General features: G+C 41.4%; 13 protein-coding genes and 9 non-coding genes across 29 annotated transcripts; 17 read left to right on the top strand and 5 right to left on the bottom strand.

The window, feature by feature from the left end:
- Positions 1 to 7,001: 7,001 nt before the first annotated feature.
- tlr18 (toll-like receptor 18) lies at positions 7,002 to 17,731 on the top strand. The gene is made up of 6 exons (XM_077598884.1): positions 7,002 to 8,178; positions 8,988 to 10,170; positions 13,021 to 13,430; positions 16,557 to 16,711; positions 17,349 to 17,509; positions 17,582 to 17,731. Exons 1-6 carry the CDS (start codon positions 7,181 to 7,183, stop codon positions 17,729 to 17,731), a joined length of 3,057 nt encoding a protein of 1,018 aa, XP_077455010.1. The 5' UTR covers positions 7,002 to 7,180.
- Positions 17,732 to 28,266: 10,535 nt separating this feature from the next.
- Positions 28,267 to 88,162, top strand: prdm1a (PR domain containing 1a, with ZNF domain). Of its 3 annotated transcripts, none has more exons than XM_077599082.1 (14): positions 28,267 to 28,359; positions 28,427 to 28,497; positions 30,436 to 30,489; positions 40,918 to 41,091; positions 44,451 to 44,617; positions 67,147 to 67,259; positions 70,361 to 70,480; positions 77,740 to 78,046; positions 81,035 to 81,319; positions 82,473 to 82,592; positions 83,260 to 83,512; positions 84,698 to 85,512; positions 86,356 to 86,484; positions 87,501 to 88,162. In XM_077599082.1, the coding sequence occupies exons 8-14, from the start codon at positions 78,020 to 78,022 to the stop codon at positions 87,957 to 87,959; spliced, it is 2,088 nt and encodes a 695-aa protein (XP_077455208.1). In that variant the 5' UTR covers positions 28,267 to 28,359; positions 28,427 to 28,497; positions 30,436 to 30,489; positions 40,918 to 41,091; positions 44,451 to 44,617; positions 67,147 to 67,259; positions 70,361 to 70,480; positions 77,740 to 78,019; the 3' UTR covers positions 87,960 to 88,162. The 3 variants fall into 3 exon arrangements, with proteins under 3 accessions (XP_077455208.1, XP_077455209.1, XP_077455210.1); XM_077599083.1 differs by having other exon boundaries at positions 67,147 to 67,309; XM_077599084.1 differs by lacking the exons at positions 28,267 to 28,359; positions 28,427 to 28,497; positions 30,436 to 30,489; ... (2 more) ...; positions 67,147 to 67,259; positions 70,361 to 70,480 and having other exon boundaries at positions 77,698 to 78,046.
- A 7,910-nt stretch (positions 88,163 to 96,072) lies between these two features.
- On the bottom strand, positions 96,073 to 114,168 carry atg5 (ATG5 autophagy related 5 homolog (S. cerevisiae)). Its single transcript, XM_077599633.1, has 8 exons — positions 114,058 to 114,168; positions 113,220 to 113,417; positions 113,011 to 113,138; positions 112,275 to 112,353; positions 112,032 to 112,194; positions 111,867 to 111,961; positions 99,802 to 99,919; positions 96,073 to 96,407 (listed from the first exon to the last, which is right to left on the bottom strand). Exons 2-8 carry the CDS (start codon positions 113,325 to 113,327, stop codon positions 96,268 to 96,270), a joined length of 831 nt encoding a protein of 276 aa, XP_077455759.1. The 5' UTR covers positions 113,328 to 113,417; positions 114,058 to 114,168; the 3' UTR covers positions 96,073 to 96,267.
- A 176-nt stretch (positions 114,169 to 114,344) lies between these two features.
- Positions 114,345 to 116,458, top strand: dctn3 (dynactin 3 (p22)). Its single transcript, XM_077598612.1, has 7 exons — positions 114,345 to 114,527; positions 114,846 to 114,930; positions 115,002 to 115,088; positions 115,172 to 115,255; positions 115,339 to 115,397; positions 115,471 to 115,530; positions 115,892 to 116,458. The coding sequence occupies exons 1-7, from the start codon at positions 114,426 to 114,428 to the stop codon at positions 115,976 to 115,978; spliced, it is 564 nt and encodes a 187-aa protein (XP_077454738.1). The 5' UTR covers positions 114,345 to 114,425; the 3' UTR covers positions 115,979 to 116,458.
- Positions 116,459 to 117,193: 735 nt separating this feature from the next.
- nt5c3a (5'-nucleotidase, cytosolic IIIA) lies at positions 117,194 to 127,113 on the top strand. 2 transcript variants are annotated; one of them, XM_077599629.1, is made up of 8 exons: positions 117,194 to 117,481; positions 121,658 to 121,756; positions 122,222 to 122,291; positions 122,364 to 122,496; positions 124,119 to 124,208; positions 124,282 to 124,444; positions 124,532 to 124,732; positions 125,827 to 127,113. In XM_077599629.1, exons 1-8 carry the CDS (start codon positions 117,344 to 117,346, stop codon positions 125,926 to 125,928), a joined length of 996 nt encoding a protein of 331 aa, XP_077455755.1. In that variant the 5' UTR covers positions 117,194 to 117,343; the 3' UTR covers positions 125,929 to 127,113. The 2 variants fall into 2 exon arrangements, with proteins under 2 accessions (XP_077455755.1, XP_077455756.1); XM_077599630.1 differs by lacking the exon at positions 117,194 to 117,481 and adding an exon at positions 121,218 to 121,269.
- Positions 127,114 to 127,277: 164 nt separating this feature from the next.
- Positions 127,278 to 127,349, top strand: trnap-agg (transfer RNA proline (anticodon AGG)). The gene has a single exon. It is a non-coding gene; the product is annotated as a tRNA-Pro (tRNA).
- A 434-nt stretch (positions 127,350 to 127,783) lies between these two features.
- Positions 127,784 to 198,673, top strand: bbs9 (Bardet-Biedl syndrome 9). Of its 3 annotated transcripts, none has more exons than XM_077598270.1 (23): positions 127,784 to 127,930; positions 129,135 to 129,246; positions 129,331 to 129,487; positions 132,285 to 132,349; positions 132,425 to 132,538; positions 136,898 to 137,072; positions 139,502 to 139,586; positions 140,752 to 140,935; positions 142,691 to 142,820; positions 144,773 to 144,954; positions 145,585 to 145,661; positions 146,137 to 146,190; positions 146,259 to 146,361; positions 151,087 to 151,191; positions 152,190 to 152,204; positions 153,258 to 153,398; positions 153,556 to 153,651; positions 154,357 to 154,529; positions 154,615 to 154,767; positions 172,851 to 173,033; positions 173,989 to 174,268; positions 178,935 to 179,042; positions 198,076 to 198,673. In XM_077598270.1, exons 2-23 carry the CDS (start codon positions 129,135 to 129,137, stop codon positions 198,354 to 198,356), a joined length of 2,973 nt encoding a protein of 990 aa, XP_077454396.1. In that variant the 5' UTR covers positions 127,784 to 127,930; the 3' UTR covers positions 198,357 to 198,673. The 3 variants fall into 3 exon arrangements, with proteins under 3 accessions (XP_077454396.1, XP_077454398.1, XP_077454397.1); XM_077598272.1 differs by lacking the exon at positions 198,076 to 198,673 and adding an exon at positions 179,436 to 179,484; XM_077598271.1 differs by lacking the exon at positions 152,190 to 152,204.
- LOC144072893 (uncharacterized) lies at positions 161,583 to 163,797 on the bottom strand. Its single transcript, XM_077598273.1, has 2 exons — positions 163,356 to 163,797; positions 161,583 to 163,279 (listed from the first exon to the last, which is right to left on the bottom strand). Exons 1-2 carry the CDS (start codon positions 163,716 to 163,718, stop codon positions 161,657 to 161,659), a joined length of 1,986 nt encoding a protein of 661 aa, XP_077454399.1. The 5' UTR covers positions 163,719 to 163,797; the 3' UTR covers positions 161,583 to 161,656.
- trnak-cuu (transfer RNA lysine (anticodon CUU)) lies at positions 188,937 to 189,009 on the top strand. The gene has a single exon. It is a non-coding gene; the product is annotated as a tRNA-Lys (tRNA).
- trnak-cuu (transfer RNA lysine (anticodon CUU)) lies at positions 189,120 to 189,192 on the top strand. Its single transcript has one exon. It is a non-coding gene; the product is annotated as a tRNA-Lys (tRNA).
- trnak-cuu (transfer RNA lysine (anticodon CUU)) lies at positions 189,300 to 189,372 on the top strand. Its single transcript has one exon. It is a non-coding gene; the product is annotated as a tRNA-Lys (tRNA).
- trnak-cuu (transfer RNA lysine (anticodon CUU)) lies at positions 193,439 to 193,511 on the top strand. Its single transcript has one exon. It is a non-coding gene; the product is annotated as a tRNA-Lys (tRNA).
- On the top strand, positions 193,618 to 193,690 carry trnak-cuu (transfer RNA lysine (anticodon CUU)). The gene has a single exon. It is a non-coding gene; the product is annotated as a tRNA-Lys (tRNA).
- Positions 195,306 to 195,378, top strand: trnak-cuu (transfer RNA lysine (anticodon CUU)). The gene has a single exon. It is a non-coding gene; the product is annotated as a tRNA-Lys (tRNA).
- On the top strand, positions 195,517 to 195,589 carry trnak-cuu (transfer RNA lysine (anticodon CUU)). The gene has a single exon. It is a non-coding gene; the product is annotated as a tRNA-Lys (tRNA).
- On the top strand, positions 195,689 to 195,761 carry trnak-cuu (transfer RNA lysine (anticodon CUU)). Its single transcript has one exon. It is a non-coding gene; the product is annotated as a tRNA-Lys (tRNA).
- Positions 198,674 to 199,633: 960 nt separating the features above from the next.
- Positions 199,634 to 221,977, top strand: bmper (BMP binding endothelial regulator). Its single transcript, XM_077598269.1, has 16 exons — positions 199,634 to 199,872; positions 204,450 to 204,535; positions 211,181 to 211,280; positions 213,590 to 213,672; positions 213,735 to 213,825; positions 213,905 to 213,987; positions 214,693 to 214,792; positions 214,867 to 214,976; positions 215,054 to 215,188; positions 215,260 to 215,364; positions 216,819 to 216,864; positions 216,948 to 217,105; positions 218,599 to 218,800; positions 219,723 to 220,059; positions 220,140 to 220,270; positions 221,350 to 221,977. Exons 1-16 carry the CDS (start codon positions 199,797 to 199,799, stop codon positions 221,529 to 221,531), a joined length of 2,025 nt encoding a protein of 674 aa, XP_077454395.1. The 5' UTR covers positions 199,634 to 199,796; the 3' UTR covers positions 221,532 to 221,977.
- A 2,284-nt stretch (positions 221,978 to 224,261) lies between these two features.
- On the bottom strand, positions 224,262 to 227,798 carry eaf1 (ELL associated factor 1). The gene is made up of 6 exons (XM_077599666.1): positions 227,646 to 227,798; positions 226,771 to 226,865; positions 226,510 to 226,646; positions 225,536 to 225,702; positions 224,426 to 224,650; positions 224,262 to 224,355 (listed from the first exon to the last, which is right to left on the bottom strand). The coding sequence occupies exons 1-6, from the start codon at positions 227,746 to 227,748 to the stop codon at positions 224,306 to 224,308; spliced, it is 777 nt and encodes a 258-aa protein (XP_077455792.1). The 5' UTR covers positions 227,749 to 227,798; the 3' UTR covers positions 224,262 to 224,305.
- A 599-nt stretch (positions 227,799 to 228,397) lies between these two features.
- mettl6 (methyltransferase 6, methylcytidine) lies at positions 228,398 to 234,076 on the top strand. Of its 3 annotated transcripts, none has more exons than XM_077598164.1 (5): positions 228,398 to 229,417; positions 230,084 to 230,266; positions 230,741 to 230,911; positions 230,992 to 231,133; positions 233,363 to 234,076. In XM_077598164.1, the coding sequence occupies exons 1-5, from the start codon at positions 229,133 to 229,135 to the stop codon at positions 233,395 to 233,397; spliced, it is 816 nt and encodes a 271-aa protein (XP_077454290.1). In that variant the 5' UTR covers positions 228,398 to 229,132; the 3' UTR covers positions 233,398 to 234,076. The 3 variants fall into 3 exon arrangements, with proteins under 3 accessions (XP_077454290.1, XP_077454288.1, XP_077454289.1); XM_077598162.1 differs by lacking the exon at positions 233,363 to 234,076 and adding an exon at positions 232,025 to 232,244 and having other exon boundaries at positions 228,591 to 229,417; XM_077598163.1 differs by lacking the exon at positions 233,363 to 234,076 and adding an exon at positions 232,025 to 232,244 and having other exon boundaries at positions 228,605 to 229,417; positions 230,084 to 230,218.
- A 1,834-nt stretch (positions 234,077 to 235,910) lies between these two features.
- Positions 235,911 to 244,095, top strand: LOC144072836 (SH3 domain-binding protein 5-like). Its single transcript, XM_077598159.1, has 9 exons — positions 235,911 to 236,296; positions 237,640 to 237,702; positions 239,681 to 239,809; positions 240,371 to 240,535; positions 240,607 to 240,737; positions 241,655 to 241,697; positions 241,763 to 241,931; positions 242,009 to 242,266; positions 243,742 to 244,095. The coding sequence occupies exons 1-9, from the start codon at positions 236,231 to 236,233 to the stop codon at positions 243,930 to 243,932; spliced, it is 1,215 nt and encodes a 404-aa protein (XP_077454285.1). The 5' UTR covers positions 235,911 to 236,230; the 3' UTR covers positions 243,933 to 244,095.
- Positions 244,096 to 244,842: 747 nt separating this feature from the next.
- capn7 (calpain 7) lies at positions 244,843 to 258,226 on the bottom strand. Its single transcript, XM_077598158.1, has 21 exons — positions 257,899 to 258,226; positions 256,724 to 256,832; positions 255,657 to 255,823; positions 254,818 to 254,885; positions 254,278 to 254,496; positions 254,111 to 254,197; positions 253,900 to 254,026; positions 253,751 to 253,836; positions 253,581 to 253,674; positions 252,596 to 252,742; positions 252,335 to 252,441; positions 250,157 to 250,277; positions 249,951 to 250,095; positions 248,916 to 249,015; positions 248,707 to 248,842; positions 247,496 to 247,571; positions 247,259 to 247,404; positions 246,259 to 246,321; positions 245,496 to 245,626; positions 245,311 to 245,409; positions 244,843 to 245,168 (listed from the first exon to the last, which is right to left on the bottom strand). The coding sequence occupies exons 1-21, from the start codon at positions 257,998 to 258,000 to the stop codon at positions 245,024 to 245,026; spliced, it is 2,475 nt and encodes an 824-aa protein (XP_077454284.1). The 5' UTR covers positions 258,001 to 258,226; the 3' UTR covers positions 244,843 to 245,023.
- A 319-nt stretch (positions 258,227 to 258,545) lies between these two features.
- LOC144072837 (CD209 antigen-like protein A) lies at positions 258,546 to 264,005 on the bottom strand. Its single transcript, XM_077598161.1, has 9 exons — positions 263,926 to 264,005; positions 263,180 to 263,264; positions 261,091 to 261,159; positions 260,880 to 261,014; positions 260,666 to 260,794; positions 259,993 to 260,100; positions 259,700 to 259,857; positions 258,983 to 259,101; positions 258,546 to 258,897 (listed from the first exon to the last, which is right to left on the bottom strand). The coding sequence occupies exons 2-9, from the start codon at positions 263,253 to 263,255 to the stop codon at positions 258,756 to 258,758; spliced, it is 936 nt and encodes a 311-aa protein (XP_077454287.1). The 5' UTR covers positions 263,256 to 263,264; positions 263,926 to 264,005; the 3' UTR covers positions 258,546 to 258,755.
- Between the last annotated feature and the right edge of the window lie 364 nt (positions 264,006 to 264,369).

Genomic DNA, 264,369 nt, shown 5'->3' with positions numbered 1-264,369 from the left:
CCTTTACAGCTGCTTGCTAGCTAACGATCCAAAGCTAACCTTTAGCTCCGAACCTGCCGCCGACAAAAAAAATCATCCATTTATCAACTCGCCAGCTCATTAAAATAAGAGCGAGTTTGTCTTTAAAAGTCAACATTTCCTAGCAAGATGAGTAGATCAGAAATCGGATCAGAATAGATCGGAAATTGCGGCTAATTACAGAGATTCGATATAGGCTAAAAGAGATCTTTTTATATAAATTTAAAGTATTGGATTAGGTTTTAACTTAATGTGGTTTGGGAGGCATTTTAAGTTTTTTTAAAATATATATATATATATTTTTAAATTATTCTTTGATTTTTTTTTATGCTTAACCCTAATATAAATAATAATTGATTATTATCTGTATTTACGCATTACCTTTTTTTCATATTAAGAACTAAACGGACATTTAATTATGAATGCTATTTATCAATTATGTACTAGTAATTACCTTGTTATGTGTGTGTATGTATGTGTGTATTTGTGTATGTGTGTATTTGTGTATGTGTGTATGTGTGTGTATGTGTGTATGTGTGTATGTGTGTGTATGTGTGTATGTGTGTATGTGTGTGTATGTATGTATGTGTGTGTATGTATGTGTGTGTATGTATGTGTGTGTATGTATGTGTGTGTATGTATGTGTGTGTATGTATGTGTGTGTATGTATGTGTGTGTATGTATGTATGTATGTGTGTGTATGTATGTGTGTGTATGTATGTGTGTGTATGTATGTGTGTGTATGTATGTGTGTGTATGTATGTGTGTGTATGTGTATGTGTGTGTATGTGTGTGTATGTGTGTGTATGTGTGTGTTTGTGTGTGTATGTGTGTGTTTGTGTGCATGTGTGTGTGTGTTTGTGTGCATGTGTGTATGTGTGTGTATGTGTGTATGTGTGTATGTGTGTATGTATGTATGTGTGTATGTATGTATGTGTGTGTATGTATGTACGTGTGTGTATGTATGTACGTGTGTGTATGTGTGAATGTGTGTGTGTGTATGTGTGTGTATGTATGTGTGTGTATGTATGTGTGTGTGTGTGTGTGTATATATAGTGCACTCAAGCGTGAGTTCACAGATGATTAATATTAATATATTAATGTAACATCCTGAAGTTAGTTGCGCTATTGTGCCTGTAAAAACTGGATTGGATCCCATTGTAGGAGGACTGGTAAGATCTCGATCAAGCTTTTCTATCTTGTCCAGTGATCAAATCCTTTTTTTTTTAAGAAAAACTTTTCCTTTGTAGTGTGATAGGACCCACAAAAATAAATTACAAAGTATTTTTGTTGCTACAAGAAGATTTTTTTGGCTTTAAAAGAGTGAGCAGAGGAAAAAAAGGGAAGTCAAGTTTTGGAAGTATTTCCACATTCCTGAACATCACACACAATAAATCCTCACACACAGAAGAAGGAGACGCAAACTGGTCCGACACACTGGCCCAGTACAGACGACTAAAAACCAGTACGAGCCCGAGCCCGAGCAGCCAAACCACCGAGAAGGTGAGTTTAAAAATAAACACTCCGACGCCGTTAATGCAACTTGGCGTGCATTTTTAAATTGATGCTCGTGGGCTTTAAAGTCGGGTTGCGCAATTTGCTGGCGGCGGGCCAAACTAAAGTGGGAAAGTAAATAAGTGTTTTGGTTAAGCCGCAAATGATTGAAGGAATTTTTACAGTTAGCGTTTATTTAACCGTGTGTTTTTTTTTTACAGTTAGCGTTTATTTAACCGTGTTTTTTTTGCATTACTTGGAAAACTATTTGAAGAAAATAATGCAGGCTTTTTCTGTGTTGCCAATTAGGAAGATTTAAAAGAAGCATTTTTTGGATCTATTAAATGCGCATTTAAAAAAAATGCTAAATATGCATGCTAAGCAGAAATGATGCTAACTTGGAGCGCTTCCAATTCCTCTTAACTGTGACTTTCATTTTCATGCTTGCTTGTTGTGGAAGACTGGATTTTTAAAAAATATTTTAATATGCTTATTCTGAGTAGGCTATTCTTAAAAAAAAATTGAAAAATGATTTTGAAATCCTTTTTGGACACAAAATGGACCGAATCAAACAATTGCCCCAATGAGTCTTCCAAAACGCTGGTTATTATATATAATATATATAATAACTCGGAGCTTGCCGTCATTCCCGGAGGCTTAAGAACTACAACCGCAGGACACAACGTTTTGGAAGACTCATTTGGGCAATTGTTTGATTCGGACACAGAAAATGAGGACTTTGATGGATTTGTGGGTGATGATGACGTGAGTAAGTTGTAAAATGTCTAAATAAAGTACAACCGAACTCACTTTTGCTCCCGTTGCCTTTTTAAAGCGTGTTTTTAGCGTGTGGGTGTTGCGCGCAAGAACTCTGTATCCCAGCAGTCACTGCGCAGTACTTTATCTACGGGAAAATAGTAGAGTCGGGGGCTGGTTTCCGTAGTTGTCCTATTGACTGATTTATTTGATTTTATCGTGATAACAATTTTAGTATTGGTCCATATATAAAGCGCACTGGATTATACGGCGCCCTGTCTATTTTGGAGAAAAATTTTGACTTTTATGCGCGCCTTATAGGCGTGAAAATACGGTATTTAACTAGTCACCCGTTGGTTACTTTTTTTAAACAGTGACACCGGAGGTTTTTGCTAATCTTTTGGAAGACAAAAACATCACGCTCCCAATGTTCATCCTATATTGTCAAACCGCTAGTCGACATCACGGCCAATAAAAACAGAGATAAGCGAGAAAAGTGCTGATGGCGGCAGTCGTTCCGTCATTTTTGGCTTCCTAAAAAAAGAAATAAGGAGGCGGTGTCGCAAGTGCGCGTATCTGCTAACAGATAGCGTGAAAGATTTTAAGATTCTAACATATAGCGTGAAAGATAAGTTAAGATACCAAAACGCAATCGATATCGGGTTATCTTGTGGCTGACGTCTTGCGCAAGAAGGGGCTGACAATTTTCCCCTGAACACCCGTGGTTTTATGGCATTGTTTATTTATTTTTTTATGGGTTTTTATAGCAGGCGGTCAGGTCTGAAGAGCATTTTCGGTGTCTTGCTACGTTCGCGGGATTATCTTTCGACGCAGAAGAGGGGAAAAGTAAGCCTGTGTGTGGTTTAAAGCCTTTTAAAGTTGATTGTCAATGTAGCATCAATGCTAACTCACACAAATGTTTGCTCAACTTTTGTTAAACAGAAAATATACTGATTTTATCAAATACGGTATTTTACATAAAAGCCGGAATTATTTTTTTTATCCGACTAAACATTGTGTGTTATTGAGAGCCTTTCAATGCTAATTCATGAAAACGTTTGTTCAACTTTTGTTGATAGGAAAAATAAACTGATTTTATCAATTACAGTATTTTAAATAAACAATGGAATTATTTTTTGTATCTGAATAAACATTGCGTGTGTTATTTAGAGCCTTTTAAAGTTGATTGTTAATGTAGCATCAATGCTAACTGGCGCAAAAGTTTGTTCAACTTTTGTTGATAGGAAAAATATACAGATTTGATCAATTACGGTATTTTAAATAAAAAACTATTTTTTTTTTTATCGGAATAAACATGGTGTGTGTTATTTAGAGCCTTTTAAAGTTGATTGTCAATGTAGCATCAATGCTAACTGGCGCAAAAGTTTGTTCAACTTTTGTTGATAGGAAAAATATACAGATTTTATCAATTACGGTATTTTAAATAGACAACTGAATTATTCTTTTATCTGAATAAACATTGCGTGTGTTATTTAGAGCCTTTTAAAGTTGATTGTTAATGTAGCATCAATGCTAACTGGCGCAAAAGTTTGTTCAACTTTTGTTGATAGGAAAAATATACTTATTTTATCAAATACGGTATTTTAAATAAACAGATTTTTTTTTTATCTGAATAAACATTGCGTGTTATTTAAAGCCTTTTAAACTTGATTGTCAATGTAGCATCTAAGCTAACTCACACAAACGCTTGTTGATAGGAAAAATATACTGAGTTTATAATATTCTGCGTTTAAAATGAACACGTCAATCCTTTTTTTCTTAAATCTGACTAAACATTTGAATTTATATCTATGATATTTGGATCCTAAATAAATACTATACTAAAATGATGATTTTAAATGTTAGAGTTAAAAATGTACTGTGAAATATATTTTGCCTTCTGTCAACTCAAATACGCGCTTGATTTTCATCTATTAAATAATAAAAGGACTGTACATATACATATTCATGTTAATGAACATAAGATTATAGCCAAATTGAGTCCCTCGTGCAGGTTAAAAGGTAAACGATGACACACACACACCCACATACAGTTTTAGTCAGCATTGTGATCGCAATTTTGTCCATCTAATTCTGTTTTTCTGTCCAAGTTCAAATGGATCTTCTCCCTATCTCCGTCAATGTCGGCCAATGAGTCACCAGTTCGAGTTTGCACATGAACTGGTGGGCATGAAAACAACAACAACAACAACAACAATAACCCCAATGCCCGGCATTTGACTCAGCCGTGACTCTAAAGATTGACGTGAATGCGTCACTCCGATAAAGCGTGACCGTTCCTCCCACCGATAAGCTCCATTGCGAGACCTATCCAAACTTCCTCCAAGTGACTCAGAATTCCCGCTACTTCTCTTGCCAGTTCATTCCAAACGAGTCCAAGGACGCAAATTCACAGCGCTACGCATTCCTGCCCGCCACAAAATACCACCTTTTCCTTTGCAAATACCCCACCGCAGATTATATCAAAAAGATTTATGCAACAAGCCATTAAATGTGTCCAAACTAGCAAAATGAATGAAAAGCCGTTAGGAGTAAAACATAAAAAATGTTAATAAACAGTCTACGTGGGCGCCAACAAGCTGTGAACACACGAGGGACGTTACCATGGCAACTCACGGTGGTTCAAAATTAAAAAGGGGAAAAAAATCTGGTCCTAAAGCGACTATTAGTCTTTTTAGTGAACATTATGTTTTTTAAAAGATATTTTTTAAAGACGCAAAGTAGTGTTTAATACTGACAAGCATTTGGCTACAAAAAAATAGGATAAATCGTATGATTTAACGCATTGATTAGATTGTCAATTGTTGATTTAGAGACATTTTGGACTTAAAATTCTCTTTTTTTAGCCTCTTAATATAAAAAGATTCATATTATCATGCATATTATTACGATTTTGTTTTTTTTTAATCCCTTTCCAGATGTATTTTTAAGACATTTTCAACCCTATATGACCAAAAAATATCGTAATTATTAAACTGTATTTCTTGAAAGCTCACTTTAATTATAAATATTTCTCCTTTACTGATTTTATTATTTTTAGCCTCTTAATCAAAAAGATTCATATTATTATGTATTTTATTAGGATTTTTTTTCTTTAAAATCACTTTCTACATGCATTTTTAAGACATTTTCAACCCTATATGACCAAAAAATAATAATTATGACAACTGTATTTCTTGAAAGCTCACTTCAATTATAAATATTTCTCTTTTACTGATTTTATTATTTTTAGCCTCTTAATCGAAAAGATTCATATCATCATGCATATTCTTACGATTTTGTTTTTTTAAATCCCTTTCTACATGTATTTTTAAGACATTTTCAAGCCGATATGACCAAAAAAAATCATAATTATTACAACTGTATTTCTTAAAAGCTCACTTTATTTATAAATATTTCTCATTCACTGGTTTTATTATTTTTGGGAATATTCTTACCGCTCTAAAAATTTGGGCTCAGAAATCAAAATGGTCCGTTATGGGATTTATAGAGCGCGACATCTGTGTTTATTGGTATCGGAAATGTGCAAATAAGCAATTTTGCTGTCAAACATTTCCTGTCGGCATCACGCCAAAAACACCCCCATTTTTATTGGACTTGGAACACGATACGCATCTAAACACAAACGCACCCACGTCGCGGAAAGCGGTAAAAGCTCCGAGCACGTGAGTTCCGGAAACAATCGGGTATGAGGAAATGTTTTGATTGAGCCTCTTTTACAGTCTGGAGCAGCAAACCACTGCGGGAAGGTAAGCGCACACATCGTTCAACGGAATGTCTTCGTCCCATTGGTTGTTTTTTGTTAAATTATTAGACTAATATGAAATTAGGTTTGTAGCTTTTTAGTTTATAGCAATATGTGTATTGTAGAAATGTCACTAAAAGGCAGTAAAACTTGAGGATCAGATCTATTAGAGGATAGGATAATAATATGTATGATTTTAGCTATTAGCACTACTAATGATTTATTGGAATTTTTCAATTTTTTTTAAATTCTAAATGGTGGAATTTCTCAAACTATTTTTTTTAAATTCTAACGAGTTCAATTGATTTCTCTCTTAAGAATATGCAAAATTAGAACAGCGGGTTGTCAACACAATTATTTTTTAAATCGTACTCACCAAGGTCTTTTGTTTCAGGGTTTTATGTCGAGTCTTTTTCTTCTTCTTGGAATCGGTGTTTATTCTTCTTCTTCTGATTAATGAATGTTCTAATTGGGACCCTGTAGGGAGATAATGAGACAAAAAAATGAGATGAAAGAAGACCAAGAAAACCCTAAAACTAAGAAAGTATGTTGCATTTTTGGCTTGGCGTCACGTGACGAAAAGGGTACACGGTCGATTGGTCGCCGGTCTTTTGGTCGCCCGGAAGGATATTGATAATTACCATTGAAATGGTTGCTCAAATTCCTTTAATACAAACTGCAAATGACTATTTAGTCATACTAATGCCCTAGTAATTATTAGACTAAAGAAAAGCTCCAAATTTCCCGGACTTTTATTGTTTTTTGTTGGAAAACTTGTTAAGACCCTGACTGAACTGACGTCGCTTCTTAAAGGGACAACGCATGTACATACAAACTCTTCTTCTACACTCACATGTCGGCTCAGTGAAACTGCTCATGGCCATTGTTGGCTTTTATTCATGTGTAGACCGTGTTGTTTTACATTGTTATGTCGCCGCTCTTTTGGTCGCGGTCCGAGCGACCAAAAGACCGGCGACCAATCGACCGAACACAGACGAAAAGCAGCATTTTTCCTTTAGCTTTGCGTTCACGCCGCTTTCCGGGGGCGCCGTTACATCGATTTAGTTTTTGGAACCCTTCGCGTGACGAAAGGAAAATAACCCGTCTCTAAGGCTTCCTCCATTTTGTCTCGACAGGTAACTCGCAATGCTGTGGACCGTCCTTATCTTCGTCGTGGTCTTCCACGGAGGGCAGTCTTCGCCAACCCAGACTCCGCCTCCGCTTCCGGCCTCGCCTCGGCCCACCTCGGGGGTCCCGTGTGTCTTCTCCGACGGCGAACGGGTGGCGAACTGCTTGGGCGGGCAGTTGGAAAGAATCCCGTGGAGCTTTTTTCCGTCCACGCTGGAGTCCATCGACCTGTCGTACAACAAACTCCGAGAGATCGGCGCTCAAGACTTTGCGCGACTCCCCCGCCTGCGCGAGCTCAAGCTTTCGTATAACAACATCTCGCACATCCACGCCGACGCCTTCAGGAACAACGTGGTGCTGGAGCATCTGAACATCTTCAACAACTCCCTGGAGGAGATCCCCGCCTCGGTACTAACCTCTCTGCTGAACCTGAAGTACCTGTCTATGTCTAACAACCTTTACAAAAGCGCTAGGCTAAGCCCAGGGTTCTCCAAGCTCTCCAAGCTCCAGGTACTGTCCATGGGAAGCCCACTGGTGGAAGGTCTAAAGGTGGGCGACTTTCATGCCCTCAAGGACATCAAGTTACAGGCTTTCGCTATCAAGTGCTCCTCCAATTTAAGTTTCTACGAACCCGGAAGTCTACGGGTCGTCCAGACGTACCAGATGGGCTTCGACATGGCCGTGGACCAGCGGCCCGAGGCTCTCCTTTCCATGCTGCGAGATCTGGCCAACAAGACCTTCGGCGCCATCCAGTTTCGCAACCTCTTTGAGTTCACGTACTACATGGGGGATAGAGACATTTTCCAGGGCTTAGAAGCTATCAAGGCCAACCAACTAGTCTTCCACAGAGGCAAGTTCAACGAGAACCTGCTGAGGATGGCCCTGACCAACCTGCAGGTGGCCCCCATCAAGAAGGTCCGATTCCAGTATATCGACTTTGCGCGCTCTCCGACCTTCACCGACAAGGGTGCCGAGTCTAGCATCACAAACCTCAAACTGGAAAACCTGGATCTCTGGTAAGTCCAAGTGTGGTCACGACACTGGTACGAATTTTTGGAAAGTATATATAATGTTTACTTTTTTTTAAAATTATTATTTATAATATTAATATTTTAATATTAATTTATTACTTTTTAAAATGTATTATTTATAATATTAATACTTTAATATTAATGTATTACTTTTTAAAAATGTATTATTTATAATATTATTTATACATTTAAATAATATTATAAATAATAAATTTTAAAAAGTAATAAATTAAATGTACTTCCCCCCCAAAAAATATAAATATTTATGTATTTATAATATTATTATGTATTATATATTTTTTATCTTTTTTATTTACTACTATTATAACTATTATAAATTAACCGCACATTTAGCATTCACAATATACCTAAGGTAAGTAATACATGAATTGTATCTGCTAGCATAGCAATTAGCCACTCGCGACGAGCGCTAGTCTGGTGCTAATCGCTAATTAGCATGATATTTACACAAGGACAATAGAATAACTCCTACAATATTCAATACTTTAGAACTCCAATTGGTTTCTTTTTAAATGAATTTTAGCAAAATATGTAGCATCGCAAACCACAGTTTCTTTACATTAACATAAACGCACAATCTCCGTGTCCGGCAATAATGCTGAACACGTGAAAACAAAGACAACAAAACCCCGGACACGGCAACGGTTGCAAAAAACTGCTACACGTACAAACGTGCCAACGCTTAACGCTAACAACGTGTGGATCCAAAACCAAGAAATTTCCCGAATATGGGACAAAATAAAGTTCTAACCTGACCTAAAAATGCCTTTCAGGTACATCAGCAATCCCGACATACTCCGTTTCGACTGGCGCTTCACCTGGTTGAACAAGATCAATCAGCTGTCTATCCGTTACGTCTACTTCAACGCGGTCCCCTGCGACGCCTGGGTGGAGATGGCCGGCGTGGAGACCCTGGACGTGGCCAACAACCGCCTCCAGGACGAGTTCGTCTTCAACCGGGTCTGCGACTACCGGAGCTCCATGCCCAGCCTTCGGACCTTTAACTTGAGCGTCAACGAGCTGGAGAGCTTGCGAGACGTATCGGCGCTGACCAGGCAGTTCCTCCGGTTGGAGGTGCTGGACATCAGCCACAACAACCTGGGATCCGCCGAAACTAGCCGAGGCTGCGTCTGGAGCCGAAACATCACCAGGGTGGTCGCTCACCACAATCAGTTCAGCGCCGAATCCCTGGCCTGCCTGCCCACCAGCGTGCAATTCCTGGACCTGTCCTCGTGCAACCTGGACCAGCTCAGACTGGAATACTTTGAGGCGGCCGTCGACCTGAGGGAGCTTCTGCTGAGCGACAACAAGATCAAGTTCATCCCGCCCAAGTGGGAAAGCTCGTCCCTGGTCAGGCTCTCTTTGGACGGCAATTCCTTCGGTCTGATCAGTAAAGAGTCCTTCCAGCTCATGCCAAAACTGTCTCACCTGAGAGCCGGAAACAACCCCTACCACTGTACCTGCGAACTGCACGCCTTCATCGAGGACACCAAGACCAAAAAGTGGCTGAACCTGACGGATTGGCCCGAGAACTACAAGTGCTACCACCCGCAAGCCTTCCTCAACACCGTCATCTCCAAGTACTTCCCCAGCAAGGTGGCCTGCGACGTCAGACTGGTGATCCTGATCAGCGTGGCCACCACCACGGTGGTCCTCCTCATCCTGATGTTCATCTGCTACATTTTCGACCTCCCGTGGTACACCAAGGCCACCTATCAGATCATCAGGGCCAAATACAGAGCGCACAAGGAACGGGCCGCCGGGGAGGCGGAGACCTTCGCCTATCACGCCTTCATTTCCTATAGTCACTGGGACGCCGACTGGGTGAGGGATCAGCTGCTGCCGTGTCTGGAGAACAACCGGAACCCTTACCGACTGTGCATACACGAGAGGGATTTCATGCCGGGCCGCTGGATCATCGACAACATCATCGAGAACATCGAGAACAGTCGCAAGGTACCATCTAACACCTGAGACGGCAAAATTATATTTTGCCACAATGATCATATCACACATAAACAACACTAAAACCAATTGAAACCATTTATAAGCAAGCTTTAAAAGTATTGGACAGAAAAGCAAAAACGCATCACCACTGTCAAATATTAAAAAAAAACACAAACACCTGAACTGGAACAATACTGTTAAATATGCAGATAGGTTACAAAATCTTCCAACATAAAACTCCTCCCACACTGCAAGATTTTATACAAAAAAAATCCTACGCAACAACAAGGGCTGGCTCTAGAGGTGACTGTGTAGTTCCCTTAAAATTAAAAAAGTGCTCAATTAGCCAAAGCTCTCTTCATACCTGGAACTCGATACCAAGTATCATACAGTAATCCCTCGAATATCGTGGGTTTTTTTCTGGGGGATTTTTTTTTCGTTGATTGCATTTGTTTTTTTGTACGTTTTTAAAAATGTGAAAATCCACACTGAAATTTGCAAGCGGAAGCAACTTCCCTGTCCTCCACTAGGACTGAAGTAAAATAAAATAATAATTATTATTTTATTTATTTTATTTCTTTAAAAAAATGTATATTATTATTTCATTTATTAGAAATAATAATAATTATTATTATATTTATAAAAAATAATTATTATTATTATTATTTTATTTATTAAAAATAATAATGATTACTTTATTTTATTTATTTAAAAAATATTATTTGATTTATTTAAAAACATATTTTTATTTTTATTTATTTTTTAAATAGGGGTGACCCTACTTCGGGTTTTTTTGTTTATCACGCCCATGTCTGGTCTTCATTCGCCGCGATAATCGAGGGATTACTGTACATGAACTCCCGTCTCTGAACCTCTTGGCCAATCATTTAAAGCCTGGCTGTTAAACCAACAAAATTCCGATCACAACGCTGTCTAAAACTATGCTTTGTGTTTGTGTGTGTGTGTGCGCGTGCATGTGTGTATAGTATGAGTCATCATTTATCCTCAAACTACAAAAAGGGACTAAAGATGGAAATTAGCCCTCGGCTACAATCTTGCATATTTACATATATATGTTCATTAACATGAATATAAATATGTTCATTAATATGTGCTGTCCCTGATTAGATAAATATAACTCAAATATGTTAAGATTGTAGCTCAAGGCTAATTTCCATCTTTAGTACTTTGTGCTGATTGAAGGTAAACAACAACACATTAACACACACACACAAGTATCACAGTTTTAGATTAGATTTTAAGACTGATGCATTCAAGGTTGTGTACATAAAGACATTCTATCTGTTTACATTTAAAGTGTTCCCTAACATAAAACACCCCTATCTACAATCCAGGCATCGGTGAATTTACATTTATTAAGCCAGGTCTCGGATAAGCATAAAAAAGCAAGGTTTGAGTTACTTAATAGATGACGAATTTGGTCTGGGCACTGGGATAAACACATAAGGTGTAAAATGCAGGAGTTCCAGTTTTGTTGTCAAGTCTTGAGATAATTGAAAGGTGAAAAGGTCCATTTTATTATGGCCGTTGCTGGTTTGAATACGCCTTAAATTTCACTTCTTGTGGTGTGAGGCAAGAGCCAAGAATGAAAGAAGTTTTTGTTATATTGAGACAGGGTGACCATTTTATGCCGTCAAAGCAGTTTTGGCTGGATGTTTTGAGATGTTGAAAGACATGCTGCACTAAAAATACAAATGTGCTTGGAAATATTTCGTAATCCACTTAGCTCAGGGGGTGAATTAGGTTCTTCTACAATGGAGAGTTTAACAAAGGCCTTAAAAAATGTGGATCAAATTAACTGTAATTTGGCATGTTTTCAATGAGCATGACTAGGTAAAAATATAGTACAATAAGGCCTTGAGATTTATTTTCTGTGTTGAGATTGAATAGGGCAAAGGGGCGCTCACACTTTATTTGCTCCAAAATCTACTTTCCACCATCTTTTTTTTTTAAATTTCGCTGACAAAGCTCAGAAATTATTTATGTTGATATACATAAGATTACACTATCAACATGTATGTTATTGTCGTGCCATGTACCAATAGTGGCCATCTACGTAAAGGGCAACATGATTGCCCTCTGGTGGACAGTCTTGTTACTTCCCCTCTCTTTACTGCGTGCCCTTTCAGGCACTAATTGCAATTTTGCTTATTTTAAAAAATGGAATAAACATTAACGCCTATAGGGAATACATTTAACTCATTGGCTGCCGCAGACTTCCAATTGATTTTGCCGTATTCTTTTAATAAAATGAGCTCACAGATAGTATGGCATGGATGCGTGAACAAAATAATCTTGAGGTATAATGCAAAAAATACACAGATGTTCATATTTACAACTGGGAAATAAGCTTTGTAGAACAGTAACAGCATAAAAGTCAAGAAAATCATAGTCAAGAAAGCTCAGTTCATCCCGTCGCATCATTTCTCATAAAAAATAAAAATAATCCTGAAGCATATTGCAAAAATACCTATACAGTACATTTTATATATATTTATAATTACACTAGTGAAGCAAACAATCAAGAATCAAAATTATCCAACCAATAGAGCTCAATTTATCACATTTTTATATGAATTTATTGATGAGAACCCAAATTTTTAAAACGTAATTTGCTTGCGACTTCATTTTGTACTGCAGATTGGCAAAAAAAAAAAAATCGATAATAAACATTTTGTATGGCTTCGCTGTTGGATAGTTTTGTTCAAAATCGAGGAAAAAAAAGACTTTTGGATTTGGTATTTTTGACATTAACCGATAGATGGCGAATTGGTATTGGCGGATCTACAAAAAAATTTTTTTGTTCAATTACTTTTTTTTGCTTGTCTCCCATTTTAGGTGATATTTGTGCTATCGCGCAATTTCGTCAACAGCGATTGGTGCAACTACGAGTTGTACTTTGCTCAGCAGCGAGCCATGGGCAAGACGTTCGGCGACGTCATCCTGGTGGTCAAGGAACCCATCGACCCGGACTCCCTGCCCAGCAAGTACTGCAAACTGAAGAAGATGCTGAGCACCAAAACCTACCTGGAGTGGCCCCAGCAGGCCAGCCAGCAAGCCTTCTTCTGGGCCCAGTTGAGGAGCGTCCTGGGGAAACCGGCCAGGACCAGCGTCCGACCCAGGAACTCGTCGACGGGGGGCCGATCGCTGACGGACGACGGCGTCCCGGAAGCGCCCTTTCCTAAGGGGGAGGCGGAGGAGAGCGTCAAGGACGAGGTGTTCAACAAAACGCAAATCCCGTTGGTGGCGTGAGGCTAAGCTAAAGCTAAGTGAGAGGAACTTGATTCGAGCCATTTGAACATTCTTTCGCTATCTTTGATTTCTATCTTGGCGTTCGGGTTGGACACTACGGGCAGAATTACCAACAAAGGGTGGCCAATTGGAGCATTTTGATTTCTTCATATCAGCCGGTCAGATAAAAAAAAAAGGTTGATACCGATATACGTCAAATTTTCAAATTTTGGCGCCGATAATAATCGCCGGGTGCTGTTGATTGGTCGTCGGTCTTTTGGTTGCTGTCTTTTGGTCGCTGTCTTTTGGTCGCCCCGACCGCGACAACAGGCGACCAAAAGACCGACGACCAAAAGACCGGCGACCAAAAGACCGGCGACCAAAAGACCGGCGACCAAAAGACCGGCGACCAAGACACCGGCGACAAAACAAGGTAAAACAACACGGTCTACGCATGAATAAAAGCCAACAATGGCCATGAGCAGTTTCACTGAGCCGACATGTGAGTGTAGAAGAGTTTGTATGTACATGCGTTGTCCCTTTAAGAAGCAACGTCAGTTCAGTCAGGGTCTTAACAAGTTCTCCAACAAAAAACAATAAAAGTCTGGGAAATTTGGAGCTTTTCTTTAGCCTAATAATTACTAGGGCATTAAGTATGACTAAATAGTCATTCACAGTTTTTATTTAGGGAATTTGAGCAACGATTTAAATGGTAATTATCACTTACCTTCCGGGCGCCCCAAAAGACCGGCGACCAATCGACCGTGTACCATAATCTCTAGTGCAAGTACTACAAAATTCTGGTTCAAGCACACGTGTGAGAATTTAGCATATTCGTGCATGGGAATTTACATTGGACTATTTACATAAAAAAGGGAGGAATACATTCATTCAATCATTCATCTTTTGAAACCTTTATCCTCAACGAAGTTGCGGTATGGAAATGAATGAATTCGTGAATATAATTGTTATAATTAACATGTATGTGTCCACCCCCAATGCTTTTTGATGTGTTGAACATAAACTTGGGCAGCAGGGAAATGGTTAAAATGAATATCATATCAATACATGCAGTAGTTATTGCAAAAAAATCTCAATCATTCTGATCAAAAAGCTATTTTTTTAAGTATGGTGTGCTGAATCATCAACATTCTTACATTGTTAGTCACAATGTGTGCCTCGTCTGTTTTGTTGTCATTTTTTGTCAAATGCTGGACATTTTGTCATTTTTATATTGCTGTTTTTTAATAAAATGTTTATAAGACTAAAGTGGAGTCACAAAATGACTAAGCAGATTTTCAAGCTAGTGTATAGCTTGAAAACCGACATCCATTTCACATCACCTTACAGTCTGAAACACAAGCAATTCAAGGTTTAATTAATTTATATAACTTACAAGACGTGAAAACTCCAAATGGGTTTACTTTGGGGTTGAAAACGTTTAATGTCCCGCTATCTTATGTCCAAAAGTTAGCAGCTAACGATTAACGCCATTAGCTATTAAGCTAATAATTGCCGTAGTTAGTTGCTAAGCTAACAATTCCCGCCGTTAGCTGCTGCACTAATGATTCCCGCCGCTAGCTGCAAAAACAACGATTGCCATCGTTAGCTGCTAATGATGCCCGTCGCTAGCTGCTAACGATTACCATCGCTAGCTTAGCCCCGAGGTGGGTTTACTCTGGGTTTAAATTTAAAAGTATTTCTTACTTATTTTGTGTACTTACGTTATTCTGTGCTCTCGTTGATTGGAATAACCCTAACCCACAAAACAGAAACGCTAGGTACAATTATACAGTTTTATCGCTATATTTGTACCGATAAATGATGCATTGCAGCCGGTGACGTTCCCTTTGAGCTGTGCTGGTGAGCTGTAATTTTCCACGGCGACCACAAGAGGCGCTGTGGGCACTTCGGTGATTTAAAAGGATCAGGTGAAAAGGGCTCAGTTGATGAGATGCCAAGTGAACGCGTCTTTGCTTGATTTCTGTGCGGTGATCAGGTGAGTTTGTGACTCTTTTTTAATTCAGGATCGTCCTTATTTCTGATATTTTAAAACATTTTGACAAGCGTGCTTCCGTTTTTGGGTTGGGGGAGTTTGTCTCAAAGCCATTAAATGAAGTGTATTTGTATTTCTAGGTAGTTGTTTACAAAGTTATGGGCACACAATGCCCATATTGTCCTGAAAACATGTAAATCTACCACGAATTTATGTCTCATTCACTAGCAATGGCAGTCGAATCCGTTTCAACTGGGCTGGCGTTTTAGTGATCATGTTTCACTGCCGTTAACAAACGTCTGGTTAATTGGACGTCTATCGACGTTAATGGCAGTCCATGAGTTAATATGCCGAGAAACACGAATTAGGTACATGTTCAGCTTTTCTAGCATTTTATTTTGAGTCAGCTGACCTTTTTCATGAACACATTTTCATCAGAAAACCTGCCAATTACTAGGCTAATGAATAATTTACACCCATTTTCTGCCTTTTATTATATTTGATCTTGTTGTGAGTTGTTATGCTTTTTGGGTCACATTTATCAAGCATTTGCCAACAGATGGAGGAAGTACTGCAATTTTTTTTATTGACGTGTCTATAGGTCTGACTTTCCTACCTACGGTTTTGTACAATTTAACTATGTGCAAATAATTTTCAACCCATAAATTCTTATTAGCATATTCCACTCTGTGAACCTGCAAATTGGCCAAAATTCTGCACTTCACCGCATCCAAATTGGACATTTATGCTAACAGAAACCTGCACGATAAAGATAATTTTCATCCAAAAATGTCCAAAAAAACAAGCATTGTCTTGAACTCATTTAGAGACGACGTCGACAAGGGATGTGAAAATTTCAGCTTTAACTGGCATTGTGAAAGCGTCCACCTTCATAAAATATACATTCAACTGAAAGTGGATTCAAATCTTCGGGGGGTGCCGAGGTCGCTCGGCATGGGGTCGCCTTTGCCGTTTTTTTTCCGTTCTCTTATTCTGAGGCGATACGACTCCGCGCCGTGGCCCTCCCACGTGGCGACCTCTCGGGTGTCCTTCGTTGCCAACGGACGGACGTAGCGTGTCGTGGGGAAACGAGCCGGTAGCTGTTAGCGGCGTAGCAATGAGCGTTTTTAACCGGGACGTTTCCAAGGCGGGACGAGGCTCGCGGGAAAGGGAGTAGCGGAACGTCAACGGGCCATCGGCGACTGCTCCTGACCCGTCATTGTCTGATTGCAGGATGCTGTGTTGCTGCGCTAAAGCGTGCCGTAGCGGTAATATTCCACTTCGTTGGATTCTGTGTGAAAGGTACCGACACGGAATTGGAGTGAATGGCGACCTGGCGACTTTTCGCCGTCGGTTATAGTTTCGACGGCTGCTTGTCGAGGGGAAATTTGCCCTACTTGAGTCTGGTTGTTTTAAAAATAAGCTAAATATATGTAAATTGTTGATTAAAGTTGCTTTCTGTTGCCATCAAAAGGATTTAGGAAGATTTTATTGACGCGAAATGAAATATTTCTGGTTTTCATTCTTGTTTTAGCAAAATTTAATGTTGTGAGGTCCCAAATGCTGCCATCTAGTGGTCGGAAGTGGCGTTACACTGAAAATGAATGACCGCTAGATGAAAAACGAACAAAAGCGGAGAACCGGCGGTGGAGTTTACCAGGGTGCCGCCACACCTGGGCTTTGGATGTGTAAAAGGGGGCGTGGCTTAAAAAATGTCGAGCTCTAATATAAAAATGTTGAAATATCTTTTTCTTTTCCACGCTCAGCTGGTCGTCATAAGGGTCCCGCTAGCGATGATTCACGGGGGCCCGTTGATATTCGGCGCCCCGGGCCCCGCCCACATTTGTTCCGCCCCTGGCGAGAACCGAAAAAAAAATCCTTGAAGATTTCAGTGTCTGTTTTTTTCCATTCCTGGTCTTGTTGTTTTTCACGTTTGCAGGTAGCGAGCGCGTGGACAAAATGAACCGTCGGCTAGAAAAAGCCATCGAGGGCCTGATCACGGTCTTCCACTCGTACTCGTCCAAAGAGGGCGACAAACACAAGCTGAGCAAATCCGAGCTCAAGACGCTCCTGCAGGAAGAGCTCACCGACTTCATCGCCGTAAGTGGCCGCCGTCGCCTTCTCGGGTCGGGTCGGGGAGGGGCGGAGCTTGAGCGCTTGTGCCGTCTCCAGGGATGCAGCGACGCCACGGCCGTGGACAAGATCATGACGGACCTGGACGAGAACGGAGACCAGGAGCTGGACTTTCAGGAGTTTGTGGTTCTGGTGGCGGCGCTGACTGTGGCCTGTAATGAATTCTTTGAAGGCACCTGCCAAAAATAAACTCAAAAAATGATGGGGAATCTGATTTTGTTCTGTGTTTTCCACATACTAATAAAGATGTCTTACCTGTATTGCAAGGGTGTCAGACTCGGGTTTGTTCGCGGGTTCGGATTAACGTCAACTCGGTTTCATGTGGGCCGGACCATTTTAGATATATTTAGATTTTTTTTATTATAAATGGATTAAAAGAACTGGATCAAAAGCCCTGAATATTCAGTTTTTTATAGATCTAAAACAATGTTTATTTTCGCTTTTTTAATATATTTTTAGATTTTACAAAATGATTTTTGAACTAAAAACACAGAAAACATGGATTACAAATTACAATTATTGATTTAAAAGGAGGAGGAAATATAATATACATCTATACTCTTCATTTGAATTTGATCCTAAAACAGAATGTCGGCACTCATCATTGACTTTCTTGGGCCGCACAAAATGATGCGGCGGGCCAGATTTGGCCCCCGGGCCGCCACTTTGACACCTGTGGTGTATTGGTTCTTCGTGTTCTGTGTCAAATGTGGGCCGGACCAGTTTATTTATTATTTTATTTATCTATTTATTTATCTATAAGTGGATGTGCGGCCTCCAATGCCTGAATTTGAAGTTACACATTTAAATTTGTCCTGCTATTGTATGTCCAAAAGTTAACAGCTAACGATTACCGCCGTTAGCTGCTAAGCTAATGATTGCCGCCGTTAGTTGCTAAGGATTCCCGTCGATAGCAGCTAAGGATTACCGCCATTAGCTGCTAAGCTGATGATTGACGTTGTTAGTTGCTTAGCTGACGAGCCCAGCCGTTAGCTGCTACGCTAGCAATTCCCATCGTTAGCTGCTAAGGATTCCCGTCGCTAGCAGCTAAGGATTACCGCCATTAGCTGCTAAGATGATGATTGACGTTGTTAGTTGCTTAGCTAACGATTCCAGCCGTTAGCTGCTATGCTAACGATTCCCGTCGTTAGCTGCTAAAATAACGAATCCCCTCGTTAGATGCTAACGATTCCCGTCGCTATCTGCTAACGAATATCATCGTTAGCTTAGCCCTGAGGTGGGTTTACTCTGGGTTTAAACTTAAAAGTAGTTCTTACTTATTTTGCGTATTTTGACGTTATTCTATGCTCCAAATTGTTGGGTAAACTCGGACATCCCTAATCACGACTATATTGTGTCCGCTAACTGGTCTCCGGCCGTTCGTGGTTCTCCTCGAGGGTGACGCGCTCCAGCTGCCGGCTGCGGAAACAGGAAGGTGGTCCAAGTTGGCGATAAGGAGTCAATGTTGTCTTCTATTTGGGATTAGCGCTCGCTCACGCCTCCCAAGAAAGGTTAATGGTCCACGCTCGCTATCGGCATTCCGACGCGGCGGACTTTGACGCGGCCTCACCTGTGTTTGGAGTCGACTGATTTTTTTCTTTTGGGCCGGATTTGCGTCGAGGCGGAGAGCAAACGGGACCCTCGGATAAGGAAGGCGCGGGGGTAAACATTGACCCGAACCCTATCGAGCGTTTTTACACTTTTCGCGAGCAGCGGAAAAGTGTGTAAACGGCTTTCACGCGGCGTATCGTCCGATAACGGACGCGACGAGTTTTGCACTGCGAAAACGTGTTTGATGAAATATTACGAGGAAACACAAATGGAAGATTTTTAGTGAGATTACGACAAAAACAACACGAGAAGATACGGAAAAGTGGAGTAAAAAGATTCAAATATGACTCATTTTGCACCCCAACTTTAGAAGAGTGTAAATGTTTCCAAATATAAACACCGAATTAAAATGCACGAATCCTGAATCACGAAAAAATGAAATGAAATGGTTAAAATTGTTAACATAATCTGAATTCAGTGCTTAACTGTTTTAGTGTTTTGGAGTACCGAACGCACCAATAGGGAGCGTCACGTTGCCACTGTGGCATTTATACTACTTCCAGCTCCACTTTATTCTTATTTTTTTTCATTACACTCTTCTTCATGCATACTCACATTGATCCTCATTGATTAGCAACAGTGGAACAATGTTGTCAAAAGAATTCAGAGACTTTTTGTACATTAAAAGTGGTGAAATGACTAAAAAATGCACAAATTTTCGTGTGTTTTAATTTTAAATTTTAGTATTTCTCTCAATTAATTACATTTCAAAATTTGAATTGTTTAAGGCTCTCTCTGTCATAAAGGTTCCCAAACCCCTGGGCTATACTATAATATGGCTATACTCCTAAATAATATTTCAATTGTATGCGGTTATTATTGATGATTTTTTTTAATGTGTCACAAGCTGTAGCTGCAGTAGAGGTTTTATAGCCTTAAAATAGTTTTTGCTGAAGGCGTCACTAGGAAATGCACGGACCGCCACTGCGTAGATATGAACGATAATAGTCAAGACAACTAGTAATATCATTTAAAAAACTGTTTTTTTAAAGGAAGATTCACATTCACATCCTTATGGATTGCACCCTGAGCGGTCGCATACAATGCCCATACCGAAACCGGCCCTGATTCAGATAAATAAATGAGAAGAACAGCATGAGAACTAAAATATGACAACAGTATGCGCGTAAAAACAAAAAAAATATTCCCCCCCCCAAAAAGCTTTATTTGTACAAAAACAACAACAAAATCTGAAATCTAAGAACAGCCAAATGTGATCAACATGAGAAAAAAAAGAGAAAAACAGCATGACAGCGCTAATTGAATACAGAAAAGGATTTTCATGTATTTATTATTGCGTGGAATAGATGTGAAAGATGAAATGATGGATGGCGTGCTCGATGGAGGTGGAGCAGGCTGACTTTTCTGTCATCGGCGCGACCGCCGGTTGGACGGGCCAGCGCGAGGGCAAGCTAGCCCCTCGGGCTACGCTAAGTGCGTAAAGACTGATGGCGTTGCATTAACAAGGGCATCCTAATGGATGAACTTTGACCCCCAGAAAGGGGATCCGGCCAGGGGAAGTTGAGGGAGGCTAAACGGGCGCCACATTACGCCGACTGTCAATCAAAGTCACACCCGCGGAAGACCCGCCTCACCCAGATATGCTACATCAATGCTAGCGAGCATTCAAAAATGAACTCTTGACTGCCGTGGTGGTGCTAAACATCCGATAAATTGGAAAATATACAAGTAAAAATGAAAAAATGAAATAAAAGCATGTTAAAAAGATGCATAGAATTTTATATAAATAAGATAAAAGGAGAAATCTAATACTAAAATCTTCCCATTTTAATTTTAATCCTTCCTTTGTCACTCAAAAGCACCCCATCGGAAGCCCCGCCCACCAGATTATTCTTTGCTATTATGGATTAAAAAAAAAAAAGTGGGGTTCATAATTTATCATCAACTACCTTTTAGACGTTCAATAAAAATTAGAAAATTCTAAATTAAAAAAATAATCGAAATATATACCAAAAAATGCTTTTTAGACGTTCAATAAAAATGAGAAAATTCTAAATTAAAAAAATAATCGAAATATATACCAAAAATTGCCTTTTAGACTTCAATAAAAATGAGAAAATTCTAAATAAAAAAAATAATCGAAATATATACCAAAAATTCAAATGAATTTGAAATTGAAAAATCCACAATCACTTAAATAATAATAATATATGTAATGTATTTCACAATAAATAACCAGTAAGCATTTATTAATGTTAAAAAAAACACCTTAAATGTAAATGAACTCTAACCAATACGGTAGCATTTTTTGTCATGATAATAGTAGGTGTTAAAATCTGTCGTTGCCATTGACAACGACAGACGTCCAATTCATTTTGACTGGGAGGGGAAAAGGAAAAAAATGTACATTAGCGAACGTCAATAGCAGTCCAAAATATTTGTAAATATGCTGTGTGTGCGGGTTAGCTGCGGGTCATCGTACACATTTATTGGGACGGGAGGAAGTCGTTAAGGCCCGGGCGACGACCCAGCCGTGACCCTGCCGTGACCCTGCCGTGGCGTTGTGACAAATCCCTGACAGGTCAGCGATAAACAGGGCGTGGCTTCTCACCGGCTTTGGCCAATCACGGGTGACCTCCGTGCACACGGTTGACAAAATGTGGAATTTCAACGCCATTTTCTTGTGTTGAAAATATAGATTTTTTTTATTTCTTGACTATGAGAGACGTTATAATTGCTTTTGGATGATTCCAAATCTAAAATCAAAAACATTTTGTCTTATCTTTTATGATCTGAAAATAAAAATGATCCAAATGGATGATTTTCCCAAAACATGGTATTTGAGTGAAAATGAAAAATTCCCTAATATTTTGTCTAAAAAGGTTTTCCCCTATTTTGACAATAAATCATAAAAAATGAAATAAAAATATCTATACCCATACAGTTATTTTTTTATGAATACCACGATACAACGCTAGAAAGAGTTCTAACCAAAATGAATTGCTTGTAAAAAAAAAAAAAAAAAAATACTAATCAAATAGTGCAGTAACAATCCTGACCACTAGATGACGACATACTCTGCAAATCCAATGTTTCATGAGCGTCACTTAACTTAACACCAGTCAAATCTGGGCACTTGATTAGGAACAGCCAAAGGTCAAAATATATATTTTTAAAATATATAAAGCGTGAAAGAGGAAAAAAGAGAAAAAAAGGAGGAAGTGGAGAGAATGAAAAAGGAGCGGAATGGAAGAAAGATGCTGTGAGCATCTGTTTCCCGTCTGTTTGGCAGCTGCGCATGGAACAAACAACAAAAGAAGAAGAAGACGACACAGAAGAAGAAGAAGATGAAGAAGAAGAAGAAAGGAGGAGGAAGTCCTGAAAACCTGCTCACACACACAAGAAGCGCAAGTTAAATTTGTTTATTTTTCCTTTTCCGTGCGCTTTGGATGCAAAGATAGCCGTCCAATCCATTTTGATTGGGAGGAGCCAATGAACCTTCATTCTTAAAATTGATAGTCATAGAAAAAGCGGGTGCAAAAGTAGTTCTAAACAGGTATTTTAAAAATACAAACCGACTATTTGGATATCTATTTTTCATACCGACCTTACGTCGCCAAAGGTCAAAGTTAACGCAACCCAAAAAACTTCTGGTTCATGATGTGTATTTAAAAAAGCAACTTTCATCTACTAACATTATGACTTAGAGTTTGTCATATTTCATTTTAATCTCGGAATATTACCATATCTGACTTCTTGGCAGGTCATTTTCATTCCGTGGTGCAAAAATATGAATATTGTGGCCTACGAGAAGCCAAATCTGTGTTTTTATAACAAATCACTTTCCCGATTCAGGATTCACCTGGATGCCAAAGGGGCGGGGCCAGCGCCAGCCAGGTTTGCGGACGTCAACAGGAAATCCGCACAATGAACTGGAGTGGCCGCTTGGACGGCGAGGCGAGGGACAGAAAAAAACGGACTTTAACGTGGCCGTGTTTGTGTGTCGGCGAGCCCGGAATAACTCTGCAACAGGAAGTCTAAATTCAGCCCAGCGCAGGAAGAAAAGTGTGTGAGCGGAACAAACAAATCAGGAAATCCTGCATCCACACACACACACACACACACAAACACACACACGGAATTGCAGATTGGGGGTGTCGGCTTATTTCCGCACACTTTTACTCAGTCAACATTGAAACTTTGTCTTATAGTTACACTTTTTAGTTATATATACTTTCATTCATTCCTTTTCTGAATCGCTATATCCGTATTGGGGTCGCGAGAGGTGACGGAGTCTATCCTAGCTGACTGATTGTTGGCCACGCTCACACTCATAGCTCGGGTCCATTTAGACCAAGGGTGTCAGACTCGGGTTGGTTGGCGGGCCGCTTTAACGTCAACTTGATATCACGTGGGCCGGACCATTTTAGATATAATATTTAAAAAATTTTAATGAATGGATTAAAAGAACTGGATTAAAAGCCCTGAATATTCAGTTTATTATATATCTAAAACAATGTTTATTTGACCTTTTTTTGTATATTTTTAGATTTTACAAAATGATAGAACACGTGTTCTAGTTGAATGGTACGTTACGATTGGCCGTCCTTGTCTGAAAATGTCTTGTAGCAAAGAAGGCCGACGGATCCTGCCGTCCGGCCGTCAATCTCGTCATCGGGCGCCAGCTGATGTTTTCAGGCCTCGGGCTGCTTTGAGCGGCACGTCACCTAATTGCCGCCGCCGCCGCCGACGCCGTCGGTCTGTTTTCTTTCCTGCAAAGCCAGCGCCGAGAAAGCCCGTCCGTCATTGGTTCGGACCGTAAACTGTATTTAAAGTCTCCTCCGGCCCCTTGGCGGGCTTTGATGATGGCGTGGGCGTCTGCGTCGGGAGACGGCGGGGGCCATTTGACCCGCCAGGTGTGTCGCCGACTTCGGGACGGGACGGGACGGGACGGGCGCCAACATCAAACGTCCGGCGACAGACGTGAGGTCATAAGCCAGTCTCCATCTTACAACTCTGAGGCGTGCTGTTGCTATTTGATAAACAGAAATAATATCACACATTCTTGTGGTTGGAGGAGATCCCAGGTGGGTCCTCACTGTGTGGAGTTTGCATCTTCTCCTCGGGCTTGTGTGGGTTTTCTTCGGATACTCCAGTTTCCTTCCATATCCGAAAAACATGCATGCTAGGCTAGCTGGTTAAACACTCTAAAGTTGCCATTAGCTATGCTAAAATTCATGCTAAAAAGAATTAGCACGTCCGCTTCACAGTTCTGAGATCGAGGTTCCAGTTTGGAGTTTGTGTGTGTTCTCTCTGGGCTTGCGTGGGTTTTCTCCGGGTACTCAGGCTTCCTTCTACATCCCAAAAACATGCATAATAGGCTAATTGTTACGCTAAATTGTCCGCTAGCTCTTCGTGATTGGTTGTTTGTCTGTCTCCTTGTCATCTGCAATTGGCTGGCCACCCGTCCTCGTCCCTATAGTTGGCTTGGATAGGCTCCAGCACCCCCTGCGAACCTGGTGAGGACACCAAAGTGACAACATTAAAAAGATAGAACGTTATTTCACTAGAAAACAGATATCATAGCAAAATATGTTGTTTTTTGTCAGTGAGTATTTCCTGCGTGTTTGTCTATTTGTGCGGCGGCGGCACAGGTGCTGCATTCATTGATGAAAAAAGAAAAGGGAAGAAAAGGAAAGAAAAAAAAAACCGAGGAAGGATGTGGCACTCACGCGCCAGAGAATGGACGCATTGTGTTGTGTGGCGTCTCGCATGTGTCACGACGTTCTCACACTCTGCACGTGAAAGTCCTTCGCGCACAATGTTGGGAAATGATTGGTCGCCTCATTTCCACGCCGCCTGCCACGGCTTGTGTTTTCTCGCGTGATACACCTGTGACCAAAAACCATGACGTAACCCCACGCGGGTTGCGAAGAAAACAATAGATCACGGGTGTCAAAGTGGAGGCCCGTGGGGCAGTTTTGGCCCCCAAAATCCAACCGATTTATTCATTCGTTTTCTTAACTGTTTATCCTCACAAGGGTGGTGCGGGGTGCTTAATCCTAATTCAAGATAACAACGGGAACAAGGGAGGGGACATCCTGAATGGGTGGACAACCAATCACAGCTAGGGCAAGGCGATTTAGAGTCTTCAATTAGCCTAGCATGTATCTTTTGGGGATGTGGGAGGAAACCGGGGTACCCGGAGAAAACCCACGCAATCCCGGGGAGAACATGTAAACTCCACGCAATGAGGACCCACCGGGGATTGAACCCTCGACACCGCAACAGTGAGGCCCGACACGCTAACCATATATTGGATATATATAATGGCGCCTCGGTGTATGAGTGGTTAGCGCGTCGGCCTCACAGTTCTGGGGTCCTGGGTTCAAATCCAGTTTGCATGTTCTCCACAGGCCTGTGTGGGTTTTCTCTGGGTACTCCGGTTTCCTCCCACATTCCAAAAAGATGTATGCTAGGCTAGCTGGCTAACAGTCTAAATCACGTGTCAAAGTGGCGGCCCGGGGGCCAAATCTGGCGTGCCGCATCATTTTGTGTGGCCCGGGAAAGTCAATCATGAGTGCCAACTTTCTGTTTTAGGTTCAAATCAAAATGATAGATATAGATGTACATTATATTTCCTGATTTCCCCCCTTTTAAATCAATAATTGTAATTTTTGAATATTTTTTTTCTGTGTTTTTAGTTCAAAAATCATTTTGTAAAATCTAAAAATACGTATATATTTAAAAAAAAGCTAAAGTAAACATTGTTTTAGATCTATAAAAACACTGAATATTCAGGGATTTTAATCCAGTTCTTTTAATCCATTAAAAAAAATCTAAATATTATATCTAAAATGGTCCGGCCCACATGAAATCAAGTTGACGCTAAAGCGGCCCGCAAACCAACCCGAGTCTGACACCCCTGCACTAGAAGTAATCCAGATCAGAAAAAATCCGGACCGATGACATCATTTTCAAATTTCAATTGATAGCATTGGATAATATTTTATATAAATTCATTTAATCAAATCAAAAAGCTGTACATAATTATTATTTTATGCCACACAACTGTTTTTTTGGGTAATAACTTTCTTATATGGTTTAAACGTTGCATAGCTTTGTTCAAATTGGACAAAAAATCAACACTTTTGACGTCCAATCGTTTGATGTCCAATCCTCCTTCTATTGAGAATTGAAATGAGTTTATCATGAAGAGACGCCCAAGCCCTTTGAAGTGGGTGGGTGGCAGCAAATGAACAAAAAATGGAATTGGACATCTAGCGCCTATTCAACGGCGGCCAATGAGTGACGTGCTTTGTGTACTAAGTTACATAACTTAACAACTACTTTTGTCAACCAGGCCCTGTAATCTTAAAAGTTTGGATTTTTGTTGTTGTTGTGGTGTTTATGCTGTCATGCTTCACACCCCAAAAAAAGGTCAACAACACACCCAAACAAACACAATTCTTTTGTTACCAATTTCCTTCTCTCGAAGGACAAACCGTATAAAAGATGAATGTTTTTTTCTTTTTAAAAGTAAAACTTACCGCGCAATTTTTAGCTAATGCGAAGAAAATACCCACTTTCGCCAGTAGGCGTCGGTAAAATGTAGTTTGTTTACTTTTGTTGTTTACTAAGTCAGATAAGACCCCAAAAAAGTGGAGGCTAAATTTGGTAAAAGGATGGAAAGCTGCCCGGAGCCCCGCCCACCGCCGCCTGTTAGCCAACGTTAGCGTCACCCGCTACGAATCGTACTTGACTCCGCCTCTATTATTTTGAGGGTGTCAGGTAGACACAATCGAAAGCACCCGCGCCCCTCAGATTGAATGACAGCTTCAAAATAGCTTTTATTATTTATTTATTTATTTATCATACCACCCTATTTTTTTGAAAAGAATTGTCAACGCCTTTTTAATTTCGTCATACCTGTTTTCATGCTAGAATTAGAATACTAGCTTACACTTGAAACTATAATTAGAGAATTTCATTCGATTAGTAATTGTTGCAGCACTACTATTTATTTGTATTTTCAAGTGTTAAATCACAGGTGTTAAAGGGGCGGCCCGCGGGCCATGTCTGGCCCGCCACATCATCTTGTGCGGCCCAAGAAAGTAAATGATGAGTGCCGACTTTCGTCAAATTCACATGATCAAATTCAAATGAAGATTAGATACTTCTTGTGTTTCCCCTTTTTAAATCAATAATTGCAGATAATGTGTACTAATTTGAATGTCCAAAAATTATCTATTGATCAGCACAATCAGAAGATCTGTCAATTAATCAATTAATTTTGGCCCTCTGGATGAAATCGAAACTATGACGTGTACCGCGACAAAAAAATGTAATATTTAAATCATTAGTAGCCATTGAAGGCGATAAATGTCAATGGTTAAAAAGATACATCTTTGTGTTGCTAAGTACTATAAATTGTTTGCATTTTTAGCAATACTCCATCCTTGTGATAATATAAAAGTGCGTCTTATAGTCCAGAAAATACGGTATTTTTTTTCTAATACAACTGATTGATGATTGATTGATATTTTTGTAACGCACCCCGATCCCGGAAAGCCATTTGGCATTTACGAGTGGCAGCGCGTGTCGCGCCGACATTAAAAAGTCTTGACGTCTAATGAGCAAGAATGTTTGTCTCGTGCGAGTGGCTCGCGAACGAGAGCGCCGAGAGACGAAATGTCAGAGAGTGAAAACAGACGCACAAACCGCCATTGTTCCCCAAATGAAAGACGACATCACTGAGGTTTTGTTTCCTCACGGGACACCAAAATCGTAGCTGGGCGCCACTGGGGCTCATTTTTTCCGGATGCGCCTCTGTCCCGCTATTTGCTCTTTGATCAAAATCACTTTTCACGGTCTAACATTTGCTTTGGTGATCATTCTGTAATGCAAAAAAACATCTGAATTTTTTTGGGGGTTGCCAATGACGACGATAGACCATCCGTTTTGACTAAGAGGGGTAATGATTAATTGATTACATCAAGTCATTTGATAAGGACAAATATTCAAATTCAATAATATTTAATTTGATTATTGATTTAATGAGAGTTGCGTTGGAATTGTTTGTTTTTAAAGGATAGTATCCAGTTTTAATATTAATTTTGGGGGATACACTGCCCTCCGGTGGCCACAGTGAATATGACATAACTCTCGTCGGCCTTTTCCACATTTGAGACACCTGCCGTGTACATCATGAATAGGGAGCGCGAGCTTCCGGCAACAAATAAAAGGCAAATAAAGCATATAAAATGGATTATTTAATATATATGTCTTCCTAACGAAGTGCTTTCTTCTCAGAACCGACAAGTGTGCGTTTATGTGGATGTGAAGAACCGTGGTCGTCGAATGAAAACTCATGTCAGACTACGGTAAGCAAGGCCTATTATTAAGCCTCAATGCTAACTTGTGTTCTAATATGTTATTTTACTAAACCATGTCTGGTTGGGGAAGTCATAAGAACCAGTCAGAGTCATAGAATTGCTTACTATCTTTGTGGGGGCTGTATTATTGTTTTTGTGTCAATATCCTGACCATTTGCGATTAGCACGATGCTAGCGCTAGTCGCGAGTGGCTAATCGCTACGTAAGTGACGCAGTTCATATACTTTTTGCATTAGTTACATTGTGAATGCTAAATGTGCAGCCAAATAAGGTAATGACATGTATAGTAATTATTTTCGTTGTACAAACTACTCGTGATTACAATGCGCGTCGGTTGGAATAGGCTAAAAAGCAGTAGGAAAGTGTACATTGTTCGTTATTTATTAATACGTAATGTGTAATGCCAATTGTAGCACCAGGCTAGCGCGAGTGGCTATTTGCTAAGTCGCCACTTTAATTGTTCGTTCTGGAGGTATGTTGTAGAAAATAGCAGTAAGGCGAGCGAGGGTAAGATAAAATATGCGTGTGTAAATGAGAAAATTCCAGGGGAAACAGTGAAGTTAAAAAAAGTAGATGTAAAGAAGATAGCGGACATTTTGGGTCAACAGTGCGGGCTTGAGGAAAGGTCTACTCTACAGGATAGTAGTGGTGAGGTCAGGGTCAGGATGGGCGCCATTTTGAGTCAACTCCACAGACAAACGGCCAAATGGACATGCGGAAGTAATGGTACGGATACGTCCGGGGACTTTCCAGCCCTCCCGCCTCTGCCCATATTAGCACACCAGTCAGCTGAGTCAGCGGCTGGCGGTTGTTGAGACACGTGAAAGCCCCAAAAACACAACGGCTACATCAAATAGTCAGGAGAATTGACACCATCTAGGGTCCTGTAATGTTCCCTTGTCCTTCTTTTGCGAAATTGCCACATGGTAGAAAAATATGGCTGAAAATGTCTCAATTGTTGGGAATCTTTGGCCTGAGGCCCATTTGACCGCCTTTAAATCCGCATAGAGTCTCCATGCACTGTCCAGTTTAAATATATTGGACGTCCGTCGCCGTCAGTGGCATGGAAACATGAGCATTTGCAGGCAGTGTTCATTGTTTAAATTAATTGGACGTTTATTATCATCAGTGGGATAAAATGACTATGAAAAAACTACTTTTGAGTCCCACTTGGGACTGAAAACAGTGTTTATTTCTTTTTTAATTCTTTTTTGATTGAATTAATTTTCTTATTCATTAATTTATAGAGGTATTTTTTTTAAATGTAAATAATACATTAACGATAATAATTGCAAATATGTATAATAGTATAAATATACATGTACGTCTGTATAAAATAATTGACGTAATAATATATTTTTAATTTGACCAAAATAATGACTTTCTTAATAAAAGGTCAAAGGTCATAAGGCTCAACTTTACAATAGCTGTCCCTGAAAGGGTTAATTCTCCATCTGCCAATGACAATAATAGCCGTCCAATTTCCTTTTTACTGTAAGGACAAGCTGGAAATTCTAATGTCAGTCAAAATGAATTGGACGTTTACCGCCGTCAATGGCAACCCCGGTCGAATTCATACCAGTCAATAGCATCCAAAAATGAAATTTGAACGTATATTTTCCAAATGGATGTCAAGTCTCCACGTGTTGCCGTGCCAACGGCTGATTGGTAATCATGTTCGGATGAAGTTGCCCCTGACTTTTATCGATTTTTACTCAATGTGACATGCAGATGTCACAACAACAACAAATGGCGACACGTGAGTTTTAGCATGTGTGTGTGTGTGTTGTGTGGTTTTCTGGAGCGACGTGATTGACGGTCACACGACATGAACGCGGTGGCTGCGTGTCTCCGTCTGTCTGTCATGAAATAAAGCGACGGGTTCCGCTCTTGCTCTCTAATTTGGCCGCTCTTGATTCTTTCCAGCTCCCATCCGATTTCCCCGCCGGGACGAGAGACCCCGACTTCTGCCTTCCAAAAGTAAGTGCGAACGAGACCAAACGTTGTTTTGCAAACGGCTCACGTGATGCAGTGTCACTCAACATGGCAGGTGTTCCTCCTCTAAAACGTTGAATAACAAACAGCTCATGAAGGGACTGAAAAATAACCCCAAAACCTTTATTTATGAACCCATTGGCTACCCGATTTATTGCATTAAACTCATAATATATTCCTTCTGTATCATTTTCTGATGTTGTGGAGACCATTTCCCATCCAAATATACTAATATTAGCTTTTTCAGATCATTCATATATTTATTCATTTATTTTCTGTACCACTTATCCTCACTTGGGGCGCGGGGGGTGCTGGAGCCTATCCCAGCTGACTTCGGGTACCAGACGGGAGTCACCATGAACCCCAATAACTTATGGCTAGGGACAATTTAGCATCCAATTAGCCTAGCATGCATGTTTTTGGAATGTGGGAGGAAACCGGATTACCAGCTAAAAACCCAAGCAAGCCGGGGAGAACGTTCAAACTCCACGCAGGAGGACCCACCTGCGAGCGAACCCTCGGCCACAGAGCCGTGAGGCGGATGCGCTAAACACTTAACCACTGAGCTGCCCATATATTCATTACGAATATTTTTTCTTGAAAAATTAAAACTTTTTAAAGAGCGTTTTATACATCCAAAACGTGTTTCACTTTTCTGACTCGCCTAACTATGACACCGGAAAGGTCGTGGGTCGTCTCCCAGTTTACGAACGGATTCAGTTCGAATGTTGACGAGTAAATCGTAAGCGTATGCGACGCCGACCCTCCAACGTGCCTTCTATCCACTTTATGTCCAATTCGACTGAGTTTTTGATCTGACGTACTTTAGAAACCCGCAATTTTGGGGTGCCGTTTCCCGTGGCGTCTCTTTGGGTGGTCCCTCTATACCCCCCAGTGGTGTGAGGGTGCTATCTAGAGAATTGTGGGCGGGTAAGGTAGCGAAGAGTCGGCCAGTCGTCACGCTTCCTGTCGGATAGTTCCGGTCCTGCGGTGAACGCACTACACACACACGTCACATACCAACAGTGGGGAGCCCCGCTGGGATAATGCACGAAACACGTCCGTCTCGGTCAAAACAAATCGGGCATCGAGCGCCGTCAATGGCAGACAATGAGTTAAGCGGGAGAAGAGTTTCCTCGCGCCGTCTGGCAACCGTTTGACATCAATGGCGTCCTTCAAAGGGCTTCTAACCCTCAAATGCGCCCACCGCAATAGTCTGGGAGGCCCAAAGTTGGGGCGCGCTCGTAGTAGGGGGCGTTGGCGCCGGAGACGGGTCCGGCGTGGGGATTTATTTCCTGTCCATGTGACTTTTAAAACTTGTGTTTTTACAGACGCGTCTGAGCAGATAACAGTGACGTTTTTTGGGAACAAAATATATGCCAAGTGTCTCAGCGATCAATCGACTAAAGATTAAAGAAACACCATTTTGCGTTTTTAGCAAAAGTGTCATATTTACAAAAGCGGCGCTAACTCGATTAGCGAGCCGTCGACCTGAGCTAAATTCAAAATCATTCAATCTAGACAAGGGACTAAAGATGGAAATTAGCCCATGGCTACAATCGTACATATTTACACATTTTCATTAACATGAATAATTAAAATTAATAAATAATTAAATAAATGAAACACAAACTCAAATTGCGGCGGCGCCGAGAGACGGCGCCATTTTGTTTGAGGCAGGTATGCGCGATGACATTCTCAACCAAAGTTTCATATTTACAGAAGATGCGCTAACTAGCTTAGCGAGCCGTCGCCTCAAGCTAAATGGTGGCGTCGGCCGAGAAACACCGCCATTTTTTCTGCGTCTGGCCTGTGCAGTATGATTTCATTCATTTTCCCAACTGCTTTTCCCCGCAGGGGGGGCGTGGGGTGCTGGAGCCTAGCCCAGCTGAATTGGTGGCCATCCAATCAATCAGGGTGACTCCAATCCACCCCAATAATTTCCCAATGGGCTCCTGAGAAACCCGTACGGCAGCTGCAGAAACCAGTTTTTCTCGCAGATTAGCGACGCGCCGGTTTAACGGCATTAGCGTACGGCTCAATTAGCGGCTAACGTTTCTTGAGCCGCGGCCGTGACTCACACGCACGCATGCACCCTTTAGCTCTGATATCAAGTGGCGACCGGTCGAGGGATTTCCCCGTCCCTCCGGCCGAGAAACGCGTCTTTCGCACAGGCCGGTGGGAGAAAAAGAAGAAGGAGGTGGGGAAAAAAGCGGCGGGTCGGCGGCGGCGTGACGGAGAAAAAGCTTCGGCCCCGCGCTTCTGCTTTTCGGCGGCGAGAGAAAACGTCTCAAATCCAAAGTGGAGGTTATTTCGGTTTGTCTGTGTGACAAATAACGTCACCCTCGGAAAGAACTTCCTCCTTTTTGTCACGCGAAGGCGGCAAGCGGGCCACGCCGATTTCGTAAGGCCGCTTCGCGTCCACGCCGTAACAAAACGCCAGACAAAAACAGACAACTGGAACTTGTTTTGGACTAACGAATCGAATTGGATTGTTTTTGTCATTGACTTAACTCGGGGTTAAACGTCAACCCGCGTTTCGCTAATATTATTAGCTATTAAATAACAGGTTCATTCAAAACGGATTGGACGCAATTTGAGCCCGATTCAAACCAGTTGGAGACTGTTTAGCATTTGATTACATTACATACAAAAACATAAATATTGTCTCAAAATAAGATTGTATTTCTCATTGAAATTAATTTTTTTGTGTTATTCAATATATTTTTTAGACTAAAAACGTGACAAAATTCTTGGTTAAACTTTATTTTTGGTCAAGGATTGACATTTTTAAATAATATATTTCTGTTTATATTTGGATTGCGACAGTTTTTCCTTTTTTTGCATAATTCTTTTTGCATGTTTATAACGTATTCATGTCTTTAAGCATTTTTGTGTAAGATAAGATGACTGACCCAACATTTTGGATCATTTTTTCCTTTAATTTTGATCTGATAAAACCAATGTGTACTAATATTAATTGTAATAATTGAGTCCTGAAAGCAAGAACATATAGTGTTGTTTTGCAACGTTTATTTACTTGTTTGCGGGCACGTGCTTTGGCGAGTTGCGACATTTAGCACGCTGGCCGGCCGTCTTCACTCGCTTTCAACACTTTTCACTTTTCTCAGCATTTGTCAATCACTTCCTCCTGAGCTTCTCAGTAATTTGGCGCTTTCCTCAGAATTTTCTCACGCACGGCTGCCGACTTTTCACCTTTTTTTTCTCAGCTTCGCCACTTTGCAAAACCAAAAAAAGGCCGGCTGGACATTTGTCTTTTCATAATTTCAACGTATTCCATCTTTTCCATCGCCCTAAACGAAGTTGAATAAATTGGACATCTGGTACTGTCAATGGAAAAGAGGAGTTTGACATTTTTGGTTTTCCAAATGACTGGTTTCAGACCAAAAAATAATCTATATTTATTTGGTTGGTAAAGTGGTTAGCCTGGCGCCTCGTAATTGCGAGATCACGGGTTCAATCCCCAGTGGATTGGGACTTTCATATGTGGACTTTGGGTGGGTTTTCACTGGCTAAAAACATGTATGCTACGCTGCTTGGACACTTGTGACCACTTATTCATGTTGACTACTTATTTAGGGCAGGCCAGCGGATGAGTGGTTAGCGTGTCGGCCTCACAGTGGGGGACTTGGGTTCGAATCCAGGTCGGTCCAACTGTGTGGAATTTGCATGTTCTCCACGGGCCTGCGTGGGTTTTTCTCCGGGTACTCCAGTTTCCTCCCACATTCCAAGAACATCCATGCTAGGCTAATTGCATGCTAACATGTCCCTAGCTACGAGTGATTGGTTGTTTGTCTCCTTTTGCCCTAGCATTGGCTGGCCACCAATTCAGGGTGTCCCCCGCCTCGGGCCCAAAGTCAGCTCCGGCACCCCCGTGACCCTAGTGAGGATAAAGAGGTTCAGAGAATGAGATGAAAGATGAGATTAGACTACTTATTTATATATTACTACGATTGATTATTTATTTATGATGACTATATATTGATCATTTATGTTTGTTTGTTCGTTGTTGTTATTTGTAGACTTCCTTATTATTTATGTTGTTGAGAACTTATTCATTTATTATTTTTGACTGATTTATCGATTATTGATTCTTTATTGATTTGTTGTAGTTATTTATGCACTTTGCGATCAAGCTTTAAATCTCATTTTATTTGCATAATGACAAAAGTATTCGATCCAATCAAATAAAGCCATTCGATCGTTGCCGGCAGAAATGGACGTCACTCGCCGTCAATGGCAGTCAAAGACAGCAACTGATTTTACAACTGAAATCGATTTGATGTCCGTAACCGTCAACGGCGGTTGAAAGAGTTAAGCTAATACAGTGGTACCTCGTCATACGACCGTTCGTCATACGGAATGCTCGTCTTACGGGGGAAATTTCGATCGAATAATTCGCCCGTGATGCGGTCAAAATTTCGTTATGCGACCAAGCCAGGTGGCCATGGCATTTTTTTTTGCATATCTTTCGTGTACGTATAACAATATTTACGAGCACCGGATGAGCTATTCAGACCAGGAAACGCACAACGCCCATGCGCGGGGAAAAGAGGGCTTTCTGGGTAATGAAGTATACTCGTGCTCGCAACAGCATCCCCGGGGATGCGAACACAGATGCTACAAGCTAAAAGGAGCCGCTAGCCAGCGCCCCTGTAGCTCGCATGAGCAGCGGGGCGATCGCTGATAAAAGACTCTGCTCGTTGGCTGCTCATAAGAACATCGGGGGCACTGGCTCGCAACAGCATCCCCGGTAGAAACTCTATCATAGTCGCCGTTCGAGGGGATGCAAACACAGATGCTACAAGCTAAAAGGAGCCGCTAGCCAGCGCCCCTGTAGCTCGCATGAGCAGCGGGGCGATCGCTGATAAGACTGCTTGCTGCTCGTTGGCAAGTGGTCGTGCGTTCTCCGATTGTGAGGACATTTGTGTGCATCATTTTCGGAATATTTTGAAGGGAATAGTACGACAGCAAACAGCCCATGGATAGCGAACGTGAGGGTGGAGTGTTTGTTCTGTTTACGAGTGCGTCGTGTTGAAAACAAACCGAAGCCCCCCGCCCCTTTTGTGCGTCTCTCTCTCCCCTCGGCGAAATCCGCCCAATTTTAGTTAGATTAAACACTTTATTTCTATTAAACCACTCGTTATTTATTACTTTGTCAATATATGGCGAATTATAAGAAATAAAACATTTTTTTCAATCCAATATCCTGTTTTTGGTGTTTTTTTCAGAGAGTTGGAACGAATTAATTTGTTTCCCATTCATTTCAATGGGAAACTTTACCTCGAGTTACGAGAAACTTGTCATACGAGCTCAGTCCCGGAACGGATTAAGATCGTATGTCGAGGTACCACTGTAAATAATACAAACTGGCTGTTGTTTATGCTAGCAAGTTAGCCAAGGCCAATTAGCAACATTAGGCTTTTTTCCCCTCGTATTTAGTAATGAAGCTAAGTTAAACTTTTTGTTCTTCACTTCCTTTCGCCGCCGCACACATGTCAAGTCAAAGAAAGGCGCGCGGAAATGAAAGAGAAAAGCACTTCCGACACCCCCTCTCATTTGTCCTCCTACACACATTGCCGGATACGCTGCCCACATCACACGGGACCCCCAAAACACACACACACACACACACGGTTCTACTTGCAAATACACAATATACACAAAGAGAGCGACAATGTTAATTAAAGTACTTGCTTGATGTCTTTTGAATGACTCACAACTGCACATACTGTATTATTATTTTTTTAGTCTATTCAAATATTCCCCCTAAAATGAAATCCATATTATATATTACCACTATTGGAATGTATTCAATCAAAGATATGCTAATAGAGACAAGTATTTACAAGTTAACATAAATCTGCAATGATTATAGCACATAGTAGTTTAATTATACCACTCTCATATCTGAATTGTCTTTTAATAAATATACATAAAGCAGTGGAGGAATATATATTATAGTGTCAATAAAACTATATAAATCACAGAAAATTCCATTCAAAATCCAGGTCAAATGGTGAAAATCTTATTCCTATTAAAAACAAAAACAATAAATACAAATGAGCAAATAAAGACTTTTAAGATGAAATAGTTATCCATGAAATCGATTAAATAGAAACAATAAAATTCCAAAAAGTGTTTCAAAATGTAAATACAGAAAAATTAAACCGATGAGAAAAATGTTAAGGATTGCAACAACACGACATCAAATTTGACCTTATGTCAATCAAAACCGACCTTTGATGAGTCGTGGCTTAACATTTAGCATTCCTCCTCTTTTTTAGTTTGCATCATCCGTTTTTACATCTGGGAATTTTTCACACGCTTTTGCGCGTAAACTTCTCCTTTTGACTGACGTCTTTTCTTCTTGGAGACGTGATTTGCTAAAAACAAAAACATTGCATAGCAAATGCGCAATGGATATTTTCTCACATATACGCCATATCTGGCACTCCAAAAAATGATGACTAAATCGAGGGCTTATATGCGCACAAATGAGTCTGGACATCCACGAAACGCCATAACGCAAGACCATGCGGTCATTTCTTTCAAAATAGAGAAAAGATAGTCAGATAAAATGCTAAACAAAATTATTTTTGACGTCTATGAATGACATTCAACAAAAATGATAAACTGTATCTTGCATAAAACATGAAAAAACTCGCTTGTGCCTGCCATTGGTTGCTCAGGACGCCATCATCTTACAAACTAGACCGATATGGACACACTTCCTGGTTGTACTGCTCCGTGTGCGGTCGATTGGTCGCCGGTCTTTTGGTCGCCGGTCTTTTGGTCGCCGGTCTTTTGGTCGCCGTCTTTTGGTCGCCGTCTTTTGGTCGCCGTCTTTTGGTCGCCGTCTTTTGGTCACCGGTCTTTTGGTCGCCCGTTGTCGCGGTCCGGGCGACCAAAAGACCGGCGACCAAAAGACGGCGACCAAAAGACGGCAACCAAAAGACCGACGACCAAAAGACCGAAAAGCAAAAGACCGGCGACAAAACAAGGTAAAACAACACGGTCTACGCATGAATAAAAGCCAAAAATGGCCATGAGCAGTTTCACTGTACCGACGTGTGAGTGTAGAAGAGTTTGTATGTACATGCGCTGTCCCTTTAAGAAGCGACGTCAGTTCAGTCAGGCTCTTAACAAGTTCTCCAACAAAAAACAATAAAAGTCCGGGAAATTTGGAGCTTTTCTTTAGCCTAATAATTAATAGGGCATTAAGTATAACTAAATAGTCATTCACAGTTTGTATTTAGGGAATTTGAGCAACCATTTAAATGATAATTATCAATAACCTTCCGGGCGACCAAAAGACCGGCGACCAATCGACCGTGTACCGTACTGCTCACATGACCTCCTTTTTGAATTTGTCTACGTGCAAGCAACAAATTATAAAAATGTATCTCAGATTTTTTTTCTTAAGATTTTCCCTTCAAAGTAACACTTAAAATACTCCCTATTAAAACAATGAATATGGAGGTGAACATTGTCAATCAATCTTATACGATAGAAATGGTCAAATTCAACAAGGCAATTTTAAGGCTGCGGCTAATATGCGAGAAAATACGCTAGTTGGTCAAAACGGGTGTAGTAAATAGTACGCTATAGATTGGTAGTATTTGGCGACACTGCATTTTCTTGGTCGGGAAAAAAAATTGTGGGTGACTTCAAAGTGAAAAGTCCGGACTGGGTGGAAAGTTGATTTCACATGAGATAGGAGACACAAAGATAGCCTTGAATACTCTCTCTCTCTCTCTCTTTCCTTCTCTTTGGATACTTGGGTTACCTTGAAGCCTTTTATCTGTGACCCAAAGAGGGACAGACTGACTATCAGCGCCATCGGCCTGAAAAAAATGACAACAGCTCACCGATTTAGGGGTTAACTCAGTTTTTCCCAACATTTTTTGAGCTGCGGCACGCTTTTTGCATTGAAAAAATCTCAAGGCACACCAACACTAGCTAAAAATCTTATTTTTTATTTATTTAATTATTTTTTATTAATTATTTATATATATATATATTTAATTATTTTCGATTAATTATTTATATATATATATATATATATTTAATTATTTTTAATTATTTATATATTTCTGTTATTTAATTCTTTTTGATTAATATTTAAATATATATATATATATATATATATATATATATATATTAATGATTTTTAAATGTTTAATTATTTTTTCATGTTTTATTATTATTTATTATTTATATTTATTCAATTAATTTAAAAGTATGTCACCTATATTAACATTATAAAGTCATCCTCATTAAAAGTTTTATTATCAGGAATTAAATAATCCCACCCAAATTATTCCAAATTCATTTTTTTTCCCACACCGATCTAACGTCATCAAAGTTGACAGAATTTACAGTCAACAAAATTCCAAAGAATGAACGAAAAAAATAGTTGCAGAGAATGGGCAAGTTAAAAATGCTAAAGTGGCAGTATTTTCAGAATAAAGTCTTTTTTTACGAACACGAGAGAAAAGTATTCATTGAAAGAGATTAAAGTTGTGATATTAGGAGATTGAAGTTTTAAAATTAGGAGAATGAAGTCATTGTAATATTACAGGGTTAAATGTGTGTTTTTACGAGTTGTTTTGTTGTTTAATTTCATGTTATGGGAACTGAAAGTTGCTTGCTTTGATTTTGGCAACGTAACGTCTGTCTCAACGCAAAACGAGTATGAAGTCGCACAGCGTCATAACATGGGAACAAAGTGAAAACCTGACAACGTTAAATTCATAATATTTAGAGAATTACGTCAATCGTGACAATATTACAGATTTGCAATGGTAATATGACATTGTTTTGCTGCTTGATTTTGTTGTTCGGTCGGCCAATCAAAAATGCTTCCCCGACATCCCATCTGCAAAAGAAAGGGTTTTAAAAATAAAATGAGGACTGCGAGAACGCAATCCTTGTCCGTACGACACGATTTTTCATATCAGAAAAGATGAAAATGTACAAATTGTAGTTGAAGACACAAAGCAAGGCAAACAAATTGGGGATGGTGTCGCTTTTTTTTAGTTTCGGTATGTGTGTGGGATTACAAGGTGTGTGTCGGATGCTCAGACAGACCACGCCCCCCAAAGCCCCCCTGAAAAGAAAGCATAGGATAACACAAGAGTGGTTATTTTAACACGGGGGTGTGCGTTTTGAGCTCCCCTAGCAGATGAGTCCAGGTGGAACAGCGGGAAGACGCTCGAGTGTCGCGTGTGTTTGGACAGCGGCGTATACCTTTAACATCTAGGCAATGCCGAGAATGCCGACCCTCCGCCGGCAGTTGGCGGTCGTCCCATGTCACGGGGAGGCAACGGGGGTCTTTTAAGTTTCTCTGAGGGAAAGTGGAGCGTGTAAGGGAATTGTGGCGCTAATTGAATTTAAGACAATTTCACGTATATATATATATATATATATTTATATATATATATATATATATATATATATATATATATATATATATATATATATATATATATATATATATATATATATATATATATATAAATAGAATACTTTTCCTTTTTTTTTATTTCTTTTGAATTCGTCAATCAAAAAAATTGGGGGGAAATTAAAAGTATTTTTTTCTTTTTTATTCATTTTTTTTTTAAACACATTTTCTTCCTTATTGCTTTTCTTATTGAAAAAAGGTACATCAATAAATATCTCGTTTTCAATTAAGGATTTATAGTTTTGAACATTTTATATAAATTCATGACAAAATAAAATTAAGACTAAAACAACAATAAAAAAACATTTTTTTCTTTTTTTGATTAAAAAACAGTCTATTTTTTATTCCAACAATAAAAACAATATTCACTGCCTTTTCTTTATATTAAAGATAAATAAAAATGCAAAAACTCTTAGTTTTCTTTTTCCTAAATAAGAAAATACACAATTTCAGGTTAAAAAATTCAGATAAATAAAATTTCAAATAGAGTATTTTTTACTTGGAAATATATCTTTTATTTTTTCACCCCAGTTGTTTCTTTTTTATATTTATCCAAAGAAATGTTAATATTTTACATTAACCGTGACCTATTTTGTCTGTTATTCCCTATTTTACAAATATTTTAATATATGTTGTGCTGGTTCTTGGTTTCTGACCAATTTAAAAAAAAAAATCCCCTCCTAAAAATTTCCTTTTAATTGGGCATTCTTTCAAGAATTTTCAAAAACGACTCTAGTTTGAAAAAGTCACTGTAAAAATGGCAAGTAGATCCCGCAAATTGGAATCTGAAACGGTGGCTTTTCAATTAGCTTTGTCCGTTTCCATTTCTTGTTGGCCGTAAAAGCGACAAAAGTGAGAAAAAGGAGCGCCACGGCGAGCCCACCCAACCGCATTTGTTTATCCTAACGCAACTGTTGTTTTTCTAGGCGCTGCGTCCCGAACGGGCAACAAAATGGTGACGGCTCACAAGTTGGAAATAAAAGCGCAGGCGTCAACGCGGAGGAAGCGACCCATCGTGGCCAGCCGTCAATCCAAGCCGTCGCCGGCCCACCCACCCAGCCAGTTGCCTCTCAAAAACTTGAGCTGGCCTTCAAAACATGGTTAGTAGAAAGTGAAAGATGATTTGATAATAAAATATTAGTGTCACGTTTACTGTTAGTCAACAACACGTGTTCGTATCAGAATATAAAACGTTTTTATTTTCTTCGTTTTAACCATTTTCTGCCATCCAAGGCGGTAGACGTCCAATCCATTTGAATTAGGAGGTTTGACAGCGAATGAACAGACGTTTAAAAGTTGCATTTGAGTGTTAGGTAGTAAAAAAAGGGAGATTTATGTTCCGGATAATGCGGTAAATATACATTTTTTTTTCCAACAAGGTAAAATACTGAAGTTTTTCATATTATTTTTTGTTTTCTGAGTTTGTAGGGTTGTGGTTTTACAAAGCTAATCTTATTCTGAAAGTTTGCCCAGAATTGCTATGAATGAATTTCGGTGTTGATATAATTTTCCAAAAATGATATTCACATTTTTGGAGTTCTTATGTATGTTGAAATTGAGTAAATGAATGAATACTGTATACAGTAATCCTCGATTATCGTGTGTTCACTTTTCCCCCCGCTATTAATCGATTAAATTTGTTTTAATTTTTATAGTACTTATAATAGGGTGACACTACTTGGTGATTTTTCAATTATCGCGGCCATGTTTGGTCTACATTAACCGCCATATTCGAGGGATTACTGTATAATTACGGATGAAGATGAAGCTTTAATTGCTTGTCAAAGACCGTGTGGGTGTTCAGATTTACGGGATGTTTCGGCCTTGAGAAGATTGACACATGAGAGCAGGTGTGTGTGTGTGTGTGTGTGTGTGTATATAGATGCCCCCTTGCCCACACCAGGTGAATAGTTCATGGGGTGTTTACTTCGGGGGGGAAAGTTAGATCGTCATGCAAGAAAGTGCGATGGAGAGAAAATACAACTCAAAAGTCTCTTCGCTGAATTGCGGGTTAGCCAAATGTTTCGGTAGATCTTTTTTTACACTTGTTTCAATGTGGGTACAAGGAAAGAACAAATTTGATTTATGTCTACTTCAAATTTCAATTAGCATGACTGATTGTAGGGTTTATTTTATCGTATACATTCACTTCTCACGCAAAGACGATCCGGTAATACAAAGTGACACGAAAAAACGTCAAAACGTAAAAAAACGGAACTCCGACAGTGTGTGTAGGTCACCCTGCCCGTCTGGCAACTTTTGGGCGGAACCCATAGACTGATTACACTTGTAATCAGATTAAAGTAATCTGATTACACCCTCAGTACACACACAAACACACTGTGTCCGCATCCGACTTAACAACCTATGAAAACTGTTGCAAACTGCCAAAGCTAATGCTACAACAAATAGCACTCCAAATCGGACCGGTCAGCATTTAGCGGTCAGCAGGTCCGCCTCACAGTTCTGAGGTCGAGGGTTCAATTCCCGGTGGCTTTGTGGAGTTTGCATGTTCTCCCCGGGGTTGTGTGTGTTTTCTGTGGGTACTCCGGTTTCCTCCCACATCCCAAAAACATCCATGCTAGGCTAGCTGGCTAACAGTCTAAATTCCACATATCTATTAGTGATGGGTTGTATGTTCTCCCTGGGGTTGTGTGGGTTTTCTTCGGGTACTCTGGTTTCCTCCCACATCCCAAAAACATCCATGCTAGGCTAGGTGGCTAACAGTCTAAATTCCCCATAGCTATTAGTGATTGGTTGTATGTTCTCCCCGGGGTTGTGTGGGTTTTCTCCCGGTACTCCGGTTTCCTCCCACATCCCAAAAACATCCATGTTAGGCTAGCTGGCTAACAGTCTAAATTCCCCATAGCTATTAGTGATTGGTTGTTTGTCCCCTCGTGCGCTGCGATTGGCTGGCCACTTATTCGTATAGGCTCCAGCACCCCCCGCGACCCTAGCAAGGATAAGTCGAATGAAAGGACATGAGCGCCCGTTTTAAAATCCCACGGTCACAATTTTAACCCGCCATTGAAATTATTGAATTTTTCCAAAGAGTCCTCAAATGTCAAGACCACTCCCACAAATCCATAATTCAATAAAATGAATTTTGCAACCGCCGCCATCATTTCCGAACGTTCGACATTGTCGTCATTGTGTGAAAGTGTGCGTCAGTGTTTTTTTTCTCGGCCGGGCAATTACAGCTTTAAAGCGCCGAAGGCCGGGGTGTGCCGCGCTAGCATTGTTATGCTAACGGGGATTAGCGCGCCGTCCTCCCTGCTGACGCGCCATTGTAACTGGCGGGGGGGGGCGGGTCCACAGCGGGGTTGTGTCTACGCCGCCCAGCAGGACCGACTCTCATCCTTTCTCGCTCGCCGTCTCAGTCCAAACGTTTGTATTTGGCCTTTAAATGATGCTACGTTTGGGGTTCAAAGCTATGGAGGCACCCTCTTATTTGACATATTCTTGTGTGTATTTCATATTTTCTTACATTATTTCAATTGCCCCTACTTTACTCATTGGCCGCTATTGACAGCCACGAATGTCGAATTGTTTTGGAATGCGGCAAGTTCAAAGGAACTGGACGTGGAAACGAGATTCACTTCAATTTTATTGTATATAGATATACATAGATGAGATACATATATAAATATAGACTATAAAATCCACAAAATATTTGGAAAGAAGAAAATGAGTTCAAACTGGATCATTTCTAAATATATTATTTTCTAAATGAAAAAAATATACACAATAAAGCCTTGCGTCTTCAATTTTGCAGCATTTTTTTTACTTAATTCTCTCAGATACATGTGTAGGTATATAAATTGAATTCCTCCTATTTTATATGAACGAAATACAAATTCAGGATTAAAAAAACCTGGCAAATTTTGCGGGTCGGAATATAAAATAATCCTTCCACTCTTTTTGTGAGCACTGTGCTGTCACTGAGTCACTTTCAAAACAAGTGGCGTGGATCTAAAGTAGTACTTCTCCATTTTTCACAGCTTCCTTACTTCTCTTCTTTTCTTAGCTCTTCTCTTTTCCTTTCTTCCTTCTCTTCCCTCCTAAATCTCTTCCTTTTTTCTGATTTTTTAACATCCTACTTCTATTTTTGCCTCTTAGCGATCAGCCTCTCTTCATTTTTTGACACGAAAGAAAGCATCCGCAGCTAAACACCATTTCCCAGCCCGCTCAACATCCCCTTTAAATCACGGCTAATGAAAGTGCGGTTCCACCTGTCCGCCACGATTGTCAAAACAGAAGGAAATGGAGTTAATTGCAGCGGCAGGCCGGCAAGCGCTGGGACAAAAGCCCCCTAGATAAGATCTGAAAATGCCCACACGCAAATGCACACGCACACTAAAGGCCTTTACTGGGCCGGCAGATTAATTAAGCGGGAACAATGGCGGGTCAACACCTGAGGCCCAATATATGACAAACCTTTACTCTCTCTCGCTCGCAGCCACACAAAGGAAGCTTCAGAGAGGCACTTCAAAGCGTGGCCCCGGGCCGCCGACGGACCGACGGATTGGCGGATGGACGGACGGATGGGAGGACGGGATGGACGACCAATCAGAAGACCAGAAAGAGAGAGCGCAGGAATCAAAGTACCTCTGGGGCTTGGTACAGGTGAGTTCCAATGGAGGCTTTCCCTTTCACACATATTACACACACACATATTACACACACAGGTAGTGTTCGATAGCGACCGTATTTATTAAGATAATCTGCCGATTACCCAGGAAATGGATTAATTAGGGGGAAAAGGTACTCTAGCCAAATGTCCTCCGTCCACCCAGTTTCAATAAAGTTATTGCAATATTGTAAAAGAGGATTTCAAAGCAGAAAAAGAAAATATAAACACAAATGGCTTTTTAAAATGTTTTTAGGCACCAAAAGAAAGTTGACCGTACATTATTTAAATGTATTTTAGGTAAATAAAGCTATAGAGTGGAAAAAACTTGGTCATCCACTGCCATAAATACAGTTATTCCACAAATATCGTGGTTAATGTAGACCAGATATATTCGAAAAATCGTGAAGTAGGGTCATTCCTAAGTATTGTTTTTCAGTGCTGAGTTCTAGTAGCAAAAGTGGCTTCCGCTTACGAGTTAGAGCGTTTAAAAAAATAATAATACATTTTAAAAATTAATAATTAATAGCGGGGGAAAAAATCGCAAAGTAGTGATTTCGCGTTAATCGAGGGATTACTGTAGAGCTATTTTATTCAGGATTTTTGGGGACTTTTTTAACTTCATGGTTTGTTTCAATAGTGTCAAAATAGCAAATCTATAATTTTTTTCTAAAATTATATTTATGGATCATTTTCTTACATTAACTGATTAACTGCCATAGCAAAACAGTTAAAGAAACCGACCTTTTTTGTCTGATTAGGCCCGATTTCCGACAAATTCCAATCCGATTTCTGATCGGGGACATCCCTACTTATTAAGTATCCCGATTTCCAGACAGCCTCTCAAAAAAAGAAGGACTAGTACAAAAAAATCCCACGTTGGAGACACCATCAAAATTTATAGTCTTTAAATTTTAGAAATTTAAACATGTGCTTCTCATAAATGCACTTCTCAAAAAATCCAATAATGCTTCTTTGTTTCACTCGTGTCAATCTCATTACTTAGTATCAAACGTACTGTGTATATATATATATATATATTTTTTGCAATATAAACCTCAGGAATATTTTCATTTATCTAAGAAGCAATGCCATATGATGAATGGAAGCCTCTTGATAGTGTTTTTTCTTGACTTGAATATTTTTGCTGGATATTTTGTCTTTGTTCTGCAAATTCGTCTCATTACTGTGAATATGGTAAATATATAGTATAGTCCTGTGTATTTTAGATGTCCACTCCAGTCTGATTTGAAAATATTGGAACTCCCAATATTATAAGGCCATGCATCGTAATATCGCGAGAGAAAAGTGGTCACATTAAGTGATTAAAGTCGTAATATTACGAGAACAAAGTCATACGTTGCAATATCGCTGGTTTAGAATCCATCATAGTCATTTTGTTGCTTTTGTTTGGTTTGACTTTGGCGACGTAACCACACAAAAGTACTTTTGGCGTCATGTTAGGAGATTATTAATCATCTAATCTCATGAGATATCATTCTATTTTGAAGCCCCCAGCATCCATTTGGCTACAAAATGGCAGTAATCTTGCCTCAGATATTGTAGCCACTAAAAAGGTGACTGTCCCCCCCCCCATTCATCCCCCTTGTGTGTGCACCCACGGGGAGTCCCAGGCGGTTTTTCCCCGGGGCCCCGACAGCTGTGACCCTCCCCAGGTAACCCCCAAGATAACCTGAGGCGCCATCAATGGAGGTTCCGCTTGTTTTGCCCAAATTCCAAGACAAACCTCTCCAACTTTATAACGTTTCTCCTCACTTTTATTTCTAAAAATGCATTTTTCTTTGCATTTTTTTCCTGTTTTCTATCCGTTCCCCCCTTCAAAATGATTGGACAACAATTGGAATGTCAAGGCGGTGGACGTCCTTCTCCGTCAATTGGCGGAGAAAGCGTACATCTCTCGGTTTAGGACGCTCCGGCGGGGGAGGGCGCTTGAGCTCCCGCCGAGGAAGGGGGGGCGGGTCCTATTTACCTGGAGCGCCTTTCCGTAAAGAACGAGAGATTGGCAGAGTTTTTCCATCTCTTTTCTTTCACATTGTTGGGAGGACAAAGGCCAGGAGGCGAGTGGGGAAGGTAAAGAAGTCACCTGGGGGGGTCAGTAGGGGGCGGGGCCAAGACACACACCTGATAACGACAAGAATGAACCCATTGATGGACTCGCGGTTTCTTAACCCGCTCTTTAGTTTTCGATTTATCGACACATTTTGTCGTCACCTTCTTCAAATATTCATTCTTTTTCGTGGGGGGTGCCGGAGCCTGTCCCAGGTGGGGAGGGGGGGGGGGATACCCTGAATCGGTGGCCAGCCAATCGCAGGGCACTCATAGCGTGGGGGAATTTAGCGGACAATTAGCCTAGCCATGCATTTTTTGGGGGGTTTAAGAGAAATATGTGGAGGACAACCCGAATAAAAGCCACGAGAGCCCGGGGACAACATGCAAACTCCATACAGTGAGTTCAGTGGCCAGCCAATCTCAGAGCACGAAGAGATGGACAACCATTCACGCTATATGGGCATTTTAGCATAGAATTAGCCTAGCATGCATGTTCTTGGAATGTGGGAGGAAAGTGGACTACCCAGAGAAAACCCACGCAATAGAACCTGCAAACTCTGGATCTGAAAGACCCTTCCGGTCAAAACAGATTGGACGCCGGGCTTCCCCCACCACGTACGATTACCCGTACGCACACTTATCCGTCCTATCTTCCCCCTTGAGTCAAAAACAGGCCAAAAAGCAAGTGAATTTCAGGCCAGCCTAGTAAAACACACAAAAACTTCCTCCAGTCAAAGTCGGCGGCCCCCGACCGTCAACCGACGGCAACAACCTAGCCCCCCCCCGCCCAAGACACCCCCCCCAAGCCAGCGCCGTCGGCCCACCTCTAATGATGACGGACGCCGCTGTGGCGGAGAATGGCGTCATTGTTCCAGGTGGCATTCCTGCCGGTCATTTGGGGCCGCCCCCACAAGTGATGCCCCGCCTCCCCCTCCCCGCCGCCATTTTCCATGACAAAGAAACGGGTCACCTGACGGGACGAAACGAGGCGCTTCACTCGGCAGCCTCGCAGCTAAAATAAACAAACTGTTAATTCAGGATAATTCGCCAGAACGTACAACGCCGCCGTATAAATTCCTAACCTGGGAGGAAGGAAAAAACACCCGACTTTCCCCCCCTTTCCTCTCTCTTTACTACCTGCGACAAAAGTATTGGGACACCGCCGAATATCGATAAATGTTTCATTTTACTCTGATCTGAGATTATTTTGAACATCAATGGCAGCCAATGAGAAATAAATTGGGCTCCATTTTGTTTTGCTTGCAATGTAAGATATTTTGACATGATTTGTCAATGATTCTTCCCAGCTAGCTTAGCGTCACCTGTCGTTACAAAAAGATTAGCTCGCGGATTTTGAGCCGCTGCCACGTTTGTCCTTTGGCGCTCTTCAAACAAGGCGCGTGGCGCTTGTTTTGCTCTTGGCGTTTGTAATCTTAGTCTCGCTATCTCGTTTGCCCGCAGACGGGATTAATTAGCTTGATCGTCAGTCCCCGAACAAAAGACCCCCATCGTTTAATCCGCCCAAAACTGGCCGTCCGTCTGCGGGGGGAAAAAACAAAAAAAACATCCTCCTACTTCACTCACAACCGCGACTTAGCATTAGCTTGTGGCTACGGGTAATAAATTATTCAAAGAGACAAATGTACGATTTTAGCTCCATCTGCTCCAACTTGCTTGCTATTGATCCGTCGTTGCTAATGATTGACTTGGTTAAACTAAGTGGCTAATGGTGCTAGCGTGTATGTGAGCCGGCTTCGTTTTCAGCTTCAAAAATGCTAAACAAAATGATAAATGAGAAAACAAAAATTGTACATTGCGTATACGAAGGTTTTTATTCAACAAAATGGCGTATTTAAATTTTTTTCTGAAATATTCTTATCATATTCACGCAGGATATGGGCCAATTCCACCTCTTTGTAGGGTTAGCTTTTCCTACACATACATGAAAATATAGAAAATATTAAACATATAAAAAATATAATAATACAAATATTTTGGAATAAATAAAAAACAAGTGGATTTTTTTTAATCCATGAGTAATAAAATAAAAATAAATAAAGTCAGAAAAGCTAATGAATAATGATAATACATTTTACAACTAAATACAATTCTATTTTCAAAATAAGTACTTTTTTACTCTAGAATTTGTATCTAATTTGTTTTGTGACCTCACGTAGCTCTCAACTCTGACCGTTATTTATCTAATAAATAATATTTATAATATAATAAATAAAAATGTATATAAAAAATAATAGAAACGAACAAATTTCTCTTAAAACCACGAGTTATAAGATAAAAATAATTAGGAATTATTACAAAAAGTCCAAAAAACGAATCATACATTTTATAACAAACTAAAAATCTATTTCTAAAATAAATATAAAAATATAAATTTATTTTATTTTGTCTAGTGACCTCACATTGCTATAGAAATCACTTGTGGCTCTTCTCATGTGAACGAAGCTAACGCTAACTTTTAAGTAGCCGCCGTCTCTCTGGCAAAGGGTTAACGACCATTTAGGAATGTCGGCGTGCGCGCAAACACACAGCAAGTGGCGTGCACGCTGATAACCCACCCAGCCACCCCAGCTTGCCCCCCGCCGGGCGGCTGCAGGCCAGATTTGAAAGGGATTTGTTTGACCCGGGGAGGCGTTGGCGGGAGGCCGGCGCGCGCAACGCTCAGACGGACACTAAAACATATGTCGCCGGGTGGGAGGGGCTCCGCCGCGTATGTCGCGCTCTCTCTCTCTCCCGGAAAAGTCCTCCGCTTTACGGCCGGCCAGAGGCACGGCGCCAATACGGATGGAGGAGGACCCTCCGGGACCCCCGAGGAGGCGCGTAAATCCTCCCCGCCGGCATCCGGAAAAGACGGCGGGAGGCGGCGGAAGACGGCGGGCCGCCGTGTCTTATCTGAACGAGACCGCTAAAAATCGGGGTGCCGAAACGGCGGTAAAATCTGAAAAGTAATGGGATAGGAGTGGTTAGCGCGTGGGCCTCACAGTTATGGGATCGAGGGTTCGATTCCCACGTGGGTCCTCACTGTAGTGTGGAGTTTGCGTGCTCTCCTCCGGGCTCTTGTGGGTTTTCTCCGGGTACTCCGGTTTACTCCCACGTCCTAAAACATGGATGCTAGGCTAATTGTAGGACAAATTGTTCCTAGCTATGAATGATTTGTGTCGTTGTGCCCTGCGATTGGTTGGCCACCGTTTCAGTGTGTCCATAGTTAGCTGGAGTAGGCTCCAGCACCCCTGCAACTGTTCAGAAAATGAATGAAAAATGAATGAACGTGCTATTACGACAATATCAACATCAGCCGATACTGTGCACAATGTGTATCAAGCTAAAAAAAATAATTGTTTAGGAACTAATTAGCGATTTCCCCAATCCGATAAGACTATTTTCAGAGTTTTGGATTTGGACACCAGATCCGATCCGATTCATTAGTCCCGTCTTTTCAGGTCCGTTGTGATTTTTCTAATGTAAATCAAACCAGTAAACAAATACATCTCTTTAGAAAATAACCATTAAATTTTTGTCAACATCGCCTTCTTTTACATACATTTCACATTTCTCAAAACTGGTCAATCCAATAGGATACATGTGCCCACAAAGGGTTAAAAATCCTTCCAATTTGTCACCAAATTCACCAATTGGTTCCATGTTGCCATTGGTTCGTTTGTATTTTAGGGCGTGGCCTAGCTAAAACAATGACAAAAACAATTTGGTGGCTTTTTTACGGTTTTTACAGCGCTACTTGCTCTTAACGTCAACAGCTTGCACCCCCAGGGTGGGATTCCAGGGGGTCAACACCCCCCCCCCCCCCCCCCCCCCCCACACACACACACACACACACACACACTCACACACCACCCAGAAATTCCTAACCTAGCTAATACTTTTAAAGCGCCAGCAGGTGTTTTCACTTCCACCTGCGCAACCTGCCAGTGCAACAAAGTAGGCGGGACTTATTTGGATGCGCACACCACGTGTACAATTATGAAATTTTTAACCCTTTCAGAGACAGTGGTCATGTCAGAAGTTATCGCGATTTGCTAGTGAGGTCACAAAACAACAACAAATCAAGATTAGCCTTCGGCTAGCAAAGCGTCGGGTGTCGCTTTATCGACGCTTGCGGTGGGTGTTTTTCCTTGTTTGTCCTTTTGTCTGTCTCTTCCTGTCTCTCTCTTGCACCACTTCCTGTCCACTGCTTCCTCCTACTAAATAAAACAATAGCAACCACAATCAAACTCCCAAATGTCCCGTTTAAATCGCACACTCTATAACAGGTGGTTGGGAACCTATGGCTCAGGAGCCTAATGTGGCTCCTTTGATGGGTGTACACAGCTCGAGAGCCACACATGGCTCTTTGGATAGGTGCCCATGGCTCTCCGTTAACCCGTGAGCTCAAATACGGCGAGAGAACCGAGTCCCGAATGCATCAATAGGAGTGTGACGTCGGGACCGTGGCGTTGACGCCAGCTCTAGCGCCCCTTAAAAGATATTTATTTTTAATGAGACCATACTCGCATTGATACTCATTGATTAGCCACAGCGTGACCATGCTGTCAAAATAATTCAGAGACTTTTTGGACGTTGAAAGCAGTGAAATGACCAAAAAGCACACGTTTTTATGTATTTTGACTTTTGATTATGACTCTCAAGGAATAATATTTGAAAATATGAATTCTTTACGGCTCTCTCTGTCAAAAGAAGTTCCCCACCCCTGTTTATAAGGACTAGGCGGGTAAAGAGGGCAGGTTTAATAAGTAAAAAAAGACAATTTAGCATGTGCTAAGCTACGCCTAAATACGTCTATTTGTTTTTGAGCTCTGATTAGCTTGCAACAAATTCAGTCGAGGCCACATGTGTGCTGATTAGTTTCATCCGACAGCTGCTCATCAAGTTGAAATAATAGGCATAGTGTGTGTGTGTGTGTGAGTGTGTTTCATCATCATCATCATCATCATCATCAGCCCTCTGGGAAATCTGGTTTCTCTCTTGAATGTCTTCACTGCTCTGGACTTTCTCTGCTATTAAACTTTATTTGCACTGCGCTCATATACAGCGACGTTCAAGGTCCATCGCAAAGACCAATCTAGAACTACCTGTCCTTTTAAGTCAAATTCTTGTCAATTTAACGTTGTCATTCAATTCGGAAGTTGAGATGCAGAATTTTTTGAAATTGATGACCTAAAAAGGTCTGAATATTTTTTTAGCAAATACACAATATTAGAGGACTACAGAAATTAAGGGAAAAATAATATAATAAAAATAATAGAATAAAAAAATAATAGAATTAAAAAAAATAATTAAAAAAATATGTATTTATATTTCATTTTTTATTTTCCCTTAATTTCTGTAGTCCTCTAATGTTGTGTATTTGCTAAAAATATTCAGACAACAACAATTTCCAAAAATTCTGCATCTCAATTATTTACCCGTATTTACCGGACTATAAGTCGCACTTTTTTTCCCCATAGTGTGGCTGGTTTTATGACTAATACTCAATAGGCTATAGTTGTCTGAAACACACAAACAGCCAGTTGTTCTTCATTTTACTATTGTTTATTTAAATCTAAGCAACTAACACTCCAATGTGACATTTATAGATCTATTTTTTCCTTTTCACTGTGTATTTTTCTGCACCTGCCCGTTATACCCCCCAAAATATGATTAATAAACAAAAATATTTGCAGAAATATCAGTCGTTTCTCCAGACCAAATATTTCTCAAAATAAAAACCACATATTTGCCGATTCATAAAAAAAAAAAAGGAATAATATTCCCTTTCTCCAGAAAAATCAGCTGAAAAAAAACATAGCCCGTGAATGTAAACAAAAACAAACGACTCACCCATTGCTTTTCTCGTATTGATTTATCGCCCTTTGTGCAACTTGCGCTTTTGTCTTGGCGTCGAAAGGTCCTTGAGTCCAAAAAAAAAAAATAATAATAAAAAAAAATGGAGCGCCACCATCCGTCAAACCGCGTTGGATAAGTCCGCTTTGTAATTTAGCTACGAGGAAAGCTCGCGTGCTCGTCCGGCTAACCTTGGCCGGTTTCATTAGCGCCCCAAGGCCGGCGGCGGGGCCCGGACGGGATGAATTAGGAGGCCGGGGGCCACAAATTTACCCCGGACAAGGCCTTCTCTGATTAAACCTGCCGCCCGCGCACTTTTACACAGAAATACTACACACGCGTAGCTTCTTTTTTTTGCCGGGGCGTCATCAGCGACCCATAACGACTGACGTCGGGGTGATATCTCACTGCTTTCTCGGCAAAATAAACGATAAAGATGCGCTCGCTGGAGGGCGGGGGGGTTTTCGGCGCCGTTGACGGACAGAGACGTCCGAGAGGAATTTTGTTTTTTTATAATAATCGCTCGTCTCGAGAAGGAAATCCGGGCAGTCGCTACGTTTTGAAAGGATGGGAATCAGGTGGCAAAGATGGCGGTTTTGTTGTGTGTTTGTTGACATTTGTTTAGGTATGTAGTGTTGGCGTCCAATTCATTTTGACGAGGCAACTGGCAGCGATGGAATTTTGGTAGTGATGGCTTTCTATGGCAGTTGTTGAGTGAAAGGATTACAATTTAAGGAATTATGTTTAGATTAGTGATTGAACCCTTGACCCCAGAATGGTGAGCCCAATGCGATAACCACTCTTCCGCCTCTTGTCTTTTTTAATGAGTCATTATATATATATATATATATATATATATATATATATATATATATATATTTTTTTTTTTTTCAATTTCCCGAATACGGGATGAATAAAGTTATCTACTCTAATATAAATATAAATTAGATTAAAAATGTAGGACGACATACATTTTGAAAATGTCATACTTAGACACGGTGGTTCGGTAGGTGAGTGGTTAGCGCGTCGGCCTCACGGTTCTGGGTTCGAATCCAGGTCAGGTCGGTCCACCTGTTCTCCAATGGCCTTAGTGGGTTTTCTTCGGGTACTCCACTTTCCTCCCACATCCCCAAAACATGCATGCTAGGCTAATTGTATGCTAAATTGTCTTTAGATACTTAAGAGCAGGGGCGTCAGACTCGGGTTGGTTCGCGGGCCGCGTTAACGTCAACTCCATTTCATGTGGGCCGAAGCATTTTAGATATAATATTAGGATATTTTTTTTTATAAATGGATTAAAAGTCCTGAATATTCCGTTTTTTATAGATCTAAAACAATGTTTATTTTAGCTTTTTTAAATATATTTTTAGATTTTACAAAAAGATTTTTGAACTAAAAACACAGAAAAAATGGATTAAAAATGACAATGATTGATTTAAAAAGGGGGAAATCAGGAAATTTAATACACATCTATACTCTTTATTTGAATTTGATCCTAAAACAGAAAGTCGGCACTCATCATTTACTTTCCCGGGCCGCACAAAATGATGCGGCGGGCCAGATTTGGCCCCCGGGCCGCCACTTTGACACCTGTGCTTTAGAGTGTGATTGGTTGTTTGTCTCTTCGTGTGTTGTGATAGGCTGGCTCATGCCTTAAGTCAGCTGGGATGGGCTCCGGCACCCCCGTGACCTTTGTAAGGATAAAGCGATTCAGACAATATGCGAATGAATATTTTCACGTGTTGGAATTTGACGTCTAGCGTCGTCATTGGCGGCCATCGAGTCTAAAATGAGCGGAAAAATTTGGGTTTTCCAAAGGGCTTCTTCGTTGGTTTTGGACCACCGGGCGGGCTAGAAGCGTGTCGCTTGATGAAGGACGCGGACGAAAAGGGGGGAGAAAAAAGGACATGACTTTCTTGATGTTTTGAGACGTGTCCAAGGTCGCCTTTGGTCGCCTTTGCCCGCCTTTGATTGCCTTTGATTCATCCCGCCGCTTTTCCTCCAATGGCTCATTTCCATAAATCACATGTCAGCGTGTTTGCGGGCGGCACGACGTTAACAAGCCACCGCAGTCCAAACACTCGCAAAACCGTGTAAACCTTCAGGACGCGTCATCCGTCAGCACTTTTTTTTTCTTTCTTCATCTTTCCTGCCGGCGAGGAAATGTTTTGTCTTTTTTTTTTTTTTTCTTCCTTTCACCTTCTGGGCCGGACCGCGTGTGGCGCCGATTCGACGTGGGCGGGGCAAAGCGGGTAAAAAGTTCATTGCCATGGAAACGGCCACTTAGTCTATCGTGGTCCTTAAGGAGGGGAGACCAAGTCAAGTGTGGTTAGATTTTTTATTTTTTCCCACGATGCAGCGCTCCGCAGATAAGATCCACCGTCCGCCCAAGAACTTCCTCTCTGGCCCGCGGCTTTTGGGAGGGTTGCCTTTGACTTGGCAAATCTTCCACTGGGATTTGGGGTGGCGAAATAAACACGTTTTTGCACTTTGGGAATTCCTACGTGGAAAACGTTAGCTAGGAACAATTTGGAGTGCTGAATTAGCCTAGCATGCATTTTTTGGGGATGTGGGAGGAAAGTGCAGTACCTGTAGAAAACCCACACAGGCCCAGGGAGAACATGCAAACTCCACACAGGAAGGTCCAAACCCACAGGGATTTAACTCTCTTATAGCTAAGGACATTTTAGCCCATAATTAGTCTGGTGTTCGTGTTTTTGGGATGTGGGAGGAAAGTAGAGTACCTGTAGAAAACCCACGCAGGCCCAGGAACAAAAAGCAAACTCCACACATGAAGGTCGGAACCCACAGGGATTTAACTCTCTTATAGCTAGGGACAATTTAGCCCATAATTAACATAGCATGGATGTTTTTGGGATGTGGGAGGAAAGCGGAGTTCCCATAGAAAACCCACGCAGGCCCAGAGAGAACATGCAAACTCCACACAGGAAGGTCGGCACCTACGAGTATTTAACCCTCTTATAGCTAAGGACAATTTAGCCCACGATTAGCCTAGCGTGCATGTTTTTGGGATGTGGGAGGAAAGCGGAGTACCCATAGAAAACCCATGCAGGCCCAGGAAGAAAAAGCAAACTCCACACACGTAGGTCGGAACCCTCAGGGATTTACTTCTCTTATAGCAAGGGTCAATTTAGCCCACGATTAGCCTAGCGTGCATGTTTTTGGAATGTGGGAGGAAAGCGGCGTACCCATAGAAAACCCACGCAAGCCCAGGGCGAACATGCACCTGCAATCGATTCCGTTTCCATCCCAATCACGGGACGAATCCAATCTCAACCCCCAATAAATCCCGCTCTCCTCCTTTGCAACATGCCCCGCCCGGCACACCCGCACGGCGGCAGTCTGCTCAGTTGTCTGGGCGGTGGGCTCGGATCTTCCCAGAGCCTCGAAAATCGACAAGAATGCCCTTTGATGTCGGCGAAACGCACATCCCCGACCCGCGCGCACCTGTCCGAGCGGCAGCTGCGACGGGAATCGATCCGCGGCGTGGCGAGGATGAGCGCATTCGCTATACGTGCTAGCGTCTTTGCATTTTTATTTTTCTTCTTCTTCTCCCACGTTGAAATTCACACCAGAGCCGGACAATTATTTGATCACTTGCGACATTTCCAATGACAGCATGACATTTTTTTTTCATTTGAATTGAGACACATTGTGAAGACACACACCCGCACACACCCACGCACACACACACATGCAGGAAACCCTCCGCCGTCCTCCCTCCCACTTCACCTTGACTTGTGTATTCAGTTGTAGCTTGTAAATGTTGTCACCTTTGAACCCTGCCACAGGACAGGAATAGAGGCCCAGGCGAGGGTTGCACACACACACTCACACACACACAGACACACACACACACACACACACACACACGCACACACCCGTGCGCAATCTACAATGACATCTCAGACCCTCAGAACCGTTTGGATGGATGAGAGTGCTTGAAAAAAAGTTAGCGCAATGCTATGTAGCGACCCAAAATAATGTTGTGTCCGTTAGTCGCCAGCTGGAAGAAATAAACAGTAAACAAAAAAGAAAAAAATATTCCTATTAAATGTAGGAATGATAGCAGAAAGCTAATTTAGCTACAATTGGATTGGAAATGCTCTTGACAACATTCGGAGTCAAAATGCCATTTTTCGGCCTCACGGTTCTGGGGTCGAGGGTTCGATCCCAGGTGGCTCCTCCCTGTAGTGTGGAGTTTGGGTGCTCTCCCCAGGCTTGCGTGGTTTTTTCCGGGTACTCCGATGTCCTCCAAAATCCCCCAAACATGCACGCTAGGCTAATTTAGCTAAATTGTCCCTAGCTATGATTGGTTGTCCTTTGTCAGGTGGTGCCCATTCAGGGTGGGTAGCACGTCGGCCTCACTGTTCTGAGATCGAGGGTTCGATCCCAGGTGGCTCCTCACTGTAATGTGGAGTTTGCACGTTCTCCCCAGGCTCGTGTGGGTTTTCTCTGGGTACTCCGGTTTACTCCCACATCCCAAAAACATGCATGCTATGCTAATTGTGGGCTAAACTGTCCCTAGCTATGAACGATTTGTGTCCTTGCTCGATTGGCCGCCCACCTATTCGAGGTGTCCTCGCCCCGTGTTAACTGGGATAGGCTCCAGCACCCCCTTGCGACCTAAGCGGTTCAGAAAATGAATCAAATGGCATTTTTGGGAAGCGTAAATCCTCCCAGCATGTCCAAGTTGCCTTTTTACAGTTTCCAGCCCGATCTACCCGAGCGTCTGTCATCCCGCGAACGCGAAAAACGATCTCCAGTGTGTCCAATCCAGAGAAAGGGGGCGGGGCAAGGGGGTCAAGGATGGACAGCGGCAGCTTTCACTAGCGCGTAAACGCGGCTGTCCAAAGAGCGGCTATAAAAAGAAGCGCAAGAACAACAATACGGCAAGCTCGCCCTCCGACCCCGTCAGCTGCCGCCCCGCCTTCGGCTTCGGGCCGCGCGACAGGTGACCCCGCTCGCCCGGGACGGCTCGGACGCCTTGAATTTCACGGCCCCGCGCCGACAAAGAAAGCTTGAAAGCGCCGGCGCGGTAAGACGAGCGCCGCGGGTCAGGGACGGGTCGCCGCCGGCCAAAAGACGCACGCGGGTAGAAATACTCGCTACGGGCGGCTAGCTTAAAACGCTCACGCCTCTTTTGTCACTCTCACTGTCAAGGCGGTGCGTTCAGGGGCGGATTTTTTTTCGAGGATGGGGAGCGGTGGGCGATCGGTCGCCCCTTAAGGCAATAAGCCACGTGTCAAAGTGGCGACCTGGGGGCCAAATCTGGCCCGCCGCATCATTTTATGCGGCCCGGGAAAGTAATATTCCATCAAAAACTAAAAATAATCAAAACAAACCATTAAAGTCTATAAAGCCAAGCAACGACAAAAAAGCGCGAGTTTTGTTTTGGTAAATTACGGGACACATTTAATGGACTTGGTTGAGTTCTGCATTTCAAATTTTTTTAAGGGACTGTCTATTTGTCATCAAGTGGCACTAAGGGAGGGTGGGATTGGACCCCGGTGGTCCGCTTTGCTTCTTTTGTGGATAAACAACAGAGCAATAAAGTGGAGTGAAACAGAAAGACAAACATGGCCAGTTTAAATACGGAGCCAGACTTACTGTCTCCTTCACTATTTCCAATGCGCTAATGTGTGTGTGTACGCGTATGCGTATGCGTGTGTGTGTGTGTGTTTTAGAAAAATCAAATTCCCATCAATTTCACCTCTTCCACAAACAAATTGTTCAAATTTTCTTGAACAGGAAGTCAATATCCAAAAAGAATTGACTATATATGAATAGGAAATAACCCCAATATACCCCAACATAAATAGTGAGAAATAAAATAACAGTGACCCAAAATCAAGTGAAAGTAGCAAAAAATAAACAGAAAGTAACCCGTATCTACCCCAACATAATTAGTGACAAATAAAATAACAATGGCCCAAAATCAAGTGGCACAAAATAAACAGGAAGTCATGTAAATATACACCAGCAATTAATAAGATAAATAACAACGACCCAAAATCAAGAGGAAGTAACACAAAATAAACAGGAAGTAACCCAAATTACAATGACCCAACAGAACTAGCAGGAAATAAAATAAAAAGGACCCCAAATCCAGTGAAAGTAGCCCAAAATAAACAGGAAGTAACAGAAATATACACCAGAAATTAATAAGATAAATAGCAACGACCCAAAATCAAGCGGATGTAACACAAAATAACCAGGAAGTAACTTAAATCACAATGACCCAAAGTCAAGAAGAAACAGCAAGTTAACCAAAATGGCCCAAAAATCAATCGTAATGGACTTATTACGGCACACAAATCAACCAAAATGTCTACAAAGTGACCCAAAAATTGCGAGAAATTCAAGAAGCCCAAACGGACTGGAAATTCCCCGAAAACGACCCCATCAAGCATTTTTTTTTTACGGTCCAGTAACCCCAGAAAGGGCATTTGGGACCTCCTACCTATCTCGCCTTGACCTTCATACTTTCTGTTTCACCACCAAACTACTTGTGTGTGTGTTTGTGTGTGTTTTTGTGTGTTTTTGTGTGCGAGCAAACAGAGCTCACCTTGTTCCAACACCATAAACGTTGTGTGTTTTGTCAGTGATTGACCGCTTGTGTCTCAAGTGAGTTATTAAGCGCCCTGGTATCGGACGCGCAACTTTTCACGGGGCCTCATTTGTCTCCTTTTTCATCACACGGCCCACTAAATATTAACCGGAGACACCGCTCAAAATTTCAAACGCTTTTGTCGCCGGTCCCAGGCAACCAAACCATTTCAAATAATCCATTTTTATAACAGTCTTCCCTCGATTATCACAACTTCACTTATCGCGAATTCATGTCCTCCAGACTTTTTAATGCTATTCATTATTCAAATATTTTTTTGAAGTTCATAAAAATGTGAAAATCCACCCTGAAACTCGCAAGCGGAAGCCAAAGAAAAAAAAAAGTCGTTTTAATAAGGGTGACGCTACTTGGCGATTTTTCAATTGTCGCGGCCACCGCGATATTCGAGGGATTACCGTATTATCATCAATATAAATCCGTCAAATTCCGTATTTTAATCCGACGGTCCGAGTTTAGCGCTTTGCAGGGATACCTCGTACTATCAATTTTCCCAACTACTCGATATGCGTTTTTATCAAAACTGCGAAAATTTAAAAAAAAAAAAAAAATCAAACATTTTTTTTCACAATTTACAAATTAAAATATTGAAATTCATTTTTGGCTATGCATTTTAACTTAGCATGACGATTCATTTCCAAACGTCACGTTCTAATTTATTTTGGAATTTTGCACTTTGTCAAAACTTATTTTGAAAGTAGCAAGCTCACTTCCTTTTCAACAAAACATCAACGTTTGTTAGCTAAAACCAAGTTGATTTGTTGTTTGTGTTTTCATTTCTTTGTAAGAATTAACTATTGAAAAAAAGAAAACTATTTAAAAATGTTTTTTTGATAATATTGAGCTTTATTTTGGTCAACGGTAAATGCCACGAGGGTCCGAAAATCTCAAAATTGTCGACGATTTTTGACATTTGGCAGCTCTGAGTTTGGATTCAGTTTCCTGTGTTGTGCTCATTTTGACCCGTAGGTATGTGCGGGTTTTCTCTGGGTACACCAGTTCTCCCACATCTCAAAAACATGCATGTTATGCTAGCTGGCTAACAGTCTTGGGTATGATTGGTTGTCTTTTGTCTCCTTGTGCTCTGCAATTGGCTGGCCACCCATTCAGGGTTTCCCCCATAGTTGGCTGGCTTAGGCTCCAGCACCCCCGCGACCCTTGTGAGGCTAGGCACTTTGGAAAATGAATGAATGAATACATTTTTAGAACTATAAGTTAAACTAGCTTAAGAATACAAAATGAAGAGGAAAACATAAGTGGCATTTTTGGGAGAGCAAATTTGGATTTATTTTCTTTTTTTTTTGTAACCAACAACAAACATACGTTCAAGTCACAATAGTAAAATGGAGAACAACAGCATCTGTTAGCGTTTTACAGATAATTAGCCTACAAAAAGGCATAACAAGCTATCTGTGGTCAGAGAGAAAGTTGCACAACCAAAATAGGAAAAAGTGACACTTATAGTCCAGGAAATACACTATTTATTGTGAAATAAACGTGATTTTTGACACTTTTTATTTGGATTGCACAATGGGAACGTGCACAAATCAAGTTGATTGAAAATAAATCAAATCAAAAGCCTTTATTGTCATTACACACAGCTGCGTATAACGAAATTGGTGCTGCTGCTCCACAAAAACATAAATAAATAATATAAAAATATAAAAAGTCACGTCCGGGCAAAGTAAACTCTAAAATATTGCACAATCTAAGATATTGCACATTGTTATTGTACACCGAAGTTATAAAAAAATAGGACCAAACTGGAGAGCAAAGAGCCACTGCGCCCGTGCGCGCCGCCATCTTGGATCTTCCGGTCAAAGCAGTCTAATCGGAGTCTTTTGACGCTAATAGGTGTTTTGCTAACCCCCGCCCCGTTGAAGTTGAAATAAATGGAAACGGGGGTGCTGATGACAAGACTAGCGAGAGAGACGGGAAGTCGTTTGTGTGCGTTTGCTACCGCTGTTGACGGAAGCGTCTGATAAGCTGCGGAGCGGTCAAGCCTCCACTTCCGTGCCGCGTCGGGGGTCCCGAGCGAGGCTTTACGTCAATTAGCGTCTCACCTGTCAAGCGTTTTGACCCATTGGAAATTTGGCTAACATTGAATTGAATTGACCATTGTCCGTCCTTTCGGGAAAAAAAAGTCTGGGTCTAAGCATTCCGCCAAAGTGGGACCCCCCGCCCCCAAAATGGCCATTAGCATTAAAGATGGTAACCTCCCTCCGTCCCGCCGTTTTAATAAAAAAGCAACGTAGAAGCCTTTAATTACAGACATGCGTTCCGCCCGCCTGGACGACGGCAAGGAATGCCGCCGAGTCGTCGTAAAAGTGACATCAGAGCGTTCGGGAACTGGTCAAAGCGCCCTTTGAACATTCGCCTTTGGCGCCAAAGTCAAATTAAAACCACCACGACGCGCGTTTGTGACGCCGATAGACGTCCAATTCCGTCAGGCTAGGATAAGTGGTATGGAAAATGAATGAATGCAAAATAAAACTACAATCTAGGAACTAAAATATCAAGAATCAAATGAATTTGAAAAAAATATATATAAAATAAATACAACCAAAAAATATAATGGTCAATATACTTGATAGAAATAAACTAACCCCCAAAAAGAATAACATTGTGCTAATTCTGGATGTCCCGAAGTCAGCTCCAGCACCCCCTGTGACCCTTGTGAGGATAAGCGGTATGGAAAATGAATGAATGCAAAATACAACTACTATCTAGGAACTAAAACATCACGAACCAAATGAATTTAAAAAATATATATCAAATAAATACAACCAAAAACTAAAATGGTAAATATACTTGATAGAAACAAAGTAACCCCCAAAAAAGAATAAAATTTAAAAAACGGTGCTAATTCTGGATGTCCCCTACTACCCCTACAACCCTTGTGAGGATGAAGTGGTTTGGAAAATGAATGAATGGAAAAATAAAACTACAATCTAGGAACTAAAATATCAAGAACCAAATGCATTTTAAAAAAAAATACAACCTAAAACTATGGTAAATATACTTGATAAAAATAAACTAACCCCCCAAAAAAGAATAAAATTGTGCTAATTCTGGATGTGCCCTACTAGTCAGCTCCAGCACCCCTTGTGACCCTTGTGAGGATGAAGTGGTTTGGAAAATGAATGAATGAAAATACACATCCATTATTTTAAAGTTAAAAAGAGTCAAGGTAGAAGGAGGAGGAGGAAGAGGAGGAGGAAGGGTAGCCTGAGGTCGGAGGTCGACACCGGGTCAGCATGATGAAGCAGTAATGGAAGTCTGTGTGTATATGCGAAAACGTGTGCACGCGCGTGTGTGTTCAGGATTTCAGCTGCCACTTGGACATCAACAAGTGTGTGTTGGCGTACTTGGTTTTTAGTTTGTGTGTGTGTGTGTGTGTGTGTGTGTGCGATTAAGGAGGAACCTGGCAAACAAGTTGCCCGACCTGTGATTGGCCGGAGGGTCACCCGCGGAATAGATGGGGTGGGGGGAGGGTGGTTTGCGCACATCAACACCTTGGCCATCGCGCGTTCGTGATTGATCCGTCCGGCGTGGCGGCGTATCGGAAAGAGGGAACGGAGATGGGGATGCGCGTCGGGGGGAGGGGGGGGGGGGAGGGGAGGGGTCCCGGGGACCATCCGTCTCCCGTGGCGACAGGCCGCCGCGCTTCCTGTAAATATTTACGGCCGGGGTGTCGACCCTGGGGGGTCGCGGTCTACTTTTGCGCTTTAATGTCTTGGCAAATATTTATTATGTCTTATCATGTATTTATTACTTTTTTGAAAAAAATATCCCTAAGATAGAGTGTTGGGGGAAATAGTCAATATTTTAGATGTGTTATTATTTTTTTGAATGAATTATTGTCTTGATTAATTCTATAAAAGGGCAAACATCTGTTTTTTTATATTTCAAATAACATGATAGGAAAAAAATGAAGTGCTGCTTTTTTGTTATTTATTTCATGGTTTGTTAAAAATAATTGTTACCAATTTTTCATTTTTTGTGTTGAAAATGTTAATTTTTACTTTTGTAAAAAAAATAGGACAAAAAAGAACAAAAGGGTAAAAACAGTACATATCTATTTTTTTTTAATTTATTTTAACAAAATTTATGCTTTTAAAATATTTATGGATTTATCTTAAATTTGGTGAAAATCAAGGAAAAATTCTGTAAATATTTTAATTTTATAAAAAAACACTGAAAAACTAATTAAATCATTGTTTTAATGTTTTAATTTAGTTAAAAAATGAGAAATAAAATTAACAAGTGATTAAAGTTAATTATTTTTTTTTAATGTAAAAAAAACAAGCTTTGACTCTTTTAAAAATGTTCATATATAAATACTATAATTAAAATAAAAAGATTAAATATACTTTCATTGCCGTAGACCTCGATCTTTTATGGAAGTCTCATTTTATTTTGATATAAAACACTGACGATTTCCTTTTTCCGGCCACACAAAATGACGTGGCGGGCCAGAATTGAACCCCCGACCCGTAGTTTTAACGTCGGGCATTTTCATAGTAGCGACCAATCCAAAGTGCGTATTTCTGGCGAGTTTTCATGCCGTTAGCGCGTAGTGAAAGTGCTCCCAAGGCCCAAATGAATAAAAGGTGGAGAGGAAGTGCTTTGTAGGCTGCCGCTCGCTCGCTCGCTCGCTCGCCGCATGTTGCGAGCAGCTGTTCCTTTTCCGCTTCTGCGCGAGCGCGAGGGTGATTCAGCTCTTCGCCTCCGTCTGTCTGTCCGTCTTGTCTGTCTTTTCATCTCTTTTTATCTCTTGCAGCAGGGCTTTCAAAGTCGCGAGCCACATTCATACCAAATAACAATCTCATGCAAGGTTATTTTTGGCCCAAAATGTCCACTTACCTGCCGCCATTTTGGCTCCTCACGTCCAATCCATTTTGACCAGGACGGCCGAATTGGATTGGACGTTCATTGTTGTCAACCGCACTGAAAGACGGGGATCCGAGTCAATTGGACATTTCTCATTGTCAATAGTGGGAAGTGAGTTCATTTCCTGGTACTTCCTTCTCATTTTAAGTTACTTCCTGTAAATTTTGGATCATTTTCAATTGATTTGGAGGGACTTTCTTCTTTGTTTGTTGGTTCTTGCTAACTTTTTGGGCATTTCCGGGTGACTTCCCGTTGCTTTTGTTCCCGTTAGGCAGAATGAACCCGTTAAAGGGGCCGGATTGGACCCACTGGCGAGCCACTTTTGGTCCACGTGCCACACTTTTGATGCCAATATCTAACAGTAAATGAGAGAGAGTGGGCTTGCGTGTGTTAATGGGGGGGGGCTGTTTAATGTTGACCACTTGAGAGGAAACCACAGGCCAGACGGCGCGATGTGTCACCCAGTCGGTCGCCGTGGAAACCGGCCTCCAGCCGAGAGTTTAGAAGACACGCCGAGTCGACATTTTCGAGACTTTTAGTTGAATTAGTTTGAAAATGTTTTAATGTAAAATAGCTGACTTGGACGTGGCTTACTTTCCACTTTTGAGGTGTGGGTGCGCAGGCAGGCCCATGAAAAATATCAGACTTTTTGTCCACCAAATGTTATCTCCCTCAGTGAAACGGGTGTTCGGGGGCTGAATTTTTAAAAATATGTTTCCAACGGTCACCACTACTGATAACTTCGCCAAAAGTAGTTGACTCCAAACAAAATGGCCGACTTCCCTTTCACGTTCAGTCATGAGTTCTAGAGACTTTTCCAAGCGTCTTATTATTAGATGAGATAACTTTATTCATCCCATATGAGGTCAATTTCATTGTCACAGTAGCAAGAGGGTGAGAATACAGACACAGAAAAAGACATTTTAGACGTAAATAAGTTAATTAATAAATACATATAATATATGTAATATAAATATATAAATAAATGAATATAATGTATATAATATAAATATATAAATAAATAAATATAATATATATAATATAAATAAATATAATATATATAAAATAAATAAATAAATATGGTATATATAATATAAATAATATAAATAAATATAATGTAGATATATAAATAAATATGATTTATATAATATAAATATAATATTTATAATATAAATATATAAATAAATAAGCGTGTTGCTAAAAAATACAAAAAAATATATATAGATATACATACATATATAAATATACATAAACACATACACACAGATGTACATGTATTTTGTGTATAATTTTTTTATATCATATATTATGACCGACATGTCCAGTAAATTTTATCTCCCTCGGTTATATATTTTTTAAAATATTTACAAAGGTCACCACTACTGATAAATCCTCCAAAGAAAAATGTCCGACTTTTTCCGGCGCCATCTTTTCATGAGGACAAAGATGAGCACCCAATTTTGGCCCCCCAGTAAAAAGCGGCGCGGGGGCCATTTGCGGGAAAGCCCGACCGACACGAAGGCGTTTTTTTTTTTATCCTGACGCCGGCCGGCCCTCCTTTCCTTTCCTTTCCTTTCCTTTCTTTTGCTCTTCAAGCTGTGTGGCTTTTTGCTTCCACTTCCGTCGTGCCCACGAGCCCCCTCGTCTGATCTTTACGCAAAACAGATCAGCGCCAGCGCGCTCACCTCATCAAAGTAATGCAAGTGCGTGTGGGACGATGGATGTGATGGAAAGCTTTCGGGGGGGGTTGGGGGGTGGTCCCGTCCCATTCCCGTCCCGGAAGTCTATTAGCCCAGCTGGGATTTATCAGGGTTTTACTCTCTCCTGTCGGATTGGGTTTTAGCTTCCTACCTCCTCTCGGGACACTCTCTCTGGGGGCGTCCAACTCACGTGGACCCGACCGCTTTATTTTACGACCCAAAAAGTTTGCTCGCTTGCCGCCATTGAGGGCGCTAGACGTCCGATTCATTTTGAATGTCAAGATTTTTTGGGGATTCTAGAACCACAGCCAAATACAGTAATCCCTCGAATATCGCGGCTTCACTACATTGTGGATTTTTTTCTGAGGAAGTTTTTTTTTTTTTTACAATTTTTTTTCATTACTATTGTTTTTTTAAGTTCATAAAAATGTGAAAATCCACACTGAAACTCGGAAGCCGAAGCCAGTCTTGCTACTAGGACTCAGCACTCAAGGGGAAAAATACACAGAAGACATTGTAGACCTAGGTGAAAAAACTGGAGCCACACATAGAAAGTCCACATACCTGAAAACAGAGTAATCCCTCGAATATTGCAGATAATGTAGACCAGACATGGCCGCGATAATCGAAAAAAACGCAAAGTAGGGTCACTCCTATTAGTAGTACGTGAAAACGGAGTACTGTATATGTAGTTAAAATAGGGGTGATCCTATTTTGCAGTTTTTCGTCTATGGCGGCCATGTCTGCTCTGCATTAACCGCGATATTCGAGGGATTACTGTGTATTCAGTTATGTGGACTTTCTGTGTCTGGCGCCAGTTTTTTTTTACCTAGGTCTACAATGTCTTCTATGTCTGTCTTGCTACTGCAACCAAGGAAATTTCCCCAAAATAAAAAAATTGAATATCCTTTGTAGGAACAATAATTCAAACGTGAAATGAGTGGGAAAAACGCAATTAGAGATGATTTCTCACCACTAGGGGGCAGTGTCTAATTCCGGGCGTTGATTAATACTACAGAAAGGGATTTAAAAGTCCAAATATTATGAAATAAAGACCATAAAAGCACTGTCCTAACATGGCGGCTATTGACCTATCGCGGCAGGTCTGGGAACCAATGAACCGCTATAAACGAGGGCTTACCGTAATCATGACAACACGAGATTGACAAAGTCGCCCGACTGGTCGGAACAGCGGCACACGCCGCGGTTTTTCGTACCTGAACGCCATCCAAAAGTGGGCGGAGTCGATGGATTTGCATGTAACTAACAATGAATTTGATGACATCAAGACGAGCTTTGTTGTCTTTTTTAGACCTTTTGAAAAGGAAGCACTCTTTTTTTCTCTCCTTTTGTTCAGGCTTCGGAATTCCCAAAATCAGGCGTGGACTCAACCGACTGGTCGGACCGGGCTCGGATGGGCGCCAAACGACTAAATGGGGACCGCTCTGGGAAATCGACGCAATGAATCAGGTTGGAACACGAAATGGCTTTTATCGTCGTTAGGGTCACGGCTGAGCCAGGTGACTGATTTCTCGGTGCTTGCCCGAGCTCGACAATTCCCGGACGTACACGTGTTGGCGTCCGTGCCAACGTACGCACAATTGGACCGTATGTCGAGAATTGTGCTAGCGACCGGTCCGTTCCGTTTTTTTTTAAGTGACAACTGTTGAAAAATGATATTTATAGTTTATGGCAGGGCTTAGGTTCCAAAAATAAGTCCAAAAAATATGTAGAAAGACCGCCTTGGTACTGGAATTTATTCATATTTTGATTTCGATGATACATAATAAATGTTTGAGCACTGTTAAACACTCAAAGTTCAAACCGTCTTAGAAAAATAAATCCATGTTTTGGTTTCAAGTCCAAACATATGTTTGAGAAATAAAAATATGGAGCTTTTCCTCCAGATTATTATAATGGATTTTAGAACTAACGGATTTAGTTGGACGCACCAGGAAAGATTAATTGTGACTCACGAGTACAGTAATCCCTCGTTTATCGCGAATTCACTACTTTGCGATTTTTTTTTACTGCTATTAATTATTTAAAAACATTTTTTTAAAGTTCATAAAAATGTTAAAATCCACGCTGAAACTCGTGCTACTAAATTAATTTTATTTTATTTTTTTAAGTTGATAACAATTTGAAAATCCATGCTGAAACTTTTAAGCGGAATTAAAAAAAACTATATTTTTTTAAATAGAGGTGACCCTACTTTGCGATTTTTCGATTATCGCGGCCATTTCTGTTCTAAATTGCGCTAACAGAGGGATAATTATACTTCGTTTTGAATCCATTTTGTACTGTAAAAGAGAAATGATTAATTCACAGTGGTCTACAGTCCCTTAGCCAATCAGGACCCAGAACACAATGCACTGTAAAAAATGAAACAAAAACAAAACAGACACTTGTAAAATTACGCTGTAAAAAATCCACGAAAATTAAACCGCGTTATAACGAGGGACAACTGTATCAAAAAGCATATCCATAACCTTTTAGGATGCAAAATATCACGATACATCATCATTTTAATATATCGCCCCACCCCTACATATTAAGCGTGTCTAGCAGCGTCCTCCATAGACACACAAGTCATCTTTGTCCTCCCAAGTGTCCCACTTTACCTTAAATTAAACACACACAAAAAACATCCACACCCGCACTTTTTCGGCCAGTCCAACGTACGTTATCTACCGTCGCGTGTTATCGAGATGGCGTAAAGAGGGCGTGTAGGCGTGTGTACGTACACGTGCGTTTGTTGTCGGCCTTGGGGAGAAAGAAGCCGGCTAGCGCTAAAGTGCTTGTGTAATGGACTGCATACACACAAAGGGGGAGGGGCTAAGGGGAGGAGGGGGCGGGGGGATATAGGTGAGGAAACAACGATGAAGCAATCGCGGGGTAAAAAGGTGAAAGAGTAGTAAATCCATTTCACTTTTCAAGGCTAGCGGGTCACTGGGTTAGCGTTACCCAATACGTTAGCGCATGGGCTAATTTAGCCGCCTGAGCCGAGAAAACACACCCACACACACAGTATATACCAGCACAATATTATTTGATCAATTATACGCCTTCATGTAGTATCGTTTTACCCCAAAAAAGGGTCGCGGGGGTGCTAGAGCCTCGCCCAGGTGGGGGGACACCCTGAATCGGTCGCCAGCCAATCGCAGGGCACTCATAGCAAGGGGGAAATTAGCGGACAATTAGCCTAGCATGGATTTTTTTCCCGGGATGTGGGAGAAATCTGTGGAGGATTACCCGGAGAAAAGCCATGAGAGCCCGGGGACAATATGCAAACTCCACACAGTGAGGATTGAACCCAAGACCCCAAAACGTTGAGGTCGACGCGCTATCCACTCAAAAAAAGATTTGGAAAACTGGTAATATAACTGAAATAAAATTAGGAGGAGGGTTCTCGTGCGCCCCCAAATAGATGGCGCCCATGGCGGTCGCCCACATTGCCCGTAGCAAAAACTGCCCCGCGTATTCTTTGCGTCCGAGCAAAGACTGGGACCCCCCGCTGCCGTTTGCCCTAATTACGTAATCGAGCGAACACGTGTTTAATTTGAAGGTATTGTTATTCATATTGTTATTAATCGCACTCGTGGTCAACAGCTTGGCTTTTGGACGGGGTGAGAGAGGGGGGGGCGTGATTAAATTTTTATTGATTTTTACGTTTTGTCTGGAGTTGGCGGCGGGCGTCATGCCAAACACATGTTTGGCAAACTTTTAACCGGGAAATGGAAATGTTTATTGTTTATTATTATAATAATTTTTTTTAGATAATTTCCAACATTGTAAAAAAGTATTGTTCACGAACACTATTTGTGAACGTCTTGTTTTGTTGATTCGTCAAAGTTGGTCGGAAATAATGAAATGAAATTATGATTCTTCATTTTTATATAAAAATGTAAATCGGCGAGTTGAAAGAAAATGAGCGTCGTTTATTGAGATCATTTATAAAGAGATACCAATTATAAAAAGTGATTTTTAAACCTAAACTCGTCAAAGTTCTCAAAATGAATGTATGATTCTTCATTTTTTTAACAAGATTTGTAAATATGGGCTTCGTTGCATGAACATTTACAAAACATTTAAATTTTTAAAACAATTTTTAGTTTTATAAAGAAGTACCTTTCATAAAATGTGTTTTTTAAACCTGCTTCGTCAAAGTTCTCACAATGGTTACAAAATTATGAAGTCAAATGATTTTTCGTCATTTTTTTTGAACAATATTTGCAAACTGGGATTTCTTGCATGGATATTTAGGGTAAAATGAGTGATTTATTTATTCATTAATTTCTAACATCATAAAAAACGTTCCCAAAATCTAATTGATTTGTTCCAAAATAATAAAACAAAATTATGATTCTTTAAACACATTCTTGTTGAGGTTTTTACAGGCCAATTTGTATCATCTCAAAGAAGTTGTGTTGATAAAACGCCATGTTTGAACTTCTTGTTGACTCGTCAAACGTCCTCGAGCGGCCATTTAATGAGGTCCGTCCGGTTCGTGGAGGTGACAGTCGTGCTCAGCATTTTGATTTTTTCTTCTTCTTCTTTCTTTCCTTAAGTGGCGCCAAGGGGCCGCTTGGCCCTCGGGTCGATGGGTCACCGTGGCTCTGGATCGGCCGGGTTGACACCAGGGTGAGGACCCTCGCTCCGATCCCACACCACCAAGCCATTTTGGGGCGGTAGGTCCACTTTTCTGTCAATCCTGGTCCAGAAAATAATCATATGCACTATTCGTTCCTTCTGCGATACTCACTTAGCGTACAGTTAGCTTAGCATGCATGTTTTTGGGATGTGGGAGGCAACCGGAGTAAAGGGAAAAACCCACACGCAAGCCCAGGGAGAACGAGCAAACTCTATACAGTGAGAATTCACCTGGGATCGAACCCTCGGCCCCAGAAGTGCGAGGCCGACATGCTGACCGCTCTGCCAACCCACTCTATATGTATATAAAATGAACCAACTGGTAACTCGTTAACCAATCATGTCTCGACTTGTTTTCAAGTCCCAGTATGTCAATAGGTGATCTTTTGTCTTTTGGCTCCGCCTCCAACGAGGGACAAAGCAATTAGAGCAAGACTGAACCCAATTTTGAGTCATTTGTTGGGTAAAAAAAATCTAAAGTAACCAAAATGAACAGGAAGTGACCAGTTAATGTTCCAAAATACACAGGAAGTGACCAGTTAATGTCCCATTTTACTATTTCTGAAATTGTATTAGTTTTATATGAAAAATGTATTTGTTTGTCAATAGGTGATCTTGGTTGTCTTTTGGCTCCGCCTCCTACGAGGGGAAAAGCAATTAGAGCAAGATTTAACCCAATTGGGAGTCATTTGTTGGGTAAAAAAAATCTAAAGTGAACAATATGAACAGGAAGTGACCCGTGAATGTCCCAAAATGAACAGGAAGTGACCAGTTAATGTCCCACTTTATTATTTCTAAAATTCTATTAGTTTTCTATGAAAAATTTATTTGTTTGTCCAGAAAAAATAAAAAAACAAGATATAATAATGTCAAAAAAATGATATTTAGGTTTTTAAATGACCCAAACAATTAAAAAGTTAACAGATTCACTGGGTTGGGGGGGGGGGTTAGAGTTACCCCGTGACTCAACACGGGATCTCCATTGTCTGTTGGCCCCACCCACAACCGGTTAAAAAAAAGCAATAACAGCAACATTTAACCCAATTTGGGTCATTCGTCGGGGTCACCCAACCAGCAGAGGCCCGAGCGGCTAATCCCGGCGCCGGGTGGGCGGCGGCCTGCCGCTCTAGGGGAGGTGTCAAGGGTGTTAAGGGTGTAACCGGTCAGCGGGCGAAGGAGCATCCACAGCGCCAAAGCCGGCCCCGCCCCCCTCCGCCGTCCCGGAGGCAAAAGCGCTGTCCGGGGGGTCGCGGGGGGTCAGCGTTGATGGATGAGGGCCGGGCCCGTGGTGGCAGGTGCCCGGCCGGCAGCCCCGTCCCGGGCTAATCGGCGCGCCGCCCCGGACAACGGGGCCCATTTAACCCCCTAATGACCACTCACTCACTGGGCGCGCACACACACAGGAAGAGCGCTTAATGCGGCGGAACGCCACTCGCGTAAATAAAGCGACAAAGACGAATGGTGGGCCGGCCGGGGTGAATCGGGAACGGCGACCAGATTTTTATCGGAAATGCCGATTCGTCGGAGGATCGGTGGCGGCTTTTTTGCATGCGTGCACGCGCCTGCCCGACCTTGAGTAAGACGCACCCGCGCATTTGTCAGTTGGGGCGACAGAAGTTGGCTTCGGTGACCCACTTTCCGTCCGATTTGACGGTTAGACTTTGACGGCGCCGGACGTCCGATCCGTTTGGAATGGGAGGGGCCAACGAGCCAACGTTCCGGTTTAAACGAGTCGGACGTCTAATCTTGTCAATGGCAGGCAGTGAATTATGCCTTTCAATTCCCATTGTAAAGTTGACACTTTTGACCTTTGACCCTCACTTTAAAAAAAAAGTATTTACTTCAACCCTAGTATGATCAATTATTACTACGTATTAGATTTTTTTATTTTTTTTATATGATTTATGATATTCATATTATAATATACACGTTTAGCCTTTTATTTATTCATTACAATTTATATTAAAATATTGATACATAAGCCAGCCCGGCCCGGTGGGTGAGTGTTTCGCGTGTAGGCCTCACGGTGGGTTCAAATCCAGGTCAGTCCACCTGTGTGGCTCCAGCACCCCCCGCCCGCAACCCTAGTGAGGATAAACTGGTTCCGAAAATGAGATGAGATATAATGATACATAATAAAAAATTATTAGGAACTACTCAAATAGCAAATATTGATTTTGTGGCCTAGATGAGCCTTATTGTAATTTTATTTTTTTTAATAACCAAAAATAATCATGTGCTGCTGTAGAAAGGGTTAAACTGGAAGTTTATGTTGTTATGTTACTCACTACAATGTGTCAGTATCTGGTAAATGATATTCCAAAAGAAACTGGAGAAATTTGCCGCAATTTCTTTTATTTTGGAGAATTTCCCGGTCACTTCCCTTTAATATTTGGTCAAATATCATCGTTTTTGGGGCAATTTTGGGTCACTTCCTATTTATTTTAGGAAACTTCCTGCTGATTTGGGGGCATTTCAACACCACTTCCTGATTTTGAATGTCATTTCCTGTCCTTTTTGGGCCTTTTCCTCATCATTTCCTATTTTCTTTTTTGATTAAAAATAATGGCCGCCGATAGAGATGTCTCTTGCGTGTTAGAGTGATAAATCAATGGATTTGGTGGGGGCTTCGTTGACATTAAACGTGCTATCACACAATGGGTTCGATTGAATGAAACATGATTCATCTTGTAGTCGGGAAATTCACTTGTGTGACTAAAATATCTCATTTTCATGTTAGCGCAAAAAAAAAAAAAAAGTCCAATTTGCATGCGTGTCCTGTCTTGTCCTTTTCGTGAACTCCAGATTTGCATGTGCCAATGCACGTGTCTTGATTGCGTTAGTGAAAGTACAAAAGGCTTGATTGCTCACTTGACAATATTAAGGTGCGCTCGGGCCAACGTGCGCCAACCCGCTCATTTGCATATTGGGTGTACGCGCTCGTGTGTGCGCGCTCGTGTGTGTGTGTTCTTTTCTGGGCACTCAATCATACACACACACATGAGATATGGTCTAATATATATTTTTTCATTCATTCATTTTCTGAAATGCTTACCAGGGGTCGCCAGGGGTGCTGGAGTCGATCCCAGCTCAATTTGGACACCCTTTGGTGGCCAGCCAATCATACCAGGGAGTCATTTAGCATATAATTAGCCTAGCTTGATTGTTTTTAGGACGTGGGGGGGAAACAGAGTACCCGGAGAAAACCCACGCAAGCCCATAATATCTATTAGCCCAAAAGTTTTTTAAAAAATGGTATGCACGTTAGTTTTGTCATTTAAAGTTTGACACGTACACCGACTGATGGTACCATTCTTTTCTGTGGGGGTGTGTTTGTGTGTGCGCTCTGAGTCATCGTGGGTTATTTACGGGAGGTGTTTACGTGCGGGTAGCGTACGGGAAGCTTCTGTTTTGTCTGCGCTGGAGTGAGGAGAGATGAGCGTCGTCGGCATGTCTGTCCTTCTCGACGTCTTTTTCACGGGTGTGCGCTTGTGACATCCGTGTCCAAAATATATTATTAGCCAACCACGGCTGTTAGCATAGCGGCCTCATTTCGTAGGCCGTCCTTGAAAAGCCCGAGTGGTGGGATTTTCACCATTTGGGGAAGGAGATAATTTGCCTTGAAAGTTGTTGGTAAGGAAAAGCAAGATGGCTGATTTTCTTGTTTGGTTCAGTTTTTGGAGACTTTTGCGATTATGTTTGATTGGTCAAACTGGTGTCTGTGGTTGATTTTTTTTAATTGACCCAAATGTAGGGCTTTGAACCTAAATGGCTGACTCCGTGTTCGGTTTCAGGCATGGGTCCAAGAGACTTTTTTGTGCGCCCTGTTATCATAGACATGTCCACCATTTTTGGTCTGGATCGGGTTTTTTTTAAGTTGTTCCAGTTAGCACGAATGAAGAATTGACCCAACCGTTGTGCTTTGAACCAAAATGGCTGACTCCGCGTTCGGTTTCAGGCATGGGTCCAAGAGGCTTTTTTGTGCGCCCTGTTATCATAGACATGTCCACCATTTTTTGTCTGGATCGGATTTTTTTTTAAGTCATTCCAGTTAGCATGAATGAAGAATTGACCCAAATGTTGTGCTTTGAACCAAAATGGCTGACTCTGCGTTCGGTTTCAGGTTTGGGTCCAAGAGGCTTTTTTGTGCGCCCTGTTATCATAGACATGTCCACCAACTTTGGTCTGGATCAGATTTTTTTTTTTAAGTCATTCCAGTTAGCATGAATGAAGAATTGACCCAAACGTAGTGCTTTGAACCAAAATGGCTGACTCTGCGTTCGGTTTCAGGCATGGGTCCAAGAGGCTTTTTTGTGCGCCCTGTTTAAATAGATATGTCCACCAACTTTGGTCTGGATTGGTGCAACGGGTGTCTGGGGCTGATTTTTAAACAAAAATTTCCAATACCTTTCCATGGGGCAACCACTGCTTCAAAATGGCCGACTTCCTGCCCAATTTCAAGCCCTTTCCGACCGTTTACAGGTATCCTATTATGATGGATATCACTTTTTTCCCTCTCAAATAGCATTTGTTCTTCTCAAGTGACAGTAACTGCCATTATCGGCCCCGGCCGTCCAATCCGTTTGAACGATCCCAGTTCAAAATATCGCCGTTTCCGTTCGGGGAAGCGTGCGCGTCTGTTGCGCGGCTTGGCTCGCGTGCCCGGGACGCAGATTAGCCTAATTGGAGAGTCCAATTGGCGAGGCGGTTGGGGGTCGGGGGGCTGTTTGTTGTCGGCGTCCGGTGGGCTTCTCGCTCAAGTTTACTCGGCTTTTGTGCCATCTGTTGACATTTGTGTGTGTGTGTGTGTGTGCGCTACAGCGGGGGCGGATTGGCCAGATTAGGGGGGGGGGCGGCGTTCCTTTGCCATTGGTTTTGGGGGGGGGGGGGGGATCATGGCCGCTCTAACCCGCTTAATTCTCCCTAATGGCTTCTCCATTGAGGGATTAAGTCCTGCTATCCGCACAGGCGCAATTGAAGTGCGCAGAAAAACACACAAAAGAAGAAGAAGAAGAAGCGCACAATGGGTCGTCCTTCGCACTCGTTTGGCCGGGCATCAAATGGCCTGTGGGCCGCAATTAACATGTTTGCCATGAAGGGGATCACCTGAGGGGTGGTGGTAGGGGGGTTTGGGAGGGGGCGGACGCATGGACTGGGAAGGATGGCGACTGGGTGGGGGGACGCTTTAAAAGGGGAATGTTCGCTTTCCTTTTGTAAGGCTTTCGCTGACTTGACATCAGTTAGTCCATTTTTAGTTAATTTCTTGGGTGAGTTTTATTTTTACCTAGCATTTTTATCATCATAGTTTTGGGTTATTTATGTTTTCAATTTTTTTAAAACTTGTTTTTGTTAACTCATTTGGTTCTAAATTTATATTGATATCATTTGGTTTTATATTTATATTGATATCATTTGGTTTTATATTTATATTGATATTATTTGGTTTTATATTTATATTGATATCATTTGTTTTTTTATTTACATTTATTTTTCATTTAGTTTGATATTTAATTGACACATTTTCCTCACAAGGGTCGCAGGAGGTGCTGGAGCTAACCCCAGCCAACTGTAGGCGGGGAACATCCTGAATTCGTGGCCAGCCAATCGCAGGGCACGAGGAGGCAAAGGACAACCAATCATAGCTAGTAAGATCTTAGCATAAAATTATGCATGTTTTGGGGATGTGGAAGGAAGTACCCAGACAAAACCCACACAAGAACATGGCGGAGAACATGCTAACTCCACAGGACCCACATGGGATCAAACCCTCGACCTCAAAACGGCGAGGCCGACGCGCTAACCACTTCCCCACTAAGCCGCCTTATTTATTTACCTTTTTCCAACAAACAAAAAAGGGGAATATCCTGAAACATTTTCCTTGGAAGGATTTAATTTAAAGAAGAAAAATAATCTTTATTTGAACTCTTGTATTTGTTTAATTCAAAATAAAATAGCCTAAGAAAAAAAATGTCAATTCTGGTTGGATAAGATGCTTTTTCAGCCAATAATCATCTCCTCAATTTCTGGCAGTGGTGAATTCCTTGTCTTCACATTGCAGTCAACTTGATAATATTTTACACGTGTTAACGTGGAATGAATTTATTCTGGACTTGATCGCATTCGTCCGTCCGTCCGTCCGTCCGTCCGTCCTTTCTATTTTTTGTCCACTTCTGGTTTCCATTTCCGTTTCCATTCATCCCGTGTGTTCATGTGTCATCTCCTCCAATGAGGAACACGCTTGGACAAAACGGGCCTCCGACCACACGTCGCTCTTAAAAAAAGGTTTTAAACGAGTTTGTCTCCACTAGCTGTCCAACCCGTTGGCAGCGGGAGGGTCGGTGGCAGCGGCGGATTCTACATTTGTATTTTTTTATGCGCTTTTCCTTCTTGGATAATGTCGTGACGCGAAAGACGGGGAAAGTTGGCTTGAGACAAAGTGAGATGAGGCATGACAGGCCTTCAGGAGCAGTGCTGCCCCCTACAGGTGCTAATGGGACTTCCTGGGGAAGAATTAAGGGGGGGCCCGGGGTTTCCTGTCACACCACTTGGTTGTGACTCAATACTTCCCCCCAACACACACTAAAGCACCCTTCAAAAAACTCATCCCAACTCAATACAATAAGAGATTACTAAACAAACCAAAATCAAATTTAATGATAAATTACTCTTTAAAAAAGTCCAATTGGAACGAAATAAAGAATAAAAGTATCAATGAGAAAGCACAAAAAAACTGTTTGAAAAAAATAATAATAATAATTTCAAAAGTTAGGATAAAAAGACGTAGCGCTCTTCAACTTAATAATAATATTGTAAATTAAAAGTCTAATAATAATGAAATTAATGAAACAAAAAAAGCAATAATAATGGATGCAATAAAACAAAAAATAAGGTTAAAAAAATCAATTTGAGGCCATAAAATATTTTTTTAATTCAACTACAAGCACAAATAATACATAAAAATGGATGGAGTGCCAAAATATATTTAAAATAATTTCAGGAAAAATAATACTAAGTACAAGCAATAAAAAGCTAAAATAGGTTAATAAAAAATCACATTAAAAAAAAATAAAAAAAAATAAAAACCTAGCAAAAGTCAATAAAAAATCACAGACACAAAAACAATGAAGCACACACTGTCACCCACGAATCGCTAACAACAAACTTTTTTACTCCAAAAAAGAAAGAACCAATCAAATATATTGGCCGTCTATCCGCGTCAATGGCAGCCAGCGACTCCAACGTAACCTGTCGACTCAATTCCTCCCGTGTGTGTGTGTGTGTGTGTTTTCTTTTCCAGCGGAGGAGGCGTGTCCTCTTCACCTCCAGGCGTGTCTTAGCCCGAGTGGGCGTGGCCTGTGGCCCACTCCTCCAGCACATAGCGGCCGTCTGCGTGCCGCCGTCTCTCACACGACCAAAGCAAAGCAAGCAGCACTCGAGCGGAGTACCCAGAGGAGAGCGCCGTCGCGGGTCGGCCGGAGCGCACCTGTCCCCCCCCTCACACAGCCCAGAAGCCAGCGTAACGCGGAGATCCACAGAACCAAGACCCCCACCCCCACCACACCAGACCGGACGTCCTTATGTGCGGATGGGACCAAAGCCCCTCGGTAAATACTTTGGATTTAACTTTCTTCTTCTTCTTCTTTTTCACTCACTTTGCGGCGCGCTTTTGCCTTTTTTTAAACACCTTTTCCCGTCAAAATAAAACATAGATTAAGACGTCCGAGTAACAAACTTTTTTTTGCCCGCTTTTAAAAGGCTTTTTGCATATTTATTAGGGACTGAAAAAGTGTGCTTTATTGGATAGATACTAACATTTAGGGGTGTTTTTTTGTTTCTTTTACATTTTTTAGGGGGGGTTTCAAACATTTTTTTTCTAATTAAGATGTCAGAGCAACAAACTTGAGTTTATTTAATAAGGGACAGAACATATTGATTAAATTATTCATGTTAATGAACTTATATATGTAAAAAAAGGCTACTTTCAAAAGGCTTTTTTTGCGTCTTTTTTAGAATTAGTAAAGATGGAAAACTAAAAATGCATTTTTGGAAACGACTATTTGAGTATGTTAATTCTTTTTTTGCATATTTTTGGGGGGCTTAAAACCCTTTTCTAATTACGACAAATTGACGGTTTCCATTTTTTTGTCCCATCCTTTCAAAAGTCTTTTTTTTAATGTCTTTGATTAGATTAGAAAATATGGTAAAAGTGCGCATTATTGAGTAGAAATTAACATTTGAGTGCGTTAATTGTACCTTTTGCATTTTTGGGGGGGCTTAAAACACTTTTCCAATTAAGAACTTGACGGATTTAAATGTGTCAAATGTTTTTTTTTTGCTTGTCTTTTGCCGTTTTTGAGAAAAGATGGAATACTGTAAAAGTGCGCATTATTGAATAGAAATTCATATTTGAGTGCGTTACGCTTTTAGATGTTTTTAGCTGTTTTTTTGTTGAATAACGGAATATTAAATTGGATAAGTGCATGGGAAATTTTACCTTTGGTGAGGGTATCATAGGAATATTTTTTTATGTATTGCTCTTGTAATGGGTGGAGTTTAAATCATTTTTATTTGCTGGGAATTATTTTGTGGTTTGGGCTAGAAATGGTTAATGGTTAACTGTTGGGAAATAGAAAAAAATAAGCAGGGAAATGATAGGAAATTGAATATTTTGATTGATTTTATTTTGGTTGCAAGGATGTTTGTTGTTGGAAAATGGGTGGGTGGGTTTAAAAAAATGATATTTAAGTTATGTTTGTGTTTTTGGGGGGCAAAAAAGGTTGAAAATTGGCCCAAATGATAAATTTGTGGTTGGAAATGTGTTTAAAAACAAATAACTATTCCTGCTTTAGGATCGTGTTTTATTTGAGGGAAAATAAATGCATGAAATTCGCTTTTGAAAATACTAAATGATGGATGGATGTGGGTTTTTTATGTTTTCTTGAGTATAGTTAGAAAAGGTGAGATGGCAAAATGAAAAGCACACAATTGGATCTTTAAAAAATGTTTGGAAGGCTAAAAAGTGATGTTTTATTGGCTTTTAAAGTTGTCATAACTCGTACTGCGTTTGCGTTTTAGGCTTAAAATGTGTTTTTGTTTTTCTCGACTAAATGACTTGGTTTTGCTTTTCTCATTTTGATGCTGAGGAAAATACACTTAATTTGGAATTTAGGGGGAAAAAGTTGTCTTTTAAGGCTGATTTGAATATATTTTTTTCTCATGAAATGATCAAAAAGTGCACTTTAGTTTTTTTAATCTAAAATGAACTCAATTTGCTATAAAAAAAATCATTTGCTCTATAGCAAACAAAATAAGACAACTCTAATTTTAATATATGACATATATTGACTAGTGTTTTTTTGTTGCTGTTTTTTGCGATTCCACAGTTTCAAAATTCTTTTAAAAAGCCAAATGTGGGTGTTTTTAAGGGTCAAGTTGGGCTATATGCACTTAAAAATATTATATTAATGTAATATCACAAAGGAAAAATGCTTATGGAGACCTTTTTAAGCTTTGTAATATCTCATTTCTTACAAAGAGAAAAATGCTCACTTTTTTTGGTCCAAAATCACAAAATTAGGAAGTTAAAAAACAGGAAACCAACGTGTCATTCCATTTGAAATGAGAGAATTATTGTTGTTTTGCTGAATGAGACAGCAAATATTCTTGCTCATTTCTTTTGGCATCATTTTGGAATTCCAAGCAGCTCCCTCTTCTTTTTTATTATTATTATTACATCATTAATAATGAGTAGTCACACGTTGTAACATGACGAAATTAAAGTCAAAATTACTATGAGAAAAAAAAAGTTGCAATAATACAAGAAATAAGTTGTAATATTATGAGAATAAGGTCATATTATATTATTATATTAAAATTTCAGCCCCCCCCACCAGTCAAATTTAATTGGACGTCTATTGCCGTCAATGGCAGTGAAATGTCAATATTCACTGCCAGCTTTCCCAGTTGAAATGGATTTAATATTTATAACATGAAAATAATCAATTTTTTGTACTATAAAAATAATAATGATAATGAAGTTAACCTTGCAATTCATCGTGATTAAACATTTTATGTTTTAATTTTTAATATGGACACATTAACTTACACTACTGGAAGCAAAAATGTTCCATAAGCGCAAAAAAAGTAAAATATTTTTTTAAAGCAAAATAGCTCGTTATCAAATTGGATTTTTAAAATAAAAAAAATACATTTGTTCATTTAAAACAAACATACTGAAATCATACAGTTTCCTCCATTCATTGGAATTAATGTAAAGACAGCATGTAAATGGTTAACTCCACCTGGTGTCCAACCTGAGAACTGCAAGAAAATGTAGCATGGACTCAAGCTTCTTGTGCGAGCTTTTTTCGGATTTTTTTTCCTTTTTTTTTTTAAGTGGGCAGCTCGACAGCCATAACGTTCATTTGCTGCCGACCCTCCCACTTGAGCGATAGTCCAGTCATTTAAATTGACGACCGAAGGATGATCGAACACAGTTTTTGGATGTATCTCTTTGTCGTTGGTGGCTAAAGAGTTGAATTTTGACGTGAGCGAGTGACTAACTGACAAACATTTGTCCCCCCCCCCCACAGGCGACCTCTCAAAGCTCGGCCATGTTGACCAGTGAGGGGGCGCACGCCGTGGAGCGGGACGATGCCAAGATGGCGTCGGCCTCCCCGGACGCCGACGCCGACGCCGAGACCGAGGCGGACATGAGCCGCTGGACGGAGGCCGACTTCGAGGAGAAGTGCACCTACATCGTCAAGGATACGGCGCGGGAGGCCGGGACGGACGCCGGCGCCGTCGGCGATGGCGTCAGGGCCCGTGCCTCGCTGCCCCGGAACCTCATGTTCAAACACGCGGCTGACGGCAAAGAGGTAAGACCATCAAAACAAAACAAAACTAAACAAAAATGGCAAGATGATTGCAACAGTTCTTGATAAATTCGCTTATAAATCCAAGAAGAAAACAAAAACACTATTTGCCCCGCCCATAAAAAACCCCCGCCCATTTTAGTTGTCGTTTGCTATCAACGCTAAGCTTCCTGCGGACAAGAAAGTTCCTGATGAAATAATCCATACCAACTTTTGACCGCAATGGGGGTTCTTGACGCCCTCATTTTTCACCTCTGTTAAGTCTTTAAGTGTCTTTGATGGTCATCAAAGTTCCCCGGCAACTACGGGCACCAGGCAAACAACCAATTTAGCCTACAATTAGCCTAGCTAGCATGTTATGGGATGTGGGAGGACACTGAAGTACTTGGAGAAAACCCACACAAGCCCGAGGAGAACATGCAAAACTCCACACTACAGTGAGGGCCCACCTGGGAATCGAACCCACAGCCCTAAAACTGCGAGGCCGACGCACTAAACACTTTACACCAGCCAGTCTAGCGTTTAAACAATAAAAGGTACTCTTTTGAGAAGAAATGTAAAAAAAAAAAAAAACAGTAATCCCTTGATTATCGCAAATTCATTACTTTGCGTTTTTTTCCTGCTATTAATTATTTTATTTTATTTTTACATTAAAAGTTCATAAAAATTGAAAATCCACGCTATAAAACTCGTAAGCGGAAAAAGTAAAAAAAATAGAAATGTTATTTTTTGGTAGGAGTGACACTTTTTTGCGATTTTTCAATTATGGCGGCCATGTTTGGTCTACATTAACCGCGATATTCGAGGGATTACTGTATTGTAAAAAAAAAGATTTTTTGACAATACACTTGTTTTTTACGAGTCATCAACGGCTGCCAAAATAAGAGCAACTTATTTTAAGAATTGGGTTTGAAATTTTGCTTTAGATTTTCCCTGGTTTTTTTTGAATATATTTTATTTTCTGTACTTTTGTTTTCCCATTTCTTTGTTAAAATTTAAATATATCTTGATTCAACATTTTTTATTAATCATTTCACATATTTTTGTGACTTTCCCCCTGTTTCTTCTTATTTATAATTATTTGTTCTTCAAACTTTTTTCTTTTTTTTTAAGAATAAATAGTAATTTAAGTCTGTTTTTGTTGTTGTTTTTGTAGGTGGTGGGCGTATGCAGCCGCGAGTACATCCCCAAAGGAACCCGCTTCGGACCCCTGGTGGGCCAAATCTACACGGCCCAAAGCGTGCCCAAGGACGCCGACCGCAAGTATTTCTGGCGGGTGAGCGTCCCGACCGACCGAGCCTTCCGTCCTCTGACGCGACGCGCAGGAAGTCTCGCTTTCGGGGAAGGAAATGAGGTCACAGGAAGCGTCGCGCAACAAAACAAATGAAGCGCCTCTTGGCTATGTTCTCATGAGATAACCCATCATTTTTTTGGGAGGGGGAGGGGCTTATTGGGGAAAGTTTGTCAAATAATAGCCAAATACTTTTTTTTTATTTTGAAAATTTTGTATTTTATTCTTGAAAAAAACTATTTGCGCAAGATTTTAGTGGAAAAAAAATCTGGATTCATCAACAAAATCAACAAATTTGGCACTTTTCTGAGAATGAACTATTTGAAACTTTATGAAAAATAGTCTTTATTACAAAATACTATTTTTGACATTTGTCAGTTCAACGATTCATTTTGAAACACAACTTCCTGTCCTAAATACGTTTGGCATTTCGCACCTTGTCAAAACGCGCCATTATTTTGAAAGTAGCGCGCTCACATTTTCATCAATTGTTTCAAACAGTGTGTTAGCGAAAACCCAAAAAGTGGTCATCATCGATTGGCTGTTTTTTTTAGTTCTTGGCAAGAATGAGCTATTGAAAAAAAGGAAATTATTTGTAGAAATAACACATTTTATCGAGTTTGTAACGCCAATGTTTCGCGTCTTTTTTTAGATCTACGCCGACGGCGACTTCCGGCATTTCGTGGACGGTCTTGACGAGGGGCGCTCCAACTGGATGCGCTACGTCAACCCGGCCCGCACGGCGGCCGAGCAGAACGCGGCGGCGTGCCAGAACGGCTCCGACGTTTACTTCTACACGGTGCGGCCGGTGCCCGCCGGCGCCGAGCTGCTGGTGTGGTACTGCCGCGACTACGCGCGACGACTGCGCTACCCGCCCTCCGGGGAACTGGTGGTGCACAAACTCAGTAAGTCCTTCCCACCCGCTCGTCATTGGATGGTGACATTGAGATTAAAAAAAAAAAAAATTATCACAAAAATAGTTTTTTTTTACTCATTTTTTTCCACGTCTAAATGTGTGGTAAATTGTAAAATAGTCTTGTATTAGTATTGTTTATATTATATTAAAGTATACCTATTAATAAACCTATCAAAGATAAAAAACATCTTTTATAATAGTGTATATTCATACTAAAAAAAGATTAGAAAGAAAGACTACTTTGATTTCAATTAGTAGTGTATGTACTAAAAAGAGTTAAACACTCATCTACCGTATATAAACAAGTGTGTGTGAGTGTGTGTGTGTGTGTGTGTGTGTGTGTGTGTGTCCCTGCCCCCTCTTGAACTTCCTGTCTGAACCGCTGACAGATTGAAATCTCCAAGATGGCGGCCATGTTTGTTTAGCTTTAAGAGGAGGAGGAAGACTTGCTGATAACCTCCTTGTTTACTCACCGACGCCTCACTCACTCACTCATTCACTCGCTCACTCGCTCGCTCGCCCATTTGCGTGTGCGCCGGGACACACACGTTGCGTCACTCTTGAACCGTGGTGGCCATCTTGCTCTCGCGTCAATCATTGGACGGCGATAAGAGTCCAATTAGGGCTAGCTTAATGCTAATATGCAATGGTAGATGCTATTGAACTCACTTAAAACTTATTTCTTAACTCTCTAAATAATATTGTGGGAATATTTGCAAGACAAATGTATCAAAATGCACAAAAATGGTAGTTAAAAACTTTTTTAAAAACTTTAGGATCAGATCTGAGAACAAGAAATTGGATTGGATAACTTTATTCATTGTGACAGTAACAAGAAAAAGGCATAGTTCTAAGTTAGACAGTACAGTCAAAGGTCGCAGAACAACAAAGCAAAAAGTACAAAGCAAATCAAAGTCAATGGGAACATTAAGATATTTCATAATAAATCCCTTTTTACTTTACTTTGTACTTTATACTTTTTACTTTCATGTTTTTACAATTTTCCTTGTTCTGTTAGCCTGACTTCTTTCGGCTACTTCTTTTTTTGGAACCATTCAGCCATGCCTACGCTGTCACACACATGGGACTATTGTGGTGCTCTTTTTGCTAGCTTAACGTGCTTAGCTTAGCCTGTCACTGGATCTCACTTAAAAAGTAACCCATTTTTTTGCAGAACAATCGCTGTTGGAGGCCAAGCAGCATCGGGCGTCGGAGCCCTCGCCGGCGCCGGCGTTGCCGCCCTCCGTCCCCGCCCCCCGACCCCCCAAGCGGGAGCACAGCGTCCTGTCCATCCTGCGCGACGCCCCCAAAAGCGAGGCCACCCGCCCGCGCTGCGCCTACAGCCCCGATCGGCCCCTGTACCCGCGGGCGCTGTACCCGGCGGCGGCCCTCAGGGCGCACCCGGAGGATTTCCTCCCCACGGGCTACCCGCGTTCCCCCGGCGAGCGCTCCTCGGCCACGCCCAGCCCGGAAAGCAGCCCCCGGGGGAGCCCGTACGGATTGGCGCCCTTCCCCGGCTACTCGCCGCCGTCGGCCGGCGCGCTGTCGCCCTTCTACGCCGCGGGGGCGCCGTACTCCCGCTACCTCCTGCCGCATCACTACGCGCCCCCCGTCTACCCCGGGATGTACCCGCTCTACCTGCCGGCCCTTCTGCCCTCCGAGGCGGCCGGGCGCCGCTTCCTGGCGGCGGAGGCCAGCCGGCCGGCGCCCGAACTCCTCCCGCCGAGCGCCGGCGGCGCCTTCTCGGCCTCCCTCAAGGAGAGGGCGGCGGCGCGGCGACCCTACGGCGCCGCCGCCGTGGCCGAGCGGGGGTCCGGCAAACGCTGCGACTCGGACGAGGAGGCGGAGCCGGCCAAGGCCAAGCGGGGGGTGGGCGTGGGCACGGCGGGCTACAAGGCGCTGCCTTACCCCTTGAAGAAGCACAACGGGAAGATCAAGTACGAGTGCAACGTGTGCACCAAGACCTTCGGCCAGCTGTCCAATCTTAAGGTGAGCGCAATCCACGCGTGCTTTTATAACTATTTTAAGGCGGCGGCGGCCATGAAGCAGCTACAAAACCTTAAATCGATAAAAATACGTCTGGAAGGACTAGTGACCAGTTTAGGTTATAGTCTGCTGAGATAAGCTCCAGCGCCCCGCAACCCTGACAAGGAGAAACAGTGTTAAAAAAAGTGACAGAATTAAATTGACTGATCCAAAAATATGCAATTGCTGGCTGGCGACCAATCCTGGGTGTAGTTATTTTTCCCAGAGTCTGTCAGGATAGACTCCCAACACCCCGCGCGACCCTAAGTGGTACGGAAACTGAATGAATCGAATGAAAATATGCCCGGACGGTCTGGCGACCAGTTTAGGGTATAGTCCAGCACCCCCGCGACCCTTACAAGGAGAAGCGCTGTTGAAAAGGAAGTAATGAATTGTACTGGCTTAAAAATATGATATATCTGACAGGGCACCATTCTAGGGTGTTGTGCGCCTTTTTCCCGAGAGTCTGCCGGGATAGGCTCCAGCACCCCCGCGACCCTGACAAGGAGAAGCGGTGTTTAAAATGAAAAAAATGAATTGTATTGGCTTAAAAATAGGATATAACTGACAGGCGACCATTCTAGGGTGTTGTGCGCCTTTTTCCCAGAGTCTGCCGGGATAGGCTCCAGCACCCCCGCGACCCTGCTGAGGAGAAGCGATGTTGAAAATTAGGTTTTTTTGTTTTTAAATAAGATGGGCAGTCAGTCCAAAAGAGTTGCGCGAACTAGTTGCAAGCTAAAATGCTAGGCTACGTTTTTTTTTAGATGTCCTCCTCTCCTTATTTTGAACCCGGTGACCCACTTTCAGGTCCACCTCCGCGTCCACAGCGGCGAGCGACCCTTCAAATGTCAGACGTGCAACAAGGGCTTCACGCAGCTGGCCCACCTGCAGAAACACTACCTGGTCCACACGGGGGAGAAACCGCACGAGTGCCAGGTAACGACCGCCGTGGAAAATGCAACCCAAAGAAAGAAAGAAAGTAGCGCCGGCTCGGATGAGTCAGCTAAAATCATGTCAGAGAGAACACGCGCTAACTTGAGGGCTTTCCGCAGCCGTTTCTGCGGAAAATCGCTTTGTATTTTCACCAGAAATTTCCTCAGAAGAGTGAATACACTGTTTTTCGATCGTTTCGAAAGGGGTTATATCGGGGTCAGTATTAAAGATCACGGAACAAATCATGCTAATTGGAGTAAAACGGTCATATTTGTACCTGAAATGTCCTCAGAAGAGTGAATACACTGTTTTTCGCTCGTTACCAAAGGGTTTATATTGGCTAGTATTTAGGATTGTGGAACGAATCATGCTAATCATACTAAAACGGGGTTTGGGAACCTATCGCAAGCCACGTGTCTCTTTAAATGGGTGCTTATGGCTCTTCGCTAACCTGGACGTGTATTTTTTGGTTTACATTTTAAATGGACTCTCAAAGAAATACACTTAAAAATGTGAATTGTTAATGCTATATTGGTGAAAAAGGTTGAGTTTATTTAATAAAGGGACAATACATATTAATGATCATATATATGTAAAATGTAAGATTATAGCTTCAGGATTTGGAAGCAGTTTATTTTGTAAGTAGAGGTAGTGGCATACAGGAATTGTTGTTTTGAAGCAGTTCGTAAGTAGAGGTAGCAGCATACAGGAATTGTTTGATAATGCTTCTACTTACAAAACTCTCTGGAAGCAGTTCATTTTGTAAGTAGAGGTAACGGCATACAGGAACTGTTGTTTGATAATGCTTCTACTTACAAAAAACCCTTTGGAAGCAGTTCGTAAGTAGAGGTAGCGACATACAGGAATTGTTTGATACTTCTACTTACAAAAAAACCTTTGGACTTAGTTCATTTTTTAAGTAGAGGTAGTGGCGTACAGGAATTGTTGTTTGATTTTTGCGTTTGGTAACCTGAAGCACAGGCTAAGTCGAGGTCTGATTGGATGTTTGTGTTGTTCAGGTGTGCCACAAGCGCTTCAGCAGCACCAGCAACCTGAAGACGCACCTGCGCCTGCACTCGGGCGAGAAGCCGTACCACTGCAAACTCTGCCCGGCCAAGTTCACGCAATTTGTCCACCTCAAACTCCACAAGCGTCTGCACTCGCGCGAGCGCCCGCACAAGTGCCCGCATTGCCAGCGCCACTACATCCACCTGTGCAGCCTGCGCCTCCACCTCAAGGGCTACTGCCCCGCCCCCGGCGGCGGCGGCGTGGCCGCCTCCCCCGACGAGCTGCGGCGCGCCAACGAGGAAATCGAACGCTTCGACCTGAGCGAGCACGCCGAACAGCTGGAGCGACTCCGGGGCGGCGCCGAATTGGACGCCGTGCTGGAGAAGCAGGTTCTGGGGGCCGCCCGCCGCCACGCCTCCGTCATCAAGGCGCGCCACGGGCTGGCCGTCAAGCAGGAGGCGGAGCCGTGAGGGCAGGGCCCCGCCCCCCCCATCCCCACTTCGGGGACTCGCTACTCAGGGCTGAAATTTGACAATCCAAAGGTCTTCATTTCCACCCACGCCTCTACTTTTAATTTATTTCCAGAACATTCTTCAGGGCCGACCGGCCGCACCATTCCGCCGCCATTTGTCCCTGAAAGTCATTCACCGCCAATGACGGCGATCCACGTCAAATTGAATAGCTAAGAAGGGAACATTTTTTCATTTTTCATCGACGCAATGTGTTACGTACTCATTTTAAAGTCACTATCAGATGTCCAATCCAATTGCCGGAAGACCAAAATTCACCTTTTGAATCAAATACAAGCAGAGGTCGAAAAAAAACTGAAAAAAAAGACGAGAAGCAGATGGATTTCTTATGTTTGAGCGCCCCCAGTGGTCGGGCGGTGGAATGACAACGCGCTAAAGAGGGAAAATGGCCCATTTTTTTGAAAGCCTCTTTTCTCCGTCAATGGCGGTCAATGATTGAAAAAACAGGAACAAAGGGCAAGTGTGTGTGTGTGAGTGTGTGTGTATGTATGTGTGTCACAACAGTTACCTCAGAGTTTGTGTGTGTGTGAGTGATGGGGAAAAAGGCTAAAGATGGAACTTTTTTTTCTATTTATTTGTTCTTTGGCTACTTAGGGAAGAAGAAGAAATGAAAATGGAATGCGGCCGGTCAACATGTAGCACGTGTTTTTGTTTTTTTGTCTATTTTGTTTTTATGGATGATGACTTACTTCCAAACCAAAGTTGACTTCCCCCAAAAGAAGGAAGAATGTGAACAATGGACTTTTATTTATTTGTTCTTTTTGTTTTTTTTTGTATTGTCACATTTGATTTTCATTTGGAAGGAAAGAAGGAAGGAAGGAAGGAAGGAAGGATGGTGCACAAAGTCAGCCGAGAAACCAAAGTGGAACACATTTAAAAATTGCAGGAATTTATCAAAGGGAAGTTGTTCCTTTTTTTTTTTTTACTCGAATGTTATCAATTTTGTGATTCCCAAGTTTTTTTTTTTTGTAATATTGTGTGACACTCCAAACCAAAGTTGCAAATGTCCAAAGCTGGAAAAACTTTAATTTATTTGTATTTTTTATTTTTTTTGATGGACATTTTTTTGTCCATTTTTATTTCCATTTCATTTTAAATTTGATTTTCCTTTTATTTTGTTCTTGATTAATTTTGAACAATTTATTTTCAATCATTAGTTTTCCTTTTTTTTTTAACTTTCCAATCAATTTTAATCTTAATTGAGCTTAATTTTGAACATTCATTTTGTTTATCTCCAATTCTCACTTTTTTGTTTAATTTAAACATTCATTGGCTCTTTTTAATTTTTGTTATTTTAATTTTGATCCGATTTTTTAAAATTATTAATCTATTGAATTTGACAATTAGCTTTCATTTTTTAATTTGATCCATTTCAATTTTGATTCTATTTAATTTGCTGTCTGATTTTATTTTCAATGAGATGTTATCATTCATTTAAATTTTGATTAGTTCCCTTTATTTCAATGACTTTGAAATGTCACGTTATTTCCTTTGAAAACCCAAAATCATTCTTAGTTCAACTTTAGTTGTTTTCAATACAATTTTTAATTGTTCATTTCAATTCATTTTCATGTCAAATTAGATTATTTTCTTGGAGTTTTAATGCATTTTTTTTAAAAAAAAATTCTCGAATTGTGAATAACAAACCAAAGTTTTGTGTCTTAGAAAGAATGTGAAAAAGAAAAATCTTTGATCAACTCACCGTCTGCCGCCATCGACGGCGGCAGACGTTCCGAGCCGAGCCCCAGGCCCCGCCCACTCTGACCAAAAAGCATCTCGTCCGTCGTTCTTCTAGCTTTAACTCCACCCACGAGTTGCGTGCGTCTGTGTTTGTTTACATGCTGGTTGGTTTACAAATTGTTTTATTTATGTGCAAATAAATGTCCAAATGTGTAAATTATCAGGAGAATTATTATAAATGTTCACTGCTTTTAATCCAAACGCTGGCCTCTTCTTATTTATGTCTTTTTGTTGATTGGGAAATGAATACAGATAATACTATTTGCGGGCCAAACTCAATGAACAATGTGCAATAAACTGCTAAAACTTTGCTTTTCCTACAATTATAGGTGCGACTCTAAATATGGGATCTGATGTCCTCGTTGGCCTAATGGCATACTGCCCTGAAAAACTGAAAAAGTTAAGCAGGGTCGGCCCAGGTTAGTATTTGGATGGGAGACCAACCCACCGACTGATCGATCGCCTGGCAACTCCAACTTACTCTTATGTTACCAAGTGTGACAGTTAGCCTGTGAGAAGCAGTGGCATCTATCATTCACACTACTTCTATTGGAGGGTCGTGGCTTAACTGGTTAGTGCGTCGCCCTCGGAAGCATGGAGCTCTGGCTGCGTGGGTTCAAATCCCCATTCGGTATACCTTTTTGTTTATCTCTTTGTGCCCTAAACCCATGTCAATTTTTTTTTTTTTACTTGAACTATTGTGGGCTCCACTGGCTGAGTGGTTAGAGCATTAGCCTCTGAGAGCCAGGGTCCTGGGTTCGAATCCTGGTCAATAACTGGAAACAAAAATCTTGATTGCCTCCCGCCAGAGGTGCAATGGGACCAAATGTTTTGGTCCCAAAACACATGGACATTAAGACACTTGGTCCCCTCCCGCCGAAGGCGGGAGGGGACCAAGTGTGTTGGTCCCCTCCCGCCGAAGGCGGGAGGGGACCAGGTGTGTTGGTCCCCTCCCGCCTTCGGCGGGAGGGGACCAGGTGACCAACACACTTGGTCCCCTCCTGCCTTCGGCGGGAGGGGACCAGGTGATCAACACACTTGGTTCCCTCCCGCCTTTGGCGGGAGGGAACCAAGATTTTTGTTTCCGGTTGTGACCGGGATGCGAACCCACGACCCTGGATCTCAGAGGCTAATGCTCTAACCGCTCAGCCGGCGGAGCCCCCAATAGTTTAAGTTAAAAAAAAAAATTTGACATGGGTTTAGGGCACAAAGAGATAAACAAAAAGGTATACCGAATGGGGATTTGAACCCACGCAGCCAGAGCTCCATGCTTCCGAGGGCGACGCACTAACCAGTTAAGCCACGACCCTCCAATAGAAGTAGTGTGAATGATAGATGCCACTGCTTCTCACAGGCTAACTGTCACACTTGGTAACATAAGAGTAAGTTACAGCCAGGTGGTAAGGTAGTCTCCCATCCAAATACTAACCTGGGTCAATCCTGCTTAACTTCCAAGTTTTTCAGGGCAGTATGCCATAAGGCCAACTAGGACATCAGATCCCATAGCTTGAGTAGCAGCTATAATTTGAGCAAAAACAAACCATGACCTGTTAGTGCACATTTTTCATGAGAACAAACCTTTGACCTCATCATCCAAAATGTCATGACCTGTTGAAAATAACAAACATATCCTTCCAATTTAACAACAATCCCATTTTCATTCTTAACTCCTTTTCTCACTTTTTCGACCTTTGACCTCATGACGCTAAAACGTCTTTAAGTTCATATTCCAAACATATGCTGCAAAGTTCATCATAATCAATTATTTATTGCAAAACACGCACATTTAGAAATCTCTATGTGGCAGCCCAGCGGCCGAGTGGTTAGCGCATCGGCCTCACAGTAGAGGACCTGGGTTCAAATCCAGGTCGGTCCCTCTGTGTTGAGTTTGCATGTTCTCCCTGACCCTGTGTGGGTTTCCCCCGGGTACTCCAGTTTCCTCCCACATTCCAAAAAAAACATGCATGGTAGGCTGATTAGACACTTCAAATTTCTCCTAGCTAAGAATATTTTTTGTCTCCTCGTGCCCTGTGATTGGCTGACCCCCCGCCTCTGGCCCAAAGTCAGCTGGGATAGGCTCCAGCACCCCGACGACCCTAGCGAGGATAAAGCGGTTCAGAAAATGAATGAATGAATATCTATGTATATGCTAAAGTGCAATCATGTCTTTAAGGTTATTTTCTTTTTACGAATAAAACTCGTCCTTCGTTTAAACTAAAGTCCAAAAAATGTCTTTTTAGGTTATTTTCCTTTCACGAATCAAAGTGCTCCGTCACCCTACAAAGAGTTAACTCCCGTCCGCCTGACAGTTGAAAAACAACATCAAATGAAACTAACTGGAAGACGGCGTGTTAGCGCACGTAGCATAGCGCTCGCTCGCGGGAGAAACAAAACAAATTCTCTTTCCTGGGTGAACCAACTCTTCATTCCCAGACAGCCGCACACGTACAAAGCTGTTATTAGTGTTGTGTACAGACTAGAGAAGAAGAAGATGAAGACGACAATGACGTCAACTTTGATGTTTTTCAGGTGCCTGGCCTTCGCAGACCAAAACAAAGGTGGTCCAAGGTTTGCACTACATGAAACGGCGCTAACGTTTCAATAGACGAGACCCTGAAAATGTTTCGGGGGCATTTACAGCTTACTTCCTGTTCATTTTGAGTCATCCGCTATTCATTTGGGTCACTTCCTGTTCACTAAACTCCAAATTAGAAAGAAAGTGACCTGTACCTGCATCACAGTGAACCCAGAAATTCCCCCAAATCACCAGCAAGTGACCAAAAATCAACAGGAAATGACTAGAAATGCCTGCATATAAAGTCACCGGCCGCTATGGACGGACATTGACGTCCGATTTATTCCATTTGGAGCTATTTTCGCACTTCAGTGATTAACTTAGTTCAATTTATAGCCAAAGGTTGAAAAAAAAGCTTGTTTTCTGATTATTTCATTGAAAATTGTGGAATTATTTCCTGATAAACCTATCAATTATTGCGGTATCAAAATATCATGAGATGCTTAATCAATATTGCGAGCCTAATTGGCATCATATGGTGAATAATTCTTGGTTGCCTTATCTGGCAACCTCTGGGTTGCCTTATCTGGCAGAGGTTGCCAGATAAGGCCAATATTAACACCCTGGTTGCCGTAGCTTGTTACTCAGTGACATTTTTGGCTGCCATTGACGGTGATACACATCCAAAACGTCCCAAATCGAATTGTCCCGTACGTTAACGGCCGGTTTGATTCCTGCGAGAAAATGTTCGACCGGGAAAAAGATCCCTCATTTGCGAGCACGTCGCCGGTTTGTTTACGAGCGGTCGCCGTCGCCTGTTGGCCTTCCTGTCGCTGTGATGAAGAGATTCCAGGAGGGAGGAAGGAAGGGGGGTTACGGGGGGCTCTTCGATGATTCAGACTTAAGAACGCCGACCCTCCGCCGTGCCGTATTTACCGAAAAAATAGCAGTCCGTCCGGGGGTGCTTTTGGTAACAACACGTAAGCGGACAGACACTCATGGCTTCCTGCTTGTTGATGTCATTTCCAGGCCTAGCATTAGTTAGCACAATTAGGCTTCCTTAGAGATCGCTTCCATTTAGTAACAAGGCTCATTTTAAGTACCGTATTTTCCGCACTATAATGTGCAACTAAAAAAGTTAAATTTTCTGAAAAGCTGGCAATGCCCCATATCGATATGGGTTCATTGTTGTATGAAATTCCCTCTAGTTAGCAACAGCTCCAACTAGTTGATGCTTAACACAAATCCTAATCACTACTACTACTACAGCGCCATCTAGTGGATGTATATAACAATCGCCTACCACTACGACCACCACTATAGTCTTGCCTTGATTATCGCAACTTCACTTATCGCGAATTTAGTTCTACTTTTACTTTCTGCTATTAATTATTATTATTTTTTAATTTAAGTTCAGAAAAATGTGAAAAGCAGTGATCCTACTTCCCGATTCTTCGATTATTGTGGCCATGTCTGGTCTACATTAACCATGATATTGGAGGGATTACTGCACTACTTCCGGTTATAATCCGGTGCGCCTTATATATGAAACCAATTTTAAATTAGGGTTAGGCACCTTATAGTGCGGAAAATACCGCCGGTTTGAATGGCGCCAAACGACAAAATTACGCGACGTGACGACACGCTGTTTTAATGGCTCGCATCTGCGGAGACGTTTCATTGGCGCTTTAATAAAGAGCGGCACGCTCGTTTTATTTGGAATTTAATTCGGGGGGAAAAAACGGGCAAAATATTTGGTGAAAAATTCTAATGTGTTTTCTATTACATGAAATTGAAGAAAAAAAACGAGGAAAAACAAGATCAAAGTCGTGGTGGCAATATTATGACATAATATAATAAATAATATCACATAATACTGCAAATCAAATCTGGTAAAGTTTCAATTTTTTTATCATATGTATGACATAAAGTGTACATAAAGTGATGTAATATTAAGACCTATCACGTCATATTACAACCCTTCTCACGCAATATTGCAACTTTAATCACAATGCCTGCCTTAAATCTCCTAATATTACGACTTATACCCCATAGAGAACCTAGATTTGTGCGGATTTAAATCCACAACGATCGGACGTCTATCTTCGCCAAGAGTTATTTGCTAGCTTAGCGTCACAAATTCCAGACGACCAGTCTTTTTAAAGAAAGTCGTTTGATGGATTTGAAATCAATGTGGTTCTAAAGAGTGGAAAAACTCGAGACCAGAAGACAAACGTATGTGAACTTTTCCTCAAGTCCTGTAGCAAGCAACTTTGTGTAGGTGGAATTAGACCAACGCGCACACGCACACACCTGCAGGGGGGCCATAACCGCCGTCTGTAATTATCTACACACTCATGAAAGTGTAGCGAAACCGCCGGAGGCGGCGGTGACAAGACACTTTAGTGGTCTCATTAGCAGGGTAGGGGGGGTACAAATGAGCGCCAAGGGCGGGGCTGGGATGGCAGAGCGACTCATTAAAGGTGCCGGATCAAGGCGGAGGAGGGGCAGTCCGGCAGAACAAAAAGAAGAAGAAGAAGAAGACGCTCGAAAGGCGGCGTGCCGCGAACAAGCGTCGTTTCACTTCATTCAGAAATTGTCCGAAAAATGAAAGTAGAAAAGATGGCGGGTGATCGGAGGCGTGGCCCATAAACTAGAGCGAACATTCATTCATTTTCTGAACCGCTTATCCGCACGAGGGTGGCAGGGGGTGCTGGAGCCCAGTTAACTACAGGCACCAGGTGCAGGATACCCTGAATTGGTGGGCAGCCAATTGCAGGGCACAAGGAGACAGACAACCAATCACTTCTAGCTAATGACAATTTAGCCTACAATTAGGTTAGAATGGATGCGGGGGTGCTGGAGCCTATCCCAGCTCGCTACGGGCAATAGGCGGGGGACACCCTGAATTGTTTACCAGCCAATTGCAGGGCACAAGGAGACAAACAACCAATCAATCACAGCTAAAGACAATTTAGATTGTTAGCCAGCTAGCTTAGCATGCATGTATTTCGGATGTGGAACTAGCATTCACGCTAACACATTTTAGACTGTTAGCTAGCTAGTCTAGCATTCATGTTTTTGGGATGTGTGACTAAGCTAGCATTCAAGCTAACACATTTAGACTGTTAGCTAGCTAGCTAGCCTAGCATGCATGTTTTTGGTATATGTGACTAGAATTTACGCTAACACATTTTAGACTGTTAGCATGCTAGTCTATCATTCATGTTTTTGGGATGTGGGACTAAGCTAGCATTCAAGCTAACACATTTTAGACTGTTAGCCTGGTACCCTAGCATCCATGTTTTTGGGATGTGGGACTAGCATTCATGCTAACACATTTTAGACTGTTAGTCTGCTAACCTATCATGCATGTTTTTGGTATATGTGACTAGCATTCACGCTAACGCATTTTAGACTGTTAGCCTGCTAGTCTAGCATCCATGTTTTTGGGATGTAGGACTAGCATTCACGCTAACACATTTTAGACTCTTAGCTAGCTTGCCCAGCATGCGTGTTTTTGGGATGTGGGACTAGACAGACTAGCATTCACGCTAACACATTTTAGACTGTTAGCTTGCTACCCTACCATGCATGTTTTTGGGATGTGGGACTAGCATTCATGCTAACACATTTTAGACTGTTAGCTTGCTACCCTAGCATCAATGTTTTTGGGATGTGGGACTAGCATTCACGCTAACAAATTTTAGACTGTTAGCCAGCTAGCCTAGAATGCATGTTTTTGGGATGTGGGAGGACCCACGGAAGTCTGGGGAGAACATGATTGACACCGTGAAGTATTCCTCCAAAGATGGATTCATTTATTGTCACGCTGTCCTATTCGGTCCTTCGCATCATCGGTGACGGAAAAGGAAAAAAAATGCCGACGGTCGGATTTGGGCAAAGGCTTGACCGACCTGCTGAAAATGGCGTCGCATCGGGTCCAACGGGGGTTGTTGTTTTTTTTGTTTTTTTCCCAGAGGCCTCAGTCAGTCAGTCGGAGGGCGCCGGCAGCACGCAAATGTGCAGGAAGTTGTCCGGGTGGCTCAGGTGCTCGCTCAGCCACTGCAACGGCGTCTCCAGAAGCGGTTCGATGCCGTGGATCAGCACCTGGTAGCGATTGGCCGCTTCGCCTGAAGCGCAAAAAAATGCGGTGGTCAGAAAAAAAAGTGCTCCGCTGATATTTTCACCACAATAAAGATGACTCCATCATTTCTTGACTTATGACTATAGAAAATTGGAGGTTTTAAGAAGTAGGATTAACTTTATTCCATTTGATTTTTTTTTTCCATTATTAATACATTTTTGGAGGTTTTTTTTATTTATTTTTAGCTGTATTGTTTGAATTAGGGCAGCCCAGTGGAAGAGTGGTTAGCGTGTCGGCCTCACGGTGGGGGACCTGGGTTCAAATCCAGGTCGGTCCACCTGTGTAGAGTTTGCATGTTATCCCTGGGCCTTCGTGGCTTTTCTCCGGGTACTCTGGTTTCATCCCAAAAACATGCATGCTAGGATAAATGTTGGCTAAATTGTCACTAGCTATGATTTGAGTTTATGTATATATTTTTATAAATATAACTATTTATTTATCTCATAACTTTTTTCAGGGCTGAATTTCAGCGTGGATTTACACATTTTTATGAACTTTATTAAAAAAAGTTTTTTAATTGATAGATGAAAAAAAATCTCAGAGCAGTAAATTCGCGATAAGTGAGGGATTACTGTAATCATTTTTTGTTGGCGTCATGTTACCATGGTAACCACACAAAGTACAATACATTCCAATGTACGCTACTACATTGTTTACAAAAATTGCGTCCTTGTCTTTTTCAAATGAAGTCGTTGTCTACTAGACGTCCCTTTCATCTGGACGGAGCGTGGAACCGGCAACCGTCACCCCCGGTCGTTTTGCCGACGTCAAATTTTCCAGTTTACGTGGGGGGTCAGCGAACGTGACGCGAGTATCGCCGACCCCGATCAGACGATGAAACCTCCCTCAGAGCGCCGCAGACGCCTTTTTTTTCATACGCATGTACGCACGCAAGATTAGATAGTGGGCGGGGCCTATTCTATGAATGAGTGGGTCACTCCCACTGGAGACAAACACATGGTTTGACTAAGAATCAAGCGGGGGGGTTTTCCCTTGATTTTCCTTCCAAATAAACACGCAAAACAGGAGGAAAAAAGCTTAAAAGAATCCTGCGTGGGCAAAAGCTTGCTCAACAACACACCTGCTTTTTCCAATTGCATGCTGGGAAAGGCAGACTGGAAAGCCCCTCGTTTTCCTTTCAAATGGGCCACAGAAGGGTCTAGCAATTGTTATTAATTAACTAGAAGTTTGGGCGCGATTTTTGAGACTCCAAATTGATTTCTGGTTTTCTACTAGGCTTTAAATACACTTTTTTGGCAAAAAAATAACCCAACAACAACAACAACCGTTATTTCAACATCTGTTGACGCAACTTTCTAGCAAAAACTGTAAAGGAATTCCCTTATTTTAAATAAAAATTGAGTAAGAAAACAAGAATTAAAAATGGCTAAGATATTTGTAAAAATAAATAAATAATAAAAAGTAGAAAGGGCACGTTCTTGTCAAAGCCTATTAAGTCCCGACCTTAGACACAACACACGCCCGCCTCCCATTTGATGTAGGAGACATCAAAGAGAGGCCGAGACCCCCACGTTGGGGGTCTGGGGGCGCTCGAACAATAGCCGCGGCCAAAACCGCCGCCGCCAACACGCTAGCCGCTCGGCCTAATCCAAACAGCGGCGCTATCTTCCATGGGAGGGGGCCCGCCAAGGGACACTTTCACCTTGATCACAAGACCGGGAGACTCCCCCTCAAAGACATCAAAGAGCGAGCGACACCTGAGCGACGCCTTCAAAAAGGGAGTTCGCGGAGGTCCCGGATCGCATCTTTAACATCTGAGCCGCTCGGGAGGAAACGAGATCGACATCGGGAGGGGGGAGGGTGTCAAACTCATCTTTGTCGCGGCTGCTAAATTAGCCTAGGGTGCATGTTTTTTGGGATGTGGGATGACACCGGAGTACTCGGAGAAAATCCACACGAATAACAGGCAAACTCCACACAGTGAGGAGCGACGTGAAATCGAACCCTCGTCCCCAGAACTGCGAGGCCGACGTGTTAACCACTAATCCACCGGGCCGCCGGTTCAATTGCAGCTTCCAGTCAAATTGGATTGGACGTCTATTGCCCTGATGACCCCAGCTTTTCAAGTTCAAATGGACTTGATGCCTATAACTGTCAATAAATATATGCTAATGCTAATAATATTGACGCTACTGGGAAAAGTATAAAGATTTCTCCAATTGTTGCGCATTTTCTCAGGTTTGGACCCCTCAGCTAATAGAGAGATATTGTTCAAGTGACTACCTCCACTTAGTGTTAATGTAATGTTAACTGGATTTACCGTATTTTCTCGCATATAAGCCGTATTTGTGACTAAAAAAAGATAACTGAATGAAGGGTACGGCTTATACGTGCACAAGACCTACTTTACTCTTTTTCACCAATGGGTGTTGGCAAAGTAACATTTACTATTCATTGGTTATTTTCTGTTTTGCAGTAAGAAAACAACCTTTGCTAACTTCCTTATGATATTGACCCTAATCATGTGCTTTTGATTGATAGAGTATCTCAAAAATACCACGTGACTGATGATTTTTCTTCCGTTTTCCCTTCAAAGTAACACATTTGTACTCCCTATTAAAACCATGAATATGGAGGTGAACATTGGGAATCAGGGGGCGGCTTATACGCGAGAAATTCTAAAATTCAACCATTTTAAGGCCATTTTAAGGGTGCGGCTTATACGCGAGAAATTGTCAAATTCAACCATTTTAAGGCCATTTTAAGGGTACGGCTTATACGCGTGGCGGCTTATATGCGAGTTAATACGGTATGCTTCTGTGAATTTTCTTTATTTGCTGCGGGCCAATAAAAAGTAGGCAGCGGGAAGTAAAACGGCAACCGACTGAAAGTGAAAGAGACGGGCGAGGCGAGGCGAGGGGCGTTTGTTTGGGTGTGTGTGGAGTCTACGGCGCGCAGGTGAGTCTCCTGCGGGTCGTGTGTCCCGCCAATCCATTGTGTGCTTATCTACTTCCCCTCCTGAGTGTGTTTAGACTGCCGCTGCTTCCTGTCATCTCCACTTGGGCCACACACACACACACACACACATAAACACACATAAAAAAACACACAGACACACACATCAAAACGCTCGTCCATCTGCATTTCCTCATTATTTACACGAGACAGATGCGTTGCGTTCTCATAAAGTGCACATTTGTGCCGTCTTTAGCATTCCGAGTCTGCGTTGGAGCGCTGTTTTGGGGTCCTAATATGACAGTTTTACGAGGGACAGACTGCGCTTGGGATTGGACGTTGATGGCGCTAGATGAGCCGGCGTTGCGTTCAAAAAAATAAGATAAAAAGGGACTGTTTTTATGTTGGCCGTAGAGTCATTTGCTAGGGATGTAAAGCAATCGATTTAAGGGATATTGACGTACCGTCATGGGGTAATGCTTTGGGGTACGTCTCTTTGAGGAGGTCGCCAAGTGTGTGAGCGTTGCCTTCAGGGGAAACGGGACGGAACTGTTTCTGGATGAAGGGTCGATCGCTCATGGACTGTTGAAAAAAAGATTTTTATTTAAAAAAACAATGATTAAACAACAGTGGTGTCAAACAACACTCATGTGGCGGCCATTGACGGAACTAAACGTCCAATCCATTTTGACTGGAATAAATTTCGATTCGCCCTTTTAGTCAAAATGATTTGGACGTCCGGCGCCATCAATAGAACGACAAGAATACATTAGAATTATTTTGAAATATTCTGACCTCAAAATTGGCCAAATACAAGCCTTTGAATAAAAAATAAATTTTTATTTACCTAAAAAAAAATTCAAACAGCAGATTGAATAAATGCACATTAATATTTCATGTGTAGGCAAGGGGGTCAAGTTAAGTTAAATTAATTTATTAAAATATTTTTTTTATATTGTGCATTATTGTAATGCCAGTAAACACACCAACCCAAATATTAATAAGCGAGTTAGGTTTTTGCTTTCTTCCTATTTATAAGAATATTTTATAAATATTTAGAAACATTCTGACTGCAAAATTGTCAAAATATTTTTTGAAGCATTTGAATGAAAACATATATTTTTTATTTCCCTTAAAACAATATATACAGATATATATATTAATATTGAATGAATGGTTGAGAGGCTCAAGATCAATTCAATTAATTTAGGATTTGATCAGATTTCATATTGCGCATTATTGTAATGTCAGTAAACGCACCAATCCAAATATTAATAAGCGAGTTGGGTTTTTGCTTTCTTCCTATTTATAAGAATATTTTATAAATATTTAGAAACATTATGACTGCAAAATTGTCAAAATATTTTTTTTAAGAATTTGAATGAAAAAAGTTATTTTTCATTTCCCTTAAAACAATATATACATACATATAAATTAATATTTCATGAATAGGTGAGAGGGTCAAGTTGAATTAAATTAATTTAGGATTTGATCAGATATTATATTGCACAAGTTAGTTATCCAATAAAAAAAACTAAAATTTTGAAGTAAAATTTTGGAATACAATTTGAATTGGGTTTTCATCTTGAAAATGTTGATTTTTTTTCTTAATTTTTTAATTTATTGTTTCCTTTTAAGTACCACCGTCGCTAATATTACTTGTAACATTAGTCATTATTATTATTAGTGGCTGCCCATCGTGACGACCTTCCTCGAACCTCACTTCTCCCAAACCAGATTTCTCATCCCGAATTCCGGGACGTCCGACGTCATTGGTCGGCCGTTTGACGTGGCCCTAACCGTAAAAGCGGCTGGGCCGCGGCGCCGCCGGTCGGAGGGAGGGCGCTGATAGGAAGCGGCGCCCTTTTTTTCGCGGCAGATGTGAGAATTCTGGGAGAAGAGACGTTAAAGTCGGCCGGTCTGGAAACCATCAGGCTGGCTGGGCCTCAAGGTCAAATGAATCACCTTGGTCACGCTACGCCGATCGATTCGACGCCAATCTTTCCCTTTTTCGCCAGGGGTGTCCAACACACGGCTCGCGGGGGTGCTATGCCTGACTTTGTAGCTGATCCATACCGCGCGTGAGCTCATGTGTCAATCCCGCCGCTAGACGTCCAATTCATTTTTACTGGGAACGGGCAGGCCAAAATGGAAGCACAAATATTGACATAACATCGACGCTATTCGAAAATACATTTTTGGTTGAGTGGAATTTTCTTGGGTGAGCACCGGTTGCCTCCTTATTGATTTACCGTATTTTCACGACTATTCGGCGCATCGTATATTTAGCCGCAGTGTCAATAACGAGTGCTATTTCTGTATTTTACACACACAAAGGACGCACCGTTTTTAAAGACGCAGTCAGGCATGACATATATATATATATATTATTTATGTGACTGCTGGGATATATAGTCCTTTTGTCAATACAGCCAGGTTGACGGCTGTGATAACTTTGCACTAATAGTACCAATATACTACAACGGCGAACACACTAATTTGGTGCTACATGCACCAAATGCACGCTAAAAACACGTTTTTAAAAAGGCAACGGAAGCAAGACTGAGTTGGGTTGTACTTTATTTAGCCATTTTACAACTTACTCACGTCATCATCACCCACAAAACCATCAAAGTCCTCATTTTTTGTGTCCGAATTGAACAATTGTCCAAATGAGTCATAGAAAACGCAGAGTTTAATACGTTCGTCCAGGCGGCAACAATCCATTCGCAAATAGTAGCTAGCTAGTAGCTAGCGTAACTATTCCAAGGCTGTCTTCCATGGTTCGCAACTGTGTTGATGCCGATCGCCAGGCCACAGTCCATTCGCAAATAGTAGCTAGCTAGTGTTGATGTCGATGTATATAGGCCACAATCCATTGGGTGTATTGACCAAAAAAACTCTATATCCCAGCAGTCACTGCGCAGTACTTTATCTACGGGAAAATAGTAGAGTCGGGGGCTGCTTGCCGTAGTTGTCCTATCGACTGATTTATTTGATTTTATCGTGATAACAATTTTAGTATTGGTCCATATATAAAGCGCACTGGATTATAAGGCGCCCTGTCTATTTTGGAGAAAATTTAAGACTTTTATGTGCGCCTTATAGTCGTGAAAATACGGTATTCATTTTTGGCGCCAAAATATTAGGATAAAGCCTGCGATATATTGTCACAACGCCACACCTAGTGCGACTTATAGTCCGGAAAATACGGCAATGGTCTTTCTTTAACGTGGCGACCAATCCAGGTTGGATGCGACCTCTCCCTAGGAGTCAACTGGGGTGGAATTTAATTACGTGTAAACTGAATGAGGACGGCAGAAGTCGAAAATGATCGGATAGTTTAGCCGGGGACGTCAATCTAAAAGTGATTGATGACACCCTCCCATTGTCGCGGTGGCTTCGGCGTTGGCCCGACGGCACCCTGTCGACACCCAAGCCCAGGTGTCAAACGAGAGCCCGGGCGACACGCGATAGCCACTAATCGGAAGAGCGCTGAAAAGGAAACCAGTGCGCGACGGGCCGGATCCGGTATCGGCACGGTAACGGCACACCGTCCAATGGGCGAAGGTGGCCGAGTTGGCGTGGGAGGCGTCGGAGACCGCGTTCGGGTTTCACAGAAAGATTGAGTCATGCACGACAGTGGCGGATCGAGGGGTGGGCGGAGCAACCCATCGTAATACCCGGTTAGAAATTTAAAATCTCATTAAAATCAGGTGAATGGATCAAGTGGTTAGCAAGTGGGGCTCACAGCTTTGGGGTCCTGGGTTCAAATCCAGGTTGGTCTACCTTTGTGGAGTTTGAATGCGACTGCGTGGGTTTTCTCCGGGTACTCCGGTTTCCTCCCACATTCCAAAAATATGCATGCTAGGCTGATTGGATACTCTAAATTGCCCCTAGCTATGATTGGTTGTTTGTCTCCTCGTGCCCTGCGATTGGCTGACCACCGATTCAGGGTGTACCCCGCCTTAGGCCGAAGTCAGCTGGGATAGGCTCCAGCACCCCCAAGATAAAGCGGTTCAGAAAATGAATGAAATCAGGCGATCAAGCGGTTAGCGGATCGGCCTTGCAGTTCTGGGGTCGCAGGTTCAATCCCAGGTGGGGTGCTCTTAGCGCCACCCTTGGAGTGGCAGGCCGACGCCCACCCGAGACTGGGATTAGCCACTCCCGTTTGGGTGACCCCGACGAATGACCCAAATTGGGTTAAATTTTGTCGTTATTGCTTTTTTAATCAGTTGTGGGCGGGGCCAACAGACAATGAGATCACGTGTTGAATCAGGTGTTAACCAGTGGGTGCTCACTGTGTGGAGTTTGTGTGGATTTTCTCTGGGAAATACAAAAAAACTATGCTAAGCTAGCTGGCTAACACTGTGTTGGAGTAACAGGGAGAGTGCGTTAAGTGACAGCGACGTGGATCCAATTTTTTCAAAGGTGGCGAGCCATCAATAATAAAAGCGTCGGGCGGCTATTGTTTTCCCAGGTGACAAAGACACTTTCTTTTGAGGCGCCGTGACACCTTAGCTGTCGGAAAGGCGCGCTCGCTCTCACTGGATGAAAAGAGCGCCGCAACTCAACACGTCGGCTAATTGTCGGCCGACGGGATTCAATCGGGCTAAGTGACGTCCCAAGAATGGCGGAGGGAGGATGCGGCTGCCCGACAATGTTTTCTTTCCACTCCTGAGCGCGTCCATTTGGGAATTAAAATTCCACCTGCTTTGTTCGAATGGCATGCTCGTTCGTCTATGCCGGTTTGATCCGCACTTTTGGGACTGTTCTAATATTTTAGCCTTTAATATTTTAGCCTTTAATATTTTAGCCTTACTATTTTAGCCTTACTATTTTAGCCTTACTATTTTAGCCTTAATATTTTAGCCTTAATATTTTAGCCTTACTATTTTAGCCTTACTATTTTAGCCTTACTATTTTAGCCTTACTATTTTAGCCTTACTATTTTAGCCTTACTATTTTAGCCTTACTATTTTAGCCTTACTATTTTAGCCTTACTATTTTAGCCTTAATATTTAAGCCTTAATATTTTAGCCTTAATATTTTAGCCTTAATATTTTAGCCTTAATATTTTAGCCTTAATATTTTAGCCTTAATGTTTTAGCGGTAAATGCAAGAAAAGCCGTGCGTAACTGTAAATAAAATGAAACCTAAAAGCTAAGAGTGATGAAATATTAGCATGAAAAAAGGAAAGGCTTAAAAATGACAAAAAGTGCATTCATCTTCCGAAACATATCTTCACAAGGGGGTGCCGGAGCCTATGCCAGCTGACTATGGGTACGATACCTTGAATCAGCAGCCAGCCAATTGCAGGCCACGAGGAAACAAAGGACAACCAATCATAGCAAGGGGCAGTTTCGAGTGTTAGCCAGCTAGCCTAGCATTCATGTTTTTTAAGGGAGGGACCCAGAGAAAACCCACACAAGGAGAATAGGCAAACTCCACACTACAGTAAGGACCCACCTGGGATCGAACCCTGAACCCCAAAACCGTTAGGCCGACACACTCCACTCATCACCGCGCCAATTTCCAAAAAATTAACACAGAATTTTAAAAATATACATTGGAAAACACATCTTTAAAAAAGACAATACACAAAAAGTAGTCCTTAAACAAAAGTGACTACTATGTCAAGTGACTACTACGATATTATAAAAAAAATAATTTAAAAAAATATATGGGCTAGATTGGACTTTTATCACCATCAAAATAGCGGCCCAAACACATCCCACACCAAAACCTCACCATAAATTAACCAACCCTGCCAAATGTATGGGTGTCTATCACCCCCAAAGTTTTTTTAAGCTAGCATGAGCTCAAAAAACATTTTTTAATACGTTCTTCATAAATGGGCACTGACTAATTATAACGCTAAATGGTGCGCGTGATTCAGGTCGGGTTGCATTCGTCGGGAAATTGAACCGACGCCAGCGGGCCGATAAGCATCTGTAAATGCGGTTGACGGGACGAACGCAACACCGCACAGACATGGAACTAATTACGTGGAAACCCAAAATAAAAGCGCGTCCTATTCCTGTTAGCCGCGGGACGGATTTCGACACGTCGGCGCTCGTCCACGGTCTTTACAGTAAGAGCCCTCGTGACGTTCCCGCGACCCATCTACGGCGTGTCGTAATCGCCGGCGTCGTCGTCGTGGTCACCCCGACGGCCCCCGCCGCCCCTCGGCCGGCCGCCACCGGATATCTCGGAGGCAATTAAGACGCATTCCTGCGAGCGAGCGGCTTCCGTCGAAGCGGGCGAGGTGAGCACACGGCTGACGAAATGCTGAGTCACGCGGCGGAAAAGCGGAGGCGTACCTGTCGGGCAGGTCGTATCGCTACGATTTGTTGTTTGGCGGAAAATTCCGGATAATTGCGCCTTTCCAGACATCGGGCGAGATTTTACGGAAGGATGGCGGCCGCCCAAAACCCGTTGGCGTGCGAAAACGTAATCGTGTGACCGTATCGGATATTTTTTTACAATATAATTTTGCTCCGGATTAATCCCAACAATACACTGTAAAACGATTATCGCAATTTTTATACATCAAAATGGACATAAAAGTACATTTATTTCTGAAAATCTCATTCAGCACTAAAGTAAACATGTTTGTGTTTTATGTTTGAACAGTATTTATCATAACATTTTTAGTGCAAACCAGCTTTTGTCCAAAACTGCTTAAATGCAATATTCTAAATATGAAAAAAAACATCTTAAACTATGTATAACACTCAATAATAGGACTTGAAGTTGGAAATAGCGCCCTCCCGCGTCCAAACATGATTACTACATGTACAGAGACTTGCGATACACTTTTTCACCAGTACATTTACTACAAGTGTCGGACAGCTGTCAACTAGTGGACGCGAGTGGAACTGTCGCCAGCTATTGTTTATTTACACCAAAAAAAACACACAAATCAGATGAATTTTAAATCAGCGCAATATAATATCGCAAAATCACCTTTATAGTTTAACATTGAAACGCCTGTAAATAATTTTCGGTGATATTCAAGTATTTTTTCCGCAACCACCAGTGTCAAAGTGGCGGCCAGGGGGCCAAATCTGGCCCGCCGCCTCATTTTGTGTGGCCCAGGAAAGTAAATCACGAGTGCCAACTTTCTGTTTTAGGATCAAATTAAAATGAAGAGTATAGATGTATATTAAATTTCCTGATTTTCCCCCTTTTAAATCAATCATTGTCATTTTTTAATCCATTTTTTCTGCGTTTTTAGTTCAAAAATCATTTTGTAAAATCTAAAAAAAATATATAAAAAGCTCAAATAAACATTGTTTCAGATCTATTAAAAAACTGAATATTCAGGGCTTTTAATCCAGTTCTTTTAATCCATTTATAAAAATAAAAAAATCTAAATATTATATCTAAAATGGTGAACTCAAGTTGACGTTAAAGCGGCCCGCGAACCAACCCGAGTGTGACACCCTTAGTCTAGACTTCCATAACAAAAACTGCTTTTGACGCGAACCCAATCGCCAAAATGGCCTAAACGTTAAAAAATCCCTCTTCCATAAACACATTTTTGAAGAAAAAAACCCTAAGAATAAACCTTTACGTGACAGTTCTCAGGACGCAAACGACTAAATATTTACAAGCCGCCCCCGTTTCCGTCTGGCGACCATTCAGATGTTTCCCCCTCGAAAAAAAACGTGCCGTCCTTTTCCCCGGCGGACGTGCCGTGACGAGACGCGAGCGTGGAGAAAGTGAACGGGGCCCGGACCGCGGAACAAAGGCGCGCGGGCCTCAGAAGTGGCCGCCGATCGCGTTTTGGCGGAGAGACGAGACGAGCGGATTTGGGCAACACATGCTCGGCGTGCGTCTTCAAAGGCAGATTGCGGTCTTTAGTGTAAATAACATGTGCTGCGTTTGATGCCGGCGGAATTAATGACAACGGCGAGTCCAAATAACAGAGGGCTGCCTCGCTTCCGTCTGGCCCGCAGCCGTGGCGTCGTCGCTCGGGACGGCGAGCGACGACGATAAATCACGGCGTTTGAACCGCCATTGACGACTGCTCGTTGAGCATAATGCCGGTGGACGTCCAATCCGTTTAAAAGGGGGAGCCTGGCAGCGAGTGATTGTCTTTTTTTTTTACGTTTGTGGGAGATAATATAACTTTCGTAACGATGGGGAAATATTTTTTATTGTTTTCTTTGACAGCTGTAATGAAGTCATTTGTGGGTGGAGTTTTATTTTATTTTATTTTTTAAATGACAGGATTCGGAGTACAAATAATTTAAAATACTGTCATACCTCTACTTACGAATGCCTCTAGGTAGGAAATTTTCAGGTTACGAAAACGTCAATACATTTCCTATATGCGTGATTTTATTTTGAAATTTTCGCGGATGCACTGCTTCATGCTTGACAATTTCACTGCACTCTACTGGGCTCTCATTGGCTGTTTCACAACAACCCTCCATGTTTTTTTTGACCGTCGTTGTCTGCTTAAACTTATGCTTGGCTAACGTTAGCTCCCTGACCATGTGCACTACAACACGGATATTTTGTATGTTTATTCATTTTGATGGCTTATTAAATAATTTCACTACACTCTGCTGGGCTCTCATTGGCTGTCTCTTATAGTCGTGAAAATACAGTAAGTTGTGGAGATTTTTTTTTAAAATTATTTCTTGACGATGATAAACGTCCACTCACGGTTTATCGCTAGTAAACATTACTTTCTAAATTTAAAAGTTGAAGATAATTTCCTCATCCACTGCCGACTCTCCCGCTTCAAATCGATTGGACCCATTTCGCCATCAGCGGCAGATAACGAGTTAAATTCATAAATCAAACCGCACGAGTCACCCGAGAGCAATTATTAAAAAAACAACAACAACTGGCTGTTTTGAAAAATTCGCCTGTAAATATTTAGCGTCTGTTCTCCAAAACAACGGAAAGTTTGGAGTCACGCGCCGAGAAGTCCTGGCCGGCAGCTTTTTATTTATTCCTTGATTTTTTTTTTACGGCGACGACAAGTGCACTGTCTGAGTGGGCGTGTCCTGGGGGAGGGGGGGGGGGGGGGTCGCTTTAAAGGACTTGGGTTTTACGGCCCCGAGCAAGAATGTTTGTCTAAAGTGCATTAAGAAGCTTTATGGCACACGAGATGAGAGAATAAAGACGGAGACGTCGTGACACGCCGGACGATCAATCACGGCCGACAACAAAGCGTCGCACGCGCATCCCTGGCTGACAGCGTTTTTTTTTTGTTTTTAAGCTCGTGGTCCCGCAGCATGAGAGGCGGGGGCTTTTCCGTGCGCCGCCAACGCTTTTTGCTACGCAATCTGGTTCGCATTTCTCGCTACGATCGGTCGTGACTCTCTGACGACCGCTCGGCGTGAGTAGGATTTAAGATAGAGTTACACAAAGCGGGAGTTGGCCCAAAAAAAAAAAACATATTTTGGGGGGGGGAGGAGACTTTCACTTGAATCGGTTTTCGTGCTTACTTTTTTGTTTGAGGAGTACCGTATTTACTCGCGTATTAGCCGCCTTCGCGTATAAGCCGTAGCCTTAAAATGGTTGAATTTGACAATTTCTCGCATATAAGCCGCCCCCTGATTCACAATTTTCACCTCCATATTCATGGTTTTAATAGGGAGTACAAATGAGTTATTTTGAAGGGAAAATCTTAAGAAAAATCATCACACGTGGTATTTCTGAGATACTACCGTATTTTCACGACTATAAGACGCACATAAAAGTCTGAAATGTTCTCCAAAATAGACAGGGCGCCTTATAATCCAGTGCGCTTTATATATGGACCAATACTAAAATTGTTATCACGATAAAATCAAATAAATCAGTCGATAGGACAACTACGGCAAACAGCCCCCGACTCTACTATTTTCCCGTAGATAAAGTACTGCGCAGTGACTGCTGGGATATATAGTTTTTTTTGTCAATACACCCAATGGATTGTGGACTGGCAATCGGCATCAACACTAGCTAGCTACTATTTTCGAATGGATTGTGGCCTGGCGATCGGCATCAACACAGTTGCGAACCATGGAAGACAGCCTTGGAATAGTTACACTAGCTACTAGCTAGCTACTATTTGCGAATGGATTGTGGCCGCCTGGACGAACATATTAAAGTGAGCGTTTTCGATGACTCATTTGGACAATTGTTCAATTCGGACACAGAAAATGAGGACTTTGATGGTTTTGTGGGTGATGATTTCGTGAGTACATTGTAAAATGGCTAAATAAAGTACAGCCCAACTCAGTCTTGCTTCCGTTGCCTTTTTAAAAACGTGTTATTAGCGTGCGGGTGTAGCGTACATTTGGTGCATGTAGCACCAAATGAGTGTGTTCGCCGTTGTAGTATATTGATACTATTAGTGCAAAGTTATCACAGCCGTCAATCTGGGTGTATTGACAAAAGGACTATATACTATATATCCCAGCAGTCACTGCACACTGGAAATAGCGTCTGGGGCTGCTTCCGTAGACAGCGCTATTATGGTTTGATAATCATCCATATATAATATATATATGCCATGCCTGGCTGCATCTAAAAGAACGGTGCATCCTTTGTGTGTGTAAAATACAGAAATAGCACTCGTTATTGACGCTGCGGCCAAAAATACGATGCGCCGAATAGTCGTGAAAATACGGTATATAAATCGACTGCTGGATTGGACATTCCTATAAGTGTTGCCGGCACGTAGACAAATTCAAAAAGGAAGTCAGGTGAGCAGTACAACCAGGAAGTGAGTCCATAGTGGTCTCGTTTGTAAGATGGCGGCACCCTGAGCGAGCAATGGCAGGCACAAGTGAGTTTTCTCACGGTTTATTTTTTTCTAGACGTTAAAATTAATTTTGTCAAGCGTTTTATCGGTTTATATTTTCTCTATTTTGAAATAAATGAGCGTATCGGCCGCATTATGGCATTTTGTGCATGTCAAGTTGAATTTGTGCGCATATAAGCCGTACCCTGGATTGAGTCATCATTTTTTTGAGCGACAAATACGGCATATATGTGAGAAAATACAGTACTTTGGTGTAGAGAAAGACCTGTAATTTGTTCCCTTGGTTCTCAGGTTTCGTTTATGCCATGTCATGTTTTCCGGTCACGAGGTCGGCCGCTTATTCGTCATTTAGGGACTTTTCACCTGAGTCAGGAGCCGAGTGCGGAGGCGGCGGCGGCGGATTTACGGCCTATGATGGAAGCTCCTCACTTAATAGAAACCAACTCGTGTTTTTTCAAGGCGGCGATGGGGCATTTACGACAGCGTCGGAAACAAAGGGGCCGTGTTTGTTGTCGGAGGAAGTCACGCCCGGCTTGCACAAGAGGATACGTGTTTAAAAACGTATGCCAAAAAGCTGTGTTGCTCATATGTAAAGAAAGGGGATTGTTTAAGCTGTGATGAAACTGACACGAGCTTTTGATTGGCTCTCTGGCGCCATCTAGAGAGGGGCTGCCCAAACTCTTTCCCAAAAATAATAATAATAATAATTTAATTAGTAATATTTTTTACAAAATATTTGGACTACTGAAAAAGACTTTAAAATAAAGTTTATTTGTTTATTACGTTGATTTCACCCCTGGGCTAATGGTAAAGCACTGTTTAAGCAACTAGCTCCATCTAGTGCTAAAGCTGAGAATTGCAACAGAAGCGACTAGCTCTATCTAGTGTTTAAGCTGATTAGTGCAACAGAATGTAGACTGATTTTAAGCTTTTTGTGTGGGCTGCTTTTGTTAGTTTTCTTCTTTAAAGCATTTACCGTATTTTCTCGACTATAAGCCGCACATAAAAGTCTTAAATTTTCTCCCAAATAGACAGGGCGCCTTATAATCCAGTGCGCTTTATATATGGACCAATACTAAAATGGTTATCACGATAAAATCAAATAAATCAGTGGATAGGGTACACCATCCTCTACAGCTCTCACAATTACGGCAAGCAGCCCCCGACCGACTACTATTTTCCCCGTAGAAAAAGTACTGCGCAGTGACTGCTGGGATATGTACTTCTTTTGTCAATACACCCAATGGATTGTGGCCTGGACATCGACATCAACACAGCTTTACGAAGCGCGGAAGGCAGCGCCGGAATAGTTACGCTAGCTACTAGCTAGCTACTATTTGCGAATGGATTGTGGGCGCCTGGACGAACGTATAAAACTCAGCGTTTTCGATGACTCATTTGGACAATTGTTCAATTGGGACACAGAAAATGAGGACTTTGATGGATTTGTGGGTGATGATGACGTGAGTACATTGTAAAATGGCTAAATAAAGTACAACCCAACTCAGTTTTGCTTCTGTTGCCTTTTTAAAAACGTGTTTTGAGCGTGTGTCCGTATGTTTAAGCTGGTGTATGTTTTGCCCTGCCTGGCTGCGTCTTTAAAAACGGTGCGTCTTGTGTGTGTGTGTGTGTCAAATACAGAAATAGCACTCGTTACTGACACTGCGCCTTTAAATGCGATGCGCCATATAGTCGTGAAAATACGGTATATTCATTTTTTTACGTCAAAAAGATATTTTTGAAATAGTTACTGACCTGGTATATCCTAAAAGGGATGAATCGGAAGCCCGCCTCCTCTGTGGGATACTCCATCAGTTTCCTGTTCATGGCCCAGAACTGCTCAAATTTATCTGATTGGAGAAGAACGTAATCAAGTTGAGTCTGTCCGTGGCATTTGGGAAGGAATTTCAAGTTCCTCACCATTTTGCAGACCCATCCACAGCTGCTTGTGGTCCTTCTTCTGCATGTCGTTGACGACTTGGCTCTTGTGTTTGAGAGCGTCGGCCTCTTTGATGCCAGACATGAAGTGGGCCTCCACAATCGAGCTGGACGAGCAGTGGAGCAGGTCCTGGCTTGGAAAGTTCTGAAAATGTGAAAGGGGCGTTCACGCCGGTGTGGGAAGATCACAATTGAAAAATCAATTTGATGATTTAAAGACTTTACCTTAAAGTGCACCGTGATGCTCCACGGCAAGACAGAGTTGGCGGCGTGGAGGTCAAACAGAACTCCGATTGGATAGTGCCTGGAAATAGAAACAAAATGAGGCTTTTACATCTACTTTTACTGAATTATTAGCATTTACTGAAACTACTACACGTGTCAAAGTGGTGGCCCGGGGGCCAAATCTGGCCCGCCAAATCATTTTGTAAAATCTAAAAATATAGAAAAAAAGCTAAAACAAACATTGTTTTTGATCTATAAAAAAAACCGAAATATTCAAGGGCTTTTAATCCAGTTCTTTTAATCCATTTATTAAAAAAATCTAAATATTATATCTAAAATGGTCCGGCCCACATGAAATCTAGTTGACGTTAACGCGGCCCGCGAACCAACCCAAGTCTGACACCCTTGAACTACTGAGACTATAATGTACTAGTAATGTAATAGTTTTGTTTGACCATACTACCACCCTGTGGACAATTGCGGTATTTAAAAAAGGTCCCCTGACAGCAAAAAAGTCCAAAAATCACAACTAAAAAAGCTCAAGGCATAACACTGGGTGACCCAATTTATTCGCTATATATCTATATTCCTGTAGAATAATGCGTGTTTAAACTATTTGTTTGCAACCTTATTTTGATGCTGCACAGCTGATTTGTAAACAGGACACAAAAATATGCGAGCGAGTGAGATCTCCCTTTCACATATAGACTCCCTTCTTACAACGCAGTTCTCTTACCATTTCAGTGGCGTCCCTTCGTATTCGAACCACATCTCGCCTGCATCCTCGGCCCGCATCACTTTGAGGAAGTGCTTCTTCACTTTGTCGGTGACTAACGTCAGGTAGCTGACCCTGGGCAACAGCAGCTGTGGGAAAAATGTGGCTCTAGATGATTCATCTATCCGAATAGACCTAAGATGACGTCGGGTGACCAATGTAGGACGTACGTAATAAGGCTCAGCTTCCCTCTCCGTCACTTCGTCCTGATTGAGGGTGAAGCAAGCGGGGATGCGGCCGAACCAGACGTCTCTTAGCACGTCTTTGTCATCTGCCATGTTGCTGCTGATCTTCTCCCCTCTCCCAGTGGCTCATAAAGACTGGACGACTCTCCGGTTGAAGTCGGACGTCCAGAAGTACGCAGATTCCTGATGTAAATAACACAGAGAAGCACATTAGGAACTACTATTAAAAGAGTACTCTACGTGAACATGTTCTAGAGCAGGGGTGGCCAAATCCGTTCCTCAAGGGCCATTTATCCAGTCTGTTTTCCATATCTCCCTTCTCTAGTACCCCTGAATCAAATGATCAACTCATCAGCAAGCTGCCCAGAAGCATCATACCGATCCTGATTATTTGATTGAGGTGTGTTGGTGGATGGAGACATGGAAAACAGACTGGATTGAGGACCTCGTGGTCCAGAGTCTGGCAACCTCTGTCCTAGAGAAATTGTTCATTGGCAGGTCATTTTGTTGGTAAATGCATTAGAACGTAAATATTTAAAAGACGTCAACATATCCGTAATAAAACAGAAATAATTTGGTGATGAAAATGCGCCTTCGGTTAAATTTTACCTCTCTTATTACACCTAATATGCACCAAAACAACAAACAGTGCAGACAAACAAACTGACGTCAACATGACAGCTAACTAGTTAGCACGCCGAGTGGAAACGCAACACGGAAGTATACTGAAATAACACATACACGTGACAAGCTTGACTTTTACAATTCTTTTCACGAGAAATGCTGATATTCCATGCGTGTGTGGAAAAGTTGAAAAACCTACTTTAGCTTGATTTTCGGTCAAGTGAAAGGAAAGAAGGGTGAAGTGTTTAGCCGATGTTGTCATGCCCAGCTACAAGCCAGCCGAAGAAGACTGCGTGGACAACAGCGACCCCTGCACAATGTAACGTAAATGCAATTTTGAAGAAGAAAAAAAATAATTTATCTAAATAAAAATATTTTGGGAAATTTATACACAATAATGATTTATTTAAAGCTATCTGGAGTAAAATATTTAAGGTTTTGAATTGAATATTACCAAACATATGAAAACGTCATCAACACGCGTCCCAGCTCGACGTACTTAAAATACGTAGCCCGTTGGGTGGTGTTGTTTTGGCCACCGAATTAAGGGGGAGAAAAGCTGCGAAAATGGACAAGAAAGATGTGATAGATAACGTGGAAACGCGCCTTCATGCGTTGGAGAACCACATCTATGGAGAAAAAAGAAATAAAAATGCCAAACCGTTAAAGGTTAGTCTTTATTTATAGGTGTGGTCGAGCTAATGCGCTAACCTAGGAAAGCTAACGATAGCCTATTTTCGTATCACAGCACAGGACACTGCTATCATTTAGATTCATTCATCCCTGAAAGTGTTTAAATGAATGTCACTGAGTAGATTCTCTTATAAATACCTACTTTTAGTCACTTTAGTGAGATTTTGGATGATAAAAACTAAGTGGACACTCATGTAGCTTAAGGCAACCGATGGTGTCATATGATCCAGCCATTATAGTGACGTTTTTGTGTGGGTTCTGCATGCTTTTGAGTTAATATCTTCATTTTGTCAGTGTGGAGAGGCTCTAGCCAGAATCCAGGCCGGCTTGACTAACACGGCCAACAAAAGGGAGCGAGTCAAGATTCTTCACAAGAAGAGTGAGTCAAACATTACAAACCACTTTAAAATGATGATTTTTTTTTTATATCATAACTGTCTTTGTGTGCAGTTGAGGACCTGATGAAGTACTTGGACCCCCAATTCACCGACCACATTACTGTCCCCGACACCATGAAATTGGAGTTCATCCTCGCCGGTGATGAATAACATAATTCGAGCATGTGAAGAAATATTTTAACTGACGGGCATATATATGTATATTGGTGTTTGTGCGCACAGAGGAGGACTTCCTGCTTTCCCAGGCTGCTTTGCTGGAGCAGCTTAGCAACCTGCAGCCCATGCTGGAGAGCACCTACATTCGAGGTTTAGATGTCACACTATTTTATTTATTGAGTGCTTGTTATTTGCGAGGAATCTGTATTTAGGATTTTGACGTGTGCTTCCAGATGTTCCCGAACATGCCACCAAACTTCAGCGGCTCTCCCAAATTCATATTAAACAGCAGGTAAAAGAGCAGTTTCTAGGTTTCTCTTGTTTGGGTTTGACCTTCCAAGACTTAAATACGGACTATTTTTCAGGACCAGGCGGATTCTCAGTCACTGGAAGTCAAGAAGCTTTTTGACGAATACGACAAAATGGTAATTTGGGGTTTGCTTTTATGTAGAAAGTAAGCAATTGTATTAATAACAATGAGCATTTTTGAAATATTCATTAAAACGCTGTAAATATATTGACTGAAGATGGCAAATTTTATTCTTTTTAATTTGATGGATAATTGAATTCAGTCATTTAAATGGTAACAATCTATCAATATGATTATTTTTTTTAAAGGTTGGACATATTTACCTAACGTAATTGTAAAAACGTGAAGAAAATTGACTAATAGCCAGGAATAATGACTACTTTTGACTAAAAGCTTCACAACTCACTTCAACGTAGTTCCCTGGAGGTAATATATTAAAGAATACATTAGTTTAAAGCTTATCTTTGTGTTGCCAGATGTCCTTGCTGTCCAAGCAGTTCACCCAATGGGACAAAACTCTGAGGACGCTGGAGGAGGCCGAGGGAATCAGGCCCGTGGAGTAACTCACCCCCGTGATTGGTCGAAAACCATGTGACGTGACTTTGAGCTTGTGTAGCTTTTTAATTGTAACTGTACAAAGTACGCAAAATGCCAAAGTCATTTTGGAGTTATTGCAGTTGCTAGGCAGAAAACAAAACCAAGTCGTCTGGCTCTTAATTGGTCGTCTTGGGGGATTTTACTCGGTCACCTGCTCCTATTTATTTTTACATGTGCTACTCTTAAAAGCACGTTATTCGATTTTCTCGCATTCCGACTTGTAAGTTAAGTCACAAGACTTTGTGCGCCTGACCTGCGCTTAACGTTTAACTTCCCGTTTGTCTCCTGAGAAGACAACATGACTGCGGTTAATGAAAATGTTAAAAAATAAATAAATACAAATGTTTGTACCAGACTATTCCTGTGGGATTTGGTTCTCAAAATTTGGTTTACATCTTTTTTTTTCATCAGAGGGCCACTTGCTGTAAAATAAAATTGAAAAAATATAGCGTTTTGAAATTGTATTCTTTGGTGTTAACTCATTGGCAGCCATTGACGGTGATAGGTGTCCGATTGCGATTGAAGAGGCATAAGCACATTCCATTATTTATTTGTATTGACACTACTGGAAAAAAAAGCAAAACAAAGGAAAATGTCCAGCATAAAGTTGAGAATATCACCATCAAAATAGCCAAATTCATCACTTTAGGTTCTTATATACGTGAAATATGCGTTAAATTCTACAAAAGTATTTCAACATAATTTAATTGAGTGGCACCGATTAATTGCCTAGCGCCGTCTAGTGTAAAAGATGAGAACTGCAAGAAAATGTAGGTTAACTTTAATATTGCATAAGGCCAATGATATTTTCATAATTTCAAAAACTGCTCTGTGTAATTTGAAAAGCCCATCTGGTGGAAGTACTTATAAAACAAAAACACCGAATGAATTGAAATTCTAATCAAATTCATAACGATTTTACCAGGAAATAGTGCAATAGTGCGCCAAGCTTTGAGCTACACTGTATAAACTTTTTATTTTTAAAGATAATGCACATAAGAATAGTCCTTTTACAGAATTAATACTCAAATTAAATGGTAAAACATTGAGGGGAAACTCGATTTTACGTTTGAGATCGTTCACATTTAGATTACTAGTATAATTATGTAAATATACTACGTTCTCCGAAGTGAGACATCGTCTCAGTAATAGACGATTTCAGTGTGCATGACCGCCCCGGAAGTAGCTCCGCATTGGCACCGGTGACGTTACCGGCAAACCAACCCGCAAGCAGCCAGAAGGGGATACCTGACAGTGTCCGAGGCCAGAAGGGGGACTCACACTCGGGCTCTTCTTGACAGTGGCGGCGGTGGAGCTCCGAGCGTGCCGCCATGGACCGGACGGCCGTCGTCAAAGTGGGTGCCGCGGCCAGCGCGAGCGTGTGCGCCCTGTTCGGCGGCGTCGTTCTGGCCCAATACATCGTCGCCAAGAAAAAACGAGCGGGAAAGAAGACGAGAATCATCGAAATGGTGAGTTTTCAAGCTACATGCTAGTAACATGTTTAGTGACAAGCTAACAGGACGTAGAAACGCCAAGTGTCCGTGACCTTTCTTCAAAATAAAAACACGTGCTAGTTTGGCAGTTTGACCTCCCGTGTTGCAAACGTTCAACTTTTATTTCTGTTTTATTTTTGTGAATGTATACGTATTGTACGAGTAATAGTAGCGAATATTTGTCAATTAAATGACATGGGCTTTAAAAATAGTCAACGTGTTCAAATGTATTTTGTAGGTTATGCGTTTGTTTCCTTGACGGCGACTTTGCGGTGTTCCACGCATGCGCAGGAGACCCCAACAGCAGCTGTTTTAGAGGTCACTTGCAGCATTTAGATGATAAATATTGTAAAATATTCACATGTACTGGTGGCAACTGTGCAATTATGATAGCAATAAATTGTATCTGTACATGAATGTGTTTGTTAGTCAATTACCGTAATATTAAGACTACAAACCGCTGCCCTTTTACCTTGAATTGCGGCTCATTGTGAGCGAATAAAGTTTTTGGTCAGATTTAGTGGGTGTGGCCTATAGTGAAAAAGCATATAAATAGGGGATTTGAGGAGAAACATTTTTTAAAATAAATACTTGAGCAAAGTTAGCAATAGTTATCAAGCAAAAAGAAACAAGAGTCTTCAGGAATAAATAGAAAATAGTACATTTTGAGATAACATTTAAGAAGGAAAGGAAAGTTTAGTTTCCCGAAGAATAACTCAAGATTTCAAATTAGATTTTTTGAAATGCAAAAGGTCACAATGTCATAGTAAGCTAACATCTAATGAAAAATGTGATTATAAAAGTTAGAGTAGAACCAGTTTTGAGCCATGCCTGTTGTTTTTTCTATATGCTCATATATGATTCACGTAGTAGGTATGCGTATCCACCCTGACAATTAAAATCCATGTTTGCGGCACATTCCAGTCATCGGCGGTCGTGCGTTCGCCGACAAAGCCGACTCGTGAAAGAAAAACAAAATGAGCGTACACATTGTGTTCATGTGGCTTGTGCCATGTTTATGCCGCACAAAACACAACAAAACAAAAACACGTTCCAGATGTCTTGCAAAGACAAACAAATAGCTTGTAACAATGATTTCACCAATGCTGCACCTTTAACGACAATATTAATCATCTTTTTGGGGGGGCTGGTACAAAATAACATGGTCACTTGTATTTCCACTCGTTACCTGTAGGGGCAGCATGGAGTCATTTTTCAAAATTGAAGCGCATTTAGTTCAAAAAGTCGCCCAATATTTAAAATCGGGTATTTAAAGACAGGATTACAACCCGGTTCCGCCTCGGCTCGTCCTATCAGCAGGAACAGATGGCAGTTGCCATGGAAACTAGAGCGGCGTCGCCAGGGCAGGTCACAGTGCAACGTTCAATGCTTATACAGTATATTAAACTTCTTGTACTGTATTTAACCTCATTTTCATGACAGGCCACTGACTCATTTGGTAATTATTCACTCATAAACTGAGTCATCAATCATTTTCTACTATTATTGTCGGTAGCGATCGACTGATATGTTTTTTGTGTGTTTTTACGGGGGGTCAGGTTAACGATACTGATTATTAGTAGTTAGAAGAGCAAAGGAAAAATATTTTAATTTTTTTTTCAGATAAGGATTTTCTGTTTTGGATGTGATCCTTTAATTTCCACCATAATTTACTGTAAATCAAAATTATTTCATCATGACATTTTTGCCAAATGTTAAACGCTTGATTTTTTAAATTATTTTTTTATTTTATTTTTTTATTGTAATCCCTATAATCCCAAATTTCTTCCCCAAAAATCTTAACGCTCTTTAAAATTAAATACTTTTTTGGAATTGATGCTCCCACATTAAAAATGTTTTATTTACATGATGCCTACATTTTCACATAAATTAATTTGACATAAAATATCATTTTTATAAGAAAAAACTCCAGAATATCTTCCCCAAAAAATCCTGCAACACCCTTCCCTTAAAATTAAATTGTTTTTTTTTTCGTTGATGCGCCCACATTAGTTCAAAACATATTATCCATTATCAAATAAGACTTAATTTCTCATACATATATATATATTTGAAAACATCTTCAAAATGGCGGAAATTGTCATGGGACTGACTGACTAATGTACTTTATTACACAGCACACCCATCTCATGACTTCAATACTTATTTCCTAAATACTCGGTTGTAAAGTCAACATAACGGCACAAATAAATGCACATTTCAGTTCAACCAAACTCGCGTATTTACGGGTCAAATGACAAGAACGTGATTGGCCGCTCGTTTGCTAGTTAGCGTGGTAGCTAAAACGTTGATGATGAAATGTGACTTTTAAAAGCAGAATGAAAGCCCCGGCTGTATTTCAAATGTTTTTATTTGACGGCTAAATGGGGGAACTGAGTTTATTATGAGCGTGGGTGGAACTTGGCTGATGCAATATGGATGCTGTAAATTGTTGCGTTGTAATTGGAGAGCTTTGACCTACTTTTTAGCTTCAACTCCTTCAACTTATGTATAGCGGCCTTTAGCGTCATGCTATCGAGGTTAGCTAATTCTACCCTAGTGGCTAGTACGATAATACCTCGAATATCGCGGTAATTGAAACATCGTAAAGTAGGGTCACCTCTATTATAACTAGGGGTGAGCCTTCTTTGCAATTTTTCACATTTTTATGAACGTGATATTGTTTTTAAATTATTGCTAGCAGAAAAAAATCGCTAAAAAATGAATTCATGATAATCGAGGGAAGACTGTAGTCAGTGATCTGGGTTCGATCCCAGGTCGGTCCTCGCTGTGTGGAGTTTTTATGTTCTCCCGGGGTTGCGTGGGTTTTCTCTGGGTACTCCAGTTTCCTCCCACATCCCCAAAACATGAATGCTAGGCTAATTTAGCACTCTAAATTGCTCCTAGCTGAGAGTGATTGGTTGTTTGTCTTCTTGTGGCCTGTGATTGGCTGGTCACCAATTCAGGGTGTCCCCTGAATTGTTAGCTGGGATGGGCTCCAGCACCCCTCGCGACCCTAGTAAGGATAAAGCGGTTCAGAAAATGAATAGATGATATTGAGCTTTATTTTTTTTGTACGAGTTGCTATAAATGCTACTAGGAAAAAGGTCCACAAAATCTGCACTGCTGAGGTAGGCTCCAGCACCCCCCGCAAACCTAGCAAGGATAAAGCAGTTCAGAAAATGAATAGATGATATTGAGCATTATTATTTTTTTTGTACGAGTTGCTAAAAAATGCTACTAGGAAAAAAGTTCACAAAATCTGAACTGCCGGGGTAGGCTCCAGCACCCCCCAAAATCTGAATCTGAAAATTCTCTTTATCCACTACAAAATATGTTTTTTTTTTACACTTAATTTCTCTTGTCCTGGTCTAGTCAACACGTCAGCAAAAAAAACGGGGGCGCGTCCCCCTCAAACGAGAGCGGCAACAATAACCCTTGACCCCCGTGACCTTTTGTGACCCGGCTCAGTTATTTATCGCCGGCGTGTGTCGCTTGTTTACGTTTTTGAAACGCCATTGAGCGGGAAAAGTCAAAAGTAGCATCACAACACGGGCAGATTACATTTTTTTATTACCCTCCGCCGCACGTCTTATTTTCAATCTATTTATGCTTAATGGCGTTTGTATGTGTTGGCGTGCTTGTTGTGGGTGTGTGGGAGGGGGAGGCCTTAGGCTCCGCCCCCTTCGTCTGCGCTTATATAAGGGCCGTTTGGCCACGCATTCTTTTCTTCACTCTTGCTTTTCGAGGACTTTGCAGCCCTGGTGAGTAAATACGGTTGTTTTTGGGGGGGAATTTGGTCGCCAGGTGATGGATGGCGTCCAATCGTGCTTTGAATTGAAATGAGTTTGTCTCTAGGGGACGTTCAATCCGTTGGAAATGGAAGTGCTGGTTGCAAATGGACATTCCTCCCGGTTCCAATGGATTGCATTGAAGTGTTAAATATGCTATGAATGAAGCTAACATGTTAGCAAATGTTTGTTTTTGAGGATGGGGAAGACTATATTTATGGATGGACGTCCAATCTAGTCTGGTTTTTGGTCCTTTTTTTACTTTTCAAGTATTTGCAGTACTTTCTATGTTGCAAAACTGAAATGGCAGTGAAACAAACAAACAAACAAACAAGTAAACAAAGATTCTTGTGTCTTGTAGATGCCTCAGTTCGAGAAAAAAACGGTGCACATGAGGGACCCCGAGAGGGTGGAGCAGATTATCTGCGGGCTCATCAAGGGCGGAGCCTCCAAACTCCAGGTGGGTTCAACACTGACACCTGCTGGTCATGATGTGTACTTTAAAACAAAGGTTAATACGAGGGGTTCGGACTGGATTAGAAAGAAATATCACAAATAATAACAAACGAACAAATAAATAATAATGAATAAATAACCAATCAATAAGTACATTTGCTGGACAAGATGACCGCCATTTTGGATCGAATCAATGCGCTTAATGGGCTCTAATAAGCGGAGAACAAAAATTAGATTTTTTAATGCTAAAATAGCTTTCAAATTACATGTTATGCATAGATTAAAAACATGGTTGTTATTATTATTTGGAATGTAGTTTGTCTTCTTTAAGAATGAACATTTTTTTGCATTTGAATAGGCTGTTTATGGGAATATACAGTCCCATTATTGCTTATTTTTATTTTTTTTAAAGGAACTTTATTGCTTATGATTTGTTAACATAATATTCGGGTTTTTATTGGCTCAACAGATCATCACCGACTTCGACATGACGTTGAGCAAATTTGCGATCAACGGCAAAAGGTGTCCGTCATGCCACTGTGAGTAAAATATATAAAATAAAATTAAAAAAGCTCTTAGATGGCCAATATTTTAACGTTTTTTAATTTCAGACATCATGGAAAACTGCAACCTGGTCTCGGAGGAGTGCCGCGAAAAACTGCTGCAGCTGAAGAATAAGTACTACCCCATTGAGATCGACCCAAACCTGACCATGGAGGAGAAGTACCCGTTCATGGTGGAGTGGTGAGTCGTCCGTTGGCTGCCATTGACGGAGATAGACGTAACTTTAAAAGTCTTGAAATTAGTTGATCTGGGATAGACGTCCAATCTTTGGAAAATGTCGGAGAACTTCAGAACTCGGTTCTAAGTCTTGAAATGAGTTGATCTGGGGTAGACGTCCAATCCCTTTGAAGTGGGACGGTGAATGAACCAATGAACTTTCAGAAGGACCTTCAAAGGGATTGGACGTCTATTGCCGTCAATCTGAGGCTGCCAGGATTTTTTGATTGGAGAGTTATCCGATTTCCTCTTCTTCTTTTTTTTAGATAAATATTTTCTTTTATGGACTAGAGCAGGGGTAGGGAACCTATGGCTCGGGAGCCATATGTGGCTCTTTCTATGGGTGCATATGGCTCTTCACTAACCTGTGAAGTAAAATATGGAAATCACTGGTGAGAGAGCTGAGTCCTGTGCATAATATAATTGATACAGACGCTCCCCTACTTACGAACGAGTTAGGTTCCGAGCGATTGTTCATACGTTGAATTTGTTCGTAAGTTGCTCAGTGCTATATTTTGTATTATAATTTATGTTTAAGGCCTATATAAGTATATTGAAGGTTTATACAAGTGCATTTGTATGTTTAAGGCTTGTATAAGTAACACACATTGGTTTGTACTGAAAAAAAAAAAATTAATAAAATGGAGAGAATACATACAGTACTGTATACGTACATACATTAGAGAGAGATTTACTAGAAACTGACCGAAAGAAGCTATCTAATGACGATTGCAGTTTTCTTTTTTTCATCATAAATGATGCGATAGCACTGTATGGCATCATTCAATTGATTTGCAACTTTGTGCAACGTTCAATATTTGGGTCCTGCTGCTCGATCTTTCGGTTTATAAATCGTACTGACGGTCGAACAATTCAATGCCCGTGCAACGCTCACCACTCTCACGCGCATCAAGCTTCGTTATTATTGCCACTCGTTTCAAATGAAATGGCTTGCCTCTTCCTTGCACCTCCCTCAATAGAAGCCTTTCGCTTTTCACCAACCATATTGAATAGTGGATGCACAAGATATTTAATGATCCAAATGAAAAAGGTTCTTTGCGCACTGGAGATACGTTCACGCACTTCCGCATTGCAACGAAGAAGGTAGAGGAAGGTAGATGCTGGGTGAGCTGAGCTCTCACAGCGCCAGGCGTCAGTATTAGCGGCGGAAAGAAGTACTACTCGGAAAAAAATACAAAATCGAAGTTACGAACATTTTTCGACATAAACGCAATTTGCAAACATGTTCGTATGTACCGTTGTTCGTAACTCGAATGTTCGTAAGTAGGGGAGCGTCTGTACCGATTTATTAGCAACAGCATAACAATGTTGTCAAAAGAATTCAGAGACTTTTTGTACTTTAAAAGTGGTGAAATGACAACAACAAAATCACACTTTCATGTATTTTTACTTTTCAATTCTGAGAATGGCTCTCAAGAAATAACATTAGAAAATAGGAATTGTTTAAGGCTCTCTCTGTCAAAAAGGTTCCCGACCCCTGGACTAGAGTCATTTTGGAATTGATTTTTTTCTTTTATTTTGGAGGGGAGGAAAAGGGAAATCAGCGATATTTGATGTCCCGCTAGGTATTTCAAGTCCCACGCGCTTTTGGTGGAGCAACGGATCGAGAAGGACAAAGTGGCACAGGTGGTGCGAGAGTCGGACGCTGCGCTTCGGTAAGCCAACCGGACGTCCGCCATATTTCCCAAGGTGCATTTGTCATTTTAAATATTTTTTTTCCCATTTCAGGGAAGGCTTCGAGCAGTTTTTCGACCGCCTGCACGAGCGCGACGTGCCCGTGTTCATCTTCTCGGCCGGCCTGGGCGACGTTCTGGAGGAGATCCTGCGGCAGGTGGGCGTCTACCACCCCAACGTCAAGGTGGTGTCCAACTTCATGGACTTTGACGACAAAGTGAGTTCTTCAAATGCCTGGTGGGCTGGAAAAAACACTCCAAAAACCCCTCCAAAGTGCTGGTTGAGAACCCTTGATGGTTTTCAGGGCGTCCTCCGAGGCTTCAAGGGCGAGCTGATCCACGTTTACAACAAGCACGACGGCGCCCTGCGCAACACCGACTACTTCAAGCAGCAGAAGGACAATTGCAACATCGTCCTGATGGGAGACTCGCTGGGCGACCTGAGCATGGCCGACGGCGTGCCCAACGTGGAGAACATCCTCAAGGTCGGCTTCCTCAACGACAAGGTACCCCTTTTTTATTTTCACTCATTTGATCATACGCGTATCCTCACAAGGGCGGTGCAACCAATCATAAAGTAGGGTCACCCCTATTATAACTTTTTTTTTCACAGCTGAGTCCTAATAGAAGGAGTGGCTTAAGGTTATGAGTTTGAGTGTGGATTTTCACATTTTTATGAACGCTAAAAAAGCCGCTATTAATTATTTTATGAGCTTTTTAAAACAAAAAAAAATCATAGCAGCATTTTTTTAGCGTTCATAAAACTGAAAATCCATGCTAAAAAATGCCGCTATTAATTATTTTATGAGCTTTTAAAAAAATAATTAATAGCAGCTTTTTTAGCGTTCATAAAACTGAAAATCCACGCTAAAAAATGCCGCTATCAATTATTTTATGAGCTTTTTTAAAAATATTTAATAGCAGCTTTTTTAGCGTTCATAAAACTGAAAACCCACGCAAAAAATGCAGCTATTAATTATTTTATGAGCTTTTTTAAAAATAATTAATAGCAGCTTTTTTTAGCGTTCATAAAACTGAAAATCCACGCTAAAAAAATCCGCTATTTTATTTTATTTTTATGTTTTTTTAAGTTCATAAAAATGTGAAAATCCACGCTGAAACTCATTATTTATTTTTTTAAATAGAGGTGACCCTACTTCACGATTTTCAATTGTTGCGATTGTCTGGTCTACATTAACCGCAATATTCGAGGGATTACTGTACTATATTGTAGGATTTATTTTGGTAATTATTTAAAAAGGTGTATGTAAGAAATGCTTAAAGTGAATATATAGAAATATTTAAAAAAGATTGTTATTTGTTTAAATTTGAACAAAACACCAATTTCAGCAACACGCTTATTTGTTTATTTATTAACTTATTTATTACCTATTTATTTATGTCTACGGTGTCTTTTGCTGTCTGTATTCTCACCCTCTTACTACTGTGACAGGGAAATTTCCCAAATACGGGATGAATAAAGTTATCTAATCTAATATTAAAAAAGATATATATTTATTTTTATTTTTTATTTTTTGCATAACGCGTGTATTGTAGGATTTCCACACTGTAATTTTTTTGTCCTATCCTTCCCTGTCAGGTGGAGGAACACCTGGACAAATATTTGGACTCTTACGACATCGTCCTGGTGAAGGACGAGACCTTGGAAGTGCCCAACGCCATCCTCCAAAAAGTTCTCTAACTTCCTTATACATTTCCCCAACGGACACGTTTTAAATGGACACTCTTCCAATTGTTTTTTGTTTTTGTTTTTTTGTATCCTCTCACTCCGTTTTGGGAAAACCAACCCAACACTGCAGTACAAGTGGACAATTAGACGAGAACAGATGACAAGGTGCTCTTCGTCTAGCTTGAAATGTAAAACAAAAAACCTAAAAAAAAGCACACTTTGAGGTATTCTTGTGGAAAGGAATTCATTCATTCGTCGTTGGAGGAAGTTAATTTTAAGAAAGGGGTGAAAATCCATAGGAAGAATGAAAAGCCACGTTTACTTCACTTGCCGTCAGAATTTCGGAACACGCTCCGCTTAGAAGAACCAGCACTTTATCTTTTAGTTTGCTCAAAAGTGGAAAGAAAAGAGGAAAAAAGCACCAAAGTTAAACCTGAGATCGTTTTTTTCAGTAAAAAAGAGATTTTTTTCCTTTTTAACTCCATGTCTGCCATTGACGGTGATCGACGTCCAATCATGTCAATTTTAAAAACAAAATTTAAGTAAGTTTGTTACTTGTAGACGTCCAAATCATTTTGAATGTGGAGGATGGCAACCAAGGAAAGAAGCCAACCCTCCTACTTCAAATAAATTGGACTTCTAGTGCCGTCAATGGCAGCCATGAGAGTTTAAAAATGTAATGTATTGTTTCTCTGGCTAAGTTTACCCTTCCCATTCATTCGTTTACACTTGTCCGTTGATAGCGCTCATGTCCAATCCATTTGGAGCGGGAGGACCGGACGTCCAGCAACGTCAATGGCGCCAATGACTTAAAAAAATTAAATGTTTTCTTCCTCTGGCCAAGCTGCACCCTCCCACCATTTAGTTCATCCTTAGCAGACGCCCGATCCATTTGAAGAGGGAACCCAACCCTCCTGCTACATATGGATTGGACGTCTAGTCCCGTCAATGGCAGCCATAGTTAAATTTTCCGCATCTTTGTATTGTTTTACATGTGCTGCTATTACCTGCATGTTGCCTTTTCTCGACAAATGAATTGAAGAAAGCAAATCTATTTACAAAATGGTGTCAGTGAAAGAGGGAAAAATGTCATACTGTATCTGTGGAAATAAGTAGAGTCATATGTTGTATTTTTTATAAGCAGATCATGTTTTCTGTGTTGGTGTGAAAATAATACACTTTGTTGTTATGTTAAAACGTGACCTGACTGAGTTCTTTGGGGTGCAATTCACTGAATGGCCTTTGGGGGGCGACAAATCATCCAAAGTGGAAAGTACTTCCAGATGCGGCTGAGAATGATAATGCATATGTGGCAGACGGAGAAACTTGAAAACAAATTGATAGGATGTATTTTAACATGTGGCTCGTTGGTCTAGGGGTATGATTCTCGCTTAGGGTGCGAGAGGTCCCGGGTTCAAATCCCGGACGAGCCCAACTTTTGGCAACCAGAAGACAAGGTTGTCTTATTTAAATCGATATAACTTATAATAAAAGTAGCATTTTCGACTTCCAATCGGATTTGTAACTAGATATTGAATTGATTGCTTTTATTGTCATTGTACAAGTATAATGAGATTTAAAGCTTTCACCACGTAGTGCACAAATAACAACAACAAAGTAGTAGTAGTAGTATAGTTCCTTCCATTCATTTGACAAGTTTTCCTAGTGTTTTAATTTACAACAGAAAGAGAAAAAAGTCTTAATATTACAAGATTCAAATTGTAATTTTGCAAGAAAAAGTCGTGATATAACGAAATTGTAGAGCAATCCTTCTCGCTGATGTCCTGTATACATTTATACCTGTCGATTGATTCGCTATGGAGCGTTGAAAACCACATTTCCCATCATTCACCTCTCTTCCGCACATGCGCACAACCCCCAATACTCCTCCCGGTTTAAGCGTCAGTGCCATGACAACAAGACGATGGCTTCTAGAGCCTCGAATGTGATTTTTTTAGGAGTTAGCAAGGAGTAGCAAACCTACGGACTCGTCGGACGCGTCGTTGGAGAAAAGGTCAGACAGAAATTGTAACTATTTAACGCGCTACCGACTCTCTCGCGTGGGTAGCTAATAACTAGCCTGCCAAGCTCAAGTAAACGCGTTAGCCATGAGCTAATTGACTCGTGAACGCGCCTTGAAGTGAGCGCGTCAGTCGCAAAACTTCTTACTGTGACTTTTTTTCTCCAAGTGCCCAAACGTGGACAGTACGTAAAATGTGTGGAAGCTAAAATGTGACCAAAGTATGATGGACATTTGGACCATTCGTGATAGTCATTAAGTCACGCGTTGTGTTTAAAGCCCTCGGAAAGGATGGGTTAATACATTTTTTTTGTCCTTAAAGGTCATGTAATTGAATAAAAAACGTTTTTTGTAGTATTGTCAAATATCGGGTGTTTTTCCCACTAAGTTAATGAAGAGGTTGTGTCATGAAACATGATTTTTAACGTGTATTTTTAAGTAAAATGAGTGTTAGGTTGACTTTGCCGGATTAGCTGCCTGTTGCACCTGCTCACTCAGCAGCAATCAAGCGGGAGACAAAGCGGCTTGCTGCTCACGTGACTGCTCAAGCCGCTTCCGATTGGTTGGCGGTGTAGGGATGGCAGGAAGTGATTAATAGAACTCATTGCCTGCCATTGACGGTGTTAGATGTCGAATCCTCCCATTTTAAATAAATTGGACGTTTATTATTGTCAATGTCAGGTAATGAGTTACCTTCTACTTTCATTTTGTGAAATATTTTTGTCCGCTTCATCATAAGTGGTCTGTTTGGCGTATGCTTCTGTTAAAGACAACTCAAGAATGTTTATTAATACGCAATAGGTGATTAAATGAGTTGTTGACGTTAGAGGTCAGAGAGAATTTCGACATAGCTCGAGCGAAAAAAGGGGTTATGGAGAAAAAAATGTAGAATATTTTGGTTATTTGAAACGAGAGGTGAATACATTTTTGGGTCGTGTGGTCAAAGTTCACAAAGGTCAGAAAAAGAAATTTGTGATACATTGAGCAAAAAAAAGAATGATGATTTTTTTTAATATGTTAATCATAAAAAATGTAAATATATTTCTGGCTAGTGAGATCAAATGTCACAAAGGCCAGGAAAGGAATTTCACAATAATCTGCGAATTGAATTATTATCATACTTGTCGTTATCTTTCCCTGCTATTTAACCCTGCATGTGACCAAAAAATGACTGTATTGTGTCATCTCGTCCAATCAGATGTCCCTATTCAAGGCGCGGGATTGGTGGTCGGCAACCCTCGGCGAAGGCGAGGAGTTCGACCAAGGCTGCCTCTGCGTCGGGGACGTGGACAACAGCGGCACGGGCCACGGTAACGCATATTGTGTTACAATCGAGGGTCGTCTTATATTCGGGTGGATATGCTAAGCACTCTCTGTTTGATCTCCACGCGTAGACAAGGTGGTGGTGGGCAGCTACATGGGGATGCTGCGGATCTTCTCGCCGTACCCCGCCAAAGCCGCCGAGGGGGCCCAAGGTTCGGCCGAGGCACAGCTTCTGGAGGTCCACCTCCAGAACGCCATCGTCCAGGTGGAGCTGGGGAAGTTTGTCTCGTGAGTACACTGGCTAAGGAATCTGACCATACCCAGGAAATGTATGAAGTAGGGACAAAAAGTGCTCATTGTCTTTGTCAATGCTAAGATTTATTTAGCAACTTAATCTCCTCTAAATTAGCTCGCAAACGAGGATTACGCCGAGCAGGTGGAGCAGTAGTCGTGCCATTGGATCCACATGTTTGATTTCAATGTTCAATCTAGGAATAGTGCTCCGGTCCAGATTACGCAGATGGCGAACTACCGGTAGATGGCCAAGATACTATTGGTCGATGGCACGGCAATAACATTTTGATCCCTCCCTTCTGCGGATTTCTTTAGCTAGGCTCTTATGAATTTGGCATGTCCGCAATTAGCGGGATTTGCTAAATTGCTAAATCTCCCATACATGTTGATAGAGTCTAATGCCAGGTATATCATTACACAATTGATGAACTTTGTCAATGGCCTGTAAAAAAGAGAGATAACTCCTTGAGAAGTAGATCGTGGTGCAAAAAAGTTTGAACACCCGCATTAAGTCTCTGTGATACCTTTCCACAAATGTGGTATGTTACAAGTGCAATCAGTGTGTTGCATTCAGATGCTTGTGGTTTCAGCACAACCCCCGTTGGTTCAATTCTGTGTCTGTGCTGGAAAAAAAAATCTGTCCTCACCCGCAGGAATTCTAACCCTTGCAGGAGGTTGGCTCATTGAAAACTACTACCGTATTTTCTCACAAATAAGCCACATTTGTAACAAAAAAAATAGATGGCCGAATCAAGGGTACGGCTTATATGCGCACAAGACTTGCTATACACTTTTTCACCAGTACATTTACTATTTGTTGGTTATTTTCTGTTTTGGAGGAAGAAAACAACCATTACTGGATGAATTAATTAAACATGGGTCAAAATGGCGGCCCGGGGGCCAAATCTGGCCCGCCACATCATTTTATGTGGCCCGGGAAAGTCAATCATGAGTGCCGACTTTCTGTTTTAGGATCAAATTAAAATGAAGAGTATAGATGTATATTAAATTTCCTGATTTTCCCCCTTTTAAATCAATAATTGTCATTTTTAATCCTTTTTTTCTGTGTTTTTAGTTCAAAAATCATTTTGTAAAATCTAAAAATATATATAAAAAAAGCTAAAATAAACATTGTTTTAGATCTATAAAAAAACTGAATATTCAGGGATTTTAATCCAGTTCTTTTAATCCATTTATATAAAAAAAAATCTAAATATTATATCTAAAATGGTCCGGCCCACCTGAAATCAAGTTGACGTTAAAGCGGCCCGCCAACCAACCCGAGTCTGACATTCCTTATGATATTGACCCTAATTATGTGCCTTTGATTCATATAGTATATCAAAAATACCACGTGCGATGATTTTTCTTAAGATTTTCCCTTCAAAGTAACACATTTGTACTCCCTATTAAAACCATGACTATGGAGGTGAAAATTGTGAATCAGAGAGCGGCTTATACGCGAGAAATTCTCAAATTCAACCATTTTAAGGCTATTTTATACGTTGGGTGGCTTATATGCGAGTAAATATAGTCAATCTTGGAGCAAAAAAGTGTGAGCGCCACTGTTGTAGTGTTTTTTTTTCTTCCATTGAGCGCAGCAGTTGTCCCTCTTTTGCGGGCAGGTGGCGCCATCTCCTTTCAGCCGGGCCAGGCCGTCAGAACACAAAGTCATCTTTCTGGCGGGAAAAAAAAGTGCGAGAATGTTCCGCGGCAAGGCCTCCTTTCCTTCCCTTTCGTTCCTTCCTCGCCGCAGCGTCGCGTCGCTGTTTGCTTTAAGCTGCGGTTGGCCAGCTCGGAATTCCTCCCGGGAATCCGCCGACCGACCCACCGACCGACCCACCAAAAATACATTTTTTCCCCCCCCGTTTTCTCAGGATGAAAGAGCACTTGTGGGATGGCTTTCCATTTCCGCCCTTTCCGAAGGCGGCGTTTTTGTTCCGCCGGGATTGAACCGACAAATGTCTAGCGACGGGACTGCGTCTGCTCCCACTTTATCCGTCCGACTCAAATCGCAAGATAAGCAAAATAAACCGCCAATGATCAAAACCCAATGACCGTATTTTCCGCACTATAAGGCTCAACTAGAAGGCTTCAATTTTCTCATGTGCCTTTATACATGGATCAATATTAGTTCATCTTTCTATGAAATTTCCTTTAGCACAGCTCCACTACTACTACTACTATTACCAGTTTATTTTTGTTAATTTCTTATTATATGTATTTTTAATTATTATTAGTTTATTTGATTATTTTATTATTAGACCCGCTCGGGGAGGGGGGGGGGGTGATGCGAGGTATCCATAACGGCAGAATGCCAAATTACGAGTCTGTAACTATCACTTATTTAGGTGTTTTGCCGAGAAAACGCACCTTATGGAGAAGCACTACCAATTTCGTCATGTGCAGTTTCTGGGTGTGATGACAAGTAGGCTTTTGTTGTTGATGATGACGACAGGGCCTATGTCCGATTATTATTATTATTATTATTATTATTATTATCCGATTATTATTATTTTTGGGTGGCATTTCTAAGTCACTTCTTGATAGCTTTGGGGCATTTTAGTATTTTTTGTGACCTCATTGGCTGCCATTGAAGGAGCCATTTTGAAATAAGGAGCATTACAGTGCGAAGGAACCACGTCAGCCCGAACAACCGCGCTAGTGGGCCGTGTCATAGCCTGTAGTGGGCCACTTCTGGCCCGCCGACCGCACCTTTGACACCGTGACTTTTACCTAGTTGAAATCCATTGAATTTTTTTTTCCCCCAATGACGACGTTGTTCTTCCAGGTGTTCGGATCTTCTCCACCTGGCCGTCCTTCACCCTCGGAAGCTCTCCGTCTACTCGGTCCAAGGTAACATCCCCCCTCGTCGCTCGATTTCCGTCAAAGCCGCATTTGGGTAACCCGCACTTTTCCCCGACTTTCCAGGCACGACGGGCAACGTTGGCCACGGCGACCAGTACCAGATCAAACTGGTCTACGAGCACAACCTGCAGAGGACGGCCTGCAACATGACCTACGGAACCTTTGGAGGAGTCACGGGTAAGGCGACGGCGTCTCGTGCCGTGAGCTATTTTTTATTTATTTATTTTTGGAATTTCTCGAGCAAGTCGGGGACAACCCTACCCGCGCGGCCATCCAAGAAAAACACGGGAATCCCCCGAAAAAGTGCGCAAAATGAATTTCCCCCCATAAAGGGCGCTTTGTTGAGGCAGACCGCGGCTTGGCACGACGGACTCGGTCCATGTTTACACGAAGGCGGGCCCTTTTTTTTTGCACCGCGGGAACCCCGACAACTTTGGAGGAAACTCGCACGTGTTTGTACTGCAGCGACTCCCAATTTAGTGAATGGAGATCCTGACAGGGGGCCTTCACAGTAGCTTTAAGTTCCTAGAAAAAAACGCGAATGAGCCTTTTTGGCTGTCTTATATTTCCCACCGCCAGAGGGCAGTGTCCGTCAAAGGATTGCTCTTTTTCCTCAATGCTTTCTAGAACTTTTTTTGACTGCAATTTTCATTCATTCATTCATTTTCTGAACCGCTAATCCTCACCAGTGTCGCTGGGGGTGCTGGAACTGATCCAAGATAACTAGAGGGCGCGCCTTGAATCAGTGGCCAGCCAATCGCAGGGCAGAAAAGGACAACACTCATACTTAGGGGCAATTTAGCATAAAATTAGCTTATAGTGCATGTTTTTTTGGGATGTGGGAGGAAACCAGAGTACCCAGGGAAAACATGCAAACTCCACACAGTTAGGACCGACCTGGGATCGAACCCACGACCCTGACACTGCAAGGCCGACATGGTAACCACTCCACCACAAATTTTTAGAAATTTTAGATCAGAAAAAAAATGTCTCAAAACGATTCAGTGACCATCAAATCAATCGTCAATGATCTTAAAAACGAGTTTATCACTTCTGGCCGTCCAATCCACTCGAACCGAACCGCTCGGCGCCAGCCCTCCCGTTTCCTAACGATTAGACGTCCGTCGCCGTCCGTGCCGCCGAAAGACGCCGCCTCACCGGAATGAATGCGACGCTGTTCCATTCGGGGGGGATTTCCCCAGCTCCCCCTTCCGTAGAGGTCAAAGTTCACCCGCGAAATAGCCACTAGAGAGTGCCTGGCACACACACACACACACCGACTTTGTGCCTGCGCTTTAACTTGACCTTCAAGCAAAACCGCATCAGCGCCGCGTCGTCCGGGCGGCCTATTTTTAAACCCAGGTTATTATCTTTTATTGCCGCGTAATAAGTGGGACCCGAATAACGGCCACTCCAGCTAATAAAGCCGAATAGAAAGAACGCAGCGGATCCTTTTTAATACTTGATTGTGTGTTTTGCGCTTACACACAAAGACTCTCTGTTATGACGCAGCGGGTCTCGCCAACTTTCCGTCGCCGTCGAAGGCTAGAGACGACCCGTCGGCGCTAGCCGACCGGTCGCCGGTGGTTCTCCATCGGTAATTGATCGAACGTGGCGGAAATGGCGATTTTTTTTTGCAAGTTTGTAACATGTTATTGCTATTGAAGATGATGTGCATTTTGATAAGAGTGGAGAAATTCAAAGTATTTCAGGTATTTTTGTTTTTCCTGTGTGGGAAATTAATCTTGTATCCTTAGCGGAAACATATTTTTGGATTGATGACAAAAACATAGATGTGGCTTACCATATTTTTCAGGCTATAAGTCGCACCCGAGTATAAGCCGCCACGGCCCAAAAAAAATAAGCATTTCCGAGAAAACATTTTTTTGTTTTATTTGGACACCAAGAACAAACGTTATAGGTTAAATTGACGATAGTAAAAGGGAAAACAACAGGGTAAAAAGTCTGTTTTGAAGTTAGCGCTATGCTAATAATGTAACAGCGATTCATTCAAATGTAAACAAAAGACCAACATTTGACTGGACTTTTTTGGGCTTTTAAACGCCAAAAGGTTTTCAATTTTCAAGAAAAAATATTCCTAATAAATGTAGGAATGATGTGAGAAAGCTAATTTTGACCCATTTGCACGGGAAATGCTATCGGCAACATCAGAAAACGATACAAAAGAAGGAAATAACCTTCCTATACAGCCATACCTCTATTTACGAAAGGTTCAGGTTACGAAATTTTTATATGCAAATGAGTGACTCGAGATACGAAAAATATTACAAAATCCCCCAAAAAGTAAATGCATTTCCTTATCTGTTATTTTATTTTGAAAATTTTGTTGCGGATGCATTTATTCTCATTTTAGAACCCTGCTACACTCTACTGGGCTCTCATTATTCATTTTAAGACATTAATAAATCATTTTCTTAGAATGTTCTCTCATTTTCGTGTCTTTCTGACGTCTTTCAAACAAAATTGGAACACTGACCGATTTTAAAGTGTTTAGTCCACAGGTGTCAAAGTGGCGGCCCAGGGGCCAAATTTGGCCCGCTGCATCATTTTGTGTGGCCCGGGAAAGTAAATCATGAGTGCCGACTTTCTGTTTTAGGATCAAATTAAAATGAAGAGTATAGATGTATATTAAATTTCCTGATTTTCCCCCTTTTAAATCAATCATTGTCATTTTTTAATCCATTTTTTCTGTGTTTTTAGTTCAAAAATCATTTTGTAAAATCTAAAAATATATTTAAAAAAAGCTCAAATAAACATTGTTTTAGATCTATAAAAAAAGTGAATATTCAGGGCCTTTAATCCAGTTCATTTAATCCATTTATAAAAAAAATATCTAAATATTATATCTAAAATGGTCCGGCCCACGTGAACTCAAGTTGACGTTAAAGCGGCCCACGAACCAACCCGAGTCTGGCACCCTTGGTTTAGTGGGTAGTTGTATGGGGCCCGTGGAACCAATGAGACAATTTACATATAAAGTACACCTCAACTTATGAAATTTTCAAGTCACAAAAAAAATCGTAAGTAGAGGTACGACTGTAGTATGACTCAAATGACATTTTTGGGGGAGCATAAATCGTCCCAGTGGGCAAAGGGTTAACAAAGTCGTAAAAATGAACATTTTTTTGCAATATAGCGTAATTTGAGCATGCGTGGGTCGATAATTGCGTACATGTGCGCGCGTGTCCATATCTTTGTAATTGCACGGTGTTCACGGCCACTGTGAAACACACGTGTTTCCGCGGAGGAGCCGAGTGGGAGCGAGCGTGTGGCAGCGTGTGGCTTTTCTTTCCAAATCTCCGTTGACGGACGCTTTGCGTGCGTGCGTGCGCCGTAGGTGGCCGTAGGTGGTCGTAACCGCTCGTAACTGTCCGCCTCCCCGACCTCTGCTCGACGGCCGTCAAACTTTTTTAATAGCGCGCCGGGGCCTAATTATAGACCTCCGGTCACCTCGTCGCTACGCGCTAGCGTGCGGAGGTGTTAATGGAGATATCAGGCGGCGGCGTGCTGAGAAATGTCGCAATGAAACGGGAGCCACGGGTCGGGGGTTCCTGCCGCGGACGGCCATAGACGTCCAATCCCGTGGGGTTTTGATCCAGATGACCTGGATTTGAACGCGGTTTAGGCTAGGTCAAGGGTGTCAGACTCGGGTTGGTTCGCGGGCCGCATTAACGTCAACTCATTTCATGTGGGCCGGACCATTTTAGATATGATATTTAGATTTTTTTTATAAATGGATTTAAAGAGCTGGATCAAAAGCCCTGATTTTTTTTTATAGATCTAAAACAATGTTTATTTGAGCTTTTTTTTTCTTAGTAAAGAAAAATCTCTTTCAATCATTATGTTCCATATTAAAGTGGAAAACAGAAAATATTTTTTATATATTTTTTGATTTTACAAAATGATTTTTGAACTAAAAACTGAAAAAAATGATTAAAAAATGACTGATTGATATAAAAGGGGGGAAATCAGGAAATATAATATACATCTATAATCTTCATTTTAATTTGATCCTAAAACAGAAAGTCGGCACTCATCATTTACTTTCCCGGGCCACACAAAATGATGTGGCGGGCCAGATTTGGCCCCCGGGCCGCCACTTTCACACCTGCGGGCTAGGTTATACTTGGATGTCCGGGAAGAACGGAAATGCACGTGTCGACGAGGCATTCACTCATGAGGGTGCCGGAGTCGCTACGGTGAATCGGTGGCCAGCCAATTGCGTGGCTCGAAAGAGGCAATTTAGCATACAATTAGCCTAGCATGCATGTTTTGGGGACGTGGGAGGAAACCGGAGTACCCGGAGAAAACCCACGCGAGCCCAAGGAGAACATGCAAACTCCACACAGGTGACCCACTTGGGTTTTGCACCCGAGTTCGAGTCCGGGTGACCTGATTTTGAGGTTGTACCAATTTGGTAGTTTGTTTATTACAAAACATCTGTTGTTTTGGAGCTTTTTTTTCTAACATGAAAGAATCTAATCTTTTCATTTTTTTAAATTTTCATTCCGTCAGGTCACCACTCCCTTTGCATCCAATCCATGGACGGCATGCTGATGTTCTTTGAGCAGGACAGCTACTCCTTCGGAAGGTTCCTGCCGGGCTTCCTCCTTCCGGGTCCTTTGTCTTACAACCCGCGGACGGACAGCTTCCTCACCGTGTCCTCGGTCCGCCAGCTGGAGAGCTTCAAGTAGGTTCTGGGTGTAAAACCCTTCTCTTTGGACTTGGGATAGCTGGCCAAATCTGGCCCCCCGGCCGCCACTTTGACAACCGTGTCGTCCAACGGCGAGGCAAAAGGCCGGCGAGCGGAAAAGAAAACGTGACAAACCGCAAAAATGTTCCCGGCGTTGCCGTTTTGAGAGCGAACAAGGTGCGCGTTGTGGCGCGCCAAGACAGCCTTTTGGCAGCGAGCGCCAATCGGGGCACACGTCAAGTTTAAGCAAACATTATTGTCTACTTCTAATAATACCACTCATTTGAAAGACGATCCCGGTGGAAACGCGTGCAAAAAATGCAAATGAATCCCGACGCGAGTGCCAACACTCACATGTTCTAATCGAGGTCTTGGGCGGGAGTGCGCAAAACGGGCTGAACAAGCTAAAGTTCGAGGCCTGGAACAAGATTGGCTATAGTCAAATGTACAGAAAGTAACCCAGGCATGACCGGAAACCACCAGAAAGTGACCAAAACCAACAGAGGGTGACCATAAAATGCCACCAAATCAATAGGAAGTGACCGAAAGTACCTAAAATTAACAACAGTGACCCAAAATTAACTTGGCGTATTTTCACGACTATAAGGCGCACTTAAAAGTCTTAAATTTTCTCCAAAATAGACAGGGCGCCTTATAATCCAGTGCGCTTTATATATGGACCAATAATAATAATAATAATAATAATAATAATAAACAGTGGTGAAGAAGGCTCAGACACGACTCCATTTCCTCAGGGTGCTCAGGAAGAACAACTTGGGCTCCAATCTTCTGAGAACCTTCTATAGAACCACTGTAGAGAGCATCCTGGCGTACGGCATCACAGTGTGGTACGCTGGAAGCACGGCGGCAGACAAAAAGGCCATGCAGAAAGTGATTAACACTGCCCAGAGGATTGTCGGCTGCTCTCTGCCCTCACTTGAAGACATTGCCAGCCCGCGTTACCTCAGCAGAGCCAAGCACATCATAGGGGACCCTTACCACCCTGGTCACAATCTGTTCCAGCTGCTGCCCTCTGGCAGACGCTATAGGTCCCACAAAGCTCGGACAAATAGGCTTAAGGACAGTTTTTTCCCCACATCCATCAGACATCTAAACTCGCGCTAACATACACACATTCCCTTCTGCGGCATATGAATAGATGTTTGGTTGGTGATCTGCCTCCTACTAGCTGACTTGAAGGAAGGTATAAACACGCCTTGTTGAAATCACCAGCTAAACTAACTAAACTAAAATTGTTATCACGATAAAATAAAATAAATCAGTGGATAGGGCACACCATCCTCTACAGCTCTCACAACTACCGCAAGTAGCCCCCGACTCTACTATTTTCCCCGTAGAAAAAGTACTGCGCAGTGACTGCTGGGATATAGAGTTCTTTTGTCAATACACCCAGTATGACACTAATTTGGTGCTTGCCGTCATTCCGGCTGGATTTACAAAAGAACTCCTGCCGCTAGCTACTAGCTAGCTACTATTTGCGAATGGATTGTGGCGTGGACATCGACATCAACACAGCTTTACGAACGGTGGCAGGCAGCGTCGGGCTAGTTACGCTAGCTACTAGCTAGCTACTAGCTAGCTACTATTTGCGAATGGATTGTGGCCGCCTGGGCAAACGTGTCTGCTTGCACGGTTGTTCGAGCTTTTGCCAAAGCCGGCGTCATCTCTGTGGAGCCACATTTCAATGACGGTGACTCCGAGAACGAAGAGAGGGGACCCGGCGTTTTCGATGACTCATTTGGACAATTGTTCAATTCGGACACAGAAAATGAGGACTTTGATGGATTTGTAGGTGACGATGACGTGAGTACATTGTAAAGTGGCCAAATAAAGTACAACCCAACTCAGTTTTGCTTCTGTTGCCTTTTTAAAAACGTGTTTTTAGCGTGTGGGTGTAGCGTGTATGTTTAAGCTAGTGTATGTTTTGCAATGTCTGGCTGCGTCTTTAAAAACAGTGCGTCCTGTGTGTGTGTCAAATACAGAAATAGCACTCGTTACTGACACTGCGGCTTAAAATGCGATGCGCCGTATAGTTGTGAAAATACGGTACTGTATCTTGGAACAGTAATTACATAGGAAAGCTCTTGGTAAACTGAAAAATTTGTAAGTAGAGGTACCACTACTTGTTTCACTCAATGAAACTTAACGACAACTAGTTACTTCAGATCTAATGTGGAATTTTAATCACAATTTATCTTGAAACAATAAATACATATTAAAGCTCTTTGTAATCTGAAAAATGCGTAACCTGAAAAATTTGTAAGTAGAGGTACCACTTCTTGTTTCACTCAATGAAACTTAAATTAAAATTCCACATTAGCTCTGGAGTAACTGGTAGTTACTCTATCTGTATCTACTCAGTCGGGCGAGCATTCTAGAAATATACCATCCATTCTGCTCCTCAGGTACGAAACGCTCGCCGTCGCCACGGAAGCGGAAAGCCGGCAAGACCCCGAGCAGACCCTCAAGACCGGAAGCAAGAGGCTAACTGTGAGTCCTGACCTTCCACTCGACCTCAACGTGACGTCGCTCGTTCCCATGTCGGCCATTAGCGCTCGTTAATGCTAACGGGCCCAATTTGCGAGAATAAACTCATTGACGTCCTGCAACGCTCCCGCCATCAACTTGGTTGTGCTTGGCACGGAGGAGCTTTACTCAAACTCGTTTGACCTCCCGTTAGCATTCATGGAAAGCCCGATGTTGCACGCCGGTCACCGTGGCGACAGAGCAAAATTTAAAACGCCCAAAAAAGAAAAAAAAAGGGGAATAGAAAGTAGTTTATACATGGAAGGAATGTAAACACGTCACTGAAATGTTCACAAATAGCTGAATGAGAATTATGGTTTGGAGTATCGGTACCGTTAAAATGGCGTCATCAGACCGTGCCGATGACAGGCGAGTTTGACTTTGCGGATCTAGTTTCCTCCCCAAAATGGCCGCCAGCTACACACGCAGCTGTCAATAGAAATGAGCAGCTCATTCCAGCTGTGTCAATCACAATTGGAGTTTTTTTGTGGGCGGGCCCAAGGCCGCCTAGAAAATAATAATTAATTACAATCTAATTTCATTAAAAAAAACACATGAAACAACGGTTATCTAATTTATATCGATGTCAAACGAGTTGCTTGGTAGGAAAAAAAGACGTGTGCATGTGTATGTGATAAACTGCAGTTGTTGTCGAGTCATGCTAGCAAGGTATGGTAAAGATTAAGCCTCAATGCTAAATCGTGTTCTCGTCTTATTTCGCTAAACTATGTCTTGTTTAAGAATTCCTAGGAAACAATCGACGGTCTAGAACAGTTGAATGTTATTTTAAGAGCTTTAATATCGTTATTTTGTATACAGGAAGCTAATTAGCGATTAGCACGATGCTAGCGTTAGTAGTGAGTGGCTAATCGCTATGCTAGCGATAGTTCCTGTATTACTGACTACATACAACGTTACTGTCAATATAGAATGTAAAATGCGGTTTATGTGATAACTATTGGGTTTATTAGTTCCGCTACAGTATTTATAGATGAAGGTATGTTTGTCATTTGCTCATTTTTATGTCCTGTATCGGTTGTACTGTAGAAATAAGGTCCACATTATAAAGCTAGCTTTAAGTTTTGGTCTGAACGCAATTCTGGAGTTAAAATGAGCGATTTCCCCGCAGCCCGACTGGACGTTGATTCTAGGCGAGCAAGCCCTGGACATCTTCGTGTCCAACTTCTCCCATACGGCCTTGTTCATCTTCGTCCTGGGGGAGCGGAATCTTTACTGTTTGCGAGACAACGGGCTCATTTTCTTCATGAAGAAGTTGGAGTTCAACCCCAGCAGCTTCTTACCGTACGCCTCATGTGAGTAAACATTCATGATTCAAAGCTTTATTTCGGCCATAAGACAGGGAAAAAGGCGTGCATAACTTGAGGCACAGGTGTCAAAGTGGCGGCCCGGGGGCCAAATCTGGCCCGACGCGTCATTTTGTGTGGCCCGGGAAAGTAAATCATGAGTGCTGACTTTCTGTTTTAGGATCAAATTAAAATGAAGAGTATAGATGTATATTAAATTTCCTGATTTCCCCCTATTAAATCGATAATTGCTATTTTTTAATCCATATTTTCTTCGTTTTTAGTTCAAAAATCATTTAGTAAAATCTAAAAATATATTTAAAAAAAGCTAAAATAAACATTGTTTTAGATCTATAAAAAACTGAATATTCAGGGCGTTTATCCAGTTCATTTAATCCATTTATTTAAAAAAATCTAAATATTATATCCAAAATGGTCCGGCCCACATGAAATCGAGTTGACGTTAAAGCGACCCGCGAACCAACCCGAGTCTGACACCCTTGCCTTGAAGTAAACAATTTTTGGGGCAAATTACTTAAAATGATATTATGAAATAATTGTGCAAGTGAGGTTTCTTAAATTGTGGTTTTCTGGTCTTTTATGCTCTTTGTTCTGCAAAGTTAGGTTCACTCATGTAAATATAAATACATAGTATAAAACGTATTGTATAATTATTTTTGGTGATATACCTCTGGATTATTAGAATTTTTACAAGAAATAATGCAAGGTGAATAATTGCGCTTTCTTATTGTGATTTTCATGACTTTCATATTGTCGCTAAACATTTTCTCATCTGCAATTTGTTTTACTAGTGTAAATATAAATATATAGTATAGTACTATATATGTATTTTTTGCAGTAAACCCCTTCAAGATTATTTAGTTGTTTACAGTGCTTAACAATTTCACTGCTTTTGTTATAGAGATCAAATCCATTTAAATTGTAAAGGCCAGCATAAAGTGATCATCTTTTACCGCCATTGACGGACATAGACGTCCAATCCAGTTTGTCTGGGGAGTCGTCAGGGGATGGAATGATCGGACAACAACCAATAAGACGCTTGGGATAATGGCAACAATGATGAAATAGAGATTGCACCCAAATGGATTAAATGAACTGGATTAAAGGCCCTGAATATTCAGTTTTTTTATAAAATTAGAAGCTCTAATAAAAGCAGACGTTTACTTCGGCGTAAGCGCAAGTCGCACGCCGCCATTTTGACCGCCAGCGTGGTCGTGCTTATGTTGCGTGCGGCCATCGCCGCAGGTCTACTATTTATGCCTCATGTTTCAAAGGAAACCCTATGTGATTTCAGATGTCATTTTTTTTTGCCATTTAAAGCGCCACTCGGTGAAATGTAAATGTTATGATGTCATCACTTTGGGTTTTTTTTTCTCCGCTTTGCGGTTGCCAAGTTTATCACGCTCCTCGTTACCTCTTTTCCAGGACTAAAAATAAAGAAATTACACGAACTGGGTGGCTGAAGCGAAGGCGGGTTTCTCATTTTGCGTTTTTTTTCCCCAAACTTTGAACCGTTAAACTCATTTCTGTTTCTTTCCGTGGCGACGTAGCACCAAATGATGTCCGTTTTCATAAAAAGATCAAGCTTTACATTATGGGATTGAACAAGAAATAACCACACAGGGACCTTTATGCGCAATATTATACGACATTCTCCCCTCAAAAAGAAATCCAAATAAAAAGCACTTTTACAAGAGTCATAACGTTTGTTTAATACATATTTTCTTCTGCTTTTCCATTCAGTGACCGATGGCACCACCAACCTGTTGCTAGGCAACCACACCAACATGCTGCTGGTGTACCAGGACGTCACGCTCAAGTGGGCCGCCCAGCTGGCTTTCGTGCCCGTGGCGCTTCGGGTCGCCAACTTCCCGTGAGTGTGACACCTCGCTTTTACGCCGTATTTGTCACTCAAAAAAAAAAATGATGACTCAATCCAGGGTACGGCTTGTATGCGCGCAAAATAGACTTGACACGCATGAAAATGCCATAACATACAGGTATCAAAGTGGTGGCCCGGGGGCCAAATCTGGCCCGGCGCATCATTTTTTCGGGCCCGAGAAAGCAAATCTAAAAATAAATGTATAAAAATATTTTCTATGTTCCACTTTTATATGGAACATAATTAAAGAAAAAATGGGTTTCCTTTTCAAATGAAATAAAACTGAATATTTAGGGCTTTTGATCCAGTTCTTTTAATCCAATTTAAAAAAAATATATATAATTTAAATATTATATCTAAAATGGCCCGGCCCACATCAAAATCGAGTTGACGTTAGTGCGGCCCACGAACCAACCCGAGTTTGACACGCTTGCCATAATACAAGACCATGCGGCCGATATGGTCATTTATTTCAAAATAGAGAAAAGATAAACAGATTAAACGCTTAACAAAATTTATTTTAATCTATGAATGAAACTCGCAAAAAAAAACGTATCTTGCATAAAACTTGAAATTTCTTTTACTCCCTATTAAAACCATGAATATGGAGGTGAAAATTGTGAATCAGGGGGCGGCTTATACGAGGGAAATTGTCAAATTCAACCATTGTAAGGCAATTTTAAGGGTGCGGCTAATATGCGAGTAAATACGGCAGACGGCCTCTAGTGATAAACTTCTTGGTGGGAGGGTACATCATGGCCAGAGGAAGAATAGATTTAATATTTTTTTAAACCTTATTGGCTATTGACGGCAAATGAAGTCCAATCTATTTGAAGTGTGTGGGTGGCAGCAACATTAAGCATCATTCCACTTTAATTAAACTTGTCAATGTAATGACTGACTTAATTTTGGGCCACTTTTTAGGGTATTTACGGCACTTTTTGTAGAATTTTTGTTTTGTTTTGTGTTTTTTAGCCTTCCATGAGCACTTTTTCTACATTTTCCATAATTTCAGGTTGATATTTGGGTATTTCTGGCTATTTTTTGTGCCGAAGGACCGAAGGGGGTGCAAGTTTTGACCCAAAACGATCTGGGATCAATTTTCCCCCAAAACTACTGCTTTTAAAGTGGAATCAGTCGATTGCAGTCAAAACCTCGGTGGCAAAACTGGCCGCGCTGAATTGGTTGGAAGAAAAATCGTTTGGACACCCCCGGGTTAGAGTGCGTTTCCGCCGCAGTCAAAGCCGCCGTTTTCCCGTTGGCCGCGTCCGCCGACGGGCGCAGGTGCGGCGCCTCGACCCGAACTGGAAGTAGCGCACATCTGCGAGCGGTTAACACGCTGTTAAAACACATTGTTGCATCACTCGGCATTTCCTTTCCCTTTTTATTCCCGTCGTGAAATCCACGGATGCATTTGATGGATTGTATGTAAAAAATATATATAAAAAATGAGGAAGCGGGATTAGAGGAAATTTAATATTTCTGGGGTTGATCCCCTCGTTTATTAATCCCGATTTTTTTGGGGGGGCGCGTAGCGCATTCATTCATTTATTTTCTGTACCGCCTATCCTCACAATGGTCACGGGGGGTGCTGGAGACTATCCCAGCCGACGACGGGGGACACCCTCAACGCGTGGCCAGCCAATCGCAGGGCACAAGGAGACAGACAACCAATAGCTAGGGGCAATTTAGCATGCCATTAGCCTAGCATGCTTATTTTTGGGATGTGGGAGGAAACCGGAGTACCTGGAGAAAACCCACGCAAGCCCAGGGAGAACGTGCAAACTCCATACAGTGTGGTCCAGACCTGGGATCGAACCCTCGATCCCTGCGAGGCCAATATGATAACCACTAGCGCAGATATGCCTGTTTGAAAAATAAAATGCTTACTTATCGAAGCTAACATTTGACGTATTTTATTTATTTTTTTCGTTTGGTCTCAGGGATCTGAAGGGCGCCGTGGTGAGCCTGAGTTGGGACGGCCACCTGCTGTGCTCCTACATGGGCACCGACCCGTCCTTCTTCTCCACGCCCAAGGTGGACGCCCGCGAGGTGGACTACGAGCAGGCCGACGCCGAGATGAAGCAGCTGTACAAGTTCATCCGGGAGGCCAGTAGGACGCAAGGTAGGCGGGACTTCAACTAAAATGCTTATCCAGTTTAGTTATTTTTTAATAAGAAAACATTTGCTGTTTTGTTATTAACATTCAAAACTTTTCTTGAAGAAAATATAATGTGAAAGAGTAAAGGGATTTTTTTCCGTGTTTTTTTCTTCATAAAATAATCAACAAAAATGTCCTTTTTGGAAATCTGATGTGATGTTAAAAAGGACTTGAATAAATAAATGCAAATTAATAAATTTTTAAAAAGTGCTAATATAAAGTATAGGGTTTAAAATAATTTTATAGTATTTTTTCATTTTTTTTTAATTGAAACAATATTTGCTGTTTTCCTTTATCTGTTTTTATTCTCAAGTAATATCAAATGCATAAATGATCAAAAAAGAAAATAAGGATTTTATTTAAATATTTTTTAACCAATGGAACACATTTTTAATCAACAACTGTTTTTAAACGTCTTTTTGTAAACATAAAGAATATACATCAATACAAATGTAAAGAACGTATATTATAATATAAAATGTAAAGAAATTTTAGGTCACTAATGTCTCTGAATATTAAAATAGTTGATCAATTTATGACCGATTAGTTGATGTGTCTGCCTTACAGTTAACACAAATATTTATTGTGTTTTAGACATTCTTCCAAAAGGTGAAGATGAAGAAGACGTGACAGTGACGGCGTGCGTCTCTCCTGAGATGGACTTCCCCTCGGTACGTAGGAAAATTCAATTTAATAACTACATCAAATGATGACGAGGTAACGTGTTTTTAGCATGTTAGCAATAGAGGCTAACACGGAGAATGAACGCAAAAGGACAATAACAAAATAAGCGAGTATGAGATGCAGGACAACAACGATCTGACCCACTAAAAGATCCAAGTGAATTCTCCCTGGTGTTTTCTTTCTTTATTTTTATTTTTTTTACATGTCTCGTACCTGTACAAAGAGCCTAGCTCTATTCCTTTTTATTTTAGAGTTTTTTTGGTCACTTCCTGTAGATTTTTGGGCAGTCTAGGACCGATATGTTGGATCCTTTTTTTTGTATTTCAGTTCGCATTTTTTGTCATAAATGATGACTCCTAAAGGAGATTTTTGCGGATTGTTTTTAAATCTCGGAACCACAAAAATCATGGCTGCCATGAATTTACGCTAAATCTAAATCTTCTCTTTTTGCCTGTTTCTCAGCGAGCTGTCATCCCAGACATGGACGGCTTCCCCGTCCCTTCGGTCAACGTCAAGGTGAGTTCAAAAGTGGACGGCATCCTAACAACCTTCCCTAATTTCCGCCGTCTCGGGAACGCCCGCAGGTGACGGTGCGAGCCAACGGCGCGCTAGCCTCCTCCAAGCTCACCGTGGGAGTTCAGCTCCCGCTGGCCGTCAGCCACGACCACTTCGTCCTGGAACCTTTAGGTCAGTCGGCGTTAATAGCGGCGAACACGCTCGTGACAAATCGTCAGCAGCTTTTTCTTCTCTTGGCTTGGCTTTTGCGAGCTCGCGCTGGTGTTTCCCTCGCGACCATAAACGCATGAAAAACGAGCAGCTGCAAGATTGGGAACGCTTCCATCCATTCCCAAACAAAGATTTTCCTTATGTCGACATATTTTTTTTAAAGCGAAGAAGGAGGTGAAAACATTTGTCCCCTTGAGGAAAATATATCAAAGTAAAAATACTCCAAAGACATCATCATTCACGTACAAACACAAGGTTTTTTTCCTCATTTCTGTTAGAGCAACATGTAATTTCATTTATTTTCTGGACCGCTTTATCCTCACGAGGGTCGCGGGGGTGTTAGAGCCTATCCCAGCCGACTATGGGCAGTAAACGAGGGACAACCTGAATTGGTGGCCAGCCAATTGCAGGGCATGAGGAGACAAACAACCAATCAATCATACTTGGGAACAAGTTAGCATACAATTAGCCTAGCATGCATGTTTTTGGAACGTGGAAAGAAACTGGAGTACCCGGAGAAAACCCACGCAGGAGAACACGCAAACTCCACACCGGTGGACCGACCTTCATTCGAACCCAGGACCCCAGGGCTGTGAGGCCGACGCGCTAACCACTCAAGCCACTGGTTCGCTTTCTTCTCTTTCATATGACAAATATATCCTGCAATTTTATAATCCGGTGGTCGAGTGGTTAGCGTTTTTGACTCACAGTTACGCGATGGGAGGGTTCGATCCCCGGCGGGTTTTGCGTGGAGTGTGCATGTCCTGGGCGGCTTTTCTACGGGTACTCCTCTTTACTCGCGTGTCGCAAAACATGCATGCTAAGCTAATTATACGCTAAATGCTCATTAGCTATGAGCGTTTGGTTGTCTGTCTCCTGGTGCCCTCCGATTGGCCAATTTAGAGTTTCCTCCGCCTGGTGCCCGTGGTTCACCGGGGTAAGCTCCAGCACCCCCCGCGGCCCTCGTGAAGATGAGTGGTACGGAAAAGGAAATTGATGAATCCTGCTATCGGTTTACAAATATCACGCAGGGCCGATAATCGTCCGTTTATTTATGATTAATTATTGCGAAAGTCCTTTTTTTTTACCTTTGACCCCGTGACCTCAAATCTGGCCTACGGAACCCGACGCAAAAGCCACGCTTCCGCAAGTTTCACCTCCCGCCGGAGGTCATAAAAGCGAGGCGAAATGGAAGCGGAATATGAATCTGGGTGATATGTCACAAATGGGATCGTTAAAAGTCCGGAATTGGCGGCCATTTTAAGCCGTGCCTTTCTTCTTCAATCCATTATGAACGTACGTCAAGACGTGCGAGCAGATGTTCTCGTTTGAAGAGAAAACAAGTCCATTTATTTGACTGCAGGCTTCCCACGTCCAGAAAAATGTCAGCGCAGGCTCCGTACGTTTTTTTTTTTCAAGGGCTTTGTTTATCACTTCAAGATGGACGCAATGCGTTTGCTCATTCCGACCTGTCAATCACGGACTGTTCCGATTTGAGTCAAGACAGTTTATACTTACAATCGCTGCGGGGGGGGGGGGGGGGGCACATTTTTACATTTTTTAATTTTTTTTCTGCTACACAAAAGTGAATGATGATGTTCAGAGACTATATATTCTGTTTTCCTATTTTTATAAATATATAGTACGTGTATATTTTTGTCGTATTTTACAAAACTGTTTTAAAAAAAATTTAGGGGTTGATAAACAAATGAATTGCAGTTTTTTTTAAACAGTGATCAATTGCATGCAAGTAGCTCACAAATATATTTGAAATGATTTAAAAATGCAATTAATTAAATTAATGAATTAGATCAAAAGAGTTGAACAGTGATTCATTGGGCCTTGACAAAAAAAATATTAAGTGTTAAGTTCCATAATTAGATCATGACCTTTTTTTTACTTGTAGTACATTTTTGGTCATTAATGAAATATAATAATAATATGAATGAAAATAAAAATATTTTTAAATTTTTCCCAATTTTTAGATGAAAAATAAAATAATTAAAACTAAAAATATTATTAATAATTTTTGTTTGAATTATTAATTCAAAATTTGAAATGGCAAAAATATAGAGAATATTCAGTTTAAAATAGAATAATTATTTAAAAAAATTGGTCCCCAAAAAAAACCTACAAAATTACAAATGATAAACCCTTCTGTTCAGGCCGTAACTTTAAAAATTTCAAGTCATTTTGTAATGAATTAGTTGTGGATTTAGTTAAACTTTCTGAGCCTCGTTTAGCTGCCCCTGGAACGAAGAACCGTATCGGACGTCCGGCGTCGTCCGCGGCGGCTAACGATTCGGAGCTCGCCTGCGAACGGCGAATCGGCGACCCATCTCCCTCAGACATTCCCGCCCGCCGTCCTAGCGTAAATACAAGCCGGGATGGCACAATGGCCCAGGTCAAGGAGGCCAGTCGCGCTCCGCCGCTCGCCTTTTGTGCCCCCTGTTTGCGCTCTCCTCGCCGTTAATGGCTTAATGGCCCCGAGAGGCCGGCGGCCGGACCGGTCCGCGTGTGGGCGGCGGCCAAAGAGCAAAGAGCCGGCGACATTGGCGGGGATTACGCTCCCCGTGTTTGTTGCTTCTAATGGGCCCGGGAACACTTAAAGCACTTAAACCTGGCCCGAATGTTTGACCCGCGGGGCGCCGGGGTTAAAAGCCCCGCGTTGAAAGACGGAACGCCGGCCAAAAGGTCACCGCGCCTCAACGGACCGTGGCCGTGCCACAAAAATCCCCACAAAATGGCCGCTTTCGCCGGCTCGGGGAATGCCAGCTTCCCGTTTTGATTTGCTTTTACGCTGGGATAAAAAAAAACCTAATGCTAATTAACGATGGGACCACCGCAATAAAGTCTCATTATGGTATTAATGTGGTTGTCTTATTACAGGAAAAAGTGGTAGTGTTATCAGATTTAAATAGTATTTGTATAATAATAATAATAATAATAATAATAATCGGACATAGGCCATGTCGTCATTACCACAACACAAAAAAGCCTACTTGTCATCACACGCAGAAACTGCGTGTGACGAAATTGATGGTGCTTCTCCATAAGCTACGTTTAATCGGCACAAGACCTAAATAAGTGTAAGTTACGGACTTGTAATTTGTCATTCCGCTGTTGTGAATACAGGTCGCTCCTTATTTTTTTTTTTCTCTTACCTCTCGATTACATACAGGTCGCTTACCTCTCGATTACCGCACACTGTCTGCCACTTACCTTCCTTCAAGTCAGCTAGGAGGCGGCAGATCACCAACCAAACATCTAATCATATGCCGCAGAAGGGAATGTGTGTATGTTAGCGCGAGTTTAGATGTCTGATGGATGTGGGGAAAAAACTGTCCTTAAGCCTATTTGTCCGAGCTTTGTGGGACCTATAGCGTCTGCCAGAGGGCAGCAGCTGGAACAGATTGTGACCAGGGTGGTAAGGGTCCCCTATGATGTGCTTGGCTCTGCTGAGGTAACGCGGGCTGGCAATGTCTTCAAGTGAGGGCAGAGAGCAGCCGACAATCCTCTGGGCAGTGTTAATCACTTTCTGCATGGCCTTTTTGTCTGCCGCCGTGCTTCCAGCGTACCACACTGTGATGCCGTACGCCAGGATGCTCTCTACAGTGGTTCTATAGAAGGTTCTCAGAAGATTGGAGCCCAAGTTGTTCTTCCTGAGCACCCTGAGGAAATGGAGTCGTGTCTGAGCCTTCTTCACCACTGCCGTGGTGTTTGTAGACCATGAGAGCTTGTCCGTGACGTGGACCCCCAGGAATTTAAAGGACTGGACCCTGTCTACACATACTCCATTTATGAGGAGTGGGGCCAGATCTGTGCCGTGTTTGCGAAAGTCCAAGATTATTTCTTTAGTTTTCGTGGTGTTCAGTGTGAGATTGTTCACCGAGCACCACGAAGACAAATTGTTGACCTCATCTCTGTAAGCCGACTCATCCCCTCCTGAGATGAGTCCGACCACAGTGGTGTCGTCAGCGAATTTGATGATGGCGTTAGACTGGTGGGTGGGTGCACAGTCGTAGGTGTACAGGGAGTACAGAAGAGGACTCAGTACACAGCCTTGAGGGGAGCCAGTGCTTAGTGTAATGGAGGAAGAGAGGTGGGGACCAAGTCTAACAGTCTGTGGGCGGTTGGTCAAGAAGTCCTTTATATATATAAGGTATAAGGAAGAAAATTGGATTTTAAAGTAGTATTATATGTTTAGAGTTGTCATATTATGAGAATAAAGTTGTCGTTTTAGTACAGAAAATAGATTTAAACTACTAGTATGAATATGGAAAAAAGCGATTGAAGTTATAGTATTTGTATGACAAAAAATTGTATTACAGTAATCCCTCGAATATTGCGGTTCACGTAGACCAGACAAAATTAATGGGAGTTTTAGTCCAAGTTCTTTGTCTTCTTGTGGGCATGTCTTGTTTACATTATCCGCGATATTCGAGCGATATTACAAGATTAAAATAGTCATATTATTACATGGTAAATATTGTATAGTAATACTATGGGCAAAAGTTAACTTGACATAATATTAGTACAAAAGTTGTAATACTACTCAATTAAAAGCCCATTATTTTTGCAGTACAAAAAACAAACAAACAATAAAAACCAAAAGTTGATGAGATTGAAATGAGTGTTTTGACAATTTTCCAATTTTGCTTAACTTGCTTGTTTTGTCCTCCATAGGCGCGGGCTCGTCCACCGCCGTGGTCTTCTCGGCCTTCCTGAACGCTCGCTACCCGCCCGCCGACCTGAGCGGAGACATCACGCTGTCCTACAGCACGCCCACAGGTACAAAAGTTGAAAAGTTGACGCCAAACGCGTGCCTGCCCGCCCGCCTTCTTCTTCTTGGTATTCCCACGCCATGTGGCAAACTCCCCTCAATATTTCCAATCAACTGTCTTCCCTTTTCCACATTTCAAATCTTCAAATCGTATGTACCGTTTTTTTGCTAGCTCTCTATTTTTAAATCCGAATAAGAATTAAAAAAAATATTCATATTTCCTACGTTCCTAAAATCAATATATTATGACGTTTGACCTCATTACTTCATTTTCTGCTCTATCTTTCTAATTAGCAGATTTTAGTTAGTCATTTCTTTTTTGATGTGTTTACAATTTACCATTAAAACTAAAGTTAAATTTAGCAAAAAGTAATGAGAAAAATCACAGTAAAGTATTTTTTTGCGTATTTTTACGTTTTATTTTGTTCTGTCGTTTTCTTTCATTTTCTAGGACAAAACTACTACTTTCCAGGCATTCCCCTTTTGTGTTTAAAATAGTAATATATATATTTTTTTATTTTCTGAACCGCTTTATCGTCATTAGGCTCACGGGGGGTGCTGGAGCCTATCCCAGCTGACCTCAAGCCAGACAAACAACCAATCACTCCTAGCTAGGTACATGTTAGCATACAATTAGCCTAGCATGGATGTTTTGGGATTGTGGGAGGAAACCGGAGTACCCGAAGGAAACCCATGCAGAACATGAAAACTCCATACAGGTGGACCAACCTGGATTTGAACCCAGGACTCCCACTGCGACGCCGACACGCTAACCACTCATCCACCGGGCCGCCCATAGTAGAAAATAAAATGAGAAAAATATTGAATGAATCAATTTTTTAAATGTAAAAACTGCAAATAGTGGCGTATATTTCCGGGAAAACACATGCAGCCAATTGCGCGCAGCGTGGGAACCAAACGCGAATGACTGAAACATCTGCTTCTTCTGTCATCTGTGTAACGTCTTCTCATCTTTTCTTCTTCTTCTTTTCCTTTTTTCCCGCAGAGTTCAACCCCAAAGGTACGTGCGCAGAGCCTGCAGTCACTCATGCACACTGCACTCTATAAACAGAAAAAAAACAGCGTTTATCTAGGAACGTCGCCCATCCCGTGATGGGGAATCGGACCCAGTCGGGCCGTTTTACGCCATTTTTACCACTACATTACTGTCCTTATTTGGACTTTAGGCCAACCGGACGTTTTTTGACTTTGACCGTCGTGGACATCAGGTCTGTGTCCACAAAAAAAACTACATTTGGAGACAAGCGAGACGACAGTTTAACTTTTGGTCCGAATGCGGCACATCTTTACTCGTATTTTTCGACTTTCTCTGTTCTTTTTTTGTGATGTTAAGTTTGGTTTCCTGCCAAATACTACAAATCTTTTGTATTTTACTACGCCAGTTTGAAAAAGGAAACCATTTGAAAAGCATTAGATAATATTGAGCTTCATTTTGTAGGCGTCGCGGTGAAAGGCTCACATAATCTAAAAAAAAATCTCCTTTCCCACTACGAAATATTATTTTCGACATTTGACCCTAAAAGACCCATCATTTTGTTTTGTTTTTATAAAGGAGGGCGTAAAGAGCAAAAATATTTAAAAAAAAAACAGATGAATATTTGAATATTTTTGCTCTTTACGCCCTCCTCTAAAAAACAAAAACAAAAAAGACAGATGGGTCTTTTAGGGCCAAATGTCAAAAATAATATTTCGTAGTAAGTGGGTAAGATTTTTTTTGTTGACATTTGGCCCTAAAAGACCCATCTGTCTTTTTTTTTTATAAAGGAGGGCGTAAAGAGCAAAAATATTAAAATACATACAAGCACTTTGCACTAGCTAGGCGGACTCGAATCGTAGAATGGGGTACTGCAACTGTGCGTGGTTGGCGGCCATTTTGGGTCATTGGACCAGCGGTTTGTTGATGAGTGCTCCTGTGTAGCATCAGCACTTTATTTCTTATTCCTCTCCATTTTCTATTACTCCAACACGAACGTCACATGAGCGACGCTCGTATCAAAGTTGAAATGCACGTGGTTTTAAATATTTGTTTTTAAATATTTGATTTCTCTTGCAGGCGTCCCTCACGTCCACCAAAGCCAGTTCACGCTACCTCTGTCCCTGGTGTGCACGTCGTCTCCACCCAGCAAGAGCAGCGCCTTCAAAATCACCGTGGACACCAACCAGCCGCCCGTGGACCTGGCCGCCATCTTTCCCGGTACGCCGCACGCTGGCTCGTAGCTCCTCCCCCTCCGTAATCGCCGGCATCGGGGCCGCAATCGCCGACTAAACAAGCCCTTTGTTTTCGGCGCGACCGTCTTTTGTTGCCTCGGCTATTTTATCCAATCTGCTGTCGTCTTTGTGTGCGTCCGCAGAGTTTGCGGCCGAGTCGGAAGATAACGAGGGGAACGCTTTGACTCTCCGCTACTTGCCCGGCGGCCTGGTCACCGTGCTGGCTTCCAAAACCTCCCGTAAGAATACCTTTTTTTCCCCCGATAAGTCCAATTTTTGCCATTCAAATTAAATGGAAACATACCGACAAGACACACACACACATGGTTTGTACAAAACAAAAGACACGCAGACAAAAATCTGGGAAATACACGTACTTTGATGCCTGGATAAAAAAAATAAAAAAATAGGAACAACGCCAGCAAGACAAAACACGTGCACACACACACACACACACAAACGCACACAAACACAAACAACATGTAGATAAAACACACAAGACAAATACAAGACATGAAATATACGCACAAAGAGATGATAAGCACACACAAAACAAAGTAAGACACACTTTATTGCTCAAAACTAAAAAGACAAGCCACACACACCCACATACAACGTACAACACAAACTACACAAAGATAAAACACATACAGGCACGCAAACAAGACATGAAAGATGCACACAAAATACATGCATACAAAAATCACATAAATATGTGAATACGTAGAAAAAAAACATGACCAAAACTAGCAAGAAAAGGTACACAAACCCACAAACACCACCACACAAAGAAAATACACTTTACAGGACACACAAAGACACAAATCACCGATGAAATTCACGTAAATAAACAAGAAGAGGAAAAAATTCCAAATTGTAAATAGAGAATCTACAGTTGATTTTAGTAATGTTTTGCACGTTTTTTAAATTTTTTTTTATGTTAGAGCGCTATCGCATCCAGAGCGACACCTTCGAGGACATTTGGCTGGTGACAAAGGAGCTCTTGGCCAGAGCGGACCGCCATTTCTCGGCGTTGGGTTCGGACGACTTCAAGAAGAGCTTCGGCGGGCCGCCGCCCCTCAAAGACTACTTCCTGTCCGTCGACCACCACTTCCAGGTACGCGCGCTAGCTCATCCGGACGCGGTCAGCTAGCGATTAGCGCCCGTGTCCAACGTCTCTCTCGTATTTGTGTCCACGGCAGCTTCGCCTCAGCGCTCAAAAGTATCAGGAGCTCCTTTCGGAACGGGCGGCCCAGTTCCGAGCCATCCAGCGCCGCCTCCTGACCCGCTTTAAGGACAAAACTCCGGCGCCGCTGCAGAACCTCGACACCCTCTTGGACGCCACTTATACCCAGGTTGATAACACACACACACGCGCACGTACGCGCACATTTAGTTTGAATTGGAACCAGTTGGACGTCCATCGTCGTCAATGGCAGCCATTTTTTTAAATTATATTTTGGGTGTCATTTTGGGACCCAAATGACATTTTTTTTCAAGCTATTTTAAAGCTGTTTCAAATCTCATCCATTGTGTTCACTATTTTTAATATTTTTTGCACTGATTGGCTGTCGGTGAAGTGGGTGTGTCGGTGGGAAGCAAGTGGGCGTCGGCATCGTTTGTGCTGACGCATCCGGATTGCTATTGTTTTTTAATAACTAAGCTTTGCTAATGATTGAACAAATATTATGTATAATAATACATTCTCACGTAACTGCCATTGACAGTGCTAGACGTCCAATCCATTTTGACGGGTGGGAATGAACCTTTGGGGCGGGGCTTCCTGCTATTTGTACCTCTTACAGCACATGTGTCAAAGTGGCGGCCCGGGGGCCAAATCTGGCCCGCTGCATCATTTTGTGTGGCCCGGGAAAGTAAATCATAAGTGCCGACTTTCTGTTTTAGGATCAAATTCAAATGAAGAGTATAGATGTATATTGAATTTCCTGATTTTCCCCCTTTTAAATCAATCATTGTAATTTTTTAATCAATTTTTTCTGTGTTTTTAGTTCAAAAATCATTTTGTCAAATCTAAAAATATATTTAAAAAAAGCTAAAATTAACATTGTTTTAGATCTATAAAAAACGGAATATTCAGGGCTTTTGATCCAGTTCTTATAATCCAATTTAAAAAATATATCTAAATATTATATCTAAAATAGTCCGGCCCACATGAAATCGAGTTGACGTTAATGCGGCCCGCGAACCAACCAGAGTTTGACACCCCTGTCTTACAGGATGAAACTAAACTATTGTTTGCAGTCAAGTTTTTTTTATTAATTTTTATACACTACAGAATTCCAGTTTAATCGGAAACATGAAATACTTTAGCAAAATTTAGGGGAAATATGAAATAATATACCATTTTTGTCTTAATGCTTTTTGAACGTGGTTTTCGTATGTAGTAGTTGGAACAATACGATGGCATTCTATTTCATATATTTTGATATATTTATGCTTTTTTTAATCATGTAGCTTGCACAGTAAATAGATAGCATGCTATGCTAACAGACTGCAAAAATCTGCAGTTCATTCAGAGTATGACATCGTTTGTTTGGAGAATTTTTTAGTAGGCGTGGCCAAGGAAGGCTAACTACTCATGTCATTTCATTCTTTAGCCTTTTCTGTCATTTTAATAGACGGGATTTGTGTCCAAAATATAATCCGCTATCATTTTAACGTCACTTTGCCATAGTATTTTACGCCACTGTTAACTCCCAGTTGAAAATATTGGAAAAGGACTTTAGTGCCTCTTTAAACCTCAACTCGGTGTTGACGTTTTTGCCGTAAATTTACTGTGAGAGCCTTGTACTTTGATTTATGGACATCCTGTTTGCGGGTGATTAACTGCGAGCTCACACCCAGTTCACTTCCATGCTACAACACACACACACACACACACACACACACACACACACACATACACACACACACGTGCATACAGACACATATGCACACACACACACTCACACACACACGTATAGGCTAAGGCGTGAAATCTCATAACTTGGAGCAGATCCGACTTGTAATTGTCCATATGGCGACACGCTGACAGCTCTTCTGGATTACATTGGCACGTGTACGGCTACATTTTGAAATATATGGAAGGCGTTTTGGTGAAAATGTTAAGCGTTTTGTCAGATTACGTGAAAATGGGGAGAAAAGTCTTTCCGCCAGAACGGGCTGCCACGCGGGAAGCTTGACACTTAATACGCCCAGTAATGTGTACAAGGCTGATAAAAGTCAAGCCATTGACGGATATTGTGCAGAGAAACACTTGAAATGAATTATTCAGATGGGCGGGATGAGAAATTGGAACGTTATTTTATGATATTTATTTTTTTTAAATGATGAGGTCAGGTTAAAGAGTGAAACTGTGCTGCGGTTTATTATTTATTATCATTTTAGAAGAATGCATGATTTGTTATTTAGTGGCATTTTAAGATTTTTTATGGTAGTTTTTTTAATAAATACACAAAAAATTGGTACCTAATTTAACCCATTCACTGCCATTAAGAGTGGCGCAAAAGTGAGGGTCTTTAACCGGGAAAAACAAATTGCGGATTGACTTGATTTTTCTAACTATGAGACAGAATAGCGTTAGCATCGGTAGTTAGCATGGCGCTAACTCCAATGGCAGATTGAGACCCTGCAAGAGTAAAAAAAAAAGTGGACTAAGCCAGTGTTTTGCAACCTTTTTGTGAGCTGCGGTACATTTTTTTATTGGAAAAATCTTCTCATTTAAAACGATATTGCCTATATTAATAATATAAAGTCGTTCTCATCAAAATTTTATCAACAGGAATCATATAAACCCCAAAAACTGCATTCCAATTTTTTTACACCGACCTAATGTCACCAAAAGTCATGTAAAAATAAGCAGTGTATTGTTTTTAATCTCATAATTTCATGACTCTTACTCCCAATATTTCCTAATTTGACATGAAAAGTAATGTTATGCTCACACAGACTTTATGACAAAATTGGATTCCCTTAAAACCAAACAACTTCCATTTCACGTAACATAAAAACAAGAGAACATCTTAAATCTCCCAATATTATTTCAATCTCCTAACATTGCTCAAATTGAAGTTTTATGGTCACATAAACGTAATGTCAACAAAAGTTGAAGCCCGCGAAACATACAAACAAGCAATAAAATACACTTCAATTTCAACATTTTACAATTTGAATCTTGCAATAGTACAATCTATGATGTCATATTCATCCTATTTCAATTACAATCTCCATTTTAATCTGGTAATATTAAATTTTTTTCTTATTTATGAATCCTTGCAAATTCTCATTGGTTGCAAAACACTGGATGAAGTCACCGCCGTTTCCTCTCCAAAGTCGTCGGCCATTTTTTTTCTTTTTTCTTTTCCTAATGTTAGTGTTAGCGCAATGGTGCGTAACTCCCACTCCGGGAGGAGTTTGGGGAGGCGCGGCGACGGAATCCTCCCTGTAATTAGGAGTTCAAACAGCTGGCTGACTGACAGGTCGGCGGGGGCCCCTAATGGAGGCTTTTGGCCCACACGGGCTCCAGTTATCGGGCCCCAAATGGCCTTCTAAACACGGACGGACGGACGGACGGACGGACGGACACACATCCCACTGTCCGGGTCGCGCGTACTCGTGTTACATTCGCCGCCGTTTGTGTTGATTTCGGACATTTGAAGCCCGTTTCCTTTGCGGCGTCCGCTCTTTTCTCCGTGTTTGCTCTTGGCGGATGCCGGGGGATTGGTCGCACGCGACGGACGTTAGCGGGTGGGCGAGTTGGGACCGACGTTTTTGGCGGATGGCGAGAACGGGAAAGCGGCGAGGCCAGGGGGGCGGACGTCCGTATAAGGGGGAGGGGCTTGTTGGTGATTGGCGTATTGGTTGAAATTTTGATTTTTGTCCTTTCAACAGTAGTTTGGATTTCAATTTATTTTTCTATCAACATAGCGACATTGATTTTGATTTTATTTCAGCATTTTTTTCCATCATTTCAGTATTCACTTCAATATTTCATAAATTTGATGAATTGACAAATACATCATCCGGGTTTATAAATTCAATAGTCATTTTAACATGTATTTTTCTCTTCTTTAAACATAATCAATTTTCTAATTTTTATTTTTTTATTTCATAAATTTGAACATTCCATTTTTATTGAAATATTTTATTAGTTTACACTTACTTAAATTTTCTTCCACCATATATGGTTTATACAGTTTATAAATTCAATACTCATTTTAACATGTATTTAAACAGAATCCATTTTATAATTTATGATTTTTAATTTTATTATTTTCTAAATTTGAACATTCCATTTTTATTGAAATTTTTTATTAGTTTACACTTACTTAAATTTTCTTCCACCATATATGGTTTATACGGTTTATAAATTCAATACTCATTTTAACATGTATTTAAACAGAATCCATTTTATAATTTATAATTTTATTATTTTCTAAATTTGAACATTCCATTTTTATAGAATTTTTTATTAGTTTACACTTACTTAAATTTTCTTCCACGATATATGGTTTATACATTTTATAAGTTCAATACTCATTTTAACATGTATTTAAACAGAATCCATTTTATAATTTATAATTTTATTATTTTATTATTTCCTAAATTTTTATTGAAATATTTTATTAGTTTATTTTCCGCCATATTTGGCCTTTTTTTTTCACTATTTATTTTTTAGTCATTGATTTCTTAAATTCAAATTTGTATTCCGCCAATTCAACATTTGATATTTTCTTCCAATTTGTCTTTTTTCCACTTTTTATTGATTTGATGAGAATCCGATCTATCTCACGTCGCCGTCAAGTGGGCGGAGTCAGGCCACCACGAAGTTAATGGGCGCCAACGCGTTAAAGCAACACCTGGAAAAGCGTAGCTAACATGGGAAAAGTGTGGAGGAAACCCCCGAGAGGCTGAAGTTTTGCGGACGCTGTGGGCTACTGCTTTTTGTACAATAACAGCTGTAAACGTGTGGCCGTTGAACCCTTTCACCGGAAAAAACGTGTTTTTTGTGAGTTTAAAGTACCGTTGGGAGAGCAGAAACTTCCTCCGTCAACTTGCGACAGACACGCCCCCTTAGGAGTTGCCTCAATGCATCAATGCAACGCGTTAGCTTAGCGCTACGCTCGCCTAGATGGCACTTTTTGCATTGAAACAAATGGTAAAATGGTAAAATAGTAGCCCATATTCACATTATAGTCATCACGTATCACGTAAACACAAAAATATGACGATATTTCTACACGGCGACCTTACGTTTGCTGACTTTGGACAACTTTTGATTCACGTTGCGTGAAAATTTAATTATTATAATCTTGTCATTTAAAGAGTTTTCACTGTATATTACTAGTATTACACAAAGTATTTTTGTGTCACCAAAGTGAAAATCAAACATCAAAAAGAGCACCAAAATGACTAATTTTGTCATTTTGCGACTATAATACAGTATTTTAATATCACTTCAATACAGTAATCCCTCAATTAGCGCGAATTCACTACTTTGTGATTTTTTTTTTCTGCCAATATTTTTTTTAATATTTTTTTTTAAAGATAATTAAAAAAATAATAATTTAAAAAAAATATTGGCTGAAAAAAATCACTAAGTAGTGAATTCGCGCTAATTGAGGGATTACTGTATTGAAGTGATATTAAAATACTGTATTATAGTCGCAAAATGATAAAATTAAAGTCATTTAATTTTGGGAGTATTTTTCACATTAAAAAAATGGAAGACCGTGAAAATAAGCAAGAAGACTTTAATCTCACGTTACCGTTTTTAATCTTGTAATATAACAATATGACTTCATTCTCGTAAACATATTAAATGCAAATATTACAACTTTAATCAATTATATTAAATGTAAATATTACAACTTGAATCTTGCAGCATTACGACTTTTTCGGAATATTGTAAAAATGTACGACTTCATGTCAGATCATTTTCTTGCGGTGACGGATGCTAGCAATGCTACATGCTAGCTTAAAACCAAGCGTTGCTAAGCGTCGATCCCAAACGAGCAGTTTGATTGACAGCGCGGGGCGAGATGTTTCTTCGCGGTTACGCGCCGACGTCAAGGAGACAAACCGTAAGACGACAAACATTTTTTCATTAAAAGCTCTTTAAAGTGGCGGCGGCGGGTGGGCGCTCCACAATTTTCCCAGCGCCGCCGTCGCTCGCCGGGCCCGGATTTAATCAGTCCTCCATGTTGGAAACTCCCGACGCATCAGGGAGGCCCGGCGAGGTCGTTGTGCCGATCTTATTAAATGCTCCCATCGTCACGGCGACGGCCGGCGTTTAGGGGAGAAATTGGCGATTGAATGTGAGAAATTTTGTGAAATAAATCAAGTTTAATTGGATTTCTGATGTCACCAAGGAATTGGACATTGTCTATTTACTGGGAAACATGGTCTATAAAGCCCCAAATCCCCATCGTTGCAATTGATATGGCAGTTGACGTGTAGATCGTGTGTTTTACGTGCTGTCCTTAAACACACCGCGAAGGCTCCGCTGTTTTGGTTGGGTTGCCGTCGGCGACGGCTTTTGGTCTTGGTTGTCGTCGTCGTTGTCTTGCAAAGAGAGAATGTCTGAGCAAGTCGGCCTTCTGCCGCTCAAGTCAATGTTTCATTTTTTTGTCTTCTTCTCGTCTTTAGCGCTTTACGTCGCACCCGTGTAAATCCCGCACAAAATACGGGCAAGCCAGTGCGGCGGTATTCAACCTTTAATTGAAATGGTGCGAACTTGAAGAAGGGTGGCCATTTTGGGGAGCGAACTTGAAGGATGGTCGCCATTTTGGGGGGCGAACTTGGAAAAGGGTCGCCATTTTGGAGAGTGAACTTGAAAAAGGGTCGCCATTTTGGGGAGCGAACTTGAAGAAGGGTCGCCATTTTGGGAAGCGAACTTGAAGAACGGTCGCCATTTTGGGGAGCGAGCTTGAAGAACGGTCGCCATTTTGGAGAGCGAACTTGAAGGGTGGCCATTTTGGGGAGCGAACTTGAAGAAGGGTCGCTATTTTGGGGTGCAAACTTGAAGAACGGTCGCTATTTTGGGGAGCGAACTTGACGGAAGGGTGGCCATTTTAGGGAGCGAACTTGAAGAAGGGTCGCTATTTTGGGGTGCAAACTTGAAGAACGGTTGCCATTTTGGGGAGCGAACTTGACGGAAGGGTCGGCATTTTGGGGCGTAGAAAAAAGGGAGGGACTTGTTGTCCTTTTGCTGGCCGGTTGGCCTCAGCTCTGCTCCTTCCTGTCCATGCAGAGGAGGCTGAGGAACTTTCTGAAGAAGGTGGCCTCCTCCTGCCCCGCCCCCCTCATCCTCTCCTCCTGCCTCTTCCTCTCCTTCCTCTGGCGCTCCTTCCTCTTCTCCTTGTCGCGCTTCTCCATCTCCTCCCACTCGGCCTTGAGCTTGCGCTCCCTCTCCTTGCGTTTCTCCTCCTCCCTGCGCTCCTGCTCCTTCCACTCGGCCCGGAGCTTCTCCTTCTCCTTGTACTGCTCCCTGTCGCGGCGCTCGCGCTCCCTCTTCTCCTCGGGCTGCTGGTCGTCCTCGCCGCTGTCCCACCAGTCCTCCTTCCTCCTCTCTCGCTGCAGCTCCTTGACCTTGCGCTCGTTCTTGAGGCGCTCACGCTCCTTCCTCTTCTCGCCGTCGCGTTTCTCGCGCTCCTTCCACTCGGCGCTGAGCTTCTTCTCGCGCTCCCTGCGCCGCTCCTCCTGCCGCTTCTCCCTCTCCACCCAGCCGTCCTTGCCCTTGCGCTCCTTCTCCTTCCGGCGCTGCTCCTCCTCCTTGCGCCCTTGCTCCCGCTGCTTGCTGAGACGCTCCCGCCACTCCTCCTCCATGCGGGCCTCCTTGTCTTTGGACAGGCGCCCCTTCCACTCCTCCTCCGGCTTGGCCTCCTTCTGCTTGCCCTCCACCTCCTCTTTTTTCTCCTCCCCCCGCACAGGCGGCGTCGTGGCCATCTCCTCCTGGACTTTTTCCTTCTCCTCTACATTCTTGGGCCCGCTCTTCACCTCCTCCCGCTCCCCTTCTTCCCAATTCTTGGGCCCGCTTTTCAGCACCTCCTCCCGCTGCTCTTCCAGATCCTTGGGCCCGCTTTTCACCTCCTGCCGTTCCCCTTCTTCCAAATTCCTTAACCTGCTTTTCACCTCCTGCCGCTCCCCTTCTTCCCAATTGTGGGCCACACTTTTGACCTCCTCCCGCTCCTCTTCTTCCAAGTTCTTTAACTGGCTTTTCACCTCCTCCCGCTCCTCCTCTTCCGAGTTCACCAGCCCACCACTCACCACCTCCCGCGCCTCTCCTTCCAAATTCTGGGGGCCGTCGTTCACCTCCTCCCGCTCTCCTTCTGCCGAGTGCCCCGGCCCGCTCTTTTCCCTCTCCCCGTCCTCCTGATTTTCGGACTCTTTGGCCTGCTCCTCCTCCGCCTCCTCCTCCTCCTCGCTTTCTGTCTGCTCCCACGGCTCGCAGCTTACCTCTGTCTCCTCCCATTTTGTCTGGTTCTCCACCACTCGCTGGCCGTCGTCTTTCTCCTCCTCGCCGCTGCCTTGAACTTCCTGCTCCTCCTCCTCCTCCTCCTCCTCGCTCTCCTCTTCCTTGTCTTTCAAATCCTCCTGGTTGCGGCCTGCCTTTTCTTCCTCCACCTCCTCCTCCTTTTGTGGACTTTTCTTCTCGCGGCCATTGCCCTCCTTGTCCATCTCCACGCCTTTCTCCTCCTCCTCCTCCTCTTCCTCCTGGAGGACGTCCCCCCTGTTTTTACCCTCCTCCCTCCAAATTTTCTCGTCCCTCTCGGCGGCGTCCCCGTCCTCCTCCTCCTCCGGCGGCGCCTCCTTGTCCTCCGGCGCGTTCCGACTCCCCGCCGAGCTCTAGAAAAGGCGGCGTCAAAGCGGCTTTAGCGCGAGCGCTTTGGGGAAGGAGGCGGCCGAGCGAGCGTCCACCTACCAGGCGGCGGGCCACGGCGCCCGGGTCCTCCGGCGAGCCCTCTTGGTCGCGCCTGCGGCCGGCGGCCTCCTTGTCGGCGGCCGCCGCCTCGCCCGCCGGGTCGTCCTTGGGCGCCCTGACTTCGTCGGGCTCGCGGGAGGGCTTGCGCAGCTCCACCCGCACGCTCTGGAGCTCCACGTTGATGGTGCGCGGCGCCCCCTTGAGGCTCTCCAGCCGCAGGTCGCTCTCGCGGAGCTCGGCCTGCGCCTTCTCGCCGGCCTTGGCGCCGGCCCTCGCGCCGTTGGACAGTTCCGAATTCTCGATCAGCATCTTACGATAGTTGCCCTCCAGGAACTTGAGGTAGGAGGCGATGTTCTCCCCCATCTTGGGATGGCGGGATGGCAGGATGGCAGGCTGGCCCCTCCCCCGGCCGGGCCGCGGGCCCTCCTAGCCCGCCCGTGGGGTGGCATCGCCGCGATGCGGGGCGCCCGTGGCGTGTCGCCCTCTGCGACAGCGGCGAGGTGGGCCCTGATGACGCGGCCCCGGGGGCGGAGCTAGGCTAAAGGAGGAAGGCTCTGTGACCGCATTGTGCGACGTGTCGCCACGACACGTCGCACGATGCCATAAAACCATCCACGTCGTCCACCTCTTGGATTACTTGGTCCGGTGTGCGCGTGTCACGTGTTAGGTCATCGGAGTCTGACGCTAGTACTTTGCGCTAGCATATGTGTGTCAGACTCGGGTTGGTTCGCGGGCCGCATTAACGTCAACTCCATTTTATGTGGGCCGGACCATTTTAGATAGAATATTTAGATTTTTTTAAATAAATGGATTAAAAGAACTGGATTAAAAGCCCTGAATATTCCGTTTTTTATAGATCTAAAACAATGTTTTTTGAGCTTTTTAAAAAATATATTTTTAGATTTTACAAAATGATTTTTGAACTAAAAACACAGAAAAATTGATTAAAAAATGACAATGATTGATTTAAAAGGGGGAAAATCATGAAATTTAATATACATCTGAACTCTTCATTTTAATTTGATTCTAAAACAGAAATTTACTTTCTCGGGCCGAACAAAATGATGCGGCGGGCCAGATTTGGCCCCCGGGCCGCCACTTTGACACCTGTGCGCTAGCATATATGTGTATCTATATGTCTGTGTGTGCATCAATGTGCAATAAGAAAAACTTTATTGAAAGGGGAAACTTAAAAGAAAATCTGATTTAATTTCTTAGGCAAAAATAAAAAATATATAACTTTAAAATAAGAAAAAACTTTATTGAAAGGGGAAACTTAAACAATAAGATGCATTTCTGGTATATAAATAAAAACATTATAGAAATCAGAAAACTATGGTTGGTAAGGTTTGATTTGAGTTTTTACTGTAAAAAGCATTACAATTAAAAAATGCAATATTCACTTTTTTTAATATTAATCTACTTTTAATTCTTATGTTCCTTTGTTAATGAATGTCATACAATCATGACTTTTTTCATAAGTCGTCCTTTTGGACGTCCATTGCCGTCAAGAGCAGCGAGTGTGAATTCCTATCAACGTTGCGTGCGCTCGCATGTGTTGACGGTGTTCGTCGCCCCCGCAAACAATGGACGACTTGTAAGATTGGGCCCAGAATGTGCGGCAGGCCGGCGACGCCCAGATGAGGATATTTATCTTGTATCCGTAAATTCCCACAGCCGCGCTTGCTCTTTTCAATGAAAGCATTCAGCGCTAAGCAAACACCGATTGGTCGCACGTGTCCCTGTGATGGCTGTCAACCTGGTTTTTGATAGCGTTAGCTTTAGGTCTAGGAAATAAGAGGAATAAGTTTGGTTTGATTTTTTTTTTTCTGGTTAGGAAACCTTTTGAAATATTGTTATTTTATTTTGAAATTTTCGCCGATGCACTGCTTCTTGCTTGACAATTTCACTACACTCTACCAGGCTCTCATTGGCTGTCTCACAACAACCCTCCATGTTTCTTTGACCGCCCTTGTGTACTTCAACTTGTAGTACTTATTTCCCTAAAACATGCATGCTAGGCTAATTGTATGCTAAGTCATATGTGTCAAAGTGGCGGGCCGTGGGCCAAATCTGGCCCACCGCATCATTTTGTGTGGCCCGGGAAAGTAAACGATGACGACTTTCTGTTTTAGGATCAAATTAAAATGAAGACTATAGATGTATATTACATTTCCTGATTTTCCCCCTTTTAAATCAATCATCGCAATTTTTTAATCCATTTTTTCTGTGTTTTTAGTTCAAAAATCATTTTGTAAAATCTAAAAATATATTTAAAAAAAGCTAAAATACGCATTGTTTTAGATCTATAAAAAACTAATATTCAGGATTTTTAATCCATTTATAATTTAAAAAAAATCTAAATATTATATCTAAAATGGTCCGGCCCACATAAAATCAAGTTGACGTTAAAGCGGCCCGCGAACTAACCAGAGTCTGACACCCTTGCGCTAAGTTGTCCCCAGCTACAAGTCATTGGTGTCCCCCGCCCGGTACCCCTAGTGAGCTGGGATAGACTCCAGCACCCCCGGCGACCCTCGAGAGGATAAGCAGTTCAGAAAAGGAATGAATGGGAAGCCTTGTGCCGCACATCGGGAGTTAGCCGCCACTAGTTAGCTTGTATTTTCCCGCGTAGACGCATGGGAGGTTAGCGTGTACTTTTAGCGACACGCTAACGTGTGTGTGTGTGTGGGTGGGTGTGTTTTAGTGGGTAATGAGTAGCGGTTGCGTGTGATTATAGGGCTCCTTTTAGAAGCACAGAGGCTAAATATGGCTTTAGACTAAACACGCTCGCGCGGCCGTCCACCAATTGGCAGCGCGGGGAAAAAAAGAAAAGAAAATAGAAGATGGAGGCTGTCCAGACGGGAGGGAGGGAGGGACGTCGTTAACCGACTCGAAAATCTCCGGCAGGAAATCCACATCTACTTCCTGGAATCGCCGTTTCCGTCTTTCCCTATTTTGTCCTCATCTGGAATTGCTTAAAGGGACGGACGGACCGGTCTGTCCAATCCAATTTGATTCATATGTTGTACGTATGTGTGTAGTGGCATTGAAATTCAGTAAAAGTTAGTACTGGGTAATCAATTCACAGTTGCAGGTCACTTCCTGTTGATTTTGGGCCATTTCAGGGTCACTTTCTGATCATTTTGGATCATTTAATCTTGAATGTAGAGAATTTCCGGGTCATTTCCTGTTGATTTTGGGCCATTTCCTGTTGATTGTAGAGAATTACCGGGTCATTTCTTGTTGATTTTGGGGCATTTTAGGGCTGCTGTATGAATATTTGGATTATTTCCAATTAATTGTAGAAAATTTGCAATGTCACGACCTGTTGATTGGGTCACTTCCTGTTGGTTTTGCGCCATTCCGGGGTCACATTCTGATCATTTCCGATCGTTTAATATAGAATAGACAATTACTGGGTCACTTCCTGTTGATTTTGTGGTCTTTAGGAGCATTTAAGGCTGGCTTCATGAATATTTGAATCATTTCCAATTATTTGTAGAAACTACATGTTGATTGGTCCACTTCCTGTTGATTTTGGCGCATTTTAGGGTGGCTTCCTGAGTATTTGAATGATTTCGGGGTCTCTCCCTATGGATTTTGGCGCTTTTCCTCGACCTTTCGCGGCCTCCTGCACCTTTTTGAATGATTTCCGGTCGTTCCCGACGCATCGTCCGTCTGTCCCGCCCGCTCGCCGACGCCGCGTCGACGTCTAGCCACGCCATCAAATTTGCGACATCGTCCGAGGAGAGTACTTTGCGCTCGTGTTAATGCCTTCGCCTTCACGTGCAGCTGTTTTGGGCGAAGGCCAAGGGTGTTCAGTGCGGGTGCCGTCGCCGCCGTATGGGTTTGAACCTTGACCCCGTCCGCACGTCGGCGCAGCTGTACCGACGACATCTTTACGAGGTGTGCGTACGTCGCATTTCATTTATTTGACCCGCTTTAACCTCCGACGTAGGCCTCGCTCGCTCGCTGGCGTTACGTTCGTCCAGATGTTTCTCCGCCGTTCGTCGATGGATCGAATTGCGAAAATGTGAGACCAATCACCAAGGCGAACATAGAAAAGGAATGAAGAGATGTGTGTCATGCGATTGGCCGCCAGGGGGAATTCGACTCGTGCTCGTTTAGCTGCTTAGCTAGTTTGGTTCACTGGGAGCTAGGCTCCGGCACCCCCAGACAAGATGCCATGTTATCTTAAGAGCATGAATAAATGTATTTGTCAAAAATGTACACTTGTTAAAGATAAAAACTAAAATCTGCATCAAATATTTGACCCTCATGCTAATTTTAACTCATTATTTAGCATTGTTAAAACCTACAATAATATTTTATTATATATTTATAATATATACAATAATATGTATTTATAAAAACATTATACATTCGCCTTTAATGAAAAAACACAATTCAAATAAACTGCCTATTCATCTTCATTTATCAAAAAATGAATAAAAAAATTAAAATTCAATTTGCAACTGTTAATTATTATTAGGAAAACAAACTATCATAAGTAAACTCATAGCTAAAATATTATCGGAATCATTTGTAACAAAGAAATGCCTTTGAAATAAGAATGGTAACTCAAAACAATGACAGGCGTCCATTCCTCTAGCGTCCAATCCTTTTCCTCCCGTGAGTTTAAACCAACTCATTGACGTCCAATCCAATCGAAGTCGGAGAAAAGCGGCGACTGAACAAATGTTGATTTGCTGCCAGCCCTCTCACCTCATAAGAATTGGAACTTGGTAGCCAGCCAATGAGACGAAGGCGGCCACTTTTCCCGCCGTGCGCCTCAAAGTCCAATGTCAATTTCCCAGACACGCATATTTTGCCCACCCGCGGTCCGCTCCCATCCAAAAGCCGCTTATTACTTGGCCCGTGGGTGGGCCCGCCCCTCCAAACGCGGGTGCCGGATCGCCTCGGAACCTCCGAAAGTTGGCGTCCCCCATCCTTCCCCCCCCTAGCTCGCCTCGGGCTAGCGGCGCCCCGGGAGCGGGCCCCGATGCTAATCCCTGGTTGGGTGTCACCGTGGTGGGTCACGCTCTGTAATTTAGTCCCCTGCTCGGTCGGGGGCCTCCGAGACCACCCACTAGTACACATGTGTCAAAGTGGCGGCCCGGGGGCCAAAACTGGCCCGCCGCATCATTTTGTGTGGCCCGGGAAAGTCAACGATGAGTGCCGACTTTCTGTTTTAGGATCAAAATCAAATGCTAGATATAGATGTATATTAAATTTCCTGATTTTCCCCCTTTTAAATCAATCATTGTCATTTTTTAATCCATTTTTTCCTGTTTTTAGTTCAAAAATCATTTTGTAAAATCTAAAAATATATTTTAAAAAAAGCTCAAATAAACATTGTTTTAGATCTATAAAAAATGGAATATTCCGGGGTTTTAATCCAGTTCTTTTAATCCATTTATTAAAAAAAATATCTAAATATGATATCTAAAATGGTCCGGCCCACGTGAAATCAAGTTGATGTTAAAGCCACCCGCGAACCATCCCGAGTCTGACACCCTTGGTCTGGTAGATACATTGTATACCTTGCGCCCTATTTTTGTCAATCCCTCAAGCCATTCAGTCATCCCTGGCCCTCATTGGCCGAATCCACGTTCCTCCACTGGCTCCACCCCATCCAAAAGGACTGGACGTCCGACGCCGTCAACGGCCGCCGACCGTTTAAATGACCGCCCGACGAATGTCCGGGCGGTATCAACATCCCCCAAATGCTAAGCTAACACGCTAGCATTAGCTTTCTTTGAAGCTGCCTCCCGAGTGTTTATTTGACAAAGAAAAACGATTGGTCGCTCAAAAGCGACGCGGCAACAACAGTGATGTTTTCCCTCAAAGTGGAGCCAGACGAGGTCAAGTCCAACAGGACGCCCCCCGGTCTTCCCCCTGGCGCCCCCCTTGGCCCCGCCCCCTCGAAAAAACTCAACAACAGCGCTAAAGTGTCCTTTAGCGGCGGCGTGATTGATGAGCCGTCAATGGAGGCGACTTCAATGTTTTGACTGCCACGGTCGTGCCTTCGCTTTGACTTTTTTTCTTCGTCTTTTTTTTTCTTTCACACGGTCGCCGCACAAAGAGCTTTGCTCCGCCATGAAAGGTCGTGTGTTCGATACCCCCGCCCTCTCCCCGAAGCCCCGACGTCCATCTTTGTACTCTCCCGTCATCCTATCCCGTGATTTTTTTAACGTGGAAAAACACATTTTTTTCTCCAATAGGCCGCCATTGAAGTTTGAAAAAAGGGGAGGGGCTTAATTGACTGACTTTAATGTCAGAATTTTTGACTTTATAGTTGGAATGATGTCTTAATGGTTCACTCTGTTGATTTGGGGGCTTTTCTGGGTGGCTCCAATTAATTGCCAAGGATTTACGGGTCACTTCCTGTCTGTTGTTCAATTTGTCTTGATTTCAGATCACTTCCTGTTTGTTTAGAGCACAGGTGTCAAAGTGGCGTCCCGGGGGCCAAATCTGGCCCACCGCATCATTTTGTGCGGCCCGGGAAAGTAAATCATGAGTGCCGACTCTCTGTTTTAGGATCAAATTAAAATTGAGTATAGATGTATATTATATTTCCTGATTTTTCCCCCTTTAAATCAATAACTGCTATTTTTTAATCATTTTTTCTGTGTTTTTAGTTCAAAAATCATTTTGTAAAATCTAAAAATATATTTTTAAAAAGCTAAAATAAACATTGTTTTAGATCTATAAAAAAATGAATATTCAGGGCTTTTAATCCAGTTCTTTTAATCCATTTATAAAAAAAATCTAAATATTATATCTAAAATGGTCCGGCCCACGTGAAATCAAGTTGACGCTAAAGCGGCCCGCCAACCAACCCGAGTCTGACACCCCTGTTTTAGAGCAATGCAAAGTCACTTTCTGAGCTCATTTCTTGTTAATTTTTCGGCCTATTTCCACGTCACATTTTGTCGATTATGGGGAATTCTTGTCGGGCATTTTAGGGTCACTTCCTGTTTATCGTTCACTTTCCATAGCTTTTTAAAAGTCACTTCCTTAAACATTTTTCAGATCATTTCCACGTTACTTGCTGTTAATTTTGCGTCACTCCAATTGATTTTTGGGGCATCCCAGCGGTTAGCACAGCCGCCTCGCAGTTCTGACACCGAGGGTTCGATCCCTAAAGTCTTCCGACCTTCCCCTGTGGAGTTGGCATGTTCTCCCCAGGCTTGCATGGATTTTCTCCGGGTACTTCAATTTCTTCCCACATCCCCAAAACATGCACACTAAGCTAATTATGCACTAAATTGTCCCTAGCTATCAGTCATTTGGCCCCGTAATTGGCCGGCCACAAATTCAGGGTGTCCTCCGCCTCCTGGTCGTAATTGGCTGGGATAAGCTCCAGCACCCCCGTCAGGCTAAGCGGTACGAAAAATGACGGAAAGTCGCAAAAGGACAAACTCCGTCAACCTACGTTAGCACGTCTACGCATTCCCCATTATTTACTGTTAGCATCGAGCTAACGGAATGACTTGGCTTGGAAACGTGGCCATTACCGACTTTAAAAACTGACTTTGCCCGGTTGCCAGATCCCGTCCCACCACGGGTCCCGCCCCCCCCCCTCTCGGGTCGCGGCGGTCTTCCGCGCCGCGATGCTATCGGCGCACCCGTAGACAGACGTCTCTTATCACCATTGTGCGTGCGCGCTCCGGTTTTGAGCGGCGACAATAGCGGTTACTGTCTGGCGACCTATCGCGGACGCGATCGCCTCATCGGTCCGTCTCCACGTCGGACGCCCGCTCAAGGCCGAGCGTCTCCCGTATTTTTCCGTCTCTGTCTTTGGCCAAAATGGATGGTTTTGATCCGGTCATTTAAAATGGCGACCGCTCCTCAAATTTGAAACCGCAGCCGCCTAGCTTGCGTGTACTTTAGCGTGTGTTTATTCAGTCGTTATGTTGTAGTCACTCTTGCCATTAGAGGGTGGCGTATTCTCCCAAATTGATCAAACTAAGTAAACACTTTCAAAACAAACCACCACAACGCTTTTGTAATAGCGATAACTCGAAAACTAATTTGACTTTGAAATGTTCTTTCTAGTCCAAGGGTGTCAAACTCGGGTTAATAACATCAACTCGATTTCATGTGGGCCGGACCATTTTAGATATAATATTTAGATTTTTTTAAAAAAATTGGATTATAAGAACTGGATGAAAAGTAAAATACTGCCCTAAATATTCCGTTTTTTTAATAGATATAATTTATCTTTATTTATTTTTTATTCAAAAAAAAAAATCTTAGTAAGGGAAAACACTGTATTATATATATTAATGTGTAAAATACCGTATTATATATACTAATGTGTAAAATACCGTATTATATATATTAATGTGTAAAATACCGTATTATATATATTAATTAATAAAATACTGTGTCATATATATTAATTTGTAAAATACTGTATATATATATATATATTAATTTGTAAAATACTGTATATATATATATTAATTTGGAAAATACTGCCCTAAATATTCCGTTTTTTTATAGATATAAAATCTTAGTAAGGGAAAACATTTAATAATCATTTGTTTTTCATTTCAAATGGAAACTATTTTTTTTTCAAATTATATTCAATATTAAAGTGGAAAACCGAAAATATTTTTATATATTTATTTTTAGATTTTACAAAATGATTTTTGACTTAAAAACACCAAAAGAAAACTGGATAAAAAATTGCAATTATTGATTTAAAAAGGGGAAAATCAGGAAATATAATATACATCTAATCTTCATTTGAATTTGATCCTAAAACAGAAAGTTGGCACTCATGATTGACTTACTCGGGCCGCCCAAAATGAGGCGGCGGGCCAGATTTGGCCCCCTGGCCGCCACTTTGACACCTGTGTTCTAGTCGAATCCGTCCATGAATCATTCCGCCACCAGTTCAATTGCCATTGACGGCGCTCGGCGTCCAATTCCTTTGGACTGGGAGGGATGAAGGAAGGGATCATTTTATGTCCGCTCAGCTGGCATCAATCAGCGTCTTTCTTGGTGGAAGCGAGTCGCCGGCAACAATGGAGGCCTTGACTGGACCCTCGGCTTTTATTTTTTTATCAATACACACACAGACTTGAGAGGGTCTCTCTCGTGGGAGAGCGGTCGCCTTGGCTTGAATTTAACGCCAAATGTACGATCGGACGCGCACGTGAGGATGGACGGAATTCGTCATGTTGTGGTTTTTGCTGACTTAAGCATTTTTTTAACTTGACTTTCAGCTTTGGGGTCTTTAAAGACTCAAATAATCAAAGACACACCTTAACTCCTCATTTATGGACAGTGAGAGACGTCCAGTCATCCTTCTTTGGACAATTTAAATGAGTTTATCCTCCACAGGCGTCCAGTCCAATTTGGGTCGGCGGCTAATGTTCGTTCTAGCTAGCATTTCAATTGAATGGAACTTTTTGACCTTCAGACTTGATTTTTTTCATCGGAACTCACCTGTCTTGTCTTGCCATTGTTGCGTCGAAGGTGATGTTGCTGGCGGAGGAGGCGGAGGAGAACGCTCGGCAGCTGGAGGAGGCCTGGGCGCGCTTGAAGAGCTCCACGCAGCTCCTGGTCCTCCTGCTGTCGCTGGGCCACGGCCTGACGCCCGAGCAGACCGCCATCTTGGAGGCCAGCATGCTGCCTCTGCTGCACGACACGCTGCAATTGGTACGCAAAACTTCACTTCAACTTATACAAAAATGAAATACCGTACTTTCTTGCATATACGCCGTATTTGTCGCTGCAAAAAACGATGACTGAAAATACCATACTTTCTTGCACATAGGCTGTAAATGATGGCGGAATCCAGGGTACGGCTTATATGCGCACAAATTAGACTTGACCTGCACCAAACGCTATGAATAAATAAGATTTTTCAGCGTGGATTTTCACATTTTTATGAACTTTAAAGAAAAAAAGTAAATAATTAATAGCAGAAAAAAAATCGCAAAGTAGGGTCACCCCTATTACAACTTTTTTGTAGCAAGAGTGGCTTCCACTTATGAGTTTCAGCGTGGATTTTCATGTTTATGAACTTAGAAAAATATATATATATATTTATTTTTAAAGTTCATAAACATGTGAAAACCCACGCTATATATATTCATTTAAAAAAAAAATAATAGCGGAAAAAAATTGCAAAGTAGTGAATTTGCGATAAGCGAAGACGTGATAATCGAGGGATTACTGTATTGAAGTCATATTAAAATACTGCATTATATATATTAATTTGTAAAATACTGCATTATATATATATTAATTTGTAAAATACTGCATTATATATATTAATTTGTAAAAGACTGCATTATATATATTAATTTGTAAAATACCGTATTATATTTATTGATTAATAAAATACTGTTATATATATTAATTTGTAAAATACTGTTATATATATTAATTTGTAAAATACTGTATTATATATATTAATTTGTAAAATACTGTATTTTATATATATATATATTAATTAGTAAAATACTGTATTATATATATATTAATTTGTAAAATACTGTAATATATATATATTAATTTGTAAAATACTGTTTTATATATATTAATGAATAAAATACTGTATTACATATATGAATGAATAAAATACTGTATTATATGTGTTTGTGAAAAGGGCTGGGAGGAGTGCTGCGACGCGTCGGTGTCCCACCTCCTGCGGACGTGCCTGTCCCGCAGCCCCAAAGAGCAGGCCGGCGCCCTGAGCCAGGCCGGGGGCGTGGGGCCGGCCCTGGCGCTGGCCCCGCCCAGGGACACGGCGCGCCTCAAGAAGCACGTGACGCTGCTGTGCGAGCGGCTGGCCAAAGGCGGGCGCCTGACCCTGGCCGACGCCCAGGCCGACGCCCAGGCCGAGGCCCAGGACCCCGGCCTGCAGGTTCAGCACTTGGTGGCCCCCGGTGAGTCCCTTTTCTCTAATAGACCATCTGCCATTGACGACAATAGATGTCCAATTCAGGCGAGTTGGGAGAATTGGCCTGGAATCACACACACACACACACACACACACACACACACACACACACACACACACACACACACACTCAACACACACTCCTTGTGGCCAGCGTAGCGTGTAAAAAGCAAACAAAAAAGCGCTCAGCGTGGGTGTTTCTCCGCGCAATGGGGTGTAAATGATAGCTTTGGGGCGCTGGAGCATTCCGACACCAACGATTGGACGCGCTCGAGATTCGAATTAGTGCTAAAAAAAGTGACTGGCTTTTTTTGGGGTCCCAAAAAAAAGCGCTTGTTTGCAAACATTTATGAGGAATGGACTCTTGTTGGACATCCAACTCGCCTTTATTGGACAACTACATGTTTGTTAAATTATATGTGTAAAAAATACTTTTCAAATAGAAGCAAACTAGACTAAAAAAAAAGTTTAATTTTACATCGTCAGTGGCAGCAAATGATTTTTTTTTTAAATGACATGGCACCCAATCATTTTTCTGCAGTAAATTGGAATGAGTTTATCACTAGTACTACTACTACTACTACTAGTAATTTATAACTAGACTCGTTGGACATGAACTCGCCTTTATTGGACAACTACAAGATGTTTATTAAACTATATCTGTAAAAATACTTTAGAAATACAAGCAAACTAGAGTAAAAAAAAAAGTTAGCGACATCAGTGGCAGCCAATTATTATTATTTTTTTTTTAAATAACGTGGCATCCAATCATTTTTCTGCAGTAAATTGAAATGAGTTTATCACGAGTAGGCGTCCAATCTCTATTGCAGGACGACATTTGTCAGTTCACTGCCAGCCCTCGCATTTCAAAAGAATTGGACGTCAAGCGCAATGCTGGCAGCCAAAAAGTTCAAGCAAAAAAAATCACGTGGCGTCCAATCATTCTTTTGCAGTCATTGGAAATGAGTTTATCACTAGTAGACGTCCAATCCCTTTTGTAGGGAGGCATTTGTGGGTTTGCTGCCAATCCTCCCACTTCAAATGAATTGGACATGTAAGGTAGCCAAAGAGTTAATATCATATAAAGTAACACATAAGCGCGACTGTGTATTTGTGTATTTGTGTGTGTGTTTGTGTATTTGTGTGTGTGTGTGTTCCAGTTATTTTCGCAACGCTGCGTCGGTCGCTGTGGTTTGAGGCCACCGTTTATTTTCGACTTGAGAGGATGGCCTTGCGCTACCACAACTTGTGTGTGTCTGTGTGTGTGTGCGCAAGTGTGTGTGTGTGTGTGTGTGCGCAAGTGTGTGTGTGTGTGTGTGTGTGTGTGATCATATAGAATGCGTGTGTTCATTTTTTTTATTTTAATTTTAATGTGCTACGTCTGTTTGCGGTCGTATGGTGATGATGTCGTGTTTCCGTGCACATGCAATCATATGTTGTGTGTGTTTTGATTGGGTATATAAATTTTGTGTGTGTGTGTGTGTGTGTGTGTGTGTGTGAACACATATGGCTTATACATATAGTATTTAAATTTGTGGGGGTGCACGCAGCTGTCTTTGTAGTGTCTCCGTGGCGTATGCAAATTGAAGAGTGGAGCTCCCTACTTGGATAAAAATAACCGGCCGATCGATAATTAGCAGCAGCTGTTCTCTTCCAGGAAATATGAAATATTGGCGATGTCATCACGTGCACATTTTACGACGTATAGCGGGATGGCGAGGGGGCGGAACCCGAACTTTAATGGCGATTGACGTTTGAAATGGCGGTGAATTGATGACTCAATCACCATAAATAGAATAAATAATATACAAAATAGTCCAATTAAAAAGTAACAATAAAAATAAGCATACAATCATAAGACCCTTAATTTATGTTTCTTTTTTTATTGAATTTGTCAAACTTTTTTTTTCAATTTCAAATTATTATGAATTTTTACTCATTTGAGATTTGCCCAATTTCACTTGCATTTTTTTATTTGGATTTTCTTATTTGGATTCTCTTATTTTGACTCTCTTATTTTGACTCTCTTGTTTTCACTCTCTTGTTTTCACTCTCTTGTTTTCACTCTCTTGTTTTGACTCTCTTGTTTTGACTCTCTTGTTTTGACTCTCTTGTTTTGACTCTCTTGTTTTGACTCTCTTTTTTGACTCTTTTTTGACTTATTTTGGTTTTCTTATTTTTTTGGATGCATATTTATTGCCCAATTTCACTTGCATTTTTTTATTTTATTTTCTCTCTCTTGTTTTGACTCTCTTGTTTTGACTCTCTTGTTTTGACTCTCTTATTTTGACTCTCTTATTTTGACTCTCTTATTTTGACTTTTTTATTTTGGTTTTCTTTTTTTTTTTGGATGCATATTTATTGCCCAATTTCACTTGCATTTTTTTATTTTATTTTCTTATTGAATATGAATTGAGTTTGCTTTCCAACGTGAGATGAATTTGCGACAAACATTGTCGTCCAATTGGACGTCCACGGCAGGCGAGCGGTTAAAAATCTTCCCGCAAATTCCAAATTATTTGCCGCGCAAACGTCGGCCCGTCGGGCCGTAAATAGTGTCGTGGCGTGGCGCGGCGCGGCCGCAGGCCAATTGGCGCTGTGGGCGCTTTCGGCGCGGCGGCGTCTCCCCGCCGCTTTGGGCTGCAATCTCCCGGAATAAAGCAGGAATGTGCCGACGAGACGCAAAAGGCGGCCGGACGGACAGACGGTCGGTATTTGCAGACGCCGACGACCTTCTTCCAGCTGTCGCACTCGTTTGTTTGTCCGCCGTCTGTCGTTTTTCGGAGCAGAACCCGCCGCGGCGGCGGCGGATGCGCCAAAAGCGCCAAAAACGTCCCCACGCAAACATTCCAAAACAAATGGGATGCAAACCAACAGGAATAATATTGAATATTTACGTGTCAAATAAGGTCAAGGACAGGCGGTCCGCTGTAGAGTGGTTAGCACGTCCGGCTCGCAGTTCCGAGGCGTAGGGTTTGGTTCCCGGTGGGTTCGGACCTTCCCGTCGGGGTTCGCATGTAATCTGGTTTTCCTCACGTGTCCAAAAAAAAATGCTAAGCTAATTGTATGCTAACTTGTTCCTAGCTTGTCCCTTAAAACATGCATGCTAGGCTAATTGGATGCTAAATTCTTAGCTATGAGTGATTGGTTGGAAATTTGAATGGTCATTCATTCAATTAAAAATAAATAAATAAATAAAATAAAAATATAATAAAGGCATTCAATTCAATTTGATAGCAACACAATGATTCTGATTAACAATAACATAATTGATTGCCTTTTACAGTTAAAACCAATCGGAAGCTTTCATTTTAAAGCAAAAATAAATAATCATAATAATAATTTTTCACCAAAGAGCAGTATAAACCACATTTGATATGAGATATTTTATATTGAATAACTTTGACAAGATTCAAATCAGGGGCTCATTCGTACTGTTAATCTTTATTATAACAATTATTAAGAATTGATTTTGTTTTGTATTTTTACTAGTACTCCTCATTTTCTATTATTTGTTAAAATACTATATGATTATTTAATAATTAAATGAAAAATATTTTAGAAATTGCTCATTGTATGTACACATTGTGTATTTACGTCTTTATATTTGTATGTGTGTGTAGTACGTACTTGTACTGTTTGTGTTATATGGATCGAATGAGTAAAAAAAAAATATTATAGTAATAATAATAATAAAGCAACCAGATCTAATTTCAAACAACAAGGACGTAGACGTGGGGGGGACGCGGGGGGAGGGGGCGGAGACACACGCGCATTCTCAGACTACTTAAGGTCGACATGATAGCCACTTTGTGTGTGTGTGTGTGTGTGTGTGTGAGGGGGGGGGGCACAAAGGCAACATGTGTGTTGGGCGCAGGAAAGCGGCGCAAAGCTGGGAGGGATCCACTGGGTTGGGGATGGGGGGGGGTGGCGTTTTGGGATGGATGGATCGTTGGGTGGGGGGCGGGGCAGCAAGCGCTCACCTTAGTCAATGCGTCTTCTGTGATCGATCGCCAGCTTGTGTTACGTAGCGCTTTTATGATGGCGGTCATCAACTTGTTGATATTTTTAGAGTGGACAAAATATTGGACGTCGTTTTTTTTTGTTAGCGGTTAGCATGGCGGCCTCGACGTTCTGGGGTCGAGGGTTCGATCCCAGGTGGGTCTTCACTGCGGTGTGGAGTTTGCATGTGCTACTGGTGGGGTTTTACATTAGATTAGAACTTTTTTCATCCCGTATTCGGGAAATTTCTTGGTTCCAGTAGCAAGAAAGACAAAAAACACAAAGACATTGTAGACCTAGCTAAAAAAAATGGAGCCACACACAGGAAGTCCACAAGGAGGGACCTTCTGCAGACTGAGATTGAGTTTACCTTTTCTCCGGGTACTCTGGTTTCCTCCCACATCTCAAAAAGATCCATGCTAGGCTAGCTGGCTAACAGTCTAAATTCCCTTACCCTAGCTACGATTGGTCTCCCTGTGCCCTGCGATTGGCTAGACAGAATTTTTTGGGATGTCGATGAGTTTGTCGCTAGATTGGACGCCTTTTACCTTCGACGCCAGCTGACAAGTTCCATAAAAAAATACAAAGGATTGATTTTGTCCTCCAAAATGTCTGTGAAAATGATTATTATTTTTTTTGTGGTCGCCAAGGTTCGGACGCGGAGGCTTTTGGCGAGATGGCGGGTGACGAGACGGCGGAGCCCGAGGACGCCGCCAAGTTCGTCAAGAAGAAAGCGTCTTGCAAGAAAGTCCAAAAAGGTAGCGCATCACTCTCCATTGACGTCGCGTCAAAAACACCGAATTTTGTGTACAAATAAGGCCCACAAAAGAAGCTTAAATTCAATCTTTGCAACACGTCAGTAGTCACAAGTGAGGGTAAAAAAAAAAAGAAGCTAGCCGGCCAATAAAGATAGATTTAAATGCGGCGGCGTTGATCCGCCATCAAAAGGCGGATTAAAAAAAATCTCCGGCGGCTGTCGTGGGGGCTTTTGGAGGGGGGGGACATGGGGGGGCTTCCACTTTCCGCCGCCGGCAAATAGGCGCAACATGTTTGTTTACGTCAGCGTCGGACGCCGCCCCGAAATAGAACGCCGGCTCGCCGATCTTAAAACGACCTTGTCGCCGCTAATCCCGCTTTTTTATTTTTTTAAGTTACATTTTAGGTCAAATTAATCGACGGGCTCTTTTGAGGGAAAACTGCCGGGTCTCCCGGGCGGGACGAATGGATGGGACGCCTGTTGGCTGAAAAAAAATCACATTTTGATTTATAGCTTTCGTTTGTGAGGTTGTCTATCGTTTTTCATCTCAGCAGTCATATTGAAAATAAATCCAAAAAGTCATGCCTGAATATGTATTTAACTTTAAATAGATTTGTATAATTGCTATATCATATAGAAAGTTATTGAGGGAATTTGAAATTAAATGAAAATTGAAAATTAATTAGATAAAATTAAATGAAAATAAAATACAATAAAATTAAATAAAATTTAAAAAAATAAATTAAATAAATTAAAAAAAAATAATAATAATAATAAAATTGAATAAAATTAAATAAAATTGAATAAAATTGAATAAAAATTTAATAAAATTGAATAAACTTTTAATAAAATTAAATACAATTAAATACATTTAAATGAAATTAAATGAAATGAAATTAAATGAAAATTAAAAATTGAAAACATTTAAAAAATATGAAAATTCTGCAATAAGAAAAAAATAGTTTTTAAAAATATTTTTAAAAATATAAAGACAGAATCACCTCCCTTTCTTTTAGTTTATTTTTGGTTTCATTTATTTGTAATTTTTTACATTTTTATTTTGATCCCCTCCAGCAGCCATTAAGCTAATGATATGACGCAAATTTAATATTTAGCACTTTTAAAAGTTAAAAATGATCGACAAAAGCACAAGTTGATCATCAGCATTTGAGGAAAAATATACTTTAATAGCTCAATTCTAAAATCAAGCGAGCGCCCTTATTTTGAAACCACGTTCCACATTAGCATAGCGCTATCCCGCTAAAAGCCGTCCGTCTATACGCCCGTCATCTCGAACCCGGAGACGCCAAGTGGCTTTCGCCTTTTGCCAAGTGGCGGACACCCACCCACGCGGAGGGCGAGCGCGCCCGTGGCCAACCCGCTTATTTTCAGCCCGAGGCGCCCAGACGGGACGTGTTTGCGTTGGGTCGCTCCAGAAAAGCAGCTGTCATTTAGGCAACGCAGCAATTTGAAGGCAAAAATACAAACTCCCGCCCGCGACCACCGTGACGGACGGACGCACGCCAAGCATAGAATTTCCACATTGGCTTCCGACCTTCCCGCGTAGAATTTGCGTCTCGGCTCGCGTGGTTTTTCCCCGGGTGTTCCGCTTTCCTCCCACATCCCAAAAAACATGCACGCTAGGCTAATGGTACGCTAAAGTGCCTTCCGATGTGAGCGCGATTGGTGGTTTGTCTCCTGGTGCCCCTGTAGTTAGCGGGGATAGGCTCCGGCACCCCCGTCCAATGGGATTGGGCCTCTCTTATTTCTAAGAAAAAACAAATAGTCCGTTTAATGCTTTTGGAAGGCGTCAAAGTCTGAGGAGAAAGTCATGGGAAAAGAAAAAGACGGCGGGGGCCTCCACGCTCGGGCCCCCCCGACAAATAACCCGGAACGGGCGTCCGTTCGTCCGGAGGATCGTTCCTCGGAGAGCGGTCGCCGGGAACGGACGAGCCTCCTCCGGGACGGCAAATTGCGCTTTTGCGTTCTAGCGCAAGACGCTAGTCGATTGGTCGCTGGCTGACAGGCGTCCCACTTCAATAAACTCATTCAAAATATTTCCAAATCCTCTTATTCTGAAGGGTAAAAGCATGTTTATTTGCTGTCAGATCTCCCACCTCAAAGGGATTGGACGTCAACCGGTGAAAAAAATTGTTGATGCGCTGCTGCCCTCCCACTTCAATAAATTCATTCAAAATATCTCCAAATCCTCTTATTTTGAAGGGTTAAAGCATGTTCATTTGCTGTCAGATCTCCCAACTCAAATGGATTGGATGTCAACCATTGAAATAAGATTAGGAGGGGGAAAAAACGACAAAACTAAAGTCGTCTCATGACTTATTTTTACGCGACGTGAAGCGGGGAGGTTTGCCAATTTCAACTTTTGAGAACATCAGGTCTGTATCAACGCAAAACGGATTAAAGCGCCATATTAGGACAGTGAAATAAGAGTAGGATAGGGGGGAAAAGTTATAAAACGACAAAATAAAAGTCATGAAATGACTTATTTTTACGCGACGTGAAGCGGAAAAGTTCGCTGACTTTGAATTTTGACAACATAAGGCACAGGTGTCAAAGTGGCGGCCCGGGGGCCAAATCTGGCCCACCGCATCATTTTGTGTGGCCCGGGAAAGTAAATGAGTGCCGACTTTCTGTTTTAGGATCAAATTAAAATGAAGAGTATAGATGTATATTAAATGTCCTAATTACCCCCCTTTTCAATCAATCATTGTCATTTTTTAATCCATTTTTTCTGTGTTTTTAGTTCAAAAATCATTTTGTAAAATCTAAAAATATATTTTTAAAAAAGCTAAAATAAACATTGTTTTAGATCTATAAAAAAACTGAATATTCAGGGCTTTTAATCCATTTATAAAAAAAAAAATCTAAATATTATATCTAAAAGGGTCCGGCCCACATAAAATGGAGTTGACGTTAATGCGGGCCGCAAACCACCCTTGACATAAGGTCTGTATTCGACGCAAGACCGGGAGGGGAAAAAAAGTCCTAAAAGGACGAGATTAAAGTCGTTACAGCACTTATTTTTACGCCAGTCGAAGCGGGGTCCGGGTTTTGGCGGCGACGCGTGCCCCGAGGCCAGCCGGCGGGCGGGCGGCATAATAGCGACACAGAAGCCAACGTTTGTTTGAAATAAAGAAGCCCTTTGTGCGGGTGGGTCTTTCTCCCCCCCAAACTTATCTTCTCAATCCTCCATCTTGTGCTTGCGCCCCCCCCCCAATCCCCCCCGTACAAGCCCGCACATTATGTTATTAGTTCCAATTTCTCCTCCCGCGTTTGATCCCCAAAATGACAAAAAAAATGAGCCCGAAAGGGACTTTTTTTTCTCTCTAGCCGATGCGCCGAGACGCTTCCTTATCAAAACATCCCGCGGCTGAAAAGACGCATTCACGGAGCGTCCGAGCCCGTAAACTTTATCAAAGGAGACGTGTCAATTAGCCGATGGAGGGAGGGGGGGGCGAAGGGGGGAGGTGGGGTTCAGAGTTCAAGCCGGGGGTTCTCGGTCAGCTGTCGCTAACTATAAAAACCGACTGTGTTCCTGACAAATGTGCATTTTCCACGTTAACTAAACACGCTGATTCGCTGTGACTTTAAGGACGTACTTACATGCGTGTGTGTGTGTGTGTGTGTGGAAACGTCCGTGTATTTTTGCACGCTTGAAAAATGACCAGTGCTCCAATGGTTAAGTCAACAAGATGGTTAAAAAAAAACGGCTGGAGTGAGTGGGTTGCCGGGCAGACAAAAAAAGACACGAAAACAGCCAAGGACGCGGAATGTTGCGCAATCGCCCTTTTGCGATGGCGCGTACACGACCGTCAATGGCAGGCAACAAGTTAGGGTACACGGTCGATTGGTCGCCGGTCTTTTGGTCGCCCAGAAGGTTATTGATAATTATGGTTTAAATGGTTGCTCAAATTCCCTAAATACAAACTGCGATTGACTATGTAGTCATACTTAATGCCCTAGTAATTATTAGGCTAAAGAAAAGCTCCAAATTTCCCACACTTTTATTTGTTTTTAGTTGGAGAACTTGTTAAGACCCTGACGGACGTCGCTTCTTAAAGGGACAACGCATGTACATATAAAGTCTTCTACACTCGCACATGGTCTCAGTGAAACTGCTCATGGCCATTGTTGGCTTTTATTCATGCGTAGACCGTCTTGTTTTACCTTGGTTTGTCGCCGGTCTTTTGGTCGCCTGTTGTTGTGGTCCGGGCGACCAAAAGACCGGCGACCAAAAGACCGGCGACCAAAAGACTGGCGACCAAAAGACGGCGACCAAAAGACCGGCGACCACTCGACCGCACACGACAAGTTAGCGTTGGCGGCGCCTGGAGCGGTTTGGACATCTGTCACCATCCATGGTAGAAAATGAGGGCGGGATTTGGGCAACTTTTTAAAATAGTTTTTCACCAGGTGATGATATCCAATCCATTTTAAGTTGGAGGGTTGGCGGCAAATGAACGTGCTTCCGCCCTTCAAAATAAGAGGATTTAGACATATTTCGAACTGATTTATCGGTTGTCAAATTGAAGCGGGAGGGCGGCAGCGGGTGAATGTTCGGAACGTTTGTTCATTGGCTACCAGGCCTCCCGCCTCAAGTGGTTTGGACGCCCGTCGCCATCCATAGTAGAAAATGAGTCGGGAGGATTTGGACACATTTTTTCACCAGTTGACGTCCAATCCATTTGAGGTGGGAGACCTGGCGGCAGAAGAACGTGCTTTTACCCTTTCAAAATAAGAGGATTTGGACATATTTTGAATTTTACGCCACGTAAAAATAAGTCTTGTAATTGTAACAACTCAAGTTTTGTTGTTTTATGACTTTTTCCCCCCTCCTAATCTTATTTCACTGTCCTAATATGGCGCTTTAAGCAGTTTTGCATCGATACAAACCTTACGTTGTCAAAAGTCGAAGTCCCTTTCACGTCGCGTAGAAATAAATCGTGTCACGAATTTAATCTCATCTAATCTTATGTTGCTCTCCCAGAATGACACGTGTAAGTACCCTAAAATAAACAGGAAGTGACCTCAAATAAACTCATTGCCTGCTATTGACACTGATAAATGTCCAATCTTCTTAAACTTTAAGTGCCATTGACGCCGCTAGACGTCCAATCCAACTGGAGCGGGAGGCGAGAAGGATGGAACGTTCTTCCGATTCTATGTTTACTTGCGTGTTTTGACAAGCGACTCTATCTCCAGGGAGTGATTACACGCTGGAAAAACACACGCGTGTGTGTATGTGTGCGTGTGTGTAGTTGTGTGTATATGTATGGGACATTGTGGGCGCCGCACGCTGCAAAAAGTATGCGCAAATACACACTGGCCAGCCTTCATTTCCACGCGCCTGCGTTCCCCACGCTACCGCACGCGTGCAAAAATGCGCCACGACTCCATTTCCTGTCATCCTCCCGCACACACACACACACACACACACACACACACACAGAAACACACACACACAGAAACACACACACACACACACGTGCGAGGATGGCCACTCGAGCGGGAAGCGGTTTTAGCACGGACAAAAGGACGACTAGGCCACGCCCACAGGAAGTCAACTGCGCCGTGTCACACTAATGTGCGCTCGCGCGAGCGTATAATTAGCTTGGCATGCATGTTTTTTGCGATGTGAGTGGAAAGCGGAGTACCGGAGAAAACCCACGCGAGCCCCGGGTGAAGATGCCAATTGGAGGGCACAAAGAGACAAACAACCAATCACAGTCATTGCTAGTGTCAGTTTAGCGAACAATTAGCTTAGCATGCATGTTTTGGGGATGTGAGAGGAAAGCGGAGTACCCGGAGAAAACCCACGCAAGCTTGGGAAGAACTTGCAAACTCCACCCACCTGGTATCGAACCCACGATCACCGAACTGCGAGGCCAATGCGCCAACCACCCACCTGCTTAAGATTTTATAATATAATTTTATTTTCGTGCAATCTCATTGGCAGACAGTGAGTTAAAAGTAAATATCCTTTAAAAAAAATTGAATATTTAATCAAATAATACATTTTTTAATTTTAAACAAAATTTTAAAGACAAAAATCAGGGAAAAAATATCCTCACTTTTCTCGCTATTATTCACGTATTCACGAGCGTATTTATATTTTTTTAAATGTATGTAATAGATATTTATATTATGATATTTTATTATATATAATGACCTTACATTTACTTCTTTGCCTCACAAGACTTGCTCTACAGCGACTACTACTGGCAAAAAGGATGAAATGATAAATTGTCTTGGCTTGCTTGTCACTAAACCAGTTGGACATTTCACTTCTTTTTTATTATTATTTTTTTTTATGGCACATTGCGCCAAATCTCTTTTTATTCGCCGCGTGGTGGTGGTGTTTATCGTCCTTTACGTCTGGGAGGAAGTCCTTGGAGACGTCCGTGTTGCGGACGCGGCGTTTATGTGGCAAAAGGGCGGTTAAAACATGACATTTATGACGAGTGGGCAAGGTCGCCGACGTACGGAAGCGGATTTGCGGCGGCAAAGAAAAGATTCCAAACAAAACGTCCCTCCAAGCCTTGTTTTTTTTATCTTTGAACGTCGCCACCCCAAAATAAGCTAACAACAATACCAAGCTAACAAGTGAAAAGTCAACGTCAACACTGGCAATGTCGACTCCATTTGACCTTTGCAAGCTCCGCCCCCAAAACGACTGCCGACGAGCTTTACCATTTCAAATATCATTCTTTTTAAAAGCAAAGATAAACGTGCCCGTTGTTTGTCATCTCGACACTTTTAAAGTAGAATAAGTACCTAACGATGCCCCAAAAATCCAAAAGTCCAAGTACGCCTCCCCCCAAAAAGCCGCAAGACGCTCAGACTAATGACATTGGCCCAAGTTTTTCCCAGCTAATGTTCTTTCGCGCCGCTATCTGATTGGCCCGACGCCAGGAAGTCCTCGTTTGTCGCCAATGTTGACATTTTTAAGGCTAAACGTTGGTCCGCGGCCAAAATTTTCGACCTTAGAGGGTTGACATTGAATAATTGACAAATAGATTATTCTCTCTTCATCATATGTTTAGCTTTAAAAAAAATAGTGCAAAAATCGGAAAAGTGATTCTAGAATTTTTTTTTATTGTTAATAATTTGAAAAAAAATATGTAAAAAGTTGAAAACTTACATCCAACAGGGAGTCAAAATGGATTGGACATCTATCTTTAAATTTTATATTTCGAGTCATCCACTTAATTACAACTGCGATAACTCTCAAAGACACAGTTCCCATGAACAAGGAGACAATTTATTAGCTGATAACACCATTGTTCTTTCCTCCCTATCTTAAAATACATGTGTATTTTTAAATTTTGCGTCTTCCTTTTAATGACCAACGCGACCCATATTACCAATACTATCAAAGACACAGTTCCCCGCGAACAACGAGCCCAATTGATGATCGATTAACACCATTGTTCTTTCCTCCCTGGCTTTAAATCTGTATATTTTAATTTTGCGTCATCCTTTTAATGAACAACGCGACTTGTAATCCCAATACTATCAAAGACACACTTCCCGCAAAGAAGGAGACTAATTTATTTGCCCAAAACGCCATTATTTCTTCCTCCCTGGCCTCAATTCCATGTATATTTTTAAATTTCGCGTCTTCCTTTTAATGACCAACGCGACCCGTATTGCCAATCCTATCAAAGACACAGTTCCCTGTGAACAAAGAGCCCAATTTATGATCGATTAACACCATTGTTCTTTACTCCCTGGCTTTAAATCCGTGTATTTTTTTATTTTGCATCATTCTTTTAATTACCAACGCGACTTGTAATCTCACTACTATCAAAGACACACTTCCCGCAAATAACGAAACTAATTTATTAGCCAATACCGTCATTATTTCTTCCTCCCTGGCCTCAATTCCATGTATATTTTTAAATTTCGCGTCTTCCTTTTAATGACCAACGTGACCCGTATTGCTAATACTATCAAAGACACCGTTCCCGCAAACGAGACTAATTTATTCCCCAATGATGCCATTATTTCTTCCTCCCTAGCGTCAATTCCATGTATTTTTTTATTCATTTTCCATCTTCCTTTTAATGACCAATCCTCTCAAAGACACAGTTCCCGCGAACAAAGAGCCCAATTTCTGATCCGATAACGCCATGGTTGCTTCCTCCGCGCCTGTAGCCGTGTTCTCATGGGCAGGTCACGTCTGGGTCAAACTTTGTGGCTGCGCCACTTCCCCGCTTTAACCCCCGGGTTTCCCCGCCCACCCCATCAAAACAACCCGGATGACGTCGGCGTATCCCGCCGCTAAAATCCCAAAAGGGATTAGCGAAGCGGCGCGCAAAGACCCTTTTTGTCACCTTTTGTGGGGACAAAAGATGAGTTTGCGCGCTTGGAAAATGGAAGGCGCAAAGCCAGGGCGTCCCGGCCGACATTCCGGCGGTGGGCGGCGCGATTGGCGGAACCAGCGCTCCCACCGGGACGTCCCCGCTTAATTGCCGTCTTTGATGTCAAGGCCTGGCGGTGACGCTCCGACGGGGCCTTTTGAAAAGATGGAGAAGGGAAGAATGCGCTCTTAAAGTGACGGCAGGCAGGCGCAAATCGTTTGTTTTGCTGATTTTGCTTTCATTTGGAAGAAAATATTGACCAATGAAAGAAAAATGTCAAAGACGGCATTAAAGTGACAGGAGAAATTCTTTGTTGCGTTATCCTAAGTCTACATTGCATTTTTATTTATGTTTTAAAAAGTACATTAAGAAAACTTGGACTGTACGTTGGTGGAGTGGTTAGTGCGTGGGCCTTGCAGTTCGGGGCTCGAGGGTTCGATCCCAGGAATGAAAAATGACAATGATAAAGTGCACACAATGGTGTTAAAGTTGTGTTATCCTAAGTTTACATTGCATTTTTATTTTAAAAAGTAAATTAAGAAAACTTGGACTGTTCGTTGGTGGAGCGGTTAACGTGTGGGCCTCGCAGTTCTGGGGTTGAGGGTTCGATCCCTGGTGAGTTTTTACTGTGTGGAGTTTGCATGTACTCTGGCCTTGTGTGGGTTTTCTCCAGGTACTCCGGTTTCCTCCCACATCCCAAAAACATGCATGCTAAGCTAATGGTAGGCAAAATTGTTCTTAGCTATGACTGGTTGGTTCTTTGCCTCCTTCTGCCTTGTGATTGGCTGGCCACCCATTCAGGGTATCCTCTTTCCTAGTCCGCTGGGATTGGCTCCATCTTTCCCGCAACCCTTGTGAGGAAAGCAGTTCAGGAAATAAATGAATGAACGTAGCTCTCTTGAATCGATCCAAGATGGCGGCGCATGGGGGATGCAGCGGCTCTTTGCTCTGCCCAAAAAATGCAGTTCATTGTCTGATCTGTAGTCCGTAACAGCCCCTCCCAGATTTTTCCTCCCCACGGTGACCAAGAACATTTAAGCTTAACTGTCCAGCGCATAATACTGTCGTCATTTCATTTTTTTTTTTATTGGGGGGGAGCGGGGGTCCACCTGTAGAACTTTCCCCCGTGACTTTGTTGCACAGCTGCCCCACGTTCACTCTCATTCCGATCCTCGCGATCTTGGCCATGGCCCCGACGCGTCCGGACAGGTGCGGAGAAAACCCACACACACACATGCGAACGCCGGACACATTTAGGGCGGTGGATTCTGGCGGAGGTCAGACGGTCGTTTGTGAGTCAGCGAAGAGTGGTTTAAACGCGGGAGATAAATGTGGCGAGGGAGCCGGCCAATAAGACGGAGCGGCGAGATGGTTTTTTTTTTTAGATTTTTGCCACTTTTCTGAAAACCTGATCTGTTCAAGTCCCAAAGTAATGCTAGGGTGAAATTTCCCCAGGTGCCCTTTGACCTTTGCTGTAGGATTTTCCATCTTGTCGGATGAATCGTGAGTGTGCCCGGCTAGCTCAGTCGGTAGAGCATGAGACTCTTAATCTCAGGGTCGTGGGTTCGAGCCCCACGTTGGGCGTCTGTTTTTTTTTAGGGGTGTTCTTGTCAGGTTCCTGGTTGAATTCTTACCCTCGAGCACCAGTTGTTGTCAGACGATTCTGTGCTTGTGATGCTAGCAATAGCATAGTAGCCCGGCTAGCTCAGTCGGTAGAGCATGAGACTCTTAATCTCAGGGTCGTGGGTTCGAGCCCCACGTTGGGCGTCTGTTTTGAGGGGGATTCTTGTCAGGTTCCTGGATTTAATTCTTACCCACGAGCACCAGTTGTTGTCAGACGATTCTGTCCTTGTGATGCTAGCAATAGCATAGTAGCCCGGCTAGCTCAGACGGTGGAGCATGAGACTCTTAATCTCAGGGTTGTGGGTTCGAGCCCCACGTTGGGCGACGTGTGACATATGAGAGTGGTCACCCGATATGCTAACCTCCAACTCTCATCGAGTCAATCTTGGCGCGTAGCACTCCATTTTGTCCGCCGCGGTTCTCACGTGCAAATAAAGCTCGCTAACGAACGAACGGGCCTCGCGCCGGTCGGTCCAAAGCAAACACGGTTTTCTGGCCCGATCGCAGGAAGGAGGAAGGAAGTGTCACGGCGAGCAGAACAGGAAATCATCTGTCTCAACCAGCGAGAAAACAGGCGCGCACGTGCGAGCGAACGGCGGCGAGCGGCGGCGAGCTATCAAGTTTGAAATTGGCTCATTTCCCAAAGGTTTTTCAAGTATTTGGCAAGATGTCCAAGCCATTTGAAGTGGGAGGGTTGGCAGCAAAAGAGCGAACGTTGCGTTTAATAGGACAATATTTTGCCTCGTATTAGTTTTGCACCCCGTAGGAAATAGAAATAATAGCAATATCTATATTTAAATTCATTAATTACACATATACTTTAAGTAATAATAAACAAATAAATGAAACAATTTTATTATCAATAAATAATTAAATATTTGAACAGGATTTAGTGAAAAAAAATTAAAAACACAAATTTAAAAAAATAAATAATATAAGAAAAAAAATAGATTTTTTTTTTTAAAACTAAAACTTAAAACATATTACGATTATAATATATTGAATTCATTAATTAAACATATACTTTAAGTAATCATAAACAAATAAATGAAACAACTTTATTATCAATAAATAATTAAATATTGGAACAGTATTTAGTGGAAAAAAATTAAAAACACAAATTAAAAAAAATAGAAGTAAATAAATAATATGAAAAAAATTCTGATAATTTTTGAAAAACTAATACTTAAAACATATTACGATTATAATAAATTGAATTCATTAATTACACATATACTTTAAGTAATCATAAACAAATAAATTAAACAACTTTATTATCAATAAATAATACAATATTGAATGGAAAAAAATTAAAACACAAATAAAAAAAATTATATAAAATAAATAATATTACAAAAATAGATAATTCTAAATGAAACCATTTTTTGTTTACTAAAACTTAAAACACATTACGATTATAATAAATTGGTGGGCAAAAAAAGAAGGAAAATGGCGCCCAAAATTAAAAATAAATGTAACCTGTTGTTAATCCGACTTTTGCGCGACTTTTGAGGATTTACTGCGCGTAGGACACGCTAGCTAACATGTTACAGATGTGCGCCAAGGGCAGAGAGTGGCTTGGATTTATGGCACGCGGGATAAAACACTTCCAACTTAGATAAATAAGTCATATACTGTGAACGCGTCTCGCCCACTCGCGCTCTCGGCGGGAAACACTGCCTTCTTTGTTCGGCCCAGGCGCTAGCGCTAGCTCTAGCGAGCTGGGATGTCCCTTTGAAACAATACTCCCGCCGCTAGCTAGCATCTGTTTCACGCTAGCGTCATTTAGCCGGGCCGCTAGCTGTCCGGATTAGCTCGGAATGCAAGTACTGAGATGATGTTAGATGAGAATTGAGAAAAGTGATCGCGTGGTTAGCATGTCTGCCTCGTAGTTCCTGGGTTGAGGGTTCGATCACAGGTGGGCCACCCTGTCTGGAGGGTGCATGTGTTTTGTGGTTTTGCTCAGGGTACTCTGGTTTCCTCCCTCATCCCAAAAACATGCATGCTAGGCTAATTGTATGCTAAATTGTACCTGCTGGCCACTGATTTGCGTTGTCCTCCAGCCGTAGTTAGCTGGGATGGGCTCCAGCACCCCCCACCACCTTTTTAAGGATAAGCGGTAGGGAAAAACAAATGAATGAACGGTCACCCCCTACCCAAGATGGCCGCCAGACGTCCAATCTGTTTAATTCCCTCAGTTGTGCTTGAAAAGGCCCGGTGGTTGCGTGGTTAGCATGTCTGCCTCGCCGCTCTGGGCTCCTGGGTTCAAATATAGGTTGGTCTAAGTGTGTGGAGGGCTTGTGTGGGTTTTCTCTGGGTACTCCAGTTTCTTTGCACATTCCTAAACCATGCATGCTAGGCTAATTGTATGCTAACTTGTTCCTAGCTACGAGTGATTAGTTGTTTGTCTCCTTGTGCCCTACGATTGGCTGTCCACCGATTCAGGTTGTCCCCGCCTCTAGCCCAAAGTCAGTTGGGATAGGCTCCAGCACCCCCCGCAAACCTAGTGATGATAAAGTGTTTCAGAAAATGAATGGAAAAAATAGAATTAGTAAAGAAGAGTTAGGTTAATATTTGGTTTTAAGCGCTAGCGCTACAACACTAGCCTTTTCACCAGGATTGGTCGGCAGCCGCCAAGCCCGCTTTGCTTCGCTTTGCTTCGCTTTGATTTAAGCCGTAAAAAGAGAAACGAGCGCAGCAGATTTCCGCCGCGATGAAGATTTACACCCTGAATGGAGGCCTTCTTTTCAGCCGCCAAGCGCATCCAGTCAGCTTCCATATTTCACGTCCAACGGGCCTCTAATCATCCCGGCGGACTTTGCTCGCCATCATTAGCGCCGTTTTTCGGGGGGGAGGGGGGGGTCATTTCCCGCCGGGGACCGAGTCGTGGCCGTCCGTCCGTCCGTCCGTCCGTCTGTCCACCGTGGCTAACCGCGTGGCTAATTGGGAGATAAAGAAGGCATTCATCCGGCGTGGCGCTACTCTCTGACGCCGCCGCTCGCTCTCCCATGACCGGTCGTACCTGGAGACCGCTCCGTCTCGGACCCCCTCCGCGTTTCCGTGTTTGCGTCTTGTCGGCCCAGTCGGAGAGCGTCGCTAAAAAGACGCCGCAGTGAAAACACGGCGGGGAAAAGACCGTGTCGGTGGCGAGCGCGTCTGGAAAAACACTTGGAATAAAAAGGGCTGCTTTTTACGGGCGGAAGGATTTATCCTTTTTTTTATTTTTGTTTCAATATTTCCGTTTTTATATGTTTTTCAAGTCATTTTTTTTAAATTTGCTGTTTTCCACTATTATTTTTTAATATATTGAATATATTTCTTAGATTATATTTAATGTATGGCCAATATATTTGCTAAATTGTATTTAATATAATTACTTTTTTAAATGAAAAAAGTTTAAAATATTTTTTTTAAATCAAATACAATTTTAAGTAAAAAAAATAATAAAGATGAATATTTTCCTGTTTAAAAATATTTTCAAAATGCCTTTTAAATGCAAAACATATATTTAAAGGATAAAAGAGAATGTATAAAATTATAGAAAAATCTAGTATAAAATTCAAATTATTTTTTTTCAAAATAAATCAATAAATAACAACAATTAATACATATTTAAATTTTTGAATCCAAATTTTCTGTTCTCCAATAATATTTTGGAAAATCTAAAACTTTGAAAAATAAATGAGTAAAATGTCAACAAATAAAACTGAGATTATATCTAATCTTATATTATATTATTTTATCGTTCAAAAACATCGAGTCAATAAAAAGGACGCTGATCAGCCCTTAACGGTGAGTCGTCCCTTAACGTGATACTTTTGGAATCATAACGTTATGCCACTTATGCATCAAAGACACATCTTTCAACACACATACACACACACACACACACATCAACGCCATGGTTACGCTCAGATAAACAGCGTCACAGTTCATAAAGATTGACTTCCGTTTGGTGTGTGTTTGACTTGTCCCTCATAATACACACGCAGGTAAACGCATGCTTGGGGATCAATGTGTGTGTGTGTGTGTGTGTGTGACTTGTATTCATTGATTTATTGGACGACACGAGTGGAATGCGCCGTGCCAGCGTGTCTTTGATGAATGGGGAGAACCGCGCCAAACTTTTGGGAGTGTTAAGATGAATTGCGGAGGACTGAAATAACAACGGGTGGCGCTCTCGTCTTTTCGGAGCGACGGCCATCCAAGCGGCGCCTTGGAATGTCGCTCCCGTTTTGAAAGGACGTTTTTGGCGCGGCTAGCGTGGACATGTTTTGCTCACTTTCTGCTAAGTTATTGTACGAAAAAAATGGGAAATGTTGCCGTTTTGTTGGGATTGATGTCTTGCGGGAGTAGCATTTTGTTTTATTTTGAAAGTGTGTTGGAGCAGGCCCGGCTAGCTCAGTCGGTAGAGCATGAGACTCTTAATCTCAGGGTCGTGGGTTCGAGCCCCACGTTGGGCGTGTTTCTTTTGGGGTGTCTTTTCAGGTTCTTGGATTTAATTCTTACCTTGGAGAAGCTGTTGTTGTTTGTAGATTCTGTACTTGTGATGCTAGCAATAACACATGAGCCCGGCTAGCTCAGTCGGTAGAGCATGAGACTCTTAATCTCAGGGTCGTGGGTTCGAGCCCCACGTTGGGCGTAGCATTTTTAGCTCAGGGTTGGTCACCTGTTAAAATGAACAAGAAGTGGCTATCTGAACCCAGCTAGTTCACTCAGTAGAGCATGAGACTCATAATCTCAGAGCTGTTGGTTCAAGACGCCATGTTGGGCAAAGGGTAATAAAATCTGAAATTTGTGAGATTAGACACATGGTAAAATAATCTGGAGTCAGTATTTCAGCGCCTGGATACCTCTGTTGGTAGAGCACGAGACTTATAGTTTCAGGGCTGTTGGTTCAAGTTCCGCGTTGTATGCAGGGTAATAAAATCAGAAATTTGTGAGATTAGGCACATGGTAAAATAATCTGGATTTTGTATTTCAGGCCTAGATAGCTCAATTAGTGGCTTTGAGCTCAGTGAGATTGCTTAGTTTAGAACCAGTTATGTCGGACCGGCTAGCTCATTCGGTAGCTCAGTCATATAGAAGATCAGTCACATTAAATGCTAACATGCTAACATGCTAGTGTGGAATTATGAGCCGTACACCTCAAGATAATCATAAACAGTGAATTTTACAACCGCCAAAACTCAATTCCCACTTGAGGACGGCGGGGTGATTGCGAGTGCCAATGGTTGTCCGTCTCGATGTTTGCCCTATGGGCGACCAGTCGAAAAAACATGATGTCTAATCCGTATCTGGTGGGAGATAGAGTTAAAATAGTGTAGAAAAGCAGTCGCCCACACTTTGTTTTTGCTGTGTGTGTGTGTGTGTGTGTGTCTTTTTAGTCAACGGACATGCAAAAGTGTGTATACAGCTGGAAATGCACTTTTTTTCCCCGTTGTCGTCCTCTCTGATGTAGCTCGCCGTATTTGAAGAGAGATCAGCAGGAAGTTGCTGGATGGAGGTGTGCGTGGGCGTGGCCCATTTCACACACACTGCGGATTGCCAGCGCCGCTCGCTGCCAGCCGCCAGGGCGTTTCTGTCCACAGAGAAAATATCTCGGACGACCGCGGGAAGGAACCCGCCCGCTAGCCCGCTAAGACCGCCAGTTAGCGAGCGAGTATTCCACCCGCGGTCAAGACGCTCGCTCCCGGAGCCGGCCGGCGTTCGAGTGGGATTAGGCTAGACGTCTCCAACTCCAAAATGGCATTTCGGGACCCCCCGCGATGGGTTGGCTCGCACTTGCGGTCAGGGAAAAAAAACATTGGAGCCGGTGTGTTTATCGTGTGATGCGTTGGAAGACGGGAATTGTAAAGTGGCTTGTAGTGTGTGAAATTTGCCTCTGTTTGGTGAAGTACTATTAGATCAGGACCAGCTAGCTCAGTCGGTGGAGCATGAGGCTCTTAATCTCAGGATCGTGGGTTTGAACCCCGTGTTGGGTCAAGTGTTTTTAAAATGAGTAAATTATAAGAGTAAACACACTGTATGTTGATCTGCAGTTGGCAACACGTCACTCTGAGATTCGTCTCGCTATGCTAACCTCAAGTTTGTTGAGCGATGGGTCTTAAAATTTGTGATTTATGAGATTAGACACGTCATGTATTATAATCTGGAGTTTGGATTTCAGGTGGATCATGTGACACTCAGGGTTGTACCTTTGCGCTCACTGATATGAGAACTGTCACCCATATGCTAAACAAGGTGTTGTTTTGCATGCCTGGCTAGCTCAGTCGGTAGAGCATGAGACTCTTAATCTCAGGGTCGTGGGCTCGAGCCCCACGTTGGGCGTGCTACTTTTAGCTCAGTGATATTTGAGGTCTGTCACCCGATATGCTATGCTAACCTAGAACTGCTTTTGCACGGCGGTTAGCTCAGTTGACTATTAAATTAGACACTCGCATTGCTAACCTAGGAATTTTTGTGCAGGCCCGGCTAGCTCAGTCGGTAGAGCATGAGACTCTTAATCTCAGGGTCGTGGGTTCGAGCCCCACGTTGGGCGTCTGTGTTTTTGTGGGGGGTTCCTGGATTTAATTCTTACCCTGGAGCAGCTGTTGTTGTCAGCCGATTCTGTGCCTGTGATGCTAGCATTTGTAAATGAGCCCGGCTAGCTCAGTCGGTAGAGCATGAGACTCTTAATCTCAGGGTCGTGGGTTCGAGCCCCACGTTGGGCGTCTGTGTTTTCAGAAATTGGGTCAGGTTCCTGGATCATTTTCTTGTCAAAAGCAGCAGGGCAATGGAAGGTTGCCTGATGTGTCCCTCCTGGCTTCCCTTCCCTTCCCTTCCCTTGATTGACCCAGGTGTTTGTGATTGTCATCAACCCCCGTCTGTCCATGATTTGGTTCGTCTTTGTGGGAGGATTGTTTCCTCTTTCCGTGAGTAATGTTTGCCTTTTTGTGCATCTCCCCTGTTTAGTTTTTATTTTGTTAACTTTGTCCCCCAGTTTTGATCATTTGTGTGGTTATTTTTCCCTAAAATGTATCCTAATAAATCCTAACAAATTATTGTTTTATAATAATTCCAATTTAAGGCTATTGATGACATAAATCTTGTGTCAAAGTGGCGGCCTGGGGGCCAAATCTGGCCCGCCGCATCATTTTGTGTGGCCCGAGAAAGTAAATGATGAGTGCCAACTTTCTGTTTTAGGATCAAATTCAAATGAAGAGTAGAGATGTATATTACATTTCCTGATTTTCCCCCTTTTAAATAAATAATTGTACATTTTAAATAAATTTTTGTGTTTTTTAGTTCAAAAATCATTTTGTAAAATCTAAAAATATATATTTTTAAAAAGCTCAAATAAACATTGTTTTAGATCTATAAAAAACTGAATATTCAGGGATTTTAATCCAGTTCTTTTAATCCATTTATTAAAAAAAAAAATCTAAATATTATATCTAAAATGGTCCAGCTCACGTGAAATCAAGTTGACGTTAAAAATTTAACTAAATAAACAATGAACTAAAAAATATATTTATTTTTAAGATGTCTTTGAATCAAATGTCCCACATGGCTGCTGGTTTGGACCCCTCCCCCACCAAAGCCCCGCCCCCCTCCTACCCGGCATCTTTTGACGAATCCGTCGTTTTATCTCTTTGTGTCGCCGAGACACAAAAAAAAACAGGAAAAACAAAAAAGGACAATTGTCGGCGTCTTTGAAAGATCCCGCCGTCCCATCAAAGTTTTCCCGCACGTTCGTTCCGCCTGCTCGCTTGGCGCGCGGGCGTCGTCAAAATACAGGCGGCCGCGCAGATCGCCCGATCCAATCTCGGCGTGGGAACCCGTCGGTCCGCTGCCACCGTCCCACTTGGAACGGATTGGACGTCTCCTAAAGATAAACTCAATTTTCATTGATTTTTTTTCTTTTTCTGAGAGCCGCGTCCGTTGAAATAAGACGGACGGCGTCCTCTTATCCGGCGTCGGCGCGTGTCTTTGACGGGCTTTGTCGCGCGACAGGTGCCGTTGTCGCTCAATGGCTCGGCACGCCGGAGACAAAAGTCCCAGTTAATCCCGGCAGAGCGGCGCTGCGACGGCTCGTCTGGGACGCCGCGGGCTGCTCGTTAGCGTACGCGGCAGCCGTCTCCGTCCGTGTCATTAAGTCAACGGTCGGGTTTCGGACGGAGACGTGACGGGGAGGAGGGGGAGGGGACGGGGGCCTGAGTTTGATTGTTCTATTTTTAGCGCTTTGGAAAAATTGCGGGTGGTCGGACCAGCAGATTGAATTGAATGCTTTTATCGTCATTATACGCATTTTTGGGGGGCATTGATTATCACTGATAAGACCATTTTTGGTCTTGACAAACTTGGTGGTCATTGAAAATGGTGGGAAATTCCCTTTGTCGTAATTATTGGAATTGATTGATGTAGTCAAATATAAAATTGACGGATAAAGCTCACTGGAATTGACAGGGTTATGCGTGATTGAAATTGCCCAATCCCTAAAATTGACTGATAAAGCTCACTTGAATTGATGGAAATGTCAATATTTGGAATTGACCAATCTCTAAAATTGACTGATAAAAATAACTGGAATTGACGGATATTTGTGTGATTGAAATTGAGCAAATTAGCCAAGTATAAAATTGACTGCTTCTTCACTGAAATTGATGGAAATTTCAATCTTTGGAATTGACCAATCGCTAAAATTGATAAACATATCTGGAATTGATGGACATTTGTGCCATTGAAGTTGACTGACAAGGCCAACTATAAAATTGATTTATGAAGATCACTGGAATTGACTTAAATTTGCGTGATTGTAATTGACCAAATTAGCCAAATATAAAATTGACTGATAAGCCTCACTGGAATTGACGAAAAATTCAATTTTTGGAATCGACCAATCCCTAAAAATGACCGAAAAATCTCACTGAAATTGACGGACATTTGTGCCATTGAACTTGACTGACATGGCCAACTATAAAATTGACTGATAGCGGAATTGATGAACATTTCTGTCATTGAGCCCATCGTCTTTTGGTCTTTCAGATAAAGACGCGACGGTGGAGAAAAGAGTCTCCGAGGGCGCCGTGCCGGAGGACGTCGGGACGCCCAGTGGCCCGAAGAAGAAAGAGTCGTCCAGGGACAAAGGCGGGAAGGAGGGGACCAAGTCCAAGGACCCCAAGGACGCCAAAGACGCCAAGAAGGACTCGTCTTCGTCCGCCGGCGGCAAGGAAGCCGGAGACAAAAAAGTCTCCAAGAAGACGTCGGTGGGGAAAGTCAAAGAGCGCAAGAAGGAAGTCGTTGAAACGGGAGCTGGCGAGGCCTGAAAAGACCAAAGTCCAACCCGCTGCGAGCCGCACGCGCTCACCACTAGGCTACCCGTTCAACTTGACGTCCTTGCCATTTTTTTTTTGTCTTTATTGGTCGTTGACGGTGATAGACGTCGTCGTCTCCGTTCAAACGGAGGGCGATGAAGTCGTTTCAAAGGACGTTTGGACGTCTATCGCCGTCAATGGCGGCTGAAAGAGGTCATGATGTCTTCTCAGGTGAGTATTTGGTCCCGAGATTGATTTAGTTGCTTTGTGAGCAAACGGAAATAGATGACTTGCCAATAATATGAATAATAAAAAAAGGCGAGAATCCACATTTTCACTCTTCTTCTTTTGACTGTTTTCGCTTTAGTTTGGCCGATTTTAAACTGTATTTTTATTTGATCTCTTCACTTTTTGGGGTTATTTTGTGGTCTTCACTTGTTGATTTTTGCTATTCACCTTTGTCACCTTTTTTCTTTTAAATATATTATTTATGCACATATTCTTTCACTTCTAAAAGTTTCAAATTGTTCACTTTAAAGCAATTTTCTATCATCATTTTTCTCATTTTTTTAGTGACGTCGCAATTCCGCTTTTTAAGATATGATTAATCATTAACAATTTCAATGAAGACGAAAAAAGAACAAAAACAAAATATTATTCATCAAACCTAAATCCATACATATTGAAATATTAATCAGCATTGCAAAATATGAATGACAAACATTGTTTATTCATTGTGCTTCTAATTTTACTTCCCTTTAAAATTTCTACTTTTCTCCATTCACTCATATTTAACTTTTTTTTCCCCATTTAATCCCCATAATTTCTGTCATTTTAATTTTCCCTCCCATTTCATTTTAACTTTGTGCCCACATGCCACGCCCCCCCCCAACCCACAGGTACATAGCCCCGCCCCCTCAGACCCATCGGCTGCGGGGTGCTGGAACCCCCGGGGCCGTCTCGAGGCTGTGGGCGTGTCTCCAACCCGGCCCCACCCCCATCCCTAACTTTCCTCTTCCTTAACCTCACCCAATTCATTTTCTGAACCGCTTCTCCCCCTCAAGGTCCGCGGGGGTGCCGGAGGCCACCGGACGCCTATCGCCCTTCGACGTCCGTTTTCGGGCTCAATTTCCTTCTTTGACTAACAACATTTAAAACATCTTCCCTCAAATAGAGGACATTTTCTCTAGTTTTTTTTTTCCTGACCGTGATTGGACGCTGGTCTTTGCTGCCTCTGCTGGCCTCCACGCGATGGAGGAGGAGCAGAAGGAGGAGGAGCTAAAGAGAGAGCGAGAGAGAGAGAGTGTGTGAGTGTGTGTGAGAGTGTGTGTTTGTCAGAAGCGCAGTCAGCATCCACGGACGGAGGCCACACGCCGACCTTCTTGTTGCCGCCACGGATTCTAAACGCAGCGTTTTTCCTTCCCGGAGGATTAAAAGGCACGCCGGCCCAGGATGACGGCCGCTTTGGACCGCCTCCTCTTTCTTCTTCTTCTTCTTCTTCTACCATCGTCCGCCGCGCTCATCACAGGTGAGACTTTTTTAAAGATCTTCTTACCTTATTTTATACTTGCAAGCTACGTCGTTGTTGCCGTTTGATTGGTTTTGCACCCCCCCGCAGACTTTTCGGGTAGTTCAAAGAGTTTTTGGGGAGTATGTTGAAGGGATTTTTTTGAATTTAATGTTGATTTAGTGGTATTTTTAAGGCAAAAAGGGGAGACAAGGTGTTATGATTTGTGTTTTAAATTTGAAGGAAAAAATGGGAATTTGGGATGTGTTTTAAGGGGGGCACGTGCCAACCCGTGCCACCCCGCTAGATGCGCCCATGGCAAATAAAATGGGATGTAAAAGTCGGGTTAAATTAGTCAGGCGTTTGAAAGTGGTCATTTTGGAAGCACGGTTATTTTGTGTGGAACATAAGAAGTTATTATGAAAGTAGCGTATAATTCCATTGTCATGATTTGATGATTGACGTAATATTTTATATATATATATATATATATATATATATATATATATATATATATATATATAGTAGCCAGATTTTTTTTTCCTTCAAAATCTTCCATTGCAACAACAATCTCCCAAAAATAAGTTTTTTTTGCTGTCATTTGTATAGAAAACTTGTCATTATGATTCATAAACGTCACTTTATAACCACAAAAATACATTATTTACAATGCAAACTCTTTTTTTACGACACGGTCTCCCTTTTCTTTAAAAAAAATCCGCTAAAAATGAATAGTGATGAACTTCATTTATGGTCACAAATGTATTATTTTATTTTCTAGCCTATCTTGCTATGAATAATGTATCTAAATTGCAATTCAGGCTAGGCGATATAGCTGGCTAATCCATTTTTTAGGCTGTGCTATTAACCCATAACCCTTTTTTCTTCATAAAATTCTGTTCAAAGTGAATAATGATGAACTTCATTTATAGTCACAAATATATGATTTTATTTTATAGACAATCTTGCTATTAATAATGCATCTAAATTGCGATTAGGGCTAAGCGAAACAGCTAGCTAATATATTTTGGGCTGTGGTATTATGCTATTTTTGTGATTTCATACAAAAAAAAAATGTTTGACAGAGAGTCATAAACAATTCATATTTCCAAAGATTATCCCTTGAGAGCCATATTCATAATTTCAAATTCAAAATTAATGAAAATTTTTGCTTTTTTTAGTCATTTCATCACTTTTAAAGTGCAAAAAGTGTCCGAATACTTTTGACAACATGGTGACGCTATTGCTAATCAATCAGAGTATGCATACATAAAAATCTAATTTTAAAAAATATGATTTCAGGGGCGCTAGAGCTGTCGTCAACGCCACAGTCCCGACGTGACGCTCCCATTGGTGCGTTGCGACTCGGCTCTGTCATCGTATATTAGCTCACGGGTTAGCCGTGCACCCATCAAATGAGCCACATGTGGCTCCCGAGCCCCATCTGCCCATACAAAGAGCCACATATGGCTCGAGAGCCATACATAGGTTTATTACCACTAACATGGCGCATTCACGTTCCTTGCATAAATCTGGGAAATGGTCGCAAAAACGCGCCGTTTTCTGTAAACCACATGAAAAAGTTTGGCTAAGGCTATACTGGGGCTCGCTCCTTTTTTGTCTGCGACCGTTCGTCTCTCGGTCTGGGCGTCTGGGCGTCCTCGCTCCTCACATCCGTGCGTCAAATGGAAGAGCGAGCGCGCCAAGCTCGCGCCCAAGCTTGTAATTAAACGTCTGCTTTCAACTTCCAAATCTGGAGTTGGCGAGCAGCTTCCTTCCCTTTTTGACCTCCCCCGTAAAGAAAGCGGTTCAAAATGGCGGCGATCGGCGCTCATCGGTCGCCGCCGGGTGTCCAATCCATCTCAAGCGGGAAACCCGCCAGCATTTCGAGAGCCGCGTGGGGCTAAAATATTGAATTGAAAAAGAAAAAGTGATCGGACTGAGCTGGCCGAAGGCATACGACGCCCATGACTGGTCGCCGGTCCGTCGGACCAGGCGGACAATCATTGGTGGTCGAGCGGGAATCGAACCCACGTCGCTGAATTCAGGCGAATGAACCGCTTGCCAATTGAAAACTAGTATTGAAATCATTATTTTAGCCTCATTAGGTTCGCGGAGGGTGCTGGAGCCTAAAGGGAGACTATATTATTAACCAAACATTTGTTTTTTTTCGAATATTGTGAAATAAGTCAAGTTAAAAAAATGTATAAATATAAATATATGCTGAGGAAAATTTGAAAAAATATACAAACATATAAGTCATGTTAAAAAAATTATAAATGTATGATGAGAAAAAATTGAAATATGCAAACATAACTGTTAATAGGCTTCTTTCAAGCATATGCCCCTCCCCTTAAAATGTGCCCCTCCCCTTAAAATATGTCGGCCCTACCTTCCCAAAATGACCCCATTCTACATTTCTAAGGTTAAGTCCATTGACGGCTCTAGACGTCCAATCAATTTAAAGTGAGAATCGTTATGGTTATTTAAGGCTGAATATTTTGTACCGTATTCTTCGGACTATAATGCATAATGAAGACGAAAAAAAGTAGATATAAGTCATACTGGAGTATAAGCGGCATTTTAGTGGGGGCATTTTTTTATTTGATCAATAAGAACAAATATACTTTAAATTAAAATAGTCAAATGATCAACAACAGGCTAAATTGTTTATATAACAATGACATTTTTTTGATAACTATAGCCTATAAAAAATGGCTTCCAGTGGTCAGAGAGGGAAAAAAAACATGTTGCACTTGAGTATTAGTTTAAAAAAAACTGAAAAAAAGTGCAACTTATAGTCCGTAAAGTACGGTAATGTTGTTTTTAGGGTGGAAAAATGATTTTAAAAGCAATTACGACCCCCCATTTTTTTTAAACTTAATTACTGTCCGCATATTTTCGTTTTTTCTTTTTGGTCTGCCGTCGACCTTCTTCTTTATCTTCGTCATCATGGTCATGTGATTATAGCGGGAAGGATGAAAGTGTTTTGCGGCCAACGCCTGTCGTCCCAGCTGGGACCCGAAAAAAATCTTGTTTTTCATTCTAGAGCATTCTTTTATTTCCCGACCCACCCCCAAAAATTTATCATATTTCTCCAATTCTGTAATAATAATAATAATTTCATAATTGTTTGCGGTCCCGTGGCAAAGCACCCCGTGGCGTTTTGCGCTCCTTACCTGAAACAATGAGGGGGTTCTTTGGCCCCCCGGGCCACCCCAGTTTAATTAGCCCCGAAGGCCGTAAAGTTTAACGGCGGCCGAGTCGGCGACGCGCTCGTCTGCCCCGAAAGGCGACGGCGCCGGCTCGACTCGGCTCGCCGTCTGACGTGGGTGACGTCGTCGTCCGAAACCGACGTGGGCCCCCGTCGGGAAGCGGCTTTACGGCTCGGGGAGGAAGTTTTCTTTGGCCTGGAGTCCAATCGGAAGGCCCTTTAAAATGTCAGCGCGTTGAAAAAAAAATTTTTTTTGATTGAGTCGTTAGCGGGTCGGCCTGACGGCTCCGGGGCCTTGGGTTCGAATCCGGTCGGTCCACCTGTGTGGAGTTTGACTGTTCTTGGGTTTTCTCCGGGTACTCTGGTTTCCTCCCACAGCCCAAAATCATGTCATGCTAAGCTAATTGAACTTTCTAAATTTCCTAACCCTACCTATGAGTGGCTCCAGCACCCCCCGTGACCCTAGTGTGGATCAAGCAGTACAGAAAATGAATGAATGAATGAATGTCCTGTTTTGATTTTTTATTTATATAAATCCAGTCATTCATCTTCCATATCCTTATCCTCAAAAAGGTCGCGGGGGTGCTGGAGCCTATCCCAGTTGACTATGGACAACACCTTGAAGCGGTGGCCAGCCAATCACAAATGACCAAATCACACTCTTATCTATAGACAATTTAGTTTATGTATTTATTCATTTATTTATTTAATTTATGTATTTATTCAATAAGGGACAGCACATATTAATAACATATTCATATTCATGTTAATGAACATATATGTAAATATGTAAGAGAGCTAAAAAAACAATTGCATACAATTAAGCCTTGCATGCATGTTTTGGTCATGTGGGAGGAAAGTCGGCCTCACAGTTCTGCGGTCGAGGGTTCGATCCCAGGTGGGTCCTCACTGAACTGTGGAGTTGGCTTGTTCTACCCGGGCTGGTGTAGGTTTTATCCGGGTACTCCGGTTTCCTCCCACATCCCAAAAACATGCATGCTAGGCTAGCTGGCTAACACTCTTAAATTGCACCTAGCTATGATTGGTTGTCCTTTGTCTCCTCGTGCCCTGCGATTGGCTGACCACCCATTCAGGGTGTCCCCCGTAGTTATCAGGGATAGGCTCCAGCACCCCCCACGACCCTTGTGAGGATAAGCAGTTCAGGAAATGAATGAATGAAGGTAGCTCTATTGAATCGATCCAAGATGGCGGCGCATGGGGGATGCAGCGGCTCTTTGCTCTTTGCTCTCCAATTGGGTGGACAAAAGACGTTTTTTTTCTCCCCTAGTTAATCCATCCAAAATGTCATTTTTCATTTCATTTGATACTTTGTCCAACATTTTATTATTTTTTATGATTTTATGAATATTTTTCTGTTTTTCAGGCACCGAGGCCAGCTGCGAGAACGAAGGCGAGGTTCTGCACATTCCCAACATCACCGACAACCCGTGCATCACCTGCGTCTGCCTGGTAACCCTTTTGCTTTTTTCAATCCTAATTCTCCTTTGCGTTCTTTTTCTCTTCTTCTTCATATTAATGTATCACTCCTTATTTCAGTATTTAGTGTCTTTTATCTCCACTTGTATTCACTTTTGTTGAATTTTGGCAATACGTGACAATCAATACGCATGGTTAGTTAGTTCCGTCGGCCGAGGCCAAGTTTCCTGCCAACGCGGCGATGACACCCGCATTTTGGTCCTTATCAGGTCAGGCATCAGTCAAAAGGGCAGATGAATGGATGTCACTCGTCAGCAGCCAATCGCTGACCTTTCGCCCCACCCTGCTAAAACCGCGTTATCCCCCCTCCCCGCCTATTAACCAATGGACAAAAGTATTGGGACGCGGCCCATCCACGGAAATTGGACTTTACTTCTCAAAGTTGATCCAATCAAGACATGTTGACGGTGGGATATTTTAAGTTAGCTCGCTGTTGCACACATGAACAGCAAAAAGGGAGGGGGCGGTTTGAAACCCCCGACCTGTCCAAATTTTTAATCGCCAGGCATTTGCGGTTAGCCTATAGATAACAGAAAATGGAGTTAGCTCGTTGTTGTTGTCAGAGGTTGTTTTGTTAGCTAAAATCTAATCTGATTGCGAAGAAAAAAAAAATCTGAACTGATTATCCACAGTAGGGTCACGGAGGGGTGCTGGAGCCTATCCCAGCCAACTACAGGGGTCACCCAAAATCGGCCAATCGCAGGGCACAAGGAGACAAACAACCAATCACTCATAAATAGGTACAATTTAGCATACAGTTAGCTTAGCATGCATGTTTCTGTGATGTGGGAAGAAACCGGAGTACCCGTAGAAAACCCATACAAGCCCAGGGAGAACAAGCAAACTCCACAATGTGAGGACCCACCTGGGTATCAAACCCTCGACTGTTAGGCCGACACGTTAACCACTCCTCCACCGGGATGCTTAAGTCCAAACAAAGCCTTAATTAAAAGTCCTTAGCATCCCATTAGCTTAGCATCCATGTTTTTGTGATGCGAGAGGGTAACCAGAGTAACCGAAAAAAAACATGCCTAGGGAGAACACGCAAACTCCATACAGTGACGATTCACCTGGCATCGAACCCTCGACCCCAGAACTGCGAGCCTGGCACGAAAACCACTTATCCAATGTGCTGCAAAAAAATAAATAAAACAAATTCTTCTTCATATAAAATTTTCTCTGAATAAATCTGTTTTTCATGAGAAATCCATTAAGAATTGAAACTTTGTTTTTCTACCGTTTTAGACATTTTAAGCTTAGTTTCTAGTTGGAAGGAAGCCGTTTCGAGTGTGTGTGTGTGTGTGTGTGTGTGTGTGTGTGTGTGTGTATTTCCTGAGTGTGTTCAAGTACTTCCACATCTGTCAGCCCCCTACCCATAACCCCCCCACAAAGACATGCGGTGAGTCTCCTGTCGCCAGGCGGTCTGATACGTCGGGGGTGGCGGGGGGTGTTTTAGACAGGGTAGGCTAATGGCTAGGACACACATACACACTCACAGAGGGGCCATTGTCGAGCCGGGAGAGCGGTCGCCATGGCGATCCGTTATCTGCCGCGCCTCTTCATCAAGTCGTCCGTCCGTCTGTTGGTCTCCTTACCCGCTTTGGTCACGGTCAAGTGCCTCCCCGAGACAATGTTCGGGTGTTTAGCGCCCCATTTTCCGTCCGTTGGAAGTCATCACGAAGAAGGGTTGGAAAGTTTGGTCTCCGTTTTTCATTTTGGATCGGATATCGGCGGCCTCACACTTCTGAGGTCGAGGGTTCGATCCCGGGTGGGCCCTCGCTGTGTGGAGTTTTCTTGTTCTTCCTGGGCTTATGTGGGTTTTCTCTGGGTACTCCAGTTTCCTCCCGCATCCCAAAAAAATGCATGCTAGGCTAATGGTATGCTAAATTGCCCCTTGCTTCGAGCGATTGGCCGTAGTTAGCTGGGATAGGGCTCCAGCACCCCCCGCGAACCTTGTGAGGATAAGCGGTTCAGAAAATGAATTAATATTTGGAATGTTTTAGGTCACATTTTCATATTTGAACGGTCATTCGAGTGTAACCGCAATATTTTGTGACTCTAAAATTATGAATGATTATGAAAGATTCATAAATAGGGGTGTAATTCATTTTATTTTGTTTTTTTATTAACGATAAGATAATGGTTTATTTGTTTAATTTAATGCATGAGATTTTTTTTTGCACAATTTAGGGGGAATAATAATAAAATGCGACAAATATTACAAGAGGAGGATAATTCATGTCGAAATTAAAAATGATATTCATATATGATATGTCATTTACTATTGAAGAATTTAATGTTTGCAAAATTTTAAAGTATTTGTTAGTCATTATTTAGAGTAACCTGTATGGTGTGTAAAAAAAATGGAAATGTTAAATCTTCTCATTACCCAAACAATCCTCCCCAAACTTTTTAGATTAGATTAGATTAGATTAAACTTTATTCATCCCCTATTTGGGAAATGAGGTCTTTTTATCAGTTTCAAGTTGTGCTAAAAGCTCCGTGTTGGAACTCCGGATGCACGCGGGGTCAAAGTTGACGGGTTGTCGCCGTGTCAACGCAAACAGAAGCCGACGGACGCCGCCAAACCCGCGTAAAAACGGATAACAAACGGCTGATGAGGCAGAATCTCGCATTACGCGCCGGACGCTAGCTGACGCAAATTAATCACGTTAGCCACTTTCTAGACAGGAATGAATGATAAATCAGTTTTTTTTAAAGAAGACATAAAGTTTGAGTCATTAGCACTTGCGTCCAATCAAACGCTTTCATTTTGGAGATTGTTTTTTTTTTTCTGGTCGCTCTTTTGCGTTGATAAATGAAGAATATTTAAAATGGGAATTATTATTTTATGTCATCAGAAATCCTAAAGTATATTTTTTTAAATACATATACAGGTCTATAGTACATATTTTTATTTACACAAGTGAAATACATTTTTCAGAACAAAGAAAAAATGTCCGATAATATATAAAAGTCAAGAAAAAAACCCTTACACTGTGTTAATTTAATATAAATTAAAATAATCCAGAGCGAGTGTGCAGCAAAATACAAATGCAGTGTGTTTTCCATGATATATTTATTATTAAAATAGTGAAACAAACTTGACAGATCAAAGACAACATGAAAATCATTAGGACTATTTTTCATATTTTTATTTATGACAACCAAATGTCTCTTTGTTCCCAACCTTATTTTGCACTGCACAACTGATGCATTTTTGCTAAAAACGCTTTTATATGGCTTTAATTATCGATAGCTTTATTCAAATTGGGGGGAAATGACTGAATGAATGTGGTATTTATACATTTGGGGTATTAGTACATTTACGACTAGAAATTTTAGGGGGATTATTATCACCCCTCACATTTGGGCAGGCAGAAAAAGTCGGGAAAAAGTGAGTTTGTTTGGGGACTTCCTTTCCCCGAAGCTACTGTGGCTCTTGTACCGCTTAGGGGGGGTCCCGACCTGTTTGTTTAGGAGGTGAAAGTTCACGGGTGGGGATCGGGGGCGGCAGATTGGGAGGTCAGGGGAGAAAGGAGAGAAAGTCATGGAAGAGGGGGGACAGGAAAGAAGGGGTTTTAAAATTTTAAAAAAATGAAATAATGATTGGCAGAAATATTGAACACTGTCTCCCCCTTGAGGCAAGGTTAGTGGGACGAAAATGTGACAAAAATGTGACCCTGCTAAAGGAAAAAATATAAATGGAATCATTGTGATGGAAGTAATATCATAAAATCGTGAGTTGTAAAGTTTGGTGGTAATATACGCTAATACTACACTTCCCAGAACGCATTGCGAGACGTGGCGCGCGAGCTCATTCAGCTGCTGCTTAAGGTAAAAGAAAAAGTTCCTCGTTTCGGTAGTGTTAAGAATTATTTTACCATTTTTGGTGACATTTGGTATTATCTCTGTGTAGATAAACACGCGGTAATGCCATGTAGATGTATAAAAGTTGACGTTATTGTGCGTTATTTGTCGTATGATATGAGTGGTAACTAGGCTAGGTCGCTGGCTTTAATTAGCATTAGCATCCCGAGTTACCTCTTGAACTTGAGGCGTTAAATGTCAATATTTTAATGGCAGTTCTGTAATTTGTTTCAACAGTCGCTTTAACATCATCAGCAAGGACAGAAAACGCGTAATTTGGTTGTTTATTAATGCAAGTTTAACAACATTTTGATACTGTGTACCTAGCATTAGCTAGTCGAATACCGTAGCACTGTATTTAACCATGCATACATTCTTATTTTAATAACTTTTCTTAGTGCGAGTGATGGTTATGTCGTTATTTTAATCATTTTCTGGGAATTTAAATTGGCATTTCACTAGTAAATGACTCATAGATGTCCAATCCACTTAAATAGATCGAACATCCCTGTCAACAGCAGTTACTAATAATGTAATTTAAAGTAAATAATAAAGAGCTGCCCCTCAGTGGAGAACAATACAAATTGTAATCTTATTCTATTTTGTTGCTATTTGCATCCCATTGAGTTGAAACAAAAAAAATAGCAAGACATTTCTATTATGAAAAACCAAAATTTGAATAGCCCATAAATTAAAACACGTCACATTTAAGGCCTGTTGTCATGAAATGGAACAATGCCATGTGACCTTTATGTCATTTGATTGGTGGTTTAGTTCTAATCTGATTACAGTGAGTTTTCGCTCGCTGACATTTCCGGAGATTTCAATTTGACCTCTTCCTGTTTTGCCCTTTATCACGTGTGCGACATTTAAACAAGACCCGTGTAATTCAATGTATTCTTAATGTGAGCGGGTGGGTGAGTAATGGGGGAGGTCGGGGGAGGTCGGCGGCAGACGGCCTTCCAGCCTCGGTGTCGCGGTATGTCGAGGGTTCGACCTTTGACCCGCAGACAAAAGACCCCATGGAGGGCTGACTGGGGGTCTACAAGGAGGCTAAAGCACTTTATGCTAACAGACGAGAGGGGCCAGACTAGTACGTGACCTTGGACAATCTTGTCCGCGAGCTAATGGGTGATTAAAACCTCGTTGGTTGCCATTGACGGCTATAGACGTCCAAATAATCTGATTTGGGAAAGGCTGGGAGTCATAGGTGTTTGAATATACCGTATTTTCACGCCTATAAGGCGCATATAAAAGTCTTAAATTTTCTCCAAAATAGAGAGGGCGCCTTATAATCCAGTGCGCTTTATATATGGACCAATACTAAAATTGTTACCACCATGAAATAAAATAAATCGGTCGATAGTCTACTATTTTCCCGTAGACAAAGTACTGCGCAGTGACTGCTGGGATATGTAGTAGTTCTTTTATCAATACACCCAATGGATTGTGGCCTGTATACATCGACATCAACACAGCTATACGAAGGGTGGCAGGCAGCGCCGGGCTAGTTACGCTAGCTACCAGCTAGCTACTATTTGCGACCGCCTGGACGAACGTATTAAACTCAGCGTTTTCAATGGACAATTGTTCAATTCGGACACAGAAAATGAGGACTTTGATGGATTTGTGGGTGATGATGACGTGAGTACATTGTAAAATGGCTAAATAAAGTTAAAAAAAACCTCAGTTTTGCTTCCGTTGCCTTTTTAAAAACGTGTTATTAGCGTGTGGGTGTAGCGTGCATTTGGTGCATGTAGCACCAAATGAGTGTTTTCGCCGTTGTAGTATATTGGTACTATTAGTGCAAAGTTATCACAGCCGACAACATGGGTGTATTGACAAAATAACTATATATCTCAGCAGTCACTGCGCACCGTAAATAGCGTCTGGGGCTGCTTCCGTAGCCAGCGCTATTATGGTTCGATATTCATCCATATATAATATATATGCCATGCCTGGCTGCGTCTAAAAGAACGGTGCGTCCTTTGTGTGTGTAAAATACAGAAATAGCACTCGTTATTGACACTGCGGCTAAAAATACGATGCGCCGAATAGTCGTGAAAATACGGTAGATGATGCGGGACCATTGTTTATTTATAACTGCGGTTCAGATTTTTATATTTGGGCCACAATAAAGAATTATTGGGTTAGTCAATTAAATTGTTTACGAGAGTGAAAATTTGGTTATTTATAAATCATGTTTTTGATTTTACATAACTAATTTCAGCTGGAAACAGACTCAAAATGATGCCTGAAAACTACAGGAATTGCATTTTTTTAAAATGTTTTGCCTATTTAAGGGGACTTTTTTCAATTTTGTTATTCTTTGGTTTTCTGCGTCACATTTTGGTGTAGTTCCACTTTCCACCACTGGTCGTCTGCGCTGAAATCACACAGAAAATTTGACTGAAAAACTATTTCAGCTCACTTGTTTTTTTCGTGTTTTTAAAGTTTTCTACTGTCCGCCTACGGGCACGATTATTAATATAAAATGGTCAGATGAGAAGTTTGTTTGGAAAAACAGTAGCCTGCTCGCTCCACCGCAGTTGTATTATTAGCATCCCAATTGTAATTCAATGCGGTTGAGGACGTTTTCCTTTGAAGTGGCGCTGGTGTTGATGGTAATGATTCATGGCCATGACCTCACGGCGAGGGAAAAAAATCATAATAATGCCTTGTGGTTTCTCGTCTTATTGGGAAGATGAAATGATGTTATAAATGGGCGTTTTCTTTTCTTTCCCGCAGGAGGGCAAGGCCGACTGCAAGCAGGAAAAATGTCCGCCCGTGTCGGAAGATTGCGCCCTGGTGGTCAAAAAGAGCGGCGCCTGCTGCGAGCGGTGTAAAGGTACGAAGTGGAGTCTCATTGGTTGCCATTGACAACGCTAGGGGTCCAATTTCTTTGGACCGAATTGAACGCCCAGCAGTGAATTGTTATTATTATTATTTTTTAGTTTGGGTTTGATTTATTTAATAAGGGACAGCAATTATTAATGAACATATTTATATTCATGCATTTATATATACATTTATATATACATTTATATATATTTATATATACATTTATATATACACTTATCAGTGTATATATGAATATATATAAATGTATATATAAATATGTATATATAAATTTAGATATAAATATATATATAAATGCATGAATATAAATATGTTCATTATATGTACTGTCCCTTCTTAAATAAAAAACAAATATCAACGTGTATATATGAGTATATATAAATATATATATATTTGTTTTTTATTTAATAAGGGACAGCACATATTAATGAACATATTTATATTCATGCATTTATATATATATATATATATATATTTATATATATACATTTATATATACACACTTATCAATTTGTATATATGAATATATATAAATGTATATATAAATATATGTGCGTATATATAAATGCATGAATATAAATATTCTTTAATATATACTGTCCCTTATTAAATAAAAAACAAATATCAATGTGTATATGAGTATATATAAATATATATATTAGTTTTTTATTTAATAAGGGACAGTACATATTAATGAACATATTTATATTCATGTGTATATATATATATGTTTATATATATTTGTATATACATTTATATATATATATTCATATATACCCATTGATATTTGTTTTTTATTTAATAAGGGACGGCACATATTAATGAACAGATTTATATTCAAGTATTTATATATAAATTTATATTCATATATACAGATTTATATTTGTTTTTTTTTTATTAATAAGGGTCAGCACATATTAATGAACATACTTATATTCATGCATTTATATAGAGACGTGTATATTTATACATATTCATATACAGATATATACATATCTGTATTCATTCACTCATTTTAATTGTCCCCCCCCCAAAAAATTACTTGTGAATGAAGGCGCTCTTATACGAGAGAAATTGTAAAATTCCACCATTTTAAGGCTCATATGCGAGAAAATCCGGTCGTCGGTGGAGACTCCCCAGCCATGGAGTGAGCTCACTTGGCGTCCGTCACGTTAGCGATCGGTGAGTGCATGAAGCTGATCCCGAACCCTTGGGGAGGTTTTGCTTTCACGTTCGCTCGTTGATTTGGGGCGCAATAAAGCAGATCGATGGTTGCCCTCGGGTTTCTTTGCAGGCACCATCGATCCCACTACATTTACAGTAAATGCCACGAAAGGAATACGCTATTCATTTAGCCCCGGAAAGAGAAAAAAAAGACGTAACGTATATATGTGTTTTAAAAGCTTAGCCTTTTTTTATATAGTGGGGAATTTTTTTTCTTCATACTTTTAAACATGGACATTTTTGTTTGAACCTCAAATGGGGCAAATCCACCCTATTTCTGCCAGAAGAAAATATTTTAAATGCTAATTATTAGTCTTTTCTGTTACTATTGTTTTTTGTTGAATATTTTCGTAATTAAACCGATAACATAGTTTAATATCTCAATGACGATTGGATTGGATTGGATAACTTTATTCATCCCATATTCGGGAAATTTCGTTGTCACAGTAGCAAGAGGGTGAGAATACAGACACAGAAAAAGACATTTTAGACATAAATAGATAGGTAATAAGTAAGTTAATAAATACATGAATAAATATATAAATAAATAAGTGTGTAAATAATTGTGTGCATGTCACTAAATATAAATTATTTTTGGAAAAAATAAATCCATTATTGACTACAGTATGCCGCAAAATATATTTATGTTTATAGCTCTGAATTTTTTGTGAATACAAAAATGACTATAAATTTAAAAAAAAATTAAAACCAAATAAATTAAAGTGGTGCTTCTAATTTTCATTGCTTTATGACTATAGCGCTGATTTTTTGGGAAATCCACAAATTAGTACAAATTAAATAACTACATAAATGAGTATTTATAATTGCACTCAATTTTGATATAATGACTGAAAAGTAATAGTGTTGGGGTGAATTCATTTTGATTTTTTTTGTCTTTGTTTACCACAAAACATTTTCTAAATGGCCATTTACACTTTTATATCGTTCATACCCGAAAGACATCCAAAGATGAGCATAGGAGCCATTTTGTGCCACATTTGTCAAGCTGTCGGTTTCCACTGTGACCACCCGTTCTGGAAATATGCAAACAAACATCTTGTGCCCTCCTCTCAGGTTGCACGTTGGACGGCCGATCCTACAACAGCTCGGTGTCGTGGACCAGCGCCGTCAAACCCTGCGTGACCCGACGATGTCAGGTACGTTCGCCTAAAGATGGAAAGACCGTCCCCACCTGACGCGTTTGCCCCTCGCCTGACAGGAAGGCGTCATCACCGAAGCCGAAGTGCGCTGCGTGGTCCATTGCAAGAACCCCAAGATCCATCCCAAAAAGTGTTGTCCAACATGTCCAAGTGAGTTAAACCATCACCTAAGACAGGCAAAGAGAAGTAGCCATGTTGACCACTTATTTTTATTTTTTGTGCGTGTTAGGCTGCATCTTCGAAGGCCGGCTGTACAAAGAAAAGGAGGAGTTCAGTCCCGAAGGAAAACCCTGCATCAAGTGTACTTGCACAGTAAGTGGCAACCATTTTATCTGCTCCAAGATGGCGTCAAAAGTACTACTTTCCCATGATATGGTGATTTGGACCCAGTAGAAAAATAAGGAATGAATAGAGAAATGTTTCTTGTAGATTTTATCCCACACAAAATGTATCAACATGAAATGAAAAATAGTAAAAAAATTGCTGAAAATATAATTCTAGCCATTTTTAGTGACGGAAATAGACAGACAAAAGCATAAAATGTAAAATACAAAGTTATGAGATGCTAAGGTATTAGCCCCAAAAAAATATATAAATCCGATTAAATATCCTTAAACAGTATAATGTATCAACATGAAATGAAAAATAGTAAAAAAATGCTGAAAATATAATTCTAGCCATTTTTAGTGATGGAAATAGACAGACAAAAGCATAAAATGTAAAATACAAAGTTATGAGATGCTATTAGCCCCAAAAATGTATATAAATCCGATTAAATATCCTTAAACAGTAAATATCCTATGAAATATGAAACATTTGTAACTACTATCCAAAGAAATAAATATCAACATAACAGAAAAATCAATAAATCAATAAAAATAGCCAAATATTATCTACCAGCTGTTACCTGGCTTACATACCACAAGAGGGCGCCAAAGCTCTACTTTCAAATGAGACTGCTTTGTGCCCAAAATCGAATCACCAATTTTTGACTTTTGACTTTTGCTCTCATTTCAGGCGGGACGTACACTCTGCATGAAGGAGGCATGCCCCGTCCTTTCTTGTCCCGTCCACCTTAGCCACACCCCTCCGGGGAACTGCTGTCCTAAATGTCTCGGTAATTAACAAACCCACATTGTTGCGAGTTGCGATCGAGCGTGTTTCACGTCAAGGTCCTGCTCCATCCATCAGGTCAAAGGAAAGTGTTCGATTTATCCGAGGGGAGTTGCCTGTTCCGCAGCGAAGTCTTTGAGAACGCCACCTCCTTCTCGCACGACAACTGCACCACCTGCACGTGCAAGGTAAAACGCCCGGGCCTCGCCCGGTTCGGAAACTGGGGGTTTCCTCGTGGTGTGACGTCATTTTCGGACACTTTCAGGATTCCACCGTGGTGTGCAAAAGGCGCTGCTCGCGGCCGGGCCGTTGCCACGGCGACGGCTGCTGCCACGAATGCCTGTCCTACGTCAAGGTGGACGACGTCAAGTACTGCAGAGTTCGCAATAAAATATATAGGGTGAGAGAGAGGGTGGCAGGCGGGCTGGTGGGCGGGGCTCATTTCGTTGACGTGCGTTGCTCCGCCCTCAGGAAGGAGACATGTGGTCTTCGGTCAACTGCACGCTCTGCGCCTGCGTCCAAGGCAACGTGGAGTGTCGGCCCAAACGGTGCGTGCCGATCACCAGCTGCCCCTCGGTGAGTGACCTCGGACGATGAGGATTTGATTGGGTTTTCGTTAGCGGCGTCCCAATCCGATGCTCGGTAGGACAAGATATTTCCGGTGTCTCGGATTCGATCCAGTACAGTGGTACCTCGACATACGATCGTAATCCGTTCCGAGACTGAGATCGTATGTCGAGCTTTTCGTCACTCGAGCGAACGTTTCCCATTGAAATGAATTGAAAACAAATGAATTGGTTCCAACTCTCTGAAAAAACACCAAAAACAGGATATTGGATTGGAAAAAATGTTTTATTTCTTCTAATTCGCCATATATTGACAAAGTAATAAATAACAAGTGGTTTAATAGGGATAAAATGTGTTTAATAGATGTTAAATTAGACGCATTTCGCGGAGGGGAGAGACATCGACACACACTGAGGCGGAGGTGGGGGCTGTTTGGGGGTCTTTATCCACGGCACTCGTAAACGAACAAACAAATTTAAATTAATTGGATAAATATATACAGACACACTCGTACATACGATTAATGTAACGTTACACAAAACTGAATTCTAGTTTTGTCTTTTGTTACCTTAGTTTTTCCGGGTTAGCGGTTTGCCACGCCTCCACCCTCACGTTCGCTATCAAAGGACTGTTTGCTGTTGTATATTCCCTTCAAAATATTCTGAAAATGATGCACACAAATGTCCTCACAATAGGATAACGCACAACCACTTGCCAACGAGAAATAGTCTTTAAAGAACGATCGCGGGAGCTTTTTTCCTTAGAAAGAATAACAGGAAATGCAATAACTGAGGTTCCCATGTATTGATTGTGGGTAATGAAGTTTTATTGTGCGAAAGGGTGCCATTGGCTATGGGTGTTGTGTGCACGAGTATGTTTCATTACCCAGAAAGCCCTCTTTTTCCCCGCGCATGCGCGTTGTGCGTTTCCCGGTCGAAACTCGTCGGGATAAATCGTTCAGTCCTCGTAGATATAGTAGTTATACACGAAAGAGATGCGGCAAAAAAGACAGTGCGCTACAATGATAAACAGCCTCTCATGTCATGACCACCTGGCTTGGTCGCATCTCCAAATTTTAATCATATCGCAGGCGAATTATTCGATCGAAATTTTTGTCGTAACACGAGCATGTTGTATGACGAGCATGTTGTATCACGAGGTACCACTGTAGTCGTTTTCAGAACCGTGTTGCTTTTCGGCTGCTTTAAATCAAACATGTCTGCCGAGTGGGACGGACCACTATTGGTGGTAACACATTATCGCGTAATATCTGTACACACCATTTTTTGAGGTCATTAAATCCCAAAAATTTCCGGTGACGCGATATTTTTGCTGCTCTAAAAATGTAGGGATCGCCATAACATCTTCCAAAAAATTGCATTGGGCGTCATGAAAATCTGCATGACTATTTTTAGTCAACACCAGCTGTAACTACTGTTTCCATGGCTCCGCCCCCTCCGCAGAACAAGATCCTGAACCGAACCGGCTGCTGCCCGGTTTGCACTGAAAGTGAGTAAGTTCATTTCTCCGGTCCCCGATTGGTCACCGCCGCGCCTGGCCTTTGTCTAAAGGGGGGGCTGTTTTCTACGCAGAGCCCGGCGTGTGTACCGTGTTTGGCGACCCGCACTACAACACCTTTGACGGGAGGACCTTTAACTTCCAAGGCACGTGTCAGTACGTGTTGACGCGGGATTGCGGAGGCGGTGCGGCCAATAATGCCCTGCTTAATCATGGCGACTCCAGCTTCACGGTATGAAGTTAGACTGCGGTGTATTTAACAACTAAGGACAGGATTTACTTATATTTTGAGGTGTGGCTCTGCCATTTAAAAAAATTAGGGGAGGAAATAGGCGCATGTTTTTTTGTTGCATGATATATTGTCAAGACCAGGGGTGTCAAAGTCGGGTTGGTTCGCGGGCCGCGTTAACGTCAATGCCATTTCATGTGGGCCGGACCATTTTAGATCTAATATCTAGATTTTTTTTAATTGGATTAAAAGAACTGGATCAAAAGCCCTATATAGTCCGTTTTTATAGATTTAAAGGAATGTTTAGTTGAGCTTTTTTTTCTTAGTATTGGAAAATGTCTTTTAATCATGTTTTTTATTTCAAATGGAAACAAAATATTTTTTTAAAGTGGAAAATGGAAAATATTTGTGTATTTATTTTTAGATTTTACACAATGCTTTTTGAACTAAAAACTAAAGAAAAAAAATTGGATTAAAAAATTGCAGTCATTGTTTTTAAAAAGGGGAAAATCAGGAAATATAATGTACATGTATAATCATTTGAATTTGATCCTAAAACTCATGATTTACTTTCTTGGGCCGCACAAATGATGCGGTGGGCCAGATTTGGCCCCCGGGCCGGCACTTTGACATCTGTGGTCAAGACCTTTAATTTGAGGTATAACTCAATGTGGGTGGTTAAAAATATTTTTTTCAGGTTGTTACTCCCTCTTGTATTAGCTGGATTATATTTTTAGGATGTTAAGTCGTCATACAAACCAAGAACATGAATAAAATAATAATAATAATAATAGATAAATACTTTTTTTTTTAAATCATCAGATTTTTAGGGGGGACCAGGCGCCTGTTTTTTGTTGCATGACATATTGTCAAGACTTAATGTGAGGTATAACTCAATGTGGTTTGTTAAAAATATTTTTTCTGGTTGTTACTCCCTCTTGTATTAGCTGGGTTACATTTCTAGGATGTTAGGTCATCATACAAACCAAGAACATAAATAAAATAATAATAATAATAATAGATGAACAATTTTGAAAAAAACATTTTTTTATCTGATTTTTTGGGGGGGGACCAGGCACATTTTTAGGATGTTAAGTCATCATACAAACCAAGAACAAAAATAAATAAATATGTATTAAAAAAAAAAAAAAAACATTTTTCATCAGATTTTTTTTTGTGGAACAGGTGCATGTTTTTTTGTGCATGACATTGTCAAGACTTTAAATTTGAGGTATAACTCAATGTGTTTTTTTTTGAAAATACATTTTTCTCGTTGTTACTCCCGCTTGTATTAGCAGGATTACATTTTTAGGAAGTGCTCATACAAACCAAGAACATAAATAATTGGTCTTCCTAGGTCTTCTCGAGCAGTTGGCCTCGATTCCTTTTTTCACTGTTCTTAACACACCAAAGTTACGGAATAATTCGATTGTTTGCTCTAATTTATTTTGTGCCAAGTGGACGTTGATGTCAAATTGTCTCCCCTCCCGTTTAAGGTGCTGGTGAGGAACGACGCTCGGCGCACCCGCTCCTTTTCCTGGACGCAGTCGGTGGAAGTGCGCCTCGGCGGGCTGGTCCTCGGCCTCCACCAGCACCTGACCGTGCGGCGCAACGGCACCCGCATCGCGCTCCCCTACCACGGGCCTGGCGTGCACATCGACCTGGACGGATACCTCCTCAAGCTCACCACCATCGCAGGTGACTTTGCTGCCGACAAATCCTACCAGAGTGCAAAAAAAACCTTCCTAAAATAGCTTTTTGCATGGCAACGCGCTCGTAACATAACATAACCAAATCGAAATGAACTTGGATTACAATGCAGACGCACTCAAAAATAAGTTTCATCTAACCTTACACTAAACTTACCGTATTTTCACGACTATACAGCAAATCGTATTTTTAGCCGCAGTGTCAGTAACGAGGTCTATTTCTGTATTTGACACACACAAAGGACGCACCGTTTGTATAGACGCAGCCGGGCATGGCAAAACATACACCAGCTTAAACATATGTCGAAGTACTCGTATGTCGAGGTACTCGTATGTCGAGGTACTCGTATGTCGAGGTACTCGTATGTCGAGGTACTCGTATGTCGAGGTACTCGTATGTCGAGGTACTCGTATGTCGAGGTACTCGTATGTCGAGGTACTCGTATGTCGAGGTACTCGTATGTCGAGGTACTCGTATGTCGAGGTACTCGTATGTCGAGGATACACGTATGTCGAGGATACACGTATGTCGAGGTACACGTATGTCGAGGTACCCGTATGTCGAGGTACCCGTATGTCGAGGTACCCGTATGTCGAGGTACCCGTATGTCGAGGTACCCGTATGTCGAGGTACCCGTATGTCGAGGTACCCGTATGTCGAGGTACCCGTATGTCGAGGTACCCGTATGTCGAGGTACCCGTATGTCGAGGTACCCGTATGTCGAGGTACTCGTATGTCGAGGTACTCGTATGTCGAGGTACTCGTATGTCGAGGTACTCGTATGTCGCGGTACTCGTATGTCGCGGTACTCGTATGTCGAGGTACTCGTATGTCGAGGTACCACTGAATTGCTCAGTGGTTGGGAAACACTGGCATAAATGATGACATGAGGCCCCGCCCTCTCCCGCAGGACTGGAGATCACGTGGGACGGCGACAGCTTCGTAGAGGTGGTGGCCGCCCCGCACCTGCGCGGGCGGCTGTGCGGCCTGTGCGGCAACTACAACGGGCACAAGCGCGACGACACCACCGGCGGCGACGGCCACTTCAAGTTCGACGTGGACGACTTCGCCGAGTCGTGGCGCGCCGACGAGCCCTGCGGCCAGCCCCCCGCCCACCGCCGGCCCGCCGCCTTCTCCTGCCCCGCCAGCGTCAAGGTGAAATTCCGCGCTCACCGCGAGTGCCAGAAGATCAAGTCGTGGGAGTTCCACAAGTGCCACCGCGCGGTCGACGTCGCCGCTTTCTACAGGTGAGCGGAAAGGTTTTTTTTGTTTTTGTCCATAAAAATAACGATGACGCTGACCGATGTTGATTTTTTTTGGCGGACAGGTCGTGCGTGACGGACATGTGCGAGTGTCCCGTTCACAAGAACTGTTACTGCGAGTCCTTCATCGCTTACAGTCGAGCGTGCGAGCGAGAGGGGGTGCCGCTTCTCTGGAGGCCCGACGCCGCCTGCATGGGTGAGTCAATCTTTTAACACTTTTTATTGAAAAAAGGATTTCAAAACGTTTTTTTAATGTAAATAATTAAGACTGAAAAGATGGCCGTGCTTAAAAATCGGGTAGTTGAAGTACTGTGAAAAATATTGAGGGGTAAAAACAGTATTCATTGAAATTGGTTAAAAAATAATAATTAAAAAAACTGTGCAACTCTTTGAAAAAGATAGAAATTTATGAGTCCAAAAAATAAACAATTTTTTTCTAAGTTAAAAAGAATTTCAAAACTATTAGGAAAAAACACAAGTCACCAAAATTGGTTTGAAAAATATTTTGACAACAGTACAACTCATAAAAATAAAAATATATAAGAGCAAAAAAACAAACAAACCCATGAATTACAACAAAATGTTTAGAAAAAACAATGAGACAATATTATTCTTTAATAAGAATACAATTAAAGTAATATGTTAGATTAGACAAAAAGGGCAAAAATAAAAATATTAGTAGAAAATAAATATTGAAATGTTAAGAAAAAATACAAACATTTTGGAGAAGAAAGCAGTAGAGAAAAGTAAAAAGAAAATATGACCCCCAAAAATACAAGAATTATTAAGCATCATGTGAGCTAGTAATAATAGTAAAATACTGGAAAAATACAATGAAATGAGTTGGAAAAAAATAGAATGACAACAGTACAAAAAACATGACAAAAAAACCTAAGCACTAATAAAAATAGAGAAATAATTATAATAATTTTAAAAAAAAAAAGGCATGCATGATCACCTTTTTTTGCTGAATCTTTTTCTCTCTGGCTGCGATTTCTCATATTTTCAATAAGCACAAATACAGAAATAATTACAATATCAAATCTAAAAAAAAAATGCATGCATAAGCACTTTTTTCTGGATATTTTTCTCTTTGGCTGCCATTTTCTCGCTAAAATCGCTCATCTTCAACTCCCATTATCCTTCATTGGCTCCTCCCACTCAAAGTGGATTCAACATTCAATGGCTTCATATTTTTTGCTCTCCCCTACAATAAAAAAGGGTAAAAGTGGCCCCGAAATGACCGTCGTTGTTGTTGTTATGTGACCGTGACAGCCACGCAGTGCAAGCACGGCGCCGTTTACGACACGTGCGGGCCGGGCTGCACCAAAACCTGCGACAACTGGAACGAGATCGGGCCTTGCCGCAAGCCCTGCGTGGCCGGCTGCCACTGTCCCGCCGACCTGGTGCTCTTCCAGGGACGCTGCATCCGCCCCCTGGCGTGCCCCGGCCGGTGACCTCCGAACTAACTAACCATCTCGGACTTGTTGAGATGCGGCCAATCAAAACTCAGGGTCCAAGGAATATCCCCCGCCCCCTTTTTTTAATTAATTCAAAAAGTCAACAACAACAACAACAAACACTCAGGAGACGTATTTCCACGGGAGAGCCTCGTCAGAACTTTTGACGCCGTCTCCGAAGTGGACGGGGGAGGGGCTATGGGGATTTTGTTCGGGAAGCCAAAGAGATTTATGACCAGCTTTTTCTACATTTGTCATGTGTTGATACTGTTAATTTATATAGAGGAAGTGGGAGCACCAGATAGCAGCTAGCTAACGACTTGTGGTGAACCCCCGGCGCATCGTGGAAATTTGTGTTTGGCGACACTTTGACGAGGTACACGGTCGATTGGTCGCCGGTCTTTTGGTCGCCCGGAAGTTTATTGATAATTACCATTGAAATGGTTGCTAAATACAAACTGCGAATGACTATTTAGTCATACTTAATGCCCTAGTAATTATTAGGCTAAAGAAAAGCTCCAAATTACCCGGACTTTCATTGTTTTTTTGTTGGGGAACTTGTTAAGACCGGCTGACTGACGTAGCTTCTTAAAGGGACAACGCACGTACATACAAACTCTTCTACACTCACACGTCGGCTCAGTGAAACTGCTCATGGCCATTGTTGGCTTTTATTTATGCGTAGACCGTGTTGTTTTACCTTGTTTTGTCGCCGGTCTTTTGGTCCCCGGTTGTAAAAAAATGATGACTGAATGGAGGGTGCGGCTTATATGCGCATAAATTAGACTTGACGTTCACGAAACGCCATAACGCAAGACAATGCGGCCTGTAATTTTGACGAGCTCTTCAGCGAAGCTCAAATTACCGTATTTTCTCGCATATACGCCGTTTTTGTCCCAAAAAAATGATGACTGAATGGAGGGTGTGGCTTATATGCGCATAAATTAGACTTGATGTGCACGAGACGCCATAACGCAAAACAATGCGGCCCGTAATTTTGACGAGCTCTTCAGCGAAGCTCGAATTACCGTATTTTCTCGCATATACGCCATTTTTGTCGCTTAAAAAATGATGACTAAATTGAGGGTGCGCCTTATATGCGCATAAATTATATTTGACGTTCACGAAACGCCATAACGCAAGACAATGCGGCCCGTAATTTTGACGAGCTCTTCAGCAAAACTCGTTTTACCGTATTTTCTCGCATATACGCCGTATTTGTCGCTATAAAAATGATGACTGGATCGAGGGTGCGGCTTATATGCGCATAAATTAGACTTGACGTGCACGAAACACCCTAATGCAAGACCATATGGTCATTTATTTCAAAATAGAGAAAAGATAAACAAATAAAACGTGAAACCAAATTTATTTTGATAACTATGAAGGAAATTCAACAAAAAAAATATTTTTAAGGCAGTCATCTCGTCGTAAAATACAAAAAAAAAATTGAATACACAATAGCTAATTTATTTTAAAAAATCCCCTTTCCTAGATAATACGGTACTAAGTTATTTATTATTATGCTAGAAAAAATACCTTTAACAATATTATGTATTTCTTAAAAACAAGATTTTTTTTCAAATGTGCTTTTTGGTCACAAATATTTTCCCATGTATTCCTTTTTTAAAAAAATGTTGTTTCATTCACCAAAATTTGGATAATCCATGGAATTAATCTTAAAAATCTTTAAAATTATAAACCAAAAAAAAAAAATGAATGTGTCGGGGGTTCACTGTAAAAGTTCCAAAAGCTATTTATGTTTATGTGTTGCGTGTAATTGTGTGTGCCCAAATGTGACTTGTGTGTTATTGTTATTATTGTTGAAAAGTACTGTAGCGTCTTTGTGGAAAATGGAAAAAAAACAAAAACAAAAACGGGGAAAACCTCATTATTTAAAAGCCACAATATAATCTTTTATCCAAGCGGATATGTGTTTTCTCAAAATCAATCTTAAAGGTGTTGTTACCTTTGAATTCCACTAAGACTTTGAGTTCTTTATTTTATTTTTTATTTCATTTTTGAGCAATCATACAATACAAAGAATCTCAACTGCAATTTTGTGCAAAATAGAAATACTAAAATACTTTAAGATGGCAATAAACACAATTCAAAGCAAGTCAGACTAAATAAAGCAGAAAAATATCTTGTTTTTAACTCCACAATCCGAACATTTCTCAATCATGTGACCTTAAATTCTATTGAATTTTTATGCATAAATTAAGAAAGAAAATTGTTCATTTTTAATCAGGCCAATCATACTTTACAATTTGTACCATTGGAGTTGAAATGAGCTTTTTTGTACACTTTTGTGCTTCTGAGACTGAAATATAAATGTCAATTACTAAATTAAAAATTGTTTTCAAAAAAAATCTTTTCTTTTTAAGATCACAAATAATTTTCTGGAGGAAAAAAATCTAAAAAATTGAATGTCAATCTCGTTTTTACTCATTTGACTGATTTTGTCTTTTTTAGGAACATTTTTAATGTTTTCAAGTGTAATCAAAAAAAAGAAGAACAGCTTATTTTCCCTTTTTTGTTTGTGTCAACTGTTTGAATGCCATTGACGGCCTGATTGGACGCCAATGGCGTTGAAAGAGTTAATAGCATGACTAGCATGTAGCTTCACGTAACGTACCGAAAATAAATCTTAGAATAGAATAGAATATTTTCAACTTTTCTTTCATACAAAATTAAATATCTCACATCTGGGGAAAAAATACTTTTGGGGGGGATGTAGTACCCTTAAAATTTCCAAGCTTTCGTCCGGTTTAGTCGTCGTCGCTGTCGCTGCCCGATTCGCTCAGCTGGAGATCGCTTCCTGTTTATGCCGCAAAAAAAACATTAGCGTTAACGAGAGGACGTCAAAATTTGTTACGTTTCGTGCTTACGGAGCGTGTTGATGAGCTGGTGATTTGCGGGTGGCTGTCGCTCGCCGCCGCCATTGGCCAGGGCGTGGCGGGCGGGCGGCGGAGACGGCGGGGGGCCCGACGGCCGCTCGCCGTCGTCGTCATCGCCGCCGCCGCTATCGCCGGGCGACGCGGCGGCCGAGCCGGACGAGCTGCTGCTACCGCTGCCGCTCATCTGCTCGATGACGTCCACTTCGGCTCGCAGTTCTGTCAAAGAATAGGCGGGAAATTGACATTTGGGCCTTTGTGATTGGTTTAACTAAAAAAAATATGACTCCAATAAATTGCATGTAGAAAAACAAATTTGCCACTCAATTCTAGCATAAATGCAATTTCAAAAACTCATTTGCCAACATTTGTAGCTATTTTTTCTACAATTTTTATTACCCTTGGCGCAATTAGTCCACCCTAACCCAATGCATTAGGCAACGCCCACTTTTTCCCCAGCAATTCTGGTTGTGACATCACAAGCAGAATTGAGGATCATGTATAGTTTTATTTTATTTTACTTTTGTACGCTGTGTTGGCTAGTACATGTTGACAGAAGGATAGCATAGCATGCTAACAAAATTTTGGGAAATTTTATTTTACTTTATTTTTTGTACGCTGCGTTGGCTAGTACATGTTGAAAGAAGGATAGCATAGCATGCTAAGAAAATTTGGGGAAATTAAATTTTACTTTATTTTGGTACGCTGCGTTGGCTAGTAGTACATGTTGACAGAAGGATAGCATAGCATGCTAACAAAATAATGTGAATTCATTTTCTGTTTGGAGATTTTTCAGTAGGCGGGGCCAAAATACCTTTTTGGGGGGATGGATTTGTCCCAAAAAAATTTGCTCTGCTATTATTTTAAAGTCACTGTTTAGTTGAATTGTTTAGCGGATTTAACTTTATTGGAAAAATATGTTCGAATGTAAATGCGATAAAATATAAGCCGTATTTGGATGTAATTAAATCTTAGTCATCATCCTGGAGAAGCAAAAATTAGCCACATTTTTTGGGATAATTTTTTTTTAGTGAATATGTTTTAGAGAGAAAGGAAAACAAAGACTACGCCCCCGCCCCTCCAAAGCCCCGCCCCCCACGTCACCTCTCTTGATGTCGTCCAGCTGCGGTTCGGGCGACGTCTCGTCCTTGCAGGGCGACGTCTTGCTGGAGACGCCCGGCTTGGTCGGCGCCCGGAACGGAGGCCCCGCCTCCCCCCTCCGCGCCGCCTGCTGCTCCATGCGGGCTTGGATCTTACTGCTACCTTCCGCTCTGATCAAACCATAAGATAATCACACATTTTTAAACACAAATCTAGTCAAAAATACACACCCATGTGGAACTATTGGACTTGTGCAAAAAAAGTAATTCATGTAAAAAAATGAATCATTTATCCTCTGAAATGAAAACCGAGATTTTTGGTTCCCGTGTCATTTGTAAACTACGTGAGCTAGCTAGCACGCATGCTAACCATTTTGTTCTGCTATATTGAACCGCATTTTAGCCCAAAAACAAGCTAACTCATTGGCCACAGGTCATTGGTCACAGCAGCCTTGGGTAACATTTGCATTAAATTCGACAAAGGTTTGGATCAAAACAAAAGATGAGACCACTCACCGACTAATGTAGACCAGACCTGGCCGCGATAAACGTAAAAAAAGCGAAGTAGGATCACCCCCATTATAAGTAAGTACCGTATTTTCACGACTATAAGGCGCACCGCATTATAAGGCGCACCCTCAATGAATGACACATTTTATTTATTTTTCCATATATAAGGCGCACTGGATTATAAGGCGCCCTGTCTATTTTGGAGAAAATTTAAGACTTTTAAGTGTGCCTTATAGTCGTGAAAATACGGTACCACAATAAATGTTTTCGCAGGTATACACACATTTTTATGAACTTTTTTTCCCAGGAAAAAAATCTGATGTAGTGAAGCTGCGATATTCGAGGGATTACTGTATAACGCTCGTATTGAAACTAAACGCCAGAGGGCGCAATTCTGCCTTTTTATCTCCCCCTGTTGATCGGATTAGAACATTTCAGTTTTTGTCTGTTTTTTTTTGGAGTAATCACCTGGTTTTCTTGACCTGGATGCTGCTGCTGAGCTTCTCCAGCACGAAGGCGCCCGTGTCGTGGTTGATGATGAGCACGCAGTCCTTCTGGTACTGCCGCTTGTTGCCCTTGAATACCGTCATGGGCGGCGCGGAGCCCTGGTGGACACGGAGGAAAATACATTTTCAAGGCTTTTGCTGTGTCTTCAAAGGTTTTGCTGAATTTATGACTGGTTTTTGGGATGCTTCATATTGTTTTGTGTGAAGCCGTCATTGGGGTTACCGGAATGTGGGGCAGCGTGATGGTGACTTCGTCGCCCTTGCCCACGTGCAGTTCGCCTTCGCAACTCGTGTCAATGGACGCCGGTTTGAAGTCATCTGTTCCAAATGAAAGGTAAGGATGCACATTTTTACATCTCATTTTACAACCAACATCCATATTTTGTTTTTAAATGTAGTATTCTGGAAAATGTGGTTTTAAAATTGTTTTCAAATATAATATTAGCATTTTTTGAAAATATTGATGTTTATTTTGGTGGTTTAGTCATGCATATTTTTCCAATTTTGTCTATTGGTCCCCATTCATGTCTAAGTTATTACTATTTTAATGTTTTTTTTCCACGTCTATTTTTTAAATGTTCTTAAAAGTTTTCTATATAATTAGAATAAAATGTGGATATTTCTCTGGCATTCTCAGCATTTTTGTCTGCAACTGCGTACTTTTCTTTAGGGTGGTTTATCACTTTTTTTTAAACTATTCTTATTCTTTAAGGCGGATTTGTAAATAACAGATTATTTTTCATATATTTTTATTCAGGAATATGTGGTCTCAAAAAAATATTTTATGGAAGTTTTAAGAAAATAATCCATGACAAGGTGAGTGACATTTTAAATGTTTTATTGTTATTATTTTGTCTTGCTTTTTTTCTGTAAAAGTTTCCAGTTTCAGGACTTATGATACATAATGTTTCATTGCATTTTCCATTACTTGTAAAATCGCTAAGATGTTTTGCAGCCTAACAACAACAAACCAGTTGACTGAATAACAAACCCTTCTAATCGGTCATTTATAAGTATTTTATTACAATGTTTTTAGGTTGCTAATCGTGCTTCGATCGCACGTATGGTGTGAAATGTGTTTAGTGGTTGTTGACTCACATCTGATGGTGTGAAAAGACGACTTTGGCCTTTTCTCGAAGCTTTCACCGAGCTTCAAAACATGCTCTTCTTTGTCCAGTAGCGGGTTCGTACTTCCGTTCATCTTGTACCTTTCTGCTCGTCAAACGAGTAAAATGTTTAAACTTTCATCACAAATTAAACAAAAAGTTATTGAGACAAACGTTAATTGGTAAAAGGAACCAAATATGTCCAAAATTAGGTCAGCCAAGGGAATTAGCCTGGCGGCTAACAGCTAGCAAAACATCCCATACGAGTTAACGCGTCACTTCCGCCAATTCTTTTGCGGCAGAAAAAAAAAAAGTAAAACGGAATACATAATACTTTTTAAAAACAAGTTTATTTGACATTTTTTTTGTTTACTGATATTTTTAAAAGTAATCTATTTGAGGGGTTTTAATTACGTGTTTTTTTAAATTAATATCTTTTCACGAACAACTTTATATATTTGTGTATTTACCGTTTCATCTGTTGTTCTTGCATGACATACGTATACTATATGATTATTTTGTTTTATCAAGTTGTCAAATACTATTATAGCATTTTCTAATACTCGCCAACTTTAACCAATGCGTCGCAAAAGAAATCACTTTCGGTTTTTAAAAATATAGACAAAAAATATTTCAAAACTATTAATACGAAATATGTTTTTTTCCCTGACTTGATTTTTAAAAATCTTTCATACTCACAAGGATATACACCAGATATATGAAAAGTAAACAATATTCGATGCCGCCAACCTATGAACAAATCAGTTTAATAAACTAAACAGCAACTGAATACAAATGTTATTTTTTTAAATAAAAAGTGCTATAAATCATCATTACTTAATTAAGTGTTATTTTAAAGCACTTGGGGACGTAGTTAACGTGTTGTATGACGTTTCCATCATCCTACGCTTCAACCAAGTTGTCATCGTCCCGATATAAAAATAAAAGGAAACTATATATAGTGTTTTTGTGCATTTGTTTGGACCTCAACGTCCTACTTGAAAGAGTTGGTAAATTATGCACGCCTCCAGGACAGATGTTTTCGTCTTCAAAAATATATAAATATATATATTTTTATTAATAAACATGAGTTTCCCAGAAAGAGAATTTGAAACTATTAAGATGAGCTACTGTTCATTCATTGAAATACCCATTGTTCGTCAACGTAAATTTTAATAATGAAATTAAATTCCTTTCGCACTCCATTAAAACAGGCATAAAATAACTTGTGTATTTTTATTTTTTACATTTTAATATCTGCATTAATTCTGTGGCGTTGTTTAGTGGTTTCACTTCCGGAACTATTAACGTGTCCGCTGTTTCTACACGAGATGTTTTAACAGGTGGACAACATGGACGCACGCCTAAGCATGTCAATTTTTGCGCTGTTTTATATCTCCGTCTAGTATTTGTTTTAGAAACGCAAATATGTATTTTATATTACACTTAATGTTGGACTAGTAGTTTTTTATACCCAAAATGGCGGCGGCGAACAGTGAATCATCGTCTCCTAATGATAACGTCACACTCTGCGACCAAGACCAAAGCGGCGTGGAAGATGAAGTCAGCCAACAAAGCGTTTTTAAGCAGGTGGGAGAGAAAAATGGAGGAGAAGATACTTTGGTGTCGACCTTTAAGCAGATGAAGCTGGAGAAAGAAGCGCAGAAGAATTGGGATTTGTTCTACAAGAGGAACACAACGAATTTCTTCAAGGACAGACACTGGACGAGTAGGGAATTCGACGAGCTCGCGACGTGTAGGCAGGTTAGTTTTTTGTTTATTTTTGTGAAAGTAAAGTTCTTGTTGTGTGACAAGTACTAATTCATTGACCCAATTGACGTCGTTTTTTAAAATATATTTAATTGTTTTTTATGAATATCAATTAAACTCAAGTTATTTTTTAAAGTGAATAACTGAAAAAAAGGCCAATAATATCACCTCGTTTTGTTAAATTAATTTTATTTAGTATTTCATGTTATATTTTCGAGTTATTATTATTTTTTTTCATTCATTAAAGCAATTTCATTGCATTTTTAAATAAAACTACACGTTCAAAATATTAATTTAATACAATTTGTATAAACATCGACTGTAATCAATTTTCTTATTTCATTTTATTTTCATTTCCACTAATAAAGAATCATTGCAATTTAAAATTTTGCTGTCAACACTAAATAAATCGAATTATTTTTTAAAATTCTTAAATGTTTAAAATTTGTTCGCATTATTTTTTTTATTATTTATTTTGATTAAAAATATTTAATGTTTAAAATTTGTTCAATTTTTTATTTTTTAATCAAAACCATTTTAAAGCCATCAATTTACAATTGAACATCTCTCACCGTCAAGGACAGCAACAACTTACCCGAATCGACAATATCCGATTAAAAAAAGCCAACAATAAAAAGATATTTCTGTTGTTTTTTTCAGTGCGAGTCGCAAAAGTTGGTCCTGCTGGAGGCCGGATGCGGCGTCGGGAATTGCATCTTCCCGCTTCTGGAGGACGGTCGTGACATCTTTGTCTACGCCTGCGATTTCTCGCCCAGAGCCGTCGACTTTGTCAAAGTGAGATTCCATGGAAAAAACGCAAGAAAAGCAGAATCTGGACCAGGGGTAGGGAACCTATGGCTCGGGAGCCACATGTGGCTCTTTTGATGGGTGCATCTGGCTCTTTGCCAACCTGTGAGCTGAAATATGGAAATCGCTGTTGACACAACTGAGATATTACATTTAGAACTGCTTTAATCTTCTTCTTTTTTTTGCTTTAATCTTCTTTTTTTTTTGCAGTAGACTCTTATGGAATGCATCCTCTCATTGATTAGCAACAGCATAAGAATCTTTTAAAAAATATTCAGTTTTTTCCACTTTAAAAGTGGTGAAATTATTTAAAAAAATTGAAAAGGCACTCGTTTAAATGTATGTATTTTGACTTTTAAATTCGTAGTATGGCTCACAAGGAATAACATTAGAAAATATGAATTGTTTGTGGCTCTCTTCGTCAAAAAGGTTTCCGACCCCTGATCTGGACCATCAAATTGTTCTATTTTTCTTACCTTTAAGATTACATTTGTTTTTTTACACCGACAGAAAAATCCACAGTTTTGTCCCGAACGCTGCGCCGTCTTCCAGTGCGACCTGACCCGTGACGACTTGCGGGACAACGTCCCCGAGGGGAGTGTGGACCTCGCCACGCTCATCTTCGTGCTGTCCGCCATCCATCCCGACAAGATGGCGTCGGCCCTGCGCAACGTCCACGGGGTAGGTGGGGGCTCCACGCTCGGCATGGCACGGCCCGGTTGGCCCGGTGGTCTTAATACTCGGCGGCTCTCCCCCGAAAGGTGCTGAAAAGCGGCGGCGCCGTTCTCTTCCGGGACTACGGCGTGCGTGACCACGCCATGCGGAGGTTCAAAGCCAGCAGCAAATTGGCGGAGAATTTCTACGTGAGACAGGACGGGACCAGATCCTACTTCTTTTCCAAAGGTAACAACTTCAATTGACGTTCGCACCCACAATAGATACTTTAGAACCAATATTATGAATTGTAGACCAAAAAAAACTATTTGGTGTCCAAGCAAGGCCCGGGGGCCAGATCCGGCCCGCCAAGTCACTTTGTGCGGCCCGCCAAAATGTAGTATATTGCGTCGACTTGATACTAAAATTTAAAAGGTTAATCATATTTACTCTTTTTTTTCCTTGTCTTTATATTTTTTTAAATTAAAAACATTGAAAGATTTGCTTTTGATAAAAAAAACAAATCGTTTTTTTTTTTATTGATTTTTTTTTAAAGTAAACGAAAAAAGAATATTTCAACGTATTTTTTTAAATTGTAAATAAAAATTAAAATGTGCATGTTTCTTTTAAAATGAAAAACAAGTTATTAGATAAAAAAGGGAAGATTTGATTTTTTTGCCATTTGTGAGAAAAAGGTTGAACAAATAATTAAATTTTTAAAAATTACACTCAGGTTTTTTTTCACTATTCTTTTTAAATCTAAATATTACAAATATAAATAAAATGAAGAAAGCTTTTTACTTTAAATTTAAATTAATTAATTTTAAAAAATAGAAAATTTACTGTTGAGTAAAGATTTAAAAAAAGAAATATTTTATTATTATCATTCTATTATAAAATTGTAACTACGACGTGGCCCAAAAAATGAGTTTGGAGCCCCCCAAAAATGTTAACTTTTTAAATATCCAATAAAAACAAACAATTTAACAGTTTAGGAGACAATGATTGAATTTTCAGTTTTTTTTCCCCCCTTAAATGAACAATAAACACTTTTAGTTTTTAAAGAAGCACCCCATCGGCCGTCAATCATCGTCCATGATGCGTCGTTTCCCAGCATGCACCGCGTCTGTGTGTTCCCAGACTTTCTGGCGGCGCTTTTCTCGGAGGCGGGCTTCCACTGCGTCTCCAACGAATACGTGCGGCGGGAGACGGTCAACAAAAAAGAAGGACTTTGCGTCGACAGAGTTTTCTTGCAAAGCAAGTTTGTCAAAATCCCATCGTAAATACTTCCGCCTTTTTACTCTCAATTCAAAGCCACTTTTATAAATAAAACTTGATTTTTGTTCACGAACCAGGACAGTGAATTCAAAGTATATTTAAAAAAAAAGTTGGCAAAAAAACAAGGTGGATTTGTTGAATGACAAATAGCCTCGTAGTCATCCTGAGGAAGTGGACAGGAAGTGAAAGCCAGCTAAAGGTCATGTGACCAAGCTTTTACTGGGCGCTTACATAACTTCCACGATTTCGCTGACTAATGACAGTGCGCTGTCACCTTCATTTAAAAAAAAAAAAATCATAGGCAACACAAGCGCGTTGATTGCGCAATGCTAGCACCAGACAATCTTTTTTAAATTAAATGAGATTCTCCAGAAAAAAAACATGATTGCTTAAAAAGGAATACAATTGTAATTGCAAATTTTGATTTTTTTCAGTCTCCCTACTTTTAGTTGACAATTAAAAATAATTGATGGACGTTTTAGAAATAAATGAAAATTATTAGCGGACCGATGGTGAAGTGGTTAGCGCGTCGGCCTCGCAGTCGAGGGTTCGATCCCAAGTGTGGCTTTTCACTGTAGTGTGGAGTTTACATGTTCTCCCTGGGCTTGTGTGGGTTTTCTCCGGGTACTCCAGTTTCCTCCCACATGCCAAAAATATGGATGCTAGGCTAGCTGGCTAACACTCTAAATTGCCCCTAAGCCAGGGGTGTCAGACTCTGGTTGTTTCGCGGGACGCTTTAACGTCAACTTGATTTCACGTGGGCCGGACCATTTTAGATATAATATTTAGATTTTTTTTTATAAATGGATTAAAAGAACTGGATTAAAATCCCTGAATATTCCGTTTTTTATAGATCTAAAACAATGTTTATTTTAGCTTTTTTTAAATTTGTTTTTAATTTTACAAAATGATTTTTGAACTAGAAACACAGAAAAAAATGATTAAAAAATGACAATTATTGATTTAAAAGGGGAAAAATAAGGACATTTAATATACATCTATACTCTTCCTTTGAATTTGATCCTAAAACAGAAAGTCGGCACTCATCATTTACTTTCCCGGGCCACACAAAATGATGCGGCGGGCCAGATTTGGCCCCCGGGCCACCACTTTGACAGGGGCTAAGCAATAAGTGATGGGTTGTTTGTCTCGTGCCCTGCAATTGGCTAGTCACTGATTCAGGGTATCCCCTCTACTTAGCTGCGATAGGCTCCAGCACCCTCCAATATGACTGAATGTCAAAATGTCCTCCCCTCAACATCCCAACCTTGGAGTCAAACAAGGTGGGGACGCTTCCCGTCCTCGCCTTTCCTGTCGTTTACGTGTCGCGCCCTGCCATCCTGTTATTGCCCTGGTGGCGGGAGGGCGGAAGTGCACCTTGGTGTCAAGGTGGCTTTCTTTCTTTATTTATTTTTTAAGGCCAATTAGGTAAGATGGAGTCCCGCGGGGTCAGTAGAGCGTGAAGACCTTTCATCTCCGTCACACAGATTAACATGAAAATGCGGAAAAAGAGAGCAAATTTAACGCTTTAAGTAGCGTTTACACTACAAAGCTAGTCCCGATAACAAATAGGTCACTTCAAAGCGCCCAGAAGTTGTTTATAAAGTATCAAGTGTTTATTCCTTTGGCATTAGACTTTTTTTTTTGCTTAAATGGGGGATGACAAACAAGTTAATGAAGTTAGAGATCATTCTAATTAAATTTAATGTTGTGTAATGTCATGCATTTGTTGCTAAAATAGGTCACACATTTAAAAAAATAGGTCATTTGCAGATTTGTTCTGCCTTTTTAAACAATTCCATACAAACATTCAGTGGCGGGCCGTCAGGGCCTTCAAGGCCTTCTCTGCTGGCCTAAGAAAATCAATACTTATGAAATAATTCCAAATGGTCTGTTAGCTTCCTTTCATTGCTTTCCCCCTGGTTGCACTGCTTCCAGATGTGTTTTCATATTGAAGCATTCAACCAATCACATTTCAGCCATTATTTGTTGCCAGGGTCAGAAATCTGCCTCAAAGCCTTCACAATCAGTTCTGCGGGCTCTGCCGCTTTAAACAAGCGTCGATAAGACTGTCGCTTTAACCAATCAGATTTCGAGTTGGCAACACCTCAATGTATTGTCGTGGGCGTAGGGATACGTCATTGCCTTGTTGCAGGCGGAGGGATACGTCATTGTTTTCACCAAGCTAGTGATTAGCCAGAGCTACCAAAGTGTATCTGTAGCGTGCTGCACAAGCAAATATATTGTTGTGTTGATTTAAAGCTATTTTCAGGACGGACTATTCCAGAAATACGACAGGACAGGCTCGACTTTCAGCATTAGCTTCGATAGCGATAGAAAAGAAAGAAGAAAGAAAGGAGGATGGATATTGTGGACAGTTAAAAAGGATTTTTGGTGAGTCAAATATGGCTATATTCCTAAATAATATTTCAATTGTGGGCCAAGTTCTGATATCTGAAAAGCTCCAGTGTTTGTATTTAATCACTAAATGCTGCTAGGAAGTGGATTTTACCCCATTTTTGTGCATTGATATATTGGTTATTTTTTATGTGTCGCAGCTGTAGCTGCAGTCGAGGTTTTATAGCCATAAAATAGTTTTTGAGGGTTGGATTGATTCGTTGAAGGCGCTATGAGAAAATGCACGGACCGCCCCTGCTAACAGTATACATTAATGATATGAATAGTCATACGTTAAATGAAATGGACATTTACTATTGATGAACTGAGATGACTGGATGTCACATTTCCCTCCTTTTTCGTAGTAATGGCGAATTTTAAAAAGAAAAAAGCGCTATAGCCAACTTAGAATTAGCATGCTGATAATTATCTTGCACGACGGCGTCATTTTGAGAGAGCTTTTTTCCGTCGACAAAACAAGTGTCGCGGGCTTTCAGACTATCGCTTCCAAGTTTTTTAGAAACGCAAACATTTCTGAGTATTGCTTCTAATCTGATGAGACGCCCTCCAGAGCGCAGCTGCGCCATGACAACCCTTGTTTGTTATGTTTTTGAGCAAGCAAAAGACTGTGCCAAAAACATACAAACAGAGTTGTCTATATCTGTCTTTGTGTGTGTGGGGGACCATGTCATCAGATTAGTATTTTGGATAACAAAAACACAATATCACTGTTGTGTTTAATAAACACAAGCCCCACTAGAATTGTAGGCCTAGACAAACTATGACAAAAATGCGACTTAAAGTCTGGAAAATATGGTATAATATTAGTACTTATTGTGTGTTCACTTTGGGATGGCATACTTAAGACCCGATTGTAAACAATTTTAATAAACATTGTTTAAAAATGGCTCCCGTAAATTAGGTACTGTAGCTTTAAGAAGCTGCCTTAGTAGCGTGTCTATCTTAATTGTTAAAATGGCTGACGTTTGTGTGAAACTAGGTTTAAGTTTCATAACTTTATTCAAAACTGTGAACAACTACATTAACTTGATTAAATTGATTTAAACTGGGTCGTCTGGCAGGGAGTGCTTGTTTTTCAGTGCCATTGACAGCGCTAGCCGTCCACTTTAGCAACGTGAGTAGCATAGTTGTTTTTCAATGAAGCTATATTATTCCTTGCCTTAATATGTTCACTGGACATAATTTGGGAAAATAATAACACGTAATTCCCTTCAAGGCCGTTAACGTTTAATTTTTGACATAGCATATTTTTCATGTTCCTTGTCATTTCTTGTTTTTTTGTCGTTGTTTGATGCAATTGCGTGCTTTATATCTGATTTTTTTTTTTAATTAAAACGAGAAGCCCTTACCGGAAGCGTTCGCACGGTCGCACCCCGCCATTGGCCAAATGAGCTGTCAATCAAGCAAGAACCGGAAAAGGAGGGTCTTTTGGGGAGGTCGACAAGACGAATCTTCATTCTTTTCTTTCGTTTATTCATTCACTCGACTCGTGGAAAACGTAACGGACCGAGTCGGGCTCTTTCTTTAGTTCTTCGGTTTTCCGACAAGAACGAAAGAACCCCATTCGGAAACCGAGCGAAATGCGTTTTCTCTCGTTAGCTCGATAAGCGTCTCTCCACCGTCGCCTAGCTGTTTTTCGGGTCTCGAACAATGGACCCCCGACGCTGTGACGACGAGACGGACTACGAGGATGAAGAAGTGGACCCCCGCATCCAGGTAACCGCTCGCCTGAGCAAATCTGTCCCATTTTAAATGATGTCTATTGTAAATGTTATCTCTTTTAATGAATGGCGTTGTTAACCGGATGATTAATGTGTCTGCAATCATGTGTTGATGGAAATGAAACCCAACCCTTAAATTCAGTCAAAACCTGCTCGGACGTGTTTCGCCGTCAATGGCACTGAAATATGTGAATTGGACATTTGTTTGTTTCCAAACAAAAATAGATAACTAAAGTATTATTTGGCACCGTAACTAAGGTATATTTGGTTATAATTAGTTTTAAATAACGTTGTAATCATTTATACATTTTTTATTTGTTATAATTAGTTTTAAATAACGTAATCATTTATAAATATTTGTATTTGTTATAATTAGTTTTAAATAACGTAATCATTTATATATTTTTTATTATGTTATAATTAGTTTTAAATAACGTAATCATTTATACATTTTTTATTTGTTATAATTAGTTTTAAATAACGTTGTAATCATTTATATATTTTTTATTTGTTATAATTAGTTTTAAATAACGTAATCATTTATATATTTTTTATTTGTTATAATTAGTTTTAAATAACGTAATCATTTATATATTTTTTATTTGTTATAATCAGTTTTAAATAACGTAATCATTTATATATTTTTTATTTGTTATAATTGGTTTTAAATAACGTAATCATTTATATATTTTTTATTTGTTATAATTAGTTTTAAATAACGTAATCATTTATACATTTTGTATTTGTTATAATTAGTTTTAAATAACGTAATCATTTATACATTTTTTATCTGTTGTAATTAGTTTTAAATAACGTAATCATTTATACATTTTCAAAATTCCCCAGTATTGTAACATTGCATTGTATTTTTTGTGTACCGATGACCCCAAAAAAGTCCAGTTCAGTTCTGCAAAAAAAAAAATACGGAAGTTGGAAAAAAAATCAAACTTCCCATGTGCTTATTGAAAAAGGAAGGGGCAACACCTGCCGGCTATTGTTGTCACCATACAAATATTTCCAACTTGATATTAATATTCCAGAAAAATGCTACATATCATTTTCATGTATCAGAACATGTATGTATATTAAAGCCAATCGAACATAGAGAAAAGCAACAAAAAAATTGAGCATCATCATTAAAAATGGAAGAAAAAATTAAAGTGGAAATAATTATAAATAAAATATGTAAACAAATTAAGTAAATATAGAAAAATAAAATGATTTTCAAGAACTAGGAAATTGAATGATAAACTTGGGATATTCCGTATTCATAAAAAAAATGCAGCCACTGTTAGAATGTCAATAGTTTAGCTTCACATTTCACTTCCTGTTTTACAGGGCGAGCTCGAGCGGCTCAACCAATCGTCTGACGACATCAACCAATGCGAGATGGCGCTAGAGGTTATTTTCGTCTTGATTACGCACTCTTATGCTAGAGAAGGAGATTTTTGAAAGCTAACATTTGTATACTTGCTTTCAGTTATTGAGGCTTATTGAACCGAAACAAAATTATTCGCTACACAAGAGAAATTCATCAAGATATTTCAAGTATAATCTTGTGCTATTTATGGAATACTGTAAAACACTAAGCTATTTTTAGCTTAGTCAACCCAATTGAAATGTTCAGTGCTTATGGAACTTAAATTTGACCTAATGTGAACATTTTACTCAGCAAAAAAAACTTTTTAAGGACATGGCACAAAAGACATCTCTAAAAAAAAGTTTAAATGTTTACTATCGTAATGTAATTTTTTTTAAAAATCCTCCCAAAAAAAAATCCACGATGTAGTGAAGCCGCGAACGTTGAGGCTGCGATATTCGAGGGATTACTGTACTAAAGCCTAGCCTTAAGTTTGAGTCTTTAATGAAATCAAACGCTACATTTTAAACGCCTTGTGGCTATCTTTAGTCCGTGGCAGCCATTGAGTTAACGGGACGGTTAGCTAACATAAGCGTGTACAATTTCATGCTTATAGACTTGCAATCCCTACATTCTTGGGTCACTCCTATTTTTTTCCTGACATCAGCGAAAGAAAAGGTCTATTGTTGTTTCTTCTTCTTTTTCACGTGAAAGCCGCCTGACTTGCCCGGGTGACCCCGTAGCATCATTCAAACTCAGTGGCGGGCCGTGCATTTCCTCGTAGCGCCTTCAACGACTCAATCCAACCCTCAAAAACTATTTTATGGCTATAAAACCTCGACTGCAGCTACAGCTGCGACACCTAAAAAAATAATCATTAAATCAATGCACAAAATTGGGGTAAAATCCACTTCCTAGCAGTATTTCATGATTAAATACAAATACTGGAGCTTTTCAGACATTACAACCGGGCAAGGGAGGTGATTTACCTGGGAAAAGATGGACGTCAATGGCGAAACGGCAAAAAAAAGTACTAAAATGGGGTAAAATCCACTTCCTAGCAGCATTTAGTGATTAAATACAAACACTGGAGCTTTTCAGATATCAGAACTTGGCCCACAATTGAAATATTATTTAGAAATATAGCCATATTTTACTTACCAAAAATCCTTTTTAACTGTACACAATATCCATCCTCCTTTCTTTCTTCCTTCCTTCTTTTCTATCGTCATCGAAGCTAATGCTAAAAGTCGAGCCTGTCGTATTTCTGGCATAGTCCGTCTTGAAAATGGCTTTAAATCAACACAACAATATATTTGCTTGTGCAGCACGCTCCAAATACAGTTTGATAGCTCTGGCTAATCACTAGCCTCATAGTTGGTGAAAGCGATGACGTATCCCTCCGCCTGCGACAAGGCAATGACGTATCCCTACGCCCGCGACAATACATTGTGGTGTTGCCAACCTGAAATTTGATTGGTTAAAGCAACAGTCTTATTGACGCTTGTTTAAAGCGGCAGAGCCCGCAGAACTGATTGTGAAGGCTTTGAGGCAGATTTCCTGACCCTGGGAACAAATAATGGCTGAAATGTGATTGGTTAAATGCTTCAATATGAAAACACATCTGGAAGCAGTGCAACCAGGCGGAAAGGAAGCTAACAGACAATTTGGAATTATTTCATAAGTATTGATGGACAAAATATAAAATACGATTCAGATATTTCTTAGGCCAGCAGAGAAGGCCTTGAAGACCCTGACGGCCCACCACTGTTTAATCTCGGCCGCCCATTTTGACGTTTGCGGGTCAGCAACGTCGTAAAAGCAAGTCCGAAGTCTCCCGCCTCAAATAGACAATCTCGGTCTGTGGACGGGATGTCCCGCTCTTGTCGCAAAAATCTCTCTGGCTCTCTTGTCTCGAATTCAGCAAATAGACAATCTCCATCTTGTGACGGGATGTCCCACTCTGGTTGCAAAAGAGGAGATGTGCTTTTTTTTAAACATTTTTTTTTCTTTTAACAGGAAGCGAGGCAAAAATTCCGCTCGGTTCTGGTGGACGCCACCGTCAAGCTGGACGAGCTGCTCGACAGAATCGGCAAGCCCGTCGACGAGTCCAAACCGTACTGGGAGGCACGGCGCGTGGCTCGACAGGTGAGTTACTTTCGCATTCGGTGGTCCTATTTGGCGAGGAATGTCTTTTTCAAATGAATTAAAAAGTGCACCGTGACAGAATTGTAAGATGAAAAGATTGTCGGTTTAACTTTGTTTGGGCAAAACAAGGATGCCCCTTGTGTTGCTTTTCCAAAAGCTTCAAAGCGTAATTGAGCGTGTTAGGTTAAATGAATTAAAGTGAGGAAAGTAGCGACGAATTGACCCAAATTCTGAACTTTTTTGGGTCGCTCGTTTAACCCTTTGAACAGCCATTAATCTGTCAGAAAAAAATGGGTGTTTTTTGGTTGAGTCGTGAGAAAAAGCTTTTAAAAAACAGGCAGATTTGAATGAAACAATATTTTTTTACTTGTAAAATTGCATTGGCATTGTTATTTTATTTTTTGACATGCTCACATTTGATGGCACTTTTAATCATGACGTTGACTCATCATTAGTTTTCTTGGCCCCGCCCACAAAAAAAATCAAAGTTGGAACCAATCGCAGTCCGGTTGCCACGGGGAAATTGACGAAAGACTAATGGGAGGGGCTTGTTTGATTCAGGCCCAGCTGGAGGCCCAGAAGGCCACGCAGGAGTTCCACAGGGCCTCGGAAGTCCTCCGCGCCGCCAAGGAGACCATCTCGCTGGCCGAGCAGCGCCTCCTGGAGGAGGACCGCCGACACTTTGACTCGGCCTGGCAGGAGATGCTCAACCACGCCACGCAGCGGGTAAGTGGCGAGGGCGATGGCGATGGCAGTGGCAACGGAGCCGTCCCTAAGACGTGGATCCCTGTCGGCAGGTGGCGGAGGCGGAGCAAGAGAAGGCCAGGAGCGAGGCGGCGCACAAGGAGACGGCGGCCAAGCACGCGGCGGCCATCGGGCGCATGAAGCAGCTGGAGAAGAAACTCAAACGTCCCATCGCCAAGTCCAAGTGAGTCTACTCTTATTTTATCATTACTGTAAAAAAAAAAAATCTTTATAGATTTTTGAAAACAAAATATAATATTGAACCTAAAAATAATATATTAATAATATATATATATATATAATAAATAAATTGAACCTAAAAATAATATATAAATAACAATAAATAAATTCAACCTAAAAATAATATATAAATAATAATAAATAAATTGAACCTAAAAATAATGTATGTATATAATAATAAATAAATTGAACCTAAAAATAATATATAAATTGAACCTAAAAATAATATATAAAAAATAAATTCAACCTAAAAATAATATATAAAAAATAAATTGAACCTAAAAAATAATATATATATATAATAAATACATTGAACCTAAAAAGGTTACATTTATACATTCAAATTTTTATTGAATTTTTAAAAGCAAAAACGTTGAATGTCGTTTAATTTCTTAAAATTTCTCGCTAAATTTAAAAATTAAAGTACATTGTATAAATGTATTTTTTTTTGACATATAAAATCAAATGTAATGTTTGCTATAATTGTACAAACTTATCTTCTTTGTAAACGTTGTCTGCTTAAGAATTTAACATATTACTTGAGTTTGATTTATTTATTAATAAGGGACGGCACATATTAACGAACATTTGTTTCTATTTCCACGATTAATATGGCTTTTAAATAATAAAAAAGTACATTTTTTATTTATAAAAGTATTTTTATTGACAAATATAAAATCAAATGTAATGTTTAGTATAATTGTACAAACGTATCTTCTTTGTAAACATTGTCTGCTTAAGAAATTAATGTAGTACTTGAGTTTGATTTATTTATTAATAAGGGACGGCACATATTAACAAACATATGTTTCTATTTCCACGATTATAATGGCTTTACGTCCATTTTCCGTTCATTTCCAGGCCCTACTTTGAGATGAAAGCCAAGTTCTACTTTCAACTGGAGGTAGGCGATTGACGCTCGTTGGCGTTCCTTTCCCGGCGAACTCATGGTGGTCTCCTTTGGCGCAGAACCTGAAGACCACGGTGGACGAGCGGCAGGCCCGTTTGTGGCGGGCCAAAGGCCAGTACAGGGCGGCCCTGGGCAACTTGGAATCCATCTCGGACGAGATCCACCGCCGCCGCTCCGGCTCCGTCGCCGGCCTGCGGGAGCCCGGCGTGGGCTGGGACGGCGATTCCAGTAAGGCCCGTCCCCGCCGGGCTTTTCCGGCCCCCTCGCGCACCCCCCTCCTCATTATCTGGCCTTCCCCCCGGCAGCGACGTCCACGTGCTCGGACGATGGCCCGGCGGCGTCCGGCGAAGACTCGGAGACGCGCTCCACGTGCAGCTGGGATTCCGCCGCCGACGGCCCCCGGGAGCCCGCCCACCCTTCGCCCCGCCGCTCTCCGTCGCCGCGCAGCCCGGACTTGCCCGAGGCCATCGGTCCCCCGTGGGATCTGGGCCTGGTCTCGCCCGTGCTGGGCCCTCGGAGCGAGTGCAGCGGGGCTTCGTCGCCCGATTGCGACGCTCAGAGAGGTGAGTTTGGGTCACTTTTTACACACCCTGATCCTTTCGTACAAATCCCTTTCATCTAAATACTGTTTGTGGGCTAAACTCAATCAAAAATGTGCACTCAACAGGTCAAAATTTGCTTTTGCTCAAATTATAGGTGCTACTCAAGATAAGATATCTCATGTCCTAGTTGGCCTAATAGCATACTAACATGAAAAACTTGGAAGTTAAGCAAGATCGGCCCAGGTTAGTATTTGGATGGAAGACCAACCCACCGACTGATCGATCGCCTGGCAACTCGAACTTACTCTTATGTTACCAAGTGCTCACTTAGCCTGTGAGAAGCAGTGGCATCTATCATTCACTCTACTTCTATTGGAGGGTCGTGGCTTAACTGGTTAGTGCGTCACCCTTGGAGATCTGGCTGCGTGGGTTCAAATCCCCATTCGGTATACCTTTTTGTTTATCTCTTTGTGCCCTAAACCCATGTCATTTTTTTTTTTTTAACTTAAACTATTGGGGGCTCCGCCGGTTGAGCGGTTAGAGCATTAGCCTCTGAGATCCAGGGTCGTGGGTTCGCATCCCGGTCACAACCGGAAACAAAAATCTTGGTTCCCTCCCGCCAAAGGCGGGAGGGAACCAACACACTTGGTCCCCTCCCGCCGAAGGCGGGAGGGGACCAAGTGTCTCAATGTCCCCAAGTGTCTTAATGTCCATGTGTTTTGGGACCAAAACATTTGGTCCCCTTGCACCTCTGGCGGGAGGCACTCAAGATTTTTGTTTCCAGTTAGTGACCAGGATTCAAACCCAGGACCCTGGCTCTCAGAGGCTAATGCTCTAACCACTCAGCCAGCGGAGCCTACAATAGTTCAAGTAAAAAAAAAAAAAATGACATGGGTTTAGGGCACAAAGAGATAAACAAAAAGGTATACCGAATGGGGATTTGAACCCACGCAGCCAGAGCTCCAAGGGTGACGCACTAACCAGTTAAGCCACAACCCTCCAATAGAAGTAGTGTGAATGATAGATGCCACTGCTTCTCACAGGCTAAGTGAGCACTTGGTAACATAAGAGTAAGTTCGAGTTGCCAGGCGATCGATCAGTCGGTGGGTTGGTCTCCCATCCAAATACTAACCTGGGCCGACCCTGCATAACTTCCAAGTTTTTCATGTTAGTATGTGATTAGGCCAACTAGGACATCAGATCCCATATTTTGAGTAGCAGATATAATTTGAGCAAAAGCAAACCTTTACCTGTTAGTGCATATTTTTCATAGAGTAGAATGTCATTTGTTAACCTGAAAAGACAGAATTGCCAAAAGTTACACACAAAAACTTGAAACATTTCTACACAAGATGTGAAAATTGAATGTCATCCCAACGAAAATTGTCAAAATGATTGGCCCACCAAACATTTTAGAACACCCTGCATTTCTCCAATTCCCGTATTGTGTCCCAATACTTTTGCGAGGGCTAACGTTCCACCCCGTCCCGTTGCAGGCGACCGAGCGGAGGGCGCGGAGATGCCGACGGACGGGGGGCCCACCCCCGCCGCCGCCGCCAAGCTTGGGAACGACGACAACGACCCTCGTGGCGCCAAGAGGCGGAGCTTTAACCTGGAGGCCGGCTTCAGCTTCCTCAACCTGCGACGCCAACGTCAACGCGGCGAGGTCAAAAGCGCGGAGCACTAGCGCTCGGCCCAAAAGGACTCTGGATGGAGACTGACAGGTTTTTGTGTGTGTTTTTTGTCCCTCCATTTTGTATTCGGCGTGATGTTGATGTTTTTGTCCTAGTCAATGTTTTGCAGTGAAGATGTTACAAGCGGACTGTTGAATAAAGAAAATGTTGCACTCACTCCATCCTGCCTTGAGTTGTTTTAACCCTTTCAGGAAAAGTCGCAACTACAGCGAACCGTAATTGGACTTTTGGTCGCCCGGACTTTTGGTAGAACAGGTTCAAATTATGACAGAGAGAGGGAGAATTTAGAGTTTAATATCTAAATACTGTTGAAACCAGCTCTCAAAATACTGTTGAAATGATCTAAATACTGTCTGTCTAAATACTGTTGAATACGAAACATTTAATCCAAAAATTCTCACTTTTATTTATTTAATAAAATAATAATGTGTTAAATGGACGCCTATGGCAGTCAATGGCAGCAGCCGATGTGTTAAATGAGTGCTCTTATTGATATTTTGATATTAGATATTAAACTCTCCCTCTCATGAATCACATGAATAAAGTTTTGAGAGCTGGTTTCAACAGTATTTAGATATTAAACTCCAAACTCTCCCTCTCTCTGTCATAATTTGAACCTGTTCTACCAAACGTCCCGGCGACCAAACGTCCGGGCGACCAAACGTCCGGGCGACCAAACGTCCGGGCGACCAAACGTCCGGGCGACCAAACGTCCGGGCGACCAAACGTCCGGGCGACCAAACGTCCGGGCGACCAAACGTCCGGGCGACCAAACGTCCGGGCGACCAAACGTCCGGGCGACCAAACGTCCGGGCGACCAAACGTCCGGGCGACCAAACGTCCGGGCGACCAAAGGTCCGTTCGACCAAAAGTCCGGCGACCAAACATCCAAGTACCACAGCGAACAGTGATGCAAAACCCTTTAAAAGGCAAGTGGTTATTTTACACATTTGGTTTTGTTGAATAACATCCCGTTTAATGGCGTTCCAAAGTCTTCATTCAAAGTGTTTGCGCGTGTGCCAACGGCGTACCTGAAAGGATCGCCATTTGGCTTTAATGTCTCTGCCATGGCAGGTGGGCGTCGTCATTGCAGTTGCGCCACTTTCAGAGGGGCAATGCTGGCAAAGTCCAAGAAAAAGGGTCCTTCCTGTTTCGGCAGGAAAGTGGTGGGCATGACGTTGTACACGCCGGCCGCCACGTGCTCCGCCTCCATGTAGCAAAAACCACATCTGCAAAAAAAAAAACCGAAAAGTCGTGTTTTTTTGACATTTCTGCAGGGCCGGTTTTTGCTCTGGGCAATGTGCCCTGGGTGCAAATGATTTGGGGGGCGACAGGGGGTTAATGTCATTTTTCAAGGGTTGCCAGGCTCACCTGTAATCTCCGCTGGTCCTCTTGGGCGTGGAATTGGCGGCGGAGTCACTGGCGTTGGCGGTGGTGACGGTGATCATCTCGAAGCCCACGCTGTACTGCCTGAACGGGGGGGGGGGGGTGTCAAAAACGGAGGGAATTGGACGCCGTCCGTGGTGGACGTGAATGAAATGAGAGTGGGTCGTCACCTGGATCCTCGAAGTTCTATTAGTAGCGGACCGGGCCGCTCCACTTGCAGCTGGAACATGGGATTGTTCTTGTGCGTGTCCTTGTAGTTCCCGCAACCACCAGCGCTGGCGCCTTTCCATTGGCCGTTAATCTGAGGTATATACACACGCATGTTTCTCAACACACATACAAAACAATGGGCAGAAAAAGCACACAAAAACAAAAAAGTACACAAACTGGCAGACATTCACATACACACACAAAAATAGTACACAACTAGCTCACAAAACATGAAATTTACGACCCAAAAAACTAAAACAGCACACAAAATGTCAAATTCACACAAAGAAAAGTACATAAACTGGCACACGTCAAATTCACACACAAAACAAAAATAGTACACGAGTAGCATACAAAATGTCAAATTCACACACACACAAAACAAACAAATAAATACACAAAGGTTCAAATTCACACCCCAAAACAAACGAAACAGAAAAACCACACAAAATGTCAAACACACACACACACACACACAAACAAATAAATACACAAAATGTGAATTTCACACCCCAAAACAAACAAAAACAACAAAAGCACACAAAATATCAAATTCACACACACACAAACACAAAAGTACATAAACTGGCACACGTCAAATTCACACACAAAACAAAATGTACACAAAATGAGAAATTCACACAAAAAAAACACAAAAAAGGACACACCAAGTCAAATTCACACACAAAAACCACAAAAAATGACTGTCCATCCACGACGTACCCTTTTGGTGTGTGTGAAGGGATTTGGAATTTTGGAGAAGTTGAATTTGCAACCGGAGTACACCTGAGCAACAAAAAAAAAAAACACACACACACACACATTAGACATTTGTATTTACCATATTTTCTCGCATATTAGCCGCATCTGCGTATAAGCTGTCCCCATAAAATGGCTGATTCTGACAATTTCTCATTTCAGGCCAAATGTGTGTGCATAAAAGCCGTACCCTGGATGAAGCCATCATTTTTTTGGAGCGACAAATACGGCTTTTATACCAGAAAATACGGTAATGACTTCTTGATTTTTTTGACCCGAATATATGGAGTTGAACATGGGTGTCATACTCGGGTTGGTTCGCGGGCCGCATTAACGTCAACTCCATTTCATGTGGGCCGGACCATTTTAGATATAATATTTAGATTTTTTTTTTTTATAAATGGATTAAAATCCCTGAATATTCAGTTTTTATAGATCTAAAACAATGTTTATTTTAGTTTTTTATATATTTTTAGATTTTACAAAATGATTTTTGAACTAAAAACAAAGAAAAAATGGATTTAAAAAATGACAATTATTGATTTAAAAGGGGGAAAATCAGGAAATTGAATATACATCTATACTCTTCATTTGAATTTGACCCTAAAACAGAAAGATGGATTAAAAGAACTGGATTAAAATCCCTGAATATTCCGTTTTTTTTATAGATCTAAAACAATGTTTATTTTAGCTTTTTAAAATATATATTAGATTTTAGAAAATGATTTTTGAACTAAAAACAAAGAAAAAGTGGATTAAAAAATGACAATTCTTGATTTAAAAGGGGGAAAATCAGGAAATGTAATATACATCTATACTCTTCATTTCAATTTGATCCTAAAACAGAAAGTCGGCACTCATCATTTACTTTCTCGGACCACACAAAATGATGCGGCGGACCAGATTTGGCCCCCGGGCCGCTACTTTGAGACCTGTGGAGTAGAAGGTAAGAAGAGATCCTTACTCTCAGTGTGTAGTTGATGGTGTTCTGCTTCTCGTACTGCGACACCACTAGCGTGAAGGTGTGCGAGCCGCCCCCGCTCAGGCGTATTTTGGTCAGGTAGTGGGGGCTGTTGATGCGGATCCCGTCGATGTAAGGAGGGGGCTCGGCTGCGAGGGGAGGTCAAAACAAAATTTACAATTATGCCAAAAATGATCCAAACCTTGATTTGTCCAGACTGTGGTCTTGAGTCCCACCCACCTGGATAGTAAACCTTCTTTCCGTCCGTCTTGTAAACCACCAACGTGATGAATTCCCGATTTTGCGCAAAGTCCTCCTGTAATGGCAAGGACAAATTCCATGATGCAATCTGATCCCAAGCCCAAATACATTGCCGTAAGTAAATAGCGTTCCTAAAAATATTATACGTCTGATTATTGAGGACTGAATTTGAAATATACCGTATTTTCACGACTATAAGGTGCACATAAAAGTCTTAAATTTTCTCCAAAATAGACAGGGCGCCTTATAATCCAATGCGCTTTATATATGGACCAATACTAAAATTGTTATCATGATGAAATCAAACAAATCAGTCGATAGGACAACTACGGCAAGCAGCCCCCGACTCTACTATTTTTCCCGTAGAAAAAGTACTGCGCAGTGACTGCTGGGAAATACAGAAATAGCACTCATTACTGACACTGCGCCTTTAAATGCGATGCGCCATATAGTTGTGAAAATACGGTAAGTCGCCATTTTTTTCCTAGTTTGGCTGCAACTAGTCCAGCATGCCTTCTCTATGCTGTGGTTGTTGTTGTTTTTTTTACTCTGAAAGCTTTTTTAGTCTATTGTTATCCAAAAACATTAACAGGTGCTTATTATTTCTCTTGTCATCGATTGTACTATGACTTTAATGTCAAATGTTTGTTCTTGCCCCCCCCCCCCCCCCAAATCCAACTTTATATATACAGTAATTCCTCAAATATCGCAGATAATTTCGACCAAACATGGCCACAACAATCAAAAAACCACAAAGTAGGATCACCCCTATTATTACTACATACCATACTACATTTTCACATACTAATGGTCTACACATTATCCGCGATATTTGAGGGATTACTGTATTTTTTTTCCTTCCATTGTGCATTTTTTTTGTCTGTGCGACTTAACATCCAAAAATTATGGGATATGAATTGCACGTGGGGAACTCAACATAATCAACTGTATCATAATGAATTTTCTCCTGGAAAAAAAATAATGTCACTAAAATAAATAGCCTCAATGGCATGATATCAAAAATCAAATTAAAAATGTCACTTTAACGCAACTCTGATATTTAAAAATAAATAAAACGAAAATTCAAAGTGTGTTAACTGCTCGCCCTTATATATTTATATTGTTTTGGAATTGTTAAATTCATAAAAAAAAACATTTTTTTATCAGCACGCATCTACTTGTGAGCCCACCTTGTCTGTGATGTGTCTGGACAGCAGCACCCAGACTGCGGCGCCCCCTGGCGGACACTGAACCTCCAGCTTGTACTGCGGGTTGTTGGCTAAACTGTAGACGTCCTTGACGGGGCCTTGATCGCCATCCCAGCTGCTGCACGACACAAAACCCAGGAAACGTGCTTGAGGAGAAAGGACGGCGACAACGGGGGTCTTCGGGGGCGCACCTGTGGATGCAGGTGGATTCTTTGAAGAGGGCGGGGCTCCAGCTCAGGTAGATGACGTCATAGTATTGACACAAGTCTTCCCAGGCGATCCAAAACACACCTGAACAAAGTATTCGATAAAATAATCAAAAAGGAGATACAATAGTCATTTAAAAGGATCAAATAGGATTTATTAATAGGGTGCTTATTTTTAATATTTTAACATTTTTCATTTGAATTTGGAATTTTTTCTGTTTCTCCATTTATCCACTGCAATAATTATTTAAATATTTCAGAATTATTTTTAATTCATTTATTTCAACATGAATTTGTCTTGGTTTAAAAATATTTTAATTATTTAATCTTATCAACAATTATGTTATGATTTAAAATTTTCCACTTATCTGAACATTATTATTTTTTATCTATTGACTTTTATTTTGGTTTATTTATATAAATTACTATTTCTTTATTTCAACATTTCTTAGTTTTAAATGTCAATAAATTATTTCAAACCTATTTTTTATTTATTGACTTTTATTTGTGTTTATTTATCTAAACAACTATTGCTTTATTTCAACATTTCTTAGTTTTAAATGTCGATAAATTATTTCAACCCAAATTTTTATTTATTGACTTTTATTTTGATTTATTTATCTAAATTAGTATTTCTTTATTTCAACATTTCTTAGTTTTAAATATCAATAAATTATTTCAAACGATTTGTTTTTATTTGTAAATATTATTTAAACTATTCAACTACTTCAATTTTAGTTCATTCATTTAATGCATTTTATATTTACGTCAATGCTATTTTCAACATTTTTTGTGGTTTATTAGCAAAATATTCATTTAAATTTTAATATTGAATGAAAACTTTTATGTATTTATATTATATCTAATGTTTCATTTCAGGATTAACTGTATTGAAAGATTTTTTTTCACATATTTAAAAAAAATCTTTCATTTTATAATCATTCATTTATTTATTATATTTGACCATTTATTCCATTGACTTTTGATGTATTTTTCAGACTTAATTTTAACGGTGTTTACCGTTATCGAACTTCTGCGCCGTCTTGGGATCAAAATTGAGGTACTTGAGAAGCTCCGGCGTCCAATTCTTCTCGTCGCGCTCGCTGTAGCGACCTTTCCAACGCAGGTGGCTCCACGGGTTCTTCAGCTGAAGGAAGCGCATGTTCTGCCAGAGACAAACGGACAGTCACACTGCGACCAATCCCTCGCCCGGCGGCCTGGCTCACCTTGTATTCCCGGATGTCCAAGACGGCGTAAGCGTGAGTTGGCACCAAGCCCCACCGCTCCCCTTCCTCATCCGTCATTACGCCGGTCGCCGTGGTGACCAGTACGTCGCCGCGGTGGAACCTGCAGACGCACACAAAAAAATACCGTATTTTCTCGCAGAATTCCTAAAATTTTGTTTAACGTTTTATCTGTTCATCTTTTCTCTATTTGTAGATAAATGATCGTATCGGCCGCATTGTCTTGCGTTATGGAGATTTGTGCATGTCAAGTCTCATTTGTGCGCATATAAGCCTTTGATTCGGTCGTCTTTACTTTTTTATTTTCACAAAAAGCCTTTCCATACTAAGTCGTTTTTTTACGAAAAAAGCCTTTCTATACTAAGTCGTTTTTTAAGAATAAAGCCTCATTATACTATGTTGTTTTTTACGAAAAAAGCCTTACTATACTATGTTGTTTTTTTTTACAAAAAAAAAGCCTTACTATACTATGTAGTTTTTTTAACGAAAAAAAGCCTTACTATACTTTGTCGTTTTTTACGAAAAAAAAGGCCTTACTATACTATGTTGTTTTTTATGAAGAAAAAAAACTTACTATACTGTAGTTTTTTACGAAAAAAAGCCTTACTATACTATGTCGTTTTTTAAGAAAAAAACCTTACTATACTATGTCGTTTTTTACGGGAAAAAAAGCCTTACAATACATGTCGTTTTTTAGGAAAAAAAGCCTTACTATACTATGTCGTTTTTTTTACGAAAAAAGCCTTACTATACTATATCGTTTTTTTGAGAAAAAAAAGCCTTACTATACTATGACGTTTTTAAAGAAAAAAACCTTACTATACTATGTCATTTTTTACGAAAAAAAGCCTTACTATACTATGTCGTTTTTTTACGAAAAAAGCCTTACTATACTTTGTCGTTTTTTACAGAAAAAAAGCCTTATTATACTATGTCATTTTTTAAACGAAAAAAAGCCTTACTATACTATATCGTTTTTTTAAGAAAAAAAGCCTTACTATACTATGTCGTTTTTTAAGAAAAAAACCTTACTATACTATGTCGTTTTTTTACGAAAAAAGCCTTACTATACTATATCGTTTTTTTGAGAGAAAAAAAGCCTTACTATACTATGACGTTTTTAAAGAAAAAAACCTTACTATACTATGTCATTTTTTAAGAAAAAAGCCTTATTATACTATGTCGTTTTTTAGGAGAAAAAAAAGCCTTACTATACTTTGTCGTTTTTTAGGAAAAAAGCCTCACTATACTATGTCGTTTTTTATGAAAAAAAGCCTTACTATACTATGTCGTTTTTTAAGAAAAAAAGCCTTACTATACTATGTCATTTTTTAGGAAAAATGCCTCACTATACTATGTCGTTTTTTACGAAAAAAAGCCTTACTATACTTTGTCGTTTTTTACAGAAAAAAAGCCTTATTATACTATGTCATTTTTTAAACGAAAAAAAGCCTTACTATACTATATTGTTTTTTAAGAAAATAAGCCTTACTATACTATGTCGTTTTTTAAGAAAAAAACCTTACTATACTATGTCGTTTTTTACGAGAAAAAAAAGCCTTACTATACATGTCGTTTTTTAGGAAAAAAAGCCTTACTATACTATGTCGTTTTTTTACGAAAAAAGCCTTACTATACTATATCGTTTTTTTGAGAAAAAAAAGCCTTGCTATACTATGACGTTTTTAAAGAAAAAAACCTTACTATACTATATCGTTTTTTTGAGAAAAAAAAGCCTTACTATACTTTGTCGTTTTTTAAAGAAAAAGCCTTACTATACTATGTCATTTTTTACGAAAAAAAGCCTTACTATACTATGTTGTTTTTTGAAGAAAAAAAGCCTTACTATACTATGTTGTTTTTTATGAAGAAAAAAAAATTACTATACTGTAGTTTTTTATGAAAAAAAGCCTTACTATACTATGTCATTTTTTAGGAATAAAGCCTTACTATACATGTTCTTTTTTTAAAAAAAAAGCCTTACTATACACGGTCATTTTTTATGAAAAAAAGCCGGTAAATCTCGATTTTTGGCCGCCATAGATGGCGATGGACGTCCGATTGCTTTTGACCGGGAGGGTTGGCAGCTCTCCGGGTCCAAATGGATTGGACGTCCGCTGCCATTAATGTTAGACGGAATTACAAAATGGGGATTAGTACCTCTGGAAGAGCATGCGGAAAGTGTCGTCTTTGCTAAAGGACTGGTTGTCCGAGTGCATGGCGATGCGTTCAGGGATCCAACCGGTCAGTGCGTGAAGATCGATGTTCTGGGGAAGAAATAAAGCGCCAAAAAGTGATCATTGCCGGTTTGGAGAGCTAAAACTGCACCGCCATGCAAATATTTGCTAGCGCGTCAATGCCATCTTCTACCATCTGTTAGCATTAAGCTAACATGTTTTCCAAAACAAAGGCCCCACCTACCGAGTTGGATCCGGGGAAGTCGTAGCCTCCCATCACCTTCATGTAGGCCTTCTCTATAAGCGACACCCACAGTTCGTTCCTGTTGCTGGAGTACGAACACAGCAGCTCGCCACCGCGGTCTGCCGGCAGGAGATCGTCGATGATCACCTGCGTGAGGAGACGCAAAAATCATCAAGTGACCGACCAATAATGTGATGCGTATCAGTGAAACAGTTATTTCAGATGAGTAATCTAATATTTTTTCTTTGTGTTTTTAGTACAAAAAGCATTTTGTAAAATCTAAAAATATAAAAATATTTTTCGTTTTCCACTTTAATATTGAACATAATTAAAAGAAATCTTCCATTACAAAGAAAAAAAAAGCTCAAATAAACATAGCTTTAGAGCTATAAAAACGGACTATTTAGGGCTTTTAATCCAATTTTTAAAAATCGAAATATTAGATCTAAAATGGTCCGGCCCACATGAAATGGAGTTGACGTTAATGCGGTCCGCCAACCAACCCGAGTTTGACACCCCTGCCATAACTTCATGATGTCACGACGCCATGATGTCACGACGCCATGATGTCATGACGCCCTGATGTCATGATGCCCTGATGTCATGACGCCCTGATGTCATGACGCCCTGATGTCATGACGCCATGATGTCTTGACGCCATGATGTCATGACGCCATGATGTCATGACGCCATGATGTCATGACACCATGATGTCATGACACCATGATGTCATGACGCCATGGCGCCATGACACAGGACAATGCGGCCCATACGGTCATTTATTTCAAAATAGAGACAAGATAAATAGATAAAATGCTAAAGAACGTTTATTTTGATGTCTATGAATTTTTTTTACACTTTTACTGCCAATGAATATCGTCTCAAAATATCAGTTATCCTGGATTTAGTAATAATCGTTACCATTTGATCACGACTGACATCATCCCTTCCCGGCCTTTTTACGGCGTGTTCTCGACAGCGTTACCTTCCTGGGGACGCCGTTGATGTGGAGCTTGACCATGTATTTGCCGCACGGGTTGTACTCGGGTTCCCCGCGTCGATTCTGAGGGTAAATGATGCTAAAAAGGCGTCGGCGGGATGTTATTGGCGTTGTTTCGGTCGCCGGTTACTTCCCGTTCGGCGTCCTTTTACTACCTGGTGATGAGCTTCTTGTTGTAGCGTCTCTCGTAGGCGGCGCTAATGGCGAGCGAGGCCACGAAGGAACAGTCGGACACCACCGTCTGAGAGAAAGGGGAGGGTCAAAAACCACAGCGCCAAGGAGAACGCGGTGGGTCGGCGCCGACCTGCTTGATGCTGAAGCTGGACACGGACATGATCATGGTGGGGTTGGTACAAAACTCGTCGGGTCGCACCCAGCGGGAGAAGATTGCTTTTTGCTTGGGTGACAGAGCCAGGGTGCCCATTTTGTCTCTAGGGAAAAGAATTTTAAAAGCTATTCCACAAACAGGACACTCCGACTTTTAACGGACGGCGGTTCGCCAAGATGGGACTGACGAGAAAGGCACGGGAAAGGCGAAGCGCTCCTTGAGGTCCACGCTCATGAAGGGAACGAAGGCGATCCCGTTGATTGTCGAAGTGCTCCTGCGGACATGAAAAGCATTGTAAGAAAATCGGGAATAACGACGTTGGAAGAAAAACAAGAGGTGAAAGGATATTCATACCTGAGGACTTCGATCTCATCCGACGTGTATCGCTGACCGTGCGGCGGCTCGCTGGACTGGACCGCCCTCAGCGGTTGAGGTGGCGGTCGGTCGTGGAGGCTGAAGTCGGGACCCAGTGGGAAAAACTGCCGGGCGGGTCCCGACGGGCCGGGCTTCTGGTCCGAGGGTCCCGGCTTGTCCTGGCTCTGCGACGGGCCCGATTGTTTGAGAGCTTCGGCCCTGAAGGACACCGTTTGCACACCGTTTGCACACCGTTTGGACCCCGTTTGGACCCCGTTTGCACCCCGTTTGCACCCCGTTTGCACCCCGTTTGCACCCCGTTTGGACACCGTTTGGACCCCGTTTGGACCCCGTTTGGACCCCGTTTGGACCCCGTTTGGACCCCGTTTGGACCCCGTTTGGACCCCGTTTGGACCCCGTTTGGACCCCGTTTGGACCCCGTTTGGACCCCGTTTGGACCCCGTTTGGACCCCGTTTGGACCCCGTTTGGACCCCGGACTCGTGATAACTGGGAAGTTTGGTCCAAAAGGTGGAACCCACCTGTCCAATGCCTGGTGCCCCAGTTGCTTCAGCTTGGTCTGCAATGCCTGCTCCGATGTCTCGTTGGCCTGTCGACACATGAAATGATGTTTCCAAACATGACGAAACGTGGCAGCACAGTGAAAGTATGAAAATTTGGTCTGGAAAATCTAAGTGAGTACATTTAAAAATGATTAGATTAGATTAGAATTTTATTTCATCCCATATTCTGGAAATTTCAGACACAAGACACACAAGACATTGTAGACCTAGTTAAGAAACTGGAGCCACACACAGTGACATTATCATTTATTGTGCGTGTTATTTTATTGTGTTGTTATTTTTAGGGTACAGTCCACTGATCTTTTCTGCGAACTTTGGAATTTTAATAGAATAATGAACTAATTACAGTAACCCCTCGATTATTGCGACTTCACTTATCGCGAATTCACTACTTTGCAATTTTTTTTCTGCTATGGATTATTATTATTATTTTTTACTTCAGTGCTGAGTCCTAGTAGCAAGAGTCGCTTCCGCTTAAGAGTTTCACATTTTTATTTTTGTAATTTTTAAAAAAAAATATGTTTAACAGGGGTGAAGTTACTTGGCAAATTTTCGATTATCGCGGTCATGTTTGGTCTACATTAACCGCGATATTCGAGGGATTACTGTAATTATTCAAACATTTTCTAAACCCCACAAAGGTCGCAAGGGGGTGCTGGAGCCTATCCCAGCGGACTTTGGGCACCAGGCGGGGGACACCCTGAATCGGTGGCCAGCTAATCGGACTGAGTCGGACATGCCTATTGCAAAGTTAGATCATATTTAAAAAGAAAATAGATACATTTAAGGATACTGACCGTCTTGATGCACAGCTCAACGGCTTGAGTGTAGAGCTCGACGGCTTCGTCGTCATTTCCCTTGCCGTCCTCCTCGAAGGCCTGCGTGACCAGGAAGTGGGCGCGCTCTAGCTCCACCTGGTGACGGGATTTTAGCGGGTCGCTCTTTTGCGCTTCCGACGAGTTCACTAGAAGGGAGGAAAATGCAGATTATTTGACCAATTTGTTGTTGTTTGACGCGTTTAATGCCACTGACAGCGCTAACTAGCTAGCTAGCTAAAGACACCGTTGTTCATTGGCCCCTCCCCCAGTTCAAATGGTTTGGACATTTATCACTGTCAATGGGAATTAATGGGTTAATAGGTAAAAAAAAAAATCTTTTTTTCACATTATTTTTATTTTTTAAATAGGTAAAAAAAATATTTTTTCACATTATTTTTATTTTTTAAATAGGTAAAAAAAAATCACATTATTTCTATTTTTTAAATTATATTTCTCATCAAAATTTGGATTGGACATCTTTCACTGTCAATTTTAATTAATGGGTTAATAGCCAAAAATATTTTTTTTCAAGGGACGTCAGTATTTGCCGTTTTTAAATAACAATAACAATAATAATAATAATAGTAATAACATATCCTTGCCTTTCACCCCTCCTATCAGATTGGACATGTTAATGAGGTAATACCTAAAATATGAATGCATTTCTTCTACCAATGTCAGTATTTTGATTCTGAAAATAATATTTGCCATCTATAACTTGGATTAGCTGCCAGTTCCAACAGAATGGACATTTATTGCTGTCAATGGCAGGTCCAAATTCAATTTTTTCAACCAATGTCAGTATTTTTATTTTGAAAATAACACATCCTGTTAAAAAATTCCACATGAAGAGCTGACTAATAAAAGAAAAACAGACAAGGGCACAAGACACACCCATTTTCTGACACTTACGCATAACCAAACATTAAAAAGATAATGTCATGGAAAAAGTAGGTCATTTAACCACTGAGCAAACACTTCCTTGTTGCTACTCAATATAACCACTCACACCAGTCATTTTTAAAATGAGTTTAACATGGTTTTACCCGCATTATGAAGCGTCTTCACTCGATCCAGGTACTCGTTAACTTTGTCCTGGATGCCGTCCAGCTTGGAACCCGCCATGCTGGCGTAAATGAGCGCTTGGGCGGCTTCCTAAAGGGAAATTCGGCATTAATTTTCAGTTATTTCACTCTTGTAAGCCACCTAAAGCTACTTTTGCTAATAGTTCCAAATACGTACGAAAAGTATGGCAAATATACTTCAAATTTGTTGTGTTGACAAATTTATATTCAAAAAGATGTGCTTTTGTATCTGCATTACGTCAACATATGGCATAACGCACGTATAATATGTTCAATACAAATCAATAAGAACACCTTTTCTTATTATTAATAATAACTGGCAATAAGGGGACACTTTACCACAGCTATTTATTTTTTATTTTTTAACAAATCTGTTTTTGGTCAAGTAGGCCAACTAAAAATCAATTTAATAGTTTTATCTTTTTTTTACCAAATCTGTTTTTGGTCAAGCAGGCCAACTAAAAATCAATTTAATAATTTTATCTTTTTTTTTTATTACCATATCTGTCTTTGGTCAAGTAGGCCAACTAAAAATCAATTTAATAATTATATCTCATTCTGATTACTGTACTAGTTGAGAATGGAGGCCACTATTTATTACAATGACTCTTATTTTTTTACTGAATCTGTCTTTTCTGGTGCAGTTGGAGACCAAAACAATCTAAAAAACATTAAAATTCCATTTAATTGTTATATTCTTATCGCTGGAGTAGTTGGCATTGGAATACCATTATTTAATACAGCTATGTTTTTACAATTTCTGTGTTTTTGGTGAGGTAGGATACAAAAACAGTCAAAATGAGAAAAAAATATTCATCAAAAGTCATGGGGAAAAACTTTTTGCCATTTTAACAACTTTTTTTTATTTTTTATGTCTTTCCTACAGTTAAGAGACAACAAAATCCATTTTTTTTCATAGTTCCATTTTCCAACACACCTGAATCCAATTAATGAGGAATTGCTGATTAGATTCAGGTGTTTGTGACGCAAGACAATAAGACCGGAAATGGTGACCTCACTAATGTGAAGAAACTAAAATGTTAAGCGAATATCGAGCATCCGGTAAACTTATATTCGCGTCCATGTTCACCGACAGACGGTCCCGTTAACGACAGACATTCGGTCCACGTACTCACCTTATAATAAAAGACAGCCTCGTTGTATTTCCCATTTTGGTCGTAGGTAACGGCGGTTTGAGCGAATTTTACGGCGTCGACTTCCAACGCCGTGCTGTCCATTGTCAACAAAAATTGTAGACCGAGCTAGTCGGGAAAATACACTATTAAGCGACCACAACACGGCGACATAGTGGGGTTCACGCAAAATAATTTTCGCCCATTTTGTGGCCAAACGTGGCAAAGTCTAATTCAATTTTGTTTGCCGCTCCTGGCAGCTGTCGACAGAATCAAAACAAGTGCGGCACTTCCTGGATCGTTCAACGCGCATGCGTAGACGGTGAGTCCGTCGAAACGACGTAACGTTCAGTGCCTCCAAGAAAAGTAGGAAACCTCTAACCGTTAGAGTCTATCGTGATCCTCAGTGGCGTTCGCGAAGGCGTACAAAAAGCAGCGACACAATGCGTTGTTGAATAAGTCGTCTATTTTGTCGCCATCCAATTCGAGTTAAGTTGAAACTTTCGTTTCCGCTTTTGAATTGAAAACATGAACTAGGAGTTCATGGCAAGCGAAACGGCGATGGAAAACGTCACGCGGCGTTCAGGTACATAAGGAAAAGACGGGCTTTCAAAAGTGGCAGATACAATATGGCGACAAAGTGCCAAAAATAACATCAGAGGAACGTTTTAATGGAAAGCAACAATAAAAAAGTAAACAAAATTATAAAATCAAGTTTGGCTTAGAATGGATGTGGAAGTGTGGAACCTTCAAGGCCCTCATTGTTGAACAAAAAAAAAATGAGAAAAAAGAACTACATATTCATGTTTCCCGTTTCTGTTGTCCCCTGTCATTTATCGAAAAGGACAGTTTGACACAATCTAAATCGCTAACGCCATCTTCTTGCAGATCCACCAATGTCTTTCTCTGCATTTGACGGCCTTGGGGTTTTTGTCGTAATCTTTGGCCACGGAGATGGTGCACCAACCTTCACGGTTTGAATCTGAACCTGGTATCCAGGACCTGAAGGTGGGTGGAACACATGTTTTAAGTGTTAGTACTTTATAAGTGCAATCAGTCATTATCCCTGCATGAAAGGGTGAATTACATTTGCTCATTGTTTGGCGCCTTGGAATCGAGCCACGTCCACTGTCCGCCCAACATTTTCAGGCCAAGCCAGTAACCCAAAGTGACGTTGCTTTTCTTGCTGTTTCCCTGGATGAATTCCTGCAAATGACATCATCGTTTATATTATAAATCAGTGCTCCCCAATTATTTTTTTACCGTGCATCGGAAAAGCAATTTCTATTTCTGTAGGCTGTCATAAAATTTAGCAGAATGTAGGCTAAATACGTTTTAAAAAAGATAATTAATAAGTAAAATAATCTAATTAGGTGGCCCGGTGGACGAGTGGATAGCACGTCGGCTATGCAGTTCTGGGGTCGTGGGTTCGATCCCTGTGTGGAGATTGCAGGTTCCTCTCGGGCTTGTGTGGATTTTACGCATCCTAAAAACATGCATGCTAAGCTAATTGTATGCTATAGTGGCCTTTGCCATGTGCCCGTAGTTAGCTGGGATAGGCTCCGGCACCCCCTGTGATCCTTGTGAGGATGAACGGTTCAGAAAATGAATGAATAATTGGATTAAAAAGTTGGCCAAATTATGCGTGGAAGGTAAGGGTGATAAACATATCCCCGAAAATACGTTTTGTAACTTGGGTTGTCTGAGGTGCCCCGGTCTGGTCCGCAAACCAGTGGTTGGGGACCACTGTTGTAGCTCACTCACCTGTATATTTAACACTTGCTTTTTAAAACACGTGTCATACCGTATCCCTTTTATTTTCCACAAACGCCATTTGGGAATTCTTTCTGACGCATTCCTTGCGGGCCTCTTCCCAGGTTTTCAGGTGGGTGTCGTTGAAGAGATAGCAGTGGGACTCAAACTTTTCCCAACCAATTTCACAGGCTTTGCAGTATCGTTTTCCTGAAATCGCCAAGGGCTGGGTTAAAATGGCCGTTTTGCATAAGAGCTTTTAAGTGGATTGTTGCATTTAAAGAAAAAAAAATAGATGATAGTATTCTGCTTTTCCAACATATGTCACGCTCGATGGAAACGTACCGCTTTTTGGGCAGTAGTTGTCGATGGTCCACTGAGCCTGACTGGCGTTCAATTTGATAAACCTGGCCTGCATATTCTTAATTTTGCTCCCCAGCGCCACCACCTGAGCTGAAATAAAAGAGGCTGGCATCAGGTTATATTGAAACACATCCCATTGTATTTCTCTAAATAACGGTGGTCCTTTGTTGAGCGGTTAACACGTCTGGCTCGCAGTTCTAGGGCCGTGGGTTCGATCCCAGGTGGGTCCTCACTGTGTGGAGTTTGCATGTTCTACCTGGGCTTGCATGGGTTTTCTACAGGTACTCCAGTTTAACTCCCACATTCCATAAACGTGCTCGCTAGGCTAATTGTATGCTAAACTGTCCCTGGTTGTTTTTCTCCTCGTGCCCTGCGATTGGCTGGGCACCAATTCAGGGTGTCCGTAGTCAGTTGGGATAGGCTCCAGCACCCCCGCGACCCTAGTGAGGATAAGCGGTTCAGAAAATGAATGAACGAACGAACTATACCCTTGACATCTTAAAATCTGTCCATGGGTAAACCTACAAAAAAAAAGGCATAGCATCTTGGCCTGAAAGCGTAGCCAGTCGGCCATTTTGAAACAGATAGGCTACCTTAAATTGCAACTTTAGCACCGGTGTGGTGCTAACAAAAACGTGCGTGTGCAGCCACTCACTGAACAGGATGATGGCGGCCACGCCGAGGAACAGAACGAGGAAAAGCGTAGAGAAAAAAGCCAAATATCGACAGCGACGACGACGTCGGCCATCTTGCCCGGCCGCCGCCAGACTTGCCGAGGCGTCCCCTGCGCATTTTAATCAATTTCTCTCAAAATATATTGAAGCGGAAAACTTCCCTTGTTCCGCCTGATGGTGTTGAGGTTCACTCGCCTGACTTGGCTGCGGGCAGGCGCGGGCTCGATTCCCACTGGTGGCATGATTGCGATTGCGAGTTGCCGACTAGCGACCGGTCCAGAGTGTCGTCTGCTTTTTGGCCGAAGTCGGCCGGGATAGACTGCGGCAACCCTTACGAGGATGTGGAAGATGAATGAATGAATGAATTAATTAATTCATATCTGTCCCTTGTGTTATTTTCACCAACCTGTGATCAGGGCATGGTGGTCCATTTGCAATCGGATGTCGCTATACAAATGTTCCTTGTCTGTTCCAGCTTGAAAGACGGAAAAATGGTGGAAAAACTGATGAGGTCTGACAGTAATAAAAAGTCACATTTTGGGGGGGGGAAATGTATTACTGCAATAGTTGTTGTATGAGTAAAAGCAGGAACAGGTTGACATGTTTGTACGATTAAAAAAAGATATATAGTAAAAAGACAAACAAGCTCCTCTTAAAACATCTGATGACTGGTAAATCTAAAATAATTGTGAACTATTTTAAGGAAATTTTAAGGGTATGGCTTATACGAGACAAATTGTAAAATTTGACAATTTTAAGGCACTTTTAAGGGTATGGCTTATACGCGAGAAATTGTAAAATTAAACGATTTTAAGGCCATTTTAAGGGTACGGCTTATACGCGAGAAATGGTAAAATTCAAAATTTTAAGAGTATGGGTTATACGCAAGAAATTGTAAAATTCAACGATTTTAAGGCCATTTTAAGGGTATAGCTTATATACTAAAAATTGTAAAATTCAATAATTTTAAGCTAATTTTAAAGATGCGGCTTATACGTGAGAAATTGTAAAATTCAATGATTTTAAGGCAATTTTAAGGGTATAGCTTATATACTAAAAATTGTAAAATCCAACAATTTTAAGCCAATTTTAAAGATACGGCTTATACGCTAGAAATTGTAAAATTCAACGATTTTAAGGCCATTTTAAGGGTATGGCTTATTCGCGAGAAATTGTCAAATTCAACGATTTTAAGGCAATTTTAAGGGTATAGCTTATATAATAAAAATTGTAAAATCCAACAATTTTAAGCCAATTTTAAAGATACGGCTTATACGCGAGAAATTGTAACATTCAACGATTTTAAGGCCATTTTAAGGGTACGGCTTATACGCCAGGCCAACTTATATGCGAGTAAACACGGTATATCGTGACCTAAACAGGTAAAACAACTTGACAATATCCAATACAGTGGTACCTTGACATACGAGCTTAATCCGTTCCGGGACTGAGCTTGTATGACAAGATTCTCGTAACTCGAGCGGAAGTTTCCCATTGAAATGAATGGAAAAAATAATAATTCGTTCCAGCCCTCTGAAAAAACACCCAAAACAGGATATTGGATTGGGAAAAATGTTGTATTTCTTCTAATTCCCCATCTATTAACAAAGTAACACATAACAAGTGGTTTAATAGAAATAAAGTGTTTAATCTAACTAAAATTGGGCGGATTTCGCCAAGGAGAGAGGGGCACAAAAGGGGCGGGGGGCTTCGTTTTTTCTTTCACACAACGCACTCGTAAACGGAACAAACAAATTTAAATTAACTTGGATTAATATGTACAGACACACTCAAACATACGTTTAATGTAACTTTACACAAAACTGAATTCTAATTTTGTTGTAATCTTTTGTTACCTTCATTTTTCGGGTTGGCGGTTTGCCACGCCTCCGCCCTCACGTTCGCTATCGATGGGCTGTTTGCTGTCGTACTATTCCCTTCAAAATATTACCAAAATGATGCACACAAATGTCCTCACAATCGGATAACGCACGACCACTTGCCAACGAGCCGCAGTCTTTTATCAGCGATCGCACCGCTGCTCATGGGAGCTTCGGGGGCGCTGGCTAGCGGCTCCTTTTAGCTTGTAGCATCTGTGTTCGCATCCCCTCAAACGGCGCCTATGATAGAGTTGCTACCGGGGATGCTATTGCGAGCCAGTGCCCCTGATGTTCTTATGAGCAGCCAACGAGAAGTAATATAATTCTCCTCGTATTAGACAAAAATAACAGGAAATGCAGCAGCTGAGCTTGTGCGTTGTGCGTTTCCTGGTCTGAATAACTCATCCCGTGCTCGTAAATATTGTTATATACAAAAGATATGCAAAAAAAAAAAAAAAATGCCATGGCCACCTGGCTTGGTCGCATCAACGAATTTTGACCGCATGACGGGCGAATTATTCGATCGAAATTTCCCCCGTAAGACGAGCGGTCGTATGACGAGGTACCACTGTAATGTAATTTTACAAGAATAAACCCAATTGAAATCTCGGGTACCTGTAAAGTGAGACGGTTTGTCCCTTGTGAAGTCCACCGACGTGTAGATCTCCACCTCTGCCGTTGTTGATGCCATGACTGGACACTTCACAGAAGAAGAGAAAAATAGGGAGAAGTTGTGTGTTCTAATCTGCCAACGCCACTTCTGCTTTCCGTCTCGTTTCTTTCAAGATCAAGTCATTGAATGTAAAATTAGAACATCATGCAAACTAAAACCGTCCTTTCCACTTCCTACCAAAATAAAGGCAAGAGAGATACCTTCAAATGTTGCCAAATTCAATGTTCACTTCTTATAATAAATCTAAAAATACATGTTAAAAATAAATACCCCCTGCACTTTCAACATCTCTCGGCAGAGGTCACTGTTTGCCTGTATATTTTGCCTTTGGCCAATGACTAAGCCGCGTCTGGTTTTCTAAATTAAGCTGCTCAACTTCTCCAATTTACTGTCGTGTCACATGTATGTGTTAAAATATTCATTTTCTTATCTTTACAAGGGTGGCAGGGGGTGCTGGAGCCTATCCCAGTTAACTACGGGCACCAGGCAGGGGAGGGACCGCCTGATTGGGTGGCCAGCCAATCGCAGGCCACGACAAACAACCAATGACTTATTGCTAGGGATAATTTAGCATACAATTAGCCTAGCATGCATGTTTTTTTGGGGAAGTGGGAGGAAAATGGAGGACCCGAAGAAAACCCACACAGCCATGGAAAGAACATACAAACTCCACATGGGGAGGACCCACCTGGGAATCAGACCCGCGACCCCAGAATTGTGAGGCCTATACGCGAACCACTCGTCCACCGGGCCGCCTATATTAAAACAAAAGACAAAATTGCATATTGTAAATATATATTGTAATAAATCTAAAAAAGACATCTATTAAAATAAATACTCCCTGCACCTTCGACATCTTCCGCCAGAGGCCACTGTCTGCCTTTCTGAAAAGTTGTCTAGCGACAAAGACCTGAAAAGGACCAAAAGAACAGGACAGTCGTGAGTCAGGCCGGGGGCGGAGCTTAGGGGGGTGCGATTGAGGGCCCGTTTTGGGGGCGTAAAGGGGTGTTGTGGTTGGCTGAGGGGAGAGTCTCTAAAACAAATGTACTAATACGAAAAAGAGGAGTTATAATCTAGCGCAGTGATGCAAAAATAAGTAGCAATGTCATGTTTTTAATCGCATAATTTGATG

The sequence above is a fragment of the Stigmatopora argus genome, chromosome 4 (genome assembly GCF_051989625.1).
Source record: "Stigmatopora argus isolate UIUO_Sarg chromosome 4, RoL_Sarg_1.0, whole genome shotgun sequence".
Taxonomy (NCBI): Eukaryota; Metazoa; Chordata; class Actinopteri; order Syngnathiformes; family Syngnathidae; genus Stigmatopora; species Stigmatopora argus.
This window is presented reverse-complemented; position numbering and strand designations above follow the sequence as displayed.

What these genes read in the sequence shown, in the direction of transcription:
- prdm1a (XM_077599082.1), top strand. Translation starts at nt 78,020, where the DNA reads ATGTGCGGATGGGACCAAAGCCCCTCG. An exon ending in ACCGCAAGTATTTCTGGCGG is followed by an intron (nt 82,593 to 83,259) that starts GTGAGCGTCCCG and finishes GTCTTTTTTTAG; the next exon opens with ATCTACGCCGACGGCGACTT. An exon ending in AGAAACCGCACGAGTGCCAG is followed by an intron (nt 86,485 to 87,500) that starts GTAACGACCGCC and finishes TGTGTTGTTCAG; the next exon opens with GTGTGCCACAAGCGCTTCAG.
- dctn3 (XM_077598612.1), top strand. Translation starts at nt 114,426, where the DNA reads ATGGACAAGAAAGATGTGATAGATAACGTGGAAACGCGCCTTCATGCG. An exon ending in ATTGGAGTTCATCCTCGCCG is followed by an intron (nt 115,089 to 115,171) that starts GTGATGAATAAC and finishes TTGTGCGCACAG; the next exon opens with AGGAGGACTTCCTGCTTTCC. An exon ending in GGAGAGCACCTACATTCGAG is followed by an intron (nt 115,256 to 115,338) that starts GTTTAGATGTCA and finishes GTGTGCTTCCAG; the next exon opens with ATGTTCCCGAACATGCCACC.
- bmper (XM_077598269.1), top strand. Translation starts at nt 199,797, where the DNA reads ATGACGGCCGCTTTGGACCGCCTCCTCTTTCTTCTTCTTCTTCTTCTT. An exon ending in GCGTGACCCGACGATGTCAG is followed by an intron (nt 213,673 to 213,734) that starts GTACGTTCGCCT and finishes CTCGCCTGACAG; the next exon opens with GAAGGCGTCATCACCGAAGC. An exon ending in GCCCGACGCCGCCTGCATGG is followed by an intron (nt 220,271 to 221,349) that starts GTGAGTCAATCT and finishes TGACCGTGACAG; the next exon opens with CCACGCAGTGCAAGCACGGC.
- tlr18 (XM_077598884.1), top strand. Translation starts at nt 7,181, where the DNA reads ATGCTGTGGACCGTCCTTATCTTCGTCGTGGTCTTCCACGGAGGGCAG. An exon ending in ACGCAAATCCCGTTGGTGGC is followed by an intron (nt 13,431 to 16,556) that starts GTGAGGCTAAGC and finishes GACGTTTCCAAG; the next exon opens with GCGGGACGAGGCTCGCGGGA. An exon ending in AGCTCACCGACTTCATCGCC is followed by an intron (nt 17,510 to 17,581) that starts GTAAGTGGCCGC and finishes TGCCGTCTCCAG; the next exon opens with GGATGCAGCGACGCCACGGC.
- capn7 (XM_077598158.1), bottom strand. Translation starts at nt 258,000, where the DNA reads ATGGACAGCACGGCGTTGGAAGTCGACGCCGTAAAATTCGCTCAAACC. An exon ending in TTGAGCTGTGCATCAAGACG is followed by an intron (nt 254,886 to 255,656) that starts GTCAGTATCCTT and finishes ATGTGTCGACAG; the next exon opens with GCCAACGAGACATCGGAGCA. An exon ending in TCAACGGCGTCCCCAGGAAG is followed by an intron (nt 252,743 to 253,580) that starts GTAACGCTGTCG and finishes CTCCTCACGCAG; the next exon opens with GTGATCATCGACGATCTCCT.
- bbs9 (XM_077598270.1), top strand. Translation starts at nt 129,135, where the DNA reads ATGTCCCTATTCAAGGCGCGGGATTGGTGGTCGGCAACCCTCGGCGAA. An exon ending in TGCACGACACGCTGCAATTG is followed by an intron (nt 173,034 to 173,988) that starts GTACGCAAAACT and finishes GTTTGTGAAAAG; the next exon opens with GGCTGGGAGGAGTGCTGCGA. An exon ending in TTGCAAGAAAGTCCAAAAAG is followed by an intron (nt 179,043 to 198,075) that starts GTAGCGCATCAC and finishes TTGGTCTTTCAG; the next exon opens with ATAAAGACGCGACGGTGGAG.
- eaf1 (XM_077599666.1), bottom strand. Translation starts at nt 227,748, where the DNA reads ATGAACGGAAGTACGAACCCGCTACTGGACAAAGAAGAGCATGTTTTG. An exon ending in ATCCAGGTCAAGAAAACCAG is followed by an intron (nt 225,703 to 226,509) that starts GTGATTACTCCA and finishes TGGTTTGATCAG; the next exon opens with AGCGGAAGGTAGCAGTAAGA. An exon ending in CCAGCTCATCAACACGCTCC is followed by an intron (nt 224,356 to 224,425) that starts GTAAGCACGAAA and finishes CGGCATAAACAG; the next exon opens with GAAGCGATCTCCAGCTGAGC.
- LOC144072836 (XM_077598159.1), top strand. Translation starts at nt 236,231, where the DNA reads ATGGACCCCCGACGCTGTGACGACGAGACGGACTACGAGGATGAAGAA. An exon ending in CGTCCCATCGCCAAGTCCAA is followed by an intron (nt 240,738 to 241,654) that starts GTGAGTCTACTC and finishes GTTCATTTCCAG; the next exon opens with GCCCTACTTTGAGATGAAAG. An exon ending in CGATTGCGACGCTCAGAGAG is followed by an intron (nt 242,267 to 243,741) that starts GTGAGTTTGGGT and finishes GTCCCGTTGCAG; the next exon opens with GCGACCGAGCGGAGGGCGCG.
- LOC144072893 (XM_077598273.1), bottom strand. Translation starts at nt 163,718, where the DNA reads ATGGGGGAGAACATCGCCTCCTACCTCAAGTTCCTGGAGGGCAACTAT. An exon ending in GCGCCGTGGCCCGCCGCCTG is followed by an intron (nt 163,280 to 163,355) that starts GTAGGTGGACGC and finishes CGCCTTTTCTAG; the next exon opens with AGCTCGGCGGGGAGTCGGAA.
- mettl6 (XM_077598162.1), top strand. Translation starts at nt 229,133, where the DNA reads ATGGCGGCGGCGAACAGTGAATCATCGTCTCCTAATGATAACGTCACA. An exon ending in AAGCAGAATCTGGACCAGGG is followed by an intron (nt 230,267 to 230,740) that starts GTAGGGAACCTA and finishes TTACACCGACAG; the next exon opens with AAAAATCCACAGTTTTGTCC. An exon ending in CCCTGCGCAACGTCCACGGG is followed by an intron (nt 230,912 to 230,991) that starts GTAGGTGGGGGC and finishes CTCCCCCGAAAG; the next exon opens with GTGCTGAAAAGCGGCGGCGC.
- nt5c3a (XM_077599629.1), top strand. Translation starts at nt 117,344, where the DNA reads ATGGACCGGACGGCCGTCGTCAAAGTGGGTGCCGCGGCCAGCGCGAGC. An exon ending in AAGGTGTCCGTCATGCCACT is followed by an intron (nt 122,292 to 122,363) that starts GTGAGTAAAATA and finishes TTTTAATTTCAG; the next exon opens with ACATCATGGAAAACTGCAAC. An exon ending in TACCCGTTCATGGTGGAGTG is followed by an intron (nt 122,497 to 124,118) that starts GTGAGTCGTCCG and finishes ATGTCCCGCTAG; the next exon opens with GTATTTCAAGTCCCACGCGC.
- atg5 (XM_077599633.1), bottom strand. Translation starts at nt 113,327, where the DNA reads ATGGCAGATGACAAAGACGTGCTAAGAGACGTCTGGTTCGGCCGCATC. An exon ending in GAAGGGACGCCACTGAAATG is followed by an intron (nt 112,354 to 113,010) that starts GTAAGAGAACTG and finishes TTCTATTTCCAG; the next exon opens with GCACTATCCAATCGGAGTTC. An exon ending in GTGGATGGGTCTGCAAAATG is followed by an intron (nt 111,962 to 112,031) that starts GTGAGGAACTTG and finishes TTCTCCAATCAG; the next exon opens with ATAAATTTGAGCAGTTCTGG.
- LOC144072837 (XM_077598161.1), bottom strand. Translation starts at nt 263,255, where the DNA reads ATGGCATCAACAACGGCAGAGGTGGAGATCTACACGTCGGTGGACTTC. An exon ending in GGCCGCCATCATCCTGTTCA is followed by an intron (nt 260,101 to 260,665) that starts GTGAGTGGCTGC and finishes CTTTTATTTCAG; the next exon opens with CTCAGGTGGTGGCGCTGGGG. An exon ending in GCGCCAAACAATGAGCAAAT is followed by an intron (nt 258,898 to 258,982) that starts GTAATTCACCCT and finishes ACCCACCTTCAG; the next exon opens with GTCCTGGATACCAGGTTCAG.